General features: G+C 39.2%; 14 protein-coding genes, 2 long non-coding RNA genes and 7 pseudogenes across 19 annotated transcripts; 14 read left to right on the top strand and 9 right to left on the bottom strand.

Moving 5' to 3' along the window:
* Positions 1-16,949: 16,949 nt before the first annotated feature.
* Positions 16,950-22,264, bottom strand: LOC143852594 (pectinesterase-like). The gene is made up of 2 exons (XM_077362047.1): positions 21,093-22,264; positions 16,950-17,758 (listed from the first exon to the last, which is right to left on the bottom strand). The coding sequence occupies exons 1-2, from the start codon at positions 22,057-22,059 to the stop codon at positions 17,064-17,066; spliced, it is 1,662 nt and encodes a 553-aa protein (XP_077218162.1). The 5' UTR covers positions 22,060-22,264; the 3' UTR covers positions 16,950-17,063.
* Positions 22,265-26,324: 4,060 nt separating this feature from the next.
* LOC143852323 (uncharacterized) lies at positions 26,325-26,948 on the top strand. Its single transcript, XM_077361712.1, has one exon. It carries the CDS (start codon positions 26,325-26,327, stop codon positions 26,946-26,948), a length of 624 nt encoding a protein of 207 aa, XP_077217827.1.
* A 3,097-nt stretch (positions 26,949-30,045) lies between these two features.
* Positions 30,046-34,209, top strand: LOC143853134 (uncharacterized). Of its 2 annotated transcripts, none has more exons than XM_077362864.1 (2): positions 30,046-30,299; positions 31,770-34,209. In XM_077362864.1, exon 2 carries the CDS (start codon positions 33,134-33,136, stop codon positions 33,956-33,958), a length of 825 nt encoding a protein of 274 aa, XP_077218979.1. In that variant the 5' UTR covers positions 30,046-30,299; positions 31,770-33,133; the 3' UTR covers positions 33,959-34,209. The 2 variants fall into 2 exon arrangements, with proteins under 2 accessions (XP_077218979.1, XP_077218978.1); XM_077362863.1 differs by having other exon boundaries at positions 30,984-34,209.
* Positions 34,210-36,436: 2,227 nt separating this feature from the next.
* On the top strand, positions 36,437-40,892 carry LOC143852788 (Plant invertase/pectin methylesterase inhibitor superfamily). The gene is made up of 2 exons (XM_077362389.1): positions 36,437-37,458; positions 40,177-40,892. Exons 1-2 carry the CDS (start codon positions 36,519-36,521, stop codon positions 40,845-40,847), a joined length of 1,611 nt encoding a protein of 536 aa, XP_077218504.1. The 5' UTR covers positions 36,437-36,518; the 3' UTR covers positions 40,848-40,892.
* Positions 40,893-45,138: 4,246 nt separating this feature from the next.
* Positions 45,139-47,488, top strand: LOC143852322 (pectinesterase pseudogene; annotated as a pseudogene).
* Positions 47,489-51,458: 3,970 nt separating this feature from the next.
* LOC143852748 (uncharacterized) lies at positions 51,459-56,234 on the top strand. Of its 2 annotated transcripts, none has more exons than XM_077362327.1 (6): positions 51,459-51,755; positions 53,732-53,813; positions 53,913-53,975; positions 55,221-55,265; positions 55,354-55,410; positions 55,785-56,234. In XM_077362327.1, exons 1-6 carry the CDS (start codon positions 51,580-51,582, stop codon positions 55,875-55,877), a joined length of 516 nt encoding a protein of 171 aa, XP_077218442.1. In that variant the 5' UTR covers positions 51,459-51,579; the 3' UTR covers positions 55,878-56,234. The 2 variants fall into 2 exon arrangements, with proteins under 2 accessions (XP_077218442.1, XP_077218443.1); XM_077362328.1 differs by having other exon boundaries at positions 51,461-51,755; positions 53,735-53,813.
* Positions 56,235-71,587: 15,353 nt separating this feature from the next.
* Positions 71,588-73,041, bottom strand: LOC143853062 (GATA transcription factor-like protein). Its single transcript, XM_077362779.1, has 2 exons — positions 72,815-73,041; positions 71,588-72,399 (listed from the first exon to the last, which is right to left on the bottom strand). The coding sequence occupies exons 1-2, from the start codon at positions 72,953-72,955 to the stop codon at positions 71,878-71,880; spliced, it is 663 nt and encodes a 220-aa protein (XP_077218894.1). The 5' UTR covers positions 72,956-73,041; the 3' UTR covers positions 71,588-71,877.
* An 18,172-nt stretch (positions 73,042-91,213) lies between these two features.
* On the bottom strand, positions 91,214-92,074 carry LOC143853200 (uncharacterized). The gene is made up of 2 exons (XM_077362942.1): positions 91,842-92,074; positions 91,214-91,759 (listed from the first exon to the last, which is right to left on the bottom strand). The coding sequence occupies exons 1-2, from the start codon at positions 91,926-91,928 to the stop codon at positions 91,346-91,348; spliced, it is 501 nt and encodes a 166-aa protein (XP_077219057.1). The 5' UTR covers positions 91,929-92,074; the 3' UTR covers positions 91,214-91,345.
* Positions 92,075-106,860: 14,786 nt separating this feature from the next.
* LOC143852762 (RING-H2 finger protein ATL2 pseudogene) lies at positions 106,861-108,148 on the top strand (annotated as a pseudogene).
* A 3,540-nt stretch (positions 108,149-111,688) lies between these two features.
* LOC143853319 (TPRXL) lies at positions 111,689-112,878 on the bottom strand. The gene has a single exon (XM_077363043.1). The coding sequence runs from the start codon at positions 112,790-112,792 to the stop codon at positions 111,902-111,904; it is 891 nt and encodes a 296-aa protein (XP_077219158.1). The 5' UTR covers positions 112,793-112,878; the 3' UTR covers positions 111,689-111,901.
* Positions 112,879-114,895: 2,017 nt separating this feature from the next.
* Positions 114,896-115,438, top strand: LOC143852320 (pectinesterase inhibitor-like). The gene has a single exon (XM_077361710.1). The coding sequence runs from the start codon at positions 114,896-114,898 to the stop codon at positions 115,436-115,438; it is 543 nt and encodes a 180-aa protein (XP_077217825.1).
* A 2,425-nt stretch (positions 115,439-117,863) lies between these two features.
* On the top strand, positions 117,864-118,322 carry LOC143852319 (pectinesterase inhibitor 28-like). The gene has a single exon (XM_077361709.1). It carries the CDS (start codon positions 117,864-117,866, stop codon positions 118,320-118,322), a length of 459 nt encoding a protein of 152 aa, XP_077217824.1.
* An 11,276-nt stretch (positions 118,323-129,598) lies between these two features.
* LOC143852972 (glycine-rich protein) lies at positions 129,599-130,608 on the bottom strand. The gene has a single exon (XM_077362657.1). The coding sequence runs from the start codon at positions 130,348-130,350 to the stop codon at positions 129,799-129,801; it is 552 nt and encodes a 183-aa protein (XP_077218772.1). The 5' UTR covers positions 130,351-130,608; the 3' UTR covers positions 129,599-129,798.
* A 12,324-nt stretch (positions 130,609-142,932) lies between these two features.
* Positions 142,933-147,078, bottom strand: LOC143852318 (putative F-box protein At1g49610). Its single transcript, XM_077361708.1, has 4 exons — positions 146,149-147,078; positions 145,881-146,066; positions 144,854-145,063; positions 142,933-143,028 (listed from the first exon to the last, which is right to left on the bottom strand). The coding sequence occupies exons 1-4, from the start codon at positions 147,076-147,078 to the stop codon at positions 142,933-142,935; spliced, it is 1,422 nt and encodes a 473-aa protein (XP_077217823.1).
* Positions 147,079-148,669: 1,591 nt separating this feature from the next.
* Positions 148,670-166,012, bottom strand: LOC143853418 (uncharacterized). The gene is made up of 3 exons (XR_013237116.1): positions 165,407-166,012; positions 160,574-160,805; positions 148,670-148,874 (listed from the first exon to the last, which is right to left on the bottom strand). It is a non-coding gene; the product is annotated as an uncharacterized LOC143853418 (long non-coding RNA).
* A 14,690-nt stretch (positions 166,013-180,702) lies between these two features.
* LOC143852317 (uncharacterized) lies at positions 180,703-183,242 on the bottom strand. The gene is made up of 2 exons (XM_077361707.1): positions 180,957-183,242; positions 180,703-180,832 (listed from the first exon to the last, which is right to left on the bottom strand). Exons 1-2 carry the CDS (start codon positions 183,240-183,242, stop codon positions 180,824-180,826), a joined length of 2,295 nt encoding a protein of 764 aa, XP_077217822.1. The 3' UTR covers positions 180,703-180,823.
* Positions 183,243-195,173: 11,931 nt separating this feature from the next.
* LOC143853411 (Tetratricopeptide repeat (TPR)-like superfamily protein) lies at positions 195,174-208,132 on the top strand. The gene is made up of 9 exons (XM_077363163.1): positions 195,174-195,335; positions 196,078-196,438; positions 196,524-196,590; positions 196,692-196,731; positions 196,829-196,961; positions 198,610-198,681; positions 204,928-205,008; positions 207,717-207,778; positions 207,935-208,132. The coding sequence occupies exons 2-9, from the start codon at positions 196,151-196,153 to the stop codon at positions 207,999-208,001; spliced, it is 810 nt and encodes a 269-aa protein (XP_077219278.1). The 5' UTR covers positions 195,174-195,335; positions 196,078-196,150; the 3' UTR covers positions 208,002-208,132.
* Positions 208,133-213,072: 4,940 nt separating this feature from the next.
* On the top strand, positions 213,073-214,244 carry LOC143852206 (cytosolic sulfotransferase 15 pseudogene; annotated as a pseudogene).
* A 20,092-nt stretch (positions 214,245-234,336) lies between these two features.
* Positions 234,337-245,659, bottom strand: LOC143852718 (uncharacterized). Its single transcript, XR_013236847.1, has 3 exons — positions 245,161-245,659; positions 244,958-245,057; positions 234,337-234,774 (listed from the first exon to the last, which is right to left on the bottom strand). It is a non-coding gene; the product is annotated as an uncharacterized LOC143852718 (long non-coding RNA).
* Positions 235,170-236,553, top strand: LOC143852717 (cytosolic sulfotransferase 15 pseudogene; annotated as a pseudogene).
* Positions 245,660-249,318: 3,659 nt separating the features above from the next.
* On the top strand, positions 249,319-251,156 carry LOC143853509 (cytosolic sulfotransferase 15 pseudogene; annotated as a pseudogene). The gene is made up of 2 exons (XR_013237152.1): positions 249,319-249,350; positions 249,970-251,156. The product of XR_013237152.1 is annotated as a cytosolic sulfotransferase 15 pseudogene (transcript).
* Positions 251,157-251,184: 28 nt separating this feature from the next.
* LOC143852316 (cytosolic sulfotransferase 15 pseudogene) lies at positions 251,185-251,925 on the top strand (annotated as a pseudogene).
* An 11,136-nt stretch (positions 251,926-263,061) lies between these two features.
* LOC143852993 (cytosolic sulfotransferase 15 pseudogene) lies at positions 263,062-264,534 on the top strand (annotated as a pseudogene).
* Positions 264,535-271,746: the final 7,212 nt, after the last annotated feature.

The raw sequence follows: 271,746 nt of genomic DNA, 5'->3' as shown, positions 1-271,746 counted from the left end.
CAGCCAGCGCCCTGAACTCAAAATCATCACCGGTATCCCCTCGTCAATACATTCATGGAAGAATAGGTTCTTCTACGTCGAGGATAAGGAGGTCAGTGAGCCCTGGCCTGTCCCTCTAGTGTGGGACACTCCGGACACTTCCAAATTAAGTCGAAAGCCGTTCCTCGAGAGTGAGGACAAAGAGACTTTCGCCTTGATGCGGAAGGAGATTGAGCAATCAGGCCTTATCCGCTGTGCAGAGTTCTCAGGAGAGGAGGTGCTAGTTGGACTGGGCGTGAGTGCCGTGACTCCAGAACGTATGTAGCTAGACTTGTCTTTTAAAATATGTTTACTTTTATATGCTTGCTTCTGACTGCTTGCTTGTCTGGCAGAAATGAAGAAACAATCGACTGTCGAGAAGATAAGACAGGGAGCCCAGCCACGGGCACAGGAGGGTGCTGCACAGGCACAACAGGAGCGCCAGAAGAGAAAGGCGACTGTACTGGGGAGTCCGGCCCCGTCACAGGGCACTCCTCCCCCATCCCAGAGGCCCAAGACTATGGTGAAGCTAATAGGCCCCTTTGCTCAGGGCGGTGGCTCTTCTAAGTCCGGTGGTGCTTCTACCGGAACCGGTTCTGGGGCTCGTCCTCCTACTGGGCTTAGTGAGCACGTCTTTCGACCCAATTGGGCCGTTCTGAAGGATGACACTGCCCTAGGCGAGAGCCGAGTGGCAGCAGAGATCATGAGCAAGTGTTTGCTGCGGAAGGACAAGCAACAGATCCTTCACGAGCCGCCAGCTACAGGAGAGAAGGCTGTGCTATCCTCAGCTTACCAGGTAAGGAAGTGGTGATCCGTTTGCTAACTTTCTGCCCATTTCTTCCTTTCACCATACTGATGCCTGTTTCTTTCTTCAGATCTTGCTCTACTATAATGACCTCAAGGAGAAGAGTAAGAAGTTCTCCCAAGCCATTACTGCATCTGAAGAGGTGAACGGAAAGTTGGCCGCTGAGGTGCAGGAGCTTCAAACGAGCATCGGGCGAGTAGAGGAGGAGAAGAGGTTGTTGAAGGAGGATCTGGCCGCAGAGAAGAAGAAACTGGTCAAGGCTGCTGAAGCCATGGAGGCTCAAAGAGGAAGAGCCACTGAGAGGCAGGAGAAGGCAGTGAAGGAGGCCACAGAGGCGAAGGAGGCTGAACTTTTCAGCCTGTCGAGCGAGGCTTATAGTCTTGGATACTACGACTGCCTCCAGGAGCTCCAGGCCTGCAATCCAAACTTATTGATGCAGAACATGACTCTCCCTGCCAGGCCGAAGATTACTGATGAGGAGCCAGATGCTCCTGCTGATGCTCCTGCTGACATCACCTCTCTTCCAGATGCTTAGTATTATTATTATTATTTTTTTGTTTGTTTTGACCTCTTTTTGTAATGGTCCTTGAGACCCTACAGCTCTTACCAGCCTTTTTAAAGTGAATTTTGTAATGGCCCTCGAGGCCCCACATATTCTGATCAATGAAATCACATGTCTGTCTCTGATACTTCTCAACTGAGTGATTTGCTTGACTGTGTCTTTTTAATTTTGATAACCTGGTACTGAGGCTGTTGATAGTCGAATTGTGACGAACTGGTCTTTTAACAAGTACCCAAGTTCAGGAACAACAAGTACCCAAGTTTTGTGAACTGGGTTTCCAGTAAGTACCCAAGTTTTGTGAACTGGGTTTCCAGTGAGTACCCAAGTTTAAGAACTGGGTTTCCAGTGAGTACCCAAGTTTTGTGAACTGGGTTTCCAGTGAGTACCCAAGTTTAAGAACTGGGTTTCCAGTGAGTACCCAAGTTTAAGAACTGGGTTTCCAGTGAGTACCCAAGTTTTGTGAACTGGGTTTCCAGTGAGTACCCAAGTTTAAGAACTGGGTTTCCAGTGAGTACCCAAGTTTAAGAACTGGGTTTCCAGTGAGTACCCAAGTTTTGTGAACTGGGTTTCCAGTGAGTACCCAAGTTTTGTGAACTGGGTTTCCAGTGAGTACCCAAGTTTAAGAACTGGGTTTCCAGTGAGTACCCAAGTTTTGTGAACTGGGTTTCCAGAGAGTAAGAGTGAAACAAAGTCTGCAAAAAAGATTATTTATTTATAACAACAAATTGACAAATTTACAAAGTCACCTTTTTACGCTGTACATTTTGTCTATTGATAATATCTCCTGAGATTTTTGGAGTTCCAGGCGTGAGGTAATAAGTGCTCTTCCATTGTCTCCAGTTTATAGCTTCCTGGCCGGATAACTTCTTTCACTCGATATGGCCCTTCCCAAGTCGGGGAGAGTTTCCCGACTTTCGTCGGTTGGGAGACGGCTGCCTTTCTCAGGACTAAATCTCATGTCCTGAATTCTCTGGGGCGAATCTTGGAGTTGTGATAATTTGATACCCTCTGCTTATAAGCGGCGACCCGGATTCGAGATTCTTCCCGGATTTCTTCTAGTAAGTCGAGATCGGCATGGAGCCCGTCGCCGTTAAGCTGCTCGTTGAAGCTGGTGATTCGGGGAGACGGAGCGCCTATATCGACTGGTATCACAGCCTCAGTACCAAAGGAAAGGTTGAATGGCGATTCACCAGTCGTCGTGCGAGGAGTAGTGCGGTAAGCCCACAGAACGTGGTAGAGCTCATCTGCCCAACGGCCAGCTTTTTCGTCTAGCCTCTTCTTTATCCCCTGAAGCAGGATTCTATTAGTTACTTCCGTTTGCCCATTGGTCTGGGGGTGAGCAACCGAAGTGAATCTCTGTTCAATTTTTAGGTCCGAGCAGAACTTTCGAAAGTTCCGGCAGTCGAACTGTTTGCCATTGTCTGTGATCAAGATACGGGGAATCCCAAATCTACAGACTACTGCCTTCCAGAAGAAGTTCTTCACATTCTGCTCAGTGATCTGGGCTAGAGGTTCTGCCTCCACCCACTTAGTGAAATAGTCGATCGCTACTACCACGAACATGCGCTTTCCAGAGGCCGGTGGGAAAGGGCCTAGGATGTCCATCCCCCATACTGCGAAGGGAAGCGGACTAATAATTGGAGCCATTGCTACGGCAGGCTGGTGGATGGTAGGAGAGAACTTCTGACACTTCTCACACCTTTTAACCAGATCCAGGGCATTCTGCCTGATAGTAGGCCAATACAGTCCTCTGAGCAGCACCTTTATCGCCAGGGCTTTGCCCCCCAGATGTTCTCCGCAAATTCCTTCATGAGTCTCTTGTAGTGCATACGCGGCGTCGCTCGGCCTCAGACACTTCAGATATGGGAGAGTATATGACCTTTTGTATAGATTGTCACCACTGAGGGAGAATCGGGCAGCTCTCTGTATCACCTTACGAGCTTCTTTCTTATCCTCCGGGAGTCTAGCATCGCGCAGATAACCTATGATCTCATCCATCCAGCACGGCTCATCTTCCACCTGCATGACTTCCATGGCTTTACTGTCGATGCTGGACCTCTGTAGAAACTCCATGTGTATGCTTCCGAGAGTGGTATATCCAGAGGCAGCCAGTTTTAACAGCACGTCAGCTTTGGCATTCTCTGTTCTTGGCACTCTGATGACCTCGAAACTTGCAAACCGGCTGGAAAGTTGGCGAACCTTGGTGAGGTACTTAATCATACGCTCGTCTCGGGCTTCGTAGACACCTTGGATCTGGTTTGCTACCAGCTGCGAGTCGCAGTATGCTTTCAATTTTTGGGCGCCGGTCTGAATTGCTAGGCTTATTCCGGCAAGGAGGGCCTCATATTCCGCCTCATTATTTGATGCACGGAACCCGAATCTCATGGCGTAATCCGCAGTGAACTCATCAGGTCCAGTGAGGATGAGGCCAGCTCCACAGCCGTTTTTATTTGAAGATCCGTCGACATATACTTCCCAAGTCGGTGTGCTGGTTATGGAGTCCTGTCCGGCTGAAGGTGGCCTGATTTCTGTCCGAATTTCCTCTGTCATACGCTCTTCAGGGACTACTTTCTCTATAACTGGGAGCTGCAATGCTTCAGGGTCGACGACCTGCTGGGGGATAGTGCACTCTGCTACAAAATCTGCCAGTACTTGGGCCTTGATAGCTGGCCTGGGTGCGTACTGAATATCGAACTCGCTTAGCTCTACAGCCCATTTCACAAGTCGCCCGGAGATATCTGGTCGATGGAGAACTTGTCGAAGTGGCTGATCAGTCAAGACCTTCACAGTGTGAGCTTGGAAGTACGGCCTTAACTTCCTGGCGGCCATTACCAGCGCGTAAGCCAATTTCTCGACCCGCTGGTACCTTGTTTCTGCGTCGTAAAGAACCTTGCTAACATAATAAATAGGTTTTTGCTGGCGGTGCTCTTCACGGACGAGTACAGCTGCCAGAGCCGTGGAGCTGATGGAGAGATACAAAAATAGCTCCTCGCCCGGCTCCGGCTTTGTTAATAATGGCGGAGAGGACAAATATCTTTTCAGCTCTTCGAATGCAACCTGGCATTCTTCCGTCCAGGGCGCGGTCTTGAGTCCCTTGACCGCGCTAAAAAAGGGGAGGCACCTTTCCGCTGATTTGGAGATAAAGCGACCCAACGCCGCTATCATTCCTGTGAGCCGCTGGACTTCCCTGATGGTTTTTGGGGCAGTAAGCTCCATGACGGCTCTGATCTTTTCTGGATTTGCTTCTATTCCTCGCTGGCTCACCATGAATCCTAAGAACTTCCCCGAGCTGACACCAAATGTGCACTTGGTGGGGTTAAGTTTCATGTTGTGCTTCTTCAGGACCTGGAATGTTTCTCTGAGATCAGACGCATGATCCTGCGCACTCCGACTTTTGACCAGCATATCGTCTACATAGACTTCCATGTTACGGCCGATCTGGTTCTGAAAAAGTTTGTTCACAAGCCTTTGGTAAGTGGCTCCGGCATTTTTGAGGCCGAAGGGCATAACTCGGTAGCAGTAAGTCCCTTGATCTGTGACGAAGGAGGTCTTTGGTATATCCGACTCGTACATCCTGATCTGATTATATCCGAAGAAGGCGTCCATGAAGCTCAACAGTTCATGACCCGCTGTGGCGTCAATGAGTTGGTCGATCTTCGGGAGTGGATAGCTATCCTTAGGACAAGCCTTATTCAGATCGGTGAAGTCGACGCAGGTCCTCCATTTCCCATTAGTCTTCTTGACTAGGACTACGTTTGCCAACCAGTCCGGGTATCGAATCTCGCGAATGAAGTCAGCCTTCAGAAGCCTCTCCACTTCTTCTTTTATTGCCTGCCGCCTTTCGAAGGCGAAATGTCGTCTCTTCTGCTTCACCGGTCTGCAGGTTGAATCAACACCGAGCCTGTGTGTGCTGATCTCTGGATCAATGCCGGGCATATCGGCGGGAACCCATGCAAAGACATCTGCATTGTCCTGGAGAAAAGTGATGAGCTGGTGCTGAATGTTGGTGCTGAGGGAGGAACCGATCAGAGCGACTTTCTCACTGTCCTCTGGGCACAGTGGGATGGAGAGGAGGTCTTCAGCAGGTTGAGTCCCTCTGAGCTCGTCCCTTACATCGAGCAGTTCAATTGGCAGTGACTCTACTGTATTTTTGCCTTTAAGTGCCGTTGCGTAGCACTCTCTGGATTGAGGCTGATCTCCTCGAACTTCCCCCACACCATTGGGGGTTATGAACTTCATTTTTTGGTGGTAGGCCGAGGCTACTGCACGGATGAGGTTCTGGCCAGGCCGTCCCAAGATAGCATTATAGACCAAAGTGGCCCTTACTACTAGAAAGTTGACCATGGCGAAAGCTTGACAAGGTGGATCTCCGACAAGAACAGGGAGCTCGATCTGCCCCACCACTTTCACGACCTCTCCGGAGAAGCCAAATAAATCTGAGTTTGCCGGCTTCAGACGGTCGTCGCCTATCATCATTTTCTCAAAGGCGTGGTAGTATAGAATGTCCGCCGAACTCCCATTGTCTACGAGGATTTTCTTCACCTCCCAGTTGGCGACGAGCATGGTTAAAACCAGTGCATCGTTGTGGGGCAGGATAAGATTATCCAGATCTGCATCTGAGAAGGAGATCTCATTCTCCGTTCTCGTCTTTTTGCTGGTTGTGTGCACGGCGTTAACTCGCCGTGCATATGCTTTGCGGGCGGTAGAAGAGGTGCCCCCAGCTGCAGGCCCACCCATAATTGTACCGATGACCCCCCTTGGCTGAGGTTGGGGTGCCTCAGGCTGCGCATTGCCCAGCTGAGGAGTTTTGTCCCGAGCAGGGGGCTGCAGTGATCTTCGAGGGCTGCGGCCCTGGGGGCTCTTTCCTCTGCGCTCTTGGTTGCGGCTGTCAGTTCGGATATACTTTTTCAAATAGCCCCGGCTGATGAGTTGTTCAATTTCCTGCTTGAGTTGCCAACAATCATCTGTGTCGTGGCCGTGGTCCTTGTGGAACCGGCAGTACTTTGAGGGATCTCTCCTGTTTCCCTTGGAGATCATTCTAGCAGGCCACTTCACGAACTCTTCTTCGCTGATCGCCGCCAGTATGTGCTTTCTGGAGGTGTTGAGAGGCGTGAAGTTTTCTTCTCTTCTCTGAGGAGGCGGAGACTTCTCTCTCCTGGGAGGTTTATCCTCCCTGCGCTGCTTAGGGAGATTCTTTTCTTCAGAGGTTATCCTCCGATTTGAATTAAGAGCTGCCAGTGTTTCTTCCACCGTTATGTACTCTTCTGCCCCGGCCATAAGATCCGCTAGTGAGTGCGGATTTTGTCGAGCCACCGATCGACGGAATTCATTAGACCTGGCGCCTGCGAGGAGCGCATTCATTGCTGCTGAGGGATCTAGATTTGGCACTTGAAGTGCCTCCCTGTTGAATCGGCGGACGAACACCTTCAGAGGCTCGTTGTCGTCCTGTCGCAAGGCCATCAGGGAAGCTGTTGTTTTCCTTGGCCTGTGGCTGCTCATGAAGTGGCGGACAAGATCCTCCCCAAAATCATCAAAATTGTTGATGGAGTTTGGTTTGATCCTGGAATACCACTCTCTTGCTGCGCCAGTTAGCGTTGTTGGAAACGCTCTGCAAAGAAAGCCATCGGAAGCTCCGTGCAGGAGCATAATTGTTCTGAACGTCTCCAAGTGGTCCACGGGGTCTGTAGTGCCGTCATACTGAGGGACGGCGGGCATTTTAAACCCTCTGGGTGCTGGGGCACCCAGAACATCATCAGTGAATGGCGTCCTACTTGAGAACGCCCTGGAGACGGGCCGGCTCTGGTCCTTTGCCAGTTCCTCTATACGATGGTCCATCTCCTCCATTCTCTGTAGCAGCGGATCCGTCCTGTGGTCCAAGGACCTGATCCTTTCCACAGACTGGCTCGCCGCGGAGCCGGATTGGCTCTCCCGACTCATACGACGAGGTCGAGGTTTCGCCGGTGGCGCACGATCTTGATGAGCTCGGTGCCTCTGTGCGGAGGGGGACCACGACCTTTCACGGTGATGAGGCTCTGTTTGGGCATGCCTCGTCGTGGGGTGAGGGACTTGTCTGGTGGAATGATGAGTTCGGCCCTCACCATGGTGTGATGACTCTCCCCTGTGGACGTCTGGCCTTCCTTGGACAGATCGCGGAGCCTCTGGGGGAGGTTGAGGGGGCAGTTGAAGTAGTTGCTGGTACTGCCCAACGAGGGCTGTCATCTGCTAAAATAGAGCTTGAACCTGCTCCGGGGTGGGCAAGGAATTCAGATGTTCTGAGCGAGCCTGGCTCTGCTCTGCTGTAGCAGAAGCTGCTACTACTAGTGATGCAATTCGCTCGCTCCGGGTCCTGCGGGGTAGCGCGGTTTGGGTAGTCCGCGCCCGCGCAGTAGGCATCCGCGTACTCTTGCGTCCTGCCATTTTTGTGAGTGGGATGTGTAAAGACAGCTTTTAGTTCTGGGGTCCCACGGATGGCGCCAATCTGTTAGACCTAAAATCGGTAACAGGTACAGCAGTGATGTAAGAGCTGAGCTGGATGACTAGGGGAGCTGAGTCCTGAAGGACCGGAGTGAACGAGGAGTGAGGTGGTCGAGAGAGAGTCCTGCTATGAGGGCTGAGTCCTGCACAAGGCAAGCGAGGTCAGAAGACCAGACCGGGTTTTACTCCGGACAGGCCCTTCGACACTCAAGTCAGTATGAGCAGGAGTGAAGGGGAGATGTCTAAGAGTTTAGGGAGAGAAGGGATTTTCGCATTACCCATTGGTTTGAGCTTTGAATCCCTTTTTATAGGGAAAACCTGGTGAGGTGTCCTGGACAGGTGTCCAGGACAGATGGCGGCCTGTAAGAGGCTGGAGTTCACCTACTCCAGGACAGGTGGCAGGCTGTGAGTGGCTGGAGTTCACCTACTCTGGGACAGGTGGCAGCCTGTGAGTGGCTGGAATTCACCTGCTCTGGGACAGGTGGCAGCCTGTGAGTGGCTGGAATTCACCTGCTCTGGGACAGGTGGCAGCCTGTGAGTGGCTGGAGTTTTTACACCCCATCAGTGTTCAAGAGGGTGAGGCCATACATGTTGAAGAATAGTTGGTAGTCTAGCTTACTCAGATTTACTTGGAAAAGAAAAATATTTCTGATATTTCATGTTTTTTGATATTTTGATTAGATATGAAAAAATACAGACAGACGTTGAGATTTCTTTAGCAAATAGAAAATCAAGAAAATTACTAATTTTCTGAAAATAAGCATAAGGAAATGGATTAAAAATATACCTCCATTGTCGTATTATTTGCCACAATGTTCTATTTCTTTTTGCAGTTTGGTATAGAAAAGGAAAAAATAGAGCAGGTGAACAAAAAAGGTTACAGAGTAGAAATAAAATCACAATGAAATGTTGATCCCTATTCCCTACTAATATGATTTGATTTATCCCATAACCGTTACAATTAAGCTACTAATCCTCAGATCCCACCATTCATCTTTTCATTTGCTGATTGTTATCGAACAATTAAGCTTCGGTTGGAGAGAAGACAAAATAAGATCCTAGAAGAATTGAATCCATGAGTGTGCCTGAAAATTGTAGACCAATGGCACGGAATAAGATCCTATAATTTGTTGGAGAAGACAGGTATAAAAAATCAGTCAGAATTAGAATGAACAGTACACATATTAACATTTTGTATAGGAAAAGAGACAAAAAGACGCATGTAGAAAATGCCCTTTCAAAATCTTTCCATTAATATTTGTCAAAAAAAAAAATCAACAAATAAAAGACACGTATTGAGCTACTTGAAGCTACACACAAAAAGCAGTCATTCACACAAAAGCTTTCAATTAATATTTGTAAAAAAAAAAAGTTTCAATAAATAGAAAAAACCCGGTGTGCTACTTGAAGATACACATAAAAGAAGCCATTCAAAAGGGGAGTCTATATCCATCAAAGTCTTTTATAAAACCCAATAGGAAGCCATAGATATTCGCCTAGCTAAAACAATTCAATGGATTACTGATATGGGGTGAAATTGATCCAGCAGAAGAAGATTATCTTTGAGATATAAAACTCTAATACCCTAAATAACAGTTCATCTAAATTCATTTTTCAACCTTTATTGATCTGCAAACCATAGAAAGCCAAATAGGAAACATAATTTTGATTAAACAAAACAGAGGCCCGAGATTAACACTGTAACGCTAAAAATATATGAAGAAGAATGCCTTCAAGAAAGGAGACATTGGGATTTTTTTTCCCTAATGAAAATAACTAAGAAAATTAGAAGTTCAATGAGGCTTGGGGTACAAAAATTACCTCCTAGAAGTTACAGATCCCTCCTAACGGAGCAGCTATATCTCAGATATTGCAGTTGAATGTCATGGGCGAAATAAGCTTGATATAAATTACCCAGTTGGCATTTTAATTTCAAACTATTCAGATTCTTCTAATGCTCCACATTGCACGGACATGTATGGAATAACCAAAATCCGAATGTGATAGAGAGCTACAACAACGATCAATATGTATGAAAGTAGGGTTGCAACTCGGTTTGATTTTCGGTGTGGGTTGAGGCCTGGGTGTTCTCATTGGCAAAGATACGAAAAATACCATGTCTAATTTCTCAATCAAGTTACACACAGAGAAGATGAAAATGCCACTTTAGGTATCCATGTATTCTTTAGAAAATACAAATACCCAGATAAAAAAAACCCCAAAATTGAAGAAAGAGGAGGAAAAAAAGATCGGAAAATCCTAAAATTGAATAAGAGAAAGGGGAAGAAAGGAGATCAGAAGCACAGTGTGACTCGTTGTTTTTTTTTCCTTAGAGTTGGATTAAACAAAAACACCCTAAACTGTAGCCATTAAAACCCTATTTCTTTCACAGCAGAACCTTAGTCATGTACATAAAACTGTAAAGGGAATCAAAACCGTAAAAATGAAGATAAACGCTAAAGAGAATCAAAACCCTAACCATGGAGAAAGAGATAAAGATAAAAGCCCAAAGAAAATTCGAACACAGAGAGATAAAGATTAAATCCCAAAGAAAATTTGAAACAGGGGAAAAGCCTTTTATGAATCTTTCTTTGAAAGCTAAGAAATGAAAGAGGGGGAAATTTCTAGCTTTGAAAGGTAAGAATAGAAAGAGGGCCAAATTTCTAGCTGGAGCTTCGAAATGTAAGAATAGAAAGAGGGCAAAATTTCTAGCGAGATCCATTGCCGCCGACCTAAACACATGTCCATTGAAGGCAAGAGGGAGACGAAGCAGTTGCCTGGCTTACTAATGAACATAAGAGAAGAGGGGAATAGAAATTTTGAGAGATGAGCAGAGAAGAAATTTCAAAAGAAAGAGGGAGGAGGGATTACGGCCTTTGAAGCGTTTCTCTCCCCCACGTATCTGAAGAGATAAGGCTATTGCCAAAAATATCTCTGATGTATACACAGAAGCTGCGTGTAATCTGAGGGCACATGGGGTATTTAAAACTCAGAAAAGTGTGAATTTGAGGGCATATGAGACATTTACCTGTTTCAGCTGAGGTGTAAATTCCACAGAATTTTCAGGAAAATTAGAAAAGCCTGGGCTTTTCCTCCCAACTTATAGTAGTAGATATATAATATATGAGAGAGAGAGAGAGATGGGGTCAGTTTAAGATATTAGGGGTCGATTTATCACTGCCCTAGAAATTTACCGAAGATTAAGGCCCTTTTCGTTTTGGATTTTAAGAATTGATTTTAAGTCCAAAATCTAAAACGGATAGTGCATAAGTAGCTACTTTTAACAATCTTTTATATAGATGAGATAATAGTGCTGCTCTATATTCATGATGCATCAAGAATAATCCATGATCAGATACACGACAGATCTAATCAAAATCAACACTATAGATCTATTAGTCTAAGGATTTAACCATGTAAATAAACTGGAATACAAAAGAAGAATTAATGACTTTTCTCGATCAACCATAGAAGTGATCAATTAGGCTTTACTGCCTCTTTGGTTTGCCTGATCTTTAGTGGGAGTCAATAACAAACAATAATTGGTTTAACCTATTGGGGGTTGATAAATTCAACCCCTTTCAATCGGTAATCGCCCCCTTTAATAGCACTTTAATGAAAAATGGTAAAATCTCTCTCTCTCTCTCTCTCTCTCTCTCTCTCTCTCTCTCTCTCTCTCACTCACTGTACGGACCACGTCATAGGTTGATCCAAACCGTCCATGTGATGGAACACAACATAAATAGGTTGTGCCCCAAAAATCATTTCCATAGGTTGATCCTAGCCCTCCAATCTATAGAGGTTTCCATAATTCCTCTTAAATCGGACGGTTAAGATCACCCTATAGATTTTTTATTAAAAAACCATAAAGGAGGGGGGTAAGATTGAAATTATGTGGCTTTAATGGGTGCATTTGTTAAAAAGCATAAAGGAGGGGGTAGGATTGAAAATATGTGAGTTGAACGGGTGCATTTGTTAAAAAAAGTCAAAAAAAGTGATGTGTAATTCTCATAGAATTTTCCAAAAATTCAAAAAATTCTCTTCTTTTCTCTTCTCCTATATAGTACTAGTAAAAAACCCGTGCGATGCACGGGCCGACAAAGACTAGTACGGACCACGTGATAGGTTGATCCAAACCGCCCATGTGATGGAACACAACATAAATAGGTTGTGCCCCAAAAATCATTTCCATAGGCCGATCCTAGCCCTCCAATCTATAGATGTTTCCATAATTCCTATTATCTTAAATCGGATGGTCAAGATCACCCTATAGTTTTTTAATAAAAAAACCATAAAGGAGGGGGGTAAGATCGAAATTATACGGCTCTAATGGGTGCCTTTGTTAAAATCATAAAGGAGGGGTAGGATTGAAATTATATGATCTAATGGGTGCCTTTGTTAAAAGCATAAAGGATGGGGGGTAGGATTGCAATTATATGAGTTGAATGGGGGCATTTGTTCAAAAAAGTCAAAAAATATGAGGTGTAATTCTCACGGATTTTTCAAAAAAATCGAAAAAACTCTCTCTTTTCATCCCGGCTTATTATAGTAGATACTAGTAAAAAACCCCGTGCGATGCACGGGCCGACAAAGAACTGTACGGACTACGTCATAGGTTGATCCAAACCGTCCTTGTGATGGAACACAACATAAATAGGTTGTGCCCCAAAAATCATTTCCATAGGCCGATCCTAGCCCTCAAATCTATAGATGTTTCCATAATTCCTCTTAAATCGGATAGTTAAGATCACCCTATGGATTTTTTATTAAAAAACCATAAAGGAGGGGGGTAAGATTGAAATTATATGGCTTTAATGGGTGCCTTTGTTAAAAGCATAAATGAGGGGGTAGGATTGAAAATATGTGAGTTGAATGGGTGCATTTGTTAAAAAAAGTCAAAAAAAAATGATGTGTAATTCTCATAGCATTTTCAAAAAATTCAAAAAATTCTCTTCTTTTCCATCCCGCTTAATATATATATATATATATATATATATATATATATATATATATATATATATAGTAGTTAGATTTGTATAGAAAATCCTACATGTCACTAATTTGTTTCTAATTTGTTTCGTCTTCCAAAATCCTTGGAATTATCGTCATAACTTTCTCATAACCAGAACCCAATAAACGAATGAATTTGTACCCAATAAAGGCATACTTTCCAAACAATCTTCATTGCCAAATTTAGCATTCCATTTGCAGGATTGTTAGGAGCAAAACCTTCTGGAATTTTTTTCACACTACTAAAAACCTTCAATTTGCTTTTTATGATTTATGTTCTTTTTTTTTATTGTTCCATAATCATGTGGGTTTCTTCTCAATGGTGAGGACATCAATGTATTTTTTTCTTCATTCTAAGATGAATTGGATCCAACCGAAGATGAAAAGCATCCCAATCTTCATCCATCTTAATTCAAGTGGCTATGCTCTTTTCTTTTGAGTTTTAGAAGATTTTCTTCCATTTTCCATGTGATTTTTACATCTTAGTTAATGTTTTCTTATGAATTGCAGCCACAACACTATTATTTTAGTTTCTGCCAATTGAATATGGGCAATTCAACTGGGTACATATTTCTGCAAAAAAAAAATTCGGCAGCCCACTTCAAGCTTTTTTTATTAGTGATATTTTTTTCCTTATTTCCTATGGATGAAGAAGTGGCTATCTGTGAGTGGAACTCATCTTCCCCAAATCCCCTTCTCTTTTGCATTTTATGTTCCCTTTCTTTCTTTTTCTCCATTTTATGTTCGAGTGAGATTAAATTGTGTTACGAATCCGAATCGATTCGTAACGTGATTGATCTTCTTAGAGGGAAGATCGGCCTCTTGATCCACTTCGAGGGAAGGATCCGTCCTCCTTTGTGCACAAGACACAATTTCTCAAACTAGTTTTCTTTCTCTTTTTCATTCATGATAACATATGCTTATATAAAGCACTTAATGATAAACATAGAAAGATCTATAAAGATCTTATTATAAGAATAGAAATAGCTAATTAGAGACTATCATAATCTAACCTAACTACTAAATATATCAAGATATGATATTATTCACTAAAATATCCTATTCCACTAAGTGGGACCCATCTAGGTACGTATCAAATTGATGTGAAGATTCACTGTAGGGTTGATTAGTCAACTACATATTTTACACGAGTACAAAAGTTGTCGTAGCAACTCTGCGCAATATTTTTTCCCATTTTTTTTTAACTTCTCAATCTCTGAAGATGTGGAGGAGAATGAAGGGCGACAACAACGGAACCCATAAATGTTTTTGTTTTATTTTTTCAACAAGAAGAAAGATGTGGATGCTTTTCAATGAGTTTCATAAAGAGATTTGCAAGTTTACTCTTATGGATTCTGTTCTCTTAAACAGATTTCCTTTTCCCTTTTTGGAGTAAAAGAATACCATCATGGTTAGTTTAGAGGAAAATATCTTAAATTAAAGTTCCCTACAAGTAAAAATTGAATAAGGTTGGTTCAATTAATCTGTTTTCCTGTGCAAACATTTAGGAAATTTTACAAGCATTTTCCCTTTCCAAACTTTTCAATGAAACTCATGCAATCCAACCAGGCCTAAGAAATCCTTTATGGCATCAAGGGAAAAGGGTACTGCGGTTTTGGTTTTGGCTCCTATATCACAGTATTCCTTTTCTCATTACTTCTTAGAGCATTAGCTTTTGTCAGTTTCTATGTTATATCTGTTATTGTGATGTTCTATTGAATTTTGCAGTATTATTTTTTGTCAGTATTCATGATATATTTGCTACTGTGATATTCTATTGAGTTTTTTGTGGTTATATATGTAACTTTTTTTTTGGTTTTTTCATATACAGTTGTATGGAATCAGGATTGTGGGGATCATTTACAAAAAATGCACAAACTGAAGTTATGTTGGGGTTTTACAGGTGCGTTGTTCCCATTCAATTTCTTTAAATCTATGGTGCATAGGGTCTGCTTGAAATGTGAGATTAAACTTATAGTTTCAATTTATAGAGATGTTTTGGGTCACACAAAAAACCATTACTAATTTAGGCACATTGTAGAAATTCTTTAAGCTAACCATCACTATAATTAAAAAATCAAAAAACAAAAAAACCATCACTATAATAAAAGAATCACTTGGTAGTTTGCAATTACATACAACTTGCACTCTAATTGCAATGTGGAATTCTTTGATTCATTTAATGTTTCTATTTTTAATGTTTCTTTCATTGTTGTCATTTTGTTTTCAAAAGTTTCCTAACATTTTAAGTTGATCTGGTTGTTAGTTAAAAAAAAAAAAAATTTTATGAATTGTACAGTCACATGTACTGATTTGTTTGGATTTATTTGGTATGGTTGTTTTCAGGGATACTACTTCTCAAGCCTTCTTACTGATGTGATTGCATGGTTGGTTTCTTTCTCATTGATTTTGTCAATAGAGTTTCCATTTAGTTTGACTTTCGTTTTATCCCCTAATTTACTGGAAATCACCATGACTGTTTTTACTAGTTCTTTTGATTTATGTACAGCAGTGTTACTGTCATGTGGTATTTTACCCTTTACGTTAGGGGTGGTTATTCGGTTATAACCGAACCGAATTTATTTAAAACCGAACCGAATAGTGGAAGAAAAGGAGGGAAAAAAGCAAAATCTTGGTTTCGATCGGAGGGCTAGATCATCCAATCGAAATGATTTTTTGAGCACAACCTAATTAAGTTGTGATCAATCAAATGGACGGTTTTGATCATCCTACAGAGTGCCCATATAGTACTTTTTTTAAAAAAATAATATTTTTTATCATAATTTCGGTTAACCGAATTTTTTTTTGAAATAACCGAAACCGAAACCGAAACCGAATAACCGAATTTAAAAAAAAAAAAAAACTGAAACCGAACCGAAAAGGAAAAAAACCGAACCGAACCGACCGAACCAATTCCGTTCGGTTCGGTTATTCGGTTTTAACCGAATAATGAACACCCCTACTTTCCGTGCTACGCATGGGTTTGCAACTAGTTATTCCATAAAGGGTGCCCCATTGGTTGTAAATCACCAAAGTGCATTAAATGGGATTAAGAGAAAAAAAAAAGGGGGAAATGATATCAGCACAACATGTTTTAATAATTGCATGGTCCAAGCCGTTCGTTTGATGGCCCCCTATTCCATTATCCAAACCTTTCATGTGATGGGCCCAATTTAAAAAGGAATTTCCCGGAAAATAATCTCCATATGATGATATTAACCATCCGATCTATAGAGGCTGATCAGTGGATTTGGATCATCCTATAGAGATGATTTTATGAACAACGCCTATTTACATTGGGCCCAATAAATGAACAGTTTGGATCTTCTTATCAGGTGGGACCATGTGATTGTTTTAAAAAGTACTCTTTTTATGATGTAAGGTGGGCCCAAGGGGGAGAGAGAGAACTGGTTGGACAATACTGTTGTGAAGCTTACAAGTGGGGTGAATTTATCCTACAAGGGGATGAATTTATCACTGCCCTTTTTTAATTTCATTTTGAGAGCTTTTTGGGAACTGTGATAACTTTTTGACAGCTCTTTAAATGAATAAAGGCAAGATGCTGTTTACATCATTTGTCCAAATAATTGACAGATTTCTTTGGCACTCGTTTGATGGGCCATGGCCTAAAATAGATTGGAAGCTTCAAAAAGAAATCAACAAAATAAAGGGAGATATACACATGTGGTATGAAAGGAATTCTAGACCGAAAGGAGCTCTCGAACATGATGGTGATGTGCAGCTAATGGGACTTTCAGAAAGCCCTTTCACCTCTTTTTTACAAGGGTTCCTTTCAGTTTAGACTTCCTCATAGTATGAAGATGATGATAAATTATTAAATCTAGAAGATGATATTCACTTCACATGCCAGTTTTTTGCTAATTCCTTTCTTTTATTTATTAAAATTACACGAATAATACCCTTCACACTTCGAAGCTCTCCCTCTCTTTTTGACAATCCTGCATTAATATTATAGCTATTTTCTACTTATCTTCGATAATCAAACCTCTCATTGGAAAGAGGGAGGTTGACAACATAAATTTTGTGATCATTGTTTGCCATATTCAGATGAAAACAGAGTACAAAAGGAAAGCTATCCATTATTAAGAACATTAGAATAACATCCATCTCATCTATGAAGGAAACATCCGTTATTTATGAAGATGAGAGACTAAGAAGACTACCATGTCTTTTCTAGGTGAAACCAGAATAAAATGGAATTGTAGTTGATGTTAGCCACTCACTCCCTTGTATGAAGTTTTCCACAGTGAACAGATTTGCCTCTGTAGAGTTAGTGATGGCTTTGTAACCTGGCCAGGTTACCCTAGCACTAGTATTGGCACCGGGCCCCCTGTTCTTGTACTCTCTGTAATAAAGAGTGCTCAGAGCAAAATCACCAGACCATTCTAACCACCCTGCAGGGTCAATCAGATCATCCAAAAAGGACTCCATAAAAATAGTCCTAGAATAATTCTTCCATGGTCGACCAAGGTATGTCTTAAAGGAAGATTTAACTGGGATGAGATCCGATGCAGCTGTCACTTTACAGTTTTGGATTGAAATACCAGTGTTCTCATTTGGGTCTACCCTTCCTTGAGCAGTGAAAATATTTTTCTGGTTGGGATCGGGCTTTCGTGCATATAAATTGCAATTTTGGAATACTACAGCTGCATCTCCGAAGATGAAATCAACAGTTCCATAGATATCACACTCCCTGTAAAACTGTCGAAGAGAATGGACGTATAGAGTATCTTGGTAGCCCACAAAGCTACAACGGTAGAATGCGGAGAAATCGGCACCACATCGTACTGCTACGGCTTGGTGTTTGCTAGGGCCTGCTGAGTTCTCAAAGGTAATATCACGTGCTAGGAATCTGTCGCCCACCACAGCTGAAAGGAAGTGTGAATAAGAGAAATGTTTATTTTCACCTTACAAATTTGAATTCTAATTTTTTCCATCTCATATATTTAGGCCCTGTTCGTTTCAGATTGTGACAACCGAACATGGCCTTAGGAATGTTAAGAGGATTTGAATAGATAAAGCATAACTATAGAACAAATCTATTTAGCTGCCATAATGATATATGGGTTTTATATGCTGTGTGGGCGTGAAGTCTAGAGTTTTTCAGTAAGTATGGTAGGGCTCACTTCACAAGATGACACAAACCAATCATTTGCCAGGCCACATTATCAATAGGCTGTACCATGTAGATCATCTTCGTGATCCTAACCCTCTGGTCCATAAAGGCTTCTATAATGTGCAGTCCCTCTACAGATCGGAGGATTAGGATAATACTACAGTAATGATCTATGAGTTACAGCCTATTTACGTTGTGGTCCAGCAAATGAACGATTTGGATCATCCTATGAAGTGGGCCTCACTTTAATTTTTGTAAAAAAAATTCAACGTTTCACATTTATTGGATTGATTGATCATGTTCATTCCACTAGTGCTTTTAGATTATGTGGCAATGGTCCGTTTCTAAAGACCAATCTTGGGTGATGGACACAACATCCCACCATCCCGACTGCCACGTACATTACCAAAAAACATATGTTCTATGCATCATCCTGTTACCATTCTTCCTACGCCTATCATGCATGGGTCACACATTGATTGTTATGAACTGTCTACTTTGTAGGTAGGGTCTCGATGAACCCATATGGTCCAAAGGACCATCCGAATCCAACCTTAAAGGGACAGGATCTAGACATATGTATTTTAGTAACAATAAGCCATATGTATTTTTTTAATGATTCACGTTTTTAGTATTCTATCATTCATCTCTCTAATCTCTCAACTCACCCTCCTCTCGTCCTTCCATAAACATTGACCCTAAGTCCTAACCCAACTGCACCGCGGGTGCCCTCTTCTAAGAGTTTTAACTGTCCAAAATGTAAGTGGGGGCTACTAGGATACTGGACGGTCTAACATGAACTGTGTTGGGTTCCACACAAAAGCAAAGATCCCATATGGGGTAACTGAAAGGGTATGGATGGACTTATAAGGACATGGGCACCTTCCCCTTAACGGCTAGCTTTTATGGAAGAGTTCAACCCGGGTCCCAACGAAATGACTGAGACACATGAAGTAGGATCTGAAGAACACTCTCAATCCTATTAGACGGATAAGGGATTCGAATGGATCGTGACTAAGATATAAGTAAATCCGATCCGAAGTGGGTCTTTTGACACCCCTATTGGAAGGTTCCACCTTGGATTGACCATAGTCCAAAAAATCAAACATCTTAATTAAGTATTACGTGCCTTTAATTGATTTGAACTATTGTATATTTATCTTTTCTATTTTCTATTGAATAGATTTTGATCGGATATTAAGGATCATCAGATCAAAAAAAAAATGTTGGCAATGAAACATAAAGATGAGATCTACTACAATTAAGAATGGCTTAGATCAATCATTGTCAGTCTCACATGTACAATAAAGACTAACAAGCATGGCATCCAAGGTTTAAAATTTCGGTTTCGGTACTGGTTTTGGACCCCGAAATTAGATCAATCATTGTCGGTCTCACATGTACAATAAAGACTAACAAGCATGGTATCCAAGGTTTAAAATTTCGGTTTCGGTACTGGTTTCGGACCCTGAAATTTCAAAATTTCGGTCAAAATCTAGTACAAAAATCGAAACTAATATTTTATTCAATATTAAATTTTGGTGAAATATTAAATTATTTAAAAAAAAAACAGATTTTTTGGGTCAAATTTCGAGAAAACCGAAATTTCGGCCGAAACAAATGACCGTTTCGGTTTTTGGTGGTTTCGGTGTCGGTGTCGGTGGTTTCGGTTTTTGGTGGTCCCGGTGTCGGTTTAAGTTTCGGTCGAAATTTAAAACCGTGATGATATCTACTATACTTTGATAATGAGACAAACTTTATCTTGTCTTTTCCTTTTTAATTGGCAGGTGAGAGAGCTTTAAGGGAAGTCTGATAGCTGTTGACAGCTGGTCACATAATAAAAGACAAGGTGTCATTACCAAAACATGGTAATGCAAATATCAGTGGCCTATATATGTATAAAATATCGGTAGCAAAACCCCTTTCTTTTGAAAATGCGCATAAAGACAAGGAAGTGAGATCCCGTTTTGCTAGCAGCCCTCTTTCTTGAAAATTCACGGATTCTTAGAGGGAGAATGACTACAAAATGGGTCACTATTTTTCAATACAATGCAATATTTGGGTCCTACAAGGGAGAATATGGGAGCAGATATCATTTCCCCTTTATCAATGAGGGGAGGTTATATATTTGCCCCCTTTTCTTCCTCGGGCCAGCCCCATCTATTGCATTTAATTACTCTTTTAGACTTTTGCACCACAAGGAGGTGGGGCAGTGAAGAAAAAAGGGCAAATATACCATTCCCTAATAAAAGCCAATATTTTTGTCCTACTCGATAGAATAAGGGACATTGTAAAAGACAGAGATGTTGATATTAGAGAACGTGATCATCAATCCACATGGTCTTCGTCCCATCCAAAATTGACAACAAAAATCAATGCTAGATTTTCTTGGTGGAATCCTAACTGAGGTTTGGTCAGGCTTGAAGGAAGGACCTTGAATCGTATGATCAAAGTATTTTCAAGATATTCTATCAGACCAACGGTCTTGTCCCATGCCATCAATTGGGCACAAAAATTGCCTCTTACCATTGGTACTAAAAGTTAGGGGTGTAACTTGGGTTGGGCTCAACCAGATTTTGGCTTGGGTTGGGTTGGGTTGGCATTTTCAACCTTGGCTATCCGACCCAAACCTGACCTCTGTCCTCATTTGTTACCGTGATTTTCTTATGATTATGTTTTTTTCTTGTTTGTTTAAGTTTGGCCCTAGGTGAATCCGAACCCAACCCGACTCAACCTGACCCGATAGGTTAGATAGGTTGGGTTAGGGTTGAGATATTTAGAGGCGGGTTGGGTTAGGATTGACCATCCTCAACCCGAGGCTTGGGTTGGGTTGTGTTAGGGTTGAGGGAATGTTATCTCGAGTTGGGTTGGGGTTGGGCTCAACCCAATCCAACACAACCCGAGTTGCACCCTTACAGTCAAAGTTCACTTTCCCTTATTCATGAGTCACAGTTACCGAGCCCTTTTTAATGACTTCGAATTCTTCAAAACAATGGCATTTTCAGTAACAGTAACCGTTACTTTAATTTAATTTAATAAGAACAAAAAGAACAGAAAAAAAAAACAAAAAAAACAGAGAGACTCACCGACAGTCGCTGATCGGAAAGTTGTCCACCCATCGACCACATTCCGGCTAGCCTTCACCACTGTCTTCCCAATCCCATCCCCAATAAACATTAAGTTGGTCTTCTTCTTATCCACCTCCACATTCTCAAAGTAAGCCCCTTGCTTTATATAAATCACAAACCTTGTATTAGTAACATTAGGTGCTGAAGCCACGGCCTCTGAAATTGTAGTGTAATTCCCACTCCCATCTTTAGCAACAATCAAATTCACCTTAGTATTATTCACACTTGTTTGCAAAAGCCTTCTATCCTTCTTAGAAATCCACAAAGGAAAACCATTCCTTACCTCACCATACTCCGAAAAAACCTCTTTAGAACCTTTTTTCTTCTTGTGTGGAATTTTCTTAAGCATAGCTAAAGAGTTGCTGACCAGTTTGGAAATATGGTGCAATCTACCTTTGATCAAACCCCTCACCTTCCCATTTGTGTTATAGAACCCATCAAGACAAGTGTATTGGTTAGTGAAAGCCGCGCTAAGTAAGGTTTGAAGGTCATGGAAATGCTTAGAGGCTGAGTTCTTTGAGAGGTCAGAAACACAAGTGTGGAGCTCGGATATGGTGGAGTCTAACAGTTCTAGACAGTCATCAAGCGCGAGTTTTTGTAAGGGGTCGAGATTTGGGAGGTGTTTTTTGATGCCTGAACAGTTGGATTTGGAATGAAGGACAGCTAGGACAGTGCTATTGACTGTGGATGAGATAATCTCAGGGATGGATTTTGAGGGGAGGTTGGGGAATGAAGAGAGAGTAGAGATACAAAGGTCTGGGTATAAAGTGCCTTCACATGTAGATTTAGCAACTTGGAGATGTCTTCGAATGTGTAGGGGTTTTGAGGGTTTTGGGTTGTTTTTTGTTGCAAGGAGGAACAGGAGTATGGTGGAGATTAGAATGGCTGAGAATAGGATGTGGGTTCTTCTCTTTGGGTTATACATGGTCTCTAAGAAGTGGGTTTGGGTTCTTTGGAGGTGATTTTATTGCAGAGAAGAGAAGGGGACTAGATTTTATAGTTGGATCTAGTGCATTTGGGATAGGGATTGAGTGATACTGATGAAGCAGAGAGGGGGTGGAAATATGACTTGGTAATTGAGTACAAGTGTTTGGACTTTGGAGTAGTAATTTACTATTTGTTAATGGGAACTGTTAGGAAGAAATGTGCGTATCAGGGAGTTTCTTAACATCGCGCTCCACCACTTGTTCAATCACACTTTAACAGCCCACATGGTCTGGTACCATCCCACGTGGACATCCCATGCTGAAGATTAAGTCCTGTAATAATCAACACTTTTGCTTTTCTTGGGTGGGTCATGATGGATCATAAACGAGGATTTATGGATAGACCGGCAAAATGTGACCCAGACCCGCAGGTCGACCCGGCCCGCCCGTAATTTCCGGGTCCGGGTCAATCATTCGTGACCCGTTTCTAAATGACCCGCAGGTCAACCCGGCCCGTAAAACTGGGCGGGTCAGGGTGGACTTGCTGGTGCCCCTTTTTTGGTAAAAAAGAATCGACTTAGGGTTTCAATTTTTTTAACTAAAATCCACTCGTCTCTCTAACAAAAAAAATATTGGAGCTTAGGGTTTCTCCCTCCGTCCGGCCCTCCGTCGTCTTCTCCAGCGATCCTGCTGGAGATCCGATCTCAGCTCAACCTTTATCCAATCACCATTTTGTTACACAAATCTAATCCCTTTCTAGCGCCACCACCAAATCCTATGATTTCTCTTCTTGGCAAGCAGATCTGAGAGAGGGAGTGAAGAGAGAAACAATTGAGCTTTAGGAAGGTTCCTTCATTCTCAGATCTGAAAATGAGAGAGAGAGGGCTAGAGCAAAGCAAAGAGGGAGCTGAAGCTATTAAAAAATTTATATTGGATCTATAAGATCTGGAGATCTTTAGATCCTAACGAAGAGAAGCAACAATCTTCTCCATTGAATGATTTTATAACAGCACTCTGATTGAAAGCTGGAAACTCCTACGTAAAAGATCTCCAGATCTTATGGATCTAACGTGAAACAACCTGTTGGAAAAAAAAAATCATGGAACTCCGTGAAAATTCATGGAGTTCCGTGAAAGCCCTTGTTCGAAAAAAAAAAATGAAAAGGTGTAATCCACGGGTGACCCGCAGGTTGACCCGGCCCGTGTGGGCCGAGTGCGGGTCCAAGCTTAGTGACCTGTAAAAAATTTTGGGTCATTTTGACCTGGCCCGTTTGACCAGGACCAGTGTGGGCCGGGTCAAACCCGGCCTGCCCTGCCCCGTCCGTTTGCCAAGTCTATTTATGGATCAAGATCGGGCCTACCTCATAAGATCAAGCTGTGCTCCACCATTTCTCGACCGTATTTAGTGGGACTTAAAGGTTCCCACTTGGATCTGCAGATTGTAAATCATATATTCATAGTTGGATACTTGGATTTAGGATCTTTGGCCATAAAAAAAAAAGGGAAGAAAAAAACAAGAAAAATAGAGGGAGACAGCATACCCATAGCCAGGGGCGGAGCCAGAAATTTGCTCTAGAGGGGGTAAAGAAGGATTTTTATACCGTAATCAATAAATGTTGAGATTTCTCAAATCATATCAGATCATGATTAGATCTGATCTTGGTGGATGTTGGTTTAGATTAGGATGTGGTGGATTAGGGAAGTTAGTTTAGATTAGGATGATCTTTTTATCTTTATCTCCCACGTTTATCTTCAAGTGCTTATTTAAGCACTAGTTATCGTTAATTGTAAACATCTGTGATAAGTCAAATCCTAAATTTGATCCTAGCTTTAAAAAAATCCTAAATTTAACATGGTATCAGAGCCAGGTTGATCTGACCACACACTGAGCAAGACGCTTCCGACACCGTTCTCCGGCGGATGGCGGCTGATCTAGCCTTCCGCCCGGCAACCGCTTCTATCTTCTTTTTTTCTCTCTCTCACATCAGCCTCTTTGTTTGACTACTCAACAGACACCTTCAATATTAATCCAACCATTCTCATCAGCCCTTTTCTGCCGTAGCACCTGGCATCCTTTGCTGCGATGAGATCTTTGCTGATGCCCTTACTCCCATTGACGGCTCGAACTCTTTCCATCTCAGCCATGAAAGCAGTGCAAATCATCATCGACCCAAAGCCACCATTCTTTCTCTGTCATTTATCGTTGTTCCCTTACTGATCTCCCTCCGTCATGGTCCTCACTATTGATGGCATCCAAGATTTCTAGCCATTTTTTTCTCTAGTTTTCATTAGCCAACCACAAAACTCTGATTTTTGTGTCATCGCAGCGACACTAACCTATGGCAGATAGTCTCGATCAGGGAATCTACCAACCCTTTCTCTCCTCCTTATGTGAAAGTGCTTAAAACCCCCATTTTTTTATATCTGCACCCTTTTCATACACCGTCCAAAATTTACAATTGATGATTACCGTCGTGATCCTAGCCGCTAGTTGTCGTTCAATTTGTTCTTCTTTCTCTTTGAAATCTTCTTTTTCCAATTTATTTCAGTTGAGGTACCTCTGTTGAGGTACGTGCATGAAATAACTACTCTACTCAATTGAGGTGCTTCAGTCCCTTGAGGTAAATGCCTTGGACCCTTGGAATGCGTGCCTGAGAGAGTTTTCTTGCCCATTGGGCTCATTCTCACCAATTTTGGCATTGGTCCATGGTGACCCATTTCATGTTGGCTCACCCATCAAGGCCTTAAGTTTATCTTCGTTACTCGTCTTGTAAGCGACTTTATTTCGACAACCGGAATCTATGGACATCGGTAGGAAGCATCAGTCATCGTTAATGGACCTTCAACTTCGTGTGCATTACTCTAGAAGATTTGGCAATATTCCCCTTGAGTGTGTTGGGGGTGTTTTTTATTGTAATTGTTTGGGGATTTTTATTGTAATCAATTTGGGAATTTTCATTGTATGCAAACATATATAGATTTTCAATCAATATACTTTTGAGGGGGCATGTTGAGATTTGTCAAATAATATCAGATCATGATTAGATCTGATCTTTGTGGATGTTGGTTTAGATTAGGATGTGGTGGATTAGGGAAGTTAGTTTAGATTAGGATGATCTTTTTATCTGTATCTCCCATGTTTATCTTCAAGTGCTTAGTTAAGCACTAGTTATCGTTAATTGTAAACATCTGAGATTATTATAAAATCAAAAATTCAAATTATTACACAAATTTCAATTCAATTTGCTTTTAATCTTAAAAACTCATTCGCATTTATTAAAAGCTCATGCTGCGAAGAAAACCCATGGGATTTTTACAATCAACCCTGATTTTTTCTTTGTATATGAGCAAGATAGTTATCCAAACTAAACATATATGAACACAAATTTAAAATCTATAATTTTTTAATTTTTTTTTTTGAAATGGTAATTTGCAATTTATAAATGCCAACAATATATCTCTTATATCTTATGTATTTTCAAAAAATTAATGAAAAATTCTCGTTCTACCTTGTTATATCTTATGTATTTATAGAGTTTCATATATCTCTTACAATTAGGATCACTAAATGCCAACCATTCAATGAGTAAATATTGCCTCATGTGCAAGTAGGATAATTTGAAATTAATCTTATCTACCAATGGGATGTTAACGCCCTATTTCTTTTGGATTTGAGAGCCGATTGTCTAAAAATGATAATTGGAGTCAAAACTAAATTAACATAAATTTTGAGTCCAATTATCAGTTTTAGACTCACAACTTTCCACCTCGCTGAAAGTTCTAAACTATATCATAGAAAGATAAATATGAACCTAGAGATTTTATATGGTGAGTGCTGAGATGACCCAAACCTTTGATCTGTAAAGGGTCTGCACATTACATTAACCCCTATAGATTGGAGGGTTAGGATCATCCTATGGAGATGGTCTACATTGTACAACCTATTTATGTTGTGGCCCAACAAATGAACGCTTTAAAATGTCAGCGTGTTGGAACCTTTTCCCTAATGTCAGCGTGTTGGAACCTTTTCCAGCGCTTTCCAGTCAGGCTCTTTTGAAAAACCCAGTGGTCATCCAAAATGAGCGAGAAATTCAAATTCAAGCTAAGAAACCTGCTAACCCAAATCCCCAGCTTTGGAATGCCCTCATTGATAAGCTTCATTATGCTACCCCCATGAAGCTGGATTGTCTGTCTTCTCCAATTTGATCCTCCAAGAAAAAAGTAATAGAATTTGAGGAAAATGATATCTCTTTGGCTGAGAGCAGATGGGTCATTGTCTGGTCGGATTCCTCATTGGGAGAAGACCTTATTTCATGGCTCTGAAAGATCATCTTCTCCGAAAATGGCAGATTAAAGGAGAGTTTAAAATTTCTGCTCTCAATCATGGGTTTTTCTTGTTCAAGTTCAACAATAGTGAGGATTGTTCTAAAATCCTTGAGATGGGAACTCACAGTTTCGGCGGGAGGCCCCAAATCCTCCAGCGTTGGTACCTTGATATGCCCCTTATCAAACCAAATCTGGCTAGCATTCCCGTTTGGGTGAGGCTCCCGGATCTCCACCTTCAATTTTGGACCCAAAGAGGAATCCGTAAAATTGATAGTGGTATTGGGAAACCCCTATACATGGATACTTCTACAGCCGAAGGCTCTCGTCTTCTCTATGCTCGCTTCTGTGTTGAAATAGATGTCGATGCTCTTCCTTTACCAGATTCTATTGACCTCCAGACTCCCTCAGAAACCATTACTCAGCAGATTGAGTATGATCAGCGCCCTTCAGCTTGTTTGTGCTGTAGAGATTTCAGCCTTACAAATGCAAACTGTCCGAAAAGCAACACTCAGCAAACAAAAAAACCAAATCAGGAATGGAAAAAAACCCCATTGAGCCTGTGAAGAATTCTGATGAAAAAGACTTGAATGAAGAGCCAATCTTGGCCCCTTGTCTGGAGATTTTCCTTGTGGGAGAATCTTCTTCATCATTAAAAGGAGCGGTCAAAGCAAAAGGGATTACAGAGAATAGCATTAGACCCACAATAGTTTCAACTTGTTAGAAGAGCATGAAGAAGAAGAGGGCCAACCCAAAACCTTTAACGAATACTCTAGTTTAGACGAAGAGAGTGAAGACGAAGAGTGTGAAGACAACTCTGGATCAGAGGAACCTGAAGAGACTCCCTCACTTCAAACAAGCATAAAAAGCCCTGGAGTCTCTCCAAAAAAGAATGTATCATGGGCGGAAGAACTCAGTGAAGTCCACCTGACTCAAGCCGAACATGAGGACGGTGAAGAGGAGACCCCGGATCTTGGACAATCAAACTGGCAGGAAGTTCCCAGGAGAACCTGGCCAAAGCGCTCCCAAAGAGCCCATCTCACCCCCTCAAAATTAGATGATTATGTAATTCAGAAGTATTGATCATTTTGTTCTCTTAGGCTTAGTGCTTGTCGCTCTTATTTGTGGAGCCTTAGTCCCCCTTCTCGCTTGTTCCGAGTTAGGGTTGGTTTGTGATCTTATTGTTCTATCTTTTTCTTTATCTAATAAATCGGTAGGGGTCCCTGTTAAACCCCAGCTTACCCATAAAAAAATAAAAAATAAAAAATGAACGCTTTAGATCATCCTGTGAAGTAGGCCCACTGTAATTTGTGAAAAATACTAGAGTTTACAAGCACTTACCCTATAAATCTCAGCCACTCTCTCTCATATAAAATATCAGCTTCTCTCTCTCTCTCTCTCTCTCTCTCTCTCTCTCTCTCTCTCTCTCTCTCTCTCTCTCTCTCTCTCTCTCTCTCTCTCTCTCTCTCGGTTAGGTTTCCATCTAACGCAAAACAGTCCCACCAAAAATTGTGGGCTTTCTTAACGAAAAACGCTGCCCGCATGCAACACCAGATAAATTTGGAGAAAATTTGGCACATCCAAAGTCCAAACCAATGAAAACTCGCAAGGCATTATTTGTCAAAAAAAAAAAAAAAAAAAAAAAAAACTACTAATTCTAATACCAAAAAATCGCATAAAACTAACAGTATTAAAAAAAATCCCATTTTTTATGGGGCAATTGCCCCCTGGCTCTGTCCCTACCCATAGCCATTAGGTACGCCATCCTTGATTACCCTTTTCCGATGCCTCTCCTTGTGTTCAATACAAGAAATATAGGTAATATTGGCGACAAACTAAATCCATCGCCATAAAGAAAAAAAATCTGTCACTTTAATTAATTAGCGAAAGAGAGAGAAATTAAAGGGAATAGTCCGGTCATGTGTGGTAGAAAGAGAAAAGGAGGAAGGAAGAAGAAAAGAACAAGAAAAACTTGGGTAAGAAAGAAGCACTCAATTCTTTAATCTACTCGAATAATCATCAAAAGTGATGAAAAAGCTGTAAATTGGCCTATAAATAGGCATTTAAGAATCTATAAAAGACTAAAACTCCCTGAGTAATAATGACTAAAATAATCCTAACAATATTAAATAATCCCCAAAATATCCCTAAGAACAATAAAATAACCATAAAATTGGTAAAAAGATGGAAATAAAACTCTATAAACTAAATAATATGGAAATAATCTCCCAGAAACTAAATAACATGTAAATAAATGCTTAGAAATCCTAATGACAAATATGCCTCTTATTTAGCCCATAATCCGCATCATGCAGATTTATTTTGGTCGCCAATTGTCACTAATTAACAACAGAAATAAACCCTTCCTAATATGTAATGATTAAAAGAAATCATCGTTAAGATCCATTTTATTAAAAATAGATGGAAGGGAAAAGTTGGCCTTTGACAGCCTTCTAGACGTACTAATTAATAAAGCAACTATAGTCGGTTGGTCCTCAAAGAGACCTTTAACATCTCAGACAAGGATAGCCAGTTCTTAATTCTCGGCATTTTACTCTTCACAGTGTGTCAAATGGTTTTGACTCCAATACTCTAATCATATCAAACGATAGTACATAAGTGCATATCTAATTTAGGAAGCCTAACTTGTAACCTAATATATGTTAGACTATATTGCCTAAAAGCAATAAGTTTATTTCAAACTTGATGATATTATTGGGGAAATGATAAATGAGCCCATTTTCATCACTTGGGACACCCAGCAACAGTGTATCAATGACTGCAGAGGGGCTGATGTACTTCATGTCAGAAGGACTCAACGGATTTGATTGCCAGGTACACTGTAGTTGGGTGTCCCATGTGATGAAAATGGGGGCATTTATCATTTCCCTATTATTGATTTCATAAGTATTGACTATTATTGGGTAATTAAAAGGAATGTTGTTTAATTACCGGACATATAACTTCCCTAGGTAATAATGTAAGAATATTAAGCCTTGAGTCTAGGTAGATTCCAATTGAGAACCATTGGTAAAGTGATCCCAAACACTTCTTATACAGAAATAAATTTTGATGCACTTTTGATGGTAGGCTTTTGATGCAGGAGCATCCCCTAGGCATTTGATATCGGCCCACATGGATCCTTTAGACTAGAGTTTCCTTTATTTGGTCCCTTGCTTATATAGTTTTTGGTATTATTAGTTTAGTGGATTTATTTCTTTTAGGGAAATGTTATCAGTAGTAACTGTATTTTGATGAGGGCACTCCTCACTTTATTAAAAGTACGGTATGGCTGACCCCATAGGGTGATCTAAACGGTCCATTAGATGAGCCACACCTAAATAGGTTGTGCCCCAAAATTTATTTTCATAGGTTGATCCTAACCCTTCGATCTATAGACGGTTAGGGTCAACCCTCTAACATTCAGATCGGAGGGTTAGGATCAACGTATGGAAAGGATTTTTGGGGCACAACCTATTTAGGCTGTGGCCCATCTAATGGACGGTTTGGATCATCCTATGGTACGGGCTATACCATACTTTTAATAAAATGAGGAGTGCCATCATCAAAATACAGTAGTGCTGATAACATTTCCCTTCTTTTAATGTCATTTTACAACATTAGGTGTAGTTTAGGGATGCAATGTTGTATTAGGGCTGTGTTATAAAGCCCCTTCCTTACTCTCTCTCTCTCTCTCTCTCTCAATTTAGTTTTTGGATGATTTGAGTTTTAGAGAATTTTCTCTTTTGAGAGAGCTTAGCGCCTATTGTATTTTCATCTTCTTCCTTGAGACAGTGGAGTTCCAAGTTATTGAATGTAGCTTTTCTTCCATTTCCCCCATCTAAACTTGTTGAATGCAAGAATTTCATTTCGCCGACTCCGTGCTTGATTGAACCTCGTGCGTCCCCTCGCTTGTGGTAAGATCCAGCTCCTTATCCCTTAAAAAAAAATCCCAAAGAAAATTGTAGGTTTAATTTCAGTACAATCTACATCAATTTGGTTTCAAAACTAGGTTTGCAGAATTTCTTAATTCTTGCGGATCTTGGAAATAAAATTAAAAGATCATGAAACCTTTGTGCTGTAAATTGTTATTGGGAAGATTTGGATCCGAGAAATTCAGCATCAGATCAAACTGAGAGTCGTTGCTCTCCAGGGATCTAATTGTTTTAAAGCATTGTTGGAGGCTTTTGATAAATTGGTTGTGGATTTCGGTTCCTGAAATGGTCGTGAACCGTTCTGATATTAGCCTCCATCTATGCATGCAAGCTGTTTGAAGAATTAGCTACAAAAGGAATCCTCACTTTAAACCTAGTTTAATTGTCGAGGTTCTTCATTTGGATCTAATGTTCCAGTAAAGAGTTGGGCTTGAAAGGGGTTTTCATGTGAGTGTTCCTAAAGACACCGAGATATCTATGCTCTTTTCATTGGTTGTTTAAGCATGTTGCTGAAAATGGAGGTTCTCATGGTAGCTTGACTCTAATTTTTTCCTGCAACCACAAATTGTTTCATGGAAATGATCCTTCAAAGCTAGTGAATAGTTTCTTTCAAGTTTACTTAATTTGTTCAAGGGTGAAATAAGTGATGAAATTTGCATGTTATAGTTGAAATGCAGCCCAGGTGTTTGTTTTTGGGCTTGAGCAACATAAAGGTTGCCCTGTCCTTTCTAGCTTCAACTTCGAACAACAGCATAGTGAATCTCTCACCAGGCGCTTACTATTATGAGCCTGGGAAGCATATTGTTGGGCAAAGAGTTCCATCAGTGGGTTAGCTCCTGATAAGTCAACCCTGTTGGGGCTCCAGTTTACAGATCTAGTGTCCTAAGAAGAGACAACGGAGCTGCTTCTTTCTGACACCCTTATATTCATTAAGCTTTAAGCTCATCACCTTTAAATAGATCGGTACTACCCACTAACCAGAGCAGCCTCCTAGCTTACCACAATTGAAGTTAGGTTGCCAATTTTCTACCAGGGCTACATTCTTAACTGTGGAGACAAGTTCAGGCACAAGTATTCTAGCTACATACATATGATATTGCTGATTTGTTGACATGTTTCCTCACAGGCTAGATGCCTAGTTTAAGCCATCAAATCAAATCCTGATCATTCAAGAACCATATCTGAATTCTGAGCTCCTGGGATCCAGTTGGCTTTGTGTCACAATACTGCTAATGTGGTTAATTCTATGACGGGAATTCACTTACATTGAAGCCAACCATCTTGAATTCTCCTTTTTGTTGCCTTACAATTTGGAATGCATTAGTTTCCTTGTTTTAGTGAGAAGTGGGTGTAGTTTCAACTATGCATTATTGAACCGTGATATGAGATGCACTAAAGAACTGCATTCAAACCACCATTGGAATCTCATATACTACCTCAAATCTGCTACAGGTTCATCAGTCCTTCAGTGATCATTTTGCCCAGTGACAGACCATTCAATATTGGAACAATTGGTGATAGGCTGTCCTCACAAGTCATTCCCATTCCAACTTCAGAACTTGTACAGCCTGAACTCCCACTTCTAGCTTCCTCAAATTGGGTATCCAGCAAGATTGAAGCATGGCTTTTAGAATTCTCTTTGCAATAGTCTGGGACAGGAACTAGCACATTTGTTTTGAAATTGCCAAAAATTTCCGAGCCAAAAAAATTGTTGAGCTTGAGTTTCTGTTGAGTTCCTCTTGAACTAAACCAAAGTGTCTAGCAGTAAATTTTCCACATTGGGTGCTTTGAGCAGAAATTTCAGTTTGCTTGGCTATTTTTGATGTCATACGTTGTTGATGATTGAAAGTTTTGTATTGGTATTTTGTTCGCTGTTATCTGTTTTCTCTGTGGCATATACAATTCATATCTGTAGTTGGCTGCTATTGTGTGTGATTGATTTGGCATGGATCAGCTGAAGTGTCATCCACTTCTTGATCAATTGTTGGAATATGGGAAGACGCAAGATGCACTACTTGAAGAAATATTAGTAGAAAATGGGATGGGATTGCTTCTCATCACAACCGGCCCCCTCCACCGAAGAAGAAAACTTTTCAAGAAGGGGAGAAGGTTGGAAAGAAAGAGGGAATGCCGAGGTGGACAGTCCCGAGGCATGACTTTCATCCTTCCAGCGACAGGCGACTTGATTCTCATGTTGAAGCTACCATTCCCAAAGTCTATGGGAGCATGCAAGATCAAGAAATATTTGAGTGGGTACCCGTTGTTGATGGGGTATTGAATCCAATCAAGTACCAATGAAAGAGCAAGTTGCCATGGTTGTTTCGAAATTTTAAGACCGGCTTATGGATTGGTGGAGCTCTTTGACATACCGGCGTAGAGAACTTGATGAAGCACCAATCAACTCAGGGGCTTAATTGAAAAGGGAAATTACAAGACATTTCCTATCTTTCGATGACCAAATTCAGTTGAAGCACAGACAAAGGAATGCAAGGGCCACTCTTCCACCATCACAGCCACATAGGGTACATTCTCACCCTCATTCCATTGCTAGTTCCTTCACTACTCGTTTTGATCATGATGACTACAACCAATATCCCAAAAGTACAATGCCTGTGCAAGAAGGTGATGAAATGGATTAGAAATGTGATGAAAGTGAAGAGGAAATCAACCATGATCATCCGTCACTAGTAGAAAGCCAAGAAGAAGCAGAAGAAGACATTATTTTGGAGCCGGATGATGGCATAGAGCTTGATGAGGCTAGTGTCACTACAGATGAGCTAGAAGTAGCTTCTAACCATATTGAAGATGAAGATGAGATGCATGAAACTATTGGGCAGCAAGTACACTTGGAGCTAAGTAATGAAAATGATGTCCAAGTTACTTCTATGCTTTGCATTGATGGTGGACATACCAATCATGATGAGCTTGAAGAAGAGGCCAATGACATCCTAGAGGAAGATATCAGTAGTGAAGAAGTTGATGAATTGGGAACAATTGAAGAATACTTTGAAGATGTGAATGAAGAGTTTGCTAACGATGCTTCTACGGTGGGCGTTCCTTCATTTGATAGCTATGAAGGAGAAGGTGAAGCAAATAAAGAGCTTGAATTGTTTTATATGGTTGATATGACCATTGGTTTAGAGAGTGATTATGAGGCAGATATTGGAGATACTACTGGAGATGAACATGGACCATCATTCTGGGATGAGAATAACAGTGGGGATATCTATGGAAAGAAACCTATGGAACAATATGAGGACATTTTTAGCCATGACAGTGGGGCTTGTATATTTTATTCTGTGGACTTGCAGGTTCTTCTCACAGATGCCAGTACAATTCAGGATGGATTTTATGAGGTGTATCCCATGGCCTTGCACCATAGACCTTTTACCATATTCTCCTTCCACCATGGCATGGGTTTGCAATTGGGATCTTTCATGAATCGCACTATCCATGAAGAGGTTGATCGAAGTCATAGCAAGATGATGATGGGTGTCTACCGAGGGAATAGTAGCAAAAAACAGAACAAGGTTATCTTTGTGTTTGATCCCGATGGAGTCTCATTCCTGTGGTCGATGGGAACCCGAGACGAGTTCTTTCAAGAAGGGGAGTTTGATGCAGAGCATCCCCTAGGCATTTGACATCGGCCCACATGGCTCCTTTAGACTAGAGTTTCCTTTATTTGGCCCCTTGCTTATATAGTTTTTGGTGTTATTATTTTAGTGGATTTATTTCTTTTAATGTCATTTTACAACATTAGGGGCAGTTTAGGGATGCAATGTTGTATTAGGGCTGTGTTATAAAGCCCCTTCTTTAATCTCTCTCAATTTAGTTTTTGGATGATTTGAGTTTTAGAGAATTTTCTTTTTTGAGAGAGCTTGGCTCCTCTTGTCTTTTCATCTTCTTCCTTTAGATAGTGGAGTTACAAGCTATTGAATGTAGGGCTGGCAATTTCACCCGAAAAAGCGGGGATCCGCCCCGCCCCGCCCCGTTTGGGGAGGGGATTCCCCGATTTGAAAGGGGAAGGGGAAGGGGAAGGGGAAGGGGAATATAAAAATTCCCCGGTGCGGGGAGGGGAAGGGGAAGGGGATGGAGTTGTCCCCTCCCCGCCCCGCCCCGCTACGCCCCGCTAATCAATGCCATTTTTTTGTAAATTTTTAAGTGTTTTTTTTAAGGAAAACTACTAGAAACTCTGTGGATCGGCTACAAGATTCCCCCAAACATAAACTTAGCTTGTCTTTTCCTTTTAATTAGCTTCTGAGAGCATTTTGGGAACTAGAATAACCTTTTCACAGATGTTGAAATAATAAAGACAAGCTGAGAGCCTGAGACGCTGAGTGTATGCAATTATCAAAAAATCGTAGTGCCAACAGAATTTTAGGGTTGGATTGCAGGTTTTAATTTTCAACAAGAAAAATTTAGCTACTAGAAATTTGTTTCATGTCAGCACTAGACTAAATTGCAGTTAAAGAAATAAGTCATTTGTTGATTTTGTTCTCTTCTCCATTCTCATTTCTCATGCTCATCTGGGGGCTAACATGCTATACAGAATGAACTAATGAACATTATTTTGCGTGTGTGAGCGCCCACTTATGGACTTTTAAAGTTCATTGTGACTACTGAAATAGTTACTTTTTGCACATTGGCTGCCTGTTAATGAATGTAATCCTGGTGCTCATTTCCTATTTATCATTCCATAATTTATGCAGAAAATTGCTGAAAGATGAGGTCCTGTTGTTATTTATGTTTGTTGTCTCATCCATGCATTTCTGATTTGTCCATCTGTTTGTTGATCACATGAATAGAATCATAGCATTCATCACAATATTGTCTGTAATGGACGTAGAAGAAAGAAGCTCTGTTTGCTGGTTTGGTTGGGTTCCAAAGAGAGGGCGGGGCGGGGCGGGGATTTTGTCCCCGAAGGATGCGGGGAGGGGAAGGGGAAGGGGATTAGATATTCCCCGCGGGGAGGGGAGGGGGATTGCCCACCATCCCCGCAGAGGGGAAGGGGAAGGGGAGGGGGAAAATTCCCCGCAGAGGGGAAGGGGAAGGGGACCCCAACATCCGGCCCCGACCCGCCCCGTTGCCACCCCTAATTGAATGTAGCTTTTCTTCCATTTCCCCCATCTAAACTTGTTGAATGCAAGAACTTCATTTCGCCGACTCCGTGCTTGATTGAACCTCGTGCGTCCCCTCGCTTGTGGTAAGATCCAGCTCCTTATCCCTTAAAAAAATCCCAAAAAAATTGTAGGTTTAATTTCAGTACAATCTAGAAATTACACCTCCGATTGCGCTCTACATCAGCTTTCACATATCGTTTTTGTTGGGAAAGTTGCCATATTTCCCACCCACCGTGGGTTTCTTGGGTGGGAAGGTAAAAGCCAAAAGAAGAAAGCTTGGCTTTTAGGTTTTAGGCAAACCTAAGTATAAAACGAGATTTTTTTCTCTCGTGTGGGTGTGTGAGGCATAGAGAGTGAGAAAAAGAGAGGTGAAAGAAGAGGGTTTTCTTTTTCGGTTTTCTCGGGTATTCTCTTGTGGGTTTTTTTCTCGGATTTCTCTCGGTGTACGGTCTTGGGTTTGAGAAGCAAGGAAAGGGTTGCGGGTTTGTAGGTTTGGGTTAAATCCATTGTAATCCTTGTATAGTGTTTTTCTCATAGTGGAGGACCGTGTTTCTCGCCCGTGGAGTAGGCTTGGCCGAACCACGTAAAATCTTGGTGTTCATCTTGTGGCTTAATTTGTCTATTTTACCTTTTCGTTTAATTTGTGCACGATCGGATTGATTTGTCCGGCGGATTTTCTCAACAGTTTTTATTTTTCCATGCAAAATTTTCATAGAATCACATATAGTTCCCACATTAACCCACTCGATTCTGAGCAATAATATATATATAGCAAGCATGGAATAACCAAACGTGCTCCCTTATGAAAGCATAACTTTCCAGTTTGATGAAGAGCTTGTTTAAAAGCATTTTTTCATCATTTGGGTTTCCTATCAATATGTTTTTTCAAGCAAATGAAGAAAGGTATCTAAATCCCTTTGCTATTATCTTTTCCTCTTTATTAATATAGAGGAGAAGGAATAAAAGGAAGATAAAACCCTACCCTGCAAGACAAACCAATCCCACATTCCTCCCCATGCATAAAACCTCTCTAAAAGGCAATCAACATCATCTCTTCCTTCAACATTAGAATAACCTAGTGATGGCATTTGCTAACACCCTTCTCCTATTCCTCCTCCTTCCTACATTCCAAGCTCTTTCCATTCCTCCTCCTTCCTATGAAGAAATCCCGACTGTAGAATCCATGATGAAACAAGCTTGCTTCAACACCGCAGATTTCAAATCTTGCCTCTCAAATTTCCAATCCGAATGCGAGCGAAAGGGCCACAATAGCATCATTTCCATCCTCAAAGCTGCCGTCCAGGCCACAATCAATGAAGTCCAAAGAGCCATTGAATTGGTTTCACTGGTCACCTCATTGTCTACTAATCCCCGAGAACAAATTGCAATTGAAGACTGCCAAGAACTCCTCGATTTCTCCATGGACGAGCTCGGTTTATCCTTAGCTGAAATGGAAAAAATCCGATCTGGATCAAGAACCATGGAAGGGGAAGGAAATCTGAGAGCATGGTTGAGTGCAGCACTGAGTAATCAAGACACATGCTTAGAAGGATTTGAAGGGACAAACGGTCACGTAAAGAATTACATTCAAGGGAGCTTAGACGAAGTGACACAACTGGTTAGCAATGTGTTAGCCATGTTTAAGAGAATTCATAGCACACCTCTAAGACCACCTAGAAATGGGACTACAAACACAAAGAATTTTGATTTCCCGACATGGGTTTCGGATGAAGAACAAGAACTCGTTCGCGCAACTCCTAATTCGATGCACGTGGATGCTGTAGTGTCGATCGGTGGAAGTGGAAGGTATCGATCAATCATGGATGCCATTAATGGAGCGCCCGATCATGGCTTAAGGAGATATGTTATCTATGTGAAGAAGGGGCTGTACAGGGAGAATGTGGACTTGAAGAAGAAAAAGACTAATATCATGTTAGTAGGGGATGGCATGGGGATCACGGTGGTATCTGGCAGTAGGAATTTCTTGCAAGGTTGGACTACGTTTCGGACCCCTACTTTTGGTGAGTTTCTCCTTGCCTTCTTTTATTTTCAGTTAGTGGTTTTTGCAATATGTCTCTACTTTTCCTTATTTGGAACTGACAATTTAGATTTAAGCACAACCATATATGTTTTAATATTTGAACAAACCCAGCTTGTCTTTTCTTTTTTAATTGGCTCGTGAGAGCTTTTGGGGAAATGCAATAACCTTTTGACAGCTCGTTTAATAAACTATTTTGTGCTGAAATCATTTCCCGTTACAAATAGTCCATTTGAGAGAATTTTTTCAAATCGAGTCCTGCCATCAATTTTTTACCAAATTACTCGTGGTAGATTTTTTTTACTCATAAATGATCAAAATATCCTTACATGTGGGAATTTTTTTTTTTTTTTACCTCAAGTAAAAACCTGATTTAATGTGGGAAATGAGAAAAGTATTTCCTTTTTTGCACTTCCTGTCCTTTGACCGATTGTGGGACCGCCCCATCAAAAAATTGGGTAAAATTTTGAGCCCCACCTAATGCATGGATTTGAGTGGAGACTGTGGAGTCGGTGGGACCTACCGCATGAAAACATGGTGTAAAATGGTGGGACCCACCCTATGCATGGATTTTGGGGGAGATGGTGGGCCCACTCATGGGTGTAAAATGATATAGGCGTGCAACTCAGATCTAGTCGGGTCGGATTGAGTTCAAGTCGGGTTTGGGTTGAGGGTTTGGGCAACCCGCCCCGAGTGAAACCTGACATTTTTTATCATTTTTTTTTTGTAAGCTTAAAAACTCGGTTGGGTCAAGTTGAACTTGGGTCAGGTCAGGGTCGAGATGGAAAAAAGGGTTCCTCAGGTTGCGTCGGGTTGGCCTCAACCCAACCCGAGTTGAACCCCTAAAATGATGGCCCTACAATATGCATGATTTTTGGTAGAGATGGCGGGCCCTCCCATATCAAAACTTGAAGTGTCAAATGAGGGCCCTACCCATACTATGCAAGAAGTGAGATGTAAAGAAAGAGAATGGCTAAGATTTGGAGAGAGATAACCTTAATCTACTAAGTTTCCTAATCTAATCCAACTACTAAATCCAATTAAGATATTCTAACACAAATAGTATGTAGTGTATGATCCTATCTAGTAGGGGTGTAAATGGATATTCGGAAATTTGATTACCGTCCGCATCCGAATCCGTTTCAAGCGGATATTATCCGAATCCGTTTATGAGATATCCTGCTCTTAGCGGATGCGAATTTGGTAAATGGTATATCCGATCCGTTTAGCATCCGAATCCGAGAAGTAAATCATTTTTATTTATTACTAATAATATCATTAATATTTATTTTTAGTAATGACACACTATCTTTTGTTTCTAAAAGAAAAGTGAATTTTCTTTTTAGAAAAAAAAAAAAACAAAAACAAAAAGTATTTTGGGTAGGAAATGAAGTACTCTCTCATTTTAAGAGAATTCTTGGACTTTGACATGGCTTCTTTATGAAGCAACAAATGTGGGTTGTAGGATGAAAGAGATAAATGGATGATGATAATTGAAAGAAGATGGCATAACTTCTAGAGAATTCTAATGTGAAAAGGCCATCTAGGTCATTGATGGTAAATGGATGGCTCAGATCAATTTTTCAACTTAGGGTTATATAAAAATCCAAAATGCAATTAAAAGAGGGGACTTCTAAGGAGGAGGAAGCTGAGACACCTCTTCGGCATTCCTTGGTGCCTCCAACCCCACGAAAATCCACCGCCGCCCCTCTCCACCTTCTCACAGTCATCTTCATCACCGCCAGTCACCTCCATCTCCAACCCAATCTCCATCTCCATCCCCACTTCTCTTCATCTTCCACCATCAGCACTCTCACTTCCCATGTTCAAAATAGGCGAAACCCATTCCATCATATACAAAAAAAAAAAAAAAAAACCCAAAGACCACTACCAACACCATCATCCATCCCCACCGCCTCTCTCTCTCTCTCTGCCTTTTTTTTTAAAGGAAGAAGAGGATCCCAAATATTTTAAGGTTTGAGAGTTAATTTTGTGAAGAGAATGTAGAGGTCTAGTTTTAGGGTTTGGAAAATTCATTCGAGGAGTAAGAATGAGAAAAAAGATAAAGTGCTGCAAGAAAATATTCGAATTTACAGGATAAACGGATACGGATAGTATCCGAATTCGAACAATATTCGGCGGATACGAATTCAGTAATAGATATTAAATATCCGTTGAATCCGAATCCGAATTCGGATAGTGTATATTGTAATCGAATTCGGATATAGTCATATTCGCTCCGAATTCGATCCGTTTACACCCTTACTAACTAGAGCAATAAGTAAATTTTTACATGTGAAATAAAAAGTTAAAAAAATACCCATATAATTCATACTAAACCATGCTATGAAAAACTAATGAGGCAACCTTATAATTTATACTAAACCGTGTTATAAAAGGGAAATGTTATCAGCACAATGATGTTTTGATATTTGCGCCAACTTATCTTGTCATTTAGTATTTAAAGACATGTCAAAAGGTTATTACAGTTCTCATAAAGCTCTCACAAACCACTTAAAAAAGATAAGACAAGCTAGAACACACAAATAACAAAACGTGGTTGTGCTTATATCATTTCCCTATAAAAATTAGTAAACTATAATATGGTCCCCTATAATATTTATATTGAATCATACAAAATTTATGACGTTACACCTTCGGTCTCTTTGCCGAAACATCTGACCATTTCCTTCTTGTGCAGCCGTTTCCGGCATGGGATTCATCGCAAGGGACATAACCTTTCGCAACACTGCAGGACCCCAGAGCCATCAGGCAGTTGCACTCCGAGTCGACTCGGATCGGTCGGCCTTCTTCCGCTGTAGCATTGAAGGCCACCAAGACACATTATATGCTCACTCGCTCCGCCAATTCTACCGCGAGTGCAACATTTACGGAACAATCGATTTCATATTCGGAAATGGCGCTGCCGTCCTCCAAAATTGCAAGATATTCACTAGAAATCCATTGCCCAACCAGAAAACTACCATCACTGCCCAAGGCCGAAAGGATCCGAATCAGAGCACCGGATTCTCTATACAAAATAGCTTCGTTTATGGGTCCCAACCTACTTACCTAGGGAGGCCTTGGAAACAGTTTTCTAGGACAGTTTTCATGCAAACATACCTTAATAACCAAGTTCGGCCCGAGGGGTGGCTTGGATGGGCTGGGAATTTTGCTCTAAACACATTGTATTATGGGGAATACATGAATTATGGACCTGGGTCAGCATTGGGCGGGCGAGTCCGATGGCCCGGTTATCATGTGATTAGGGAACCGTCAGTGGCGAATTTCTTTACAGTCGCACAATTCATTGATGGGAAATCGTGGTTGCCGGCGACTGGAGTGACCTTCGCGGCCGGTTTGACTTCATAAGTTAATTATTTATTGGTGATCTCAAATTGCATCACTTGGATTGAATGTCTTTATGAGTCCATTAATTTTTAATCCCTAAGGCCTTGTTCATTTTAGATTGTTGGAACGGAATGTGGACCCCAAACCTATTCTTGGACTCGAGATTAAGTTCAATAATTTATTGGTGATCTCTAATTGGGTCACTTGGATTGAATGTCTTTATGACTCCATTCATTTTAATCCCTAAGGTGTAGGGGTATAGGAAGGCTAGATTGAAGGCCGCCCTCCAATTTTTGTGCCCTTGCAAAACTTGGATGAAAGGTAGGGGTGCAACTCGGGTTGGGTTGGGTCGGGTTGAGGCCAACCCGACCCGACCCGAGGAACCCATTTTTTCAACCTGAACCAAACTTGACTTGAGTTCGACCCGACCCGAGTTTTTAAGCTTATAAAATAAATTTTTTATAAAAAAATGCCGGGTTTCACTCGGGTCGGTCACCCAAACCCTCAACCCGAACCTGAACTCAACATGGGTTCGGAAAACTCAACCTGAACCCAAACCCTACCCGAACTCAACCCGACTTTTTTTCGGGTTGAACCTAATCCGAGTTGCACCCCTAATGAAAGGGCACCCCACATTTGTAAAAGTCAACGAATGGGGGTGCCCTTTCATCCAATTTTTTGCAAGGGTGCCCCTGATGTTAGCATTCGTCTACTTAGAATTATGCCTAATCTCACTATCTTGTGAGAGTCAAAAATCAAAATTATCATTTTACCAGTGTGTACTAAAATCGGTTAGGCCATGTTCGTTTGAGGTTATGCCCACCGATTGCGAGTCCAAAACCAATTATATATTGGACTCAAAATTAAGGGGCCGTTTGGATACGCAGATTCTATAATCCAGGTTTTAGTTTGAAAACAGTGTAAAAGAGGGTTCATGAGCAAGCTGCAATGCTAACAGTGTTTCTTTGATTTTAAGTAAGAAATCTAGGTTTTAGAAATCTCTCCCCTATCCTGAGATTTCTAGGGATGGTTGCATGCTCTCTTAATTGCTGTCGGAAAGATGGGCGAGAAATCAGAAAATGATGATTGGTTTCATTTTTCTCTTGTCTCCCATCCATGATTTTGAGGAAATCCAAGATTCTAAAATCCACATACCCAAACGGCCCCTAAATATAAATTTGAGACCTATAATTGGTTTTGTGCTCATAATCGGTTGGTATAATCTTAAACGAACAGGGCCTTAGTATCTCTTTTGTAAACATGTACAAATTAAAGCAAATCCAAGGAACTCCACAATTAGATATACGACATTGAGAAGAGAAAGATTTCTGGGTCATAGCCCTTCCATGGGGGTTGCCCTGTGTGTGTCATCGAATAACTGGAGTCCACTCTACGTTTGTCTTTACTCATCCAATATCTTAAAACAGAGATCTTATCCTAATGTTCAGCTTCTAACATTGAGATGTGGTACATAGGAGGAAACTGCCTAGAAGAAGACGTATATGAGTATAGATGTGAGTGGTGGCGGAACTTAGCAACCATGGCCAGCCTGTTTTGGCATACACTGTATTTCAAATGCTTGTATTGAAGATAACTTCATTTAATTTCTTCTTCATTTACAATCCCTAACTTGGTTTGAACTTTGATTTTTGTTGCACCAAGATCTAGCCATATTGACTAGCATGATTTTTTAAACCATTCAATTGTTACGATTATCATTTAAAAATAAAGGGCGGTGATATATTCGTCCCTTTCTTTTACTTGAAGACAACTCGTATTTATGAATACTCTTTTACACCAGGGGGGCGTCCCAATAAAACAAAGGGGCGAATATATCATTTCCCAAAATAAATAATCCACCAAGGCCCTGTTTGGATTGCAAGAATTGGGAAATTTTTTTCATCAGAAGGCCTCCTTAAGTAAAAATTGAGTAGGGCCTGGTTCAACTTATCCTTTTCTGTTTGTAAAGAAACTAAGAAATTTTAGAAAAATATTAGTTTTTCCTTTCGGACCTTTCCAAGCGTTTAAAGAAAATTCCTGCAATCCAACCATGGGCTCAAGTTATTAGTGTGAAGGACCACAAAACTGGACCTCCGATTAATATCACGAAATAAATGTATATGCATCTAACTTCACGTACATTTAAGTAGAACGCGTGATCAAGTATAAATGATTAAATAACACTAACTCTATGAGCTTAACTGCTTAAGCTCTTGGAGTAATTGGTTATTTCAAAGGTATCAGTGTTCGAGGTGCGAGCCTCAAAAGCCAACAACTCCTTGATGTTAAAAATCCACATGCCATGTGTACATCCAACCCAAAAAAGCGGCGTCACAACTGAGAAGTTTTGAGGTTTAAATGATTAAATGACACCAACTCAAACCACTTAAGCTGTTGGAGTAACTAGTTGTTTCACAAAGGCAATGCATTAACGAAAAGTCAATTATAGTTTTTGTGCTGTTTGCGCATGCTTTATTAGAAGGGATTTGCTAGACAATTTCGCTTAAAGCAACCTCTCACTTAATGTCTGGAGTAATTGGGTGTAATGCTTCAAGCAACCTCTTGCTTGACCTAACAGCCATTTCACAGCTCACTTTTGAAGGAGATTCATTAATTAAATGGATTAAAAGGATCTTGCACTTTGTACGATTCAATGCATTAAATATGTGTTTTGCTAGGCAATTTCGCGGAAAGCCATGTCGCGGCTGACTTTTGAACAGCCACACAGGCTCACTTTTTGGCAGATTTTGTTTTATTCATTTAATTCCTGATGTGGATGTTCTCCTTTGCAAACGTCCGCCCTGAAATGGCTTTCCGCAAAATTGGCTAGCAAATCCTTATACTGAAAATAATGGCCATAATACTTTTAGAGGAAATGATATCAGCACCACCATGTTTTAATAATTGCACAAACTCTGCTCGTCTTTTCTTTTCTAATCGGCTTGTGAGAGCTTTTTGGGAACTGTAATAATCTGACAATTCTTTAAATAATTAAAGATAAGTTGGGTTAGTGTACTGATATCATTTCCCTACTTTTTGGAATTATAAATAGGCTACTGATATTCGGGTTACTATGTTTTGAGTTTTGACAATAAGACAAACTCATCTTGTCTTTTATAATTTAACCATCTATTAATGGCTATTACAATTCCCAAAAAGTTCTGCAGCCAATTATAAAAGAAACTACAAAGGGAACTTGTGATTTGTCTTATTATCAAAGCATATATGGAAGTGGAAATGTCAGTAGCCTATATAAATAATGGCTTCCAAAGATGCAATGCTAATTTTAAATTTGCAAATAATGGCTTTCATTTTTTCCACTTTAAGTTTCGACTCTCCTCTCTTTTTGTGTCTCCCCCGTTCAATTTCTCTTAAGTTTTTTCCCTCCCCTAACTGTAAGCCCTAACTGTGTTCAATTAAGTAGAACTTAGGATATTGTTGAACTATAAATGATTAAATAACACCAACTCTAACCCCAAAAGAGAGGGGTCACACTTGAGGGGGGGTGTTGAAGTATAATTAATGATTAAATAACGCCAACTCTAATATCCTACTTACCTCATCTAGCACATAATCCGATGATGAGAACTCAATCTAATCTAACGGTGAGATCTCACATATTCTAGCAGGTATCAGCTCAGACATTTTCACTTCCATAAGCTAAGAATATCTGGATGTTACATTTTCGCCCGAAGTTTCCAGCCATTAGCGATATGTTCCTTTTATTTATTTTTCCATAGCAAGGCTACATTGGTACGAAATATGCTTTACAATAATTGCACACACTTAGAAAGAATAAAAACTTCCTTATGTCAAGCAACTAGCACAATCAAGATCTTCCTTGCGAATCTCGAGACCAGAATTCAACTAGTCGTGTCGAGCAAACATTAATTAGAGAAGGGACTCTCCATTGGGACCTTTTTAATATCAAAAACAAAAGTTCAACTTGGTTTTTAGCTTTGATAGTGGTGCACCGCATTAATTACAGAACAAGGGACTCTCCATTGGGACCTTTTTAATATTAAAAACAAAAGTTCAACTTGGTTTTTAGCTTTGACAGTGGTGCACCGATCACACAACTGTGTTTCCACGTGCTTTGCAAAGTCTTCTATATTAACCTCAATATAGAAGACATAATCAGAGACTCATAGAAAAGACCTTAAATTTTTTAGCATCATATAATCAGAGACTCATAGAAAAGACCTTAAATTTTTTAGCATCATCTAAGGAAGATAAGAGCCATAAGCACCTAATATAAATATACAAGTCCAACCCAAGTTTGTTCTTCAAAACTACTAACTCTTCTAAAACAATGGCTCCCAATGTATGTCTCTCTTTCTACTTCATCCCTTTTCTATTATTTGTCCTTTTCTCCTCTCCATCAATGGCTGACCTTCTCCCATCCACACCCATTGCCCCAGAAACAGCTTGTAACTCAACACCTTACCCTTACTTTTGTAAATCTATGCTCCCTGGTCATGGAAAATCCAATCTCTATGGTTATGGACTTTTTTCCATCAACAAGTCTTTGTTTATGACACGAAAGTTCGCAGCTCTAATCGACCGGTTTCTCACCCAACGATCATTTCTGCCAGAAACTACCATTCGGGCCCTTGAAGATTGTCAACTTCTCTCAGAACTAAACATAGATTTTTTGTTGAGCACTACAGAGAGGCTTAAATCTAACACTAGTCTACTTAACATCCAAGCAGACTATGTGCAGACCTTCCTCAGTGCTGTACTTACCAACCAGGAGACTTGTTTAGATGGCCTTATTTCTTCAGCTACTAGTGTTAAGAACAGTCTCTACACCCCTCTCATCAATGGTACTAGGCTCTATAGCATTTCACTTGCACTTGTTAAACATGCTTGGATTCCAAAGAAGATGAGAAGCCATTGGATTACAGGTAGGAAACTACTCTTCTCAGACATGAAATTTGGCCCAAACGGAGAGTTCCCTTTGCGAATGTCGAAACGTAACCGTGAGATCTTTGAGTCGAAAACCGGACGTAAAATTCTTCAGACGTCATCGGATAGTGTTCTAGTTAGCAACATTACGGTAGTAAGCAAAGATGGAAGTGGGACTTTCACCACCATTAGTGATGCATTGGCTGCTGCTCCAAATAATTCAAATATCAGCAATGGGTATTTTGTAATTTTCATTACAGCAGGGCTATATGAAGAGTATGTTTCCGTGGGTAAGAATAAGATGAACTTGATGATGATTGGAGATGGGATAAACCAGACTGTGATCACTGGAAACCGAAGTGTTGTCGATGGCTGGACTACCTTCAATTCTGCAACCTTTGGTAAGTGACATTTTATCTAATTTTATATCCTTTTGAATACTAAATAATTACATTTTATCTAATTTTGTGGGTTCCCAAGTTGCTTTGGGTTCCTCCTTTTTCTCTTTGGCCTCTCTGTTCTTGTGGTTGTTAGGGATTTTGATGGGTGGTGGTGCCTCTCTTCCTTTCTTCTTTTTGTGGTTGCTTTTTAAGGGTTTACTCCCTTTTGGCCTTCTTTTCTAGGCGTTTAGCCTTCTTCTTTGTAGTTCTGCATTTTCTTTTAGGCTCTGTCTCCGTTTCATTTTGCTGAGAAAAATCCACTCCAACACTTTTGACGTAAAGATGGACGTAAAATTTGTTTTATGTTCATATTTACAGCCTAAAACAAATTTAGGTCCATATTTACATCGAAAGAAACAGAGCCTCAATGCAAAATGGGTGTAAAACAAATTTTACACCCAGTTTTGTTTTTTAAAATGAACGTAAAATATGATTTACGCCAATTTTGAAAAAATGGGCCTAAAATAAAGTTGTTTTACACCCATTCTACATCGAAAGAGAACATAGCCTAATATAAAATTTGGATCTCATTCTTTACTGGGTTAAAAAAATAACATTTTATCCAATTTTCTCTCTTTTTGAGTAATCAAGCTAATTTTGAATAATTACATTGTGCTTGCAGCTGTTGTTGGGCAAGGTTTTGTTGCAGTAAACATAACTTTCCGCAACACCGCCGGAGCAATCAAACAGCAAGCAGTGGCAGTTCGCAATGATGCCGACCTGTCAAGTTTCTACAGTTGTAGCATTGAAGGTTACCAAGACACCTTATATGCTCATTCCCTTAGACAATTCTATACAGAGTGCGACATATACGGAACAGTAGACTTCATATTTGGGAACGCCGCAGTTGTTATTCAAAACTGTAATATCTTCGCCCGGCTACCTATTATTGGCCAATTCAATACGATCACGGCCCAAGGAAGAACAGATCCAAATCAGAATACAGGCACTTCCATTCATAATTGTAGTATTATGGCAGCTCCGGATTTAGCATCAAGTGATAGTTCTACAAAAACATTCTTTGGAAGGCCATGGAAACTGTATTCTAGGACTGTCTATATGCAATCTTTCATAGATAGCTTGATATATCCTACAGGTTGGTCACCATGGTCTGGGAATTTTGCACTGAGTACATTATACTACGGAGAATATAACAATACTGGGCCCGGTGCAGGAACTAGTGGCAGGGTTGACTGGCCTGGTTATCATGTGATGAATGTGTCCGATGCAAATAACTTCACTGTTTCAAATTTCATTTTGGGAGGGAATTGGTTACCTCTAACAGGAGTTCCTTTCATTCCTAACATACTATGAACATGGCCTATCCATTCTTTCTTCCTTGTCTTCTTCTTCTCATCATCTTCCCCTTATTTTTCTTCTTCTTATTATTTTTTGAATTGATGGTTTTGTAATAGTCAAGCCCTGGCAAAGTATTTTTGGGTTTCATCAATCCATTTTAATTTTTATTTATTGAGCAGCACCATTTTTGAGGAATTGGAGATTGAAGGTGTGGCCCATTGGGTAGACAATTTGAAATTTGAATTGCCATCTATTTTATACTGACAATTCTCATTATATTCTAATGAGGACATGCTACATTAAGTAATCCACCGTTTCCATATAATAATGTGTGTGATGTGACTACCTTCAATCAATAACAACAACCAAATCTTCCTATACCGTTTCAGTCCATGACTTCAGAACTTCAAATTACTTGTTTTGTAATCACGTGGAGGGTTTGGCACTCGTTAAGGTGCATTGGGAAAGGAATTTTCCAATCAATTTTCACGTCGTTAGAGAATTTTACAAATGTTTTGAGTCATTTTTATCAAAAACATGTGTAGAATTCCTTTCCCAATGCACCTTAACAAGTGCCGTAAGGGCACTCATTAACAAAACCCTTAATAAATTAGTGAAATTCACCTCCGCAAGGAGAAAAACAAATAGTCATGTTAGTCATCTAGATAACATATTATTATCCTTTTCCTTAACCTCTCATTACTAATAAATATTGAATTTATTAGTTTGTATACTCTACCAGTTGCCCCAAGGCCCAGGTCAACCCAAGTTACCGCGCTTTTGTAAATGGCTTTTGTAAATGGGATAAGAGGAACCACAGCAATGTCTTGAGCAACCTTGCGTTCTTTCTTACGTTTAATGGCTAGCACTAGCAGCTCAGATATTCACCGGAACATTTTTATCTTCTACTCTTGTTCCTAATTTACTAAGCATTAGTTCACATATTCTCATAAACACTTCCATATCTTACCATTTTCAAGGGAAGTGATATATCCGCCCCTTTTGATTACTTGAGACACCTAACATCAGCCCCTCTGCAGTCTTTGTTAGACTCCTGCTTGGTGTCCTAAGTAATCAAAAGGGGCCGATATATCACTTCCCCATTTAATGGTAAGTACATATTTTATTAAATGAGAAAAAGAGGGAAGGCCCTTGATCGAGATGGTCGGGGGTACAAGAAAAAAGAGAAGGCGAAGGCATTTCGCAGACCGGCTGTTGAATGCATGGTTTTAAATTTCGTCAAAAATTTGGTTCCATCCGAAACCGAAATTTGGCCGAAATCAATCTCACCAATCACTAAATTTCGGACCAAAATTTCGAAATTAATTACATATTACTTTTGTTCATTATCAGATTTTGGCCGAAATTTCGGTTTCGGCTAGGGCCGAAACGTATACCGAAACCGAAATTTAAAACCATGGTTGCATGTGAGAGCAGCCACCTTGGATGAATTACATGAATTAGACAAAATCTTTTGAAAAGTTGGCCTATGTAGCCTATGTGGCTGCTCTCGCATGCAACTGCTGGTCCGCGAAATGCCTTCTACGATGGTCCCTAGCAAATCCCTAAAACTAAAGTACAAGCTATCAGGGAAGCAAGAAATCAAATATCTCAAATGCAGCCATCCATGCATTCACACAGTGAGTCTGTCACACTTCACATGCTGAAATTGGAGTTAGAAATCGGCTACTCGCTCCTGAATCCCATCAATCATTTCAGGCAATCTCAAAGGATTGGGGGTGTACCATCCATCTACCTAATTACACTAAGCGAGTCTTCCTCACAATCAACCTTCGTAAGTCACTCCAGATTCTCATAACTTGTAAAATAGCTCTTGGTTGTGCTTCATTGGAATACCTTATCAAATTTGGACCCAAGAAAGCTCACATGGTCGTCCCTAGATCACCCCCAAGAACACCTATCCCCGGCTAACTCTGGGTTCCACAACTTACCATTGAAAATATAATTTAGAAAAATCTAGAAAGTCTTTCCATTTTTATAAGTTGTGCATAGGGAAATATTTTGCATAGGAATTTATTCCATAGAAAGTAATTTTGCATATGTAGTTGCTATGCTTCATAGGTGTTTCATTCTCTTATTTTCTAGGAGTTTTGTTAAAGCTACCATTGTTTTGAATTTTTCCGAATAACTTTTCTGGAATTTGTTTTGTCTTTTGTTGTTAACATCTTTTCTATTTAGGAATTGTTCCTGTCCACTGTTTATTCCATATTATACTATCAGGTAATAAGTTATTTAGAGGAATGATAAAGTGAAGGGCACACTTGTAAGAGCCCAACGGCGAGAGTGGCCCATTAGATCCCCGTTGCTTGAGCAACCTTACCTCATAGAAAATAACCAAATTAAATACCTCAATCTCAAGAAAATCGTCAAAATGCCCTTATGTCATGAAAAATGACCAAAAATAAATATTCTATATTTTTCTCAATCGAACAGTGGATTCTTAAACTGTGTAAGGATATTTTGGCCATTTTCAATCAAGTAGTGATATTTTAGTTATTTTTCATGATTTAAGGGTATTTTGGTCATTTTACTATGAATGTGGATATTTTAGTATTTTATTAAAAATAGGGGTATTTTGATTATTTTCTATGAAATATGGGTGTTTTGGACATTCTCATGACTTATGTTATATTAGATAGAGATATTTTAGTCATTTCATATAAAATATGAATGTTGAAGGATACAAATCACTAGGGTTGCGACTCGTGTAGGATTGGATCGGGTTGAGGCCATCCCTAGCCCAACCCGAGATAGCATTCCCTCAACCCTAACTTGACCCAACCCGAACCTTGGGTTGAGGATGGTCAACCCTAACCCAACCTACCTCTAAATCTCTCAACCCTAACCCAACCCATCTAGCCTGTTTTTTACAAATCAGGTCGTGTTGAGTTCGGATTCTTCTACGGCCAAACTAAAAATTACAAGAAAAAAACAAAATCCTGAAAAAATCACGATAAAATTAGAGGATGGAGGTCGGGTTCCGGTCGGGTTGGGTTACCAATGCCTCAACCCTAACCCAACCCGAGGAAATGGCAAACCAGCCCGACCCAAGTTACACCCCTAAAAATCTCCACAATGGGTTTGTGTTTAATTGAAAGGGGATATTAAAGTCTTCTAATTTGCTTTATTTGCAAAAGGAGTCTTTTAGTTTGACAATTTGCAAATAGAGTCATCTCATTTGAGTGAATTATGCAAATAAGGTCATGCCATGTATTTGTGACCAAAATACCAACGGTGAAAAGGCAAAAATTAACATGTAGAAAGACCAAAATACCTGTTATGCACAATACTAAGTTTTGAATCAAGGGTGTGCAAAAACCTGGAATATCATTTTTATATATACTAGCGATCCTGGCCGCAGTTTTTAAGGGTGTAAAAAACATGGGCCCGTCCCATCAAAACATGAGCTGTAAAGTGGTGGGTCCAACCATATACATGGCTTGGGTGGAGATTGTGGGTTCTACCCAATCTAAACATATGAGTCAAAATATTGGGCCCCACCCAATGAATGGACTTGGAGTTTGATTTCATGGGACCTGCCCTATCAAAACATATTACTAAGCATCATGCGGGTATTTTACATTTTTACAAGGTAACTTTAGCCTTTTCACATAAGAGGACACTTTCGTCTTCTTATGAGTTAAAAAATATATACCATAGGTATTTTGGTTACAAATTGGAGATTTTATATGGTGGCCGACCTTTATATGTAAACTTTGGAGAGAGAAAACCCCATACACCCTTGATTTTTATCCAACAAAAGCCCTTACTTTTTGACTTTTTGTTTTATAAAAATACAAGGGTGCGGAGTTTTTTTTCTCTCTCCGCCCTTGTTTCCACACGGTCGCCACCATGTAATTTCTCCACAAATTGATGACACGACCAAACTACAAGACTCATTTAACAAATAAAGCAAACTAGAAGACTAGTTTTGCAAATACCCCTAATTGAAATCTATTTGTTGGCTTGTTTTTGCACATACATATCATATCACATATAAGGTTTTTTATTCCTTCATTCCTTTTCTTGAACTGAAAAGAAAGAAGAATAGGAAAAAAAGGAGGTGAGTAAGGGTCGAAGCTTCCATGGCCGCCTCGTCATCTTCTTCACCTTCGTCTGGATCATCTTCTTCCTCTACTAGGCGAGATCGTCGCCGTAGCCGGAGAGACAGAGATTCTCTCAAGATCAGAAAGAAGCACAGCTCTCGATCCAAGCGGAGGCGCAGACACAGCTCCTCTTCTTCATCTGAGGATGCTTACAGGCCCGTATATCTAACCCTAATGTCCAATTTTCAATTTAGGTAGAGAAATAGTTGTTATCGTTGATTTCCCTTTTCTTAGGGTTAGGGTTATGGATTCAATTAATCTAACCCTAACATCCCATTTTCAATTTATGTAGATTTTTATACTGTTTCGATGTTATTGTTGATTTCCCTTGTCTTAGGGTTAGGGTTATGGATTCAATTAATCTAACCCTAACATCCCATTTTCAATTTTTGTAGATTTTTATACTGTTTGGATGCTATCGTTGATTTCCCTTGTCTTAGGGTTAGGGTTATGGATTCAATTAATCTAACCCTAACATCCCGTTTTCAATTTATGTAGATTTTTATACTGTTTCGATGTTATTGTTGATTTCCCTTGTCTTAGGGTTAGGGTTATGGATTCAATTAATCTAACCCTAACATCCCATTTTCAATTTTTGTAGATTTATATACTGTTTGGATGTTATCGTTGATTTCCCTTGTCTTAGGGTTAGGGTTGGGGTTAGGGATTCAATTAATCTAACCCTAACGTTCCATTTTCAATTTATGTACATTCTTATATTCTTTCGAAGTTTCGATGTTATCTTTGACTTCCCTTTTCCTAGGGTTAGGGTTATGGAGTCAAATTGTTTAATTTGGTATTTTATTGCATTGATCTTTTTTTCAGCAATATTCTGCCTTATTTGCCCAAATCTGATAATGTGATAATCGGGGTGGGTGTTTTCGCAAAAAGAAGAGCTTTTTAGATCTCATTCTCATTTTTGCCATCAATTTTTCTTTGATTTTGGAATTCTGTGACTTTTATCTGTTACAACTATGGGGTACAGTTTCTCTTGTTATGTATGCGTTTCCTGGTTTTGGTGCTTGAAATAATCAAGTCCTCCCAGATACTGATGTTTCTTGTAGGAATGGCTAAGGCCCTGTTTGTTTATGATTATGACAACCAACCTATTGTGAGTCCTAAACCGATTATTGGACTCAAATTAAGACCTTGTTCGTTTGAGATTGTGCCAACTGATTGAGTGCCCCAAACCTATTATTGGGCTCAAAATTAAACGTTATTTTGAGCCCAATAATAGGTTTGGGGGTTACAATCGGTTGTCACAATCTGAAACAAACAGGGCCTAAGACACTATTTGTTTAAGATTGTAACAACCGATTGCCAGTGCCAAACGAATTGTTGGGCTCAAAATTTTGAGGCCAACAATCGGTTTGGCACTCTTCATTTAAGATTTTGACAACCGATTGTGAGTGCCAAACCGATTTTTGGATTCAAAATTAATTTTGAATCCAAAAATCGGTTTGGCACTCACAATGAGTTGTCATAACCTTAAATGAACAGGGCCCAAGTATCTTGTCGTTTGGAGAATTCTCATTAAAGGGTTTGGAAATTGAAGTCATTGGGTGTTATGTGGGCCAGGCCCAGCTGATCTTGGCCCCTTTGGAGTAATTCTATGAAGTTGTAGTTCTGGCTATCCTTTGTTGCATCGGAGTGGCTTCATTAACCACCCCCGCTGTATTTGGATATCTTTATGAACTGATGGTTCCATCTAGCATTTGCATTCTGTTTATACTGATAAAGTTCTCATTCATGTAAAAATCAGAAATAGAAATGCAAAAGCATTTGTTTATGAACAACCGCCACAAAAAGTAAGCTTTGGAGTACCTAAGTGTTACCTGTCAGATGTTTGAGACCAGTATGTGGGGTCAAGATGGGTTCTTCTTTGACTGCCTTACTTAAGATAACTTTGGTGGCATTGTGTTGTTAATACTGAGTTGGACCAATCTGGCAATCTATATAATCTTGAAACCATGAAAGCCTGCATCAAATCCATGTGTGTGATGCGTCCTGCGATAGCTGGTCTTTGTGTCAAACGGTTTTCTCTCAATGTTTAACATTAGAAGAAACAAAAACATAGGGGTTGGCTGCACTCTTCGATGTTGATGTTTACACCTACTTTTTTTATTTACAGCAGTAATAATAGCTCTTCTGACAGTGAGCATGAGGCACCTACTAATTCAGGGAAGCACAAGCAGAATAGCAGATCAAAGAAGGTGGGAACAAGTATTTGTTTTGGAGCTTTTTTTTTTTTATGATTTTGCGCTTTTGCGTCACGTGTCTCTTTTGGTTTCATTTTATATGTTTATTTATAGACCAAAGAAAAGGATAGAAGCAAGACTCACCGGCATAAATTGCGGAAGCAGAAGCTTAGAGAGGTAGGCCGCTACGCTGTTTGTAGTTTTTTTTTAAAACATGGTTAGACATTCCCTCCAGTGTTTAAAAACACAATACTCGGATGAAAACTTGGTCAAGGTAAACTCGGTGGATGGACACCAGGTAAAGTAAAACCAAGTCGAGTCAGAAGAGTTCTTGGTTGACTTGTTAGCCAAAATCGGTCGGACGAGAGCTTGACCAAGGTAAAACTGAGTCATTTCAAAGAGTTTGTAAACAGTGGCTCCCATGGGTCATAGTTTTTGGTAGCTAACAGAAACATAGATGATTAATAAAAAGGCCTAGTACTGTTAGAAAGTTTGATATGAAAAGGAGAAAAAAAAAGAAACGATTACAAATTACTTCGCTTCATGAAAAGTTATTATAGACTTTCCATTCAAAATGTAAAAGTTATTTATTTTGAAGAAACAATAATAGTTATTATAGACCTAGATGGTTTGCACTCAATGGCTTCATAAAGAAGTGATCTCTGGAAGTCTGAACTTGCCATGTTTCGAGTTGGATAAAATAAATTCTAGTGGATACATAGAGCTTTCCATTCCAAAAAAAATTCTAATGGGTACACGGAGCTTTCACTTAGTATTGTTGTTTCCATGGTTGATCTGTTTTGATGGGGTGGAAGTTTGATCATTGTGCTCAACTTACAACTATTTGATACCAAACTGAAGGGCCAGATTAAACCTTATTGTAGATAGGATTTTCCAATTTTACTTTCATGACTACCTACTTGAAGGGTGTTGTTTCCTTCCTACTGACTTCTCCCTTTTATTCAAAATTATACAAATTTATTTGTTTATGAATGCCATCATAATTACCAACTTAATTAGTTAATTTTGCATCAAATTTACATCTTTTTCTGAATGACTAAAATAAAAGTTTTTTTTTTTTTTTTTGAGAAGATAACAGTAAATTTTATTCATAAACAGCCAGAAAGTAAATTTTAACTTTTATTTTTGTTTTGCAGAAAATAAAAGTTAAAATTTACTTCGTTTATCCTATCTGGATTTACACAGCTAGGAAGTCTATAATCCAAAAACTAGGACATGGTTGCTTTTGTTCGATTAGAAATCTTCATTGTTTTTTAGGTGCTTATGTTACTTGTTTCCTGTTTTTGGATTGGCTCTTTGACATTGGAGCTGGGGTCTGTAACCTTGTAACTGGGCTCTGGATTGGCTGGTTGGTTATTGTTTCTCGCTCGGGCTACTCTTGTCTGTTGGAGCTATATATAGAAGGACCAAATTGAGAGGAGCAGCAGTCCCGTGCAGCTTTCAAAGGTTATTCACTGTGACATAATTTATTAATAGTAGCATTGCCAGCATGCTGTTTTACCACTTACAGCTTCCTTTCGTTCTTTTGATTCAGTTCTTAGGGCGCGAAAAAGAAGATAGTGTCCGTCGCAGTGCAGTATCTGGAAAAAAGGTTAGACCTTTGACTACTTATGTTATTGCAATGGAGTTGCAAAATATAACATGGGCAGATGTTAGTTGTGAAACAACCAGTTATTCCAAAAGCTTAAGCTATTGGAGACTGCGTTATTTAATATTTTATACTTTAACACTTCCCCTCACGTGTGGCCCCTCTTTTTAGGGTTGGCCTACTCGTGGCACATGTGGCCCCCCCTTTTGGGTTGGCCATTGCATGTGGAATTTTAATACCAAGGAGTTTTAAAACCAGGACCTTGCTCTGATACTATGTGAAACAACCAATTACTCCAAAAGCTTAAGCTTTTGGAGATGGCGTTATTTAATCTCTTATACTTTAACATTAGTGATTGGTCTTTTATTCCTTTCTAGATTCTATTGAAGCTTGAGAAATCGAAGGAGGACAAGTTAGCAGAAAATAATCGCAATGAATTGCTGAAGTTTTTGAATGCTAGTTATGATTAAGTTGTATGAATGGTGGCATTTCATCCATGCGGATTTTTGGGTTTGGCATTTGAAGGAAGTGGATAAATGGCCATAAAGTCAAGTTAGCTGTTGCAGATGGCATTTAACGGTTTGGGTTTCTTCCTTGTAAACTGCAGGACTCTTCTTTTTTGGTTTTGATATGTGCTAAATTCTGTCATCTGCTTTGCAGTTTCCTATATATAATATATGATATATCTTTTCTGTGTTTGATTTTCAAGAATGCGTGTAATTTTAATATTATGTATAGCATCTGCAACTTGGTGCAGTATTTCACTTTTGAACACTCCACCTTTATATTTTATTGAGTTACCTGTAGACCAGTATGAGGTTCTTTTCTTTCTCTGTTGTTCTGGCAGGAAAAGTATTCCTTACTTTTAGTTGTAGTAATATGCTTGCTGCAGGTACTGCTTAAACAATCATTTAGAGTTCCATTGAAAGTCTTGTTGAAGTATATCAAAATTTCACTTGGGCTTCCTGGAAATTCTTTTGACGAGGCAAGGAAAATTGTACTTAATAAATTTCTTCACATCGGATTTCCTTAAATTGAAAATTTAGTGTTTAGGAACGTACTAGATTTATGGTCTTACATTGAAGACATATAGCCTTTGATGCATTCTGATAGAAAAGATTTGTTTTTTGTAATCAACTTACCAGTATAAGTAAAAAGAACAAATTGGGTACAAGGTGTGGGAGTGAAAATCATATCCCAGAATGTATGGATACATATGTGGATAAGTCTAGGAAGTATCTGACTTGTTTACATCTACCACAGTTTGTGTTTCTATAACCCCAATTTGTACTAAATAGGTCTGTCTTGTTGCTTCAATTTTTTTCTCAGAAGCAATAAATGAATTAGTTGAGCCTCTCTCTGATCCCTCAAAATTGAAACGATCACATTTTTACCAGCCGAGAATGGAAATCACATTCTTTTTATCCTAGAAACCGTTGGAACTGTCTAATTCAATTGCAGTCTCCCCTTCTGCTTTACAAAAGTTCTGTAGGGGATCTTATCAACCTTAAAGACCAATTTTTTCTTGGATTACATTCTATAAGCCTTGCAATTCTTTTCTATTTCTGGTGTTGAACAGACTAAACTTGATATCTTAGATTGCCAAGATTTAATAAGGAACCAAGGCTTTCTAATTCTCTTTCTTACTGGACTAATGTAATGGAGCTGTAAGTGGCAAAGCCCCACTATTATCAGCTGCTGAGGAGGTTGGTTCCTCTGTTGCCAATTTCTGCCTCATATGATGCGTTCTTTGGTTCTTTCCAATATAGTTGCTATTTTTTTGTTTTTCTGAAATGGTAGAATGATTTCATTAGATAAGGGAGCGGGCCAAGGAGGACCACTCCCGAATGTACAAGAGGTAAAACAACAATAAAAATAGAAGTTACAAAAAACCCTCAAGGAGGGAGAAAGTCAAACCACTCCAATGCCATACGACTAACCCCACTCCTAGTCAAAGAATCCGCCTCCCCATTGGCAGATCTCCGCACATGATTGAAAACAATAGCAGAGCCCGAGATTAGATAATCTATTTCATCAAAGATAAATGACAATCTCCAAGGAGGCAATACCACCCCTTCAACCATCAAATCACATTGAGTGAATCACCCTCCACAATAATGTGATCCATGTTGTCTCTATCAAGTCTTTTAATACCATGATAAAACGCCTTTACCTCGGCCTCCGAGGCATCACATACCCCAAGAGGACTAGAATAAGCCCACACTACTTAGCTACAATTATCTCGACACAAGCCGCCTACCCCGGCCGGGCCCGAGTTCCCACAGCTTGACCCGTCAAAGTTAATTTTGAACATCCCAATAGGAGGAGCCACCCACTGCTGAGCAATCTGAGACCTATCCTCCCTACTAAAGCAAGCTTCTCTCCACCCCTCCCATAAATCAAAGGCCAAAACAAATCGGAATGCCGGAAGACATCTCGCCCACGATATAGAGAGGGCAATAATTTTCATATATAGCCAGTACGGGGATTTAGCAACCCCCCTAAAAAACTCTTGAATTTCTCTCTTTTCAAATCACCCACTATGTTGCAAGCAAACAAATTCTCTACAACAATTTACCTTTCTCTCTCCACGGCACAAACTCCCACTCATGCATCAAATCCAGAATAGATAATAGAAAAACCCAAGATATGCCAAACCTCAGAAATATATAGCTCCATATCTGATGAGAAAAGGAGTAATGCATGAAGAGATGACCCACAGATTCACCATCATCCAAGCATAGGGGGCAATGGTCCACAAGCAACATACCCCGCTTCCGAAGGAAGTTAATCATTTGAATCCAATCGCGACAAACCGCCCATCCGTAGATACAAACTCTAGATGGACAATGAAATTTCCATACCTTGGCTGGACAATAAAGTTGTTATTTTTGAAATTTGATTTCAACCATTTAGCTATGGATTGGTATCTGCTACAAGCAAATCTTCAGAAATTGTCAAAGCTTGATTGAAGATAGCATATTTTTTATTCTCTCGACATTTTTGTTGTGGTCAAGATTTGTGTAGCATAAATATTAAGCCCTTAGTGCTTGAGAGAAAGCAAAAAGGAACCTTGCCACAATCTTGGACCTATAAAGGTTTGTGGAATACAATTAAGATGAAAGTAAAGTGATAGACTTGAAGACGGAGGGGTTTCTTTTTGGGATATTAGGTTTCGGCGGAATTTAAAGGATGAGGAGATCGAATCTTTCACACCTCTCCTCAATCTTTTAACTAACACCTATCTATCCCCTACTTTATCGGACAAGTGGATATGGACACCTGATTCTGAAGGGGGTTTTACTGTAAAAAGTTTTTTCCTGAAATTAACAATGGGAGATGGACGGGACAGCAAATGGAAACGCTTATGGCTACCCTATATACCCCCGAAGATAGCGGCTTTTGCTTGGTTGGTTGCATACAGATGTATTAATACTTGTGAAAGGCTTCAAAGGAGGAGTGTTCGGTTGGCAAGCAGATGTGCTCTATGTTGTAATAGCAATGAATCAATTGACCATCTGTTGTTGTTATGCCCTTACTCCTACGAGGTATGGATGGGGATTCTCAGATTCTTCGGAATGTGTTGGGTACTCCCAAGTCCCAAATAACATTTCAAATTTGCTCATGAACTGGACGGGAGCTTTTCATGGCTGCTTGGGGCAGAAGATGTGGAACGCTATTCCGTTCGCAATAACATGGTTTTTATGGATAGAACGTAATAACAGAATTTTCAATGATCGGAGCAAGGCTCCTAGATTTTTATGCCTCTCTATTATTATCACAATCCTCACATGGGCAAGCAGTAAAGGGGGCGTACCATATTCAATATCACATATATTGCGGAATGGATTCACAATCATCACGGAAAAGCAGGGTGTAAAGGCCATCAAGCCGATTTGGTTACCACCGCCGGAGGGCACTCTTAAACTCAATTTTGATGGATGCTCGATGGGAAATCCAGGAGTTGCGGGGTTTGGGGGAGCAATTCGCGACTTTATTGGAACCACCATTATGACATTTTCTGGACCGGTGGTTTTATGTGATGCGAACGAGGCGGAAGCTAGAGCATTATTATTCGGCCTTCGTTGGTTTAGGAATCATAATTTGGGGCCCTTAATCGTGGAAGGTGATTCAACCAACGTCATTGCATGGGCGAGGAATCAAGGTCCTGGACCTTGGCTGCTTGCAAACGTGATTGATGAGATACGAGATCTCATGGGTACCATACGTCCGTTGATAACGCATCGAAGGCGTACGGCTAACACTCTGGCCGATCGTTTAGCGAAGGAGGGAGTGGGATTATCGATTCCGAATGTTGTATTTAATGCTCCGGGAGCGAATCTCTTGTAATTCACTGTATTACATAGGGACATCTTGTCCGTTCTTCGTGTAATTTCCTTCCAGGAATTAAATAAACTGTTATCTTTAATAAAAAAAATAAAAAAAAGCCCTTCTTCGTGTAATTTCCTTCCAGGAATTAAATAAACTGTTATCTTTTAAAAAAAAGAAAAAAAAAAGTGATAGACTTGAAGTGCGTGAGTGGTGTTTCATACTGCTTGGCATTTGAATCCAGTGTATCGACAACTAAATTGCATGGACTTGGGTATGAGTGGTTGATTCGAGATTCGACTGTTAGGGATCAGATTAAAACTTACTGCAGAAGACAAGTAAGAGCATTAACTGCAGGCCCAAGCCCATGCCTTAAAGTGGCTATGTTATCCCACGGCCCATCTAATGAATAAGTGGCCACCAGTCCATGTGGGTCCCACAGTAGGTGTGGCAATTTTAGTTGATGTTACTTATTTTTTTAGCATTATCTATTTCTTTTATAAGTTATTGGCTTTATTTGTTTGATAAGTTTTAATTTGTTTTATTTTTATTAGGAGTGTCACTAGATAGACTTGAATTCGTTGTAGATAATTAGTGCTCTGAGATCTTCATCTAGGTGTGATGCCTAGAGAATTCACTAGAGTGATTCCAGTGTTTGTTCCTCTATTTATTTACTGTTAAAGGTACTTTTTTTTTATGGGATTTGCTAGCGTCCGTCGCATATCGTTCATCGCAGATGGTCTGTTGCATGTCAGATGAGCCACCTCATGAATGAAGACAAAAGCTGCTGTAAAGTGAGCCTGTGTGGCTGGTCTGACATGCAACAGACCATCCACGATGGACGCTATGTGATGGACGCTAGCAAATCCCTTTTTTTATTATAAAATTTTCATCTATTTCTTGCTATTTTAGGGACTGAACCTGTTAGTTGGTCATAAATCATAATTTCCCTTATTCTCTTCCTCCTATACCATCTCTCCACTTCATTCCACCATCTTTATCCATCGCAAACACTGTTAAACCCCTAACCTTAAGCCTCTCAGCCACTCCCTTGTTTCTTAAACCTTGATTACCTTTTGAATGCTTCAATATGAGACCTACTTAAATCCCAGCCTTGATCTAAAACCAACGATAATAGCATTTGAATAGACATTTGTGACATTTTCCCTTTTGGTTCTTCATCAGCAACATGTGTACTTAGTGTTGAACTCGACGGATCCCAAAATAAGGATTTGTGGATTCAATGATATATTTTAGTCCTTTTTAGAAATTTAATATTTTTATATACAAATATGAGTTATAACAGGTTATATAATGGGGCTTTTTTTTAATGGAAGAAGAGGAGCAGGTTATATAATGGGGGTTTTAATTGTTTATGTAAATTTAGCGTTTATTTTCATTTAAAAAGCATACTATTGCTAGAAATATATACTTAGTTACCCTTTATTAAGGTGGTTTGGTCTTTTGTTACTCTTTGTATATAAGGCATTGAATTCTTTAACAAGGTACACATTCACTTCTTACATCCATCAAAACCCTCGATCCTTCTTCCTCCTCTTCATTCCCAATGATCTCTCTCTCTCTCTCTCTCTCTCTTCTATTTTTCCAACTGCACACAAACCCTAATCTTTGTTTCTATCTCAAAATCTCATGCAAATTGTATTTTATTTTTTTCCTCTCAATAATATTATATATTGGGAACACTATGCAAACCCTAACCATAATCCTAATCCCTAAACCTCACTCCTTGTCTCAATTGTCTCTAATAGCGCCCCTTTCCTCTCTGCTACCATCTTCTTTTGCAACCTCTGCCATCAATCTAATCTCCTTCAGAGAGATCAAATCCTTCTCATTTGAATGTCCTTGGAGCATTTCTCTATCATCTTGAAAGTCTAACCATCCCCTAGATGAATGTGTGTAGAAGGGAGGAGGTGACAACACTCTTAGAGAAGTCGAACGCCCTGCTGGGTGAAGAACTCAAACTATTAAATCTATCACATTTAAGACTAGCTTATCATCACATGGATAAATTCTACTCTCCAAAGGTTCTTTCCTAATTCTTAGACATGACCTTTTCTAGCATTCTGTGGCGAAACAGAACACCAATACATCCCGTCCCTCTAAGCTAAACGGAATGCGGAGTAAAAAACTATTGATAGCTAAACTTATGACCCAAAAGGAGTTCACTATTGCTAGAATTATACAGTTACCCCTCATTAATGTATTCTAGTCTTTTGTTACTCCTAGTATATTTGACACATGATGGGTATGAAAAGATCATTATTCATGCAACTCTGATACTCAGTTCATGCGGGAGTGCCAACAATAGATGATCTCACAAAATATTTACGTTCAGCATACAGGCAGGGATTCTCAAGCTTTAATCTGTAAGTTTGTGTGCTCTTAAAGTCAAATAAAGGACTGTTACAGATGTAAGCAGCCTGTTTCTAGGTCTGGATCAGCTCTAAATAAGTTTTGGGAGAGCATAATGAATATTCAAACTGGTCGGGGTGAAGGAAAAGGAGACTGGTGGGATGGTTTTGAACAAGGAATAGTTCATAGTCGTGGTTTGTTTTTTTTAACACAAAAATTTCAGAATCAACTCCAGGTTGAATAAGTCAGTTCTTATGCGGGTCTGTAAACGAATCAGATAGGTAATAAACCTGTGACGGTAGTATTATCAAGGACATAATTGAATTTTGGGTAATTTAATGCTGGACAGAATTTTAGAAATTTGTTAACAGTTCTGTAATTAAATTGATTTTGTCTGGATCTAAATTTGCAGCAGAAAAATCTGTAACAGATGGAATCTATTTCTATACAGCATGGTTATAAACAGGGTTTAAGGTGGTGGATAAGGACAGTTTGTAAGGCTTTAATGACTGTCATGAGAAGTTAGGGTCAAATGTATGGTCTATATGTGATAAAGGGAGCAAGGATAATATGGTTTGAAGGTTCTGGGGAGATAGGTACATGTATCCAAGCTTGGAAATGCTAAGGGATTGGTTCTGAAACCAATAAGGTTCACGAGCGGCATGCTAGAGTTTCTGCGTGGTCGCAAGGCAGCAGGTTGGTTTCTGGGGAAAGGAAGTCGTGGACATGGTAGGGCATAAAGGGATGAGGCCAAAGATGTGGGTGGTGGGGCAGAGATATAGGGCTTAATGGTGAAAGGCTTGATGCTTAAAGCCAAGGGGAAGGTAAAGATAGGAAAAGAGGTCAGTGGGGAAAGACAAAATCAAATTTAAACAAACAAAATACGACCCAGGATCTCCTAAGCAATGGTATCATACGAAGTTTGGGATTATAAACTTAATTTTTAGTCATCATAACACATCCCCTAAGCAACCTCTTGGAGGATCTAAAACTGTGGTTGCTTTATGAGTTCTTACAAGACTCCAGTCACTATATTGTGTCATCTTTGAAAAACTAATGCTAACGCCACTGATGCGATTTACATGTAAAATTTGCTTAGAAAGGACAAGTAGTATCTTGGTGTAGGTGGCTCCTTGTTGGTGCTGAAGCTTAGATGGCGGGGACACTTATGCTAAAATGTAGATGATAATTAACTGTTTTCTCTCTATTATTTCTATCATAGCTGTATACACGTTTCCTTTACTGCAATTTCATCCCATAGAAACTACAGATTGTATACAATGCAGTCTATAAATCCAAAAAATTGTATACATACTGTTTTATCATCATATTCTGTTCCTACTCGAGAGTGATTATCAATAAATGCAGAAAAAAAAAGAACAGTCCAAAAAATCCCTGATTTGTGTGAAGGACATGTAGGGGTGTAAATGGATATTTGAAAATTCAATTACCGTTCGCATCCGAATCCGTTTCAAGTGAATATTATCCGAATCCGTTTCAAGCGGATATTATCCGAATCCGTTTATGAGATATCCGGCTCTTAGCGGATGCGAATCTGGTAAATGGTTTATCCGATCCGTTTAACATCGGAATCCGAGAAGTAAATCCTTTTTATTTATTATTAATAATATAATTAATATTTATTTTTAGTAATGACACATTATCTTTTGTTTCTATAAGAAAAGTGAATATTCTTTTTAGAAAAATAAAAATAAAAACAAAAATAGCCCAAACCCATTCCATCAAAATAACCCAAACCCATTCCATCGTATACAAAAAAAGAAGAAGGAAAAACCCAAAAACCACTACCAACACTATCATCCATCCATATCGCCTCCTTCTCTCTCTCCGCCTTTGTTTTAAAAGAAAGAAGAGGATCTCATATATTTTAGGGTTTGAGAGTTAATTTTGTAAAGAGAATGTAGAGGTCTAGTTTTAGGATTTGAAAAATTCATTCGAGTAAGTAGGAGAAAAAAGATAAAGTGTTGCAATAAAATGTTCGATATCCGACGGATACGAATTCGGTAATAGATATTAAATATCAGTCGAATCCGAATTCGGATAGTGTATACTGCAATCGAATTCGGATATAGCCATATCCGCTCCGAATTCGATCCGTTTACACCCCTAAGGACATGCTTTAGTTGGTAGACTTATCAAGCCAAGAAAATTCAAATAAAACCCCTCACAAGAAAATTCTTACAAGTAGAGAATATGTAACGGTGAACGAGGCCCGTGGCTGCTCTATTTTTTATTTTGAAATCAGGGTCTTAGAAGTTAGAACTGGGATGCATATTCATCTTCTGAAATCAATCGCGAAAAAGTATAAAACAGAGAAATAAACACACAAAAGGAGGAAAAAAGACGAACTAGAGTTGCAATGTTTCTACATGCTAATTGAGATTTTTTTTTTGATCGGTAATTTGGGGTTAAGCAGACCCCCACAAGCTATATTAAAAAGAAAAAAGAAAATTTACAATCTAGGATAGATCATTCCTGATACATCATCAGAAATAATTTTTGCAAGTTCCTTTGGAACCAATTCAAGAGGAATTGAGTCTCCTTTACAGATACAGTTGGGTTTGGATAAGAAGTCAGCTGCTCTATTGCCTTCACGCCAAATGTGGGTCAGCTTCCAGCTCTCAAAAGAGATGAGCATGGATCTAATTGATTCGAGCGTTGGGATTTTTCGCCATGGGCACGGCCAAAACAGGTTTATGGCCATAACAGCGATGAGCGAATCAGATTCTATCCACAGCCTCTTAACTTGGTGCTTCACGGCTAATTTGATTCCATGATGGATGGCTTCAATTTCTAATTCTTGGATTGGGTGAGGATTGCAGTTAACAGAGAAGAGAGAAAGGATTGTACCCTTGTGGTCTCGGAGAAGGCCTCCAATCGAGGCGGTATCACTAGCCATGGAGGCGTCCGGATTCAACTTGATCTCATAGGCAGCAGGAGGTTCCCAATGACAGAATTTTGGTTCGGTGGCTTTGCTGAACAGGGGAAGATTAAAGGAGTTGGAAATTCTTTGGTTTTCTTCAGAGTCTTCTTCTTCTAGCTTGAGGGCCAAAATACGAGACCCCGTTGCACTGATAATTCTACTTAAAAGGAACCTTTTATGGGTTTTTTTTTTGTTGAAATAGTCTCGAGTTTCTTTCCTGCCAGAGCAAGTAGATTGAAGCAGTGAGAAGAGTTCGAATAAGGGTGTAGGTCTGCCCTTTTTTCTTGAATTTGCTCCTAATCTAGTTTTCCTCATCGGATAGGAATTTTTTTTGCTTTCTTTTATCTGAGATGCGGCGGAGAAACACTCGCCATATCCATGCCGAGTAAGAGCAGTTGAAGAAAATGTGGTTGACACTTTCGGAGGCAGAATTGCAGAGGAGGCAGGAGCGATCATGGTTGGGGCCGAGGAAATGTAGGTTATCTCTGGTACTCATTTTGTCCTGAAGAGCTTGCCAAGCTGTGATACTGAACTTCGGAGTGTGACCGGCGAACCAAACTGATGATACCCAAGGAGGTTTAGGATTAGGAGATCTAACGGCGTTCCAAGCACTACGTAGCCTGAATTTGCCATCAGATTCCAGGGAAGATTCCGGCTTCCCTGGAGAGGAATGACGAAATGTCAGAGGAAAAATTTAGAAAGCTTTTATGTTTGAGAGTTTTTTAGTGTTTTGGTGGAGATGCTTAATGAAAGGTTATCTTTTTAGCAGAAGGCTTATCACATGGCCTATGGCCATTAGCTTCAACCATTTTGGAAATAGTTGATGTTTGTAAGCTCAGACCGTCTTTTCAGCACCGGTTACAAGTGGGCTAACAATGAAGCCGATATGCTGGCTAAAGATGACATTTTCTGATATATTTTCCTATTCGAGCCTTGTTATTAGCAGCGTTTTTTGAAGGCAATTTCGCAGATAGCCATTTCATGGCTGAGTTTTGCACAAGAGAACAGCCACGTAGGCACACTTTTCAGCAGATTTTGTCTTATTTGTTCAATTTATCTGAAGTGGCTGTTCTCTTTTGCAAAACTCAGCCGTACAATGGCTTTCCACGAAAATGCCTAGCAAATCCCATACCTAGTTTCATGTTGATCTGAGGCTAAGGCTAAGGCTAAGGCTCTCTCTCTCTCACTCTCTCCCCCCCTCTCTCTCTCTCTCTCCCTCCCTCCCTCCCTCTCTCTCTCTCTCTCTCTCTCTTGTTGGTAAGGCTATATGTCTCTCCCGTTGGTAAGTCATTCTTGGTCTTGTTGGTAAGGCTATATGTCTCTCCCGTTGGTAAGTCATTCTTGGTTGTCCTAGTCGTTCCGCAATGGTTTCTGAATTGCATAGATAATCACTGAACTCGCCACTTCCTGTTTCTTATGTGCAAAAGGTTTCTTAATTTCCGTCCAATTCTGTTGTTGCGGATGGTGATAATAATTTACTAGAGATATTGGTAGGCAGTATGGAATCATCTTCTTGTAATAGTACTTGTAGTTATATTTGGCACCCTTGATCCCCTAGCTGTGGTGCCATTAGAATTCAGCCTTGAAGAGGCTGCTGGGTTTTTCTATTCCACAATATTCGTGGTGATCTTCCAATGAAAGATAGACAGGATTGGGGCCGACCCCCACTTCTAATGGTTTATGATAAGCGATAGAAGTTGTTCAGTTCCACTTTCTACTAGGAAATTGAAGATGAATCACAGAAGACCGAGGAGTTTGGCTTAGTTTGAGTACAGGGTATTTATGTGATGTGAGATTATATTTCTGACCCATTTTATACAATGAGAAAAGGGTTTCTGCGCTCGAGCGCAGATGGGTTATCTGCGCTCGAGTACAAAAGTCTCTCCTCATTCGCTGTTTATTGTAGGGCCCAGCTTTTACAAACGAGAAATCATATTTTATAAAAGACAATCGAGCCCTCCGCTGCCTTCGTATTAATTGAAAAATGACAGTTGAGTCCCTCCTCAAGGAACAAATATGATTCTCTAAAATCTAGGGTATTTTTGTTCTCTTCTCTGGTTCGAGCTCCCTCTTTGGTTCTCTCTCTCTCTCTCTCTCTCTCTCACACACACACACACACACACAAAATAATTCGAGACCCTAAACAAAAATTTGAAACCCTAAAAGGGCTGCAAATGTGAGAAATCATCTCTCTCTGTGAGAGTGCATGGGTAACATGTAAACAAAACCCTTACTTGAAGGAGAACGAGTGGAGGGAGAGACCGAATCGCGAGGAAGGAGAAGATCTGCAACTTCTAACCCAACTTCTCTCGAAATAATTTTACTCTTTTCGAGCGAGGGATCCTCCTTCAAGCGAAGTTGTAGATTGGCGAGCGGGAGATAGAACTAGAGAAGGAGAACAATCGGAAATTGCGAGGGAGAGACAGAACCGAAGAAGGAGAGCAATAGAACTGTAGCTTTTTTTAACTGCTGTAAAATGGAAGAGATAAAAGGGCTCGTATAACTTGGGACTCGACAGTCATTTCCTATTTAATACAAAAGGATCTGAGGGTTCGACTGTCATTTCCAAATATTGTATTCTCTTTTGTAATACCGAGGGGACTCACATTGTGGACGAATGAAATCTGTTTTCTCGCTCGAGCGTAGATGGAGCAGATAACCCATCTGAGTTCGAGCGCCGAAACCCTTTTCTCTTATACAACTCCCCCTTTTCTTTAAGAGTTTGGAACAATACTCAACAAATTTATTCTACAGTAAAAAACGAAGAAGAAAATATTAGCATTTGTTATATGCAATTTTACAACATAAAACAAAATTTACCTCCATTTTTACGTCGAAAGAAAGGGAGAACTAGAGACATTCTTGAAAAGGATGTCGAAAATTTGGTATGAAATCAAATTTGTGCCATATGGAAAGCTACTTTAGCCATCTTTGCTTTCAAAATTGAATTTATTATAAGATCAACTAATTCTTATTCTTGTAATTTTATCTCGATAATCTTTGTAGGAATCAAATCATTAGCTAATTCGTTAAAACAATACAAAGCACTTCAAGCAATCTCCTTGAGAAGATAAATATGAATCTTCTCTAAACCAAATTAATTACTAGTCAAGTACTTATTTCTCATGATCACAAATTACACTGTTTGCACCAGAACAAACATATTGTGTAAGATACCAATTTTTTACCTTACGGTTAGATATCTCCCTCAAGTACACACTTCTCTTCATCCCTGAATTTATGGGAAAATCGTAGCTTTATTATGGGAAAATTCTTGAAGTAACTCAAAATCCTAAATGCCAATAATGTTATAGGGGAATTATTGGTAATGAGTATGCTTATTGAAAGTCTCTTCAATTTCAAACTGGTTTTTACCTTCTGCTCTTCCCAAGCAATTCTCTCAGATTCTCTACATGAAGAGTTTTCCAAATTCTCTAAACCAAATCTTTCTTTCAAACTAAATTTATTTGATTCAGTTAAAATTATGGAATCATTTGGATTCTAAAATGGAACTTCAATATTTTGCCCCAGATGTTTCCACCCTTTTTTTTCTAGGGAGACATAAAAAAAATGGTGGGATAAATATAAGTTTGATCATGTTTGAATTGCTGAGGAATGATAGATGCAAGGGCGCCCTTGTATAAAGAGACGGAAAAGGGCTCTTGATTCGATCCACGTCACCTTTTCCTTTTCCCTCTCTATCATTCCTCTTGTCAATGCTACATACAAATCTCCATCTAAAGAATGCTCTTCAAACCCAAAGTCTCTCTTTCACATACTTAAACAACAACGCAAGGATTGCTTAGTCATCTTCATTACTATTTGATGAAGAACATAATAGTAATGTTCTTGAGATTCTACTTTTAGAATAATCCAGAACCTTATGTTGGTCACATGAGAATCCAAATGATTCTCATTATCTTCAACAGGATTAGATTCACCTATTTAAATTAATCAAAGATTACTAGAGTTATGTAAAGAAATATTGGAGAATTATTAAGAAATAAATTGATTCGAAAAAGCTCCTCTCCATGGAGTTGTGTCACATGACTCACATTCTATGTTGAAGGCACGTCTGAATTAGAAAGATGTCTTCCTCGTCTTGTTATCAATTACAGACCCTTAAACAAGATTTTGATATGGATTAGATGGTATCATTCTAATTGCTCATAAGTTGGGTTACCTATGTCTGTCGTCCTAATTTTTCCATAATAACAGTCTTCGTGCCCCACAATTTTGCTACACAGAACAAAAAAAGGAACAAAAGCACAATAAGTAGAACAAAATAGTTCTTTGTATATGGTAGGTTCACAAGACTAAATTGTAATAAATCATGCAGACAAAAGTTTGGTGATTGCCAAAGCATTGCTGCATAGCTTGTAGAACTCCGCACTCTTATCAGTTAACATCGATTTATATCCGGGTTGTTCTTTGAAGCCCTCCTCACATGTGTCCGAGTCGGACATGGCCGCAGTCACCCACACATTCACATCATTGTAGCCCTTCGAATCCAAGGCTGCAATCGAGTCCTCGATTTGCTCTATGGCGTCCAAGTAGCTCTCCGAGCAATCGCTGAGGCATTGTTGTATGAAGGAGTCTGTGGTATTGTTAAGCAAAAGGGTGATGTGATTTGATGTCTCCATCGCGCTATCGGCCGCAGCATGTAGTGCAATCGAAGCGAGGCCTTGGAGATCGGCGGTTTGGCTTTCGGACGATGATTGGAGGGACGCAACACATGTGTCATAGTACAATGTGTGTTTGCAAGTGTCATGGATCAAATCTTTTCCGGGTTCGGTAGCTATAATGTTGGGTGGAATGGAGAGGGTGAAAAGAAGTGTGACAAGAAGGAAAGGGTGAAGGATAGCCATGTCTGTGTGAGATTAGTAGAATTTGTACTGTTTTTTCTTTGCTAATTTGTGTTTAGGTATTGTGAGTGTAGAGGTAAATGGAGATGTTATAAAGGAGATTTCGTTTGAGGGTGGTTTTGGGTTTGTCCTACAGGTTGAAAAGTAGGAAAGGTGCCCAAAATGGGAGTGTGAGACCCCAAGTGAAGGCGAGGAATGCGCTAGGCCACTTGATAGAGGGAGAGAGACTTCTTCTTTGTGGTCATTTTTGTGGCTAGAATTCTAAGACTTGCACATCGGATCTCTAGTTGGTTACTGGGAGAAAAATATGGATAGAGATGTGAGACTTCTTCTCAACTCGGAGTACAAGGAAGAACTGATCAAACTAGTGTCATTTTTTTTGCAATTGATTGAGAAAACTAGTACAGGAACAAAAATTTGCCAACAGTTATAGTTACTAACTTACTATCATACATGTGGGGCCAAATCTTTTTCTGCATTTTCCATTCAAATCTCTACACACTAGATTAAGAAAGGAAAAAACCAATAAAATCTGCCAAAACAAAGGAAAGGAAAAACTACACCAGAAACTAGCTAGTTTAAAATGGGTCGGTATTATTATCATAACTAGTGGGACACCCATGCGATGCACGGGGGCAACAGACCAAAATCTTTATAATAATTTTTGAAGATTTCGTATCGTTGAAGAATTTTTCGCAAAAATAATGGGAGAGTTACTATTTTAGTTTTTTCCTAACTTTGTGCCAAAAATATTGGTGATCGGAAGGAAATCTACAATGGGAAAACGGCTTAGCAAAAAATAAGCAAAAAAATAGCTCCTTAGTTACTTTTTCTAATTGTGAATTTGGAGAAAAAAAAAAGTACTTTTCACGGCTTAGCAAAAAATAAGCAAAAAAAAATAGCTACTTTTTCTGATCGTGAATCCGAAAAAGGAGCAAAAAAATAGGTACTTTTTCTAATAGGTAATACCAAACCTTGTATGGAGTGAAATTTTATATAATTAATGTGCGGATAAAAGGTGAATGTTTAGCTTAGAGGGTAAAATGCTTGGAAAATGAACTGATAACAAAATTCTCAAGAGGACGGTGGTTCGAATCATCTGAGATTCTTATACAATCGTTATTCATTTTAAAAATAGAATTTAAAACTTACCAACTATACCGACCTACAAATCCCACTATTATCCGAAACAGTACTTTATTTCAGCCGAAATTTCAGAATTTTGGTCGAAATTTCGTTTTTCCCTGAAATTTCACCCAAAAAACCTGTTTTTCTAAATTATTTTAATATTTTACCGAAATTTCGACCGAAATTTTATATTGAATAAATACTCTTTTCTTTGTTGTACCGGATTTCGACCGAAATTTTTAAATTTCGGTTGAAAATTTGAAATTTCAGGAGTCCGAAACCGGTACCGAGACCAAAATTTTAAACCATAATCTGTACTCTCCTTGACTTGACATGGAACTCCCCGAGTCGACTCCTTTTTACCCTAGCCGCGTTGCACGACATCCTCATTCCACGTTTTGCCCTACAGAGTCAATAAACTCCTTTGACTCTCCCGACTTATCAACTACATTGTTGGCCGCGTTCCGGGTCACATCCGTGTTTAAAAAGAATTTTTCTTCACCGTGTTCTGCATCACATCCGCGTTTTTAAACACTGCTCCTACTATGTAGATCCCATTAAATCTTAAAAACTTTCAAAGACTTCCAACGTTTCACATTTGTTGACGACCCATTTTCAATTCCCATGTGAATCTGATGTTCTTATTGAAATTCACAATAGAGTCCACAAGAGCTTATTGAAATTCACAATAATGTCCACAATAGTTTGGATGTTGAGGTATTAAAAGTCCCAGAGTGTCATGGACCCACACAATTTTAAACTCTTGCGCTACTCAACCCATGTTTAAAGTATAAACAGGATATCTTTTTACATATTTAGATCACCCTTATGTTAATACTCTCTCTCCCTCTGCCTCAGTAGTGCAGCTAAGACCCTTGACTGTGGGGAGTCAGGGTCCCCCTTCTCAGCCGATTCTCTAAAGATAGTCTCTGCCCTCGAAAGAGCTTCATCCACACTATCCAATTGCTCTTCCCTCCACAACACAATCTCATCACCACCAACTTCATCATCAACTGCACCACCATCAGTAGCCCGAGTAATCGGTTTTCTCGTATCCACAAACTCGATCTGCGATAAAGGAGAAGGCCTATGATCCTTGTAATAATCCTCATCTTCTTGTTGCAGTTGCAAATCATCATAGGGAGCTCCATCCCAACCAACACAACTCGCATCTTCAAGTGAACTCCTTTGCCCATTACATTGGCGCTTTTGTAGGAACAAAGGGACTATAGGGGGGCTCACGACGTCCGGGCATTTTATACTGGGAGGAGAAGCATAAGGTGTGGGTGGTGTTGGTATCAGTGTCTTTTTTAGAGTCATGAAAGCCTTTTTTGGTTTGTCTTCATCTTCATCCTGTTGAAATATAAATGATTAATTAACACCGCAGCTTAAGCTTTTGTGGTAATTAGTTGTTTCACATGGTATCAGAGCCAGGTTGAATATGGAAAGAGCTTAACATGGGGCTCTGATATAGTTGGTATCAGAGCTATTGCCTTACAACTGACTTAGTATCAGAGCAGGACATGGGCTCTAAACCCAACAACTGACTCGTTTACTCGTTGATATTAAAAAACCACGGTTAACCCCAAAGAGGGGCAACATATGAAAGGGAGTGTTGAAATATAAATGATTAAATAACACCATCAGCTTAAGCCTTTAGAGTAATTGGTTGTTTCACACATCCTGCAAGAAATCCCAAATCAACAGAAAAATAAAAACAGCATACATATGATCAATTGAGTTTGAGGTAGAAGAGAGAGATGATTACTGAGAGGACTTGGGAGTGGATGGCAGGATCTGCAGTTTTAAATGGAGTACTAGTGGGAAGAGACCTTGACCAGAGTCTCGAGCGTATGAGAGCTATGGAGAGGATCCATGAAGACCCTATTGCTACCACTCGAGATTGCATTTCACTGTCTTTCTAACAAAGCTTTTTCCCTTTGTGCCTTTGATCTGAATCCGGTTGGATAGAAGTGTTAAAACTTAGTCGTTTGGACCTCCCTTTAAAGTAAGAAGTACCCTGTATGCAGGACACATGTCGTAATGCTTGTAGATGGCACTTGTATAAAGTGGCATGCCTCCATGTTCTACGTCTTTCCAGATACTAGTAGAATTGACTTGTTTATAGAGGATTGTCAGTCATGTCTCCATACCCTAGGAATTTCTAGATAGTAGTAGAAAAGTGCTTTTTCAGGGGAACAATATAAGCTCCCCTATTCTTTCTGAACACCACCGTTTTTGTCGTCACCAAAAACAGGGTGATAAAGAATCATTTCTACTAATCTTGAATACATTAAAATTAGGGCAGTGATAAATCGACCCCCGACTCATTCATTAGAATAAATATAGAAATGAACACTCAATTCATTAGAATAAATATAGAAAGAGGTTAGGATAATCATAGAAGGTTATAAGGGTAGAAATTCTAATCAAACTTTAACTATATTATTTAGCTCAGTTGCTTAATCTAACACCATAATGATTCAACGGTTGGATCATACCAGATCTGATATATTCTAACATGCCCCACAAAATATGCGGAATCGCTATCGACATATATATTATAATATGGGATTTGCTAAGGTCCATCGCAAAAGGCTTTTCGTTGCCGGTCTGTCGCACTTTAGACCAGCCACCTCGTGAATGGAGACAACAGCTACCCTAGCAATTCGGACAGTCCCTCCATCCAGCATAGATCCTATGTGGCTACGTGGCACCCTGCCTTGAGAAACGCCCCTCACTCAAAGGCAAAGAAACCCTCCCTCATGCCTCAACTACAATGTGGGCAACTTTCTCCCTATCTTTGGACGCCTCTCTCAACCCCTTAAAATTTTGGAAAATCTGATGAAAGGGATTTGCTAGGGTCCATTGTAAAAGGCACGGCTGGTCTGCTGCATATCAGACCAGCCAACTCGTGAATGTAGACAACAGCTTTTGTCTCCATTTACGAGGTGGCTGGTCTGAAATGCGACAGACCAGCCGCGAAATGCCTTGCGATGGACGCTAGCAATTCCCCTGTTAAAATATGTCCTATTGATTGCATATACATGCACGGATGTGAGTAGGGGTGGACATGGTTCCGGTTCGAACCGAGGAACCGAACCGAACCGGCACATATGGTTCGGTTCGGTTCGGTTCCATATGTATATGGGTCGGTTCCGGTTCCGAAATCCGGGAACCGGTGCAAATTCGGTTCGGTTCTGGGTTTGGGATTCCGGAACCGAGAACCGAACCGAGAACCGAACCTCACCTTACCTTAAGTCCTTAAGCCCTTAAGTTTGATAAAATCACCCACTCCCATTTTAATTCACCCCCTTATTTCTTATAAATTTTAACTTAAAACTAAACAGTTAAAAAGCAAAATATTCACAAAATCAGAAATAAAAGAATCAAAACCCTAGTTTTTTTTCTCCTCTCCGCCGCTCCCTCCTCTCTGTCTCTCGCCGACTCTCTCTGCAAGCCGACTCCTCTCCGCCGACTCTCTCTGCAAACCGACTCTCTGGAAAGTGGAAACCGCAAGCCCGCAAGGTGCAAGGTACGATTCTCCTCTCCATCTTCTTCCTCTCTCTCTCTCTCTCTCTCTCTCTCTCTCTCTCTCTGTATTTTCTTCTTGTTTTCTATCAGATTAATCTCCCTCCCTCCCTCTCTAATCTCTATCTCTCTAATCCTAATCTAAATATTCTTCGCATAATCTATTCTAAACACCTCACATCTCTCATCTAATACTTGGGATCCAACAGCTAGCTAGATCTACTCTAACATAGGAACTTAGGGAATGTTTGGCTTTGCTGAAATTATTTCCTCGAAAAAAAAAATCCATGGAAATTGATTTTTTTGATCGTCTGGTCACTGGTGTCTGCCTCTGGTGATCTATTTTTGGGTAAAAGTCTTTTCATATAAAAATTATCAAAAAAATAAAATAAAAATAAAACGGCAGTGTAGCTCTTTTTTTTGAAAAGGTTTGAAGAAAATATTTTTCAAAAAATAATATTTTTTAAGGAAGAAAAATTCAACGAGCCAAACAGGCAAACATGTATCCGGTTACTTTGATTTTTATAGCATGGGCCTACCCATAGTAGGCTCATTCGATCATCCCATCAGTTACAATTAGCAACGACTTACAGATGTACGGTAGATATCAAGCAAAAAATGATCTGGGGGTGTCACAATGTAATCACAATACTTAAAGTGAGATTTTAAGTATGATAAATTTTTTTTTTTGAGGTTTCTGTTTTGCAGATTGGTTTTTTGGGGGTTTCTGTTTTGCAGATTGGTTTTAGAATTTTTTTGGGGCTTTCTCTACCTGGGTTGGCCTTTGTACATGAAATCATCAATGGGCAGAAGTTCTGGGTCCAGTACATTGAGAATGTTATATGTTATTAGAGAAAACTGAATAAACCCATCTGTATAAGCTTAAATCTCCAACGAAAAAATTGTCTGTTGGGCTTTTCGAAATTTGAGGGTCCTTTGTCCATATTATTCAGCCACTTGAGAGTGTTAGATACTTAGATTAGTATTTTTGACTATGTTTAGTAGTTTTTATTTGTTACAAATTTTGATCCATTTAGCTCTGTTTTTCTTGTTAGATGTCGAGCACGGGAGACACCAACATTCCTAATGATGTACCTGTTGGAGGTTTGAGTCCTATTGAGGAAGGCACGTCTCAAAGTAAAGCAAAGGTATGCCAAACTAAGAAAAGGTCTTTTACATCTGGAGTGTGGGAGCATTTTGCTAGACTTAAAGATCCGGAAGGGGGAAAACTTGAAAAGGCAAAATGCAATTATTGTCAAAATTCTTATACTTATAGCAGTTCTTATGGTACTAGTACGTTATGGAAGCATATTAAAAATTGCACTAAGTATCCCAATTTTCAAAACACGAGGCAAACACTCCTTTCTTCATATCAATCATTGTCACAAGAAGGGGATAGTAGTCTTGTGGCATGGAAATTTGACCAAGAGCTGTGTAGGGAAGCGCTTAATAGGATGATTATCATTGATGAATTGCCTTTCAAATTTGTAGAACGAGAGGGTTTTCGACATTTTTGTAGTGTCATGCAACCTAGATTTAAGTTGATTGGGCGGCGTACAGTGGCTAGGGATTGTTTGGCAATGTATGCAATTGAGAAAAAAAAATTAAAGGATTTGTTGCATAAAACAGACCAAAGAATTTCCCTAACAACAGATGCATGGACATCTTTACAAAACCTTTCTTATATGTGCCTTACAGCTCACTTTATTGATCATGATTGGAAATTACATAAAAGAATAATAAACTTTTGTGTGATTTCTAGTCATAAGGGTGAGGCAATTGGACAAGCTGTCGAGTCATGCATGATTGAATGGGGTATAGAAAAGGTGTGCACAATTACAGTAGATAATGCAAGTTCAAACGATACTGCTGTTGGATACTTGAAGAAAAAAATTTCTAATAGGAACGGTTTCATTTTAGATGGGGAGTTTTTTCATATGAGGTGTTGTGCGCATATATTAAATTTGATTGTCAAAGACGGGATAAGTGAAGTCATCGATTCGATTTCTCGAATTCGTGGGGCTGTGAGGTACATTAGGAGTTCTCCATCAAGAGCACAAAGATTTAAGTTTTGTGTGGAAAAAGAGAGAATTACATGCAAGAGTTTACTTTGCCTAGATGTTCCAACTAGATGGAACTCTACTTATCTTATGTTGGAAATTGCATTGAAATTTCGAAAAGCTTTTGAACGGTTTGGAGAGGAAGATGTACTTTTTATGGCAGAGTTGAAAGATGGGTGCCCTAATGATGATGATTGGGATAATGCTCGAGTATTGACTCAATTTTTGAAATCTTTCTATGAGGCTACTCTACGGTTATCCGGATCTTTATATGTTACCTCTAACTCGTATTTTCATGAAGTTTTCAAGATTGAACGTCTTTTGGATGAGTCGTCAAAAAATGGAGATGCTTATTTGAGCATTATGGCGTTGAAAATGAAGGAAAAATTTGACAAGTATTGGGGGAACATTGATAAAATTAATATGATGTTATTACTTGCCGTGGTGTTGGATCCTCGCTTTAAGTTGAAGTATATTAAATTTTGTTACTCTAAATTCTATGCTTCGGAAAAGGTTAGTGCACTCACTAATAGAGTATATGGAGTATTTCATCATCTTTTTGTGCATTACCAATCTCTTTCCACATCGCCTCCCAATAAAGTTCAAAACTTAGATGAGATGGAGGTTGACAAGCAAAATCTAGACGCTTGTAAGCAAACTATAGATCTTGTTGATTCGGACTTTGTTGCATTTTTAGAAGAAGAGGAGAGCGTTGATACTAAGTCTGAGGTGGATAAGTACTTAGAAGAAGGATGTGAAAAGCAAGACCCAAAATTTGAAATATTGGCTTGGTGGAAAGTGAATAGTTCTAGATACAAAATTCTTTCCAAAATAGCAAGAGATGTTCTAGCTATTCCCGTTTCTACTGTTGCCTCAGAGTCCGCTTTTAGCACCGGGGGTCGTATTCTTGATCAGTTTCGTAGTTCTCTAACCCCTAAATTAGTAGAGTGCTTGATTTGTGGACAAGATTGGTTACGGGCTTCGCCACTCCCTATCGAAGTAGAAGAAAAGCTAGATGAACTTGAAGAATTTGAATCGGGTAACATTTTATTTGTTTTTTTATTGTTGTCTTAATTCTTTTGTTATAATTAATTATTGTAACTTGTATGCCCACATTAATTGTTGTATACTTTTGCAGTTGTTACTTCTCTTGATTGACCTTGAAAGTCCAACTGTCACTTCACTCATGTTGAAGAGGATGATGCAAAGAAACGTGAACTTGGACATTGGAATGGAGGATTTGGATCATTTGATGGCATTCCTTTTTATTTACTTTTCCTTTCTATTTGGACGTTTTATGGGTTGGGATGCTTGGATGTTATGTTATGTTACATCCTTTTGTAACTTTTCCTCTATGAATAGTATAATCTATAGCTTTGTTTGTATGGGTATTTTGTCTAATAGACATTTTTGAAGATACTTTGTTAGCATTTGCTTTTACAATCGAAAGTTTATGTCTGAGAGTTGAGATGGAGAAAAGAAGAGAAGGTGAGTGAATTCATGTTTTGTCTATATGGTTTTTGAAATCTGATTCTTATGTTATTGTTGGGAGTTTTTCTTAACATGAGTCCATCAAATATTGAAAAGGCAACACCACTATTGCTTGGCTGTTTATGACAAGGTGATAAACCCAAGCTACTTGTATGTAAATTGCAGGTGGACAAAGCCCTGATGGAACTTGCAGGACCCAAACTTGTCCCCTCTTTCTGCTTGTTGAATGGCTGCATGATATTGTTTTTCATTTGGTAGTCTGCTACTTTTCTCTGTTGATTTATGATTAGGCTTGGCGCATTAACGGGGCACCTGATTGCCAAATATGTTCTTTCTCTGCCAATAACTTTAGGTATTACTTCTGATACATAAAGCATCAGATACATAAAGGTATTACCCCTTGTTCCTGTTAATTACGATCATCCTCCCATTGATACATAAAGCATCTTTTGGACTGTGTTCCTTAGTTCTTTCGTTGGACTTGCTTATTTCATGTGCCAATACTTGCTTAGTAATCTTCATATGGATTTATCACTTTGTCAAGGAAACCCTTTTGATAATTGGTTTTTTTGGGTGAGCATTATCAAAATAGGCATGAATAATTGAATATCTATTATACGAAGTTGTAAAAAATGACAGGTAGGTACATCTGCTGGTCTCAAACACCAAAGGGGATAGAATCATCACTCGTTATACAACCTATGAAAAACCCACACCATTCCAAATTTTCTTAGCCACCTGACCCAACAGTGATCTCTAGGTATGCAAAATTGGAGGGATTGCAGATTTTTGGGTAAACCCAGAACCGAACCGAACCGAACCGATTATATATGGTTCTGGTTCGGTTCGGTTCCATATATATATGGTTCGGTTCTGGTTCCATTTTCAGGGAACCGAATATATATGGTTCGGTTCTGGGTTTAGCCCAAAACCGAACCGAACCGAACCATGTCCACCCCTAGATGTGAGTAGAAAGGGAAATGATATCCCCCTATTAATGTATAAAATCCCCCCTTTCACGTTTTTCATTAAGTTTTAAAGGCAGAGAAACAAGTTTGAGGGGCGAATTTATCCTCAAGCAATGAACATTCTCACGGAAAGCGTGAAGACGTGGGGAATATCATTTCCCGTAAAAAATTAACAAAAAGAATGCAATAATCAGATTAATTTGACGACCAGTCTTAGTATTGAATTGAAATATATTAATTGGTTGGGTCCCATATGGGACGTCTATAATCAAGATCGTTGATCCCATGGACCATCATATGCTTCACGTCCATAAGATTACGGCCCACAAAAACCAACACTTCAATAGTCTTGGAGTATAGATCAAGGTTATTGAATCATCTGATCAAGGTGGGCCACAGAATTGTGTGGGCCCAAGGTTGTAGCGCTTTCATGCAATCAATGGTCAGCTTCATCCAATCAATGCAAGTTTAAATCTTTGCACTTTAACCTATCCAAGATGGGACATGACGCCTAAATTTCGGGATATGATGATCCAAACCGTCCATTTTATGGGCCACATTGTAAATGGGGTTTTCCCCAAAAATCATTTCCATAAGTTGATCCTAACCCTCCGACCTATAGAGGAACCACTTATTATGGAAACATCTATAGATTGAACAGGCTGGGATCATCCTATGGAGATGAATTTTGGGGCACAACCTATTTACGTTTTGCCCCATCAAACGGATGGTTTGGATCATCCTATGGTGTAAGCAATACAATACTTCTTGAAAAATACTGGCCAATACGTGCTTACACCATATAAAAACTCCCTATCACATTTTGGATAGAAAACTCCTTGCTTGATTCACCCACCGTTAGGGGTGCAACTCAGGTCCGGTTCAACCCCAAAAAGGTCAGGTCGGGTTGGGTGTCTTTCGAGTTGGGTTCAGGTTTGGGTATTCTTAACCCGGGTTGAGTTCGGGTCGGGTTCATGATGATAGCTTGGGCAACCTGACCCAGTGAAACCCGACATTTTTTTATCATTTTTTGTAGGAAATGTTATCAACACAACCATATTTTGATATTTGAACAAACCAAGCTGTCTTTCCTTCTTTAATTGGTTCGTGATCGCTTTTGGGGAAACGTAATAACCTTTTGATGGGCTCTTTAAATACTAAAAGACATGATGGTTTGTGAAAATATCAAAATATGGGTGTGATGATATCATTTCCCTTTTTTAAATTTTTAGTAAGCTTAAAATCTCGGGGTGGAACTCGGGTCGGGTTCAAGTTGGAAAAAATGGTTCCTTAGGTTGGATCAGGTTGAACCTCATCGAGTTGGAAGTCGGCTCGGGTTGGGTTGAGTCAGGTTCAGGTAGAGTAAATGGTTCCTCGGGTTGGGTTCGAGTTGGTCTCAACCCAACCTAATCCAACCCGAGTTGCACCCCTACCCACCGTATTTAACTGAGTTACTATAGAAAAGCTAAAAATGGAAAGACTGAAATGGGACTCGCGACACTTTGTGATAGAAGTTTTTTTCTTCATTTTTGTTGTAGATTGGTTTCTGCTGGGCTGCAAAATAGCTTGGGTTGGGTTCATGTTTCTAGGGTTTCGGGTCGAGCCAGGTTTGAAGGGGCTCGACCCGACCCGACCTGAGTTACTTAAGTTATAGTATGTATTTTTTTTCCTAAAACTTTGTTACTTTAAAAGTGAAAACTTAAAAGTATAACTCATGCACGCACGCAATCATAGGGACTCTTTCCATCTTCTGTTTGTTTCCACCCTATAGCTCTAGGGTTTCAAGTTTCAACTAAATAATTAATGCACTAAATAGTTTGTCATTTATCTCATATGAGTATAATCATTTTCATTTGGTAACGCATCAATTTATTCTCTTTGGACTAGTTATTAGTTAATGCACTAAAGAGTTTGCCATGCTTGAGTTTTTCTACTTCTATCAATTGAGCTGCCTTGCCAAACAAGAGTTTTCCTTAAAAATTTGCATCAACGTAAAAAAACCCGACCCGACCCGACCTGAGATTTATCATGGGTAGGGCCGGGTTTGGGAATCGTGGGTTTTCTGGAAAAAAAACCCGACCCGACCCGAGATATTTCTCGGGTAGGGTTGGGTTCTTCAAAACCCGTCCCACCGGACCCGAGTTGTAGCCCTAGTTTCTGCAATTCAAAGGGATATTAGATTTTTTTTTAAATGAAATATATTTCAACCCGTGCATTTGAACGGGTCATCCCACTAGTGTTTGATTATAATAAAATTCCCCAAAATATAACTACAATCCATCAATTTGATGCACAATTGTTGATTGAAGCAGGATCTGTTCTAATGATGTTGGCTGGTGCATGCCACCGATGATGTTGAATATGATGGCCGATGCCTTTTGTTGAAGAATGTGTTGCTTGAAAGATGAGCTGCAAAATAAACATAAAAACTCAAGGAGAGATTGTTTTAATTAATGAGTTAGATGGGCTTTAAGCTTTGATGAGCAAGTCTTCATGAGTAGATGGTCTCAATGAGCAAGAGTTACTCCTTTTAGACATGCAACTCAGGAGCATCAAGGCATCTCAAATGCAATATCTCAACTGAAATAGATCAGAGGTAAGAAATTAGGAATTGAAAAGAAAAGTGAATATACGAAAAATTAAAGAGGGGAGCGACACTGTTATAATGTGACTTGGGCATTCCTCATTTTAACCTTGCAATATTACATTGCTGCAAACCCTGACTTTCATGAATGTACCGATCATATGGAGCTTGATTGCCACACTTTGTTCGAGAAAAAAAATTTAAGTCAGTCCAACTAACTTATCTCCACACACCATCCCAACTTGCAAATATCTTCACCAACCCTTCGGGAAGATACCAATTCCGTTATCTCATTTGTAAGTTGGGCATGCTTGACATTCACGCACCAACCTAAGGCGGAGCAATAAATTATGACTAACAAATCTCTTCCGGTGGGGGGGGGCTAGGTAAGCTCGGATTGAACCTCCGATCTCTAGGTTGAAGAACCAATTGAGCTAGAGGCTCAATCCCAAATCTTTTTAGGAACTTGATAAGCCAATTGCTATATCCCACGTGTAACCCAATCCCTTCAAAACAAGGACTCGTGATGAATAGGAAAGCAGAGATGAGATTTTGGGCTACTAGACTGTTGTGGGGACCAGCCCAGAAGTGGGTCCCACGCGCCCGACACACATATCCCTATTCTTGCTTAGAATAGGAATTAAAGAAAAGAAGAAAAACCTATTTGAAAAAGGAAACAGGAAAGAGAATAGTGCATGTGTGTAGGGGTGTAAATGGATATTCGGAAATTCGATTACCGTCCGCATCCGAATCCGTTTAAAGCGAATATTATCCGAATCTGTTTCAAGCGGATATTATTCGAATCCGTTTATGAGATATCCGGCTCTTAGCAGATGCGAATCTGGTAAATGGTATATCCGATCCGTTTAACATCCGAATCCGAGAAGTAAATCCTTTTTATTTATTATTAATAATATCATTAATATTTATTTTTAGTAATGACACACTATCTTTTGTTTCTATAAGAAAAGTGAATATTCTTTTTAGAAAAAAATAAAATAAAAAAAATAGCCCAAACCCATTCCATCATATACAAAAAAAAAGGAAAAACCCAAAGACCACTACCAACACTATCATCCATCCCCGTCGCCTCCCACTCTCTCTCTCTCTCTCTGCCTTTGTTTTAAAAAGAAGAAGAGGATCTCATATATTTTAGGGTTTGAGAGTTAATTTTGTGAAGAGAATGTAGAGGTCTAGTTTTAGGGTTTGGAAAATTCATTCGAGTAAGTAGGAGAAAAAAGATAAAGTGCTGCAATAAAATGTTCGAATTTACCGGATAAACGGATACGGATAATATCCGAATTCGAACAATATCCGACGGATACGAATTCGGTAATAGATATTAAATATCCGTCGAATCCGAATCCTAATCCGAATTCGGATAGTGTATACTGTAATCGAATTCGGATATAGCCATATTCGCTCCGGACGTTTACACCCCTACATGTGTGTGATGGTGAAAAAAAGAGAGTAAACCCTTTAAAGGTGAATAGGAGAGAAGAGAGATAAAAATGGAGGAGAGAAGAAGAGAAAAAGAAGAGCAAGAGAAAAGGGTGGGTTTTCTTCTTGTTGTGTGTTTTTGTCACGGCAGGGTTTTGGATTCATTTGGAACGATCGAAGCCGATTTGAAGAATTTTGAAGAGGAAACAGACTAGATTATAGCAAGGCTATTCTCTCAGGGAAAGGTCAGAGTTTTGGCATGGTTTTCATCTTTAACCTCAAGGTTTTTTACCCGGGAAGTAGGTATTGTTGCGGTTAAATACCGGATCATCTCCATTTCGTTGCAAGGCATATTTTGATAAGCCGCTAATAAGGTCAAGGAGTAAGGGAGTAAGGGAGTGAAGGAGTACTCGGAGTACTTGAATCGAATATAACCTTTCTAACCTTTAAAAGCAATATGACCTTTAAGAAAGGCTTCTACTCTACTACCTTATATAGCCCACACGCATGACACAACGGTCGGCAAAGCCTTCCTTTCTGTACTCCGGTCCCGCGCTATCCAAGCTTTTTTGTTTCTTACTCCGCTCCGGTCCTCCCGACCGCAGGGGAAGCAATTTGTCAGATAAGTCTCTCCATGTTTGTGATGCCTCAAGTTTTTGGACAAAGAACTTGAGAAGAAAAACAATGTAATCATTTTTTTTTATTTTAGTAGGTCTGATCTCTTTGATTTGTCCCGTGGTTTTTTCCCTTCCGGAGGGTTTTCCGTGTAAATCTACTAGTGTGGTTTGGCCTATGATTGCATCTTATTATTGTTTTTTCTTTCCGATTTTGCATTGCTTTATTTGTGGCGTGGTTTGTTTTTCCGGCATAACCACAGGCATGTCTGTGGTTAATTTCATTTGATCTTTGATTCACACGTAGATGGGAAGGCCTTGCTTTCCAACATAGAGAGCCAATCTGGCTATCAGAAAAGAATAAAAATATAATAAACAAGCGCGTTGAAGAATGAATTCCCAAGCTTAAACACCACGCTAGTCAACTTTTTCATTGATGGGGTATGAAAAACAACAACTAATTAGCTATCGACACGTGGCCCCAGAAGAGCCCACTACAGATCCAGCATCTGCCTAGGGGCAATCCGGTAATTACCTAAGAGTAGGTGAACCTAAACCCACAAAAGGGTCGACACCTGTCCTGGGGTAGGTAATCCAACTACCCCAGGCCTCCCTCTATAAAAGGCCTCTCAAGGCTCAAAGCAAGCGGTAATAACTTCTAAGCTACCAGTCTTAAAGTTTTGGCTCTACACTTCTGCTCATACTGACTTGAGTGTCGAAGGGCCCGTCCGGAGCAACGACTCCGGGTTGGTCTTCTGACCTTGTGCGCTCTTGTGTAGGACTTAGTTCTTTCACCTCCAGTTCGGTACCTTGGGCCCACCAGATCAGCTCTTTCGTCACTGCCGTATCTGTTACCAATTTTGGGCATAACAGATTGGCACCATCCGTGGGACGCTGAACTAAAAGCTGTTCAAATCCCCTTTATAAAATGGCAGGACGGAGGAGTGTCCGGGTACCAACTGCTCGGACAGCTCGAGCAGAGGCGCCTCGCAAGATTCGAAGTGAACGAATGGCCTCGCAGATAGTGGCTCCTTCAACAATAGCGGAGCAGAGCCCCGCTCATTCGGAACACCTCAACCCTGCTCCCACTCCGGAGCAAGTTCAAGCTATCTTTCAACAAATGACCACATTTGTTGGTCAATACCAGAATCTGATCCAAGCGCCTACCCAGCATCACCCAGAAGCCTCATGCCCTGCGCAGGAAAGGTCGAATGCCCACAAGGGGGCGCTCGCACCGCTCAGTAGAGATCGTACCCACCACTCAACGAGGAGAGTTCATCATTCCAGGACCAGGCATGCCCATATGGAACCTCACTATCACCATAGGTCACGTTCTCGCTTAGTGCAGAGGCACCAAGCTCAGGAGGACCGTGCACCTCGGGAGAGGCCCAGACATCGTCAAAAAGGCTCGGAGAGTCACTCCGGCTGCGCAGCTAGTCCCTCTGTAAAGAGAAACAGATCAGTGGACCAAGCAGACCAGAGGGTTGATCCAATGCTACGGAGGATAGAAGAGATAGACCGTATAGAAGAGCTGGCAAAGGATCAAGGCCGGCCTGCTGCAAAGACGTTCTCAAGCACACCGTCGTTCACCGACAATGTCATAAACGCACCAGCACCCAGAGGGTTCAAAATGCCAACCGTTCCACAATATGAGGGAACCACCGACCCGGTAGACCACCTGGAGACGTTCAAGACTATGATGCTCCTCCACGACGCCTCTGACGGGTTCCTCTACAAAGCGTTCCCGACCACGCTGACCGGTGCAGCCTGGGACTGGTACTCAAGGATCAAGCCGAACTCCATCAACAACTTTGAGGACTTCGGGACGATCTGGTCTGCCATTTCATGAGCAGCCGGAGGCCAAGGAAAACAACATCCCTAATGGCCTTGCGGCAGAAGGATAACGAACCTCTAAAAACATCCGTGAGCCGTTTCAACAGGGAGGTCCTCCAGGTGCCAAACCTGGACCCTTCAGCTGCCGCAAATGCGCTCCTCGCGGGCACCAAATCCAATGACTTCCGGCGAGCAGTTGCCCGCCAAAATCCGCACTCATTGGCGGATCTGATGGCGGGGGCCGAGGAGTACATATCTGTGGAGAAAACGCTCGCTGCCTTAGATTTAAACCGGAGGAGAACCTCTGAAGAAAAGAATCCTACCAAGCATCGTAGGGGCGATAAAGCCCCAAGGAGAGAGAGATACCCCCAGAGGAGGGAAGAAAATTACACCCCCCTCAACACCTCCAGGAGACACATATTGGCCGCAATCAATGGAGAAGAATTCGTGAGATGGCTGACTAGGATGATCTCAAAAGAAAACAAGAGAGACAAGTCGAAGTATTGTCGGTTCCATAGAGACCACGGACACGACACAGATGATTGCTGGTAACTCAAGGAAGAAATCGAGCTGCTGATTAATCGGGGGTACTTGAAAAAATATGTTAAAAATGACGGCCACATGAGAGAGCGCAGGGAGAGAAGCCTTCAGGGCCAAAGCCCTCGACGATCACAGCCGCCTCTGGCGGGGAATCAATCTCCTCCACCATCAAGCCCGCAGCCAAAGGTGCGCCGATCCCAGCCAATGGGGTCATAAACACCATTATGGGAGACCGGCCGGGGGAACATCATCAACTACTCGTAAGCCTTACGCACGCCGAGTCAATGCCGTTCACACATGCAGCAAAAAGATGAAGACAGAGAACGAGATCTCCTTCTCAGACGCGGACCTCGACAACTTGATACTCCCCCATGACGACGCCCTGGTCATAACCATACTCGTTGCGAACTGGGAGTTGAAGAAAATTCTCGTCGAAAATGGGAGTTCGGCCCACATCCTCTACTATCATGCATTCAAACAGATGATGATAGGAGACGATCGCTTGAAGCTGGCGAACTCTGATTTGTTCGGTTTCTCGGGAGAAATTGTTAAAGTGGAAGGACAGATTGAACTCCCAGTACTCGTCGGGGAACACCCTGTCAGGCTTTCACAATGGTCAACTTCCTGGTAGTGAGGGCCACTTCGGTCTATAATGCTATCTTGGGATGACCTGGCCAGAACCTCATCCATGCATTCACCTCAGCGTATCACCAGAAAATGAAGTTTATAACGCCAAACGGCGTGTGAGAAGTCAGAGGAGATCAACCACAGTCCAGGGAGTGCTATGCCATGGCACTCAAAGGCAAAAATGCATCAGAATCGTTGCCGATTGAGCTACTTGATCTAAGAGACAAAGCCCAGGTGACTAAACCCACCGAAGACCTCAGAAAATACTATCAATAGCCTGCCGCCCGACACAAAAGCGGATGCCATTGTAATTACGCTTGAGTGTGGATAATTAAAAAGGCTACTTCTTCTTTGCAAAGTTCCGAGTTCTTTGTCTCAGATCATGTCGCTACTTGGTTCACCCCGGCTTATCTTCACAAAGACCGGAAGCGCACTTCTAGTCAGGAACGGGCCCGGGCAGAAAACCAAACCTGCCCAGAAACCCAGTTAACCAAAACTTGGGTACTCACTGCTTGGTTCACCCCGGCTTGTCTCCACAAAGACCGAAAGCACACTTCTGGTCAGGAACGGGCCCGGGCAGAAAACCAAACCTGCTCAAAAACCCAGTTCACCAAAACTTGGGTACTTGCTGCTTGGTTCACCCCGGCTCGTCTCCACAAAGACCGGAAGCGCACTTCTGGTAAGGAACGGGCCCGAGCAGAAAACCAAACCTGCTCAGAAACCCAGTTCACCAAAAGTTGGGTACTTGCTGCTTGGTTCACCCCGACTCGTCTCCACAAATGACCGGAAGCGCACTTCTGGTCAGGAACAGGCCCGGGCAGAAAACCAAACCTGCTCAGAAACCCAGTTCACCAAAAGTTGGGTACTCGCTGCTTGGTTCACCCCGGCTCGTCTCCACAAAGACCGGAAGCGCACTTCTGTCAAGAATGGGCCGGGCAGAAAACCAAACCTGCTCAGAAACCCAGTTCACCAAAACTTGGGTACTCGCTGCTTGGTTCACCCCGGCTCGTCTCCACAAAGACCGGAAGCGCACTTCTGTCAAGAACGGGCCGGGCAGAAAAGCAAACCTGCTCAGAAACCCAGTTCACCAAAACTTGGGTGCTCGCTGCTTGGTTCACCCTGGCTCGTCTCCACAAAGACCGGAAGCGCACTTCTGATCAGGAACAGACTCGGGCAGAAAACCAAACCCTTGCAAAAACCCAAGTTCAATAAAACTTGGTGATCCGAAGCCGTTCAGAGCGTACATGGGCGGACATGATATTTCACTTCAAAATCCTGGTCGTCCTAAGCCGTTCAGAGCATATACGGCCGAACTGGATATTTCACTTCAAAATCCAGTTTTTCAAGCCGTTCAGAACATCTCCAGCCATACTGGATATAACGCGTGGGTAAAACTTAACCGGAAGAAGGGTAAGTTATAGCTCATTTGTTTTTCGGCCGACCTGAGATGGATGACCTGAAATGGCTGACCTGAATCAGTTTTCAGTTCATCCGTTCCTCAAGCCGACCAGGATATAGCGCGATGCACTACATGATAAAATTCTAGTCATCTCAAGTCGACCGAGATATAGCGCGACGCGCTATATGACAAAATCTGGTCATCTCAAGCCCACCAGTATATAGTGCTATGCGCTACAGGACAAAATTCTGGTCATCTCAAGCCCACTAGGATATAGCGCGATGCGCTACAGGACAAAACTCTGCTCATCTGAAGCCGACCAGGACTTGGCGTGATTCGCTATAGGACAAAATTTAATTTTGTCTTATAGCAGATTGCGCTATATTCTGGTCATCTCAAGCCGACCAGGATATAGCATGATTCACTACAAGACAAAAATCTGGTCATCTCAAGCCGACCAGTATATAGCGTCATCTGCTACAAGACAAAATTATGGTCATCTCCAGCCGACCAGGATATAGCGCGATGCGCTACAGGACAAAATTCTGGTCATCTCAAGCCAACCAAGATATAGCGCAATGCGCTACAGGACAAAACTCTGGTCATCTGAAGCCGACCAAGACTTGGCATGATTCTCTACAAGACAAAAATCTGGTCATCTCAAGCCGACCAGGATATAGCTTGATTCGCTAAAAGACAAAATTCTGGTCTTCTCAAGCCGACCAGGATATAGCGTCATCCGCTCATAGGGCTTGGCCGACCAGAATATTTCACCTCATATTTCTTGTCGTCCCAAGCCGTGCAGAGGAATTCGCTTCTTATTATTGGTCGTCCTAGGCCGTGCAGAGGGACTGGTCGGGCAGAGGAATTCGCTTCTTGTTTCTGGTCGTCCCAGGCCGTGCAGAGGGATTGGCCGGGCAGAGGAATTCGCTTCAACTTCTGGTCGTCCCAGGCCGGACAGATTTTACACTTCAACTACTAGCTACCCCAGGCCGGACAGGCGGTTTGGCAGGACAGATTTTCCACTCCAAAATCTGCCCGTCCCAGGCCGGACAGGCGGTTTGGCCGGACAAATTTGTCACTTCAACTTCTAGCCGTCTCAGGCCGGACAGACGGCTCGGCCGGACAGATTTTACACTTCAACTTCTGGCCGTCTCAGGTCGGACAGGCGGTTTGGCCGGACAGATTTGTCACTTCAACTTCTGGCCGTCCCATGGTGGACAAATTTTCCACTCCAAAATCTGCCCGTCCCAGGCTGGATAGGCGGTTTGGCCGGACAAATTTGTCACTTCAACTTCTGGCCGTCTCAAGCCGGACAGATTTTACACTTCAACTTCTGGCCGTCCCAGGCCGGGTAGGCGGTTTGGCCGGGCATATTTTTCACTCTAACTTCTGACCGTCCCAGGCCGGACAGATTTTCCACTTCAACTTCAGGCCGTCCCATTCCGGACAAACGGATCTCTTCATCTCATCGAGCCATCCCGAACACTGGCTCATTCTACCGCTCAGGAACATAACTCCTCACACTTCCCCAAATCACTACAATGACTTGGAGAACTGGGAAGCAACTGATGGGGTATGAAAAATAACAACTAATTAGCTGTTGACACGTGGCCCCAGAAGGGCCCACCACAAATCCAGCATCTGCCCAGGGGCAATCCGGTAATTACCTAAGAGTAGGTGAACCTAAACCCACAAAAGGGTTGACACCTGTCGTGGGGTAGGTAATCCAACTACCCCAGGCCTCCCTCTATAAAAGGTCTCTCAAGGCTCAAAGCAAGCGGTAATAACTTCTAAGCTACCACTCTTAAAGTTTTGGCTCTGTACTTCTGCTCATACTGACTTGAGTGTCGATGGGACAGTCCGGAGCAACGACTCCGGGTTGGTCTTCTGACCTCGTGTGCTCTTGTGCAGGACTTAGTTCTTTCACCTCCAGTTCGGTACCTTGAGCTCACCAGATCAGCTCTTTCATCACTGCCGTATCTGTTACCAATTTTGGGCATAACATCCATGATTGATCTCAAACAGAGATTCAAATATTCGCCATTAAATTATCAAGAAAATCTCAAAAAATTTCATCTGGGTTCCAATTTATTCAAGGTTTTAGGGGTTTTCAGACTAATGGTCTTGAGATGATTCTATTGTTTTTTAACAACCGACACATTCCGTCTTCTTTGTTACATTCGGTCATTTTTCAATTAAAACCCTTCTTTCTACCGAGGGATGGAAGAATAGTTTCAAAGCCGCCATTAATGGCATGCAGAGCCGCCATTAATGACATGCATATCATTAATGGCTACTCTGAAACTATTCTTTTGAGATGGGAAAACTATTCTTCCACCCTCTTTGTTTTATGTTTTGTTAACTCCGGCACTCGTTAGGGGTTAATGCGCATTGAAAATGTAAATTTACAATAAATTTACATAGGGATTAAGTGTTTTGCGGGGGCCCGGAGCACTCTGGGGCACTCGTTAATAATTACACGGAGATTAACAACTTTGAAGAACACTGACTCAGACCTCCTCTCCACCGGAACACGTCCTATTTGATGGGGACTAACCCTGACATGGTACGAGGCTAACCCTCTTTAGGTCCTAGTATCGACCGGGGACCATTTAGAACCTACCCAAAGGACTCAAAAGTGAGGTCTAAGACTGACCATTTCAGCTCTCAACAGAAACACTTAGCCGGGGCTCTTATATAGACCCTCAAAAAATTAGTCACGACACCCCTATACGTTTGTCCTACATAAGAATAATAAGAAACAAAAAAGTTACGACTTACGAGCAAAGAGACCTATCACGTGGCTCAATGCCTTATAGGGAGGGGTGTATTTATTGAATTCACAAGCTCAATCCCACCCCCGCGTGCAATTCTTTGCCGTTTCTTTTCCAACCGTGGAGATCTCAAGACTCGGTCTTCACTCTACATCATGAAATAGGTGGCCTTTCCGGACTCAGTTCAGAGTTACCAACTAGGGCCGAGTTCAACTGAGTCGACTCGGATAGTTGGGTCTGAAACATTTAGCACTGAGAAAAGAAAAGATACAAGAGAGATAAAAAGATCCAAATACAAACCCATTGCAAAAACCCCACTTTCTATCTATTTCTTTTTTTCGCCTTTTCCATTGTAGAAAGAAAAAGCCAAACAGAAAAGTAAGTGGAGAAGACCAGAAAACAAGGGAAAAAAAAAACAGGACCCAAAAAGCCCATTTAAGTAACCAAATAGATGGGCATAGAAGAACTAGAAATCCTATGATTTTCGAAGTTAAGATCTCTAAGACTGAGATAAGGAATTTCAACATCTCCTTTCCGAGTAGGAGTCAAAGTTCCAGCAAGCGGACCCGAGTTGGACCGGCTAGTCCGAGAAGGGGTGCCTGACCCTGTCTCTAGCCCATAAACAGGTCCGGAAAATGGCCCGTAAGAAGACTCTAGTGGTCTACTCTTTGTGATATTTGATGGGTCTTCGTTCTTTTTCCATTTCCAAAACAGAAGGGCATTTTTCCACCACCTTTTCTTCTTGTTCTTCTTCTTTGAGTCTTCTTTTGAAATGGGCTTTTGTAGCTTGAAATGGAGAGAGTCTATGGATCTTGTTTCTCTCTTGTGTTTTCTTGCTTCTTCTAAGACCTGTAAAAAGGAGGGTAAAAAAAAGAGAGGAAAATAAGGGAGAGAGTTGAAAGAGAGAAGAGGAAGCTTTAAAAATGGGTACCTGAAAATAATCGATTTGGGGGTCGAAACCATAATCGCTGAAATGTTGGGGTTGTGGCATTGGGAAAATTGGGGATTTGGTCGACATTTTTGAGTACTTCGTTCTTACTCTCTCTAGTGTTTGGGCTTTTTTGCGTGGAGAAATAAATAAAGGGGAAGAAAAGGTAAAGGTCACTGACCCTAGAAAATGGGCTCATTTTAGGGACTGAATCAGAAGTCGGAATTCCACCGATACCCCTATTGTAGGATTCAATTTACAAAGATAGCAAGTTGTTTTAATATGAGTTGATGAGATGACCATTGGTCTGACTAAATGATTTTTGTCGGTCACAACTCACAACTCAAGAGTAGGTGGCCATACTGTTGAGAAATTATATAATGAAGGGGATCAATTTGATAAATGGATATGCCAAAAAAGTGGGTAGCATCCCTTGTGGGTGCAACTCGGCTCGTGTTTGTGTGGGTTGAGGCCAACCCTAACCCTAACCCAACCCGAGATAGCATTACCTCAACCCTAACCCAACCCATCTAACTCAAACCGGGTTGGGTTGGTTCGGGTTCACCTTGGACCAAACAGAAAAATACAATAATCCACAGGAAATTAAGATATAATTTGAGGATGGAGGTTGGGATTGGGCTAGGTCGGGTTGCCAAGTACTCAACCCAATCCAACTCAAAATTAAATCAGGTTGGCCTTTCCCAACCCAACCTCAGCAAAAAGCGGGTTGAACCCGTTGGGTTCGGGTTGAGCCCAACCCAAGTTGCAAAGGGTTCCTGTCATTCTCATTCGTTAGGCATCCTAATCCTTTAACGGCACTTTAGTCGCAAGAGATTTGTTGAGAGGAGAGGGCCATTGTAAGGCACTTGAGAAAAAGCACTTCTCTTATTGGCTCATCCTCAAAGTGGTTTGGCACAACATGAGAAAAAACGACTTCTCTTATTGAAAGCACATGAACAAAAGCACTTCTCTTATTGGCTCATCCTCTGAGTGGTTTGGCATGGCCCTTCTTTCTCCATTTTGTGGGAACTGGCTGGCTCCCATCTTAGACTGTGGCGCAGACCATCTCAAGCTCATGTACTTCCTATGTTGGGTCAAGTAACGTTGCGTTCGGCAACCATTCCTCAAATGAGTTTTCTTGATGTTTTGCTTAAGAGATTAATAAATACGAAAGATTGTTGTTGTTGTAGTAATTAATTAAAAACTGTATTTTGTTGATTATTAAGATTTTCCATTTGGCATTTCCCATTCGGTAGAGCTGTTATCCCCATCCCCTCCCCCCGGCCCCTGTGTGGGCCTCTCTACCAGAGACCAAGATCTGCTTTCGCTATCCCGTTTTACGCCCAATAAGGAAGAATAATAGTATGGCTTGATCTCATCTCATATATGAAATTCATGTTAATTTAAGCAAAGAGTGCTTGAAGCATTACACCCTAGGTATTTAGTTTGGAATACCTAGACTGCTGCCTCCAGCCCTTATATATACAGATACACTAGGGTTATTGACTGGTTAATGGACTCTAGCCCATGTAGGCCCACTACACCAGCCCATTATCTTATTAGGCTTATATTAGTACATACATGTGTTATATTATATACCCAACAATTCATACTCATTTTTTTCCGCCCATACAAAGCACTAAGCAAGGGCTTGGAAGGAGAAATTGAATGCATCATTTTGTAAGTGTTCCGGGACTTGCCTGACGCTTGGCTTAAGCTAGCTGTGCGAGAGTTCGAGTTTGGACGTGTAAGTGCAGCTATATCCGAAAGGGTGAGTTGAGGGCTTTGAGATTGCTTACGCGATCAATTGGGCATAAGTCCGCTTAAAGAGCAGGAAATGAAGGAATCCATCGATAGGATATATAGTTTCATACATTCTCAAATTATATTCGTCTCTTTAACACCCCGTGAATTTCAAATGGACGCCCAGATGCAACATATACCCACTTATGTGTGCTCATGGACTTTAGGTGATTGAACTAGGGGTGCAACTCGGGTCGGGTTGGATCGGGTTGAGGAAAACCCTAACCCAACGTGAGATAACATTGCCTCAACCCTAACCCAACCCGAGCCTTGGGTAGGGATGGTCAATCCTAACCCAACCCGCCTCTAAATCACTCAACCCTAACCAAACCCATCTAACCTAAATCGGTCGGGTTGAGTCGGGTTGGGTTCAGGTTCACCTAGGGTACAACAAACAAAAAGAAAATCAAGATGAAATTAGAGGACAGAGGTCGGGTTGCCAAGGCCTCAACCCTAACCCAACTCCAAATTAAATTGGGTTGGCTTTTCCCAAACATGACCCAACCCAACCCGAGAAAATGCCAACCCAACCCGAGCGAAAATCGGGTTGACAGGTTCAGGTTGAGCCTGACCCAAGTTGCAAGCTAGATCAAACTAGCATTCTATTCGCATTCCAAGGGCATTTGTGAATCCAAAATTGTGGACCACACCATAGAAGAAAATGCAATTGCAATTGCAATTGGGAGAGGATAGATACTTGTTGACAGCAAGCAGCATTATAAGTTACTGGGAAAGACATGGATATCACATCACTTATCTAGCTGCATGTTGAGGAAGGAAATGTCATTCCTATGAAGATTTTTGGTATAAGAAGTCTTTGTAGAATAGAAACACATTTAAGTTGACCTTGCTAGCCTGATTGGCAGAATTGTCAAGGAGCTCCATGCAAGTTTAGAAAGGATCCAACCCATAACTTTCTCACAATCAAATTGCTAATTTTGGGTCTAATCAGTTTTGGACTCAAAATCAATTCTCAAAATCTATAGGTCCATTTCACTTTTGCCCTGTTTGTTTTGGATTTGAGAACCGATTGTGAGTCCAAAACTGATTATTAAACTCAAAGTTCTGTTCAGGCCCTGTTTGTTTAGATTGTAACAACTGATTGTGAGCCACAAACCGATTCTTGGAATCAAAATTCCGTTTAATTTTGAGTCCAATAATAGGTCTGGGCCCACAATCGGTTGTGATAATCTAAAATGAACAGGGCCTTAATTTTGAGTCCAACAATCCGTTTTGGACTCAAAATCCAAAACGAACAGGCCGAAACAAAGAAACATGGGCTAACTCTTTGTGGGTCAGGGCCAAAACAAGAAAAAGGGCCTTACTCTTTGAGGGCGACTATCATTCTACTCTTCTTGATGGGATTTATTGTAGGCGGTGGAGTTCCGTTTTGGTCACGGCAGCTCATGTAGTACCATGGCCTTAATTGAAGGTTTGGGCTGCCACACAGAAGCCATGATCAGATTTGTGGAAATTTGAATAGGGAACCAATTTAGCTGGTTAGGTAAACTACTTTATTTTCTCTCATTTTTATGAATAAAAGAGCTAGTCGGAAGAATAGCACGACATATGGGGAAAATAAAAAATAGCCTAAATATAGCCTAATAATTTTTAAAGTATTTATAAAATTCTACTTAAATTTTCAAAATGCCTTGAACCCTCTTAATTTTTTAAAGTAATTGCAGAGGGCTTCCTTAGATAACACTAAAAATTATTCACAAACATATGTAATTGTTAAATCTAAATAATAATTATAATAGCTTTAGAAAAGATATAGTCAGTGGCTTCAAAAGAGACTCAATTCTCATTTGCAAATAAGTGTAAATTAAAAAAAAAAATCTTGTTTCAAAATAAAAACTAATTTCGGTGGCATCAGGCGGAGGCAAAATAGATAAAATAAAGGAGAAAATGAGCCTTAAAGGTTCCTCGTTGCTCAGTAGAGGAGGCAATACAATACTTCGATCACAGTCGAAGGAGATGATATTTACTTCGATCCGGTAGAAGCCTAGTTTCTCAAGGTGAAACTGAAAAATACTCTTCTAATCCTACAAACCCAAAAGTTCTCAAAGAACATAAAAGCCTAAAGGCCAACTTTCATTCAATAATTCAAAGCAATCCGTTGGAATGCTTTGATAACACAAAACTAACTGGAAATTTTATTAACTAATCTCAGCATCCCATCTAAAATAACTTAAATAAAATCTAAAAACGTTGTTAAAATAACCATAAAATAGATATACTTCAATAGATCGACATGTATCATAATCGTAAATCGAACATAACTTCAACATATCATGTTCAAATCAAGTGATCTTGGGCTCGTTAGATAGGTAATAGATAGAAAAACTTTATTAATGATACCAAAAACAATCCAAACGAACGAGATTTGATGCCTAAAAAGTGGGCTACAAATAAGATAATAGAAGTTGAATAATGGAGTTGTTCCACGGTTCTTGTGGTCTTCGTCTTCATTACATCAAACCCTAAAACTACTTAAAATCAACAACCACTATAAATTGTAGTTGAAGGACAAATTAAAGACTTTGGAGCCATTTGGATACATGCATTTTATAAACCAAGAATGTAAAAACATGGATTTTACAAGCTAACACCCGAATTTTATAATCCTAAAGATGTAAAATCAAGGTTTTAGCTTATAAAATCAAGGCTTAGCTTGTAAAATCCAAATTTTTGCAATCCTGGATTATAAAATCCTTGTACCAAATGGTCCCTTTTGAGTGTTTTGAATTTCCAACCTTATTTCTCAAGGATTAAGGTACAGTATATATATATTATACAAAGAGGTAACCCCAATCCTTGTAACATTTTATCAATGGATATCAATATATCCCCGTAGAGAATAAGGATATTAATGTCTAGGGGGCTTTTTTTTTTTTTTTTTATGACATAGGGTATCCCACCCCAATTTTTAGGGCGAGACTTGTCTAGGGGGCTTTGATTGAGCATAAAAGGTCTTTTGGGCATGCCGTGGGAATAAGATACAATAGAAAATGGCCATGGACCCATGGCGTACGTTTTTACAATAATGGCGAGTGTCATGTTCTCGTGGAGCGTCACAAGACTCATAGAGGAATGACTTAATTTCTTTTGTGCTCTCACATGCAATCAAGAACTCCCAACTTCATCACTCGTCCGTGGGATGTCTAATTTTTTCCCATTTCTCGTTGTCTGCTTCCCTAACAATGACAAACGCATTTTTGTAGTAGAGTTGAAGGACATGTGATGAAGTCTTTATCCACCTCCAATACAAAAAAGTAGTCATGATTGTATGTAAGGATTAGTAGTTGGATTAGCAGTTGATAACGATTATGCAACTAATACATTCATAACCCTTAGCTCTAACACCCCTCCAAAGCTGAGCGTGAGAAAGAACCATGGTGAGCAAGTAATGCAACATAGGAAACTTTGGCCATGTTTGTTTTTTATTTTGAGTACAGATCGTTGGTCCAAAACTGATTACTGGACACAATCCAATAATCAGTTTTGGACACAATCGATTCTCCAGATCCTAAACATAAATATATACATCGGCAAGTTGTAGATAGCTTGGAACAGATTTGACTGTGATTAAACTAGCATAACTCTCGTTATCAAATAAAATAATAGTCGATCTCGATGTGTCATAAAATGGATTCACTTCTAGGCTTGATTACTGGACACAAATTTAATTCATCTGAGTTGGCTGCACTCTCATGCAACAGCCGTTCCACAAAATGCCTTTTGCGATTGTCCCTAGGAAATCCCTACAAAGTTACATATTTTTCACAACAATACATTCTATTGGGGCCAACAACTAAGGCATGAGGTAGGGTGATTTCTCAATTCATTTACAGTGCCCAATCTCTTATTACCTCAGCCACCACTTGAGCACCAATCCATGGAAGAGAACAGATAAAATTTTAAACCACTTGATAAGCTTGGGGTCCAAGGCTTGTCAGCCAGGGTTCTCTTTTAGTGGGCAATGGACCTTAAAGATCCAACTAAAGGACTTTTACCCATAGTTTTATGACTCCCCAATATCATCGTGGATTATCCCTAGTTGACTCCCTTTTTCTTTAGCCGTGTTCCAAGCTTTTCCCTACATAGTTAATAAAAACTCATTTAACTCTCCTGAGTAACCAGCTATGTCGACAGAGTACTCAGCCTCGTCGTACCAAGTCGACCATTTTCATTTTGAAACACTACTTTCACTCGTAAGTGGTTAAGATGTCCTAATCAGTGCAACTTTTCCTTTGCAATTGTTATGCGGTGAGGATTAGCTCTTTGGATCACCATCTCAATTGCCACAGCCTTGGCCTATTTGCAATGTTATAATCACCAACTCTGTTTTTTGTTCTGAAATGCACGACAAATTCGTTTATTGTAGAAGTGCATGTGTATTTCGTCTTTTCTTTTGGTAAGTTGTCTTCTTTGAATTAGATTAGATAAGATTCATCCTATGTATTATTTTATTGAAAGATAATGTCGATGCTCCCTGTTTTATCAACGGCGTGGCCTTTTTTAATTTGAATCTCGACATCTTATTTGACTCTTAGCCCTCTGTTTCTCTCAAAAGAGGAAAAATAGGGGCATATTGGTAAGAGCATTCAACCAAAGAAGTAGTAGTAGAAAACCAAAAGTAAATCTATTGCATTAACATCACGAACTTATGTTCGGATTGCCTTTTAAAATTGTATGAAAACCCTTTTCACATGATATATCGATTCTCCTTTATGTGAAGATAAAAGAAACACTGTCATGAATCTGTTTAATTTCTATGCATCTTTGAGATAAAATAAACCCAACCCACCATTAAATCTCTCAACCTTAACTCAGCCCGCATGGGTTAAAGACACGTTCTTGGCAGTTACACATGCATCAGTTTTTACTAGAAATCATAGACTATTCTGCATTTTGCAAAGGAAAAATTGCCAATGGAGGACACTAAAATATGAGAATTGCCAAGGGGGGGAGGGGGGGGGGGGGGGGGGGACACTCTTTTAAAGAATTGTTAGAGAGGGACGAAATGGGGTTATCAAGTCTCTAAAAGGGGGTTATCAACCCTCTAAATGGGGTTCTCAAACTCTCTGAAGGGGGTTATCAACCCTCTTTCACAATTTTCGAAAATTGTGAACCCACCCACGCGCTGCCCCCCCCCCCCCCCCCGGGTTGGCAATTCCAAATATTTTGTGTCCCACATCGGCAATTTAACCTTTTGCAAATACTCTTGGATGGTGTTGTCTCGTATCCGGTAAAGGGTAGCCCATGTATAAGTGACCTTATCTTATATGCAAATTGTTAAATTACGAGAAATGATAACATGAAGGGCGAACTTACTAAGACTAGACATAAGGGCCCCTCATTGGATCCATGTCATCAAAATGCGTTAATTTTTGAGAAATGATTTCTGCGCTCCAATGTTTTGATAAACATGCGCTCCACATGTTCGTCGTGTAGTATTTAAGGGCTTTAAGAGCTTTATGAGAACAGTAAGTTAACGAGTGCCCCAGAGGGAGCATTAAAAGCTCTTTTTTCAGGTATTTTTTCACGCTAGCTGTAAGCTTCCTAGCTGGCATTAACTACTATTAATTAGGGAATTAAATCTTTATCAATCTTTACACCCTTGAAAATAGGCACCCAATTTATTATTACTTTATTGTTTTTGGAAAATTGCATAACTTCAGCCGTTGGAAAATAAAGAGGTTTGGTGGTGCTAGTTTATTGTAAAAGACAAAAATACCCTTTATTTTATTAATAGACAAGAATACCTTATGGTGTAAGATTGTGGGTAAGGGTGTCAATTTTGGCTCGGGCTCTGAAGCTCGCTCGAGCTCGGCTCAAGTCCTTAACGAGCCGAGCCCGAGTTAGGCCAGGCTCGGCTCGTTAAGGCTCGTTAAGAATTTAATATATTTAAATATATATATTATATATTAATATATACATTAAAAGGGTTGTCCATGGAGTGAAAAGGGGGGGCAAAATATGTCACTTCATTTTTGGAACCCCATTTGTTACTAGGACCACCCCCCATAGTGTAAAAAAAGTAGTCAAATTACACTAGTAGGGCTGTCCAGGGAAGATGAGGGGTGTGAACATAATATAACCCGAGCTCAATAAGCTCGCGAGCCTGACCGAGCCGAGCCCGAGCCCGAGCCGAGCCTCACTTGTGAGCTTAACGAGTCGAGCCGAGCCTGGCCAAGCTCGGCTCGGCTCGGCTCGTTTACACCCCTAATTGTGGGCATGTAAAGAGTGTGCCCATAGTAAAATGTTGTGTAATGCTAAACATTATAAAAATGGACAGCACAGATCGTATTGCGATAAGGGTTGAATCCTAAAGATCATCATCGGTCCCATATGGGACATGAGTGTTTAATATGGACGGTTGATCTAGTGGCCCATTACAAGTCGCCTCACATGGTCGTGTTCACATGGCAATTAGACAAAGCATCACAACAATTGAACGGTCTAGATCATCATATGAAGTGGGCCCGAAAGTACTTTTTGAAAAATACTGGATTGGCGGGCCCAAAGAATATAATATCTCCATACTTTTACACCTTGTTTTGATGTGGTGGGCCCACTTTTCTTAATGGCTTCCAAAGAGCTCTTAATGTCCCATATGGAAATAATATTGAATTAATAAAATCTTATTTGCAAATAAGAAATAATTGCGGGGGCATCCAAACACCTGATTTGTGGATTTTCACCAATTGAATGTGGACCTAGTTATAGCCCACTTTTCTTCAAAACTCTTGCTATGGGCCTAATGGGTACCAAAATTAGACCTGACATCCCCACAATATATGCAGTGCCTATCTTGCGATCTGGGCCATCGATCTTCTGATCTACCACCAATCAATAGAATGATATTAGATCCCGCACCAAAAGGAGATCTCTACACTTAATGGAGGCTTGTGAAAAATAAAATATCCGTGAACAGTTTAGAAGCGATCTGGGCCATCGATCTTCTGATCTACCACCAATCAATAGAATGATATTAGATCCCGCACCAAAAGGAGATCTCTACACTTAGTCCCATTAGAAGCGAACAAAGAGTATATAAAAAGAGTAGGATTGTTGCTCATATATGATAATTTTGCATATACAAAATTTCACACGTAATTCATATAAATTATATAAATATTTATACATAATACATGCACCACATTCCACATGCATTTTTTTATACGTAAGCTGGGATTTCACCTTCAACTTCAAGGTTGAAAACCAATGTCTTAACCATTTGAGCTAGAGGTCCAACCCCTTCTGAATCTGAGCAGGATATGCCAAGACTTGTGGTTATAGTTTGGAGTCATAAATTAGAGAGAAGCAAACCCAATAAGTGTCTTTTAGGAAGTAGATTAAAAGAGACTTCCTTTGGTCCAAGTTAGGGAGAATGACTACATGAAAATTTATGCTCCTTAGTAGGGCTGCAACTCGGGTCGGGCGGGTCGGGTTTTGGAGAACCCAACCCTACCCGAGAAATATCTCGGGTCGGGTCGGGTTGGGTTTTTTTTCGGAAAACCCACGATTCCCAAACCCGGCCCTACCCATGATAAATCTCGGGTCGGGTTTTTTCAAGTTGACGCAAATTTTTAAGGAAAATTCTTGTTTGGCAAGGCAACTCAACTCATAGAAGCAGAAATTACACTCACATTACACTTGAATCAAACAATGATGTAATTACACTCACATCACACTTGAATCAAACAATGCTGTAATCAAACAATGTTGTAATTACAATCAAACAATGCTGAATCAAACACTTGAATCAACTCAACTCATAGAAGCAGAAATTACACTCACATACAGTAACAGTGGGTGCGTGGGTTTTCACTTTTAACTTTGGGATAATTACATTTACACCCCCTCTAGTTTCTGACACATCCACTTCCACCCCTATAGTTTAAAACGTGACAAATACACCCCTGTAGTTTCAATTTGTTTAAGGTTTGCCCCCTCAGCTGAAGGTTCGTCCATAGATTGAAGGGTTAGGATGATCCGATGGAGCTGATTTTTTTGGCACACCATATCTATGTCAGGACCCATCAAATGAATGCTTTGGATCATCCAAATAATGTGGGCCCCTACCCGAATCCAAACATTACCAAAAAATCATCCACATAATGTGGGTCCACATTGTTTGGATGATCCAAAGCGTTCATTTGATGGGTCCTGACATAGTTAGGGTGTGCCCAAAAAATCAGCTCCATCGGATCATCCTAACCCTTCAATCTATGGACGAACCTTCAGCTGAGGGGGCCTGCCTTAAACAAATTGAAACTACAAGGGTGTATTTGTCACGTTTTAAACTATGGGGGTGGAAGTGGATGTGTCAGAAACTAGAGGGGGTGTAAATGTAATTATCCCTTTAACTGTTAACTAACAATAGAAAAAAATGTACATACTATAACTTATGTAACTCGGGTCGGGTCAGGTCGGGCCCCTTCAAACCCGGCTCGACCTGAGATTCATGCGGGCTTTTGAATGCTGAACCCGGCTCGACCCGAAACCCATGAAACCTGAACCCGACCCAGGCTATTTTCGGGTCGGGTCGATGCGGGTCGGGTTTTACCCGGCTCGAGTTGCAGCCCTACTCCTTAGAAGACACATATTGGAGGACTCCTTTTCGGCTCCGTTTATGTGATCAGATACATTGATCTAAACAACAATAATAGGATCGACTAAATTTCGTTGAGAATAGGGCGCATGATCAGATGATCCTAGGCTCTCAATCCATATGGCCTTGGTCAAGTATAGATTAAGGTTCCAAGACAAATAAATCCTTTGATTTTGTGGAGTCCTTTTGTCTTTTATTTATTAAAGAAAATGACGAAAAGCCAACCGAGGAGGTTGAGAACACAAGGAGAACACAGAGAATAATATAGTAAAGAAAAGATAAGAATCATAGTGAAGGCGGCAAGTAGTCAAAGATCTCCAGTGGCGATCTAGTCTGGCTCAAGCAAGCTTGTCCGCCTCCCCATCTGTCTACCTCTAGGTACGTATGTTGAAACCGAACAGGATGGCTCTCCACAACATCCAATCTTTTGTCCGACTTCTCTAAGAACCTCCAAGGGGGGTGTGCCTCACTGCCTCCCATCTAGCCATCTGATTATTAATGAGATCTCTCTCCACAGTCAATAGTATTATCCTGGTTTCCTCTAGCCAACAGTCTAATGCCTTGAAGAGCAGCCCAATTTTGTGTAGTCCTTTGTCTAACGCAATGAATTATTTCTTCCGGATTGGACCAAGATTATGTGGAGCGCCTCATGATGTTCTACTAGATTATTAGACTTGATCTCACTTACATGGTCCCATGAGTCCACTTTTAACACCAAAAAAATTGCATTTTATCATTAATATTAAAAGTGACTTTCTACTAGGTGTTCTCAAAGTTTAAAGAGTGTGTGGCCGTTGATCTAGGCCTTCATCTAGGCCTAGATGACAGATTTTGGGTCCCACGAGAGGCATAGGGTAGTGTTTATTACCGTTGATCTTGTAGAACATCATGAGGTGACTCACATTGTCGTTCTCCATCCTCTAAAAGAGGCTTGAAGGATTAAGGGCCTAGGATCATCAGATCAGATCAGATCACGCTCACGTAAAGGAGGCAGAAGTGGGGCCTATAGGGATAATTTGAAAATGAACGTAATAGTGAATTGTATATGTTGTGTGCCCGTGAACTCTTTAAAGGTATTGTCGGACCCACTTCATACGATGATCCTAACTGTTCATTTGTTGCGCCACAATGAAAATTCGCCCTACCCTGAATATCATTTTCATTGGATGATCTCAACCCTCAGATCTATAGAGGGATCGAAGGGTTAGGATCATTCTATGGAGATAATTTTGGGGCTACAGCCTATTGATGTTGTGACTCAACAAATAAACAGTTTGGATCACCCTATAAATTGGGCCCCACTGTAAATTTTGGATAATACTGGACTTCACACACAAAGCACATTAAAATCTCTTCTTCTATAAGATGTGTGGCCGTATATACCTGTACTTTTCAAAAAGTAAGGTACGGCCCACACCAGATGACAATCCAAACCGTCCATTTGGATCGAAACAATGTAAATAGGGGGTGCTAGAAAATCATTTCCATAGGATGGTCCTAAGACATTATGGAAACTTCTATAGACCGGAGGGTTAGGATTATCCTATGGAAATTATTTTTGAGGCAGCCCCTATTTACATTCCAAATGGACGGTTTGGATTTTCCTATGGTGTGGGCCGTCCCATACTCGAAAAATATGGGTGTATACGGTCACACATCATAAAATCTCAGTATTTTGAAATCCGTTTTGTAAAAAAAAAAAAAAAAAAAAAAAGAGAGAGAGAGAATGGTTGTGACACAGGTGCAAGAAGACAAGGATGGGTATGAGCTCGAATTCCACTATAGTCTATCAAGTTCGCTTTCGTCTTTATTTTCCAAACGGATTACCGTTTTGGAAGTCGTTTTCCTAATGTGAAACGAGGCTAGAAAAGACAAGGGTAAAAGAGAATGGGAAAAGACAAGGGTAAAGAGAGTGGGAAGGTTCTTGTAAGTTGCGTCTCTTGTCTGGGTAGACCAAGGAACCTTCCCCGAACTATACTCAGTCAAGAGGTCAATTTAATAGCTTTGAAAATTTGATTGGGGATTGCCAAACACGGGGGCCTATAAACAAGGGGAAACATTTCTAAGCGCGTGGTTGTTTGCAGTTCAAGGAAAATCCCCTGGAAACATATTTTTAAGTCTACATGGAAATTTCCAAAAACGTACACGGCAAGTATTTCCCGAAGACAAACGAATGTTTCCCTTCTTTCATCTATCTAAGAAAAGGAAAAGATAAGCTAACGAGATATTTCAACTTCTAATAATTCTCATCTCTTTTTCTAAAACGTTTTCATTAATTAAGGAATGCTACACTGATTAAAATCCTATCCTTGATGATCTGAACCATGGTTTTAAATTTCGACCGGAATTCGAAATTTCGGATGGGACCGAAACCGGAATTTCCCGAAATTTGATATTTCGTGAAATACCAAATTTCTGCCGAAATTTCGAGAAAATGGCATTTAAAAAAAATATGTTACAAAATTTCGGAATTTCGGAAAATTTCAATCCCAAATTTTGAAGCTTAATACCAAATTTAGGACCGAAATGTCCGAAATAGGTACCGAAACCGAAATTTGAAACCTTGATATGAACCTTTGGTCTTGTGGGTCTCTACATAAATACAAAATGTAGATAGGGAAGTGATACATTCAACCCTTTTTTCACTTAGGACAGCCACCTCTAGTGTATTTAGGACTACTTTTCTACACTAGAAGCGGCTGTCACAAGTAAAAAAAAAGGGCGGGGGGGGGGGGCCTAATGTTAACCGTTAGGATATGTCACTTTCCCACCATTTGACCGGTCGGTCGGTCGGTCGGTCTCTCTCTCTCTCTCTCTCTCTCTCTCTCTCTCTCTCTCTCCACACACACAATAGGAACAGTTGGTGGGCCCAACAGAAACCATTGGTGGAATGGTGGGCCTCCAAAACAATTTCGAAACTCCAAGCTACTCATGCCAAGCTATTCTCTCTACTAGTAGGATTACCGGAGGTATAGCTTCACTACCGAAGGTATGGCTCTACTACCGGATACCGGAAGATTGGCTTCTACTCCTTAGGCATCTTTAAACAACGTAGGCCCCGCCCATACCACCGTAGGATAATCCAAACCGTCCATTTGATGGGCCATAAACGTAAATAGGTTGCGTCCCAAAATATCCTAGCCCTCCGATCTAAATAGAAACTACATCTTATGCAACCTCTATAGATTGTAGGGTTGTGATCATCCTATGGAAATGATTTTTGGGGCACAACCTATTTACATTGTGGCCCATCAAATGAATGGTTTGGATCTGGAGTTGGTCGTAAAGTAACATTAAGGCCCGTCCACAACATAGGACGGTCCAAGCCGTCCATGGTTTGGATAATCCTATGGAGTTGGTCGTACAGTAACATTAAGGCCCAATCGTAGGCCCCACCGGTTTTTTTCAAATTGAAGCATACCGTCCACAACATAGGATGATCCAAGCCGTCCATGGTTTGGATCCTCCTATGGTGTGGTTCGTACAGTAACATTAAGGCCCAATTTAGGCCCCACCCATATTTTTGAAAATGAAGTGTACCGTCCAGACCATAGGATGATCCGAGCCGTCCATTTGATGGGCCATAACGTAAATGGGTTGTGCCCCCAAAAGGGTTGGCCCATCAAATGAATGGTTTGGATCATCCTGTGGTCGTACAGTAACATTAAGGCCCGTCCACAACATAGGATGATCCAAGCCGTCTATGGTTTGGATAATCCTATGGAGTTGGTCGTACACTAACATTAAGGCCCAATCGTAGGCCCCACCGATATTTTTCAAATTGAAGCATACCGTCCACAACATAGGATGATCCAAGCCGCCATGGTTTTGGATCATCCTATGGTGTGGTTCGCACCAATTAAGGCCCCACCCATATTTTTGAAAATGAAGTGTACCGTCCAGACCATAGGATGATCCGAGCCGTCCATTTGATGGGCCACAATGTAAATAGGTTGTGCCCCAAAAATCATTTCCGTAGGATGATCACAACCCTACAATCTATAGAGGTTGCATAAGATGTAGTTTCTATTTAGATCGGAGGGCTAGGATCCGCCTATGGGAAAATATTTTGGGACGCAACCTATTTACGTTTATGGCCCATCAAATGGACGGTTTGGATTATCCTATGGTGTGAGATGGGCGGGGCCTACATTGTTCAAAGATGGGCCCACCATTCCACCAATGGTTTCTGTTAGCCAGCCGTCAGGGGTGGGGGGGGGGGGGTGGGGGGGGGGAGCGGGGGAATATCAGCGCCCAAAAACAAATAGGGTGAACTCGGTTTGCCCAAGGCCCTATCATATAAGAAACACAGTACAAAATTCAAACGAAGTGGACTAACATTCGTCGTACAAAACTCTAATATTAAAATCAACCACACTAAGTATGTGAATGGGTTGATACTAACAACAAAACACAAGTCAAACTAATTAAACAATCCTAATTGCTATCCAACAAATTTCCCATCACATTACTAGTTTCCTTTCAACATTAGACAAAAGAGGAGCTGTTGAAGGGTAGATATTTCCTCAATCTACAACTCATGCAGCACTCCCCACGCCTACGGCAAAAACACAACGGCTTTATTTACGGAAAACACAGATTGATAATTCCACCCATTTCCATAGTCCAAATGAAGTTAGTAGGAAAGAACTCCTCACCATCCAAGAACCTTCTCCCCTCATTCCTTCCTAACATACCACAATATAAAGTGTTACAGATCCCCTCCTCACCATTCCAATCTGTCCCAACCAAATCAAACCCAAGAAAGAAAGAAAGAAAAAAAACCCAGAAACCCCCACCAAAATTCAAAACCCAATCCCAAAAAATGGGAATGCATGATCAACAAGATCAAAACGGAGGCCACAGGGAGTCCATCCTTCCCCCAAAAGAATACGGTCGTGCCCAAAAAGAATATGTTCTTAGTGGCAAAATCATGCTAAGTGCCATTATCATACTCTTCACAATCATTGCCCTCATCCTTTGTCTCCATATCTATGCACGTTGCTTTCTCCTCCGGCGACAGAACCGGCGCCGACGCCGGAGAGCTTCCAATCTTGTTTTCTCCGGCGAACAACATGAAAACCCTATTCTTTTCCGTGGCCTTGAATTATCAGTTCTTAGATCCCTCCCTGTATTTGTTTTCTCTACAAAGACCCATCAAGATCCTATTGAGTGTGCAGTGTGTTTATCTGAGTTTGAAGAGAATGAGAATGGTCGAACACTTCCTAAATGTAAACATAGTTTTCATGTAGACTGTATAGACATGTGGTTTCATTCCCACTCTACTTGTCCTCTCTGTAGGACTCCCGTATCGGCCGAAACTTTAATTTCGGTCGAAGGTGGTGGGGCCCATCATGAAACCCCATTGGCTGTTGAGCTTTGTAATTCGTGCCAAACTGGGTCCTCTTCTTCTTCTTCAGCTTCTTCTTCTTCTTCTTTTTGGAAGAAGGATTTAGGGTTTGTTGGGGTGAGGATTGAGGTGCCACCGAGGAGTGATGAGAGCATTAAGGTTTTGGAAGAGGAATTAGGGTTTGGGTCACCGGGGAAATCTCCGGGGAGTCGGATTCTGTCTTTGAAGAGGATTTTGAGTAGGGATAGAAAGGTGTCTTCTTGTGAATTTGCTACAGAAACTGATATTGAGTGTGGTGAAGAACAAGGAGCTCAAGCTCAGAGGTGAAGAGGGTGGGACCCACTTTTGGGTGGCCGGGTGCTTTTTTATAGTCAAGGATGGAGTTCAGCTGCCTTAGATGACTGGGAATTATAGTGTGAAAATTTAGCACAGAAAATGTATAGATTCAATGTATTGGTTATTTATTTAGAAAGAATTCAGATAATTGTATTTCTGAAAATAAGCAAGTGAAAGAAAATGGTTTGATCTTCTGGTTTTTGTATTTGTGTCATTTTAAGGTTTTTGAGGAAGCTCATTCTTGCAACCCCTTGTTTTGATAGGTAAACTTGTCTCTTTGATAGGATGTGAAGTGGCTGAAAACTAAGGAAAAGAAAAAATGTGGCTGAAAATTAGGGAAAAGAGATGAATGATTTTTGGGAGACAACATATTTAGGCTGTGACCCATCTAACGGACGGTTTGGATCATCCTATGATGCAGGCCAAACCGTACATTTTAATAAAGTGAGAAGTGCATTCATCAAAATACATAGGAGAAATTATATGATGCCCGACTGTCAAAATAAAGGGTGGAGAGGGACAACCCCGCCCCGGCCCTTGATTTGCGATCCAGCAAAATGTCAAAAAAGGCGGCTTTTGCTGGATTGCAAATCAATGGTGGCGGGGTTCTCTCTCCGCCCTTGTTGTTTTGTGGTCAGGCACCATATAAGTTCTCTCATATTATAGAACTTTTGAATATATCCATAGAAGGGTAACTTAGTATGTCTAGTTCCGATGCTTGGAACATAAGATTCGACTCCAAATTAACATGGCCAAAAGGGTACGAACATGGCCTAAGAGGTTAAAAAATTAATGGCTTATTAGCATTTTAAAGGATGTCTTTTTAATCATGATTATCAAAGCACTAGAATTATTGACGGAGTGTGGGATTAAAAGATTTTTCCCCTTTTGTATTATAGAATAGAAAATCCAAGGTGCAGTTCACGTTCGGCTCACCTACTTGCCGGCTTCTAGGAATTTGGTCCACCAACTATATATGTACTCGTACAGACAAGCAAGGTGGATAGTACTTGGAGTAGGTGGGTGACTAGTGCACCAAAACATACCCAAAACCCACTTTGCATCTAAGCTGGGGTTAGTCATGCTTGAGTTTGGTGAACTCCATCCAGACTTCATCCTGATTCTTGGGGAAAGGCCCATTTACACTGGGGCCCAACAAATGAACGTTTTGGATTTTCGAACATTATGGGCCACAACAAATTTGTTGGGCCTATTTACATTGGGCCCCGAAAGGGTTTGGCAACATAGTTTATGAATTGTAGGGACAAAGTGGGACCTCCCTTTGGGACTGCGACCATCATCCTAAGGCTGTCGATAAAACAAATCCAAGTTTAGGGCTCTCTATGGGGAATTTGATACTCTTTTGGCTTGATTTGATTGATCTCTGTTGGATCTCACGTAGTTGAAGTTTATGCGGCCCTCTGATCATCCACTTTTTTCTTGGTTGCTGCAAGTTGTTTATCTTGTATAGTGATCTAACTCCTCAACCGTTGATGTATTGTGGATCTTCATATCATTCGATTATGTAATTTAAGCTGGATTGGCTCTCACTGTGGTGGGGCACACATTACCGAACTACACCATTCCCTAATTAAGCTTTGATTCCCTAATTAACCTTTGAAGCGAGAAAACTACCAACATCACATAGACAATAGTGTTTGGCCCTACTTTACTAGTGTAAGTAGGGGTGTAAATGGATATTCGAAAATTCGATTACCGTCCGCATCCGAATCCATTTCAAGCGAATATTATCCGAATCCGTTTCAAGCGGATATTATCCAAATCCGTTTATGAGATATCCGGCTCTTAGCGGATGCGAATCTGGTAAATGGTATATCCGATCCGTTTAACATCCGAATCCGAGAAGTAAATCTTTTTTAATTATTATTAATAATATCATTAATATTTATTTTTAATAATGACAGACTATCTTTTGTTTCTAAAAGAAAAGTGAATTTTCTTCTTAGAAAAAAACAACAATAAAAAGTATTTTGGGTAGGAAATGAAGTAATCTCTCATTTTAAGGGCATTCTTGGAGTTTGACATTGCTTCTGTATGAAGCAACAAATGTGGGCTGTAGGATGAAAGAGACAAACGGATGATGGTGATTGAAAGAAGATGTCATAGTTTCTAGAGAATTCTTGAGCAAAAAGGCCATATTCATTGATGGTAAATGGACGGCTCATATCAATTTTTCAACTTAGGGTTATATAAAAACCCAAAATGCAATTAAAAGAGGTAACTTCTAAGGTTTGCAAGGAGGAGCAAGAGAGAGGAGAAAGGAGGAGGCTGAGACACCATCTTCGGCATTCCTTAGTGCCTCCAACCCCACCAAAATCCACCGCCGCCCCTTTCAACCTTCTCACAGCCACCTCCATCTCTAACCCAATCGCCATCTCCATCCCCATTTCTCTTCATCTTCTACAATCAGCACTCATACTTCCCCTGTTCAAAATAGCCCAAACCCATTCCATCATGTACATAAAAAGAAAAAGAAAAAATCCAAAGACCACTACCAACACCATCATCCATCCCACCGCCTCTCTCTCTCTCTCTCTCTCTCTCTCTCTCTCTCTCTCTGCCTTTGTTTTAAAAGGAAGAAGAGGATCTCATATATTTTATGGTTTGAGAGTTAATTTTGTGAACAAAAGGTAGAGGTTTGGATTTAGGTTTTGGAAAATTTATTTAAGGAGTAAGACGGAGAAGAAAGATAAATTGCTGCAATAAAATGTTACAATTTACCGGATAAACGGATACGGATAATATCCGAATTCGAAAAATATCCGACGGATACGAATTCGGTAATAGATATTAAATATCCTTCAAATTCGAATCCGAATCCGAATTCGGATAGTGTATACTGTAATCGAATTCGGATATAGCCATATCCGATTCGAATTCGATCCGTTTACACCCCTAAGTGTAAGCTTATGTTGCTAAGCTAACCGCTCTGGCTCATCAACTGTCACCAAATCTCACTGGCCCTACATTGAATAGACAACCTTAACCTAAAACAATATAAGATGCTTGGAGGATGCAGAACAAGTAAATGATCAAGATATATCAGCACAACTGTGATCTATGGCTCTCACTGACACAAATGATCCTAAAATCAACTCTACCTTTTCATCTCAATCACACATCATATAAATGTTAATCACGGCCCTAAGTAAGAGCCAATGAAAATTATCCTAATGAATTTGAGAGTCTTAGAACAGTATAAGAAACTTCTAGACTGACGACTTAGTAATTTACACAAGAATAATGATGTGGTAACCGAGCTGGGGACCGAGAGTGGAACCGAACAAATAGTCTTTTAACACATTAGCCATCTTTCCCTTTATTTATGGCTGTTTTCTCCATGAAAATGGCAAAACTACCCGTCCCATGCCATCTGGAATTTGGGGATTTGTTAGGTTACACTTCCGGTTGCACTCTCGGTCTCCATAGCAGCACTCTTTATACAATTCGCAATTTTCTAAGAATTTCTCAAAACAAATTTTATTTAGATCACAATGTGTTAAAAAATCAAGCAAAAATTACTAAAATTTCTTAAATTTTCACAAGTCCTAGAAGCTAAATAATTTTTTGGCCCAAAAATTTAGCTACCCTTCTAAAAATTTTGAAGCAGCTTGGCTCAACCTAGATTTTGCATTGCACATTACTCAGAAATAGCACCATTATAGCTGAAAAGTGTCTTCCCCCAATAATAGACGCAGTGATAATTACAACCAGAATATCTGCTTGTGAAACAAAACTTGTTCAAAATTAACAAATTATGTCATGGTAAGCATGACATGTTAAGGACATGAAAGATACCAGTTCTTTTACTTTGTTCAGTAAATAAGCAAACACCTATCTATCTCTCTGTTTTTTCTTCTATTAGGCAATCAAACAATCACAAACACTCTATAATGCACAAATAATACATAAATCCCTATGAACACACCAATTTCAAAGAAAGATAAAACAATCCAAGGAGATAAGAGGGTTAACAATGTCTTCCATGGGAATTGAGTTGGAGTCATGCAGAGAAAGAGCTTCCACCACTTCATTTTGATCAACTTGGCCATGGATTTTGTGCACACAAGTTTCTCTCTTCTGCAAACGAGAACCATGTCTACTGAAATTGGAAGGACTCATCAAATTTGAAGGACTCATCGGCCGAAGATTCTCCTTCCTCGCAGGTACCGGAAGAGGCTTACTGCCTGTGAACCCTAACCCATGTTTGCAACTCTCCTTTGGCGGAATATTGCTCGAAATTCCTCGGCAACCATCGCCGTTGAATCTTCGACTAGGAGATGGAGAACCCAAATTTTGCTGAGAATAAGAGATGGGTGAGTGTTTCTCAAGCTCCTTTTTCGAAGAGCACTTTTGTCGCGCTTGAATGGGCGAACTAGATCGAGCTTTCTTCGGTGGTTGGCATCCATTACGCCTAGGAATTGATTGCTTTGGCGGCGCTGTTATAACTTTTGATGTTTGTTGTTGGGAAGATTGGATGGGAAACTTGGCTAGCGCCGGATTTATGGGGCTTAACTTACTTGGATCAACTTGAATTATGTGTGGATTATCCCTAATACAAGCCCACAAGAAATCATTGGAGAATGTCCCATCTTTTGAGATTGATGATGAAGATGATGATGATGATGAAGAAGAAGAAGAAGTACTAGTAAATGAAGAACTACTAGTACTAGTAGGTGTATAGGGGGGAGGAGGAGATAGAGGTCGTTTTTTTGGGACAATTTTGTGAGGGGGAAAAGATGGAGCTTGGGAAACTACTTGCTTGTCTTGGATGGGATCACACTCTCTTGGGAAGGACTTGGATTTACTAATGCAGGAGCCCATGGATGTTCAAATGAAAGGGACACACCAAGACACGATAAGGAGAGGACTAAGCAAGGCTTTTATTCAATTGTAAAATCAAAAAGTATTAGTGGGGTGACTTTTTACTTTTTCTCATCTATTTTGAATTACATAGGCGGGTTTGCAACCGTTGCCCAACGGATATATATAGACATATAACACTTTTTAGCCGGTCCTACCAGGATTGATGAACTTAGACTCATAATTAGCAATGGTGTTAAAGGTGTTCTTTCAGAGTTTGGCATAGCCATTGATTCTTTGTGTGCCTTGATCGTGTGGATGAGATTGTGACATGGTAATGGTTTAGAAGATTATTCCTTTTTGTAGTAGATAAGCCTTCACCTCCCCCAACTCAAGGATGAATAACAAAGCCTTGGTCTCGATCACGAAAGTGTTGCACGCATGGTGTCTCATGCCCGTCCAAAGTAATGTGGAAATGTAGGAAGTCCGGTGGGGAAATAAATAAATAAATGTTAACACACTCTGCATGGGCTTGGCTGGAGATGGTGAGACCCAAACCATCAAAACATAAGGTCGAGAATGGTGGGCCCCACCCTATCCAGAATTAACCATAATTTTGATGAGAAATCAAACTAGTATTTTCTGAATTAACCATAATTTTGATGAATAATCCATCAACTTCTCACTAACTATGGGAAATGATATCAACTCTCAAACGATTTTATAACAGGCGCTCAACTCTCTTATCGTCTAGTATTTTAAGGGCTGTCAGAAGGATATTACACTTTTCAAAAAGCTCTTTCAAGCCCTTGAAATACTAAACAACAAGAGAATTGAGCGCCTCTTATTATAACATGTGAGTGTTGATATCATTTCCCCTAACTATTTGTAAACCAGACAAGAAATCAAAAATTATTGAAATGGTTATTAATTGTAAAAACTAAGGGCATGTTTGGCTACCCAGATTTTTTTTTTTCCAGGGAATATTAGCTTACCCAAAGGTGAGGGAAGGTGGCAGAGGGATAGATATGAGAGTGACTGAGTGAAGAGAGGGTAAGAAAAAGCTTGAAAAACCAAGAAACAAAATACCCCACTCAAAATATGATCGACTTTTTCCTGATTTTTAGCCACTTCTCATGCTCTACTCAATCCCAGGCTCTCAAATATCTCCTCCCACCTGCCCAATGTGAAACAAAAACTCCAAAAGCATTAGCAATTGGAGATTGCATTATTTAATCTTTTATACTTTAACACTCTCCCTCACGTGTGACCCCTATTTTTAAGGTTAGTCTACACATGGCAAATGTGGCTTCTTTTTTGAGATGGCCATTACATGTGGATTTTTAATATCAAAGAGTTTTGAACCAGAACTTGTGGCTCTAATGCCATGTGAAACAACCAATTACTCTACAAGCTTAAGCCGTTGGATTGCATTATTTAATCTTTTATACGTACGTTAACACCCTACCCTCTCTCACCACTAGCAGAAACTAATTTATTATGAAAAAAAATTCCAGGTTATCAGACATGGCATAATCATATATCCTGTGCTGAACAGAAGACTTACAATGTGTTTCGATCTAGGGAAAAGAAAATTATGGAAAATAAAACTTGTAATAAAAAATAAATATTCCATAGAAAATAAAATTCCAGGGTCTAGTATATTTACAATTTTCCTTCAAAACGAGAAAAAAAATTCCATTTCTATGAAAAAAATCAATGCAAATGATTTAATTAAATGCTGGAAGCTTCGTTTAAATGGAAATAAATTTCCAATAAAATATTTCCCTCTATCAAAACTGCCGTTAAATGTCTTTTAAAACGGTAGGATCATAATAACAAAACATGTGACTGAAAAGGCAATGAAACGATTCAGCTATTAGGCAATGCAAACTGAATATGCATTTAAAGAAAGTTTCAAAAGAAGAAAACAATCAAAGAGGATTCGCATACAAGCCTTCAAGATACCATTTTAAACATACCCTTATGTGAGAAGATCTCAATTTAAAGAGAAGTCTACCTAAATTAGCCCAACAATCCTTCATCCATTGATCCACTGATACAAAACAAGAACCTTCTTCTACAACCCAACTCTTGTTCCATTAAACCCACTACACAGAAAACATGGCAAAAATGGTTCCTTTCTTTTTAATCATTCTCTTTCTTTTTGCTCTCTCCTTCTCTCAATCCTCAGCTAATGTGACCCAAATGGGCACTGATTTGATCCACCAGACCTGCAACAAAACCGATTACTACGACCTCTGCGTCTCGTCTCTTGAATCCGATCCTCGAAGCACTAGTGGAGATCTTCCCATATTTGCTACAATTTTTCTCGAGCTAGCCACATCTACCGCTAATGACACCGTCACGCAAATTTCTACGCTGGTTAATGGAACCAACGACGAACAACTGAAGGGGCGTTTATTATCCGCTTGTGACCCTATGTATGTTATAATCATGGAAAATATGAAAGAGGCTCTCTTATATATGGAATCCAAACAATATATCGAGGTCCGTGATTCGTTATGGGCTTCTTCAAATCAAGTCGTAAACTGCGAACGTTCATTTACAAGACCGCCGCCTCTTGAATCACCAATAAAGGTTCGGAGTGGGGTTTTTGAAAATCTATGTAGCATTGCTCATGTGATTCTCTATCAACTTACTTGATTGTAATATCTATTTTCCTAGTTCCATCAATCAGAGAAAGTAGTATTTGGAGTATTTTCTTTTGCTAGTTGATCACAGTAGCATCTTTATTTTAATAATAATGTTGTTTTTTAAACACTTCAATGCTTTTGTTTATTCTTTCCTTGGAGTGGGAGAGTTATGTTATGCTTGCTTGGGTGCATGGAAGTGCATCTACCTATTTCCCATTTCTGAAAAAGTTTCCATGGAAAGAAAACTAATGACAAAAGAAAGAAAGCTGGATTGGTCCTAGACTGAAAATCTCACAATCAAACAAGGGATTTTGCAGAAGGGCTATTGCATGAGAGAGCAGCCACATATGCTCAGATTTTGTCTGATACCATTTAATTCATCTGAAGCGGGTGCTCTCTTGTGCAACCGCTGCTCCATGAAATGTCTAATGGTCCCTAGCAAATCCCATCAAACAATATCAACTGCGTGACTAGTGCATTTTTTACCCAATCTCAATTGGGGACTCTTTGGACACATCTAAAAACAATCTTAAATAGAATGAGTAATGCTAGGGAAACCGTGGACCTAAAACAGTATACCGAACAATTGATTCTTTACACAACATGCCAAGTGAGATGAGCAACCTCTTAGATTTAGGAAAATCAACAAAAGTAATTTTTTGTGTAGGCATGGCATATTCTCATTGCAGGTCCCATGCTCTCCATTTCCTAAATAGAAATGGTTTAGACCCTAAATACGTTAATTTGCAGGTAATGGATGTAATAGCTTTACAAATGACATAGATAATGTTTTCAAAAGAGACATTAATGTCTCATTTGCATATAGAGGCCAATCAGTGAAATCAGGGAAAGATCAAAAACTTGTGAAGACAAGTCTAGAAGAGCAAATCAAGAGGGAGAGTAGAATGGAGCCTTTTGTGTGTGCCAAGAGAAAAATTTCTACCCTATACAAATTTTTCTTCTCAGCCCCAAACGTCTTTCTCCCATCAAACCATAAAACCTTTTCTAAAGTAAAGAGCAAAAACTCATTAAAACATTCAAAACTTAGGTAAAACACTCTTAAAACATTAGTAAAAGTAAGAGTAAAAGGTATAAAACAGTAACGGATTTGCTAGGGTCCATCACAAAAGACATTTTGTAGCTGGTCTGTCGCATGTCAGACCAGCCACCTCGTGAATAAAGACAACAGCTTTTGGCTCCATTCACGAGGTGGGTGGTCTGACATGTGACAGACCAGCCGTGAAATGGCTTTTTGCAATGGACGCTAGCAATTCCCAGCCAAACAGTAAACATGTTACGAAAGGAATATAAAGCTAGCAATTCCCAGCCAAACAGTAAACATGTTACGAAAGGAATATAAAGAGACAAAGGTTATATTGCAACCTGATGAGGTTCGAATTTTCATTCACATATAGACAAAATCTTTAATACATTAAGGGTCTGTTTGGATACCTCATGTATTTGTATTTTGATTTGGATTTGAGTTTTGGATACACAACACATCAATCATCTTTATGATCATGTTTTAAGAGAGAGAGAGAGAGAGAAAGAGAGAGAGAGAGAGAGAGAGAGAGAGAGAGAGAGAGAGGGAGAGAGAGAGAGAGGGAGGGAGGGAGGGATGCCTCGCTGCTTCCGGAGCAACGTCGAGGAGCAGCGATGGTGACGGAAGTTGCCACAAACGTTGATTTCCAAATAATGTCTCGCATAAAATATTTGAAAATTAGAATTTTTTGCACTGTTGTAACTCATTTGGAAATTCTATGGATCTGATCTAGTTCAAAATATCAATTAAATCCAAATTTAAATCTTGCTGGAATCCAAACGTGGCCTAAATGATTTAAAATTCCGACAGGTAATACATATAATCATATATCCTGTGAAGAAGACCTTCAAATGTGTTTCGACTTTCGATCTAGGGAAAAGAAAATTATGGAAAATAAAACTTGCCATGAAAATAAATATTCCATAGAAAATAAAATCCCACCTTCAAAATGAGAAAAAAAATTGATTTTTTATGAAAAAATTCAATGCAGAATGATCTAACTAAAATAAATTTCCCTTTATCAAAACAGCCGTTAAATGACTTTCTAAAACGGTAAGATCATAATTACACAACACGTGGCTGAAAAGGCAATGAAACAATTCAGCTATTAAGCAATACAAACTGAATCTGCATTTAAAGAAAAGTTTCAAACTGAATCTGCATTTTTAAAGAGAAATCTACCTAAATTACCCCAACAACCCTTCATCCATTGATCCCCTGGTACAAAATAAGAAGCCCATTATTTTATTAATAGTCCTTCCTCTACAAGACAACTCTTGTTCCATTCACCCCACAGAAAAAAAAAAACATGGCAAAAATAGTTCCTTTCTTTCTACTCTCTCTCTTTCTTTTTGCTCTCTCCTTCTCTCAGTCCTCAGCTAATGTGACCCAAATGGGCACTGATTTGATCCAACAGACCTGCAACAAAACTGATTACTACGACCTCTGTGTCTCGTCTCTTGAATCTGATCCTCGAAGCTCTAATGGAGATCTTGCCGTCTTTGCTACCATTTTTCTCAAGCTAGCCACATCTAACGCCAAAGGTACCATCACGCAAATCTCTACACTGGTTAATGGAACCAACGACGAACAACTGAAGGGGCGTTTATTATCCGCTTGTGGCCCTATGTATGGTATAGTCAAGGAATATCTGAAAGGGGCTGTCTTAAGTATGGAATCCAAGCAATATATCGACGTCAATGGTTGGTTATACAGTGCTGAAAATCAAATTCAAAACTGCGAACGGTCATTTACAAGACCACCCCCTCTTGAATCACCAATAAAGGGTCGGAGTGAGGTTTTTGAAAATCTGTGTAGCATTGCTCATGTGATTCTCCATCTCCTTCCTTGATTGTAATAGCTATTTTCCTAGTTCAGTATTTCTTTTGCTTGTTGATCAATTAGTTATCTTCTTTTTTTTTTAATAATAATGTTTTTTAACTGTTCAATGCTTTTTTGTTTATTCTTTTCTTGTGAGTGTGGGAGTTATGCTTGCTTGGATGCATGAAAATGCATCTATCTATTTCCCATTTCGGAAAAATCTTCCATGGCAAGAAAACTAATGACAAAGGAAAGAGACACCTTATATTATAGATAGATGGATTGATCCTAGACTGAAAACTAGGGGTGCAACTCAGGTCGGGCGGGCCGAGTGTTCCAAAACCCTACCCTACCCGAGAATTATCTCGGGCCGGGACGGGTTATCATTTTTTTAGCGTGGGATAGTGACTAATTTTAAAGATTGTAGGGAAAAAAAACAAATATTCATACCAAAAATCTCTAAATTTATATCCTCAAGTGTATAAATATAAGATGGACACTATATTTTCACAAAACAGACATGATCATCTCAATGAAAACAATTGTCTCAATATATTGGGAAATAATCTTCCATGTTATCCAAGAGATATTTAAGAAAGTCACAGTACACCCATATGAGTCGGATTGGGTTTCGGGTTTTTTTTTCCTTAAACCCAGCCCGACCTTGAGTCGGGTTTTCCAATTTAGAATCCGATCCTACCCAAGACCCATGATTTCTAAACCCGACCCATGTTATTTTTGGGTCGGGTCGATGCGGGTCGGGTAAAACCCGACCCAAGTTGCAACCCTACTGAAAACCTCACAATCAAACAATATCAACTACGTGAGTAGCGTATTCTTACCCAATGTCAATTGGGGCTGCGAATAGTGGTTTTAATAGCTTTAGAAATGATAGAGCTAATGCTCTGTTGTATGCTTTATTTCAAGCATGGACAATGATTTGTTGCTTTATGAGACATTCATTGAACTGTAAAACATAAATGTGGGCAAATACATATGAATTTTCCAACTTAGTCAAATAGAATAAATTCGTATTTGGCAGGTGCTTGCTAGAATTTTCCCAAAACTTAGTCAAATAGAATAAATTCGTGTTTGGCAGGTGCTTGCTAGAAATGAGCTGTCTCTTCTCTGGCTTAGACAGATATATACCTACTTAGGAATATTTAATGCACTGGTAGGAGTCTGCCTAACCCCATCTTACCCATAAAAACAAAGTGTACTTATGTTGCTCAAATAGGTTTCAACTATCACCGTGTTCAGTTAGTTAATTGCTTAATCTGCAATGAAGAAAAAGCAGCTTTTACTTCCAAAACAAATTGAATTAGCATCAATCTGCAGTTTTTAGAATTCAAAGCTTGGCCGGATTCCTGCCACAGAAAATGAAGAAAACCGTGATGTTTTAAACCTGTTTCCGCAGGTTTTAAAAATTCAGTTTTCTAGGTAAAACCATGCTCCTTAAAAGCTATATTTCTATTGAAAATATGCTGAGCTCCAATTCCAAGGCGAATTCCCATTAAAAACTATATTTCTTAAAAGGGTTTAATCCTTTACCTCTCAATGCCAAGTTTGAGGATGAATATACATTTGTGATTGTATTAAAAGGTAAATTAGAATTTGAATTACCAAATTGGATTAGGGAATCACGCAATAGGGATTTTTGATGATTAGTCCTTAGATGGCAAAATAATTGCTTATTAGTCCCTAAGAAAAGCATATTATTTGAACAGTCCTACTTTTAGAAAATATTTGCTAAAAGGCCCCTAAAACTAGGGGTGTGCACTATTCGGTTTTAACCGAACGAACCTACCGAACCGAATTATATTTCGGTTTCGGTTATTTTTATTTCGGTTTCAGTTAATAAATCTTGTTTTTTCGGTTTTCGGTTTCGGTTTCAGTTTAAACAACAAATTATTCTAGACCGAAGAACCGAATTGTATGGCATAAAATAATGCTCTTACATGTTACACCTAACACCCCATTTTTTAATCTTGCATATTATTTTATATATATTTTTTCTATCTTCTTTGTCTGCTAAAGAACTGATGAGAGTACACCATTTGTATATTATAAGTTATAACACCCCATTTTTTAATCTTGCATATTATTTTATATATATTCTTTGTCTTCTTTGTCAACCAAGGGTGTGTTTGGCGGTTTGCCAAACGGCATTTTCATGTTTGGTTGGCCAAATCAAAACGGCGTTTTAAACGGCAAACGGAGGTATTGTGTGTTTGGTTGCAAATGCCCTAAAACGGAGTTTTAGTGGTAAAATGACCAAAAAGGGCATTGTTTGGTTGGCCTCAATGTAACTCAACTACTCTCTCATTAGGCCCAATATTAAAAGGTCATTAGGATCTTATTCAAACACTATTAAAATTAAACATCATTGCCAAAACAAAACAAAAATGGCTTTACCTTTGGGGTTCTTCTCCTTCTTCTTCTTAACGTCCGGATTTGCTAGATTTGACGGACGAGTGGAGGCGCTGAGGCAGTGAGGAGTGAGAGGGTTTGTAACTTTGCAAAGTAGATGAAGAAAGTAAGAAACTAGGGTTTCTTTTAATTCTTTTGTCTTTAAAAAATCAAAATTAAGAGATCATATAATAATATCAGCAGCCCCTTGTTTTGAATTAAATATTAACAATTTAACAAAGTTGTGTCCTCAAGAATGATATTAACACCTCCACTTTTTTGGTATTTGACGCATAAAATCGCACTCATATACGTAAAAATGGGTTTTGGTGAGGGCAAACACGTAAAAACCCACAGCCCAAAAACTCCGTTCAAAACGGCGTTTTGCAAACGGACCTTCCCCCCTCCGTTTGCAAAACACCGTTTTGAGGGTTCAAAACGGTGTTTCAAACGGCATTTCAAACGGTGGCTGAGGACCCAAACACTACCAAACGGCCGTTTGGCCCCAAAACGGTGTTTCAAACGCCAAACACGCACTAAGACCTGACATCTGACATAGAGAGGATAGAGACAAGAGAATTTGAAATTCAATTTATCTACTATAATGGTATAATAAGCGGGAAGGATTTTTTTTAGTGGTGACAGCTACTGCGACGTGGCACTCCTCCCTCCACACACGCAAGTATTACCAAATCCCTATTCCTACACAACTCTTCATGTATATTACGAAAGCCTTTATTCCCTTTCTATCTACACGACTCTTCATCCCCAAAAATCAACCATTCTAGGTACTTTTATCGTCATTTTTTCCTTTATTCCTACAAAACTCTTCATATGTATTACCAACCCTAAAAGTCAGCCACAATCCCTTTAGATATTTTTTCTTCCAATTCCAGGCGTCACTTTTCCTATTTTCTTTTCATCCTTTAAATCAACAACGATCGATTTTTCTTCTCTTCCAACCAAGAATCATCATCTCCGGCAAGGCTTGCCGGAATCCGGCTGGTCTTGTAATAAATACTTCAACTTGTTTTCTCATTCTCAACAATCTACAGAAACAAATTCGGTTTTAACTGAACTAACCGATTAACCGAATTACAAATTCGGTTTCGGTTAGGTTCAGTTAAATATAATTTCGGTTTCGGTTAACGATTTAAGCTAACCGAATTTATTTCGGTTATTAATTTTGGGGTTATTCGGTTCGGTTAAAACCGAATAAACACCCCTACCTAAAACACATGAACTTCAATTTTCTCCGTTAAAAATTTTAAAATGGCAAATTTACCCCAACCAATTTAATCCTTTTTAGCGTTTTTGGATTTTCCTTCCAATATTTTTGGGAAAAAACTAAGAAATAAGCAAAAATATTATCTCTTCCAATATTCTCGTCAAAAAACCTTCAACAAAAAAATTATTTTAGGAATTAAATAAATTGAAAATCCCTCTAAAATAAATTAAATAGGGTCGGTTTGAGTTATCTTTTCTTCATGGATAAATAAACTAAGAAATTTTGGGAATATTTTTCGTTTCTAACTTTTCCAAGAAATTCCTGTCTTGGTTGGATTGCAAGAAAATATCTTGATGGAAAATTATTTCTATGAAATTTTTTTTCATTGGGGAATTATGTCTAATTAATTTAGAGGGATAACATTATAAACCGAAGGTTCCTAACTGAAAAATTGCATAGGGTTGGTTTACCTCATCTCTTTTTCATTTGTAAGAAATAAGAAATTTTAGTTTTTTTTTCCTTTCCGAACTTTTCAAATAAAATTCCTACAATCGAAAATATTGGAAGGGAAATAAAAAAAACGCTAAAATGGATTAAATGGGTTGGGGGGTAAAATTGCCATTTTAAAATTTTCAACGGAGATAATTGAAGTTCGTGTGTTTTAGGGATGTTTTAGCAAATATTTTCTAAAAGTATGACTGTTCAGCTAATATGCTTTTCTTAAGGACTAATAAGCAATTATTTTGCCATGTAGAGACTAATCAACAAAAATCCCAATTTTTTTATTTGTTTGAGTTGGATCAACCGTTCCTTTTGAATGAGTTTTCTCGGTAAAACTTAAGGTGGTAAGCAGGCTGTGCCGTGCCGGCACGGCACTAAATTTTACTGCCCACATGGCCCGCGGGCCAGGCACGGCCCGCGGCCCGTGTCGTGCCAGCCACTAGAAAACAACCACATAAAGCCCTTTTTACACTATTTTTTGTTGTGCCGAGCGTGCCGTGCCGCTTTTCGTGCCGTGCCGTTTCGTGCCGCATGCCTAAACCCTCAGCCTGGCATGGTCCACGTCTTCGTGCCGTGTGGCACGGCCCACTTCACTGTAGCAAGCGTGTCATGCCGGCACGGCCCATGGCATGCTATGCTGGGTGTGCCGCGGGCCGGCACGGCCCAGTTGCCACCTTGAGGTAAAACCATGCTCCCTAAAAGCTATATTTCAACTGAAAATATGCCTAGTTCCAAGACCAATCTACGTTGAATAAAACTTTTACCTCTGCACGTAACTGATGGATCTTAAAACTGAGATTTAGATTGTAGATTAGATGGCACTTTTTCATGGCCGAATTCAATTCAAGGGTTGAAAACATCACAGATAGTATGATGTTTTGTGTCAGAATTTGAGGCATGAAAACCTCTATATTCTGCTACAAATATAGATAAACTGCCCTGAAATCCCTCCATAAAACATACCCGCCTTCAGAATTTTTTCAGAAAACACAGAAATATTAAGTTTCGGTTGTATTATCTTATCGATAAATTGAGTTAAAAACTCCCTTAACCTAACCAGTTGGACTTGTTGCTCCAGATTGTGAACCTGGTGAGCTCATGTATTTGCCATATTTGCACTTGTATTTATTATTTACTATGGCTTACTTATACATAGAATCTAAACCAGATTCTAATAATTCTTTATGCTTGGCAACATATAGAAGCATGTAGTAACTGTATTTTTTTCCAGATTACAGACACATTATGAGCTCAATTATAACAGTGGTGACCACTGTCTTCTGAGAAAATTATATCATTGTTGGCATTGTCATTGGTTTTCCGTTGAATGATTTTCAAAGACAATATAACAGATTATGCAGAAAATCCGAAGTCACTGTGACTAATGCAAAAAACAATTGTGTAAATTTTGTTCAATGAATTCCAAGCTGATTATAATAAACATATTTAAAATTCAATCTTTGTCCATCACATGCAAGTCATTGGTTCATGGAATCTTTGAATTCAAAAGACAGAAATAATAAGAAATAAAATTACAAGTGTTCAAATGTCAACACAAGTTGCTTCTTTATATAAGTTAGGGTGATTGTTTTTTCCCAAACTATTTATATGGTAGATCCACCATTACAATTCTTCGTTCATATGATCATGTGAATGTGATGAAGGAGTTCCTGTGGTTTAAAGACATAGCTATGCTTAGTGGCCGTCCTTCTATCAGATTTTTGTTTGCAATACATAAATAAGCTTCAAGTGATAAATTTTAGCAGGCGCAATCATTGTCCAATGCACCAATCTTCACCCTTTATTTGGGAGATATCAGATTTTGGATGTTGGTTAAATCTTGTTCGAATGGTGTTTCTTTGCAATCAATGTGCTAATTTGTTTGGAGTTTTTTGTAGTTGTTTTTTGGGTTAATAATCCACAACCTTTACTACCGCATCTCCTCCATCTTCCACCTCTTCCTCATTTACTTTTTCTACGTTTTCTTTGTTCCCTGTGCGTAGCACGAGGGTTTTAGTGGGATATCCAACAATCACAGGTAAATGACGGTTCAGATCTCAGCTAACCATATGTAGTGCCCTGTCATTTCCTTGGAAATACACATAGTATAGGTGCATAAAATACAGAACTACACAGTTCTCAGCACTAGGTCTGGGTGTATCTCCCTTGTAATTTGCTCTTCCCTCTAATGTATTGTCAAAAAAAGGTAAGATGAGCATGCGCACAAAGTACAGTTCATCGTGTGAGGAAGGAATAGAAAAGTTTCAATGGCCAGATAAAAGGTTAGAATAGCTTAGGAGCTAAAAATAACGAACCTAATGATTGCCTTCTGTAGTGCACTTCTTCTTTTATAACAGATCTAGTAGACTTATATCTCACTGTTTTAATTAATAACTACATGTAGGTAATTTTTTACTATCTTATAAATCTAAGCACTGGCTCATTTCTGCAAATCAGACACTTCCAAAGCCACATCTATAATCAGTAATTGAGATCTTATAATATATGGTTGTATATGATGAACCCCAATGAAGTTGAGTAGATGAAATTGACCTAATTAATAGAATTATGAAAAAATAAAATTAGATTGTTCAAATTATTTCTTTTTTATAATAGCAAAAAAGAAACTTACACAGATCAAACAGCAGCTCTTTCACAAAAGTGCTCATCAGAACAATTTTGGTATTCTAAACATGCCACCTGCACATTGATGTGTGACATCTCCAATGCACACAATAGTTGAAGCCCACTTCCCGAGGTTTAACTCTTCATGAAATCTACCTAAGGGTCTTAAGCTGTCTTAAAGATCACTCCTACAGACAGGAAGGGCTATCTTTTCTTTCTTTCTTTTTTTTTGAATGGCATTGGAAGAGCTATCCTAATAAATAAATAAACAAAATAAGTCAACAAGTTAAAAAGGGTGTACTTAAAGAAAATTTTCAAAACCCCCCACGTCATCATCAACTCACCCGAGTTGACTCCCTTTTACCTTGACTGCGTTCTTGCCCAAGTCCGTATTTTGCTTTACAAAGTCGATCAAAACTCCTTTGACTCCCCAGACTGCGTCAACTGAGTACTCATTGATCAAAACTCCTTATAAAGCACTGGTTTCACGGAAACAGCCTCTCTGCAAAGCAGGGGTAAGGCTGCGTACATCTAGCCCTCCCCAGACCCCGCAATGGCGGAAGCCTCGTGCACTGGGCCGCCCTTTTTTTATTACATGATGGGACAAGGCGTCCCACTGGTGTAATAGCAACTACATCATCATTGAATACATAATCTTCCCAACCCAAGAGTCGCATAAAGCACTGGTTTCTTTTGCCACCATCTGACATTTTCGTAGCTAACTAACAATATTTCCTCTCTCGACACATTGGGTAGTAATTGTTACCTTTATCCTCAAATAGCAGACGCAAAATTGACTATGGAATATGGATAAAGATTGTAGCTTTCGTCTAGCCATTGATGTTAAGCCCTTTACAGTCAATCAACCCATGCAAACCTGGTTGAATAATAGCAACTGAAGAAAGTAAAGTTTTGAAAGTTTTCTTTGCAAAATACATTCGTAAATTATTCTGTATCTTTAGGTAGACGGTATCTCTTTGCACGTCGTCATAAATCCCATAGTATACCCCTCCACGTTGACCACCAAAGATGCAGGGGTTTCCATATCTTGATTTCTGTTACATTCAAGGGATTCAATATAATATGCTTATACCAAAAGAAGTAAATGTTTGCTCGACCATTATGGAACACTTCCCTATCATACATCCAGAGCTACCAAGTAGTATATTTTCAACATAGAGATGAATAACAGCACACCATACTAAATCAGGGTATGCCCTGGCCAGTTTATTTGATACTATGTAATGCCAGTTGGGACTCCTAGTCCCCAATGTATTCTTCATAGTATCAATGAAAATTTGTCATTTAAAAAAAAAAAAAAAAACAGAACACCATACTAAATCATGACAAACGCCAAATTTAAAAGAAATCGGACATCTTTGAGTTACCAGGAGAGTGTTCTTGTCAGCCCATGCAGCTTTATGCGGACTTCGATGTTGTTCTGGAGTCAGCTTCTAGCACCCATTGATGCTCTGCAATAGAACATTCATGTCGCTTTCGTCATTTATAATCAGACGGCATAATTTTTCCCCATAGCTAACACCAGTGTAGCAGATAGTGCTAAAAAGTCAATCTTCAGCCTCCTCTAGTTTTGGAGTGGCCAAAATATGTCTCACTACGTTTATCTGTGGGATGTCATCCTCCTCATCAAGGTCTTTATCAACAGTCAATCTTCCCTTATTAATCCCACTAATTCGAATAGCTATGTGATTTTTTAACCTAGAATCTATTAAAATTCCCCATAGGTACCACTATTTCAAGCAGCCATTTGAACCTCAATCTGATACCAAACTGATGTGGGATTGATGGGAAAGAAAACTAATTCTTGTAGCTCTGATACTAAAGTGATGCACAACCAATAGGGAAGGAGACGATTTCCTTGATTAAACTAGTATCTAATACTAGTCCTTGCAACTGTGATACCAAAATTGATGGGGAACTAGGAAGAGGGACGTTCTGCAAAACTCTCACAAATCTAGCCTATCTATGGCAAAACTCACCCAAATATAATTGATCAAGGGTTTTAGACTTTTAGTAAACTTTCTGAATATAAAATCACATCTAACCATTAATTTGCTCTTAAATCTCGGATCTAGGGTATTCTTACCAATCTACAGTGAAATCAACAAAATATAACTGTTAGATCCTGAGAACAAATCGATCTATAAATCTGATGGTTGAGATTAACTCAATCCGACATGGGATCCAAATAAGATTTGATCACTTACTTCCTTATCAAATTTTGAGTCAAAGAAAATATCCCACGGGTACTTTTGAATTTTAAAAACATAGTTTCAAATGAGATTTCAAGTTCTCGACGAGAAAGACGTAGATACTATGCCATTCAAAACAAGATGTAGATATTAACTCCAAATAGAAGAAAAGAAAGATGCATGTTCCAAGGCATCACACCTTAGGTTGACTTAGAGCATCACACCCAAAACCCATCGAAGAGAAATCCTCCACGATGTTTCAAAGCAAAGCTACTTTTCATTCATAATAACATAAACTCTTTACCCCTAAGGCTTTACATCATCATGTATATGGATTCAAAAGTAACTCTAGTGGCTCAAGAGAATCCTTTATACAAAAGCATAAACTTCCCAAGGGTCCCCCCACAAAAACCTACGAAATAGCGAAAAAAACTATCACCCTGCGACTTAAAGTTATTTCCCCCTTTTTTAATGGTAAACATTGATGGGCCCAATTCACTTGAAATTGACTTAAAGTAAAAATAGAAGAAAAGACTTAAATACCGCCCCTTCCTATGACTTAACTCTCGTCCCACTTAAACATTATGTGGGAAATAGATGGCCCTCTCTTTTGTTAAAACATCACTTAAGTGACTTAAGTGAATTAAACAAAAGACACTTCAAAGGCCTTGTGGAAGCGAGCTTTTGTGGAAGAAGATATGGGACGCCGCATCAAAGGTCTCCTCAAATGCACTACCTCAAAGTTATAAGCAAATTGTTTTAATTTTCGAATGGTGAAGATTTATTAATAGTATAAGGACAAAAAAACTCTATCGAGCTGTTCAAGGGCTATACCAAACAAAAGCATGAGCTACAAAAGACTTCTCAAGGCGTAAGGTGATCGATGACCTCACAAACCCCTCTATCCACACTCCAAATCGAGCCAATTGATCTGCCTTGGTGTTTGCTGAGTAGAAAATAGTTGAAACAACGTTGTGTTTCCTTCACTTTATCTAAGATCTCCTCCAAGGCATCAATGTTGTGTTCCATCTTTCACTGATCGGATGATGTTGAGAGAGTCCCCTTCCACCATAAAAGAACAGAGGGAGTTCCCCGGACGAATCTCTCTCAAAAGAGTGGGAACTTCTACTTTATCGAAATAAATATTGCTAATTGGGCCAGTATAAGCCCAAGTAATGAAAATTGCAAAGCTACAAAGTAAGCTGCCAATATCGAGAGGTCCCACGTAACCAAAGCTAAAGCATTAAAGTTCGTAGCTTGATGAACTCAAGTCTAGGGGACCCACGATCAACATGGACCACGCTTAAGCTGATCACATCAAACAAAAAGCAGATGGAGGACCCGTAGAAACCTTTTGCAATCTAAAAAAATGGATGCCAACGAACCATATAGGAATGAACCTGTCGTTGGATATTATGAACTCCTCTACTGGGCCCCTTGAAAATATCCTTTTTGTTCATCTCCTCCAAGATCAACCACATAATCACCAAGAGAGATAAGACTCTAAAACTTAGATTCTACAACAATTTGCCCATAATGGGCCAAGGCGCAAAAGCCCAATCCTCGACAAGATCTATTATATAATTTGGAAAGGCCCAAATGACAACAAATATACCAGGAATGAAGCCCCAAAATCGCCCTGGGAAAACTGCAGTGGATGAAGAGATGGTCCACTGTCTCCTCCGCCACGCCACACAACACATACAACATGTACTGATAATAATCCTCTGAAAGCAAGAAAGTATAAGTTGTAGCTGAGATGAGACACTATACGGTTCCTAAATACAAAAGGGTGACTGGAAATTGGAATCCAATGGGTCAATCTTCTACTCATGCTAGAAGGTAACAGAAATGTGTATTAATGTGAAAATAGTCATGTTCCCAATTACATACAGGTAGCAATGAAAACCTCCTCAAAAAGAACCAGTATGGTATGATGGATACAACACCAACAATGTGGAAGACTGCAAAGCTGTATAAAAGTGTCTGATAATGTAGACAAAGGAAAAGAATAAGCACACATACAGAAAATACAACTGCAACGAAAGACTATGTGCATAGCTTCGAATCAATTGGCATGACATTTTGAAGGGTGATGGCAATGGCCCCCACTTGTAACAATTGGATGAGATAAAATCTGCATGAAGATATAGTAGATGCTAGAAAATTGCAAGGTGAATTCTTCTTATTTACATTTCTTTAAGCCCAGGATCAAAAGTTTCTCGCAAAGTAGAGTGTTTTCTTGCAGTGTCAAATAAAAAAACAAAACAGATTAACAACATTCTTATCGAGTAGGCATTCATTCGCCCGTATTCATTTCAATTTCTTAAATGCAAAAGTGCAATCTGTACATAGATAAATCATTGAAGAAAATATCACAATGAAGACGATTACAAGACAATGTCGATTTATATACAAATACATACACAGACAGCCCAAATTGGAGAAATAACTAATCCCCACCACCCAAATCAGATCCATTAAAACCAGGCCACAAAATCCAATAGAGAAATGGCAGAATAAATAGCAGATCAGCAAATTGTAGCCTTATCTCTAGATGAATCTCCCATGATCCTAACAACCTTCTTAAAAGCAAAATGCACACAATTAGACAGAGCGATCCATCCAAGTACCTCATAGACAAAATCCGAAGCAAGATCCGAATAAAAAGATTCGGATTCTCCTTCCCAATCTTCCGATCCTCCTTCATATCTCCCAAAATTCCATCCTCTTCCACCACCACCACCGCCACCGCCAAACGGACCATCATCGCCTCCGGAAAATCCATCCTCTTCACCATCTGATTCTCCCGTTAAAGATCTCCTCCTCGTACGTTTAATTCTACGAGAGAGAGTTCGAGGGGCGGATTTGTAAGAATTGGGTCTGATTGGTGGGGCAGAGATGGAATCTACGGCGGAGATTGCGAGGGTTGCGAAAGCAGGAGAGGAAGAAGAAGAAGAAGAAGATTCTGAGGAAATCGCGTTTTCGTAAACGATTGAGAGGTTTTGAGAAGCGATTTTGGCGAACACCAGTCCCCGTGTTGTAGCGATTGTTAGGGCATCGGTGATTAATGAGAGCTCCATTGATGTAGATTAAAAACCCTAGATTTCTTCTCGAAGAAATGATCGGAAATAAAGCCGGATGACCGGAATAGAGGAAATTGGAATATAAGGAGGTCCGCACGAAAATCGTTGGAACACGGAACCGCTTATTTGCAAATAATAGGGGGGATTGGACTTGTTATGGATTTATGAAGTATGAATCGAAGTCTTCTTGGATTTTGGACTAACATTATAATTTGTGATCCAATTTTGAATTTAAAATTGAAACTCAATTGCTTTTTTGTTTTCTTGTTCTTTTGAAAAGGATATCTTTAATTTAGGGAAATGATATCGCCACTACCGTATTTTTATGATCCCACTCCTCACTTTATTAAAAAGTATGTTATGGCCCACACCATAGGATGATCCAAACCGTCCATTAGATGAGCCACAACCTAAATAGTTTTTGCCCCCAAAAATCATTTCTATAGGTTGATCCTAACCCTCCGATCTATAGAAGGTTAGGTTCACCTCGGGCCGCCGATAAGGAGTCCTCTGGCTACTGATTATTATTATACACGCTTTAGGACCTAGGAGTCCTGCGAACGAGTGTTCGCCTTTGCGTACGCTACCTACCAATGGGGTTGGAAATTAGCCACAAAAAAGACTGTTATGTACTATTTATCATTATTTTTCAAGTGGAAGATGGCAAAACCAAGTGGTTGGAAATGTTTTTGTGCAGAAGCAATAATTTTTCACATGTACTCTATGTTTAGACAATTTTCCACACTTCTACAAATTGCTGCATAGATTGGACCTCATGGAATGGTATTTCTTACTCTTTATTATTAGGGAAAATTACATTTACACCCCCTCTAGTTTCGGACACATCCACTTCTACCCCTATAGTTTAAAACGTGACAACTACACCCCCCATAGTTTCAATTTGTATAAGGTAGGCCCCCTCAGTTGACGGTTCATCCACGGATTGAAGGGTTAGGATGATCCGATGGAGCTGATATTTTGGACACACCCTATCTATGTCAGGGCCCATCAAATGAACGCTTTGGATCATCCAAATAATGTGGCCCCATACCCGAATCCAAACACTACCAAAAACACAGTAGGCCCACATTGTTTGGATGATCCAAAGCGTTCATTTGATGGGCCCTGACATAGATAGGGTGTACCCTAAAAATCAGCTCCATCGGATCATCCTAACCCTTCAATCTGTGGACGGACCTTCAACTGAGGGGGCCTACCATATACAAATTGAAACTACGTGGTGTAGTTGTCACGTTTTAAACTATAGGGGTAGAAGTGGATGTGTCAGAAACTAGAGGGGGTGTAAATGTAATTTTCCCTTATTATTATTTTGTGTGTGTGCGCTTCTATCAGCTGATATGGATTTGGGAAAACCGTCATTATGTGGTTAACCATTTCATGTATTGAGGAGCAGCAGGTCTATCCCTGTGGGATCCCTGAGAGAGAAGATCGTTAGAGTAGCTTCAGTTTCAGTGTAGCTACGTTATTCACTTTTTTCTTTTTTTTTACTTTGTACCTGAGGTATTGTAATGAACAATTAGCTGTGGTGTAAGAAGTGATTAGGAACTCCTTATGTTATGTATTTGGTCTTAATAAATAATTTTCCCACAATTAATTTAGCAGCTCTGTATGTTATGAATGGTTGAATGAGAATGACTTACAGAATGACTTACATAAATCGTACTATGTGGTGTCACTGCAGATTTCTCGGATTAATCCCTCGCCTTTCTCGGGCTGTCCATGCTTTTGGTTGCTGAAGAAGAAGAGAAAGAAAGTGAGATAAAGCAGCAGAAAGGAATGAACAAGGGAAGCCATTAACTAACTTGGATGACACTTTAAGATGTGACATGAGAGGTAAATAAATAGTAGCGTTTGAGATTTTTTTACCTACTTCTAATAGCTTTACCAAATAAACGTGTGGCCTAATTTTGCTACATTTGGGGAACTTGCCTTCAATGGAAAAATGATCTTTTTGCCTAAATTGATACTCGGTTTTATTACAAGGAGGTTGGATCACACCAAGGTTGTGCCCTAGTGAGAGCCATTTTTAAAATAATCATGATGACTAAGCCTATCATGAATGGACCTCTAACACAACAATCACACGGATTGAAAACTCCTAACCAGTAGGCTTATTGTTAACCATACAACCGGTCACTAGCCCACATTCAACAAACAAAATTCAATCATTTAGAGGGCCCACGATAGCACGATCTTTCATAACAAAACTAATAGAACTAGGGTGCGATCATATCAACACAAATGCACTGGAATCCTTTAGAACTCTTAAGTTTGCGTGCTTGGACGAGAGTAGTAGTAAGGTTGCAACTTTGGTCGGTTTTTACCCGAGTCGCATTGACACGACCGAAAAATAACATGGGTTGGGTTTAGAAATCATGGGTTTTGGGTAGGGTCAAATTTTAGATTGAAAAGCCCAACTCAATCTTGGGTACAGTTGGGTTTAAAGACAAAAACCGGAAGCTCGAAACTAGGGGTTGCAACGGTTCAGTTTCGGTTCGGTTTGACCCCCAAACCGAACCAAACCGAAACCAAACTGAAATTTGAATTTTCGGTTCGGTTTCAATTTGGTTCGGCCAATTTTCGCCACTCCTTACTCATAATCATTGAAAATCGGGGGCAACGGTTCGGTTCGGTTCTACCAAACCAAAATTTGAATCGGTTTGGTTTTACCAAACCGAAACCGAATTTTCGGTTCGGTTTCGGTTGGATTGCCACCCCTACTCGAAGCCCGACCCGACTCATATAAGTGTCTTATGACTTTCTTAAATATCTATCGAATATCATAGCAAATTATTTTCCAATATTTTGATATAGTCGTTTTCATTGAGGTGATCATGTTTGTGACGTGAAAATAAGTTATACACGTGATAACATAAATTTAGAGATATTTGGTGTGAAGATTTTTTTTTTTTTTTTTTGCTTTCAATCTTTAAAATTAGTCACTATAATACGCTAAAAAATAGAAACCCAACCTGGCCCGACCCGAGATAATTTCTTGGAAGTCCTCGTGTGTCACCCATGTCTCTTATTCGGAGTTGAGCCTCTAGCTCAATTGGTTAAGGCTTTGTTCTTCAACCTTGAGGTCAGCTGTTCAACCCCCAGTTTACTCAACTCAACTAAGCCTTTGTCCCAAACTAGTTGGGGTCGGCGTTCAACCCCAGCTTACCTACCAAAATAATATACTAATAGAAGTATTGAAATTTTGAAATGCTCGAAACAACCCTCTGGGTTTTCTCTGTTAGGTTACACCGAAAATTGGTAAAATTAAAATAAAGTAAAACATTTTCCTTTTCATAGCATTGTATGGTTGCCATTTATTATTCACATGAGAGTCCTCGTCGGTTCTAAAATTTTCAAATGCAAGCCTTTTTCACGTTGACTTTCCTCACAAATGAGGAGTAAAAGGAAAGTAAAGATGAGAATATGTGTTCGGTGTTCCTTCATTTTACTTACATATCAATAAGTACATTCAAACGGTCCCCCCAAGGACCAAACCCAATCTACTTTATAATGGAAAATGATCTCCAAGTGGTTTGGTTTGGAAAGAAACTGCGTACCGTTTCTTTTTTGCCCAAGGTAAATTTACTAAATCACCAAACTCTAAGCGGTTTCCATGTAATGTGGAAATAGGGGTGTAAACGAGCCGAGCCAAGCCGGCCCGTTAAGCTCAAGAGCTCGACTCAGGCTCGAACCAGGCTCGAGCTCGGCTCGGCTGGGCTCGGGAGCCATACCTAACTTGGGTTATATTGAGGGCAATGATATATTTACACCTCTCATCTTCCCTGGACAGCCCTATCTAGTGTAATTTGACTACTCTTTTTACACCACAAGGGGGTGATCCAAGTAACAAATGGAGTTCCAAAAAAGAAGTGACATATTTTGTCTCCCCCTTTCATTCCCTGGACAACCCTTTTAGTATATATATAATCCTTACCGAGCCTTAACAAGCCGAGCCGAGCCGACCCTAACTCAGGCTCGGCTAGTTAAGCTTAACGAGCCTGGCCAGCCGGCTAGCCCAAAATTTCCATGGAGCCCACCATTTTACACCTCATGTTTTAATGGGGTGGGACCCACCATCTTGACCCAACTTCTGCATAGGATGGGGCCAAACATTTTACAGATCATGTGTTGATGGGGTGGGGCTACCATTTTACACTGTGGGACGGGCGTACCATCTCCCCCAAACCCATGATTAGGGTGCCTCTCACCATTTTACACATTTTGATTACGGTGGGTCCCACCATCTCCATCCAAACCCATGCATTGGGTTAGACCTGGCAAAAAGTGACCCGGACCTGCTGGTCCACCCGTCATTTACGGGTCCTTAGTGACCCGTTGAAATTTGACCCGGCATGTACGGGTCTCGTCAAAACTGAGCCTGGCAGGGTGGACCTGTAGGTGCCCGTAAAAATCCAAATGATCTAGATTTTGCATGCTGTAAGCCCTTATAGTCACATATTTTTTAGAAAGTATTGTACAGACCACATCATAGGATGATCCAAAATTGTGCCCAAAAAATCATTTCCATAGGATGATCCTAGCCCTCTAATCTATGGAGGAATTGCATATTATTGTTTATGGAAACCTCTATAGATCGGAGGGCTAGGATCCTCCTATGAAAATGATTTTTGGGGCACAACCTATTTACGCTGTGTTCCATCACTTGGATGGTTTGGATACGGGTGGGGTCAATGTTCACCAAATTGGGACCCATAAAATTCCGGGCCATTTATGACCCTGCCCATTCCACCCATATCCGTATGGGTTGGGTCCGGCCCACCCATTTGCCAGGTCTACATAGGGTAGCTCGGTAGCTCGCACTATTTTACACCTCATCTTTTGATGGGATGGGACCCACATCTTATACATGCATAGAATGGGCTATGAATGCAACTATAAAATATAGCCCATTAGCCATCGCTTAGATACAAACGCCCTTCAACATGATTGGGTTTGGACTTGCCAAGTCCATTGGGCTAGAACATTCTTATCTGAAATGAAAATTTGAAACTTATCCCAAGTTCTCACGTAAGTGGGAGAAGATCCATCAATATCATCCTTTGACACGCAGGTCATTTTATCCCCAATCCAGTAACTCCAAACCCTGAAATTGGGGCAACAACTTTCCACAAAGTCCTATCAGTTTCAACAATCCACCCCCCAAATCTCTCACCCAACTCATCACATTTCTTTTCATTCATTCAAATTCCTTGACCCCCTCTCGTTTTCCCACCTTATTCACCTCACTCTTCCTTGCTCCAATCTCTCAATCAATTTCCAGAAACCCCATTTCTTTGATGGAAACTTTCTCCAATAATTCCAACCATCTTAAGTTCTCACCCGGAAAGAAGTTATGGAAATTCCTCAAGATCACCCCCAAGGACCCTGACACTCCAAAGATTACCACAGTCCTGTCTTCTTGTGCAATCCCCAACCCAAAAATCAACATACCCAAAATACCCATCAACTGGTTGAAGAGGAGAAGCCAAGGTAGCCAGAGCAATGTCGTGGAAAACAGCGCAAAATCGGGTAACTTTAGAAACTTTCTGAGTAAATTGCATTCGCCTTTCTCCATAGTCTCCAGTTATAACAAACCAAAGACTATACCAGTTTCTAAGGGAAATGGCGATTTCACTAGTATCAGTAATACTAGTATTAGTATGGAAGAATTCCGCGAAGAATTCAACAGAATATTAGTCGAAGAAAAGTTCGAGATCTTCAATAGAGTTGGATGGGATGAATTGGGCTCTTTAAGGAGTACGAATCTCAGCAGAAACAACAGCTCGAATGGCTGCGATCAGCCTATCGTACCTGAAACATTGTTACCAACATCTTTGCTCTTCAATAAGAATATCAATATAGATGACACACAGAAGGAAGACACCTATGATAGTATTGGTAGCAATTTAAGAAACACGAAAAGGGAACAACCCAATTGCATGAATTTCAAGCTACCCTCCAAAGTGCCATTGTCTCCAATTAAACTCTTCAGTAAGGACATCCTTAAGAATTTCACTCAAAAAGAGTTTAGTACTAATGGCTACATTTGTACTTATAGAAGTAGCACCAGTAGAAGGGTTGAGGAGATTGAATTAGCGCATCTCAGAGGATTTCAGATGCCAAAGATGTTGCAAGTGAATTCGAAAGCAAGAAGAAAGATGACTTTTTCGGTGAAGAAGACGATAGAGGTAATGGGTGCAAAGGGAACTCAGAAAGAGTTGTGCAAGAAAAAGATTATGATGGGAAAGCGATGTCGGCCTCTAGATTTTTCAGGCCTCATTCAATATGATGAGAGAGGGAATCAAATAATAACGTTACCTACTAAGATTGCTCCTGAAGTACCTAGGCCTTCCAATACTCAGAAGGAAAGGTAGAAATTGAGGGTGTTGCTGTTTTCTTTTCTGTTCTTTTTTCTCTTTTATTCCAGGTGATCTGCTTGGGGAGTATGGTAGTAAGACCGAAACTGAAAGGATTTGGGCCTGCATTAGTATTGCATTTCGGACTGTTGATTTTGTCAAATTTATTGTTTCTATGTGTGAGCAGTTCAAATAACGAATTGAGGGCTCTTTTGTTTCTTGTTTTGCTTGAAGATCTTATAAAATTTATTATTATGATACCCCACCGCAAGATTCTATTCTTACATCAAACACACATTTAGTTTTTTTGTGTTTAACATACCTCTACTTTTGTTATTGTCATCAAAGAATTTCTCACAGTATCTTTTGATTGCTACGAGAGTTAGTTGGTTCTTATTTCAGATGATCAGAATAAAAAAAAACTAGTAAACCGTATCTTTGGCTAAGTATGAGTGGATTCATCTTTTCCAAATCGAAAAGTTTCATCAGATCAAATTCTTAATTTTTTTCTAAGTTTTTTTGTGCTTATTGCCCTATCAGTCATAATATTCAATTGAGAAATTAAATAGAGAGGGTTAGATCTCACTAGTCAAGTTACCGATTAAAACGCTCCAACGGTGTCGTAATTTTTTATTTTTTATTTTTTAAGATAACAAAGTCCTTTATTAATAGCCGAAGATCATACAATTGAATCAGGGACAAGATGTCGCAAAAAACAACAGTAAACGATCAGTACAGTAACCCCCGCATCCACTCACAGAGATGCCCCACAAAAACCAAAGCTATTAAGCCCTTCATGTGGTATCTTTTGTCTGCACCCTTGTGGATTCCATCATACCCCTCTCTCTTGCTAAACCATACGCCATATGGCTGGCCAATCTTCTGCGGTGGGAGATCTCCAATGGTGTCATAATGCCTTTCATTGGTGCATTTCTGAAATTTTTGGATCCACGTGCAATGATCTCCCAAAAACGCACCATCAGATGTGTTGCTGATGTGGAAAAGAAGTCGATGGATATGACTGGCTATTTGGATTTGTCCTTCAAGATATTTTCAACAACTCTTCTGTTGAAGATGGTAATTTCATTCCCAAAAGCTCATTGTTGGATGCTGGAAAATAGAAACTAGCTGAATGTGATCTTCAGGGCATTTTCAACAGATTAGACAAACTTATGGACACCGTTTGCATCATATGGTTCCGATCACATACATGAGGCACAACCACAACCCAGTACGTGTCTTTTAGGACGGAGCCTAACAGTCCTTATACAAATATATATTTTTTAAAGAGCTATTTGAATTGCTAGGAAAAGAAGCATGTACAAAAAGAATGGAATGAGGTGCCACTTATGGTACCAATAAGCTCAAACAAAAATAGAAACAATATAAAGATAATATAGAGTTGATTCATATTAGAAGGTCTGCTAACGAGAAGGCGGAAGGTTTGGCTAGAAGAGGGGTGGTATGCATCTCGATGAATTGGTCTGATCAATTTTCTATTTGATGGCCTAGTCATTTTGTAATTAGTTTTTATTTTTTATTTTTTGTTCTGTATCTTTGGGTATTCCCTTTCGGGTGTCCCTTCTGTTTCTTTTATAAAATATGCCATTTCAAAAAATATATAAAGATAATATAACGCTATGCTAGTGGGTTTTTTTTTTTTTGAAAAAGATACCATTAATTAAATAAGAAGAGATTACAAGTGCAACTTAAAGGGAAGAGACTGCCCCATATACAAACTCTAGAAGCACCATATTTGGGAAGACAATCAGCCAAATCATTAGCACTTCTGGAAATGAGCTAAAAAGAACAAGCTCCATGCATACAAAGATCTTTTATCTCATCGAATAGATTGGCACTAGCCAGCGTTATTCTCTTTTACCCACTAAACAATATTCCCCCCCATAAAGATAGTCAATCCCAGATGGAGAGTACGGACATCCACTACTGTCGAATCAGCGTTTCCGATAGGTCCAACAAAGGAGTAAATGATCTCACCCAAATAATTCCTAGAAACACCTCCAATACCTGCCATACCTGGGTTGCCATGGGAGAAAATGTGACAAATAGTTTAATGACGTTTCTAGGAGAGAACAATAGTCGACATCAGGTATATGTCGGTAATGAATAATTCATTTCTGTTCACACCTTGTTTTGCCAAAGAATCCGTCTCTGAGTTTGTGGATCTCCCATCTATGCAGGAATTGCACCTTGACAAGTCTAAATTCTATATGCTAACATACAATAAAAAAAACCCAACTCTAAATGCTAAAAACAATAAGTTTAAAACTTCGTAACATCTTCCCTGTTAACTCTAGAGAAGCAAGTAATTCCTTAAACCCATTTGATCATAGGGGAAGCTATTGGGAGCGGAAGCAATTCCTTATTCACTTCTAATAACACCTTCCATGTTACCTTGCTTGAAATCACTTTCACGTCTGTCCTGATTACCATCTCCTTTAGGGCTGCTCCATACTTCAGCAGAAATTTCACCAGCATCATCTCAGTTTCCCCATTTTAGATTCTCCACTTTCTTATTTGTGGCTGTGCATGCCCAAAAGCTCGCTCGCCCCATGAAGCCGAATATCTTAACAATTTTTAGGCTAGCCAAACAAAAGTCCCATGGTTCCAAGTTAAGTCCTTCTTCATCTTTTGCAAGCTGTAATTTGTAGAAAGAAAATCAAACTATTGTTTGAGAACTAGGGTAATAATATCATGAGACACAGTTATCTAAGAGTTCCCAAGAAATGCAATGATCTAGCCCCTTCATATAATTTTTGAATTATCTTGATTGTTCATCAGGTGCACTGTAAAATAGAGATGTTTTGACCAAAAAATCAGACAAACCCAACATTCAATTAATGGTTTGGTAATGAAAATATATAAAGTAGAAGCCAATAATGACGCATGACTCACTAGATTTGATGGTTAAGATAGTCTTATAAAAAATATTTTGGGGGTATGGCACCGCCCTACTACAACAAAAAGGTTTTTATCCTAGACCGGTAGTGAAAGTGCCTAAAACCGCGGGTGTGATTTCTACTAGCGGTCATGGGAGAGAAAAGAAGGAAATGCACGATTGGCCTGGATTGCTTTGATGATCCAAAGCATTCATTTGATGGGCCCTGACATAGATAGGATGTGCCTAAAAAATCATCTCCACAGATCATCCTAACCCTTTGATTAATGGAGGTTAAAATGGATGCGTATAAAGTCCACAAATCTTTCTATTTTTAACCTCCACAAATCAAAGGGTTAGGATGATCCTATGGAGCTGATTTTTGGGCACACCTTATCTATGCCAGGGCCCATCAAATGAATGCTTTAGATCATGCAAACAACATGGGCCCACTGTGTTTTTGGTCGGCGGACTAGAGAAGGTTCTCTAGCCCGAACGACTATAAACACTTTCCTTATATATAGGGCAATGATAAATCGACCATAAATCGACTCCCCATGTGTCTATCTCTCTCCTCTTTCTCTCTCTAACCCAGAGGAGAGAGAAAGACACATGGGGAGTCGATTTATCATATTTGGGAGTCGATTTATCACTCCCCTATATATATATATATATATATATATATATATATATATATATATATATATATATATATATATATTAAAGAATCAATATACAATCTCTCAACGATTACATTTTGGGGAGTTTTCCATTCGAAGAAAATTTTCAGTTTTGCTACGATTCTTACTAGATCAAAGAGAACTTTGAAGTAGAAAGAAATTGAATAGTTTCTTCCAATTTTCTTTGCCCATATTAATTTACCTAATTACCTAAGGCTATGTTTGGATGCTAAAGCAATCTTTAGGGAAGTAAAGTCGACGCAATAAAAACACTGGTAAAGCCATTTGATTTATTCTATTTGGATGCAAGTTAAACAGGAAGGAGAGAGAGAGAGAGAGAGAGAGAGAGATTACTTAGAAATCTCATCTTTTGGGGATATTTCATATGTAAATCCAAGTGATGCCACGTCACTAAACATGCAATTATTATACATGTTTCTTGTCTAGCAGTCTCCATGGATTTAGATGTTACATTGGCAAACAAACACCATAAAGTTCAAGAAAAGTGCATTTTTTGCTTAGGGATTGCTTGAGGATCCCTTGCATGTGGCAACCAAATAGAGGCTAGGAAATTTTTGTTGAAAAGTTAAAGAAAAGTGCATTTTTTTGCTTAGGGATTGCTTGAGGATCCCTTGCATGTGGCATCCAAACAGAGGCTAAGGAATTTTTTATTGAAAATCTTTTTCATTGGAAATTTTTATTAGAAATTTTTCCATGGAGCCCACCTTTTTATCCCTCATGTTTTGATAGGTGGTGCCAATCATTTCACATTTGATGGGGTGGGGCCCACGTCTTTGCATCTAATGTTTTGATGTGCGTGGGGCCTCTACCCAACTCATCCTTAGGGTGGGGCCCACCACTTACTCGCCATGTGTTGAAGGGGTGGGTCCACCATTTTATACCCATGGGTGGGGCACACCATCTCCACCAAAACCCATGCTTAGGTGGAGCCCACCATTTTACATGATTTGACTAGGGTTAATCCCACCATCTCCATTCAAACCCATACACAAGGTAGGGCCCACTATTTTACAACCTACCTCAGTTTTTATGGGATGGGCTTGGGCAAGAAATGCTAGTATAGATAAAACCTCATTGCCCATCACTTATATAAAAACGCCCTTCAACATGCTTTGGGTTTGGGCTTGCCAAGTCCATTGGGCTACCAAGCCCATCACTAGCCAAAAGTAAAATATTCTGTGAAATGAACGTTAGAATCTATCCCAACTTGGCAAGTTTGCGGGAGAAATCTATCCATATCATCCTTTGACTCTCAGGTCATTTTCTCTCCAATCCAGTAACTCCAGACGCTGAAATTGGGGCAACAACTTTTAACAAAGTCCAATCAGTTTCAACAACACCACCACCCACCAACTCAAAAGCCCCCAAATCTCTCACCCAACTCACCACCATTTCCTTTCATTCTTTGAAATTCCTTGACCCCCTCTCTCTCACACCTTATTCACCTCACTCTTCATTACTCCAATCTCTCAATTGAATTCCACAAACCCCATTTCTCTCATGGAAACTCTCTCCAATAATCTTCAAGTGAATAATTCCAACCATCTTAGATTCTCACCCAGAAAGAAGCTATGGCAATTCCTCAAGATCACCCCCAAGGACCCTGATACTCCAAAGATTACCAGAGTTTTGTCTTCTCGTGCAATCCCCAGGCCAAAAATCAGCATACACAAAATACCCATCAAATGGTTGAAGAGAAGAAGCCAAGTTATCAAGAGCAATGTTGTAGAAAACATCGCAAAATCAGCTAACTGGAGAAGCTTTCTGAGAAGATTACATTCGCATTTCTCAGTAGTGTCCAGATATAACAAAGCAAAGACTATATCAGTTTCTAATGAAAATGGCGATTTCACGAGAATCAGTAATACTAGTACTAGTTTCAGTAATACTAGTAGGAATACAGAAGAATTCCGCAGAATATTAGTCGAAGAAAAGATGGAGATCATCAATAGAGTCGGGAGGGATGAATTGGGCTCTTTTGGGAGTACGAATCTCACCAGAAACAACAGTTCAAATGGCTGCGATCCGCCTATCATACCTGAAACACTGTTACCAACATCTTTGCACTTCAGTAAGAACATCAATATTGATGGCACAAAGAAGGCAGATACCGATGATAGTATTGGTATCAATTTAAGAAACACAAAAACGGAACAACCCACTTGCATGGATTTCAAGATACCTTCCAAAGTGCCGTTGTCTCCAATTAAACTCTTCAGTAAGGACACTATTAAGGATCTCACTGAGAAAAAGTCTAGTACTAATGGCTACATTTGTACTATTAGTAGCACTAGTAGAAGGGATGGAGAGAATGAAGTAGCGCATTTAAGAGGATTTCAGATTCCAAAGATGTTGCAAGTGAATTCTACAGCAAGAAGAAAGATAAATTTTCAGGTGAAAAAGGCGATAGAGGAAATGGGTGCAAAGGGAGATCAGAAAGAGTTGTGCAAGAAGACGATTATGATGGGAAAGCGATGTCAGCCGCTAGATTTTTCAGGCACTATTCAATATGATGAGAGAGGGAATCAATTAGTAAGGTTACCTACCAAGATTGCTGCTCAAGTACCTAGGCCTTCCAGTGCACAGAAGGAAAGATAGAAATTTAAGGTGGTATTGTGTAACGAGCCAGGTAGATCCAAGGGCTACAAGAAGAGTCAGCAACAGAAAGAGAGAAGTGCCAGCAAGGCTGAAGGATTAACTGCAAGAATGAATTGTAACAGAGTTAGTTAGGAAGTTAAGTAGTTAGAAGCAGATAGAGTATTACAGGAACTATAAATAGGAAAGAAAAAAAAAACAGAGTATGAAAAAAAGTTGGGTAGAATTTTTCTTTTATTGTAATTGGAGGTACTGGTGCCTCGAAGCCAGCAATCTTTCATTTTCTTTCTGCAATTAAAGATTCATCTTCTTCTTTTTCTTCTTCATCTTCTTTATTCCTTTAGTTAAATTCGGCAATTACGTCTAAGCTCCTAACATGTTGTTTTCTTTTCTGTTCTTTTTTCTCTCTTATTCCAGGTGATCTGCTTGGGAAGTACGGTTGTAAGAACGAAACTCAAAGGATTTGGGGTTGCATTAGAACCGAATTTCATATGGTTGATTTTGTCAAATTTATTGTTTCTACGTGTGAGCAGTTTAAATAAGGAATTGGGGGCTGTTTTGTTTCTTGTTTTGCTTCTGAAGATCTTATCAAATTGCGTCTATTGGACATCAGCGTTAGACTTTTTAATCAGAAGTTGAATTTATTATTATGATACATCACCGCAAGATTCTATTTTTACATCGAACACACACTTAGCTGTTTTGTGTTAAACGTAAGTGATCAATAGGTAATCTGACCTCAATCAGTGATGGAGATCGATCTAATCACTTGGATATGACTGGCTATTTGGATTTGACCCTCAATATATTTTCAACAACTCCTTTGTTAAAGATGGGAGCCAATTCTGACTAGAAACGCTCAATGATCGACAGATGAGATCGATAAAAATTCTATCCAAAAGCTCACTGCTGGATGTTGGAAATTATCTGAATGTGATCTTCAAGGAATTTTCAACAATTTGGACAACCTTATGTTCACCATTTGTATCAATTGGATCCAATCACATACATGAGACACACCCAGAACCCAGGTTTAGGAAAGAGACTAACAGCCCTTATCCATTTATCATTTTTCTGAAAGAGGTAATAGCATTCCAAGGAATAGAAGCATGTACAAAAAGAATGGAATCAGCTGCCACAAATGGGATCAATAAGCTCAAAGAAAAATAGAAACAATATAAAGATAATGTAACGCTATGCTATCGGGTATTTTTTTCCTGAAAAAGTTACCATTAATTAAATAAGGAAAGATTCCAGGTCCAACTTAAAGGGAAGAGACTGCCCCATATACAAACTCTAGAAGCGCCATATTTGGCAAGACGATCAGCCAAATCATGTTCTTCACTTTGACCCATGGCACAGTATTCCCTCCATTTGGTTCACAAAGATAGACAATCCCTGGTGGAGAGCACCGGCCTCCACTTCTGTCGAATCAGCATTTCCGATTGGTCCAGCAAAGGAATAATGATCTCACCCAAAATATTCCTAAAAACCCCGCCAAAACCTGCCATGCCTAGGTTTCCATGGGAGCAAATACCGACACTGAGTTTAATGACCTTTCTAGGAGGGAGCAACAGTCAACATCAGGTATATGTCGCTAATGAATAATTCACTTCTGGCCACACCTTTTTACCAACGAATCCGCCTCCGAGTTTGTGGATCTCCATCTATGCAGGAATTGAACCGTGACAAGTCTAAATTCTAAATGCTAAAATACAATAAAAAAACCCAACTATAAATGCTAAAACATAATAAGTTCAGAAGTTAATAACATCTTTCCTGTTTTCTCTGGAGAGGCAAGCAAATCCTTAAACCCAACATTTGAGCATAGGGGAAGCTCTTGGAGAGGCAAGCAACTCCTTATTCACTTCTAATAGCAATTTCTTTGTAATCTCTCTTGGAATCCCTTTCACGTCCGTCCTGATTACCATCTCCTTTAGGCTTGCTGCATACTTCAAAAGAAATTTCACCAGTTTCATCTCACTTTGCCCGTTTAGATTCTCCACTCTCTTATTTGTAGCTATGCATGCCCAAAAGCTCGCTCGCCCCATGAAGCCGAATATCTTAACAATTTTAAGGCTGGCGAAACAATAGTCCCATGGTTCCAGGTTTAGTCTTTCTTCATTTTCTTTTGCAACCTGAAATTTGTAGAAAGAAAATCAAACTAGTGTTAGAGAAGTAGCGTAAGAATTTTATGAGACAGTTATCTAAGAGTTCCCTAGAAACGCAATGATCTAGCTCCTTCATATAATTTCTGCATTATCTTGATTGTTCATCATGTGCACTGTGAAATAGAGATGTTTTGACCAAAAATTTAGAAAACCCGCCATTCAATTATGGTTTGGTAATGAAAATACTAAAAGTAGAAGCCAATAATGACACAAAACTCACTAGATTTCATTGTTAAGATTTTCTAATAAAAAATATTTTGGGAGTATGGCATCTCCATAACAAGCACCAGTCACTACAACAAAAAGGGTTTATAGGGGAGGAGGTCTAGACCGCTGGTAAAAGTGCCAAAAACCGTCAGTGTGATTTTTACTAGCGGTAACGGGAGAGAAAATATGGAAAATGTGATTGGGGGCGAAGGTGAATTTTTGGTCATTTAGGGGGTTTCTTTAGGGGCGGTCATAAAAGAGATTTATGGGCATGTGCATTATTCAGCCGAATCTAGGGTTTTAGACGAAATAAACCACGTATAACGGCAGTCATAATACAATTTTAAGGGCGTTTAAAACCGCCGTTGATTCCTCCCACACTATAGCATGACCGCCCATAAAGACTCACATTCAGTGGCGGTTTATAAGACCGCCACTAAATGACCGTTGGTAATTGTGGACTTTCTTGTAGTGAGTAGATGAATATTTATATAATTATGTCACTTTGTCTCAAGGGAACTCTTATAAAAATGCATATTTCACATAATTTAGATGCATAAGATATAGGGCTACATACATCTTGGGGGTGCATGGATATTTTCTCGAAATCTCTCTGAATAATAAGTGTTTCTAGATTAGGACAGCTCTTCAGGAAACATATTATTCCCCTGAGCTCTAGCTTGTCTAAAGAAATTTCTAGTTTCAAGCACTTGATGTTAACGAATGAAGAAGCCATGAAATATTCCTCAGCTTCAGATAAAACCTTTGAAAAGCCAAAAAGAGACAATGGTTAGCAATCCTCTATACTAGCTATAAAATCATAAGTTAAAATGGAGAAATCATACCTTCATACATTCTCTTCCAAGAGTAATAGTCTTGGCATGTCGAATAGCATGGAAAATATCATATAGAACTCTTCTATTGCTTGTCTCCCAACAAAAGAAATAATTTAGACGAAGCATAAACATTCCATCAAAATCTACCCTTGCATGTACCAGCGATGACAAATTCCTCAGAATATATCCATCTTTGGGTAAACTTCCAATGAGTTCCAAAGATGTGAGATTTGGAGCAAGAATTTCTAGTATAGTAGTGCCGTTATAACAACAAGAGACAATCCTCAAGCTCTTAAGTTTTGGATTTGAAGTAGAAATATCAAGACAAGTTATGCCATTGCAGTCACTTAGTTCCAAATTTTCAAGAAGAGGGCATTTGGAAATGAGATCTTTGATCTCATTCAAAGGAGGGGACTGTCCGTTGGTCTGGCTTGGTATAATCACTTTGGTAAGAGAAAGGGTTTTAAGCAATCTTAAATTGATAGTACTAGGTGGGTAAGCATAGCAATAACTCAGCTTCAATACCTCTAGAGATTCAATATTAAACATGCATTGAGGTAACTGATAAAAGCCATTTGGTGAGAAACCCAAGTTGAGCTCCTTAATTCTCTTAGAAATTGCATACTCAATCCATGAATTAACCCTGAGAGGAGGTGGTGCTGAGCATGTAAGCAATATTTGGAATTTATCTATCTTTGTACCTTTGTGTAGCTCTAGTACTCGTTCGACAAAATTATAGAAACGAGCATACTTTCGACGAGTTTGGATTCCGAATTCTATATTATTACTGTATTGCCATAAGTTTCTCCATTGAGATGATTGAAAGCTCATCTTCATTGCATCTTTCACCTTCAAGCAGGACAAAATGTGAAGAAGAAGGCCTTCTGGTAATCGGTTGAACGGATCAATCTTTTCTTCTTTGGAACGAAGTTTCTCCATTTTGGCTTTGTGGGTTTTCGACGATGATCCTTCCATTGTTTTTCTGCTATTTCTATCACAAAATCACGAGGAATAAAGCTAAGAGATTTTTTTTGGATGGTTGGATTTTGTAACAGTGCATGTGGTGGCAAACGAGGAAGAGAGAGCAGTCCTGTTCTAGTAAATGCATTCTTTGGGGTCCTGTCATTTTGGGCAATATAGGGTGGTTATTATCTGGCGCTTTTAATGAGATATCTTCACAATATTACGAGCATCAAATTCTGAGCCAAAAATAGAATTTCTTTAAAAGCTTAGTAGAGGGATGAATAGGTATGAGTGAGCTGTTATATTAGATAAGCACGTCCATTTCCTTCGCAGACAAGTAGGGCCCATCCAAAACCATCCCTCTACTTAGTTATAGTTTAAAAAGGTGACAAAATACCAAGTGGAGAAGAAAACTAGCTTAAGCCCAAACAAAATAAGTAAATAAAAAAGACCATCTAATTTTTATAATTAGGGTGTGTTTGGTAAGGCTTTTGATTCTCTCCCAAAAAGGCCGGGCGGAAATGGATTAATGAGTCTTCGTAGCGACTCCGAGCCCCTCCGAAGAATCCATATTTTTGTCACGAATAAAAAGGCAAAAAGAGGGTAAATTAACGTTTAGCGGTCGGGGTTGCCAACTTGAGATTTTTTCCTTTTCCCATTCTCTGACATCTAAAAAAGCCGATGAATCCCTTTTAATAAGAGTTGCAGAACACGTTCATTGATGTTGTTAGGGGTAATATCCGTACATCCAATAAGCACCCAACACGTGGCACCTAGCCAGCCATGAGGCCGAACTTTCCACCTACAATGATAGGTCGAGGAACTCATTTCGCCCATTCTCCATGTATAGCAACCTTGAGCAAAGAGGAGAGTGCCCTAGGGGAAAGAACGAAGCTAGAACAGCAATTTTCCTAAAAGTTCAATGGTTTGAAATAAGAAACCGAGCCCAATGAAGGAACTTGAAGGTCTCCTAGATAAGCATGGAATCGGAATCCTTAGAGAAGTCGACCAATAAGGAAGGACTCAAAAGAAAGGCAAGAATTCTAAATTGCCCAAGACTCCGACTCTATAAAAGGACCCCCACGCTCAAAGGTATGTATCTAACATACCGTTACTCTACTCCATTGTTGTTTGGATTTCCTACTTGTTGCCGATTTCTTACTTGAGCCCCAGGGGTCTCCTCAGAGTCCAAACTCTGGCACCCCTAACGTGTGTTCTTTGAGCGCATGACTTGCATGGATCAAGGTTAAATTCAAGCTAATCCGACCGGACCGGATTTTGGCACCAATAGATGCTATAGCTACGAAAAAATCTATGGATTTATTAAGAGAAGAACTAGGTAGAGACTAAAGTGGGCATCAATGGTACCAACTGAACAAACACCCCATACATAATATAAAGAACTACAAAAATCAACGGCTTAGCTTTTGAGCCATGATGGATCAAGGATTTACGATCATCTTGTCGAGTTGTTCGTTATTGAGAACAAAAATATATTGTTAGACATTTTTTTGCTTGTATCCTTGTTATACTAGTAAAAGTACACGTGTGTTGCACGTGACTGGGTATTTTACTACATAAAACTGCAAATACATGTTGAGATAGATACATTCATAAGATGTTGTTGCAACTACCCAAAAACAAAATCTCCACATTTGGCCTAGAAAAAGTTGTCCAAATGCAATACAATCTTGTCCTCAATTCCAATTACAAGGTTTACTTCCGTTTCCTTCCATTCATAAAGTAAACTTCATGGATCACTTAGCTCAGAACTACAAGGGGGATAGAAATGATCAGTATATGACTAAAACGTTGGAGAAATATAGGATTCAATAACTGGTGACTCTCACGGACATCCATATCGTTACACAGAACCAGGGCATTCCTAGCTTCTAGCATGTTTGCAGAGCATAGGGCATGGGATAGCGCTTGTCATCTCCAGATAGTTGCTTGTATTTATAAATGACAGGACCAATTACAAGAATATAGCTTATAAGACACATTATCAATATTTTCCATGAACTCAAATTTAGCAAATATATAGTTTTTTCCTACACTAAGAACCATTTGCAATGGCCAATTTCCTTACCCATTTCACATAATCTTCAAACATGATTACCTAAATTCTTGATTCACTCAAAAGTTACCTACACAAATAAAAGAAGCAAATCTATTTGGAGCAAGTTGAACAATGGCAAAAAATGATGCAAAACTCACTATACCCAATCAACATACCCAAAATACCCATCAACTGGTTAAAGAGAGGCAAGTCATTTTGAGGATTTAATTTATTTTCTTATCTCTTGTTTTATGTGAATGTGAAGTTCATCATATGCTTGGATTGTATGCATACTAATCTCTTTAGAACTTTCTTGATTAATTCACCCTTCTTGAACTTTATATCTTGCAAGTACCCAATTTAACATCAACAAGTGATTTTGAGATTTGTTGAAGGAGAAAGATATGAGAGAAAATGAGAATGAGTTAGGGTCTTTCCCCTTCACTCAAGTATTTATATTAAAGTTAGAAAAAGAGAAAAGACTACTATGCCCTTATGGCATTACATACACACACATATGAATATCCAACACTCCCCTCAAGCTGGAATGTATATTTTACACATTCCTAGCTTGTTACAAATATCAATGAACTTAGCTTTGCTCAATAGTTTGGTGAAGGTGTCAGCTAGTTGTTCGGTAGATCGATGTAGTGCGCAACATGCCCTGCTGAATCCTGTGTCTAATGAAGTGGCATTCCACCTCGATGTGTTTGGTACGTTCATGAAACATTGGATTGTTCGCAATATAGATAGTGGCTTTGTTGTCACAATACAATTCGGCATGAGAAGATGAGGGGAACCCAATCTCAGAGAGAAGTGAGCACAACCAGATTAGATCACTACATGTGTGGGACATAGCCCTATATTATGCTTCAACACTTGACTTAGACACGACATTTTGTTTCTTGCTATGCCAAGACACAAGGTTTCCCCCAACAAATGTGCAATATCCTTTAGTAGATTGTCTGTCAGCTGAAAAGCCAGCCCAATCAGCATCACAAAAGGCCTCTAACTTCATATGACTATGTTTCTTGAAAAGTAGCCCTTTTCCTAGAGCACTTTTCAAGTAGCGAAGGATATGCACCACAGTCGCCTGTGAAAAGTACGAGGGTCACTAATGAATTGGCTGACTACTCCCACAGCATAAGAAATATCAGGACGAGTGACAGTGAGGTATATGAGCTTTCCAACAAGTCTCCTATATCGTCCAGGGTCCTCTAATAAGTCCCCCTCTTCTGGGAGAAGTTTTGTATTTGGTTCCATTGGAGTATTGGCAGGTTTGATCCCCAAGGATCTAAGGCTCATCCAGAAGGTCCAACACATACTTTTGCTGATATAAAGAAATATGGGAAAATTATTAAAAAAAATGTGAACATTTGCTGAAATTATGAATCAAGGGCAAAGTTCTCAAAATCATGAGAAAGGGGTGTCAGGTATGGTCAGAGGTGTTTTAGGACAAGAATACCCTTCTCTTTCTTTTCCCTCTACCTTTGAGGAACTGATACCAATGCACTTCACCAACCCTTTTCACCCTTTTATCTTCTTCTTCCCCAAGCCATTGCCATTACCCTTCTCTATCTTTTCCATCCACCTTTTATCTTCTTCTTCCCCAAGCCAATCCTTTCCATACGGTAAAACCCCACTGCCATTGCTATTGCCATTGCCATTGCCATTGCCATTAGAAAAAAAATCCATTAGTTCTCTTTATTTTGCTTTGGCTAATAAACTTATGCTTAGGTTTTACATGTTCTTTGCATGTTTTCTGTTTACAGTTATATGGTTTATTGTCATCCTCTTTACAGTGCTCTCTTTCTTTGCATACATGTTTGGTTTGACCTCTCTCTCTCTCTAGAGGAAAACCCGAATGTAACTCCTATCTATACAAACAGAACCACTAATTAAAAGGGCTCAAAACTGATTTTTAAACCTCAGAACCACTATTTATACCACGGCACCATTGCTTATATTTCGAAACCAATCAATAGTGGTTCCTAGAGTATACATAGTTGTTCTGAGGGTGTAAATACACTCATGACCCTATCTAATGAATAAGAGTCACTATTTAAACACTCAGAACATCTATTTATACAGTTGGAACCATTATTTAGACCTCTGAACCACTAAATTATGGTTCCAAGAGTGTAAATAGTGGTTCATACATTCTAATAATATTTCAATGGCCCTAAACGTTATAAAAAATCAGATGCACTATTTAAACACTCAGAACATCCATGTATACACTTGGAACCTTTATTTAGACCTCGGAACCATAATTTAGTGGTTCCGATAGATTAAATAGTGGTTCATACATTCTAATAGTATTTCATTGTTTATAAAAGTGATCATGAGTGTATCAATAGTGGTTTAAACACTCATAATCACAATTTAAACACTTGGAACCACTATTTATATGTCGGACCACTAAATAGTGGTTACGATCAATTCAGGGATCCCATATAGGACATGTACTTGTGATTGTGACAGTTGATCTTTTAGGAAATGATGAGACGAACAATACGGTCTTAGTCCATTATCAAATAAACACCCCATGCATATGATAGAGGAATACAAAAATCAATGATTTAGCTTTTGAGCCTTGACGGATCAAGGGTTTAGGATCATCCTATCAAGGTGTTCTCAATAGCATTTGGTCTCCGGTCAGACCAACGGATCTATGACATAAAAGTGGCACAGGCAACCCCAAGGGTCTTCGTTGGGAACTAGTATAACGGCCACTGTCTACTTAGCATTTTATATTTATCCTAATTTTCAAGAATTATTGAGAAGAAAAATATATTGTTAGACAATTGCTTGCTTGTATCCTTGTTATACTGTCTAAATTTGAAAGTGTGTCATTGTGAGCAGAAGCTTCATGTTTTAACTAGGAAATATTTGGTATGTTCTGACACATTAATTTTAATTATTTACATCTTATTAAGCAATAATTTGAGAAGAAAATGATACTTCTTATTTTGATAATCACACACTGTGACACCCCCATTTTGTTTTATCTTAACCGACGATAGTTAGTTGAGGCAACTCCAATGATGAGCATCGTGGTACTTTTCATGGGCAAACCGATGCAGCCGCATCTTTTGGCAACTTACCAAGGGTTTTTGTTTCCTAATAGTTATCATGTCTTTAGGAACAAATAAATTTTGAGATTCTAGAAGTACGGAAGAAAAAGATCGAAGAACCAAAAATCAAATACAATTTCAACACCTTTGTGTAACTGTACTACCCGTTCTACAAAATCATAAAAACGAACATAGTTTCGACGGGTTTGGATTCCGAGTTCGATATTATTACTGTCTTGCCATAAGTTTCTCCATTGAGATGATTGAAAGCTCATCTTTATTGCATCTTTCACCTTCAAGTAGGAGAAAATGTGAAGAAGAAGGTCGTCTGGTAATAGGTTGAACTGATCGATCTTTTCTTCTTTGGAACGACATTTCTTCATTTTGGCTTGTATCTAGAGCCAAAGAAATGAATGCCGAATCTACTGGAACTCTTTCAAGAGGGGATTTTTTGGCATTAGAGATCGTAGAAAATGAGTGTTGAGAAAGCCCAAATTGTAATTTCTTTGTACATAGGGGGTGTTTGTAATTTTAGGAAAAAGACGAAAGAACTAATAATAAAATGTGGTTATCGGAAATTGACTTTCCAATTACAAGATTTAGAGCAACATCGTTACCTTGATTTGCAGAGAGAAAGAGAGTGAGAGGCGCATTGGACAAGCGAGTGGGTTTCGTTTGGCTGGAGTTTGAGTCCAGTTTTAATGGTTGGAGAAGGGAAAAGCGATTACACGTGGGTTTATTTTATGAGGTGGAGTTTTTAGACTTACCAGAAAGCCCCAAGATTTATAATACCCAACCCCATTCGGTGATCACTTCTTTGGCTCTAGATAAAATCCAAAATGAAGAAACTTCTTTCCAAAAAAAAAAGATTGATCAGTTCAACCGATTACCAGAAGGCCTTCTTCTTTACATTTTGCCCTACTTGAAGGTGAAAGATGCAATGAAGATGCGCTTTCAATCATCTCAATGGAGAAACTTATGGCAATACAGTAATAATATTGAACTCGGACTCCAAACCCGTCGAAACTATGTTCGTTTTTATGATTCTATAGAACGAGTACTAGAGCTACACAAAGGTACAAAGATAGATAAATTCCAAACATTGGTTACATCCTTACCACCACCTCCTGTCAGGGTTAATTCATGGATTGAGTATGCAATTTCTAAGAGAGTTAAAGAGCTCAACTTGGGTTTCGCACCAAATGAATTTTATCAATTACCTCAATGCATTTTTAATATTGAATCTCTAGAGGTATTGAAGCTGAGTTATTGTTTTTTTTTTTTTTCGAAATGGCAATAATAATATATAGCAAATTTAGGAGGCCGAGATGGACCACCCATATCTACAATAGGAAGCAAGAAAGACACAGGAACGAAGAAAAAACAAAATACAGAGAAAACCCTTATCAGGGAGGAAGGTGGTCGAACCACAGAATAGAACCACCGGAGACACCACGCTTAGCTAGCGCATCCGCTTTTTCATTTGCTGATCTTCTAACATGTTGAAAGCCGATAGCGGACCCCGCAGTTAAGTCCTCAATCTCATCAAAAATGGAAAGAAATCTCCACGGAGGAGCCACCTCACCTTTCAGCCAACGAATCACATTTAGCGAATCACCCTCAACAATGGTCTGATCCATCAACCTTCTATCAATATTCAAAATGCCACAATGTGCCGCCCTTACTTCCGCATCTGAGGAATCAGACACACCAATAGAGCCGTAGTATGCCCACATAACATCCCCCTTATCATTGTGACAAACCCCTCCCACTCCTGCCGGACCCGGATTGCCGGAACTTGCACCATCGAAATTAACCTTATACATGTTTTGAGCAGGGGGCTTCCACCTATGCAAAATAAGATCTCTGCGCTCAACACTAAAGCACACCTCCCGCCAACCTTCCCAAAGATCAAAAGCCGATACAAACCGAAAGGATGGGAGGCATCTCACCCAAGATATAACCAAGGTGATGATCTTCAAGTAAATCCAATGAGGATTCATGGCTTTCCCCTCAAAGACTCTAGAGTTCCTCTCCTTCCATATAGACCACCACGTAGCAAGTAAACAAAAATTCCACAAGGTTTTTCCTTTTTCCTTCCAAGGAACCCCTCCCCATTGGTGCAATAGCGACGGAATAGATTTTGGAAAAACCCAACAAATCCCAAATCGCATGAAGATGAAATGCCATATGAGCCTAGTGAACGAACAATGCATAAACAAGTGATCCACAGATTCCCCATCATGCAGACATAGTGGGCAATGATCAATAAGCCACATACCACGGTTTCTCAGAAAATTGATAGTTTGTATTCTATCACGACAAACCGCCCAACCAAAGATACAAACTCTAGGTGGGCAATGAAATTTCTATACCTTTGCCGAACATGAAGGGTTAGAAATGGGCATAATACTTTTATAGAAAGATTTAACTGAGAAAGTCCCAGAAGGTTCCTCAATCCAAAGCCTTTTATCCTCCCCATTCCTTTTAATGTAACAACCCGCAAGAAGGGCCCGCAGGCTAGAGACCAATTCCACCTCCCACTCAAAAAATGATCTTCTAAACCCAGGGTTCCACACAAGAACACCCTCATTCCACTCAAAGCAATCGCTAACAAAGGCCTCCCTATTTGAAGCCATATTGAATAATCTCGGAAATCGACACTTAAAGGACACATCCCCACACCACACATCCTGCCAGAAAGATATTCTATCACCCCTATACACTCTAAATCTAACCTTTAACTTGAAAAGAGAAGAGATTTTTAGAATGTCTACTGAGTTATTGTTATGCTTACCCACCTAGTACTATCAATTTAAGCTTGCTTAAAACCCTTTCTCTAACCAAAGTGATTATACCAAGCCAGACCAAGATACAGTTCCATCGTTTGAATGAGATCAAAGATCTCATTTCCAAATGCCCTCTAATTGAAAATTTGGAAGTAAGTGACTGCAATGGCATAACTTGTCTTGATTTTTCTGCTTCAAATCCAAGACTTAAGAGCTTGAGGATTGTCTCTTGTTGTTATTATAACGGCACTACCAGACTAGAAATTCATGCTCCAAATCTCACATCTTTGGAACTCCTTGGAGTATTACCCAAATATGGGTATTTTCTGAGGAATTTGTCGTCGCTGGTTCATGTAAGGGTAGATTTTGATGGAATGTTTACGATGCTTCGTCTAAATTATTCCTTTTCTTGGAAGACAAACAATTGAAGAGTTCTATATGATATTTTCCAAGATATTCAACATACCAAGGCGATTACACTTGAATGAGAATGTATCAAGGTATGATATCTTCATTGTAGCATATGACTGTGTATAGCTAGAATAGAGGATTGTTAACCATTGTCTGTTTCTGGCTTTTTAAAGGTTTTATCTGAAACTGAGGAATATTTCATGGCTTCTTCATTCGTTAACATCAATTGCTTGAAACTAGAAATTGCTTTGGACAAGCTAGAGCTCAAGGGGATAATATGTTTTTAGAAGAGTTGTCCTAATCAGGAAACACTTATTATTCAGAGATTTTGAGAATGCAACCCCAAGATGTATGTAGCCCTATATCATATGCATCTAAATTATGCAAAATATGCATTTTTATAAGAGTTCCCTTGAGACAAAGTGACATAATTATATAAAAATTCATCTACTCACTACGAGAAAGTCCACAATTTCCAACGGTCACTTAGTGGCGGTCTTATAAACCACCACTGAATGTGGGGTCATTACGGGTGTGGGAGGAATCAGTGGTGGTTTTAAACGCCCCAAAAATTGCATTATGACCGCCTTTATACATTGTTTAGTTTGTCTAAAACCCTAGATTCGGCTGAATAATACACAAGCGGTTATGATAGCCTTTAAATCTCTTTTATGACCGACCCTAAAGAAACCCTCTAAATGACCAAAAAAAAACCCTCGCCCGCAATCACATTTTTCCTTCTTTTTTCTCCTGTGACCACTAGTAAAAATCACACCAGCGGTTTTTGGCACTTTCATCAACAGTCTAGACCACCTCCCCTAAAAATCTTTTTTGTTGTAGTGACCGGTGCTTGTTATGGAGATGCCATAGCCCCAAAATATTTTTTATCAGAAGATCTTAACCATCAAATATAGTGAGTTTTTTGTCATTATTGGTTCCTACATTTTATATTTTTATTACCATTGCATAAATTGAATGCTGTGGTTTTCTGAATTTTTCGTCAAAACATCTCTATTTCATAGTGCACCTGATGAACAATCAAGATAATGTAGAAATTATATGAAAGAGCTAGATCATTATGTTTCTCAGGAACTCTTACATAATAGTGTCTCATAATATTTTTACCATTCTTCTCAACACTAATTTGATTTTCTTTCTACAAATTTCAGGTTGCAAAAGATGCTGAAGAAATAGTGAAATTGGAACCATGGGACTATTGTTTGGTTAGCCTAAAAATTGTTAAGATATTTGGTTTCATGGGGCGAGCGAGCTTTTGGGCAAGCAAAGCCACAAATAAGAGAGTGGAGAATCTAAATGGGGAATGTGAGACGAAGTGGTGAAATTTCTGCTGAAGTATGCAGCAACCCTAAAGGAGATGGTAACCAGTACGAACGTAAAACGGATTTCAAGAAAAGTTACAAAGAAATTGTTACTAGAAGTGAATAAGGAATTGCTTGCCTCTCCAAGAGCTTGCCCTATGCTCAAATGTTGGGTTTAAGGATTTGCTTGCCTCTCGAGATATAACAATAAAGATATTATTAAGTTCTGAACTTATTGTGTTTTAGCATTTATAGTTGGGTTTTTATTGTATTTTAGCATTTAGAATTTAGACTTGTCATGGTGCAATTCCTACATAGATGGAGATCCACAAACTCAGAGGTGGATTCTTTGGTAAAAGAAGGTGTGGACAGAAGTGAATTATTCATTAGCGACATATACCCGTTGTCGCATGTTGCTACGTCCTAGAAAGGTCATTAAACTCATTGTCGGTATTGCTCCCTTGGAAACCTAGGCATGGCAAGCATTGGCAGTGAAGAACATTGGCTGGTGCAGATAGTTGATCTATTCGATGAGATAAAAGATCTGTGTACTCATGGAGCTTGTTCTTTTCTGTTCATTTCCAGAAGTGCTAATGATTTGGCTGATCGTCTTGCCAAATATGGTGCTTATAGAGTTTGTATATGGGGCAGTCTCTTCCTTTAAATTGAACTTGGAATATTTCCTTATTTAATTAATGGTATCTTTTTCAGAAAAAAATACCCGATAGCATAGCATTATATTATCTTTATATTGTGACTCAGGCGGGAGCCAACGAGGGATGGCCAAGATCAAAATGATCTCAACCAAGAAAGGGATAGTTCCGGGAATCCTCAATCGGAGGCAACGGATGCCACTTAACGTTGCTAATCGCGGAAGTCACTCGACGGGACCAAGCCACAAGCTTGATTCGTAGGAGGAATCACTCTACTCCAAAGCGAGGAAACTTGCATAGAATATTTTTACAGCAAAGTTTCATCTCCTTCTATTCTCATTCATATTTATAGAGATTACATGAAAACACTTGTACTTCAAGACTCAATAAAGACTAGACACATTTCCTAGACACTCACAACTTACTAGCTAGATTGTATTAACTACTAGACACATTTCCAAGACACAACTTACAAGATAGTCAAAGCATACTTTCAAGGTAATTAAACAAACACAACTTACTAAGAAACTATTAAACATCAAAGACTAAATATAATAGACTCAAAGACCAAGTGATAAATGTGTTGCATGCGATTTAATTATGCTCCTGCATCATTCTCCTTTGCTTGACTTCAAACTCAGCATACTTGGTGATTTATGTCCGCATCATACTCCCCTTGTTAAAAAAAACTCGTCCTCGAGTTTTGAAGTGCCGAAGAATGTTTATCACCTGAAACTCTCGAGGATCAAATCCTACTGCATAAACCCAAAGACGAAAATATGCCCTGTCTTGAACTTGAACATGTTTGAAGTCATTAATATAAACGGTAGGCTTCAACACAGAATCTAATAAAAATGGATCAATATATATTGATGGAGAAATTGACCCAAACTTTCTCCATTTATCCATCTCTTCAATCTCTATGCTGTCAAATCTAATTTCTTTGAGTTCTTCGTTCAATATTTCGTAGGGCACCTCAATCATTTCTTTAAATGAATCATTGATCATTTTGACACCATCAAAAGTCAAAGACTCACTATTGGAACTTTTAGGAAAGATTAGATATCCATCTTCTAAATATTCATCATAGATTGATGGTGATTCCCAATTGATGATTTCTTGCCCTAAGTAATAATAAAATGATTTCAAGTCCGAGTTTACCTCCTAATTTCAGCATTTGGAAACTTTCCTTTGAAGTAATTGAAGATACTCCGTAGCTATCGCGAATCCATGTAAACTTTGCTACCAAATTTCTTCAATCAAGGAAAGAATTAAGGAAATTCGGAATTTGCAGTCCCCTCCGACAGCCTTTATTAAAATGCTAATATCTCCCTGTAGAAAACTCCGTTTTATGATCCGTTTATTTTACTGGAAAGTAGACTCGACGATCTTTCCGTTGGTATATGGCTTGCTCAAATCGGACACCGATAAACCCTTCAAAACCAGCACGAAATAGACCCCAACTTTCTGGACCGCAAAAATTCTAGATTGTTAACAAAGTGTGCCACAGGTTCTTGTAGCTCTGATACCACTTTGACGCAGGCCAGAGCCCACGAGGGATGACCAAGATCAAAGTGATCTCAACCAAGAAAGGGATAGTTCCAGGAATCCTCAATCAGAGGCAATGGACGTCACTCAATGTTGCTAATCGCAGAAGTCACTTGACGCGACTAAGCCATAAGCTTGATTCGTAGGAGGAATCACTCTACTCCGAAGCAAGGAAACTTGCATAGAATATTTTTACAGCAATCAAAAGTCTCGTCTCCTTCTATTCTCATTCATATTTATAGAGATTACATGAAATCACTTGTACTCCAAGACTCAATAATGACTAGACACATTTCCTGGACACACAACTTACTAGCTAGATTGTATTAACTACTAGACACATTTCCAAGACACAACTTACAAGATAGTCAAAGCATACTTTCAAGGTAATTAAACAAACACATCTTACTAAGAAACTATTAAATATCAAAGACTAAATATTATAGACTCAAAGACCAAGTGATAAATGTGTTGCATGCTATTTAATTATGCTCATGCATCATTCTCCTTTGCTTGACTTCAAACTCAGCATACTTGGTGATTTCCGTCCGCATCATATTGTTTCTATTTTTGTTTGAGCTTATTGATCCCATTTGTGGCACCTCATTCAATTCTTTTTGTACATTCTTCTATGCAATTACCTCTTTCAAAAAAATGTTAGATGGATTTAGAAATGCACCAATCAATTATATTTATGACACCTTTTGAGTGTTTTAATCAGTAACTCGACTATTGATTTTCTGGTAAATGATCTAACCCTCTGTTATTTAATTTCTAGATTGAATTTCTGCTATTTCTATCACAAAATCCCAAGGAATAAAGATAAGAGATTTTTTTGGATAGTTGGATTTTGTAACAGTGCATGTGGTGCCAAACAAGGAAGAGAGAGCTGTCTTGTTATAGTAAATGCAAACAAAATAAGTAAATAAATACTAGCTTAAGTCCAAACAAATTAAGTAAATAAAAATACCATTTAAATTTTCTAAAATCCTAGTTGGCAACCAAGAGGGGGGTGAATTGGTTGTCTAATAGAAATTTTACCTTTTAAACACTTTTTCTCTTAAATACTAGTTTCAATTTAAATCAATGTATATTGTTTAACACCAATAACCTTTCAACACTTCATTGTATATTAATTAATATCAATAAGCATCCAACACTAGTTTTATGTTTGTTTACTTAATCAATGTAATTTTATTACACAAATAAGCACTAGTTAATTTATCAACGAAATCCAAGAGATATCTCAAGCACAAATCAAAGGTATTCACATTAATCAAGCAAGAGATAATCCCAATATAAATAAAACACAAGTAGAAGAGAGAAGGGATAGAAAGATATGTACCTGAAAACTATAAAGTTTAATTTATTATTGAAGGTTCAAAGTTTAATATTTTTTTTATTTAGTGTTAATAACAGGAGGTGAGCTTAAAATTCGAATTTAATTGAAGAGAAGATTTTGAGGCTTGAATTGGGGTCTAATGATTCAAGTTGAGATTAGATTAATCCTATTTTAGATGTTGAGGTACTAAGCAAGGTTTAGTGTTTAGATTGAGTGGTTTGTGGATAGGGCTTGAATTATATTGTGAACAATTTCCAAGGTCAAGTCACTAACCTGTTGTGGCGAGTTTTGCCTCAACTGTAAAAGACGAGGGTTGAGTTATCTAGCGAGCTTTGGGGCTAAAATGCAGCTGCAGCGGAGACTTGCGGACTTCCTCAATTAACTAATGTGAATGTTTGTTCTTCTAGACGCAAGCCGTAGTTAACTTCGGAAATTTAATGCCCTTGTTATGGTGAACTTGGCCAATCGTCAGTTGGTAAAGCTGATAGAATGTTTTCTTTGTCCCCTGACAGGTTTCACAACATATCAATGAAAGCAAATATTGAAGGCTATAATATAGGGTCAGATTTAGAAATTAAACAAGCCAAGTTCTACCTTGTAACAATCTAAAGCCTGTAATCTTGGGTCCAAATGAACAATAAAATCAATGAGTAGATTGATGAGAGTCTAGCTGTGATAATAAACTGGTTTGATGTAAATCATAAGCACATCGTCAACATGACATGTAATAATGGTGTAACAGTAGACAATCTGAATCTGTATGGCAAACTAAAATTCAAACTTAAGGCCAGTATAGACTAAGGGTTGCATTCAATGTGAATGATCACTTTAGTGAGCAATGGCAATGCCAATGCAACAGTCTAAGAACTGATAATAATGTGAATATAAAGTCTCTTTGCAATTAAGTGAGAACAAATATAAAACAGCGTATCATATGGATCTTATGCACAAACAGTTGTGGGACCCGACCTCGAGACGGGCGGCGGGATGAGACCCCGCGGCCTCTCGACCTTCACATGAGTTGGAGAGCTCCACTGTGGCTCTCTAAAATAGTGCCCTCAAAGCATGAGTCTATGACGTGTGATACCACTTGATTTGGATTAGGAACTCGAAACCATGTCGTACCTAAATATAACGTCCCCACGCAGATCCAAGGATCCTATGGGAAACTCAAAATAATAGAGTTGCAATCCATGATTTAGGCCTGGAACCCATAATGATCTCTGGGTAATGGATAACCAGAAAAGGATGGGTCCGTGCCTGGTTACTAGTGGGGAAGGTGTTAGGCACTCCACTCGCCCGAGAAAACTTGGTCTCTTATGCCATTTTTATTATTTCTGAAGAATTTTGGGTGAAAATGTGTAATGGGAACCTACATCCTTGAGAAGAACGGCCTATCTAAAACATGCATAGCCTGGGGATGAGCAATCACATCCACAAAAGAAAGGGACAAACACCCATGGCCTTATAAGGAGGGTTGATATATGTATCACCTAACATGGGAATGAACACTAAAGTTCGTCGTCTCCCCCTCTCAATATATATATACAGGCAATATACATACATAATATGAATCAAATAAATTCTCACATCACTCGTGGGGAGGGGGAGAAGACTAATACCAATCCAATATCAGATGACCCTGATACTAGTCTCCACTAATCCTAACTCATCGCATTTAGGAAAGCCGTAAACAATCACATGCATGCTACAGCTAAACAGATAAGCATGTAAGAACAATATATCATGAGATAATGATAAAGAATAATTAGCAAGTAATCAGGAAATAAAATAAGCAGATAATGCGACAGCTAAGCAAGTGAATAAGCATATAAAGCATGTGATTAAAGCAAGAAGACATAGATAATGTTACAGCTAAGCATGTGAATAAACATGAAAGACAGATAATACTATAGCCATGCATATGATCAAGGTAATAAAACAAATCACACTACTGCTAAGCATATGATCAAATGACAAGCAATGCTATCACTAAGCATGTGATCAAAGCAATAAAGATAATCAATACTACTGCTAATATATAATTAGGGCAAGTCTATGCTATACATGTCATCACACAAACCAATCAAAGAATCGATAAAAAGGGTTTGCGAAAGAAAAGGGGCTTATAGGCTCGAGAGGGCAATTGTCCTTACCTACAGCATCTGTCCAATGAAATCAACTCTCCAAAGAGTGTTGACTTCAGAGTGCTGTTGACAACAACCTTTTCTTCCTTATTATTGGTTGAAAACTGTTTATTCCTTAGGTTTTCGAAAACCGTCTTATTAGCTTTAAAAACAAGCTCAGAATGGTTTGATTGAAAGATTTGAAAGATTTTTGTTGAAAAGGTTTGACTGGACTTGGGGAGACCCAAGCTGCCTACGTACTTTGTGGAAAGGGATCAAGCCAACATAGTTCAGAAATAACCTTTCCAAAATACATTTTTAGTGTCTTTTTGGTTTTTTGTGTCTTTTAAATTTTTTGATGTTTTTACATTTTTAAAGTGTTTTCACCCTTTCAGTTAAAGGGAGCCTATAAGACCACACTCCGTAATTCATAACCTGGTGGAGTGTCAACACTAAGGACAGAATCCCTATAGCCTAAGGGAAATTCCTAAACAAGTGAACTAGAGTCCACTATGAATGAAATGATCCTAAAGAGGTATAAGAATCTAACAAGACTGAGCTAGTCTTTTAAAGAAAGGGGAGTATCTAATCTAAAGGTTTGACTCCTATGCTATAGACTGACTCCTAGGCCAAAGGACAGACTCCTAGTCTAATAACCCTAAGGAGGAGTTGCTAATAAAACTAAAGCAAGTCTCCTATAAGAAGAGGAGACAAATAGTGCTAATGAGACTAGGTAAATTCCCTTAGACACAGAGATGGGATCCAAGTAACCTTATCATTTCCCCTGCAGTGATAAATAGGGATAAGTATACAGAAAGACTAAGTTAGTCTTTACTTAGTAGAGCTGTTCAACTTATAAGACAGGGATAGTCTACTAGGAGTGACTTGCTAATGAGACGTAGATAGTCTCCTAAAGGGGTGGGCTCCATGTGTCCATATCATCGCCCTGCTATGATAGAGGATCTAATAAATAATTTTTAAGAGACTAAGTCAGTCTCACTTCTGAAGGAAAAAAAGAAAGTGATGACAATGAAACTAAGCAAGTCTTAAAAAGAAAAGGAAAAGGAGAAGATACAGACCTAAAATGATCATGAGAGGGTTGTTTTAATAGAAGATAAACATGCATACCAAATAGAAGATGTCATAAATCACAAGGAGCAATGTTTTAATAAAGGCCTTGACTGATTAAGCACAATTATGTTGATATCAACTCTCACAGGAATACTAGAGAATAGGACTCGTTTAAGAACCAACAAAAGGAATTGTTTGAGTAATATAAAAAAATCAATGGCATGAGATGCAAGGCGAATTGACAAGAATATGATATATCAAGCAAAACCAAGTAAGAAAGAATTTATGAATAAGTACAATATACCCTTTAATTCATGTTTCTTTTTTTATTAACTGATATTATTAAATGGTCTCTTTAATGACTTTGCATCAACCAAGAATAATAAAATGCATAACCTGTAAAATCAAAAAGGACATCCCTAAGGTGAGGAAGTTATGGCCTAAAAGGGATTCTAAGAGGTGAGATAAAAGTGAGAGAGAGTCAGGAGATAGAATTATTGGGTAGCTCGGCTGATTTTAGGAGGCCTAGAAATAGAAAGCATTAGAGGATAAGGAATGTATAGTAATAATGAAGTGATATCATTCAATGACCCTAAACCATTTAATCCCAAGATTTTTTATTTAGGAATCATAAAAGCACATGAAAGAAAGATATACTGGCAACAAACATGAACTCCTCATTGTAACAATTATAGTTAAAGTCACATTGTGATTAGGCTAAAATCCGAATAAGTAACTTGACATACATGATAGTAACAATTTCTCTCTTTGATTCATACATATGCCTAAGATACCATGATTTTGACAGCTTTTCACAACTAATGATCCCATGTATATATCAAATATCCCCCATTAAAATACCAATAGTGCAGACATATATAAAATAAAAAATCCACACTTTATATTCAGGGATCTAATCCACAACAAACAAAAGAACCATGGGGAGGTGATATTATTGATTACTGCTTTCTAACACTTGTACTATCTCAAGCTATCATTCGATATTCGATGAACAATAAATGGAATATCTAAAGAAAGGAAAACATTAACTACAATGGTATATGTAACTAACACATGATCCTGGTGATATAATTCCCCCTAAAGTCTTAAAGCACATATTTTTACACATGATGAAAACATGGATCTGTAAAATAGAGTTATGGATATCAAGAAATATCTTCCTCTGTTAAATCATTATAAATCAGTTGCACTATCCTAATCTACTTTCATAAAGAATTACTCTTTCATATTTATCATCCTATTAGAAATTACTAAAGTCTTTTGCAGCCATAGAACACCCATGTATAATCCAAAACCTATATTAGCAGTGAGATCTACTACTACATCATTATTTAAGAATCAACATCATTTTAGCCAATTACCTCAAACAAATGCTTCCAACCATGTATCAAGTGTCACTCTCAATTCAGAGTAAAGTTTACTAGGAAATTACTAAGAATTAAGACACAGATCAAGATCCAAATGCTTTACTTATCATTCAAAAGAGAATCACTAAAGAAATCACTAGAAATTAATGCATCATTGACAATCTAAACATTTCATTCCTCAAGAAAATAACTAAAACCAAAGCTTGCTTTCAAAACTAAACCTTTCTATGATCATCGTCATGTTCCAAAGAAAATAAACACTTCAATTTATAAATTATTTACAAAATGATGAAATGATATCTTTGACCTCATTTTTTTTTTTAAATCTATGAAATCTGAACGAAATCCATAAAATTCCTCCTCAGCTTATACAATATAAAAAATCGAAATGAAGAAAATTCATAGAAATCTTTTTGATCGATCTATTAGAGAACATCTCAAGCAAGAAACAATTATTCATTTACACTGGACATTTTAATCACATTCAAAAACATATAAAAAATATAAATGAAGCTAATTACCTGAATTTTTGCCAAGCTGAGGAATGAAGCTAGTACATCTGATCCAGATAACCTTATCTTACTTGAGATTGATAAAAAACTACCAGATCTCAGCCAAACATGGTGAGATTTATACTAGCAGAGACCGGATCCAAAATAACGACCAAAATGATCAAATCTAAAGGGTTAGGAATAGTAAAGATCTCGGATCTATGACTTTGTACTTTGGATCTAAAATTCTGGCCAGAGAGATAGGCTAAATCTTGAAATAGGTGAGATTAATGATAGATCAGAGAGTTTTGAAAAAAATAACTGATCTATGATTTTAGGGGGAAGGTATATGATAGATCTAAGGTAAAAATGAATTGATTTGCTAGGAACAATTAGATCTATTGACAGAAACGATCAAAGCTAAGGTTAGGGTTAAAGAGATTATCGAAATCTCTGGTTTGAGCTCAACAAAGAGGCGAAAAAGAGTATCTAATCAAAACAGCAGTATGAAAACATGACCAAAATACTAACCGATGGCGAGAAATATGGTCAGAGCTCCGGCCACTTTGCTGGGAAGAAGAAATCTTCTCTCTCCCTCTCTCCTCTCTCTTACTCTATCTTTCTCTCTCTAAAAGACCTAAAATGAGAAGAAAGAATGAGAAAAATAAGCCTTCATGTCTTACTTATAGACATTTCCAACAATTCTCTCCCCCCCACCCCCCCCCCCCCCCCCCCCAAAAAAAAAGTTACCTTAGACAGCCCATTTTAAAATTGTTGATTTGTTAATTGGTTGAGTAGGGGTGGTCTTAGGTAAAAGAATAGAGGGATAAAAGAAACAATGAATTTATTTCTTATTTTAGCTAATGAACATCCCCTGTTTGGATAATTCACTGTCCTTCTGGTTTGAGTGTAAAATTGACTAATCCACTTCCCTTTTGGCACCACTATTCTAACTATGCTCGTCTTATTAGGTAATTTTAGTCCGATTTCAATAAAATTTTGCAGGGACCTTATTTGGATCCTATTTAGATCCTAACCTACCCTAAATTTTGGGACACTAATTCACTTATTTGAAGGATTTTTATTCAAACATGAGGGTTTAGGGTTCAGTCAAAATGGGGTGTCTACAACAGTGTATCTTATGGACCTGTGCAACCTAGAATAAATTTGAGACAAGACTATAATAAGATGTACGTATATACAGACAAGGCGATCCCAAAGGCGTACTGTAAAACGGATGTTTCACCACTAGAAATGCAGAGGAGTACAATGATCTTGTGTGACAAGGCTTCGTAAAGAGATACAGAAAAGAGAGAGTAATAACTGTTGATAAAAATGGTGTCAAATAAATAAGAATTACTTGTACGTTAATGTGAAGATCAAAGCTAATGTGAAGATCAAACTAATAATAAAAAATAGAAATAAGAAAGGTTTAGTTCTTCCCTGTCTAGGAGATGGCGGTCGAACTATGCACGAGCGTCCGGGCGGAGGCGGAGAAGAAGAGATTGAAGTGAAGATTCGTGTGGGGATGTTTGAAAGCCGTTAAGACAGCGCAATGCTGCTGCCCCGGTGTAAATGATGAAGTAAAAATGAGAGAAAAGGTGTACAATAGAAAATGCAGAAAGAGAGTAAAAAATGTAGAAAGCTTGAAGAAGAAGATGAAAGTGTTTGAGAGCTGGAGAGCTTTATGTGAGGCTTTTGCCTTGTGTTTTTCGCCGTTTAGAGCATTTTAGGGAGGCATATTTGTAGCTGAAAGAGGGGAAAAGATGCTATTTTGGGGATTCAATTACGGTTATTTCCGAAATCTAATTTGATTGGATTTTGGGAGCAAAAAATGGTATAAAGCAAGGTAATGTTTTGATTTTTAATTGGGATTGAAGATATGGGCTTTTTAGTTAAGAAAAATGGTGGGATTTTTTTATTTTCAAAACGGATTTTGTGTAAAAAGGGAAAAGCTTTGCAAAAACTTGTATGATTTCGAGGATTTGGGGTCGCTTAAATGATTTTGGGTGTGATTTGGGATTCAATGAGATTTGGGAAGATCTTGGGATCTGATTTGGAAAAAAACGGCAAGAGATGATGAAAATCTTGTTTATTTAGGTCAATGGCATGAAATGGTAACTTCGAGTGGCTTTTTGGTCTTTTGAATACTTAAAATGAGAGGGGTATGGGGTTGTATATAATGTCAAAGTCAAGGGTATTTTGATGGCTTTAGGAGAGAAGTGATTTTGCAAAAAATCACGTGCTTACAGTACCAAGAGAGAGAAGAAGCTTTGGCACAAGGATTTTGAAGTGGTTCGGTCTTCAACCCCCAAGACTTATTCCACTCTTCTCAAGTTTTGCTCCTTGAGGAATCCACTAATTCAATCCATCACAACGGCCAAATCTTGGCCAATTACAATCCGAGCTTCACCACTCCAAGGGACTTAAATACGGCGCCCTTTCACTCTTTTACAATGGCGAAGAAGAAGAAAAAGTACAAACGCTTTGCCTCTTGTTAGGCTAGATGGCACAATAAAGAGTAATGAAGAACTCTCACAAATGATTATAAGATGAAGCCTAAACCAAATCTCTCAAGGTATTCTCCAAATCAAGGCACAAAGAGTTTGGGTGAGATTTGAATGCCAAAATTATGTTCTCAAGTGTAAAACATGGCTTAGGGAAGATATTTGGTCATTAAGAGTTGAGTTAAAACTATATCAAGCTTATATATAGCCAAGAACTAAAACTAGCCGTTATTGGGTCCCAAACGGCTAGTACGGAGGCTACATGCGGAGTTCCGCAGTAGCTGTTGGACCTTTTTATTTTCATCCAGAAGACTCCATGGAACTCCATAAGATCCCACGGAGTTCCGTGCACGGATCTCTGTGGAGTACCTCGGAATTTCACGCAAGAAAAGCTGTTTTTTGTAGTAATCTTCTGAAAATCATCTCTCTCATTTATTGTCGGATTTCGACGTTCTTATACTTGATTTAAATGGAAACGATGAGATATTTATGTTAAAAATATTTTATGATAGGATTTATGTACTGGATCCATTTTTCAAGTGCTAATTTCATTTCTTTCCATTTTAAGACTTAACTTAGCACTTGGGCTTTGGGGCGACTTAGTTTTGCGTTACTTCTGAAAATATTTTAGGATATTTTTTAGTGTGCCTTGATCAAGAATAAATCCGAGAGAGAGGAATACATTCCACCATTTTGTTCACCCTTTTGAATGTCTTTTTACTTAGCCTTCATTTGATCTTCATTTGAGTGCAAGGCTTGCTTGTAGGATCTTCAACTCAAGCTTCTTGCTTTGACATCTTCCAAGTATGATGCCTCCAATATGTTCAAAGCTCGTTTGACCTTTGTGTATATTGAGCCTCAAGCTTTAGCCTTCAATGATGTTCAATTTGCTTGGGATGCTTGAATTTGAGCTCCACCTTGATTGTACCTTCAAGGCATGCTAATCTGAATTTGTTCCAGCTCCTTTGATAGTTGAATGGTTCATCCTCAAGCTTTGGTCATATATTGTGATGTGCTAGGATGGATTGACATGTGAAAACTTGTCTATAGCACAACACTCCAAAACAACCATTAGTCCATAAAAGCTAATCAATTTGGGTTTGTTATCATCAAAATAACAAGGTGATTAGTTGAACACATGGGAACCCTTGGACTAACATTTTCTAATTAGGTTGTGTTTGGTAAGGCTTTTCATTCTTTCTCAAAAAGCCGGGTGGAAACGGATTAATGAGAATTTCGGAAACGGATCCATATTTTTTCGCTAGAAAATAACAAAAAGAGGGAAATTAACGTTTAGAAGTCGAGTTGCCAAACAGGATTCTTGAGAATTTCCCCTTTTCCCATTCTCCGGCATCTGGAAAGGCGATGATTCAATTTTAATTAGAGCTGCAGAACACTTTCTTAGATGTTGGTAGGGGCAAAATCCATCGATTCAATAATCGCCTAGCATGTGGCACCTGGCCAGCCTTGACACTGAACTTGCATCTACAGTGCAAGGACAAGGAAGTCATTTTGTCCATTCTTCAGGTATAGGAACTTCGAACAAAATGGAAAGTGCGCTAGGGGAAAGACCGAACCTAGCACGACACCTTTCGTAAAAATTCGAAGGTTTGAAATAAGAAAACGAGCCCCAGGAGGGAACTTGAAAGTATCCCATATAAGCATGGAATCTGAATCCTTCGGTAAGTCAACCAATAAGGAAACACTCCAAGAAAGACAAGTATTTTAAACTGCTTAGGACTCCGATTCTATAAAAAGACCCCAAGCTCAAAGGTATGTATCTCACATGTCACATCTAAGATCATTGGCATACCGTTACTCTGCTTCACTGTAGTTTTGATTAAACAGTTTTGGAGATTTTATTAATCTTAGTTGATTACAACTAATATCAGTCACTGCTTAAATAGACTCCTTACAAGATAAGCATGGAGAGATAGGGAAGAGATCATGAAAGGATAATCATAATCTCTCTATCTAAACTAACTACTTTCTCAACCAAATCTAAAACCCAAGACTAGACGATCAGATCCACCAGATCTGATATACTCGAACATGCCCCCTCAAATGTACGTGGATTGAAAAATCAACATATGTTTGTGTGGACCCCGATCCGGGACGGGCGTGGAGGACGGGCCCCCGCGCGAGTCTCTCTAGATCGTCCACGTGAAGGAGAGCCCCACCAAGGAACTCTCGAAAGAGTGCCCCTCACAGCATGAGCGGCGATGTAAAGTGAGATACCTCTCGATTCGGGGACTAGCCCAGATTCGAGGCGTATCTTAAACAAAGAAGAGTCGCCATCCAAGGAAGTGGGCCCTGGATCCCATGCTGTGCTCTGTTGCAACGGATAACCAGAGATATAAAATAGGGTTCGTGCCTGATGACGAATGGGGAAGGGATTAGGCGCCCCCAATTCGCCCAAGTGCTAGCACCTGGTCTCTTATGCCATTTATTATTAATTTTGAAGAGTTTTGGGGCGAAAATCATGCGAAATGAGAACGAATATCTCCGAGATAACGTCTAGCTAATCATGCATGTCTCGGAGATGAATAAGAAGCACACACAAAAGAAATGAAAGATATGTCGCCTAAGAATAGCTAGGTTATGAGTGCCATGCCTAATTGGTGTCTAAGTTCTGGTGGACAAGCACATGCATGCTACAGCTAAAGGTATAGGATCTGTACATAAAAATAAGAAAACACAGCAAAACACACAACACAACACGACTCGACACATGACCCGACACGACAAACCCTAGACTTTAATGCAATACTTGACTCGGACCAGGATGGCCATCCATCCTAGCTGCACTACGTATCCCGGCCTCGGGAAGAATCAGAGCCAACGTAGTTCGGTGCCCTATTCTAAACTACGATGCCTAAAACTCTAGGACCGCTATCCTAGACTCGATCCACTAGACTCGACTGATGTTTAAAGCTTTTTGTGCGATTGCTTAAATTCAAGTGGATTGTAATTTTTAGGACTCTATATGCCCTAACTAATGCAAGTTGATTAGCCTTAAGCTAATGCAGGTGGGCCCTACATCCTATGTGTATCTAGGCTGTGCAACATAAAGAAAACCATGGGCTGACTATATGCTTCCTAGTCTAGCCATCGGTTCGACTAAGTGTCTGACCGATCGACTCGAGGCCTCCTAACTCTAGGGACACTCACACGACAGGACACACCACATCAATACAAATCAAGACCGACTCCTAACTCTAAAACACCCTAAATATCTAGGACAGACTCCTAACTCTAGGGGAAGATCTTTTTGAAAAGGTTTTGAAGTTTTTTTTTGTATTTTTTTGAGGTTTTGAAGTTATGAAAAATGGTGAAAGTTGTGAGAAATATTTACAAAAATGGTGTCTAAAAATGGTGAAAGGGTGTAAAAATGGTGACTGAACTCAGGGTGCCAGCAGCACGCCTGAGCTGCCTACGTACCCCTCAGCTAGGGATCAAGCCATCCGTAGTTCGGACCAGAATTCCTAACTACTCTGCACATGACTCAAGATTTTTTTTTGAAATTTTGATTTTTAAAATGTTTTTGGATTTTGAATTGTTTTTGAAATGTTTTTGAATTTTCAAGTGTTTTTTGGAATGTTTTTGTTGTTTTCAAGTATTTTTGAAATGTTTTTATTGTTTTTTGACACCAGAGAATAAAATCCTATCATCATACGGGTAGGGAGACTTCTGGAATCCCGCAAAGGTTGGATAGCATCCTATGCTTTGCGGGGGAACGAACAGGAAAATAACTCGGCAAGGGTTGGACAGCATCCTATACCTTGCAGGAGCGGGTAAAGATCACGACTTGATGAGAGGATGGACAGAATCCTAACCCCTATGATAATAGGAAAAACTCCTGGACTGACTGAAGGACTAACTCCTGTGCTGAAGACTGTTATAATTACTATTTATAATTACTATACAAGATTACTATTCAAAAATACTATTCATAATTACTATTTATAGGTACTATTCAAAACTACTATTCATAATTACTATTCAAAACTACTATTCATAATTACTATTTATAAGTACTATTCAAAACTACTATTCATAGTAGGACTCGTTGATGTGGGACCCGCTGTTGTGGGACCCGCTGCGGGACCCGCTGTTGTGGGACCCGTTGATGTGGGACCCGCTGGGACCCGCTGATGTGGGACCCGCTGATGTGGGACCCGCTGATGTGGGACCCACTGCTGTGGGACCCACTGTTGTGGGACCCGTTGTGGGACCCGCTGTTGTGGGACCCGCTGTGACCCGCTGGGACCCGCTGTGGGACCTACTGATGTGGGACCCGCGGATGTGGGACCCGCTGTGGGACCTACTGCTGTGGGACCTACTGATGTGGGACCCGCTGTGGGACCCGCGGATGTGGGACCCCCTGTGGGACCCGCTTGTGGGACCCGCTGTGGGACCCGCGGATGTGGGACCCGCAGATGTGGGACCCTCTGTGGGACCCGCTGTGGGACCTACCGCTGTGGGACCCGCTGTGGGACCCGCGGATGTGGGACCCGCAGATGTGGGACCCTCTGTGGGACCCGCTTTGGGACCCGCTGTGGGACCCGCTGTGGGACCCGTGTGTGTAGTGCAAAGAATGAATAATTAAAAAATAATAAAAAATAAAATAAAATAAAATAAAAAAAAAAAAAAATATATATAAAAAAAAAAAAAAAAAAAAAAAAAAAAAAAAAAAAATGAACTTACGCCACAAGAGATCCAGGAAGGTGTTGACAGAGTCGTGCTTGTGTGGGGCCCGCTGATGTGGGACCCGCTGATGTGGGACCCGCTGGAGGTGGGGCCCGCTGGAGGTGGGGTGGAGGAGATGTGGATGCCGGTGGAGCTCCGGTGGTTGGTTGGGAGGATGTCGGAGAAGGTGGCCGGAATCCGGTTGGGTTGCCGGAGGAGAAGAGGTGGTGGTCTGTGGTGGATGGAGGGTCGGATGATGGTGGTGGTGATCGGTGGATGGCCGGTCGGAAATGGGTTTGGCCTCGCCGGATTCCGGCTGGGTTGCCGGAGGAGAAGACTCTCTCTCTCTCTCTCTCTCTCTACAGATCTCTCCTCTCTCTCTCTCTCTCTCTCTCTCTCTCTCCCCTCTGCAGATCTCTCTCTCCTCTTTCTCTTTTTTCCTCTGGTTTTTCCTTTCTTTTCTTCCTCTCGTTTTTCTTTTTTCTGTGTTGTTTTTTTTTTTCTCTTCCCCCCTCTGGTTTCTCCTCGCGAGAGAGAAGAAAACCATCATGAGTCATCATGAGGGGGAGAGAAAGTGAGAGTGGTTGTCCCCCTCATGTCCCCCATTTTCTTAATTTTTTTTTTTTTTTTTTTAAAAAAAATAAAATAAAAAATCATTACATGCATAGGATACCAAAAGAAAACAAAAAACATAATCATTGCTTACAAATTTTAAAAATCAAAAGAAAATGATGATGTCCCCTTTCTTCTTTCTTTGAATATAATCGGATCCCACATCAACGGGTCCCACACAAACGGGTCCCACACCAGCGGGCCCCACACAAGCGGGCCCCACACAAGCGGGTCCCACACAAGTGAGCCCCACACAAGCGGGTCCCACATTATATATATATATATATATATATTTTTTTTATTTTATAAAAACAGGGTGGTGATATTGACACTACCAATATTGATGGGCGCACTATTGGCGGAAAAATTGATGGACGCACCATCCAATCGTGTCTTATTCGAAATCTGCTCTGCACCGTTCCAGGATAATTCACCCCCCTTTTCTGGTTTACACTACGGTCCTTTCTCTGCTCGTTCGCTAGGCAAATGTACTCGGATTTTGACGAAATTTTGCGGGGACCTAGCTGGGACCCAAAGCTAGCCTAGGGTTAAGTTTGGGACCCTAGATCATTGATCTGATGGGGTTTTGCACAAAATGGGAAGGGTTTAGGGCACGGTCAAAATGGGGTGTCTACAGATGCCCCTCTTTGGCAGAGCGCGCTTGTCGCGCGAATGTCAAAGCTGAACAGACAACACATTTTGACTGGCCCAAGATTTCGAACAGAAGGGATGCAAAAGGGTGGCGAGATGGATCGACGAGACACATTCTCATCGAGAAGGAATGATAAGATGAATTGACGAGACAGAATCTCGAAAAGAAAACTGAGATGGACTCTCAAGTGGTAATGAGACAGACTCTCACACAATGCAGAATGGAATGATTAGACAGCATCTATTTAAGCCATTCAGGGATTTGGAGATTGTAAAGCGGAATGATTAGACAATATCATGATCAAACCTAAATTTGGATCTGGGACAAGCGAAATGATTAGACAGCATCTTGATCATTCCTGAATTGGGATCTGAGAAGACAGCATCTTAACAGATGAACACAGCGGAATGATTAGACAGCATCATGATCAAACCTGGATTGAGATTTTGAGAAGACAGCATCTTGACAGACGAACGTTGCGGAATGATTAGACAGTTATCATGATCAAACCTGAATTGGGATCTGAGAAGACAGCATCTTGACAGATGAACGAAGCGGAATGATTAGACAGTTATCATGATCAAACCTAAATTGGGATCTGGGAAGAGAGCATCTTGACAGATCAACACGGCAGAATGATTAGACAGTTATCATGATCAAACCTAAATTGGGATCTGGGAAGACAGCATCTTGACAGATCAACATGGCGGAATGATTAGACAGTTATCATGATCAAACCTAAATTGGGATCTGGGAAGACAGCATCTTGACAGATCAACATGGCGGAATGATTAGACAGTTATCATGATCAAACCTAAATTGGGATCTGGGAAGATAGCATCTTGACAGATCAACATCACACAATGCAGAATGGAATGATTAGACAGCATCTATTTAAGCCATTCAGGGATTTGGAGATTGTAAAGCGGAATGATTAGACAATATCATGATCAAACCTAAATTTGGATCTGGGACAAGCGAAATGATTAGACAGCATCTTGATCATTCCTGAATTGGGATCTGAGAAGACAGCATCTTAACAGATGAACACAGCGGAATGATTAGACAGCATCATGATCAAACCTGGATTGAGATTTTGAGAAGACAGCATCTTGACAGACGAACGTTGCGGAATGATTAGACAGTTATCATGATCAAACCTGAATTGGGATCTGAGAAGACAGCATCTTGACAGATGAACGAAGCGGAATGATTAGACAGTTATCATGATCAAACCTAAATTGGGATCTGGGAAGAGAGCATCTTGACAGATCAACACGGCAGAATGATTAGACAGTTATCATGATCAAACCTAAATTGGGATCTGGGAAGACAGCATCTTGACAGATCAACATGGCGGAATGATTAGACAGTTATCATGATCAAACCTAAATTGGGATCTGGGAAGACAGCATCTTGACAGATCAACATGGCGGAATGATTAGACAGTTATCATGATCAAACCTAAATTGGGATCTGGGAAGATAGCATCTTGACAGATCAACATGGCGGAATGATTAGACAGTTATCATGATCAAACCTAAATTGGGATCTGAGAAGACAGCATCTTGACAGATCGTAAAAAACGGAATGATTAGACAGCATCATGATCAAACCTAAATTGAAAATTTGATTTGAAAAATGCGTTCAAGTTTTCTCGAATCCTGATTCGTTAAAACTGATATCTCAAACATCAATGCATGCTAGGTATCTTTTATGGTCTGACTTTCGTCAGGACATAAAAGATGCCCCTAGTAAAATTTCGCTTCCAGTTCAGGAGTCTTAACACAACTCAAACAGATCCAAGCTTTCTTTTATGAAACTTGGGTTACAAAGATTTTGAAGGTACAAGAGACCGACTCTTGCCGAAAGGTCTACCACTTTTATGCCAATTGCAAGGGCTCCGGGCCTCAAAGGCTTTCAAAATGCACAAGAGACTGGTTCTGCCTGAAATACTGTCAATTTTCTGCCAGCTATCAGAACTTCAGGTTGCAATGACTTTCAACTTCCAAGCAGACTGATTCCGCTTGACACATCTTCAACCTCCCGTCTGCTGCAGGAATTTCAAATGGGCCTGAGAGCTTGCCGCGCTTCTAGACCATGTATAGGTCATTTCGCCTTTTGGAGATGCGACTTCAGTTTCTGGTACCTGCTACCTCAGCTTTTCGAAAGGATACTGGACCAAACAGGTCATTTTGGGACACACCTGACTCGACTGAGTACATGACTTTGACTTGACAAAGAATGACCTTGACGACTGCTTGACAAAGGACTTTTGGTGATTACACGACCGAGTTACAAGACTGACTTTGAAGAAAGACTGAATCTGCTTCTCAATTTGATAATTGTTTTAAGATGGTACAGTTTACCACTCTTGGAACTCTTTGAATACCGTGTTTTAAGGTGATTTCGCCTCTTTCTGGTATTTAGTCATGGTTATTATACCTTTTGGATTGCTCGGTTTTAACCCCTAGCTTAGAGGAATATCAAAGGAAGCCTTGCCGGCACTTTTCAGACCTTGAAGTGATGCCGATACAGGTATGACGTCTTGCTAGCTTCTGAAATTTAGTCCTTCGCGAGAAGTCACTGCCATGACCAGACTGCCTTTTGGGTTTTCAATCTGGCGGACCGCTTGCCTTAATTTTTGCCTGGACTGCCTGCCCTTGCAGGTTTTCCATCCAGCAGGCTCTGCACCCTGATTTTTGCCTAAGCCGCCCTTTCGGGTTTTCAACTTAGCGGGCGAATGACCCTAACTTTTGCCTAGACCGCCCTTTCGGGTTTTCAGTCTAGCGGGTCTAAGACTTCATTATTCTTTTCTTTTCTTTTTCTGTTTTGCCACAAACCTTTGCCTTATCACACCAGGAGGACTTCTAGGTGGGTTAGGGTTTGAAAGAATTGGATTAGGATGTTTGCATTGACTGGACCGAATCTGGACCCTTCCAGATAGCCTACGTACCTCCAAAGAGTGAGGATCAGGTCCGCGTAGTTCGCCCCTTGGGGACTTCGGGTAGAGATTGCTTTGATTTAAGTCTCTTTCTTTTCTTTTCTTTTTTCGAAAGCTTTGAAAGATTTGACCGAACCCGAGTTTGTCAGGTTGCCTACGTACCCTGTGGAAAGGGATCAGGTCATGGCGTAGTTCAGGCTTTGCATCTTTTATGACGCAAGTCATAAAAGATGCCCCTGGTTTGAGTGTGACAAAGAAATTTTGATTATTGGCTCAAAGGGTTTGCAAACGGTCTTTGACTTTCCCTTCTTCTTTTTTTTGAATGGGATTTTTGGCTTTGAAGCTCAGATCGACCAAGGACGGCCTCCCGGTGTCTCAAGCATAATACTTTTTAAGTTGATCAAGGTTTGTGGGTTCTGTTAGTTTTTCACCATTTTGATCAAGGAGTCTGACGGCTTTTCCAGGCAGGACTTCATCGACAATATAAGGACCTGACCAGTTTGGCCTGAACTTTCCTCGGGGATCATGGACCGGTGCCCTGTAGGACTTCAAAACGAGGTCACCCTTCTGGAGATCTCTGATCTTCACCTTCTTGTTAAAGGCTTTCTCAATTCGACGCTGATATCCCTGGACGTGATACAGGGCTCTGAGCCTCTTCTCATCAATCATCTGCAACTCCTGATACCGGGCCTTTGCCCACTCTGATTCTGGCAAATCAGCTTCCATCATTACCCTTAACGAAGGAATTCTCAGCTCAACTGGTAGGACCGCTTCCATCCCATACACTAATGAATATGGCGTAGCTCCCGTAGAGGCCCTGATCGACGTTCTATAAGCCCACAAAGCATATGGTAACTTATTTGACCAGTCCTTATACGTCTCTGTCATCTTGCTGATGATGGCTTTGATGTTCTTGTTTGCGGCTTCGACGGCTCCATTTGTCTGAGGCCTGTATGGTGAGGACTTGTGATGCTTGATCTTGAACTCCTCACAGAGGTGTACCACTTCTTTCTTGAAGTGCGATCCATTGTCTGAGATCAGCTCATGCGGTACCCCATATCTGCAGATGATGTTTGTTCGAATGAATTTGGCAACTGAGGCTGAAGTCAGCGATGCGAAGGATGCGGCTTCGATCCACTTAGTGAAGTAATCGATGGCTACCAGGATGTACTCATGCCCACTTGAAGATTTTGGAAACACCTTTCCAATAATATCGATTCCCCAGACTGAAAACGGCCACGGCGAAGTCAGAGAATGTAACTCAGAAGGCGGCACATGAATGAGATTCGCATAAACCTGACATTTATGACACTTTTTCACAAAAGCAAAGCAGTCAGCTTCCATGGTTGGCCAGTAGTACCCAAGTCTCAGGATCTTTCTCGACAGCATCTTCCCGTTCATGTGAGGCCCACAGACTCCTTCATGCGTCTGCTCTATGAGATTAGCTGCTCGATCTTCATCTACACAAAGAAGTTGGATTCCATCAAACGACCTCCTGAAGAGCTCATTGCCACAGATAATGAAGTTAGCCGCCAACTTCTGGAGAGATCTCCGCTCTTTTCCTGACGCTTCAGGGGGGTGCCCTTGGCCTAAAATGAGATTCTTTATATCAATGTACCAGGGCTTTCCATCTGGACATCGGGCTGCTATCTCTATAGCGTTCACATGCGCTGGAGCCCATTGTAACCGCACTGCTAGAGGCTGAACTTCCATTGATGCAGAGATATCTAACATTGAGGCTAGCGTAGCCAAAGCGTCCGCGAAATGATTTCTTGTCCTCGACAGATGAGTGAATGTAACATTCTTGAACCTCCTGACCAGGGAATCCAGGTGCGTGTGATACGGGATCAATCTATCCTCCTTTGTTTTCCATTGACCATTGATCTGACAAATGATCAAGATCGAGTCCCCAAAAACATCTATCCCTTGAATATGCAGAGCCAAGGCTGCTTCGAGACCAGCAATGCAAGCCTCATACTCGGCCTCATTGTTGGTACACTTGAACTGCAATTTGATGGACACAGGGATGTACTCTTTCTTCGGAGATATCAACACTGCTCCAACTCCTTGACCTCGATTGTTCACAGCACCATCAAAATACATCAACCATTTGGTGCTTTGGACCTCCTCTTCTACAGCCATGATCTCTTCATCAGGAAAATCTGCCGTTAGAACGGCATTCTCATCTATAGGCGCATCAGCCAACTGCTCAGCTATCACACGCCCTTTAACTGATTTCTGGGTCACATAGGCAATATCGAATTCAGACAATAGCAGCAACCATCTGGATGTTCGCCCGGTGAGAGCGGGCTTCTCGAACAAGTATTTCAACGGATCCATCCGTGAGAGTAAGAGAACCTTGTTCGATAACAGGTAATGCCTAAGCCTCTGAGTTGCCCAAACCAGTGCCAGACAAGTCTTTTCCAAGATAGAATATTTGATTTCATACTCCAGCATTTTCTTGCTGATGTAGTAGATAGGCTTTTCTTTCTTCGACTCAAGGTCTTGCTGGGCTAACATGCAACCCATAGCTGTGTCAGTGACAGACAGGTACAGCAACAGTGGCTGGTCCGGGATAACTGGTGACAGGATAGGAGGCAAAGTTAGACACTGCTTGACTTTCTCAAATGCTTCCTGACACTCATCATTCCACTTCTTCGGAGAATTTTTCTTCAGCAGCTTGAAGATGGGTTCACACGTCATTGTCAACTGATTTATGAACCTTCTGAGGTACTGAACCTTTCCCAGGAAACCCCGGATCTGCCTCTCGGTCCTCGGCGGCTCCATCTCTTGGATTGCTTTGATCTTTTGAGGATCTACCTCGATCCCTCTTTCGCTGACCATGAATCCCAACAACTTCCCTGAAGTGACCCCGAATACACACTTGCTCGGGTTCAAGCGAAGCTTGTACTTCCGGATCCTTTCAAAAAACTTCCCCAGGACTGTGGCGTGCTCTGGTCGAGTCTTGGATTTAACAATCATGTCATCGACATAAACCTCGACCTCTTTGTGAATCATGTCATGCAATAAGGTGGTAGCCGCCCTCTGATAGGTTGCCCCTGCATTCTTCAACCCAAACGGCATTACTTTGTAGCAATATGTTCCCCATGGAGTGGTGAACGCAGTTTTTATCATGTCCTCAGGGGCCATCTTGATCTGATTATATCCGGAAAACCCATCCATAAAGGATAACAAAGCGTGACCAGCTGTATTATCCACCAGGCGATCGATGCTCGGCAAAGGAAAGTCATCCTTGGGACTCGCCTTGTTTAAATCTCTGAAATCCACGCACATTCTGACTTTTCCGTCCTTCTTGGGCACCGGTACTATGTTAGCCAGCCATTCCGGATATTCAACCACTTGAATGAAGCCCGCATCTAACAGCTTCTTGACTTCATCATGGACTTTCAATTCCCATTCTGGTTTTAATTTTCGAAGTTTTTGCTTTTTCGGCTTGGCGCCTGGGATTAAGGGAAGACGATGCTGGACTATGTCTTCGCTTAATCCTGGCATGTCATCATAGGACCAAGCAAAAACTTCTTCGTATTCTTTAAGCAAAGTGATTAATTCTTCGCGCTCCTCCGGGGATAACGTTTTTCCAATCCGTATTTCCCGAATTAAGGTTTCATCACCTATGTTGACGATTTCAATTTCTTCTTCAAGTGGTTTAGCCCGACGCTGCTCCTCCTGAGTAATCATGTGTTTGATCTCAGGGGGAGTTTCGTCGACATCCTCGTAAGAGGGGGAGTCTTGATCATTGTTATTAGTTTTATCAATTTGAGAAGCAGAAACAGAGACAGGAAGATACTGAAACGAGTCCTTTATTTCATTCATAGAATCAAAGTTTACATCATTGATCAACTGGCCCACAGCAGGCTTTACAGTATGCTCAAAAGGAAAGTTTGCATCGTCAACTGAAATGCTGACACTTGACTCAACTGGACCATGTATGGACTTTGTAGTATATTCCATAACAGACTCATCTTCATAGACAACATCTATACCGGAGGACTCGCCACCCACACCAGGAATGTCTAAGCTTTCTAAGGTACCTGCATCCAAAGAATTGTTAGAAATAGCAGACTTTATATTTGACTCGGAAACAGACACATACTCAGAAACTTGAGACTCTTTTAGAGGAACATGACCACACTGAAGAACTAATTGAGGAATGACCTGAGAAGTCCAGTTATCAAGGGGTACCTCAGCTGGGGTAATTCGGCCCTTCGGATTCAGGAAGCGTGCATCTTTTCCGATCATAGCAATGACCGGTGCCTCAACCTCGAAGAGGGAGTCCAGAAGCTGCGACTCTAAGTTCTTAGCCCAATCAGATTCCTGCTTTTCGACGGCTACAATCTGTCCATGGAAGTATTCATCTGGCAATTCATCAGTGGAGAAGATTTCAAAACCTGGTAACTCTTTTCCAGACTCATCAAACCACGGCTCGGGAAAACCATAGAACGGGCGATCGGCTCCTTCTTTCCTGTACTTACCATTCATCAACAGACTGAACGGCCCCATAGGCAGCTCTAGGCCCCGACGACGCAGCTCTGCCCACTTCAGCATGTACTGCTTTCTCTCCTTGATCTCTTTCTGGGTGGGTTCATATCCTAACCCGAACAAATTGTTTGCAACCTTCAGCTCCGGCCACTCAGTTAAACCTTGCAGGCTTCTCCCCAGACCAGTTCCAGGAATATACCCATACTTGCGCATTATTCGGGCTACCTGCGCATTTGTACTGGACATAAACAAAATTTCCTCCTTCATGGCTTCTTCCATAGTAATGGTTGAAACTTCAAGTGAAAATCCAGTCAGACTGACATCTATGGTGCTTGAACCGATCTGCTCTTGGGAAATCTGCCCAACCTCTGGTTCTGGATCCCCTCTAACAGTGATAATTCTGTTATTCTTGATGAACTTGAGCTTCTGATGGACAGTGGAAGGAACTACTCCGACTTTGTGAAGCCAAGGTCGGCCGAGAAGGAGAAAGAAAGAGGTCTTGATATCTAGAACTTGGAATTCTACGTCAAACACTTCACCTCCGATCTCAATTTCGGTGACCAAGGTGCCGATGACGTCTCTCCTAGTCCCATCATAAGCTAGTATCCCCTGCTCCGACGGAATATAGTCATTCGGCCCAAACCCCAAGGCAGTAGCGGTGCTCAAAGGACACACATTCAGAGCTGACCCGTTGTCGACCAAAACCTCTGGCACTTTCTTCTTATTGCACACGACGGTAATTCTGAGAGATTTTGTGTGATTCTTACCCTCCGGGGTCAAATCTTCATCCGAGAAGGACACGGTCATAGCTGATCTGGCCATAGATACGAGCCCAACCAGCTCATCAGGGGTTATATTCACAGACACCTGCGCTGTATTCAATTCACGAAGTATAACCTGCCGATGCTTAGGTGATGACATCAACAGACCCCAGATAGAAATATTAGCTTGGGTCTTTCTAAGCTGCTTCAACAGAATGTCCTCATCTTCCTCAGGACTCAACCTCTGATTCTGATTCTCAACAGCTCTGGCAATCTCAGCGGGATTCTCTGCTCTCAACTCAGGAGGCTTAAAGAAACGTCCACCGCGGGTAACATGGCGAACCTCATCACACTGATCGTTCAACAGCAGCAAGTCCTCATCTTCAAGCTTAAGGACATATGGGACTTCGCTTTTCTCCTCCTCCCCCTCGAATCTGAGGACATAAGGACATCCAGAGGATTCCCCAACTTCGTGCACAGAGGATAAGACATAAGGCTCTTCGCGCTTTAATTCTTCATCATCGGATTCCCATCTCAAGATATATGGCTCATCAGAGATGACTGCGCATATACGAGAATGGTCCAGGACAACCTCTTCAGTAAGAATGGCATAGACATTTGGAGGAGGCATAGTATGCGTCGGCAATGGATTCCTGGTGACATTGGGAAGAGCTTCCACCACAATTTCTTTTGCCTCGATCTTATCCTGGATCCTATGCCTTAGTGCCAAACATCTGTCAGTCAAATGCCCAACACTCTGGTGATATTCGCAGTACTGATCTTTTCTCCAGTATTTCGGGAGAGGATTGGGAACTTCCCGGGGTTCTAGTAGAGTGATCTTCTTGTCTCTCAACAGCTTTTTGAGAGCTACAGACAGGGAATAAGGTAAAGGAGTGAACTGTCTGGGCTCATTTCTTTCCGGACGAACTCCTCCGGGACCTTCTCTCCTAACTGGACGAGCAGTATTCACGTTGTTAACTTCCTTCGGAGGCGCCATAGGCCTTTTTCCCTCTCTGACATCTGAAGTGGAGGCCCTAGTTCTCAGGCCGCCCTTAGCCAATATGTCTTCGATCCTAGTCCCGGTCTTAATCAGGTGATCGAAGTCATTGAAGTACTGGATTGACATATGGGGAAAGTAAAAAGGGGAAAGGTTCTTGACGGCAATCTTGATAAGATCGTCATCCGGTAACTTGTGGGTCATTTGTGCTGCCTTTCTCCTCCATCGCCGAATGAAGGAAGTAAAGGTCTCATTGGGTCCCTGCTTCAGCGATTTCAGGTCCCTTTTTGTCACATCAATCCCCTCTTCCATGGAGAATTGCTGGACGAATTTGTTGGCTACACCTTCAAGGGTCCTGCTTTCTTCTGGTTTCAGATGCAAAAACCACTTCTTCGCTGTCCCAGTCAAAGTTCTAGGGAACACTAAAGCAATCTGTTCTGGGGATAAACCGTGTTGCTGCAACAAAGGAATGACTGACTTGAGATGGCTACGAGGGCACCCCATTCCGTCGTATTTGTCAAAGTCTGGCATTTTGAACTTGGGCGGAAGTACGACCCCTGGAGCTATCATGAACTCAGACATATCCAAATTTTTGGGACCTTGGCACTTCATGGTTTCCATATCCCGAGTCAGCTTCTCAATTTGGTCAGCCAATTCCTGTGCTTTATCAGGATTTCCCAGGTTAGGAAGACAGTTCTCTGCTGCGTACTGGCCCTCATCAAAGTCTTCGATTTCAGGCAATACAGCTGGCCTGGGAGAAACAAGAGGAACAGAAGGTATAACTGAAGGCTGCTGATTGGCCGGGTCTTTAGAGGTAGAAAGACGATCATTTTTCAGGAGGGCTATATCATCCTTCATGGCACTCAGCTGAAGAAGAATAGCCTTCATCATCTCATTCGTATCTGGATTGTTGTTTCCGGTACCTTCCATTGATTCAGATGCAAGTGAAATGGGTGAAAGAATTTCTGGACAACCAAGGAGAAGCGGCGCAGGAGAAGTAAAGGATTCTGGGGAAAAAGAAAGTCTATTCAGCCTGGAATCTGAAGACGGACGGGACCAGGCCGGTTTTGAATTGACTTTCTTGGGAGCAATGATGTTCCGCTAAGACTCCTGAGTGGAAGTTAATAAGTTAGATTGCACATTTGACAATTGAGATGGAACACTTCACACAAATTCCAGACAAGAGAAATTGAAAAGAACACATTTTCATTAATCACAAATCCGACTGTAGTTACGATTCACAAATCCGACTGTAGTTACGATTGATAAACAAGTAGATGAACCAAATGAGCATAATGAAACTTGAAATTAAAATGACAATTGCATGAAAATGGTCTTCAATGTTCCATGATCCGAGCTCTCTTTCCCGCAGGCTTTTCTGGTAACTCCTTCCGATGAACTTTAGATGATAGAGCAAGTCTCTTAGTGGTAACCTTGTTTCCCCAAGCAGCTATTATAGACTTTATGAGACCGGGAGTAAGCTTTTCGCAAGGAGGAGGGGTTACAAATCCGGGAGGACATGGATTTCCCGTGATCTGGTGAAGCAGACGAGTGGGCGCATAAAAGGTTGACTTTTCCAAACCCATAAGATACACAAATGGGTGTGGGTAGGTGCTAGTGATAACATGTAAGCATGAATGACTCACCCAGTGAAATTGATCCTTCTCCACGTGTTGCAACCAATTACGCCACTCATCAATGGATTGAGGTTTATTGGCCATTGGTTGCCACGAAAGATGATCCTTGAGGGTGTACTGAAGGGAACTCTGTGGCCGAAGGATGGTGAGTTTTTCACAGAGCCATAAATAAAGTAACTTGACGCACCCATGGAAATTATCTTTCACCTCTTGCCTAGCAATAAGATCCAGCCCAGAGAAGGTTTCTGCTAGCATGAGGGGGACAGGATTCCTTCCTTCATGAATTTGATCGACTACACTCAATAAGGTCACAGGGGCAATACTGGAGTCTTCACGGACAACGTGACGTGCAAGGACACCAAAGATTAAGGCACTGCGTCGACAATTTTGGAAACGGGAATCGATAGGGTCAACGTTTTTAGAAAAACGCTCAATGAGGTCATCGAATTGCACGTACGTGTCTTTGAAATAGGGCATAGCATCAACAGTTTGGTTCTCGAAAAGCTTACAGAAAATGGAACGAGGAGACGCTATACTCGAAGGTTGGATCCAGAGTCCCTCGGGTGGGAGTTCTAACAGGGCGCACCAATCCTCGAATATAGGACAGATTTCAAAGGGACCAAATTGAAAAACATGAAGAATAGGATCCCAGAGTCTTGCAGCTGCTTGAAGAAATTGCCAATTCACACCGGATGCGCTCAAATTATTAAACGTGCTGATGAACCTGTCGGCCGTACTCCACTGTGCACGCTCGCGCGGGAGAGCTCGAATTGACTCACTTATCCAAACCCTCATCACTTTGTTCGACATGATTTAACCTAATCACAGATAGGATAAGATCAGAAGAGAGGGAAGATAACCCTGAATAACGAAATAATAGGGATAATTTTGACCGATCATATGGGAAGGATACAACTGGTGACAATGATTTTGTTCATCAATAATCATAGACTTTCGAATAGATCAGAAAGGTAGACCACGGCCACAAAATGACAGAAGTAGGTCATAGACTGGATCTCAAATCTGATGATGGACATTGACAACTGTATGATCAAGAGGATCGATAATGATAGATCATGGTCATAGAGACAGCGGACAAGCCATCAACCATATCTAAGACAGAGCATGCAAGTAGCGAAAATCTAACCCAATGAGTAATATCCACACACAACACGGATCTATGACACATGAATAGACCATGGCAATGAGAGTGACGAGTATAGACCACTAACCAGGTGACTCTGAAAGAATGTACATATGATTGATTGAACCAGGAATCCCTCACTGGAAAAGAGGGTTCTGATCTAACCAATCGACAAAACGGGACATACCAAAGAGATTTGTACAATCTGAAGACAAAACGACAGATATAGTCTCAACAAAGGTAAAAGAAATACTATCGACTGCATCGAAGGAGTGCAATAGGATGGATCAGACCTGGAACACCTATTGTAAAAAGGTGGCCTGATCTGAACGACCGACTCGACACATAGGGTATGCACAAGAAGATGGCTAAACTGTACATCGACTCAGCGAATAATACATGTACAAAGGAACAAGACCACCGTACACTCAGGAGACAAAACATAGACCATGATCAGGACAAAGACCAGGGAAAATGATTAACCATTTTGAAGACTGAGGAATGAAACTATGTAGCTGATAGTTAGACCAGAAAATTCTATTGATAGACAGACCCTGGTCTAACAGGTTAGCACAAAGACCGATCAGGAAAATAAGGAATCAAGGACTGGACCATGACCATGAAAGGCGGTGAACAAAACCGTCGGCCAGACCCAAACTGAAAGAAGGAATAGACTTTACCTGATGTAATGGATCAGAACAACTCAAACACATGAACCCAACACACCGGGGTGACCGTATGATAAGAGATCACAGGGTAAATCACGATCTAGCTGACAACCGAGCAAGAGTAAGGGTCATCGATCAGGTCTGAAGGAATGCACGACTGCGACAGATACAGAAACCTAATCTAGGAGACATGTCCTAATCTGAGAATAAATATAACACATACACGTACATATATACATACATATCCTAACCAGGGGCACCAGCCCTAACCTGATCTAGCGGAGCCCAGATAATCTTGACTCAAAAGTGCTTGTGAGTGTACTAGAAAACGCGCGGGTAACCACGGTGTGACTTACCCTTCTACACTACATGGGTAGGCTGACTTCTATCCTAGGCTCACATATGCTGGTCGCACATGTTCGTCCTATATGAGTACATATATATAGTGTCCTAGCAAGGGTTCCCTAATTTTGGTTCTAAAGGGAGAAACTAATATATATACATAATATAATGAAATAAAAGTAGGGCCCGGGCATTTCTGCAGGGTACTATGCTTATGACCATACCCTTGATGTATAACGCCAGCACACCCAGCATTATACAAAGTATGTTCATTGCTCATCGGCTGCTGTAGAACACCAGCACACCCAGTGTCTACGGCTGCAGCTCCGGCGCATAGCTCGGAAATAGATACAACGGTTCCCATCTGGTACGCGTCATATCTATTCCCTGAGGCCAATAATGAAAATGATGAAAGAAATAAAGAATATGACAATGTATGATGTGCGATGTGTGAATCCCTTGTTTTATTTACGCGCCTACTTGGTGCCCCTGGATTTCTAACGATAAAGTTCCCATTTAACTTGGTTTTGACCCAAATTTCTTCAAAATTAATAAAAATGGCATTTTTACAGAGTTAGGCAATGTTCCAAGAATTCCCCAGCAGAGTCGCCAGCCTGTGGACCCCGATCCGGGACGGGCGTGGAGGACGGGCCCCCGCGCGAGTCTCTCTAGATCGTCCACGTGAAGGAGAGCCCCACCAAGGAACTCTCGAAAGAGTGCCCCTCACAGCATGAGCGGCGATGTAAAGTGAGATACCTCTCGATTCGGGGACTAGCCCAGATTCGAGGCGTATCTTAAACAAAGAAGAGTCGCCATCCAAGGAAGTGGGCCCTGGATCCCATGCTGTGCTCTGTTGCAACGGATAACCAGAGATATAAAATAGGGTTCGTGCCTGATGACGAATGGGGAAGGGATTAGGCGCCCCCAATTCGCCCAAGTGCTAGCACCTGGTCTCTTATGCCATTTATTATTAATTTTGAAGAGTTTTGGGGCGAAAATCATGCGAAATGAGAACGAATATCTCCGAGATAACGTCTAGCTAATCATGCATGTCTCGGAGATGAATAAGAAGCACACACAAAAGAAATGAAAGATATGTCGCCTAAGAATAGCTAGGTTATGAGTGCCATGCCTAATTGGTGTCTAAGTTCTGGTGGACAAGCACATGCATGCTACAGCTAAAGGTATAGGATCTGTACATAAAAATAAGAAAACACAGCAAAACACACAACACAACACGACTCGACACATGACCCGACACGACAAACCCTAGACTTTAATGCAATACTTGACTCGGACCAGGATGGCCATCCATCCTAGCTGCACTACGTATCCCGGCCTCGGGAAGAATCAGAGCCAACGTAGTTCGGTGCCCTATTCTAAACTACGATGCCTAAAACTCTAGGACCGCTATCCTAGACTCGATCCACTAGACTCGACTGATGTTTAAAGCTTTTTGTGCGATTGCTTAAATTCAAGTGGATTGTAATTTTTAGGACTCTATATGCCCTAACTAATGCAAGTTGATTAGCCTTAAGCTAATGCAGGTGGGCCCTACATCCTATGTGTATCTAGGCTGTGCAACATAAAGAAAACCATGGGCTGACTATATGCTTCCTAGTCTAGCCATCGGTTCGACTAAGTGTCTGACCGATCGACTCGAGGCCTCCTAACTCTAGGGACACTCACACGACAGGACACACCACATCAATACAAATCAAGACCGACTCCTAACTCTAAAACACCCTAAATATCTAGGACAGACTCCTAACTCTAGGGGAAGATCTTTTTGAAAAGGTTTTGAAGTTTTTTTTTGTATTTTTTTGAGGTTTTGAAGTTATGAAAAATGGTGAAAGTTGTGAGAAATATTTACAAAAATGGTGTCTAAAAATGGTGAAAGGGTGTAAAAATGGTGACTGAACTCAGGGTGCCAGCAGCACGCCTGAGCTGCCTACGTACCCCTCAGCTAGGGATCAAGCCATCCGTAGTTCGGACCAGAATTCCTAACTACTCTGCACATGACTCAAGATTTTTTTTTGAAATTTTGATTTTTAAAATGTTTTTGGATTTTGAATTGTTTTTGAAATGTTTTTGAATTTTCAAGTGTTTTTTGGAATGTTTTTGTTGTTTTCAAGTATTTTTGAAATGTTTTTATTGTTTTTTGACACCAGAGAATAAAATCCTATCATCATACGGGTAGGGAGACTTCTGGAATCCCGCAAAGGTTGGATAGCATCCTATGCTTTGCGGGGGAACGAACAGGAAAATAACTCGGCAAGGGTTGGACAGCATCCTATACCTTGCAGGAGCGGGTAAAGATCACGACTTGATGAGAGGATGGACAGAATCCTAACCCCTATGATAATAGGAAAAACTCCTGGACTGACTGAAGGACTAACTCCTGTGCTGAAGACTGTTATAATTACTATTTATAATTACTATACAAGATTACTATTCAAAAATACTATTCATAATTACTATTTATAGGTACTATTCAAAACTACTATTCATAATTACTATTCAAAACTACTATTCATAATTACTATTTATAAGTACTATTCAAAACTACTATTCATAGTAGGACTCGTTGATGTGGGACCCGCTGTTGTGGGACCCGCTGCGGGACCCGCTGTTGTGGGACCCGTTGATGTGGGACCCGCTGGGACCCGCTGATGTGGGACCCGCTGATGTGGGACCCGCTGATGTGGGACCCACTGCTGTGGGACCCACTGTTGTGGGACCCGTTGTGGGACCCGCTGTGACCCGCTGGGACCCGCTGGGACCCGCTGTGGGACCTACTGATGTGGGACCCGCGGATGTGGGACCCGCTGTGGGACCTACTGCTGTGGGACCTACTGATGTGGGACCCGCTGTGGGACCCGCGGATGTGGGACCCCCTGTGGGACCCGCTTGTGGGACCCGCTGTGGGACCCGCGGATGTGGGACCCGCAGATGTGGGACCCTCTGTGGGACCCGCTGTGGGACCTACCGCTGTGGGACCCGCTGTGGGACCCGCGGATGTGGGACCCGCAGATGTGGGACCCTCTGTGGGACCCGCTTTGGGACCCGCTGTGGGACCCGCTGTGGGACCCGTGTGTGTAGTGCAAAGAATGAATAATTAAAAAATAATAAAAAATAAAATAAAATAAAATAAAAAAAAAAAAAAAAAAATAAAAAAAAAAAAAAAAAAAAAAAAAAAAAAATGAACTTACGCCACAAGAGATCCAGGAAGGTGTTGACAGAGTCGTGCTTGTGTGGGGCCCGCTGATGTGGGACCCGCTGATGTGGGACCCGCTGGAGGTGGGGCCCGCTGGAGGTGGGGTGGAGGAGATGTGGATGCCGGTGGAGCTCCGGTGGTTGGTTGGGAGGATGTCGGAGAAGGTGGCCGGAATCCGGTTGGGTTGCCGGAGGAGAAGAGGTGGTGGTCTGTGGTGGATGGAGGGTCGGATGATGGTGGTGGTGATCGGTGGATGGCCGGTCGGAAATGGGTTTGGCCTCGCCGGATTCCGGCTGGGTTGCCGGAGGAGAAGACTCTCTCTCTCTCTCTCTCTCTCTACAGATCTCTCCTCTCTCTCTCTCTCTCTCTCTCTCTCTCTCCCCTCTGCAGATCTCTCTCTCCTCTTTCTCTTTTTTCCTCTGGTTTTTCCTTTCTTTTCTTCCTCTCGTTTTTCTTTTTTCTGTGTTGTTTTTTTTTTTCTCTTCCCCCCTCTGGTTTCTCCTCGCGAGAGAGAAGAAAACCATCATGAGTCATCATGAGGGGGAGAGAAAGTGAGAGTGGTTGTCCCCCTCATGTCCCCCATTTTCTTAATTTTTTTTTTTTTTTTTTAAAAAAAATAAAATAAAAAATCATTACATGCATAGGATACCAAAAGAAAACAAAAAACATAATCATTGCTTACAAATTTTAAAAATCAAAAGAAAATGATGATGTCCCCTTTCTTCTTTCTTTGAATATAATCGGATCCCACATCAACGGGTCCCACACAAACGGGTCCCACACCAGCGGGCCCCACACAAGCGGGCCCCACACAAGCGGGTCCCACACAAGTGAGCCCCACACAAGCGGGTCCCACATTATATATATATATATATATATTTTTTTTTTATTTTATAAAAACAGGGTGGTGATATTGACACTACCAATATTGATGGGCGCACTATTGGCGGAAAAATTGATGGACGCACCATCCAATCGTGTCTTATTCGAAATCTGCTCTGCACCGTTCCAGGATAATTCACCCCCCTTTTCTGGTTTACACTACGGTCCTTTCTCTGCTCGTTCGCTAGGCAAATGTACTCGGATTTTGACGAAATTTTGCGGGGACCTAGCTGGGACCCAAAGCTAGCCTAGGGTTAAGTTTGGGACCCTAGATCATTGATCTGATGGGGTTTTGCACAAAATGGGAAGGGTTTAGGGCACGGTCAAAATGGGGTGTCTACAGATTGATATTACAATAAAATTCCCCAATAAGAAATGTAAAATTCAACAATTTTGATGCACGGTGCTGAATATTGATGAACTGACTACCTAAGATGTCGCCTCATAGATGTTGTCAATGCTGCTGAAACGATGATTTCTATCTGTTGTTGGATGAATGATGCTGCTTGTCGGAGATGCTGTTTCTTGGAAGATGAGCCTTGATAGGATTCATGAGACTCTAGCCTCTACGAGCAAGTTTTCTTGGACTGATTTTAGATATCTATCTTCATTGATTGATCAGTTTTAGATACTGATCTTTAAGGAAATGTGTCGCAATGGACCAAGCCACAATGGGCAACTCATCATGGTCGGTTTTAGTTACCGATTCTCATGGAATGAGACATCATGGGTCAGCTTTTGATTCCAATCCTCATAGAATTTGAAACTGCTCTCTCAAGCACGCACCTCACGGAGGAACCTCAACTCAAACAGGCGAAAGAAAGAAATATAATGCTTGTAATATGTGATGAAAATTTAGAAAGAAAGGGAAGAAATAACAGGAAAGCAACAATGAGCGGCTTATGATGATAGTAGCCCTGGTTAAAGTTGGCAACTCTAGGCACATAGATGATAGTACGAAGAAAATGGGTGTGCATATATCAAATTTGGGGGTATTTGCTCCATAAAATGGTGTGAAAGGATGTGATTAGGAATTTAGGATTGGATAGTTTGGTATAGATGAGGAGGAATCTTTGAATCAAACAAAACGGAAAGGAATTTAACTAAAAACTATAATGGGTGTTGTTATTAATATAAGGGGTATGATATTTTGTTTAAGATAAATGAAAGGGACTGGGTGAATGACCTTAAGGATATCTCTACCTCCCTTTCTTTTGGCTTTGTTTGCCATCCATTTCAAATAGCACATCATACTTTATCAAACAACACTTCATGCTTTTGGGTATGGAGTACGATGCACAACAGGCTTCTTTTCAACTTTATACATCGACCACCATGCTCAAGCAAATGAATCTTGATGTTGCCGAGTATCCAGTACAGTGCGCTTGTCTTTTGGTCTGTTAGCCGATGAAAATGGGTTGATTTCGTAGGCCAATGCCACGGATGGGTGTTTGAAACATTAGAGGAGAGGGGAGTAACTGCTTTGACGGCGGCAGTAATTTGAAGCGGGCGAGGCAAAGATCGATACGAGCAATGATGTGGTCACTGTTTGAGTGGTCGGTTTGAATGCGGGTGCAGCGATGGTTGCGGAAATAATGTGAAGCTGGGTAGAGAGTTTCCTTCCATGATTCATAGACAGTGTAACACAGAGAGATGAAGAACATGAAGATAAAAACCCAGACAAGGAAATTATGTATTTTCTTTCTGTACGTCAAAGGCAGGTTGGATCGGTAGGCTTTGATACCATAAAGAGTTTTGGAGATTTTATTAATCTCAGTTGATTACAATTAATCACAATGAGTACTTAAATAGACTCCTTAAAGATAAACATGGAGAGATAGGGATGAGATCATGAAAGGATAATCCCAATCTCTCTATCTAAATTAACTACTTACTCAACCAAATCTATCACCCAATATCAAATGATCAAATCCACTAGATCTGATATACTCTAACATGGATTTCCTGCGTGTTACCAATTTCTAACTTGAGCATTAGAGGGTCTTCCTGGAGTCCAAACTCTGGGACCTCTAACGTGTGTTCTTTGAACGCAGGACGTGCACAGATCAAGGTTAAACCCAAGCTCATCCAACCAGAGTGGATTTTGGCACCAACAGATGTTATTGGTATAACAAAATCTATGGATTTATCCAGAGAACAACTAGGTGGAGATTAACGTGAGGATGAATGGTCCCTACAGAATGAACACCCCATGCATAAGATAAAGAACTATAAAAATCAATTGTTTAGCATTTGAGCCTTGATGGATCAAGAATTTACTATCGTTCTATCGAACTTTTCTCAACGGCCTTAATTGCCCAGAATTGTGATCGCCGGTTAGACCAACGGCTCTGATGACATAAAAATGGCACATGCAAGCCGCTAAGAGTCTTTCTTAGGAACGAGTATAGCAGTCACTGTCTTCCTTGCATTTTCCATTTATCCGATTTTTCAAGAATTATTGAGAACAAAAATATATTGTTAGATAATTACTTGCTTGTATCCTTGTTATGTTTTCTAAATTTGAAGATGAGAGTGTGCCAATGTGAGCAGAAGCTTCATGTTTCTTCTAGGTAATATTTGGTCTGTTTTGACACATTAATTGTAATATTTTTTACATCTAATTAAGCAATAATATGTGCATGCTTAGTTTGATAATTACATTTTCTTGACATCCCATTTTCTTTTATCTTAACCGACTACAGTTAGTTGAGGCGACTCCAATGATAAGCATCGTGATACTTTTCATGGGCAAATCGACGTAGTCGCCTTTTTTTATGATCAAGGGGTATTGTTTGCTAATAGTTATAATTATCTTAATCTTTAGCAACAAATTAATTTTGAGATTCTAGTGGAGCGGAAGAAAAAGATCTCAAAACCATAAACAAAGTACAATTTTAACACCTTTGATTTATGATTTTTGGAAAAAAAAACCTCAACACAAAGAAAAGAAATAACTAAACTATTCTAATGTAACTTGAATAAAAACTAAAAATATGACTAAAATAACCCTAAAGTAGAAATCTCATAATAGACATGTATCATGTCTGTAACTTTCTCAAATGATGTCCATATCACGTGATCTTGGGCTCATTAGATATATAATCGAAAAAAAATTATAATATACCAAAAAAATTCAAACGAATAAAATTTGATGTCCAAAAATATGCTTCAATTAAGATGATTAGAATGTTGGCCCCAATTTGATGGATCAATAAGTGGTGTTGTGATCAAAAGAGAAAGATAAGGGAGCTTGGGAGATACACTGCCAAAGAGCCCGTGTAGAGCTCCACCAAAAACACAAATGTAACACCAAAATATAAAGAGAACTTCTATATATAAAAAACAACTTATTAGAAATCTCTACAGTTGTTCTCCCTTAAACCTTTATGCTTGAAGATTTCTTCTAACCTTATACCCTTGAAGCTCTTTAAGCTTAAAATTTCTACATACTGGTAGAATAGCAAATGCATTAAACACATAGTTGTAGTTCCCATGAGTCCTCTAGGTATCATAGCAATAACATAAGAACTCACCATTTGACTCTTTGATAATCTGCCTAGACATTAAGAACTCTAGAAAACACTACTCTTACATTTTCCACTCTGACTTTTGAAAGTCACCAACTACACCCCCTGAGGTTTCAATCTGTATGAGGTAAACCCCCTCAGTTGACGGTTTGTCCACAGATCAAAGGGTTAGGATGATGCTATTGAGTTGATTTTTTAAGCACACCCTATCTATGTTAAGGCCCATCAAATGAACACTTTGGATCATCTAAACAATGTCAACCCACTTTGTTTTTGGTAGCATTTGGATACAGGTATGGGGTTTGGAGGAGGTATGGGGTCTTCATTAGCATTGATAGTGTTTCAAAAGAGGGGGTCTACCTTATGCAAATTGAAGCCTCAGGGGTGTAGTTGGTGACTTTTAAAAGTCACGGTTAGAGTTGAAAATGTCATAAAGTTGAGGGGGTGTAACTGTATTTTTCCCTAAATCCCAAATGGGGATCTGCTAGCGTCCATTGCAGAAGGCATTTTGCGGCGCGTCTGTTGCATGAGAGTGAGCCACCTCATATGAATACATGAATAAGACAAAATTTGAGCCTATGTGGCTACTCTCATGCAACAAACACTCCGCAAAATGCCTTCTGCGATGGACGCTATCAAATCCCAAATGATATTCATAGTTTAAAAACTTGCTGACCCATCCACATCTCAGTTTCTTCAATCTTCTTAGAAAACCCTCATATCCTGAGAAACTATCTCAAATAGAGTTGGGTATTATAAATCCACGTGTACATCGCTTTTCCCTCCTCCAACCATTAAGACTGGACTCAAACTCCAGCCCACCGAAACCCTCTCTCTCTCTCTCTCTCTCTCTCTCTCTCTCTCTCTGCAAATCAAGGTAACGATGTTGCTCTAAATCTTGTAAATGGAAATTCAATTTCCGAAAACCACATTTTATTATCAGTTCTTTTCTTTATTTCTGAAAATTCCAAAACCCCCCTTATGTACAGAGAAATTGCAATTTGGGTTTTCTCTTAAATTATAATTTTACTATGGGAGGATTTACTATTCTTTTTGACAATTTAAGCCCTTGTTTTGGTACCTTCCACCCCCTTTTTTTGGTTAGAGGTTTTCAGTTGGCTTATACAAGTCATTGGAATTTGTAACAACCATGAACAGATTCTAAGTGAGTGACGGAAGGTGACCAAACAGAGTTGTGTGGGTAGGGGCTGAAAATATCAGATCCCCTTTATTTATCTAATTATCCCTAATGCATTCTATTATAATAATATAATGTACAACACCTCTATTGCTAATAGATTTGGATTGACCATAGCCCAAAATCTGCTCTGAATAGACAATCATAACCATCTGATTAAGTGCTTGCAAATAGATGGTGAAGTAAAAATATTGGTGATTATCCACATTCAATGGCCAAAGTACATTGAGCAGATTACTAGGATTGCATAATCATTGTAATTGTCAATGCCAATCCAAGGTAGAGCCCACCATGTAGATGGTTCAGATCGATCAAAGATGACCCCACCTATCAAATACAAGCATGTTGCATTGAATCATTCGACGTCAAGCACTGTATAAATTTGTCTTTCATTAGAATCAGTCTTTTTCTTGCAATGCAGAAAGATGCCTAATTGAATTCGTTCAATGAAAAAGTGAAGAAGGTTTTCTTTTGAATCTGTTTCTACAATTTTGATGGCTTCAAAATTGAATTTACATTCAAGCATTCCCATGTCTTCAAGCTCTTCCTACACTTCATCCATTGCCACTTATACATTTCCCTTGGGAGTCAAAGCCCATGATGGATTACCTTTGTTTGGTACTACTTCACTGAGGCTACAATGCCGGCCAGCTCTAGCACAAGCATGGTCACGGCGATTGTTCCTACCGTCAGTGTCGGGCATTTGGGATGCATTGACAGGTGGGAACTCTGCCCGCGAAGCTGTAATTACCGTCACACGAGGAATGCAACTTTTCAGACAGGTATATAATGTTCCTTTCTACTCCGTGTCGGTTTTTTTACCCAAATGACCTCTTAGCCATTACCATACTTCTGTTTGTTTCTAAGGGTAATGTTCATGGGTCATTGGTGGAGTTTGATAAAGCAATGGAGTTGGATCCTCGCCAGAAGTCATGTACATTGCTAGCTTACATTATTTTGCATTTGCGGTATTACATATTTTTTCCCAAATTCTTATATGACTATCAATTCCCATTCTGCAATTACCGTGATCAGATCTTTGGCAAAGGGGGCTATCATTGTATTACCTGAATAGGTAGTTATGTTGCTGATATTGGTTTATTCATGTTGCACATTTATTTGCAATATTAGGAGAATGAAATGTGTAAAGACATTCTAGTTGTCTTTTGTAGGTTTGAAGAAGGGGCAGAGCAATTTAGACTAGATGTTGCAGCGAATCCAAATGACACGGAGGAGTCAATATGGTCTTTTCTCTGTGAAGCTCAGTTGTATGGGGTGGACGAAGCAAGGAAACGCTTCCTGGAGGCAAGTCATTTTGAGGATTTTATTTTCTTTTATATTGTTTTATGTGAATGTGAAGTTCATCATTTGCTTGGATTGTACGCATACTAATCTCTTTAGAACTTTCTTGATTAATTTTACCCTTCTTTAACTTTATACCTTGAAAGTGCCCAATTTAACATCAAGAAGTTGAGTTTGAGATTCTTGTAGTTGTTAGTGGAAAATATGCTTTGTCATGGAAACAAGATTAAATGCTATTTGACTTTAGTTTGCATAACGTTTACTATTTCAAGATATGCACTGGTATATCTAGTTTCTGTCACGATTCTGTAAATGATTTGAACATATCTTCATGAAGCAAATTTGCTTTCCGTATCTATTTTTAATTTTCTATTTTGCTATACAATGTTTGGCACTTTAAACAAACTGATTACGTTGCTATATCTGATGCTGCTTCTATAATCGTTTCAACTAGTAATTTGTTGTTGTAGCAAGAGTTTTTTTTCCCTCTTTTGAAAAGTTGCAAATCAAATTTCAGTTAATCACATTTTCATTGGATTCTTAACTTGGTTGAGTATCTGATCAAGCCTTTTCAATTTTTTGCTCTTAGCAATCTATAAACATTAAAATAAATAGAGTAAGCAAACTAGTATAACACCTATAAACTTTCACAGCTTTACGATTCATATTGAATAACTAGTTAATTGGTTAAAACCTTAAAACCATCAGTCACATTCGCAAGATTCACAATTTGCACTTCACAAGTAACAGGTGAAAGCTTTCACTTCACTTTGAAGTTCAAAGTTCAAACCATAGAGGAAACAAAAATTGTAACAATGCTTTCTATTTCCCATTCCCAATACAAAAACAAACCACGAAGCAATTACAGGCAAAGAGCATCTCTTGCTTCTCGCTTCTTTCTGTTCTTTAAAATCTAGCATAATCCTACTTTCCTATAATAAAACATTGGGTGGGTAAAAATTTTTAAAATTAATTTATATTTTCTTCTTTTTATTTTCTTTAATCATTCAAACATTATTGATAGCTTTTTTCCATGATTTTCCTTTTTAAAGTGATAACCAGCTATGTTGGAAGAAGAAGAAAATTACATTAATGGCCTAGATGGTCATGATAAAAAATAAATAGAAATGATTTTCCTTTTTTCTTCCCAAGAGAAACTAATAGTTTTGGAAATATACTGAGAAATTGGTTGTTTCTTTTTTGTTGAAGAATTCCATTGCTTTTCTTGACCATATTGACATAATTTGTTCTTTTTATTCTTCTTTATTTAGATCTATAAGAATATTGATGCTTTCATCATAATCAATATGCAAACTTTCTTCTTTACTTTCCATAATTCAAGATTGTATTATTCTTCATGATTTATCCTGATTATTTTATACTTTTACTTGTAGACTGGAACATCTCCGAGAACTTCATGATTTCCTTAATAGGAAAAGATTTTTTTTAATCTTTGACAATTTGAAATTTCTCCCAAGAAAAATGGGCTCTTGGGATAAAAATAGAAATGACTGAGATTTTGGTAATTTTGAAATTTAAGCAAAAATACTTAGAAGTATTATATAAATGAGAAGACATGCAGATTCTTTTGAAGGCAAGTTTATCCTAAGAAGTTCAATATTGTTTTCCTTATTAATTACAAATTATGCAGGTTGGTCGAGACCCACGACCTGTCATGCGGGAAGCCTATAATATGTTCAAAGATGGTGGGAACCCTGACAAGGTGTGGATAGATGCTCTTACTGTATATTTTTATGTCTGAGCTACATAGAACTTTCCAAGTCAATATCATCATGTTACACTTCTTCATTTCTTTCTTGTTACTTCTGCAGTTCATTTATCCATGTATCTTTTTTAAATTGTATGATTGAACTGCATTTCTCTACGAGTGTGCATATCTTTAATGTATTGCCACTGATAAACTTAAGAGGTCTCCATCTAATAGGGTATAAATCTGAAAAATGGTGACATGTCACTCAAAATGTTATGCTGGGCAAGGGCCTCCTACAACAGAATACATTGGCATGCTTTAAAGGATTATGGTAGTCAAATTTCATGAGTCATGAGCCTACATGTGGATAATTTTATGAATGAAGCTACAATTAGATTTGGAGCTCATGTAGTTGGTGCTCTTCTATGAGTTTTGAGGAGGGCCCTGTTCGTTTGAAATTGTGGCAACCGATTGACATCCCCCAATCCAATTATTGGACCCAAAATTAATGTGTAATTTTGGGTCCAATAATCGGATTGGGGATGGCAATCGGTTGTCATAATCCCAAATGAACAGGACATAAGATGGTGAGTTGATGATGACAACATTTTGATTTTCGAATTTGCTATTATAAACACATAATTATAATTTATAAGCTGTCAGATACCATGACTTTTTAGTGAAAACTTATATGACTAATTGCTACATCACCATTTTGATTGTAGAATTCAATGCAAAATAATTTTATGTATGCAACATGCAATGTCATGCTTCCAAGTTAAAACCACATTTGTTTAGCAAACTTTCGGTGGATATAGCTACTAGATGAGTTTGATTTGAGGACAATAGAAGTTTGGCCGACACTTTGAATTTATTGCCGACACACTTGTCGTGTTGTGTCCGACATGACAGCCATGTCCACACGTGTCAACACTCCTTTAGACAATTTTAAGTGTACTGCTAGAAGTGACAATAACTTTATATGTATGTATGTGTTTGAGTGTGACTCTATTTTTAGATTTTTAGGGGTTTCCATGTTAGATACCTCATATCCTTTCTCTTTGGTTGTTCTTCCTATTTATAGAAGAGTTTTAGTGTACTTTGGAAACAACCACCACTTCCCTTGTTTTTTGTTTTGTGTCCTCATTATCCTCCTTCGGAAGTTACATAACTCTACTCTTTGGTGTGAGGATAAGGCTGACTAACCCACCCTTCTTTCTCACTTGATTTACTTTCTCTAATTTGGTCGTGAGTTTCCCATCTCTTTCTTATCACCTTCTTTTTTACCAAAGGTGTTTACTTTATCTTCTTTTTTTACTACTTTGAATTTAAGAAGCCTTTCTCTAGTTTGCTTGTGGGTTTCGATCTATATTTATTTATTTATTTTTAAAGTTAACAGCTCTATTAAAAGCATGGTTTTAAATTTCGACCAAAATCCGAAATTTCGGATTTCGGTGGGGACCGAAACCGAAATTTGATATTTAGCAAAATACCAAATTTCGGAATTTCAGTAATTTCAGTCTGAAATTTCAAGAAAATGGCATTTTCTTACAAAATTTCATTCGAAATTTCAGTCCCAAATTCCGAAGCTTAATACCAAATTTCCGACCGAAATTTCGGATTTCTGTGGGGTCTAAAATAGGTACCGAAACCGAAATTTAAACCTTGATTAAAAGTGGCCCAAATTACATTCAAAATGGGGACAAAATGCCCCCTACAATACGGAAGACCCCTACATCTGCCATGTGAGACACTCTCCAAAAACAGAGTCCACCTTAAAAATCCTACATAAGTCCAACTCTCTCCAACTCTGAACAATCTACTGTTAGCTCCACTTTTACCGAGCGATGACATCAATTGCAACAAACCGTTAGCTCCCAACTTAATGTAGTTCCGCAGTCTGCTGGCCAAATAGCTAGATCTTCCCTTCCCACACCGTCTTTGGCCAGTTTATCGGCCTTTTCGTTAGCAAATATGTGCATGTGCTGGAGATATTGATGACACTAGGTCCTTGATTTCTGAGATGATGTCCGCAAGCACCCATGGTCCAATCGCTTTCTTGCTGGGCCATGATGTGACATTCATTGAGTCCCCTTTACCAATCAGTTGGACCATCCCATGAGTTGCATACCACCTCAGCCCCCATAGCAATGCTCATGTTTCCGCTTTTTTGGTGTCACAACTTCCTACCGGTCCTGAGAAAGAAAGAAGACAACGCCGATTCGAATCCCGAAAGAGTCCACCAATACCTCCAAGGCCCAGGTTCCCTTCTGAACTTAACGTCAAAATTTAGTTTAATCCACCTGCTTGGGGGATGTTTATTTTTTTATTTTTTTTGGTTGGTGGGTGGGGGGGGGGGGGGGGGGGGGAGGATCTGAGGAAGTATGCAACTCATCGATCACTATCGTTTTTTACCAAAGGATTTTACTTATCTTTTTTACCACCTCCTTTAATTCAGGAAGACACATGTGAGTTTTATTAGATTTATTTATTAATTTTTTGTGGAATTTATTTCTTTATTTTTACGAGGCTTTTTTTATTAATTTTTGTGCAATTCATTTCTTTATTTTTTACACATGTATTTATACCCTTAAAGAGGTGGACAACCATATTAAAGTAAGCTTACGATTGTTGTTAACTTTGATTAAGATTCTTTATGATAAATTTGTTTTAAACTTTTCCCATTTAAGGTCTTTTGGCCTCAAATGAACTCTTGTTATTCTTAGGAACATTGCTTTTCTTAAACCCGGGCGGGCCTCCTTAGGTTTTCATAAATCTCTTAGTTCATGAAGATTTATTCGAAATCATTTTGGAAGTTGAATCCCCTGTATTGACAAGGCAATTTGAGTCTACAAAGACTTCTTAAACTTCGGATTTTATCTTCATTTCCTTTTGGTAAACTTTAGTTCAACAGGCCCCAGTACAGCAAGTAGATACATTTTTTTATATTTTGGGTTGCTCTAATATAGACATTAGATCTCTTTAAGGTTAATCTAAGGGCTGAAATTTATCTTATACTAATGGTTAGGATTAACAACTGTTTTAAGGTGCTTTTGGCCTATATATATATATATATATATATATGAGAAAAGTGTAGCTAACTTAGCTACACCAACGGCTTAAAATACAGTGGGCCCCACATTGTTTGGGTGATGCAAACCATTCATTTGATGGGCCCTCACATAGATAGGGTGTGCCCAAAAAATCAGCTCCATAGGATCATCCCAACCCTACGATTTGTGGAGGCAAAATTGGACGTGTAAAAACCTTCACAAATCTATCAATTTTTGCCTTCACAGTTTGAAGGGTTGGGATGATCCTATGGAGCTGATTTTTTGGGCACACCCTATCAATGTGAGGGCCTATCAAATGAATGGTTTGGATCACCCAAATAATGTGGGCCCACTGTATTTTAAGCCGTCAGTGTAGCTAAGTTAGCTACACGTACGTGTAGCTTCACTTAACTCTCTCTCTCTCTCTCTCTCTCTCTCTCTCTATATATATATATATATATATATGAGAAAACGGTTCCTACACATGTGTAGATAAGTTATCTACACACTAGCTTAAAATACAGTGGGGGCCACATTATTTGGGTGATCCAAACCATTCATTTTTAAGGCCCTCACATAGATAGGGTGTCCATTAAAAATCAGATCCATAGGATCATCCTAACCATTCGAACTGTGGAGGCAAAAAATGGACTAATTTGTGAAGGTTTAAAGACATCCATTTTACCTCCACAAATCGTAGGGTTGGGATGATCCTATGGATCTGATTTTTTGTAGACACCCTATCTATGTGAGGGCCTTTAAAATGGATGGCTTGGATCACCCAAACAATGTGGGCCCATATATATATATATATATATATATATATATATATATATATGAGAATAGAGTTCCTAAGGTGTCACCTCATATAGCTTATATGAGGTGGCGCTTAAAAACATAAGGGGCCCACTTTGTTTGGATGATCCAAAGCATTCATTTGATAGGCCCTCACATAGATAGGGTGTGCCTAAAAAATTAACTTCATAGGATCATCCTAACCCTTCCATTTGTGGAGGTTGAAATGGATGGGTATAAACCTCCATAAATATGCCCATTTTTAACCTCCATAAATGGAAGGGTTAGGATGATCCTATGGACCTGATTTTTTGTAGGCACCATATCCATCTAAGGGCCTTTCAAATGAGTGGTTTGGATCACCCCAAAAATGTGGGCCCCATATGTTTTGTGAGCGCCACCTCATATAAGCTATATGAGGTGACACCTTAGGAACTCTATTCTCTATATATATATATATATATATATATATATATATATATGAGGAAAAGGATTGTGCGCTCGAGCGCACCCAGCTTACGGTGCGCTCGAGTGTCCAATCACATGTGGGCCCACTTTGTTAGGATGATCCAAATCATTCATTTGAAAGGCCCTTACATAGATGGGATGTGTACAAAATATCAGCTCCATGGGATCATCCTAACCCACCCATTTGTGGAGGTCAAAATGGACAGACACTGTTTGTCCACAAATCTGCCCATTTTTGCCCTCCACTTTTGTAGAGGTTAGGATGATTCAATGGAGCTGATTTTTGGTACACGGCCTTGCAAATGAATGGTTTGTTTGAATCACCACAAAAAATGTGGGACCCATGTGATTTGGGCACTCGAGCGCACAATCCTTTTCCTCTCTCTCTCTCTCTCTCTCTCTCTCTATATATATATATATATATATATATATATATATAAGCGTTTCTAAGCTCGAGATCAGATAAGCTTATCTGACGAGCTCAAAAACTCATGTGGGTCCACATTTTTGGGGTGATCCAAAGCATTCGTTTGAAAGGCCCTTACATGGATAGGGTGCCTACAAAAAATCAGGTCCATAGGATCATCCTAACCCTTCCAAAAGTGGAGGGACAAAATGGGCAGTTCTGTGGAGAAACGGTATCTGTCCATTTTTCCCTCCACTTTTGGAAGGGTTAGGATGATCCTCTGGACCTGATTTTTTGTAGGCACCCTATCCATGTAAGGGCCTTTCAAATGAATGCTTTGGATCACCCCAAAAATGTGGGCCCGCATGATTTTTTGACGCTTGAGCTCAGATAGCTTATCTGAGCTCGAGCTCAGAAACATAATCTAAGGGCTGAAATTTATCCTATACTAATGGTTATGATTAACAAGCTTTTTAAGGTGCTTTGGCCAAAATATAAAACACACACGCGCGCGCATGTGTGAATTTTTAGGTGGTCAATGAGTAGTTAAGAAAATTTTCTTCTAGGTTTTGGGTTTGACCTTTTATTGATCATGTTTTGATCAAATCTGTTCTCGTATTATCTCGCTCTGGCGTTGTTGTTTAAGATCTATTGGATTCTCTGTAAGATTGATCCATTAGCTAGTAAGTTTTCTATTTTTTATGTGATCTGGTAGTTTACATGTATCAGGCTGTCAGAGAGACTTCTAAGATAACCTGGAGATATTCTCTCTCATTAAATCTTTAAGGTTGTTCTATGTATTCTCTCAGAAGATGTCACATGATACCTGTTTTTCAGGTAAAGACTCAGGGTTTGTTGGGATCTAGCTTTACAACTATAGGGTCTACCAGGTCTATGAAGCTTCTGCTTAGTGCAACAAACCTATAAAAATGACCATGAAAGTTTAGATGAGCATGAAACTTCTACAGTGCATTATTTATATGGTTTCCAAAGATTGCTATTGCTGGACCAGTCCCTTTCCATTATTTGCAAAAGAAGATTGTTATACTTTGGGTAGGGTAAGGTTTTAGTTCATTGTTGTTCTTCTATGTATGATATTTTCTCAAGGGAAGTGATATATTCGCCCCCTTTTCCTTACTTGGGAGTCAGCCCCCTCTAGAGTATTTATGACTATTTTACACTAGAGGGGGTTGTCCCAAGTAAAAAGAAAAATGGAAATTTGCCTTTCTTAATTCAAAACATTAAACATTGTAGGACATCGATGAATAAGTGTGTCTGATTTTCAGATTGCTAGCAGGATTTCATTTTAGCTATCCAATTGATTAATGTCCTGGAGACTTATGTACTGTTGTAAAAATCCATCAGAACTGCTTGGATTGTATTTTGGCTATCTTGTTGTCAAATATTGAGGACAACTTCTATTAGCACTTAATTGATATCATTAGCATGAATTATAAAATCTGTAATCTTGGTTGCCGAAGTTGCATTTGTTATCAGGGATTCATCTAACCAAAACCTCTTGTTGGTTTTCTACAGCTTGTTTCAACATTTCTGCATGGTCAGGAGAGTGAATATTTCTACGCTTCTTTATATGCTGGGCTTTATCATGAATCTCAGGTTGGTTATTGACCTTTTTTCTTTTTGAGTGACAAAGGTGGGTTCTATTTATTTTATTTTCCTTTTTTCGAATGAGACTAAGGTTGGTTCTATTTGGCCAACATCATGTTTTTTTTTCTGAATGGTTATTTGGCCAACATCGTTAAATGCATGTTTAATTTATGGAGTCTATAGCATCTCAAAGAAATAACTACTTGTTGTGGTTTTTTCACTATTTGTTTATGTGGACCTATTAGTGAAGGGTTAAGTGTTCATTTATATTTATGTCAATCATATAAATATTTCAAAGCATAGAACATATCAGAGTGCTTATCTGATATGGTATCAGAGTTGAAGATAAAAAAGATCTAATTCAATAACTTTGTAAGAAGGAATTACAAGTGCTTTTCCAAAGTTAAAGTTCATACAACACCTTTCATGCTAGAGAAAAGGAACCAAACGTCATCGTGCGGAAATCCAAACTATCTTGGATGGTCATATCCTTCATTCACTTTCAAGTTCAACTTTAACCTTTATTTCATCATTCGTTTATTATTTTTATCCATTCTCTGTTTTTGATCTGCAAATATTTATGTCTATTAGATAAATGATTATGCGGTATAGAAATGTAAAGCAGTCCATTGGATTCATCTTATAATCTAGGGTAAAAAGTTACATGAAATGTTTTTTATGAAATATTTTTACGAGCTACCGGATGAAGATACTGTCGGTTGTTGGTGAAGTCGAAAATTGGGGGATATGTAAACTCTCTTTGTAGGTTCTGTAGGCTTTTTGGGCATAAGAACCTGTTCTATGCCGTTCATATGCCGTAATCAGGGGGGACTCCTGGTCCCCCCTGCTTTCTTTTAACGACTTTAGTGTATAAATATATTGTCACTTTTCAAAAGAAAATCTTGTAATCTAAAATATATGGATACTTATATCTGCAATTTTAATTTGTGTTTATTACATTGGATGAGTAGTGTCGCTTTTAGAAATTTTAATAGTTTCTGAAGTGAACCTCATGCATGAATTGGTCCCTCCTATATCAGCTTTCTTGTATGTCTTGCCCTCTTGTGTGTCAATATCCATGGACGGCCAAGGTGTCTTTTTGGTTTTGATGTTAGCTTCCCCTGCAGGTTCTTTGAGTTCTTGGATAGCACCTTACCTTTTTCTTTATCACAATCCTAGTCACATGATTTGACAACATTAATTGAAATCATAACCTACCTACAGGAAAGGAGTTAAATGAATTATGCAATTTAATCGATGGTGTGAATATAGTAGTCTGTAATTTATTGCGTTTATATTTTCCTTCCCTCTTTCACCATTAATTTGTCCATTCTCTATACTGCCACACAATGGCAATCTTCTAATTGTATATACCTCAGAGAATTGTATTAGCTAAGAAGCTTTGGGGGTAGGCGTTGATAGTCTTCTTAGACACCTCTTATGAGAGCTTGAACCTCTTGTTCGTTTGACTTGTTTCCCAAGGATGCCTTTTCAATGGCTCAATATCAGATTTACTTGGTATCTGTGCAATGTTAGAAAGAGCTTGTGTTTTGATAGACAACCCTGTGCCCTTATAAGAAACAGAGTTCTATTCTCTATGTTGGCGTCTTATCCGGCCAACGTCAAAATGTTCATGAAAGATATTCTGATCTCAGATATTGATTTTCTGTAATATTTGGAGTTTGGACTTGAACCCCCTTCCCCTTGCCATTTTTTTGTGTTCTATTTATCCATGGTGCCCTGTTTTAGAAACTGAAATTGTTACTTTTGGTGTGTGATGTCTTGCAATAGTGAAATTTCATTCTTTTCTACTAATTTCTACATTATTTGGAGAGAGATCTGAACCCTTTTACGGCTCATTCAACATTCAACAATGGATCTTGAAAAAGGAGATACCTTGATTCTGAAATGATGAGAAGAAATACGACACTTGGAAATACCATTTTCAGTTATTCCTTTAGGAAAAAGGCCTCTGGCAATGTATTTGTAGGACAAAGGAACAACTTGAAATTACTGCTATCAAGGAGTATCAGACTTGGGAGATAAACAATGCCAAAATTGTTTCTTGGATCCTGAGTTTTGCGGATATTTTGCTAGGGATACCTACATTGGCCTTCAATAATGCACAGGAGATGAGGGATTATCTGGAAAAGGTGTATCAGCAATCAGACTTGTCTCTGTGAACTTCAAATAGAGTCTGGTATCTTTACATATGACGGGGAGAAAAATAGTGAGGTGTATTATGCCGGGTTTATGATCCAATGCTCACAATATGAGTTGGGGGAGTATAACTAAAGCCTACTGCATAAAAACTGTGAAGAGAATTACCAAGCAAAAGATGTTACAGTATCTATGAAAATGCAACCAGATTATGAAATTGTGAGGGAAAATGCTCTTAATTGTTGAATTTTATCTAGTATGGATTCGGTATTTGGAGAACTTCTCGGGGAGGAGACCTGAATACACACTCAAGCTATTATTGGAGGTAAAAGTGAAATTGGATCAGCCTTCTTAGTTCAGTGAGGGAAAGGGAAAGATTGGCCAAAGGATTGCGTGATAATTATCTTTGGATCATGGAATCTTGAATTTATTAGCAAGTGATAGCATTACCATTGTACACGCAGTTTCTAGTTCTTATAGATTGACTAAAGTTCAAAAAAGGTGATTATGAGTTTGGGTATGTGTATTGCTACTTTAACAACTTTATTTTCATGCAGAATGACCCAAATGCTGCCAAATTTCATGTACTTGCTGCATCTCAATCTCTATACGGACTAAAGTCAGTAAATCTTATTCTCTCTCTTCTCTAATGACATAAATTGGTCCAATTGTAACTGATTATTGTCTTTCTCTATTCACAGAGGTCAATCAAATCTTTGAATCTGGTAGTTTAGTTCTACAATATTATTGATTAAGCTACCATTCTGTATTGCAGGTCTGATGACTATATGGTTTCCCTTGCAAAGGTTCATTGTCTTTGTCGAAATTGGAATCCAAATTAACCATTCAGTGCAGGTAGAAATGACTGAATGCAATTGCTATCAATTGCCTGCAAACCTAGCTTAGTTATTGTTCAAGAGCAAGCTTCCAAAGCCTTTTGAAGAAAGTTAATGTATTGTAAAGTTGTTTATTAGTGCAAATCCTTGAAAATTCAAAAAAGTATTCTGAAAACAATAGGCGTGCAACTTGGGTCGGGTTGAGGGCAACCCTAACCCAACCCGAGATAGCATTCCCTCAACCCTAACCCGACCCAACCCCAGCCTCGGGTTGAGGATGGTCAACCCTAACCCAACCCGCCTCCAAATCGGGTCGGGTTGGGTTCGCATTGGGATCGGGTTCATCTAGGGCCAAACAGAAAAATACAAGAAAGAAAAACATAATCCTGAGAAAGTAATGATAAAATTAGAGGACGGAGGTCGGGTTTGGGTCGGGTCGGGTTGCGAAGTCCTCAACTCTAACCCAACCCAAATTTAAATTGGGTTGGCTTTTCCCAACCCAACCCGAGCCAAAATTGGGTTGAACCCCTCAGGTTTGGGTTGAGCCCGACCCAAGTTGCACCCCTAGAAAACATCCACAAAAGATCTAGAGTTAAAAAAAAATTGGGAAATATGAGAGTATTTTTTTAAAGTTCGGGTTGGGATCGGGTTCATCTAGGGCCAAACAGAAAAATACAAGAAAGATAAAGTAATGATAAAATTAGAGGACGAGGTCGGGTTTGAGTCGGGTCAGGTTGCGAAGTCCTCAACCCTAACCCAACCCAAATTTAAATCGGGTTGGCTTTTCCCAACCCAACCCGAGAAAATGCCAACCCAGCCCAAGCCAAAATCGGGTTGAACCTGTCGGGTTCGGGTTGAGCCCGACCCAAGTTGCACCCCTAGAAAACATCCACAAAAGATCTAGAGTTAAAATTTTTTTGGGAAATATGAGGATTTTTTTAAAAGGATATAAAGGTAATTTCTTGTTTTCTCAACGGTTTCTTTTTATAATTTTTTAGAAAATTAAATTACAGTTTTCCAAAACTATTTTTTGTGTTTTTGGCATTTTCTCAAGAGGCCTAAGTACAAATTTTTTTTTTTTTTGGTATTCCATGTGATTTGTTGCAACAATTTAAACACTTACCCGAAAAGCAAGAATAATTTGTAAATTTTTTAAAATTTTGAGTACCTTTTATAAATTTTATAAAAAAATATTTGGAAAAAACTTTCCAGATACTTTGCAAATCCGGAATACTATTTTGCAAATTATTTAGGTTTTTAGTTACTTTTGTCATTGACGAGGGTTTGTAATGTTCGGTTCTTTAGGTCAATGATCAGCCCAACAGAGGGTCATTATCAGAAATCCGAAAAATCCAAAGTAAAGAAAATATTTTGAGGTTGGCAAAGTTCTTGGGGTGTCCTTTCTCTTTGGAGGAAGAAAGAGAATGGGTAGTGGTGGGAATATTGAAGCTATGTAGTTTTAAGAAATTGAGCGATCTAGAAGTGAACAAGACAGGGGAAACGATTATGAACATTGAGAATAATATCTTCTTTAGAATAGGGGAGGTGGGTGATTGGGCCAACCGTCTCACACTTTCAATGATAGAGCGTTTAGATCATGTCACGGACCAGAAGTTGCACTCACCTTCCGATTTCATTTCTTTTGGTTTTCCCTAGTGTTTTCTTTCCTTTTCCCATTTTCCACTCACTGACTGGGTTTCCTACTGGGTTTCCTACTTGGGCGTTGACGTTGATGTTGCTGAATTTAAAATTTGGTTGTCATTACATATGATCTTGGCCACCGACTTGTTGCCAACAACAAATATTTTCAAAGACTGACCCTAGATGGGGATATTATCAGTTAAAATTTTAAAAGTGAACGTGTTTCTAAACCAACCTTTCGAGCAAGATCTGAGCCTTGCAACTTCTTGGTAATGCCGTTTGGGTTATCTATTTCACCTGTAATATCAATGGATTTGATGAATCGAATCTTTACGCCTTTCTCGGACAAGTTCGTTACTGTGTTCATAGATGACATCTAGACTTATTCCCTTGGCCATGATGAACATGTGTATCATCTAAGGATAGTGTTGCAAATCTTAATCGAGAACGAGCTCTATATCAAATTCTATTAATTTGAATTCTGGCTAAAGAAAGTGTCAGCCTAAGATCATATAATTTCCAAGAATGTGTATTTTTCGACCCTTCAAAGGTTGTGGTAGTTTTAAGTTGGAAAAGTCGTAGCAATGTGATAGAGATCCAGAGCTTGTTGGGTCATGCAAGATGCCAAAAAATGTGTAGGAGGGTTCTCTTGTATTGCTACGCCATTGACCCGAGTGTATTAAGAAAATGCAAAGTTTGAATGGATTGGAGAATGCGAAAAGAGTTTTGGGGAACTAAAGAATCAATTAACCTCTGCCCCAGTTTCGACCAGTGTGAGGGCCCGTTTGGATGCCGAGAAGAGATTAAAGTGTCTCTTCTCTCAGAGTGATCTAAACATGCGACAAAATAGATGGATGGATTTTTAGAATGATTACAACTATATGATTCTATATTATCCAAGTAAGGCTAACGTAGCGTTGAGTAGAAACTCTTCAGAACTGTTAGCTCAATAATGGTGAAAGAATGACAACTTTTGAATCAAATAAAGGATCGTGGGTCTGAGATTCAAATAAGAGACTCAGGAGCTTCTGTTGCTAATCAGATTGTACCACCAATCCTTATTGAGAAAATTAAAGAAGCTCAGCATAATAACTCTTAATTGTAGACACTCCCAAGAAAGTAAAGAAGGAATTGAAACCAGAGTTTGAAATGAGAGAGGATGGCATATTAAAACTCCAAGGACGATTGTGTATTCTGCATATTTTAGAAGATATGCTGAGAGCGTGCGCAGTTGACATGAGAGGTGTTTGGGATCATCATTTGCCTTTGGTCGAATTTGCTTACAATAACAACTATCGGACTATTATTCAGATGGCCCCATTCTAAGCTCTCTATGGGAGAAGTGGTATACATGCTCGCGTTATCGATGTCCCTAGCCGCTGTCCATAACGCGTTCCATGTTGCCAAAATATGTACAAGACCAGGGTCTTGTGATTGAGTTGGCACCCTTGCAATTATGAGAAGACTTGACTTATGATGCATTCTCAGTGCACATAGAGATAGAAAGGACCGAGTGATGAGACGCCGCACAATCCCGAAGGTTAAGGTTCAATGAAGGAATCATTCGATCACAGCGAGAAGTCACATAGGAACTGAGAAAGAAGTATCCACACTCTTCGATAACCTATGTATTTGAGTTTTGTGTTAAATTTTGGAGACAAAATTTATTTTAAGGGGGGAGGATGAAATTTATTTTTTGGGCAAGGCCCTACAAATGAACGGTTCGGATCTTTGAACAGAGGGGGCTCAAATGATTTTTTTTTCTTGAAACATACATTATATTATGCCCATGAACAGGCGTATGTATTAAATATAATAGAGGTGGTGGTCCAAGGAAGAATTGGGTCGAATATATCACTTACCCGAGAATTTATATGATGAATGGCCGTATAAACATATACCAATCATCGCATAAAAAAAACATGTACCCATCATCCCATCCTTGGTATTTGATCTGACAGCAGCTAACTTTTTCAGTAGCTGCTGTTGGATCAAATATCAAAATTTTGACGTACCACCTTTACGTGTTTATAAGGCCTTTTATCGTATAATTTCTCCACTTTTAACCCTAAATACTTCAGTTGCTGGCCTGACTAGAGTTCATGTTAAAAGAGTGCGGAGTGTGTGTGCATTAAGAGAGAGAGAGAGTTGTGGGTAAATTTGTCATTTTCAAAATTTTAAGGGAAGAAAGCAACCGCAGTTTGTTTTTGGGATGTTACAAAAGAGAACTTATATGGTGCCCGACCGGTCAAAACATAAAGGGCGGAGAGAGAATCCATCCACCCTGGATTTCCGATCCAGCAAAAGCTGCCTTTTTTGACATTTTGCTCTATCGGAAATCAAGGGCGGGGGGTTTACCTCTCTCCGCCCTTTATGTTTCACGGTCGGGCATCATATAATTTCTCGTTACAAAAAATGCAGGGACTCTGGCAAATATGAAAGCCTTAAGACGGTTTAGCAATAAACCACTAATTTATAAAATTGTATAAGGATAGCCCACTCCTAATTCATTATTTTTGTTGGCTTTGGAAGACTAAAAAATAAAATTACATGATCTTATTTAGGAAAATGAAATCATCTTGTGAAAGTATTTAAATGCCAAAAGTCATTTATTCGGCATGGGGTAACATGCCACCCTTCTCAGTCGACTGAATATAGTTGTCCCCATATCTTATTCTATGAAATAATTTAATTATCCCCATATATAAGGTAATCTATTTATGAAATAATTCATTCTTTAAATTATTATTTTAATTTATTTGTTCGCATAATTTCCCTTATTTTGATTAATAATTTAATTTTTAAAAATTCAGCGCACTGCCCAAATTATGAAACAATTGCCTCCTCAATCCTTGAAATCATAGTTAAAACCTAAATTAATTAATTTCAGCTTCAAAAGTCAATGAAACAATTACCTCCTCCATCCTTGAAATCATAGTTGAAACCATAGTTAGCAAAACTTTGTTTTAAACAGCGTTTTCTTTTTTTTTTTTGAAAAAAAAACACATTTTATTGTTGTGCCGTTTAAAACTCCATTTAAAATTTTAAAACGAATAAAACTCCGTTTTTTTATGCAAATGTTTTAAACACGTTTAAAAGTTTTAAACATGTTTTTTGGCCAACTTTCCAATTTTACCCCCATATTTTGTAAATGGCAAAAATTCTAAACTCATTTTCTTGTGTTTCTGTTTTTTTTTCTAACTCCATTTTTTTTTTTTTTTGAACTAATGCCATGTTAAACTCGAATTTTTGCCGTCCCGTTTTATTGCCGAATCAAATTTTGCTAACTATGGTTGAAACCTAAATTAATTTTCAGCTTCATAGGTCAACCATGTCATGTGCCCTTGTCCTCCAAACCTAAATTAATTAATTTCACTTTGAAGTGGAGTACATATGTGTGTAGAGAAGATCTTGAGCTTCTAGTGAGAACATTATTGATAACCTGAGATCTGAAGAGTAGTCCTATCTTCTCCATGGAAGCAGCCTCTTTTTCCTCCGAGGACTCTCATTTCTATGAAGAAGATGAAGGAATAAGCAAAGAAGTCAAGGAAGTAATCTCCTTCTTCCCAAAAATCAAAGGGTGGTACCAACATTACTACTACCAATACAAAGGCTTCTGGTATAATCCAATGATTTTACAAGCAACAATGGCATTCAATCAACACTTTCGAGCTCGTGACAGTGACATACTTGTGATCACTCCACCAAGATCTGGCACAGTTTGGTTGAAGGCACTCATTTTCGCTACTGTAAACCGGACTCGTTACTCTTTCACTCACCATCCCTTGCTCAATACCAACCCCCATGACCTCGTCCCTTTCTTGGAGAATCACCTCTATTTAGACAATAAGGTTCCTGATCTTACCAACATTCCCTCCCCAAGACTCTTCTCATCTCACATCCCTTACATGTCTCTACCAGAATCGGTGATTGAATCGAATTCTAGGATTGTTTATTTGTGTAGGAATCCTAGAGATACCTTTGTTTCCTTGTGGCATTTCGTGAACAAGATAAGAACGAAAGGTCAAGCACCACCTATTCCTCTGCTTGATGCTTTTGAGCAGTTTTGCAACGGAGTCTCGCCATTTGGTCCCTTTTGGGATCATGTATTGGGGTGCTGGAAGGAGAGCTTGAAAAGGCCTGAAAAGATCTTGTTCTTAAAGTACGAGGAAATTAAACAAGACCCCACATTTTATTTGAAGAGGTTGGCCAAGTTCTTGGGGTGTCCTTTCTCTTTGGAGGAAGAAAGAGAAGGGGTGGTGGAGGAAATTTCCAAGCTATGTAGTTTTAAGAATTTGAGTGATCTGGAAGTGAACAAGACAGGAAAATCATTAAAGTTTGCTGAGAATAATGTGCACTTTAGGAGAGGGGTGGTGGGTGATTGGGCCATGCATCTCACACCTTCAATGATAGAGCGTTTAGATTATATCACGGACCAGAAGTTGCATGGTTCTGGACTTTCCTTCCGAGTACTCGAGAATTGAAGCTACCGTGCAGCATTTAGGATGCTCAGCTTCGATTAGTTTTCCCTTATGTTTTCTTTCCTTTTCTGATCATTTTCCGCTCTTACTTGGGCCCTGTTCGTTTCAGATTATGACAACCGATTGCCAGTCCTAAACCTATTATTGTACTCAAATTTAAATGTAATTTTGAGGCCAATAATAGGTTTGGGGCTCACAATCGGTTGTCATAATCTGAAACGAACAGGGCCTTACTAGGTTCGTACTTGGGCGTTGATGTTGTTCTATCTTGTTTTTGTTTGTTTCGCAATAAATCTCGTTTTTGTTTTGTTTGTTTTTCTGCAATAAATCTTGCATGTAGAATTTGGTTGTCATTACATTATTTTTTGTCTATTGATTTTGATTTACCTATAATGCTTATATTTATTTCATTTCAGTATCATATTTTTATCCTGATTTCATGTTTCTCTGAATAAAGTTAACTCCATATTTATAGGAGAAAGGATGGAAATTGTATTGAATTCTACACTCCACACAACATCCACAGTTTATGTGAGGACAATCTCATTCATTTGGAAGATTTTAATTAGTTTTTATACCGACTACAGAGGACCGGAGAAACAATAAAAATCTTAAATTTAAGTGTTGGACACCTTAGGCTCTGTTTGGTTGCACAAAAGCCCAGCTTTCGTAGGGGTTTCAATTGGATTTTGAGTGCCACATCATCAAGAACCTCTGCTTGGCTGCCATTAGACAAATGAAATACATGGAGACTACCTGGGATGTCTACTTGTTGTCTAGTCTCTGTCTGGCAATAAAGTGTCATCCTTGGTTCCTCCCAACAAAATCCAAGCAAAGAACCACAAAAAAGAGGTGAGCCCAAGGCTTGTCACCTCCTTGTTGACTACTTACACCACTACTTTACTAGGTAAATGCCTGGGATCCCACTTGGTACATGTCTCATGCCAAACATATATCCCATCAGAAAGGCCTAGACATCCTAACAATCAATGGATTGAGGAAAGGAAAAAATCGTGATAGGGAATATTGTATTAGAAAAACATGAGTAGGCTAATCACATATTTATCTCAGTGTCTTTGGCTTACATAATAATTACATCAAAATCAATAAATTACAGCCTCATTCTTAAGTTAAAACTATATAGAATATCCGCATATGGCTTTCGTGGCAACAATCGACCCAATGGAAGGTTGATGTTACAGAATTTTAGATAAAAAAAATTACAACCTCATTCTTAAGTTAAAACTATATAATTAAAGAGAGCAAATTCCTGATTCATTATCCTTTTTGGCTTCAAAAGGAGCAAAAATAAAATTATATGATTTTATTTAGGAAAATGAAGTCATCTGGTGATCATATTTAAATGCCAAAAGTCATTTAGTCCACATAGGACATGTCACCCTTGTTAATTCAATATGGTAGTCCCCATAACTTCTCCTATGAAATAATTTATCCCCATAAGGTATTCTATGAATTAATTTATTCTTTATATATTTTTATTTTAATTTATCTGTTTGCATAATTATATTGATTTTTTATTATTATTTTTAAATTTGGTTCTCTGCCCACAACTACTGGTTTGTCTCTTCCAATGTCATAATATAAAAGTTGCCTCCTTCATACGTCAATCCTTGAAGTCTTTCTTCTTCTTTTTTTGGAATGATTCAGCTTCCTTGAAATCTTAATCTTAGTTGCATCACCCTTACATAGAAAAAAGACTAAATTAATTAGTTTCAGCTTCAAAAGTCAACCATTTCATGGGACCTTCTCTAAAGTCTAAACTGAAAATGGTGATACATTAAGAAGTGGAGTACAAGTGTGTAGAGAAGATCTTCAGCTTTTATTGAGAACATGATTGATGTCCTGAGATCTGAACAGTTCTAACTTCACGATGGAAGCATCCACTTTTTCCTCCAACGACTCTCATCTCTATGAAGAAGATGAAGGAATGAGGAAAGAATTCAAGGAACTAATCTCCTCTTTCCCAAAAACAAAAGGATGGTACGAATTTTACGACTACCAGTGTCAAGGCTTCTGGTATACTCCAATCTTATTACAAGCAGCAATGGCTTCTAATGAACACTTTCGAGCCAGTGAAAGTTATATAATTGTGATCACGACACCAAAATTATGCACTGTTTGGTTGAAGGCCCTCACTTTCGTTACTCTCACTCAGCATCCTTTGCTCAACACCAACTCCCATGACCTCGTCCCTTTCTTCGAAAATCAGCTCTATGCGATAACAAGGTTCCTGATCTAACCAACATTCCGTCCCCAAGACTCTTCACCACTCACAGACCTTACACGTCTCTACCAGAATCGGTCACTGAATCTAATTCTCGGATTGTTTATTTATGTAGGAATCCTACAGGTACCTTTGTTTCCTTATGGCATGATTGTTATAATAAATTAACCGCAAAGTGCACGGATCACGTGTAAATAAGGGTCGAACTCAGGGAAGAGATAGATTAAAGCTTAAACTCTTTTCTAAGGCAAAGTGCACAACTATTCAAGAGATCTTTATTAATTATCTAATCTAACTAAAAATTTCAGATTTAATTACTTACAAAATTCAACCACTTCACTTAATTGGAAAACCAAAAACTAAAACCGAAATTTAACACCACTTTGAATTAGAAAATCCGATTGTAATTAAACTACACTAGATTGATTTGAAAATTCGATTGATTTCTTAACTAAAACAAATACAATTCAATTGTAAAAGATTACTTAGGATTAGAATCCACCATGGATTTAGATTAAATTAATGATTAAAACAACTTTTGCATTGAATTGTATATTTAATAAATCTGGTCAATGAAAGATAAGATCAAAGGATGTCATTTCCCATGAGTAATTTATCAAAGACACACTCCAATTTTAAAGATTATATAAGCATCTATAAAGGTTCAGCAACAATTACTCATACAAAAGGATAAATTCCAATGGCATGAATGATTGGGATGTCACAAATATAACCCCTATATATTGTTTTATTTTTCACACAATTGATTTTAATTATTAATCTTTCTCCTTCCCATGGCTTCATCTAAATCCTAAGTAATTAGGATTTAGCTACTCATGAAAAATTTGAAAGAAACAAAAACAAAGAAATTTAAATGCCATCTAAGAACTTGAGAAGGGAAAGAAATAAAAGTAACTTCTTCTTTAATTGAAATTGTAACAAGAATACATTGAATTGGAATTGAAATTGTAAAATAAAGAACAAAGTAAGAAAAACTTAGTCTCCTCCTCTTTCAATGGCCGAATCCTCCCCCTTCCTTGCCTTGATGGTTGGATTGGATGGTGGACGGTTTGGGTAGAGAGAGATAAAAGAGTGAGAGTTTAAAGAGTTTAAAGAGTGGTAGCCTAAGAGAGTCCCCTCTGGCTGACCACCCCTATCCCATATATAATATTTATTTGAATCTGAGAGAGGAAAGATATCTTCCACAAAGGAAAATTGCCCAATCCTTCCCCTTCCTTTCTTATTTCTCGTCCAACACTTCCCTTTATTTTCTCTTCCTTCCTTCTTCTCTTTGGCTAAGATTGGAATAAGTGAGGTGGCATTGCAAAAGAAAGAAACAAGGTAAATAAGGAAAGCCAAAAACATCCAACTAGGGAAGTATCCAAAAAAAAAAACGCCTAACATCAAAAGGGGAAAGGGGTGAATTATCAAAAGGGAGAGGCGCCCAACACGGAGGTGAATTAGCCAAAAGAAACTTCGGCCAATAAGGGGTGGCATTATCAATTTCGGCCCACCAACAAGAAAGCATATTGAATTCGGCCAATCTAGTATTGCACAAAGTAGGTTCGGTCACTAGGTTGCATCTTGGACGGACCATCCGCGAAATACCTTCTACGATGGACGCTACCAAATCCCTTTTGATTTAGATATAATGGTTAAATTTATTTCATTTTGTTGGCCCCAATTGGAGGGTTCAACTATGTAGTGTTGTGATCATAAGCACGAGGTAAGGGAGATTGGGAGATACACGGCTAGAGTGGATTCTCGAAGACACCCTCGAATCCAGAGAGATCGTCCTCATGGATGTGAGTTTCGAGTAGTATAATCTTTTGTGCCAAATCTTCTACTTGTCGTCAAAGTTGATCGTTCTCCAAAGCTAAATCAGGCTAAGAGTCTGGAGGGGTAACCAGGGACGGAGCCAAGGGGGGTCCGGGGGGCAATTGCCCCCTCTGAAATTCTGATTGTTTTCGTATGTATAGAGGTTTAAGCGTTGTTTTAGTAAAGTTGCCCACTTGCCCCCCTTCGTACCCGCCCAAAATGAAAATCTGGATTTTTTCCCTATATTACAGGGTTTACACTTTTCACAACCCTTCTCTTTCTAAAGTAATGCCCACGCTCTCTAATTAATGGCCCCCCTCTCGTTTCAACACCCCATGAGAGGGGTAGTTTTGCCATATCAAGGGGTAAAAATCCAAGAATCAAGGAAGCAGATTGCCATATATCCTGCGGATACGCTATTTGTTTGGTTTCACTCTCTGTTCCCTAGTCGGTTACGATATCATTATTGGAATTTCACCTTATATATGAGATTATATATGGTGTAAGCAGGTGTTTGAAAAATAGTACCATAAAGGGGGGGGGGGGGGGGGGCACGTGATGATCCAAACCATTGAATTGATTAAGGCAATCACACCTTACCCACAAGATTTTATATGGTGTAATCCTCTATTTGTAAATTTGTAATGTTCGGGATTGTCCATTTAATGGGCCACAACGTAAATAGGTTGTGCCCAAAAAATAGACGTTTGGATCATCCTATGGTGTGGCACTTATGTTGTAGCCCAAAAAATGAATGGTTTGGATCATCCTGTGAAGTTGACCCCACAGTATTTTCTAAAAAATACTCAAACTTTACCCACGCACTATATAAATAGGGATTTGCTAAGCTCCATCTCAAAAGGCTTTCCGCGGCGGGTCTGTTGCACGTCAGACCAGCCACCTCGCAAATGGAGACAAAAGTTGTTCTATTTATTAACGAGGTGGCTACTTGATGTGCGACGAACCAGCTGTGAAAACCCTTTTGCGATGGACGCTAGCAATTCCCATATAGAAAATATCAGAAATTATTGGGATTTCCAATGCAGAAAGTGATTTTTGTGTGCGCGCGCGTGCATGTGTGTGTGTGTGTGGAGGGAGGGAGGGAGGGAGGGGGGAGCATGCTATAACGACTATTCTCTCCCCCCCAGAGCAAATTCCTAGCTCCGTCCCTGGGGGTAACGATCTCCTCAACTTGTCATGTACATCATGGCAACAACATCCTTAGCTCTGAAACTAATCGACGTAGGGACGATCAAACGGCACACCAGGAGACCTTGCAAAGATCTGCTAAAACACTCGTGGGGCTTGAAACTATGGGCCCCCGGTCTGCGGCGGTCCCTGTGCCCTGCGTCCCTGCTCTGTCATTTCAATCTAGGTGTGGTCCTCCTTCTTTGGGCTTTTGCAACTCACGTGGGGTGTCGCTATCTTGCTTTTCTTTTCCTTTCATTTCATTTTCTTACACCACGTTTGGAGGTGTAGACACCCCATTTTTCCCCACTTTAATCAACAAAGAAGTTAGTGTGTCGTTGTCGGGTTCTAGTGTTTTCTAGTGTTTTCCATTCCTGTGTCCGTCTCTCATGCTTTCTTGATCTTTTCAATCATTTCCGCCAGGTTCGCATTTTTCCGCTAAGTATTGAGATGGGTTATTCAGAAGAATCCGAGCAAGGGAGAGTTTGGACCTGTCAGTGGGCCCGCATTGAGCATTTGTTTAAATTTGGATCAATCAAGGGGCCCGCATATTGTTTCAATGAAAATAAATGATAAACCTTCTTCGATCTAAGGCTTATAGATGACCATCAAGTTGAGCAGTTCAGATCAAACTAAGGAAATGATTTGTGGGCCCCACCCATTTGTATTGCAGCCCACTAAGTGGGCGGATTGGATCACTCAATGGAAATGATTTTGGCGACCCATTCTCGTTGCGGCCCATCAATTGAATAGCTAGGATCATCTTATAGAAGAGGTTAAGGTGCGGTCAATCAATTCATCGCAGCTCCATATTTGAGCAGTTAAGATTGTCGGGTGGCCCCATTAAATGGACAGTTTAGATCATGATAGTGGAAACGCACAGTGAAGAAAGATTCTTTATTTATTAAAAAAAAAAAAAAAGGGCGTGCTTCTCGCGTGGGAAGTATTCCCAAGCAATGGTCAAAGAAGGAAGAGGGGAGTTGAAATGGGAATGATATTTAAGATTAAAAAAAAAAAGAGTTGAAATGGGAATGATATTTAAGATTAAAAAAAGAAGAAAAGAGTTGAAATGGAGGAATATTGGCATTAAAAAAAACAAAAAAAAGAACTGCGGTGGAGGAATATCGGCATTCTCACGTAAGTTCGGCAATTTTCTATAGTGGAGGTGGCCCACAAAAGGAAGAAAAATTCAACATTGGCATTCTCACGTAAGATCGGCAATTTTTTTATAGTGGAGGTGGCCCACAAAAGGAAGAAAAATTCTTGATAATTGGCGGGGAATACGGAGATCTGATATTAAAAAAAAAAAAAAAGAATAAAGAAAGGAGGATCGGCTCTATAAAAAGGGGACTCTCTGATCCTTGAGGGGGACAGACCTCTACCCGGAGCATTCTCTCACGCTCAGGTCTTCCTCGGTGCTCTCTCTGCTTTCCCCATCTCTCACTCTATTACCCACGCCCCATCCCAAACAGCAGCGACCTCTCATTTTTATTTTTATTTTTTTACGTTCCTCCCTACCCTTTGTTCCTCACATTCGGCCTCTCTCTCTCTCTCTCTCTCTCTCTCTCTAGCTCTCTACTTCTCTGTATCTCTCTGTCACTCCCACGACCTCTCTGTTTCTTTCACCTTCCCACACTCTCTACATATCTCCCTCTCCATCCCTCTCATCTCTCTCGCGCTCATCTCCCTCCCTCCATACATCCGACCGCAGCCATCTCATCGTTCCTCGACCATCTTATACCATCTCCCTATCTCTCATACTCTCCCTCCATCCAGCAGAGAAGAAAAAGAATAAAAGAAAAAAAAAAAAAAAAAAAAAAGAAGAAGAAGAGGAGAGCATAAGCGGATCACACATAGGCGATATTTTCAGAATTGTTCTGCTCTCGGATTCGGCGGGGAGTTCCACCATAGGAGAGCTCGAGCTCCACTTTCCTGACATTCTCCGATCAACCCTGCTTCACCCAGAGGCCCTATCTCCCCATTTCGTTGTCCGCCATCTGTTCTTCGCCCAGGTATCTCAAATATCCCATCCATTTATTTATTTTTATGTTTATTTATTTATTTATTTTTATCTTTTTGTCGTTGGTGTTCGAAGTTGATTATTAAATTGTCGAGAATAGTAACAGCTGTTTGAATAGTAATAGGATGAAATTTTTATTTTCGTACATAGTAAAGGTTGCGTGAACAGTACTAGGATGATTAATATTATTAAATTATTATTTTCGTCGATTAATATTATTAAATTATTATTTTTGTCGGTGATTAATATTATTAAATTATTGTTTTTTGACCGCGATGATTTATATTATTTAAGTATTATTTTCGTCGGTGGAATATTTAATTATTATTTCGTTTCCAATTATTGACGGTTCCCGCTGCGTTGGGTCCCGCTGATGTGGGACCCGCTTGTGTGGATCCCGCTGATGTGGATCCCGCTGATGTGGGACCCGCTGGTGTGGGGCCCGCTGATGTATGAATAGTACTTAGCGGGTCCTACTGTGAATAGTAGTTTTGAATAGTAATTATAAATAGAAATCTTGCATAGTGACTATTGACATAGTGGTTATTGGTAACTTTTAATATATGTATTCTACCCATTTTCTATATATATATTTTTACCGGTTATTATAGTTTGTTTGTTTTGGTGAACTGTAATTGAATCCTAACAATGCCATTCTAGGCCGAAATTGGCGAACCCTAGAACCGTTGGTATTCCTTAAATGTCCAGAAACTGAAAATCCTCAAAATCTGAAATTTGTTAACTCCCAGAACTGAAATCAATTCATCTTGAGTCTTCCGGAACCATTGGATTATGGTTTCCAATCTAAGAACCATTAGAGCCCAATTTAGGAACGCTGGTGTCGTGCCGTGTCCTAGGTTTTAGGGAGTCCTAGAGTTAGGAGTCCAGCCTCATCACGGACGCTTGCTATGAATAGCAACCGTGCCATAGGTCTAGTTACACTAGTCACCCAATCTTTCCTTAAGACAAGCCTAGTAAACTAGGATGTAGGCAAACCTGCATTAGTCTAAGGAACAATTTGCATTTAGATAAGAATCATATAGCATCTTAGATGAAATCCTAAGATAATAAAATCCTCAACTTGAATTAAATAACTACTTTTAAAACTGTTGAAACAGTCAAATCCGTCTAAGTCGGTGTCCTAGTTGAGTTAGGCATAAGTAGCTTAGCTTAGGTGCACCGAACTACGTCGACTCTGATCCCAGTGAGGCTTGGGTACGTAGGCAGCTTGGATGTCTGATGGCATACCACCCGCGAGTCGGCACCACAACAAATTGTGGTGTTTTGTATATTAATTTTCTTGTAAATGCTTAATCAAATCACTTAGGTTTTTTCATGAAATTAGAATTTTAGGAGAACTTTCACCTAGATTGAATCCAGACAAATTAAGAAATCAAGATACACATTTAGGATTCACATTAAAATTAGATCATAGGATGCATGTCACTTAGTTCGCACAATAACATAGAGTTGAATGAGCCATTTAAAATAAATTTAAAAGAGTTAGCTTTTAGAATCGAAGACCGATTATCGGGCAAGAATGGTGCATGTGGTGGATAACTCCCCATACCTTCCATTCTCGTAACCAGGTAGCGAGTCTAGATTTCTGGTTAATTATGGGTCCTAGATCCCACATCTAGGTGGCGACTCTGTCAATCTCTTTCGTGTGGAATTCGGATTGCCTTAGTGATCCCAAGTTCACAGGAAAGACGAATTCAAATCAACAAATAAAATGCACACGCCAATCGCGTGGGAACGAGAGACCAAGAGAGAGCGCGCGGCGGCTCGCGCGCCACGTCCCTCTCGCGGGATCATGTCCCACAGGAGGCTCTGCTGGTCATTATCTATTTTTGTAAAGGGCTGATGGCCCATTAACTTCTCTATGGGTCCTCGCCGACTTGGACCCTTTTATGGAGACCGACAAAGGCCTCAATGTGGTTTCCACATGGAATCGAGCGAACCGGATTCCTTATGAAAATTGGGTAGAGTCACCACCTAAAATTGGGCCTAGGACCCATAATAACTCTATATAGTCACCATCCTAGTTTCCAGATATTGGGTTCGCATTGGGTTCACATTCCGGTGTGGACCCCGATCCGAGAGAGGCGAGGGGACGAGCCCCATACTGCTGAGTCTTAGGATCATCCACGTGAATGGAGAGCTCTACCAAGGAACTCTCGAAAGAAGTGCCTCTCACAGCATGAGTGGCGATATAAGGTGAGATACCTCTCAATTCGGGGACTAGCCCAGATTCGAGGCGTACCTTAAACAAAGAAGAGTCGCCATCCAAGGAAGTGGGCCAAGGATCCCATACTATGCTCTGTTGCAACAGATAACCAGAGATTATAAAAGAAAGGTTCGTGCCTGGTTACGAATTTGGAAGGTCCGAAGAGCACCTCGTCCGCTCAAGTGCAAGCACCTGGTCTCTTATGCCATTTATTTAATGATTTTGAAGAGTTTTGGGCAAAAGTCATATGAAATGGGAATCAATATCTCCGAGAAGACGTCTATCTAATCATGCATGTCTCGGAGATGAATAATGACCACGCATAAAAGAAATGAAATAAGTGTCATCTAGGAATAGCTAGATTCTGAGTGACAAGCCTAAAGAGCTAAGTTATGAGTGTCATACATAATTGGTATCTGAGTTCCAATGTGCAAACACATGCATGCTACCGCTAAAGGTATATGATCTGTACATGAAAGTAAGAAAATACAGCAAAACACACAACACAAATCAACTCTATAGATGACTGAACAAGATGAATCCTAAAACTCTAATGCAGGACTTGACTCGGACCAAGATGGTCGTCCATCCCAGCTGCTCTACATATCCCTGCCTCGGGAAGAATCAGAGTCAACGTAGTTCGATGACCTATTCTAACTACGATGCCTAACCGTCTAGAACCGCTATCCTAGACTGGATCCACTAAACTCGATTGATTTTTTAAAGTTTTTTATACGATTGCTTAAATTCAAGTGAATTGTAATTTTTAGGACTCTCTATATGCCCTAACTAATGCAAGTTGGTTAGCCTTAAGCTAATGCAGGTGGACCCTACATCATATGTGTATCTAGGCTGTGCAACCTAATGAAAACCATGGGCTGACTATATGCTTCATAGTCTAGCCATCGGTTCGACTAAATGTCTAACCGATCGACTCGAGGCCTCCTAACTCTAGGGACACTCACATGACAGGACACACCATATCAATACAAATCAGGACAGTCTCCTAACTCTAAACACCCCAAACAGCTAGGACAGACTCCTAACTCTAGGGGAAGATCTTTTTGAAAAGATTTTGAAGAAGCATTGTATTTTTGGAGGGTTTGAAATGTTTATTTTTAAAGGTTTGGCTGGACCTGTGATGTGGATCCCAAGCTGCACTACGTACCCAGTGGAAAGGGATCAAGCCAACGTAGTTCGGAATAGATTCTCCTAACTACTCTGAATGACTCAAGATTTTTGAGATTTTTAGTTTTTAGATGTTTTTTTGAATTTTTAAGTGTTTTTTGACACAAGAGGACAGCATCCTATCATCATAAGGGTAGGACAGACTCTTGAAAATCCCGCAAAGGTTGGACAGCATCCTATGCTTTGCGGGGGGAAAGAACAGAATCACAGCTCTGCAAAGGTTGGAGAGCATCCTATACCTTGCAAGGAACTGGATAAAATCATATGACTTGATAAGAGGTTGGACGGAAATCTAACCCCTATAATGATAGGACTAACTTCTGAAAGAATGACTCTCTGACTAAGGATAGACTCTTACGCTAAAAGACTGGTTTTGAAACTAGTAACTCTGAGAGGGAGGTGTTAATGAGACAAGACATGTCTCTTAGAAAAAAAATGAGACAAAGAAGGGTGTTAGTGAGGCTGGGCAAGTCTCCTAGAAGAGAGAACACTATGACCAAAGAGATAAAGCTTGTCTCCAAAAAGGTTATGACTTTCTGCTGAGACATAGCTTGTCTCCCTAAAAGGGTGATAGCCACTCAAATAAATGAGACACGGCCTGTCTCCTAAGAAGGCTCTAGATAGCTCCTTCATTGCCCTTGCAATGAATGGGGACCTGAGATTTAAGGAATGCACATCTAAAAAGACTAGGCAACTCTTTTTAAAACAAAAGAGAGGAGTGCTACTTAGACTGAGCAAGTCCCCTAATGATGGGCTTGGGTTAACGCCTTCATCGCCCTCTAATATTCATGGCTCTTGTCTAAAAGACTGAGTTAGTCTTATAACAGAAGAGGGGAACACTATATAGACTATGCAAGTCCCCTAAGGATATATCTGCTGTCTATAAACAAGACCGTAAGAGAGATATGATACCTCCATGATAAGACTGCATAATTATCAAAACACGACCAAAGTAAAATAATTTCCTATCGAAAATAATGACAATCTAAAATTGTATCTATTGAAATATGACCAAATTAATATCATTCTTTGATCAAATAAAATAAGCAATAAACCTTCTTCTGTTCAAGTAAATCACTATTTTAAACTTATACAAAGCTAAACAAGAAAAATTATTTATATCTAGACTATGAAAGTCAACTGTTCTATTTGGCATTCTGTGCTTGAATATTTAATAACCTGTGCAAACCATTCTTTTATAAAGCAAGATTCTATAATCCCAATAACTAAGTTTTCTGAACTTTACACTTCCATTACATTGGTTATACGATGAGGTAAAGACAATTTAATAAATGATCAAACTTAATGAAATGATTTTTAGCTCAAACAATTTTCCAATCCAACGAATGTATGAAGCATCTTAGCAATGATATACTCGAATATATACTGTTAATTCAAAGTTCTGTTGTGTCACTCCCAAATAGTTAAACAACCATACGTATATTTCTAAACATATGGAGCACTATCAGTTTATCAATTATCCAAATTTAGTTTATCCAGCTACAATAATCCAAGAGTAATAATTCATCGGAAAAAAACATGTAATTGCATATCTTGACTGGATGAGAAATTACACAAACAATTTTTAATATGCAAATTTAAGCTCAAGAACAGTCATAACACATATATTTTCAATGATAAGGATCAGTTTTATCATCTGAATAAGATCAAATAAGTATAACTTGTACGGCCGATAATAGTATAGCTGTAGGAACTGATACATAAATTCATATGTCAATTAGTGTGTGAACTACTGTGTAAACTGATGCATAAATTGATGCATTAACTGGTGTGTGAATTGGTGTGTACACTAATGAATAAACTGGTATGTAAACTTATACTATCGATAGAACATTCTCATGATGTATTAATCTTTGGTCATCTGAACTTATACTATGGACAAGACAGTTGTCAAAGCCAACAAGATATGTTAAAATGAAATTTAAACCCTTCTTCAATTCAGTGATAGCATTAGCACATGTATTCTACTTCAACCCTAAAATCACATTCATCTAAATTGACTAGATTACAAAGATCTCTATGTATAAAAAGAAAAACTGAAACTAAAACCAAATAGAATGCCCAGACCTTGTCAAGATATCCAGAATGAAGATCTGAAAAACTAGCATTAGCATAAGACATAGACATACAAACTTAAGACATCCTTATGATTTTTTATTAACATATACTGGATCAAGAATCAAGACACAACCAACACAAGGCCAAATTACAGTTATAAGTCAAAGATACTTACTGCTATGCTTATAAATTGTAAAATTTTTGCAGGATAGCCAATAATGGGCAGCAAGCAATGGACAACAGTTATATGCTTATGAACCGAACCAAATTACAGTTACTGGGCATATAACTTACAGGGCAGCAACCATGAGCAGTAGTAATAATAGATAGCAAATAATGTACAGCTGAATGGAAGGTTCCACTTCCAACCAAATTTTTAGAATTCCCTCCAACACAGTAAGTCCCAGAGTAATCCAGCTTAGCAGGTCACGAACTACCTTCCTTGTGAATAAGCTATAAGGATCGACTCTAATGTTAACTGACAGATATGCGAGCTTCTTTTCCTTTCTTCTCTTATAAAAAAAAAATATTTTTAACCAAAGATTTTTGTTGCCATACCCAAATCAGCTAAAATGAATATGTTGGACTAAACTGCGGGCTGAATTAATGTAAAACATGAACCGAATTGATGCAAAACAAGGGCTGTTTTGTGCCAAAACAGGTTTTAAACTATGCTAAAACAGGAGCTGCTTTTGTGCTAAAACCGGGGCTGAATTGTCAAAGGCATGGGGCTGTTATCATCAAAGGATGTGAGGGCTGCAAATATTATACAAGGTATATGGGGGATGATTTTGTAACAGACAAAAATAAAATAACATAAGCTGGACCGCAAATAAATGAATTGGTTTACACATAACATTACTGAAATTTGCGCAGCCTTTAGCACTACATGTGAAATAGAAGACTGACTTTGTGCCTTGTCTAAAAAAAAATAAAATTAAGAGAAGCAATGACCTCTTCACCCGTTAATACAAACAATTAATGGAGCACTAAACTCTACATTTATTGACGCAAGCAACTAAGAGATAGACTGAATTAAATACTTGTAAGCCAAAATTTCATTGGAAACCAACAGATACTTCTTCCAATACAAGACAAATGCCTTCAAACATTAAAGTCAAAATTTGCAAATGGTCTAAACCAAGGGATTTCGTACTGAACTGTTAACGGGATATGAATGTCAAACAGAAATAATGCCTTAATTGCTGCTATCATATCAAAAATGAAGTGCCATATTCTAGTGTCAGAAACACATTCAAGTATTTAATTAGAAAGGCATTCATGGATTACAAGGTAAAGTAACTGGAACCAACAAGTCATCTTAATCGTAACACATTTAAGCGCATACCAAGTCAAAATCCAAAGGAAACCTACTATTCTAATACTGTTCAGAGATCCAAACCATTCCAACTGGAATATTCTAATAAAAAAAAACATATTAGATAATTGAGACTTAAGAACACATTAAAATTTTCTAATATAAAAATAATACAGATCAACCATAAAAATAAATAAATCAGTTTATAGAAATAAAACATATCTTATGGCTAGGTTACAGGTTCTGCCTTCTGAAATATTGATGAATGGAACTTTGTGTAACACGTAGTGTTAAATGTGAAGATGAAAACTTATTTTAGATAATTTGTAGTGTTATAAATAAAGTGAAGAACCAACTTTGGGCAACTTGAATTAATGAAAGCTACAGGGGAGGTAGAAGAAGGTGATGATGGAGGTGGAATTTAGAAATGGAAATGGAAATAAGATTTTGGGTGAAACTGATGGTCTATATGGCTGAGATTATTCAGAAGAAGATGGCTGATACAATGGTCTATATAATAGAAGAAGATGAAGAGGGATTTCAATGTGGTTGCCAAGACAAAACTATAAGGGCTGCCATTATAAAAAAAAAAAAAAGAATGTGAAGGGCTTTCAAAATCAAGAATACAAGGGCTGCTCTAGTCAAAGTGAAAAGGGGGCTTGTGTTCATGTAAACATTTTATTGCCAGACCACTTACACATAAAGCACATGATTTTGAGCCATTATAAATGCCACCAGCCTAATAATAATAAGAAAGCCTGTTGACATCAAATGAGATAAATGTTTCTAAGGAATAATAAATAATAATAAAAATTACTTTGTATTGATATATGTTTCCCAACTAAATTGAGTTATATTAATTTCCTTACCGAACAAAGGTCTTCTCTTGTTCCTTTTCCTTTTTTAGTATTGACACAAAACCATGAATTTAGGTAAAACTAGACTAGAAAGCATATATATATATATATATATATATATATATATATATATATATATATATATATAAAATGTAACATAATTTACATTCTACCAGTATGTCACATGAACTCTAAGAAAAATTAATAAATTGCAATTAATTCTCAGAATATAACTTAAATTGAAAACCTAAAAATAAAATTAATAAAAAAAATGAGATGAAATCAAGATCACAAACACCAGAGATAACAAGTCCTACTAATTACACTATTCATCTAAGCACTTCAACAAAATTGAGCTCAATTTAAAGCAAAATAACAATCACAAAACATCTAATCTCTATTATATACCAGATAAATAAATAAAATTCTTAAGGTTAAGGAGAAAACTTACCTGAAGTATCGTATGAAATGGAATCCGAGTCAATTCGATGAGAGTCTTATTTTTGATGAATCTTCTTTCCTGATCAGAATCAACTTCTGATTCTCCCAGGTCAAAACAATAATCTCAGATCACCTTCTGATGAAATTCCTTACCAAAGAACTCTTGGATCTAAGGTGTTATAGCAAGGATCGAGAATTCTAAGCTCAGATCTGATTTTTTCTTTTACTTTTATACAGATCTAAGGTTTCAACTCAGTTAACACGTTAGTTTCAGGGTTTTAAAGGATAGATCTACGATTTTCCCCAAACAGAAACTCGAATTTAGCGCTTGAGCAAAGAACTAGGGTTTCTAGGAAATGAAGAAATGAAATTAGAAAAACAAAGATTAACAGAGAAATAAAATGGAAACACTGGCTGGAGTATCGCCGGAGGTCAATCAGAGCTTGCGATCATAGCTTGTTCTTGCCGGAGGAGGTGAACGGAAGAGGTAAGAAAGGGGTTTTGGATATGAAAAATTGCAGATCTGAAGGTTTCACAGCTTGGCCAGATCTCGAGCTCACTGGAGAAGAATAATTGGCTAATCGGAGCTTTGCCGGAGACAGATGATCGGAACAAGCTCTCTCTCTCTTTCTGGAAAATGAGATCTCTCTCTCTGTAGCTGGAAAACGATTCACTGGAAGCCGGCCGGAGTATTGCCGGATCCTAGCCGAATTTAACGAGAGAGATGATCGGAAAATGGAGAATTTCGATCGGAAAATCTCTCTCTTTTCTCAGATCTGCTTTCTCTCTTTTCTCTCCTTTTCTCTCTCTAAAAGGAAAACGAGAACTTTTTTTTTTTTTTTAAATGAGATTAAGTCGGCATTTATAGAAAATTTTGGTGATGATATTAGCACTACCATTTTTTATAAGCTCGCGGTTGCGGGAACTTCTGATGATCGTGAGGAGAAATCTTGTCTTATTCAATCCATGCTCTGCACCATCCAGGATAAATCACCCCCCCCTTCTGCGGTTTACGCTATGGTCTTCTCGAGGTTCGTTCGCTAGGCAAACACACTCCGATTTTGACGAAATTTTATAGGGACCTAGCTGGGACCCTAACCTACCTTGGGACGAAATTTGGGATCCTATAGCATTGGTTTGATAGGGTTTTGCTCAAACACGGGAGGTTCAGGGTACGGTCAAAATGGGGTGTCTACATCCGGTTACACGATTGGGATTACTTGTAAGCCGAAACAGGAAACCTCTCTGTTATTCTTTGCTTTTTCTTTGTGCGTGTGTACGTGTTGGGGGGGGGGGGGGGGGGGGGACGAGGGGGAGAGGGTAGAGGAGCATACTTGGGTAGAGTCACCACTCTATACTGGCACCATCTTTTTTTCATTCAATAATTTAAGAAGGAAATTATATGACTGATTAATTTCGAGGGAAATTATATTTTTTGGACTCATGCAAGGTAATGAGCCCTAGTGGTGCAACTTGGGTCGGATCGAGTAGGATTCAACTTACAAATAATTTAAAGTTGTATGAGGTGTATTTATCAAAAATTGGGGCCAGGTGTATTAGGTGTATAGTTTGTTAAATTTAAGGGGGGGTGTATTTATCATAATGGGTTAAAGACGCTAATGTTGAAGGTTCTTTTATCAGTCGTAGAACACATCTTTAGTTTTTTTTGGGTAAAAACGGGCAACTTGTTACGAACCTAAATTGGTTCGTAACAGATTTGATCTTCTCAGAGGGAAGATCAGCCTCTTGACCCACTTCGAGGGAAGGGTCATTCCTCCTTTTGTGAAAACACAAATTCTAGGATAAATTCTGCGTGCATATTTTATTATGAACCACTTTAAATACAAGAAAAGAGCCACAAAACAGACACAGTTCACATCCCTATAAAATCTCAACTATCTCTTATCACTAGATCGACTCCTAGACTTTTCCTAGACTAAGCTACCAATACCAAATAAACATAAAGACTCCAAACACTCCTAAAACTAAGCCATGTCACTATGCATATATGCACGTATCACAAATGATGAGACTTTTATTTGAGTGATATCCTTTGGATGTTTATCTTGGTGAAAATGCGGATCACATCCTAATAATCAATACAATTTTTGCCAATTTTCTTATTTTTTCCCGAAAATATTGGAAGGGAAATAGAAAATGGGCAAAAGTGGAGGTTGGGGGTAAATTTGCCTTTTTAAATTTTATTAACGGAGTATATTGGCGTAGGTTAGTTTTAGGGGCTTTTAGCAATTCTTTTGCAAAAGTAGGACTGTTAAGATAATATGCTTTTCTTAGGGATTTTTATGCTATTATTTTGCCAAGTAGGGACTAATCAGCAAAAATCCCTTAAATAGAAATAATTAATGGCCGACTGAATGTGAAGAGGGGGTCATGGGATTTGGGCCACTGATGGGCTCAAGTCCCAAGGCCCTATGCCCCACTCTATTGGTGGGCCAAGGCTCTTGGATCCTAATTATATTCTAATTAGTTCCTCTTTTTTTTTTTGAATGAATGCAAAATGGTTGATGGGCTAAGGCTCTTCTAATTAGTTTGTAATTTTAACTAATTAACTAATAAGAGCTAAGTGGAAGGATTACCCCTATAGTGTGGTTGATGCAGCCATTTGGGTGCGACGGCATCCTCTCCAGGTGGTTCGAGCTTCCCAACAGTCTAACACCTTGATCAGTGCGAGTCTAGGCCTCCCAATGTGGACCCACCAAGGAAGATCGGCAAAAATAATTCCTAGATCTCAAACTTGATGGGGTCACAAAGAGTGTGCCAGGAAAAGCTCTTCTCGATCAGGTGGGGCCCCTATGGGAAGCCTAGCTCCTCTATTGGGATTTTCACTTGTGGGACCTCTCTATGAGGGCTCTTCCTGTTGGGGTACTCCCTAAATTCTTCTTAAGTGTCTTCCATTTTCAGGAGGATTGAACATGTAGGCCGATGCGGACAAGACAGTCAATCACATTGAGTTGTAGATTGACATAGTTAACCTTCAGTGCACTTATAATGTAAAGTCAGAGTTGAAGCTGAGCGTTCACCTTACTCTTGGTCGAACGATGTCCAGTCCATGTATGTGGTTGCTTGTATTGCCTTCAAGAGACCGGGAGTGAGCATGCAGAAGCTCCGGTGAATTTTTTGGAAGAAAGTGTTTTGATCATAAAAATAGGTATGATTGCTCCATCGACAAGGACCTCAAAACTTTAGTTTTGGAGCTATGCGTAGGCCTGAAATTTGTTTCCATTCCAGGAGCGTATATGAAGTTTAATCCTTCCAAAAATAGTATTTTAATCATCGGATTCGCGGTTGCAGGCTCTCATCAGCTAAGCAAAGCAAAATAAAATGCCTACAGAAACGCCTTTACCACGATTTAGGAGAGAATCTCCTATGCAAAATATGAACAACATTCAACTACACATGTTAATGGAGTCAAGAAATAAGAAACGTAAAAAAATGCACCAGACTCCTAATGAAGAGGAAACTTGGTATTACTACTATCGTGTAATTGTTGGCTAATTACTGAATTAAAAAATCCATATACTTAAAGGGTGTGTTTGAATTGCCGGAATCTAGAATCAGTACCGGTATCCGATTTCAATGCTACTTACTGAATTAAAAAAATCATATACTTAAAGGGTGCGTTTGGATTGCCGGGATCAGGAATCGGTACCAGTATTAAATTTCAATTTAGGTGATTCCAACATTTGGTTTCGTTTACAAAATGGAATGGGAAATGATAATTCCGATTGGTTAAAAAACAAGGGAATATTTGGCACTTTTTGTTTCCCGCCCAAGAGGGTGGTATTTAGATTCCTGGAATGGAGATGAAAAAACAACGTTGAATCTCCTCCCAACGGCACTTGACCAATTCCATGTGAAAATGACTAAAATGCCCCCATACAATAAAAAATATCTAAATATGCCAATTAGGTTAAAATGACCAGAATACCACTCCGTCATGAAATATGCCCGAAATACCCATATATCGAGTGAAAATGACCAAAATACCTCTAAGTCGTGGAAAATTACTAAAATACACTTAAGACATAAAAATGGTCAAAATACTCTCATAGAGGGTAAAATGACTAGAATAGCCCCGTGTCATGGAAAATAATTGAAATGCCTCTGTATCGAGTAAAAGTGACCAAAATACCACATAGTAATAAATAAAATTGCTCCATGTTATAAAAATGATCAAAATACCCCATATCGTATAAAAATGACCCGAAAACCCCTGGGTCATGAAAAATGACCAAGATACCCCTACTAGTGGAAAATGACTAAAATACCCCGACATAAAAATGATCCAGATACCATGCATTAGGTAAATATGATCAGAATAACCTTGAGTCATGGAAACTGACAAAAATACTCTTGAGTCATGGAAAATGACTAAAATACCCCTATGACATAAATATGATCAAGCTACCACCTATCGGGTAAAAATGACAAGAATACCATGGGTCGTGGAAAATGACTAAAATAACACTATGATATAAAATAATCAAAATACCTCATATCAGGTAAAAATGACCAACATACCACTAGTCATGAAAAATAACTAAAATACTCCCCATGACATAAAAATGATCAAAATACCACATATCGGGTAAAAATGACCAGACTGCCATTGTTATGGAAAATAACTTAAATACTCCTATATTAGGTTAAAATTAGAAAAATACCTTTGAGTCGTGAAAAAATGACTAAAATACCCTCATGTTATGAAATGATCAATATACACCATATCAGGTAAAAATCACCATAATACCATTAAGTCATGAAAAATTACCAAAATACCCCTAATTATGAAAAATGACGAAAATACCCCAATGACATAAAAAATGATCAAAATATTTATTAAAAATTTGATTCGATTCCGATGTTGGAGTGAACGGTACCAAACGCTAGAATCAGAATCATGATTGATTCGCAGTGCTTACACAAACACTAGAATTGGAATCATTATTCCGTTTACAAGGGGGAATTGGAATTTGAATGGAATGTGAATCCGATACTCATTCACAATTCCCGCAATCCAAACCAACCCAAAGTATAATAAATTAACTACAATAACCTACGTGCTAATATGATAAGAAAGAAATGCCGAAATAAGACTTCTTAATAATAAGGGTTAACTCGGCATAAAGTCACGGGTTTGCTCCCTGTTAATGAGTGTTCGAATCCCGCCCCCGACTTACCTGATACACGTGGTGAGTGGGTCCTTGCGTGCATTCGTAGGGACTAGTCGTACTTCCGAAGGGGGTGGGGACATCCTACGTCATCAAAAAAAAAACTTGTCAGCGCTTCACCTGAAAAAGGCACTAGACTCCTATTGAAGAGGCAACCTGACGTTACTACTACCGTGTGGTTGTTGACTACAAATTGATTTAGAAAATTCACCTACCTATTGTATAAAAAAAATTAACTGCAAGTTCCTACGTGCTAATATAATAAGAATGAAATTCCTAAATAAAGGACTTCCAAGTAATTAATAAGAGGTAACTTGTGAAACCACTTAGTACGAGGTAACTTGTTAAAGCACTCGTGATTCCTAACTTCTTAATATTAATAAGCCAATGTAAGCAATCAAGACTTCAAGCGAATGCCATGCACAAATTATGTCATCAAGAATGCATCTGGCGTGCCCGTTTGGGCGATCCATCAATGTGTACTCTAAGCTTGTGTGTGCTGATATCCTGATATCTTAAGAGCATCAAAGATGTATATATGTTTAAGTGGAACTTATAGATGTATCAAAGATGTTCATATCCTGAGATCTTAAGAGCCCTATCTTCGCCATCCATGGCGGCATCCCCATTTTTCTCCGAGGACTTTCATCTCCATGAAGAAAATGAAGGAATAAGCAAAGAATTCAAGGAACTAATCTCCGCCTTCCAAAAAACGAAAGCGTGGTACCAATTTTTCTACCATTACCAAGGCTTCTGGTATCCTCCAGGGTACTTACAAGCAACAATTGCTTGCAATAAACACTTTGGAGCTCGTGACAGCGACATACTTGTGATCTCCACACCAAAATCTGGATCCGTTTGGTTAAAGGCCCTCACTTTCGCTATTGTGAACCGGACTCGTTACTCTCTCACTCACCACCCTTTGCTCAACACCAACCCCCATGAACTCGTCCCTTTCTTGGAGATTCAGGTCTATGCAAATGACAAGGTTCCTGATCTAACAAACATTCCCTCCCCAAGGCTCTTCGCAACTCACATCCCTTGCATGTCCCTACCAGAATCAGTCATTAAATCAAATTGTCGGATTGTTTATTTGTGTAGGAATCCAGGAGATACCTTTGTTTCCTTGTGGCATTTCATGAACAGGTTGAGAGCCGAGAAGTTTCAACAACCACCTCTTTCTCTACTGGAGGCCTTTGAGATGTTTTGCAATGGAGTCTCACCTTTTGGTCCCTTTTGGGATCATGTATTGGGGTATTGGAAGGAGAGCTTGGCAAGGCCTGAAAGGATCTTGTTCTTAAAGTACGAGGAAATCAAACAAGAACCCATGTTTTGTTTGAAGAGGTTGGCCAAGTTCTTGGGCTGTCCCTTCTCTTTGGAGGAAGAAAGAGAAGGGGTGGTAGAGGAAATATTGAAGCTATGCAGTTTTAAGAAATTGAGCGATCTAGAAGTTAACAAGACAGGGAAAACCATTATAAACATTGACAATAATATGTTCTTTAGGAGAGGGGAAGTGGGTGATTGGGCCAATAATCTCACACTTTCAATGATAGAACGTTTAAATCATGTCACGGACCAGAAGTTGCACGGTTCTGGTCTAACTTTCCAAGTATCACTCGAGAATTGAACCTACCATGCAGCTTTTACAGTTTCTTTTGGTTTTCCCTTGTGTTTTCATCCTTCTTCCATTTCCCACTCTTACTTAGCATGTCCCAGTTTGTTTTGCAATAAATGTCCCTGAATGTAGAATTAATTACACTACAAGGATTGAAAAGATGAAGGGTGCCCTTACAAAAAGCCATCTGCATGTACAAGGGCGCCCCCATTGGTCAAATTCCACAAAGTGCATTTATAGTTCCTTTATCTTTACTTTTGTACTAGTTAGAGACCCGTGTGATGCACGGGGCAAGGAAGAAAAGTGATTGAAAATGCATTGAACCCTTCTTCTTTTTTTTAAAGAAGAAATACGAAACTTTAATTTAGTGCAACCTAAGAGAAAATGATAGATTCTAAAGAGAAATGGATCCTAATGGAAGAAAATAATCATTAAGGGTTGTGTTTAAGATACATTTAAGAAATTACACTATGTTTGATTTAAAATAGTAGTAAGCTGTGTATATTTATGCAGAAATTAAAATATATAGTACAAAAGATTTACTGTCCATAGGTATTTACTTTATATTAGTTTTTTTTTTAGATATATACATTATTTTAAATTAAAATTTATAATAAAAAAACTAAAATGAATTAAATATTATAATAAATATAAATTTTATTATAATATAAACTCTTATAAATTTTATAATAAGAGTTGTCGGGAGTTGAATGCGATGAATAGGTTTGGAAGTAATTTAGATCTAAAAACATTGATCATAAAATAATGCTCTATAAGAGGAAAAGAATTTAACCAAAAACTAAATGATAAAAATACAAAGGAAAATAATTAGGACAAAACATTAAAAGAATTAGGTCCTTCAATCAAAAGATTTATTCTAACTGTAATCTATTTAAATAGTTAAATAGATTTAACTATTTTATAGTTAAATCTGATGGTTCTATATGATGACCTTGGCTAAATCTTTTCACTCTATAGATTTGTAACTCATAACAAAACAGGGATTCAAAAAATTAACAATTCCCATATGCGGTAGTTCCATCACAAGAGATATGCATTCTGCACAGATGAGTAATGAAATAATAAACACAACAACACAATTCATTTCCAATACCTTGAGATGAAAAAATTCCATTAACTGATGTCAGCCTTTCATGCAGATACATACAGAAAGAATGTTAAAAAAAAGTGACCTTATCCGTTGAATACCCTAAAAACTACCCCCCTACATCAGCGCAGGAGTCTGCCAAAGCAAATAAAATAAAATAAAATAAAATGGTCCCAATCCCTGATGATATGTCTCAGAATTTCTCCATTACTACCTGCTCTAGATACCTAGAAATAGTTGATGTTTTCTTTCAGTAGAAACCTTGAAAACTAAAACTGTAGCCCAGAAACTCTGAAACATGAAGGGAAAAAGAAGAATGGGGATAGAGAGAATCAGTGTAGGATCCGACAATACCCATTGTTGTGCGCAAGTCCTTGAAGAGAGGGAGAAGTTTCTTCCCTAGATCTGCAAAATCTCTGATGGGGGAGAGTTGGAATGCTTTTCTCTATGAAGATCAAGGGGAAATTACAGGTTAGATGCTACTGTAAAATGCGTAAGAAGGAAACCATAAAAAGAGAAGATGAGACGATAGAAAAGGAGAACGGGATATTGGGGAGAGAGACCATACCATGCCATGGTCTTCTTTTCTTGGGGAGAGAGTTTGGGTGAGATAAGAAGAATATCTCTTGGAAAGATACGAACAGATCTGATCTTTCAGAAAGAAATTGGAAGAGACCTAGATTTACGTTTTCCAATTTGGAAAGGATAGAAATAGGGCGGCTGATTTTAAGGGATATAGGGCAGTTGGAATAGGAAGGGTTGTGAGATTAAGGTGTGTTGAATTAGGAAGGAATGGAACGTTTGGTAGGTCGCTCTGATAATAGATGCGAATTGAACGGTTTCTAATAAGAAAGGGTTGCGAGTTAAGATGCATAATTACTAATCCTTTATGGGGGTACTTAATAGTGCAGGATTTAAGCCGTTTCCATATAATATTGAGAATTCAGAATTTTTAAAATTGCGGGATAGAGGAGGGGCTGCCATGTGGCACCGCCACAGCATAGAGGATTTATTTATGAAGTTTTATATCGTAATTTATGGCGAAAAATAGTAATTACCGTTATGTGTAGAAAACGTTTTAGAAATCGGAATGCTAATTCGGTATTTAATTTTGGGAAGCTATGGGTGTGACACGTGGCACAACCTCAGCTTCCCACATTCAGCTTTACTAACATAGATAGATAGATTTGGGTGAGATAAGAAGAATATCTCTTGGAAAGATACGAACAAATCTTTCGAAAAGAAATTGGAAGAGACCTAGATTTACATTTTCCAATTTGGAAAGGATAGAAATAGGGCGGCTGATTTTAAGGGATATAGGGCCGTTGGAATAGGAAGGGTTGTGAGGTTAAGGTGTGTTGAATTAGGAAGGAATTGAACGTTTGGTAGGTCACTCTGATAATAAATGCGAATTGAACAGTTTCCTATAAGAAAGGGTTGCGAGATTAAGATGCGTAATTACTAATCCTTTATGGGGTACTTAATAGTGCAGGATTTAAGCCGTTACAGTATAATATTGACAATTCTGAAGGAAACAATGAAGGAAACATTAAAAACAAAACAACGTCCAATAAATGAAACGTATGAATCGACATTATGATATTCAATTTCATCCTCTCCATAAGGGTATCCCAATTTCATCATATCCAAAAAGTGTATCGCCCATTTATCTATTATCCAAAGAACACATTATAAAAATGATGATAAATATACAATATAATTATTGATGCGTATATAAATCTGTTTAAAATTTTGTAGGCAAGCCAAAAATCAATTTAAAAAAAAATTGGAAGAAAAGACAAAATTATCAAAAAATAAGAAAAGTAATTAAGTAAACAATTACAGAACAATAACAGAAATTAGGTAAATTGTTTTAAACATTATAGTTCTTTAAAGCAAAGCAAAGAAGTTATCGTTCTCTGTATTAGAATGTCCAATGGGATATTTTATATGGGTTAAAATCACAGCAATAGTTATTTATGACACAAAACTACACTGTATATAAAATTGTTAAAAAAATTAGAATGCCCAATGGGAATTGATACATTTACCCTTTTTTTTTGGGCTTCCGACAGCCCCTTTCCGGGGTATTTATGACTACTCTTTTACGATAGAGGGACTGTGCCAAGTTTTTTTTTTTAAAAAGGTGTAAATATCATTTCCTTAGAATGTTATGTCCACTATCAGTGTGTGTCTACAACTTATTCAGCCAAATTAGTCCTATTTTTGCCACCAATCTAAACTTATAAATAAATGAATCTGTAATCAAATCTAGAACGATCGAATAAATGTCATTTCTCGGATTCCACCTCAGATTCGAGCTTTCCTTGCTCTTTCCGTATCCAGTCAACAGAACGACCATTAAAGCTATTTTCGTGGAAAAAGGGCCCATTTTCTGTTTCTTTTCCAAATCCATAGCGCAACTTAACGTTTTCCGTTAGTTTCAAAGGTAAAAGAAAACCGTATGTGAATTTATCCTCGAAAAACGTTAGAGGGGCCGCGGGGATTTTATCCATTTAGGGGGGGAATATCATTGCCCAAAATTGGCATCTATTATTTTCTCTCTTCTTACATCATCGTGGTATATAAATGTGTAACAGAAGATGTTCATATCCTGAGATCTGAATAGTCCTATCATCACCATGGAAGCATCCTCTTTTTCCTCGAGGACTTTCATCTCCATGAAGAAGATGAAGGAACAAGCAAAGAATTCAAGGCACTAATCTCCTCCTTCCCAAAAACTAAAGCGTGGTACCAATTTTACTACTACCAATACCAAGGCTTCTGGTATCCTCCAAGGCATTTACAAGCAGCAATGGCTTGCAATAAACACTTCTTCGTTACTCAAGAAGATCGATGGGTTTGTTCACTGCAAATACCAAATTAATAATGGAAAAAGACATTGCCACCATGGAAGAGAATACTAAACAGTTTCTTTTGAAGGAAAATGAAAACTAGCAAAAGCTTTCTCCTAATTGATTTCCCCATATTTTTTTTCTTTTCAAATGAATTGATTTCCCCATATTTATAACCAAACCCTAAAAAAACTAACCTATGGCAAGTTGATACTAACTCTATCAAATCAAACAACATACACTTCAATTCTAATAATTTAAGGCATTGCCTCTGTGTCTCACTGACCCCTTTTGTCATCGTGCCCTTGCTAACTTCAACTATCCTCTGGTTTCCCTCCTTGAGGTGTACCTCTATCAACTGTATCGGTGCCTCCACTCCCATGGCCCTCACAGTTGAAGTAACTCTTTATCTGCCACATGGCGTTCCTGGATATATCATCTAATGCCCAATAACTCCTAGGTTGTAATTGGGTGAAAGCACCCATACCCTGAGTCTTCTGTCATGGTTGTTGAGTGTTGAGGCATTTGCCATGGTGCAACACTCTATTGAGTAGTAATTTCTTCCTGTTGAGGTAGAATCTTGGCTGGGATTCTGTCTAGAACTAGTTGAAATGGTGGTGTGTAATAAGGATCCATCGAAAGTGCCTTGGCCATAGTCTTTTCCAACTCTGGTGGATCAAAAGTAAGGTCAAAGCTCCTATGAAGCTTTTAGCGAACATGTGTTCACCTTTGGTACAACTAACTATACCTAAGTAAGGTGGGCTGTTTACCTTACGCAAGTCCTACTGATGCAAAGGTTTGCTCCACCTGGTTACTAATTGGTTTTCGAATGCTTTGGAAAGTAGGACTTGCATACTTTAGTCTTGGAATTGATGAGTTTACCTTCGTAAAAACCATATATGAATGGATTCAAATTCAGTAAATGTATATATATATATATATATATATCCATTTTGACCTCCACAAATGGATGGGTTAGGATGATCCTATGGAACTGATTTTTGGTACACACCCGATCTATGTAAGAGCCTTTCAAATGAATGCTTTGGATCATCCTAACAAAGTAGACCCCAATGTGATTGGGCGCTTAAGCTCACCATAAGTTTGGTGAGCTTAAGCTCACCAACACTTTCCTCTCTCTCTCTCTCTCTCTCTCTCTCTCTCTCTCTCTCTCTCTCTCTCTATATATATATATATATATATATATATATATATATATATATATATATATATAGGAGAAGAGAAAAGAAGAGAAATTTTTGAAGTTTTGGAAAATTCTATGAGAATTACACATCACTTTTTTTGACTTTTTTTAACAAATGCACCAATTCAACTCACATATTTTCAATCATACCCCCTCCTTTACGCTTTTTAACAAATGCACCCATTAAAGCCACACAATTTCAATCTTACCCCCGTCCTTTATGGTTTATTAATAAAAAATCTACAGGATCACCCGTCCGATTTAAGAAGAATTATGGAAACCTCTATAGATTAGATGGCTAGGATCAGCCTATGGAAAAGATTTTTGGGGCACAACCTATTTATGTTGTGTTCCATCACATGGACGGTTTGGATCAACCTATGATGTGGTCCATACAGTTCTTTGTCGGCCCGTGCATCTTTTTTTACTAGTATATATATAACCCGTGCGATGCACGGGCCGACAAAGAACTGTACGGACCACATCATAGGTTGATACAAACCGTCCATGTGATGGAACACAACATCAATAGGTTGTGCCCGTAAAATAATTTCCATAAGCTAATCCTAGCCCTCCAATCTATAGAGGTTTCCATAATCTGTTGTTCGTCTGAAGGTGCCCGGAATTTGTAAATATTTTTACAGGTGTGCTAATTCGTAATATCCTCAAAAAATTAAGAAGGAAAAGTGGTTTTTTCGTAACTGTCATATTTTGATACCTCTTCTTTGTAGTTTTTTCCGTAATTGTCATATCTAGGTACCCGTTGTCCATAATTTCCCTCCCAAACTTTACTACGTAATGATTATTATTGCTAGCTTGTTTCTTTACGTATTATTGCTAGCAACATTTCAAGAAATAGTATTTCCGTGCAGTTTTTCATCACATCTAATCAGACAAATACATACAATTGCAATGGATGGGCGAGACATAGCGTTAGGCGAAGGTGGCTAGCGAACATTCATACCTTTTTTACCCTCACATAGATAATATGTACAGATATGTGGGGAGGGCAAAAAAGGGTAAAAAGCATCCACATTGACGTGTTAATGAACAAAATTCTCTCCTTTTCTCTTCTGCTAAATATATATATATATATATATATATATATATATATATATATATATATATATATTGGCAGTGATGCTGGAATTGATCAATGGTTGCCATTTTTTAGTTGCTGTTGTTACAACTTTGGTATATTTTTTTTTAAATGTCAGAATCCATCGGCCTAACCCCAGCTTTCCAATCAAAAACAAAAAAAAATTGGACATTTGGTCAAAAGGTACCACAAAATATCTGAAATAGTGAGATAGACCCCTTCAATTTCAAACTTGTGAAAGGGTACCATTTTGCTTTTTCTGACAAGAATTTTTACCGAAATACCCTTCACCCTCAAAATATACACGTTAAGCCATAAAAACAGGGAGAAAAAAGTGTTGCTTTCTTTTTCACACCTGGAAAATGGGGTGACCAAGAGATGAAATGGGGGTATCACACCTGGAAAATTTTGGGTTGATGTCTGTTGGGCCTGGGTTACCAGCACAAGGAAAATGGGGGTACCACATATGAAAATGGGGTGACCAAAAGATGAAATGAGGGTATCACACCTGGAAAATTTTGGGTTGGTGTCTGTTAGGCCTGTAAGGGGTTACCAGCACAAGAAAAATGGAGGTACCACATATGAAAATGGGGTGACCAATAGATGAAATGGGGGTATCACACCTGGAAAATTTTGGGAAAATTTTGAGCTTTTATATCATTTCATGGCTACAGTTTAAAGATAATTGGTAGGAAAAACTCCATTGGGCATGTTGATATTTTGATTGCAGGTAGATGAAATTCCATAAATGTTTGAAATTTGAGTGCATTGACTCCGAATTTATTTTATGCTTGTGAATCTGTGATCATGACTGTTTCATCCATTCCAACAGTTTCTGTATTCATCTTCTGTCATTAATGGAAGTGTAGACTTAATGTCATCCTCCAGGTCCCAAAATCACAAAAAATTGGTTCAACATTATGTTGATGTTATTGACATTACAACTTTGGGTTTATACTCTTTTCTTGCTATAGGTTTATATTCTTTTCCATCTTTTTTTGTTTAGATGCTGAAGTTTTTGTGGTGGTTCTTTTCAGCAAAAATTAGCATATAATTTCAGCAAAAATTAGCAGTTGTAACTATTGTTGAAGATCCAAGAGTTAATTATGTTGGTTCCAAACAGGGGCAGGGCCAGGAATTTGCACAAGGAGGGCATACAATGTTGTTATAATAATAAATCAGAACTAAGAACACCCCCCACGCGCGCGTACACTCACGAGATATCATTTCCATTGGATGATCTGATCCCTCCAATCTATAGAAGAACTGTATATTATGGAAACCTATATAGATTGGAGGGATGGGATCATTCTATGGAAGTGATTTTTGGGGCACAACCGATTTACATTGTCGCCCATCAAATGGACGGCTTTGATTATCTGTGGTCTAGGCCATGCATTCCTTTTGGCAAAATATTGAACTGTAGGGACTTGTACAATGTAAAATCTCAATGGATCCAATGGTTAGGAAAAAAGAATATTTATTTGTTTTAACTCTTCAGTTGCAAGCAATTGATCCAATGGTTAGGACTGCTCATAAAGATTTCTGGGCCATTGCAATCCATAATGAGGGTAGAGAAACAAATCTCGGAAGTCAAATACATGAAAAACAAAATTCATTTGGAAAAGGATTTTAGATTGGATGTCAGAAAGTGAAATCCAAGAGTATGAAAACAACAATAAGATCTTCATGTACCTTTAGGCCATGTTTGGATACCTCATTTGGATTTGGATTTGAGTTTTGGATACAAAATACGAAAATTTTCCAGGTGTGATACCCCCATTTCATCTCTTGGTCACCCCATTTTCATATGTGGTATCCTCATTTTCCTTGTGCTGGTAACCGCTTCCAGGCCCAATAGACATCAACCCAAAATTTTCCAGGTGTGATACCCCCATTTCATCTCTTGGTCACCCCATTTTCCAGGTGTGAAAAATAAAACAACACTTTTTTCTCCCTGTTTTAATGGCTTAACATGTATATTTTGAGGATGAAGGGTATTTCGGTAAAAAACCTTGTCAGGAAAAGCAAAATGGTACCCTGTCCCTAGGGGTGTAAACGGATCGAATTCGAATCGGATAGTGCTATATTCGAATTCGAATTCGTTTAAAATTGTCAATATCCGTATCCGTATCCGAATTCGACGGATAATTAAAATTTGTTACCGAATTCGCATCCGACGGATATTATTCGAATTTGGATATTATCTGTATCCATTTATCCGGATTCAAATCTGAATTCGAATTCATAAACGGATATCTGAATTCGAGTTCAGTATCCGAATCCATATCCGAATCCGAATAAATCATATCCAAATCATATCCGAATATCCGAATAAACCCCAAAGTGATACCCCAAAAATCAAAATTTTGATCGTTGGTCATACCTTTCCTATCCACAAATCCATCTATAACAATAAGAGAATCCAAATGAAGAGATCTGCCACGCACACCAAATACCATGTAGGAGGAAAAACAGAAATTCCTCTACACAAAAAAACATAAGGAATATTAGAAGGAACACAAGAAAACAAAGAAACATCAAAAGAAATGGCAAAAAAGGAAGAAAAAAGGGAAAATAAAGCCATACCTGTAAAAACCCTCTTTGTTTGCAAGCTTACAGCTAGGGTTCTCCCCACAAGCCATACCTAAAGCCTGTCCATCGTATCTGTCTTTTTGCCGGCCCTTGGTGTTCAGAACTCGAAGAAGAAGATGGAGGAGGTTCACATGAGTTTTTTTGTCTTGATCTGGATCATCTGATATACTAATATACCCTAACCCATTTCTCTCGTTGATCTGGATCATCTGATAACTCAAAGCCCATTTCCCTCGTTGAAAGTAACGAGGAAAAAGGAAATGGATATATCCGGCCTCCTCCTTTACTTGGGACAGCCCTTATAGTGTAAAATAGTAGTCATAAATACACTAAAGAGGGCTGTCCGAGTAAAAACTGGGGTGTCCCTAATAAAACAAAGGCGCAAAATCGGCAAATACATCACCCAAAACTAATACATTATTTAATTATTTTTTGGGCAGTGTAATGCTCAGTGAAGCGTCTATTCCAGCCTTACTTTTGCTTCTATCTTATCTCTACTTGAGTACTTTCCCATGTTTGAATTTTTTTATTTACAGCTGTTCACAAATGAATCAGCTTCAACATAAAATATTAAAATGTACCTTGTTTTTGCTGCTGCTGCTGCTTGTACAATATGAAGACAAGGATATAAGTATATAACTCTTATACAACCACTCTCTTTTGGTTATTTCAAAAGGGCTATTATGGTTGTTCAACACAAACTTGCTTTGTTTTATATACTCAACTGGCTGTTGAGATCTACCTGAAAATTATAATAGCTTTTGACAGCTAGTTAGACTCATCTTCACACGGCTAGATGATCTAAACCATTCATTTCTTCGGCCCTACTTAAATGGTTTGGATTTTTTTTATCTTTTTTCATTTACTATTTTAATAAAAAATAACGACTTGGCCGCGTCAAGTCGTCAACCACATTTTTGGCCACGTCAACCGCGTCCACGCCGAGTCGACAAGGATTTTCTTTGGCTGCGTTTCGTGTCTAATCCGCATTTTTAAACACTGGGTCCCACCAATGAATGCTAGGTGAAAAATGATGGGCCTCACCTTATTACTACATTTGTTGTATAATGATGGGCCCACTAATGGTAGGTGAAAAAGACCATACCTCGAAAATCATTTCCATAAGATGATCTTAACCGTATGATATGTAGGGGTGCAACTCGGGTCAGGCTGGGTCCAACCCTAACCCAACCCGAGATTGCATTCTCTCAACCCTAACCCAACTCGAGCCTCGGGCCAAGGATGGTCAACCCCAGGGGAGGAGCTGAGGATGTAAACATAACTACATAGTCTACATTGTGGTACACTGTTACTGTTACATGTATTAGTGTATTATGTATACAAAAATATTTCCATTGGATGATCCTAGCACTCTGATCTATAGGATCATGAGATCATCCTATGGAAATGATTTTTGGGGAACAACCTATTTACGTTGTGTCCCATCACACGGACGGTTTGGATCATCCTATGTTGTGGTCCGTACAATACTTATAGAAAAATATGGGACTATAAAGGCTTACACCATATAACACTAGCCGGAGAAACACGATCTTCCACTATTTTATGGGACTATAATGGCTCACTCTATTATGGAAACCTCCATAGATCGAAGGGCTAGCATCATCCTATGGAAGAAGTTTTGGGGGAACAACCTATTTATGTTGTGTTCCATCACATGTAAGGTTTGGATCATCCTATGATGTCAGTACAATACTTTTTGAAAAATATGGGCTTAGTGGCTTACACCATATAAAATCTCATTTTATATTTTCTTTATACACTTTTCCACAAAGTTACAAGTCTACAACAATCCAAACAGGGCCAAGCTAGTTAACTTTAGATAGAAATTAATTAAATAATTAGCCCTCCAAGTAGGGGTGGTTATTCGGTTATAACCGAACCGAAATAACCGAAATTTGATAACCGAAATAATTTCGGTTATCAAATTTCGGTAACCGAAACTGAACCGAAAATTTTCAAAACCGAACCGAAACCGAACCGATTAAAAATTCGGTTATAACCGAATAAACCGAATAACCAAATAGTGGGAAAAAAGCAAAATCTTAGTTTCGATCGGAGAGCTAGGATCATCCAATCGAAATGATTTTTGGAGCACAACCTAAATACCTAATTAAGTTGTGATCAATCAAATGGACAGTTTTGATCATCCTTTGGACTGCCCATATCACACTTTTTTTGTAAAAAATAATGATTTTTATCATTATTTCGGTTATTTCGGTTAACCGAATTTTTTTTTGAGATAACGGAAACCGAACCGAAACGGAAAAAAACCGAACCGAACCGACCGAACCATATTCATTTAATTTCCCTCTAGAATGTGAACACCCCTACCTCCAAGGCTCCAAACAAGTAACCATATTCATTTAATTTCCCTCTAGAATGTGAAGAGAAAATAATTTTCACGAAAATTGTTTCTATTGTAGTTATTTTGGATTTATTTCTAGGAAAATTATTTTCACGGATTCGGATACGGATTCGGATACACGGATACGGATTCGGATATACGGATACGGATATTCAGGATATTCGGATATGGATCCGGATTCGGATATTCGGATACGGATTCGGATATTCGGATCCAGATCCGGATATTCGGGATAAACAGATGTACTTCTCGGATTCGGATGTTAAACGGATCGGATGTACCATTTACCAGATTCGTATCCGCTAAGAGCCGGATATCTCATAAACGGATTCGGATAATATCCGCTTCAAACGGATTCGGATAATATTCGCTTTAAACGGATTCGGTTGTGGACGGTAATCGGATTTTCGAATGTCCATTTACAGGCCTACCTGTCCCTTTCACAAGTTTGAAATTGAAGGGGTCCATCTCACTATTTCATATATTTTGTGGTACCTTTTGACCAAAGGTCCAAAAAAATAGAGTAGGTATCATTTTGGGATTTCCAAAGCCATTAATTATCAAATGCATTGATCCTGTGGGAGGGATCTCCCATGGGACATGGACTGTCCGGGTCACATGGTACGGCCCATCAAATCAACAGTCCTAATCACCAAACTCGTGTCATATATGCTGTTCATGTATTATTGTGAGTCAGGGCAACAGGCCCTTGCTATTGGTTGGTAATGGCACTCCTCTATTTTATACATGGGATTCCTACACGAGCTCTTTAAAACGTTGCAAAGAATGAGGGACGAGAAACCTTCCCTAACAAAAATGCATTCACTGGATTGCATTCTTTTGCTTTATATTGGACTTGTTACTGCAACTATATTATCTCTCTGCTCTTCCGTTACTTTTCCTACTTATGTTCACTCATGGAAAATTATAAAAGATATGCCCTTCTGCATCAAATTGCATTATGAGAACTCCGAATATTTTGGGTCAATATTTAGTTTGAAGTGCCTATGAACAACGATCCCAGCCACAGCATGAAAATATGTCATATAGAAATTCACAAAAGTAAAGTCTGAATATGAAATTCACTAATTAGAATTGGAGATGAATTCCTTTATTTCCATCATATTTTGTTCACTGGAGTTTACTCCTCATCTCAAATAATTGGAATGATTGATTGTCATCTCATAAAATTTTCTTCTTCTTTTTTTAATTTATTATGTAGCTAAATCATGAATGTTGAATTTGCTGCTCTATTCACATGTTTTGTGAATTTTCAAGTGTTCTTCCCTCCTAATTCTTTTAACGAATGAAATCCCACTTTTTAATTATTATTTTTAATTGATCATTTTATGACTTTATTTTTTTCGCTCCCGTGCATCGCACGGGTTGTCCCTTTAGTGATTATATATTTTCATTTCCAACGCACCTCAACAAGGGAGCTCGTTAGCAACCGAACCGAACCGGAAAAAATAGTATATGCATGCGATTATGCGTGATTTAAAATCCGTCAAAAACCAAAAAAGTGGGAGTGTTAATATCATTCTTGAAGACACAAATTTGTTAAATTGTTAATATTTAATTCAAAACAAGGGGCAGCTGATATCATTATATGATCTCTTAATTTAGATTTTTTAAAGACAAAAGAATTAAAGAAAGGAAAGAACTAAGAAACCCTAGTTTCTTACTTTCTTCATTTACTTTGTAAAGTTGCAATCCCTCTCACGCCTCACTGCTTCAGCGCCTCACTCGTCCATCAGATCGGCAAATCCGGCTGTCAACACGAAGAAGCCCAAAGGTACAGCCTTTTTTTTCACTTGGGACGTATCCCTGATTCCCTTCAACCTTGCTACTGTCCGTCTTCTTCCATAAGACAGCCATTTTGTTTTACTTGATATTCACACCCACACTTAGTTCCCTTCAAACTTGCTACTGTTTGTCTTCTTTCCTTAAACCTTGCTATTTAATGTTAACTCAATTTTTTTTAAACCAAATGGTTAATTCCAACAGGTAGGTGTCAATATCAGTAGCCTTTAATAGGATTAAGTGTTAGTGTGACTCTATTTCAGATTCACTTGGTTTAAAAACCCACTCATTTTTTTAACTGTTGCAAACCTAGAACCGAACCGAACCGAACCGAACCGATTAAATTCGGTTCTGGTTCAGTTCGGTTCCAGGACCAATCGGTTCAGCTCTGGTTCCAGCAGTTGGGAACCGACATTAGGTGGCTCGGTTATGGTTTTACCATGTTCAGCCCTCCCCACTGTTGGATAAAATCCCCCCTTAACGTTTTCGTTAGTTTCAAAGGTATATAAATGGGGGATTTTATTCATTTAGGGGGGGAATATCCCTGCCCAAAATTGGCATCTATTATTTTCTCTCTTCTTACATCATCGTGGTATATAAATGTGTAACAGAAGATGTTCATATCCTGAGATCTGAATAGTCCTATCATCACCATGGAAGCATCCTCTTTTTCCTCCGAGGACTTTCATCTCCATGAAGAAGACGAAGGAATAAGCAAAGAATTCAAGGAACTAATCTCCTCCTTCCCAAAAACTAAAGGGTGGTACCAATTTTACTACTACCAATACCAAGGCTTCTGGTATCCTCCAAGGCATTTACAAGCAGCAATGGCTTGCAATAAACACTTAGAAGCTCATAACAGCGATGTATTTGTGATCTCCACACCGAAATCTGGCACAGTTTGGTTGAAGGCCCTCACTTTTGCTATTGTGAACCGGACTCGTTACTCTCTCACTCACCACCCTTTGCTCAACACCAACCCCCATGACCTCGTCCCTTTCTTGGAGATTCAGGTCTATGCAGATGACAAGGTTCCTGATCTAACAAACATTCCCTCCCCAGGGCTCTTCGCAACTCACTTACCTCACTCCTCTCTACCAAAATCGGTCATTGAATCGAATTCTCGGATTGTTTATTTGTTTAGGAATCCTAGAGATACCTTTGTTTCCTTGTGGCATTTCATAAACAGGTTGAGAGCCGAGATGTTTCAACAACCACCTCTTTCTCTATTGGAGGCCTTTGAGATGTTTTGCAATGGAGTCTCATCGTTTGTTCCCTTTTGGGATCATGTATTGGGGTACTGGAAGGAGAGCTTGGCAAGGCCTGAAAGGATCTTGTTCTTAAAGTACGAGGAAATCAAACAAGAACCCATGTTTTATTTGAAGAGGTTGGCCAAGTTCTTGGGGTGTCCTTTCACTTTGGAGGAAGAAAGAGAAGGGGTGGTAGAGGAAATATTGAAGCTATGCAGTTTTAAGAAATTGAGCGATCTAGAAGTTCACAAGACAGGGAAAGCCTTTATAAACGTTGAGAATAATTTGTTCTTTAGGAGGGGGGGAAGTGGGTGATTGGGCCAATAATCTCACACTTTCAATGATAGAACGTTTAAATCATGTCACAGACCAGAAGTTGCACGGTTCTGGTCTCACTTTCCAAGTATCACTCGAGAATTGAACCTACCATGCAGTATTTAGGTTGTACAATTTCTTTTGGTTTTCCCTTGTGTTTTCATCCTTCTTCCATTTCCCACTTTTACTTACCATGTCCCAGTTTGTTTTGCAATAAATGTCCCTGAATGTAGAATTAATTACACTATGAGGATTGATAAAATGAAGGGTGCGCTTAACAAAAGCCATATACAAGGGCGCCCCATTGGTTAAATTCCACAAAGAGCATTTATTGTTCCTTTATCTTTAGGGGAAAATTTTCCATGTGACGTCGGAAAAATAGGGAAATGTCCGATTGAAGTCACTCAATTTCAACATGTCCATTTGGTGTCAACGCCCATTTCCCGCCTGAAAAATGGACAAAAATGCCCCTTTGTTTATTTGTGTTGGAATCCAAGAGATACCTTTGTTTCCTTGTGGCATTTCATGAACAGGTTGAGAGCCGAGGTGTTTCAACAACCTCCTCTTCCTCTACTGGAGGCCTTTGAGATGTTTTGCAATGGAGTCTCATGGTCCCTTTTGGGATCATGTATTGGGGTACTGGAAGGAGAGCGCCTGAGAGGATATTGTTCTTAAAGTACAAGGAAATCAAACAAGACCCTGTATTTTATTTGAAGAGGTTGGCCAAGTTTTTGGGGTGTCCTTTCCCTTTGGAGGAAGAAAGAGATTGGGGTGGTGGAGGAAATATCAAAGCTATGCAGTTTTAAGAATTTGAGCAATCTAGAAGTTAACAAGATAGGAAAAACGTTTAAGAATGTTGAGAATGATATGGTCTTTAGGAGAGGGGAGGTGGGTGATTGGGCCAATCATCTCACACCTTCAATGATGCAGCATTTAGATAATGTCACAGAACAGAAGGTGGACGGTTCTGGTCTCACCTTCCGAGTATCATCTGAGAATTGAGCCTACCAGAATTTAGGACGTTCAATTTCTTTTGATTTTCCCTGGTGGTTTCTTTTCTTTTCTAATTTTCCACTCTTACTCAGTTCCTACTTGGATGTTGATGAGGCTGTATCTTGTTCTGTTTGTTTGTTTGTTTTGTAATAAATCTCGCTGAATGTAGAATTGAGTTTTCATTTCATTATATCTTGTCCACTGATTATGATTTAATTATAATGCTCTATTTTAAGAGTTTTTATAAGGTGGCTGACCGTGAAAATCACAAGGTTAGGCTGTTAAATTCCTGCCCCTTGATTTTTCATGTAAGTGGGAAGTCAAAAAAGGTGGTCCGACCAGGATGAAAAGTCAAGGGGCAGGGTTTTGACACCCTCCGTTGTGATTTTCACAGTCAGCCACCATATAAATTCTCCTATTTTAAATAGTGTTGGGCACTTCTAACATAGTGATCTCCTAGCTGAGGCGGCCACTTTATCTTGGGAGTTAATGCCTTTGAAGCAGGTGGTTGGTCCTGCCTCTTATCTAATGCTAGGTGAGGGTACTTATGTTTCCTATAATGTAGATGGTTGGTTCTGCAACAAAAAATTTTATACACGTCTGAGCATTGACCCACACCCAAAACTTATATACACGTCTGAGCATTGACTCACACCATATCAATACAAATCAGGACAGTCTCCTAACTCTAAACACCCCAAACAGCTAGGACAGACTCCTAACTTTAGGGGAAGATCTTTTTGAAAAGATTTTGAAGAAGCTTTGTATTTTTGGAGGGTTTGAAATGTTTATTTTTAAAGGTTTGGCTGGACCTGGGATGTGGATCCCAAGCTGCACTACGTACCCAGTGGAAAGGGATCAAGCCAACGTAGTTCGGAATAGATTCTCCTAACTACTCTGAATGACTCAAGATTTTTGAGATTTTTAGTTTTTAGATGTTTTTTTGAATTTTTAATTGTTTTTTGACACAAGAGGACAGCATCCTATCATCATAAGGGTAGGACAGACTCTTGAAAATCCCGCAAAGGTTGGACAGCATCCTATGCTTTGCGGGGGAAAAGAACAGAATCACAGCTCTGCAAAGGTTGGAGAGCATCCTATACCTTGCAAGGAACTGGATAAAATCATATGACTTGATAAGAGGTTGGACGGAAATCTAACCCCTATAATGATAGGACTAACTTCTGAAAGAATGACTCTCTGACTAAGGATAGACTCTTACGCTAAAAGACTGGTTTTGAAACTAGTAACTCTGAGAGGGAGGTGTTAATGAGACAAGACATGTCTCTTAGAAAAAAATGAGACAAGACATGTCTCTTAGAAAAAAAATGAGACAAAGAAGGGTGTTAGTGAGGCTGGGCAAGTCTTCTAGAAGAGAGAACACTATGACCAAAGAGATAAAGCTTGTCTCCAAAAGGTTATGACTTTCTGCTGAGACATAGCTTGTCTCCCTAAAAGGGTGATAGCCACTCAAATAAATGAGACACGGCCTGTCTCCTAAGAAGGCTCTAGATAGCTCCTTCATTGCCCTTGCAATGAATGGGGACCTGAGATTTAAGGAATGCACATCTAAAAAGACTAGGCAAGTCTTTTTAAAACAAAAGAGAGGAGTGCTACTTAGACTGAGCAAGTCCCCTAATGATGGGCTTGGGTTAACGCCTTCATCGCCCTTCATCGCCCTCTAATATTCATGGCTCTTGTCTAAAAGACTGAGTTAGTCTTATAACAGAAGAGGGGAACACTATATAGACTATGCAAGTCCCCTAAGGATATATCTGCTGTCTATAAACAAGACCGTAAGAGAGATATGATACCTCCATGATAAGACTGCATAATTATCAAAACACGACCAAAGTAAAATAATTTCCTATCGAAAATAATGACAATCTAAAATTGTATCTATTGAAATATGACCAAATTAATATCATTCTTTGATCAAATAAAATAAGCAATAAAACTTCTTCTGTTCAAGTAAATCACTATTTTAAACATATACAAAGCTAAACAAGAAAAATTATTTATATCTAGACTATGAAAGTCAACTGTTCTATTTGGCATTCTGTGCTTGAATATTTAATAACCTGTGCAAACCATTCTTTTATAAAGCAAGATTCTATAATCCCAATAACTAAGTTTTCTGAACTTTACACTTCCATTACATTGGTTATACGATGAGGTAAAGACAATTTAATAAATGATCAAACTTAATGAAATGATTTTTAGCTCAAACAATTTTCCAATCCAACGAATGTATGAAGCATCTTAGCAATGATATACTCGAATATATACTGTTAATTCAAAGTTCTGTTGTGTCACTCCCAAATAGTTAAACAACCATACGTATATTTCTAAACATATGGAGCACTATCAGTTTATCAATTATCCAAATTTAGTTTATCCAGCTACAATAATCCAAGAGTAATAATTCATCGGAAAAAAACATGTAATTGCATATCTTGACTGGATGAGAAATTACACAAACAATTTTTAATATGCAAATTTAAGCTCAAGAACAGTCATAACACATATATTTTCAATGATAAGGATCAGTTTTATCATCTGAATAAGATCAAATAAGTATAACTTGTACGGCCGATAATAGTATAGCTGTAGGAACTGATACATAAATTCATATGTGAATTAGTGTGTGAACTACTGTGTAAACTGATGCATAAATTGATGCATTAACTGGTGTGTGAATTGGTGTGTACACTAATGAATAAACTGGTATGTAAACTTATACTATCGATAGAACATTCTCATGATGTATTAATCTTTGGGCATCTGAACTTATACTATGGACAAGACAGTTGTCAAAGCCAACAAGATATGTTAAAATGAAATTTAAACCCTTCTTCAATTCAGTGATAGCATTAGCACATGTATTCTACTTCAACCCTAAAATCACATTCATCTAAATTGACTAGATTACAAAGATCTCTATGTATAAAAAGAAAAACTGAAACTAAAACCAAATAGAATGCCCAGACCTTGTCAAGATATCCAGAATGAAGATCTGAAAAACTAGCTTTAGCATAAGACATAGACATACAAACTTAAGACATCCTTATGATTTTTTATTAACATATACTGGATCAAGAATCAAGACACAACCAACACAAGGCCAAATTACAGTTATAAGTCAAAGATACTTACTGCTATGCTTATAAATTGTAAAATTTTTGCAGGATAGCCAATAATGGGCAGCAAGCAATGGACAACAGTTATATGCTTATGAACCGAACCAAATTACAGTTACTGGGCATATAACTTACAGGGCAGCAACCATGAGCAGTAGTAATAATAGATAGCAAATAATGTACAGCTGAATGGAAGGTTCCACTTCCAACCAAATTTTTAGAATTCCCTCCAACACAGTAAGTCCCAGAGTAATCCAGCTTAGCAGGTCACGAACTACCTTCCTTGTGAATAAGCTATAAGGATCGACTCTAATGTTAACTGACAGATATGCGAGCTTCTTTTCCTTTCTTCTCTTATAAAAAAAATATTTTTAACCAAAGATTTTTGTTGCCATACCCAAATCAGCTAAAATGAATATGTTGGACTAAACTGCGGGCTGAATTAATGTAAAACATGAACCGAATTGATGCAAAACAAGGGCTGTTTTGTGCCAAAAAAGGTTTTAAACTATGCTAAAACAGGAGCTGTTTTTGTGCTAAAACCGGGGCTGAATTGTCAAAGGCATGGGGCTGTTATCATCAAAGGATGTGAGGGCTGCAAATATTATACAAGGTATATGGGGGATGATTTTGTAACAGACAAAAATAAAATAACATAAGCTGGACCGCAAATAAATGAATTGGTTTACACATAACATTACTGAAATTTGCGCAGCCTTTAGCACTACATGTGAAATAGAAGACTGACTTTGTGCCTTGTCTAAAAAAAAAAATAAATTAAGAGAAGCAATGACCTATACACCCGTTAATACAAACAATTAATGGAGCACTAAACTCTACATTTATTGACGCAAGCAACTAAGAGATAGACTGAATTAAATACTTGTAAGCCAAAATTTCATTGGAAACCAACGGATACTTCTTCCAATACAAGACAAATGCCTTCAAACATTAAAGTCAAAATTTGCAAATGGTCTAAACCAAGGGATTTCGTACTGAACTGTTAACGGGATATGAATGTCAAACAGAAATAATGCCTTAATTGCTGCTATCATATCAAAAATGAAGTGCCATATTCTAGTGTCAGAAACACATTCAAGTATTTAATTAGAAAGGCATTCATGGATTACAAGGTAAAGTAACTGGAACCAACAAGTCATCTTAATCGTAACACATTTAAGCACATACCAAGTCAAAATCCAAAGGAAACCTACTATTCTAATACTGTTCAGAGATCCAAACCATTCCAACTGGAATATTCTAATAAAAAAAACACATTAGAATAATTGAGACTTAAGAACACATTAAAATTTTCTAATATAAAAATAATACAGATCAACCATAAAAAAAAATCAGTTTATAGAAATAAAACATATCTTATGGCTAGGTTAGAGGTTCTGCCTTCTGAAATATTGATGAATGGAACTTTGTGTAACACGTAGTGTTAAATGTGATGATGAAAACTGATTTTAGATAATTTGTAGTGTTATAAATAAAGTGAAGAACCAACTTTGGGCAACTTGAATTAATGAAAGCTACAGGGGAGGTAGAAGAAGGTGATGATGGAGGTGGAATTTAGAAATGGAAATGGAAATAAGATTTTGGGTGAAAATGATGGTCTATATGGCTGAGATTATTCAGAAGAAGATGGCTGATACAATGGTCTATATAATAGAAGAAGATGAAGAGGGATTTCAATGTGGTTGCCAAGACAAAACTATAAGGGCTGCCATTATTAAAAAAAAAATGAATGTGAAGGGCTTTCAAAATCAAGAATACAAGGGCTGCTCTAGTCAAAGTGAAAAAGGGGCTTGTGTTCATGTAAACATTTTATTGCCAGACCACTTACACATAAAGCACATGATTTTGAGCCATTATAAATACCACCAGCCTAATAATAATAAGAAAGCCTGTTGACATCAAATCAGATAAATGTTTCTAAGGAATAATAAATAATAATAAAAATTACTTTGTATTGATATATGTTTCCCAACTAAATTGAGTTATATTAATTTCCTTACCGAACAAAGGTCTTCTCTTGTTCCTTTTCCTTTTTTAGTATTGACACAAAACCATGAATTTAGGTAAAACTAGACTAGAAAGCATATATATATATATATATATATATATATATAAAATGTAACATAATTTACATTCTACCAGTATGTCACATGAACTCTAAGAAAAATTAATAAATTGCAATTAATTCTCAGAATATAACTTAAATTGAAAACCCAAAAAAAAAATTAATAAAAAAAATGAGATGAAATCAAGATCACAAACACCAGAGATAACAATTCCTACTAATTACACTATTCATCTAAGCACTTCAACAAAATTGAGCTCAATTTAAAGCAAAATAACAATCACAAAACATCTAATCTCTATTATATACCAGATAAATAAATAAAATTCTTAAGGTTAAGGAGAAAACTTACCTGAAGTATCGTATGAAATGGAATCCGAGTCAATTCGATGAGAGTCTTATTTTTGATGAATCTTCTTTCCTGATCAGAATCAACTTCTGATTCTCCCAGGTCAAAACAATAATCGCAGATCACCTTCTGCTGAAATTCCTTGCCAAAGAACTCTTGGATCTAAGGTGTTATAGCAAGGATCGAGAATTCTAAGCTCAGATCTGATTTTTTCTTTTACTTTTATACAGATCTAAGGTTTCAACTCAGTTAACAAGTTAGTTTCAGGGTTTTAAAGGATAGATCTACGATTTTCCCCAAACAGAAACTCGAATTTAGCGCTTGAGCAAAGAACTAGGGTTTCTAGGAAATGAAGAAATGAAATTAGAAAAACAAAGATTAACAGAGAAATAAAAGGGAAACACTGGCTGGAGTATCGCCGGAGGTCAATCAGAGCTTGCAATCATAGCTTGTTCTTGCCGGAGGAGGTGAACGGAAGAGGTAAGAAAGGGGTTTTGGATATGAAAAATTGCAGATCTGAAGGTTTCACAGCTTGGCCAGATCTCGAGCTCACTGGAGAAGAATAATTGGCTGATCGGAGCTTTGCCGGAGACAGATGATCGGAACAAGCTCTCTCTCTCTTTCTGGAAAATGAGATCTCTCTCTGTAGCTGGAAAATGATTCACTGGAAGCCGGCCGGAGTATTGCCGGATCCTAGCCGAATTTAACAAGAGAGATGATCGGAAAATGGAGAATTTCGATCGGAAAATCTCTCTCTTTTCTCAGATCTGCTTTCTCTCTTTTCTCTCCCTTTCTCTCTCTAAAAGGAAAACGAGAATTTTTTTTTTCTAAATGAGATTAAGTCGGCATTTATAGAAAATTTTGGTGATGATATTAGCACTACCACTTTTTATAAGCTCACGGTTGCGCGAACTTCTGATGATCGTGCAGAGAAATCTTGTCTTATTCAATCCATGCTCTGCACCATCCAGGATAAATCACCCCCCCTTCTGCGGTTTACGCTATGGTCTTCTCGAGGTTCGTTCGCTAGGCAAACACACTCCGATTTTGACGAAATTTTATAGGGACCTAGCTGGGACCCTAACCTACCTTGGGGCGAAATTTGGGATCCTATAGCATTGGTTTGATAGGGTTTTGCTCAAACACGAGAGGTTCAGGGTACGGTCAAAATGGGGTGTCTACATCCGGTTACACGATTGGGATTACTTGTAAGCCGAAACAGGAAACCTCTCTGTTATTCTTTGCTTTTTCTTTGTGCGTGTGTATGTGTGTGTGTGTGTGTGGGGGGGGGGGGGGACGAGGGGGAGAGGGTACAGGAGCATACTTGGGTAGAGTTACCACTCTATATTGGCACCATCTTTTTTTCATTCAATAATTTAAGAAGGAAATTATATGACTGATTAATTTCGAGGGAAATTATATTTTTTGGACTCATGCAAGGTAATGAGCCCTAGTGGTGCAACTTGGGTCGGATCGAGTAGGATTCAACTTACAAATAATTTAAAGTTGTATGAGGTGTATTTATCAAAAATTGGGGCCTGGTGTATTAGGTGTATAGTTTGTTAAATTTAAGGGGGGGTGTATTTATCATAATGGGTTAAAGTCGCTAATGTTGAAGGTTCTTTTATCAGTCGTAGAACACATGTTTAGTTTTTTTTGGGTAAAAACGGGCAACTTGTTACGAACCTAAATTGGTTCGTAACAGATTTGATCTTCTCAGAGGGAAGATCAGCCTCTTGACCCACTTCGAGGGAAGGGTCATTCCTCCTTTTGTGAAAACACAAATTCTAGGATAAATTATGCGTGCATATTTTATTATGAACCACTTTAAATACAAGAAAAGAGCCACAAAACAGCCACAATTCACATCCCTATAAAATCTCAACTATCTCTTATCACTAGATCGACTCCTACTCTTTTCCTAGACTAAGCTACCAATACCAAATAAACATAAAGACTCCAAACACTCCTAAAACTAAGCCATGTCACTATGCATATATGCACGTATCACAAATGATCAGACTTTTATTTGAGTGATATCCTTTGGATGTTTATCTTGGTGAAAATGGGGATCACGTCCTAATAATCAATACAATTTTTGCCAATTTTCTTATTTTTTCCCGAAAATATTGGAAGGGAAATAGAAAATGGGCAAAAGTGGAGGTGGGGGTAAATTTGCCTTTTTAAATTTTATTAACGGAGTAGATTAACGTAGGTTAATTTTACGGGCTTTTAGCAATTCTTTTGCAAAAGTAGGACTGTTAAGATAATATGCTTTTCTTAGGGATTTTTATGCTATTATTTTGTCAAGTAGGGACTAATCAGCAAAAATCCCTTAAATAGAAATAATTAATGGCTGACTGAATGTGAAGAGGGGGTCATGGGATTTGGGCCACTGACGGGCCCAAGTCCCAAGGCCCTATGCCCCACTCTATTGGTGGGCCAAGGCTCTTGGATCCTAATTATATTCTAATTAGTTCCTCTTTTTTTTTGAATGAATGCAAAATGGTTGATGGGCTAAGGCTCTTCTAATTAGTTTGTAATTTTAACTAATTAACTAATAAGAGCTAAGTGGAAGGATTACCCCTATAGTGTGGTTGATGCAGCCATTTGGGTGCGACGGCATCCTCTCCAGGTGGTTCGAGCTTCCCAACAGTCTAACACCTTGATCAGTGCGAGTCTAGGCCTCCCAATGTGGACCCACCAAGGAAGATCGGCAAAAATAATTCCTAGATCTCAAACTTGATGGGGTCACAAAGAGTGTGCCAGGAAAAGCTCTTCTCGATCAGGTGGGGCCCCTATGGGAAGCCTAGCTCCTCTATTGGGATTTTCACTTGTGGGACCTCTCTATGAGGGCTCTTCCTGTTGGGGTACTCCCTAAATTCTTCTTAAGTGTCTTCCATTTTCAGGAGGATTGAACACGTAGGCCGATGCGGACAAGACAGTCAATCACATTGAGTTGTAGATTGACATAGTTAACCTTCAGTGCACTTATAATATAAAGTCAGAGTTGAAGCTGAGCGTTCACCTTACTCTTGGTCGAACGATGTCCAGTCCATGTATGTGGTTGCTTGTATTGCCTTCAAGAGACCGGGAGTGAGCATGCAGAAGCTCCGGTGAATTTTTTGGAAGAAAGTGTTTTGATCATAAAAATAGGTATGATTGCTCCATCGACAAAGACCTCAAAACTTTAGTTTTGGAGCTATGCGTAGGCCTGAAATTTGTTTCCATTCCAGGAGTGTATATGAAGTTTAATGCTTCCAAAAATAGTGTTTTAATCATCGGATTCGCGGTTGCAGTCTCTCATCAGCTAAGCAAAGCAAAATAAAATGCCTACAGAAACGCCTTTACCACGATTTAGGAGAGAATCTCCTACGCAAAATATGAACAACATTCAACTACACATGTTAATGGAGTCAAGAAATAAGAAACGTAAAAAAAATGCACCAGACTCCTAATGAAGAGGAAACTTGCTATTACTACTATCGTGTAATTGTTGGCTAATTACTGAATTAAAAAATCCATATACTTAAAGGGTGTGTTTGAATTGCCGGAATCTAGAATCAGTACCGGTATCCGGTTTCAATGCTACTTACTGAATTAAAAAAAATCATATACTTAAAGGGTGCGTTTGGATTGCCGGGATCAGGAATCGGTACCAGTATTAAATTTCAATTTAGGTGATTCCAGCATTTGGTTTCGTTTACAAAATGGAATGGGAAATGATAATTCCGATTGGTTAAAAAACAAGGGAATATTTGGCACTTTTTGTTTCCCGCCCAAGAGGGTGGTATTTAGATTCCTGGAATGGAGATGAAAAAACAACGTTGAATTTCCTCCCAACGGCACTTGACCAATTCCATGTGAAAATGACTAAAATGCCCCCATACAATAAAAAATATCTAAATATGCCAATTAGGTTAAAATGACCAGAATACCACTCCGTCATGAAATATGCCCGAAATACCCATATATCGAGTGAAAATGACCAAAATACCTCTAAGTCGTGGAAAATTACTAAAATACACTTAAGACATAAAAATGGTCAAAATACTCTCATAGAGGGTAAAATGACTAGAGTAGCCCCGTGTCATGGAAAATAATTGAAATGCCTCTGTATCGAGTAAAAGTGACCAAAATACCACATAGTAATAAATAAAATTGCTCCATGTTATAAAATTGATCAAAATACCCCATATCGTATAAAAATGACCCGAAGACTCCTGGGTCATGAAAAATGACCAAGATACCCCTACTAGTGGAAAATGACTAAAATACCCCGACATAAAAATGATCCAGATACCATGCATTAGGTAAATATGATCAGAATAACCTTGAGTCATGGAAACTGACAAAAATACTCTTGAGTCATGGAAAATGACTAAAATACCCCTATGACATAAATATGATCAAACTACCACCTATCGGGTAAAAATGACAAGAATACCATGGGTCGTGGAAAATGACTAAAATAACACTATGATATAAAATAATCAAAATACCTCATATCAGGTAAAAATGACCAACATACCACTAGTCATGAAAAATAACTAAAATACTCCCCATGACATAAAAATGATCAAAATACCACATATCGAGTAAAAACGACCAGACTGCCATTGTTATGGAAAATAACTTAAATACTCCTATATTAGGTTAAAATTAGAAAAATACCTTTGAGTCGTGAAAAAATGACTAAAATACCCTCATGTTATGAAATGATCAATATACACCATATCAGGTAAAAATCACCATAATACCATTAAGTCATGAAAAATTACCAAAATACCCCTAATTATGAAAAATGACTAAAATACTCCAATGACATAAAAAATTATCAAAATATTTATTAAAAATTTGATTCGATTCCGATGTTGGAGTGAATGGTACCAAACGCTAGAATCAGAATCATGATTGATTCGCAGTACTTACACAAACACTAGAATTGGAATCATTATTCCGTTTACAAGGGGGGATTGGAATTTGATTGGAATGTGAATCCGATACTCATTCACAATTCCCGCAATCCAAACCAACCCAAAGTATAATAAATTAACTACAATAACCTACGTGCTAATATGATAAGAAAGAAATGCCGAAATAAGACTTCTTAATAATAAGGGTTAACTCGGCATAAAGTCACGGGTTTGCTCCCTGTTGATGAGTGTTCGAATCCCGCCCCCGACTTACCTGATACACGTGGTGAGTGGGTCCTTGCGTGCATTCGTAGGGACTAGTCGTACTTCCGAAGGGGGTGGGGACATCCTACGTCATCAAAAAAAAAACTTGTCAGCGCTTCACCTGAAAAAGGCACTAGACTCCTATTGAAGAGGAAACCTGACGTTACTACTACCGTGTGGTTGTTGACTACAAATTGATTTAGAAAATTCACCTACCTATTGTATAAAAAAATTAACTGCAAGTTCCTACGTGCTAATATAATAAGAATGAAATTCCTAAATAAAGGACTTCCAAATAATTAATAAGAGGTAACTTGTGAAACCACTTAGTATGAGGTAACTTGTTAAAGCACTCGTGATTCCTAACTTCTTAATATTAATAAGCCAATGTAAGCAATCAAGACTTCAAGTGAATGCCATGCACAAATTATATCATCAAGAATGCATCTGGCGTGCCCGTTTGGGCGATCCATCAATGTGTACTCTACGCTTGTGTGTGCTGATATCCTGATATCTTAAGAGCATCAAAGATGTATATATGTTTAAGTGGAACTTATAGATGTATCAAAGATGTTCATATCCTGAGATCTTAAGAGCCCTATCTTCGCCATCCATGGCGGCATCCCCATTTTTCTCCGAGGACTTTCATCTCCATGAAGAAGATGAAGGAATAAGCAAAGAATTCAAGGAACTAATCTCCGCCTTCCAAAAAACGAAAGCGTGGTACCAATTTTTCTACCATTACCAAGGCTTCTGGTATCCTCCAGGGTACTTACAAGCAACAATTGCTTGCAATAAACACTTTGGAGCTCGTGACAGCGACATACTTGTGATCTCCACACCAAAATCTGGATCTGTTTGGTTAAAGGCCCTCACTTTCGCTATTGTGAACCGGACTCGTTACTCTCTCACTCACCACCCTTTGCTCAACACCAACCCCCATGAACTCGTCCCTTTCTTGGAGATTCAGGTCTATGCAGATGACAAGGTTCCTGATCTAACAAACATTCCCTCCCCAAGGCTCTTCGCAACTCACATCCCTTACATGTCCCTACCAGAATCGGTCATTAAATCAAATTGTCGGATTGTTTATTTGTGTAGGAATCCAGGAGATACCTTTGTTTCCTTGTGGCATTTCATGAACAGGTTGAGAGCCGAGAAGTTTCAACAACCACCTCTTTCTCTACTGGAGGCCTTTGAGATGTTTTACAATGGAGTCTCACCTTTTGGTCCCTTTTGGGATCATGTATTGGGGTATTGGAAGGAGAGCTTGGCAAGGCCTGAAAGGATCTTGTTCTTAAAGTACGAGGAAATCAAACAAGAACCCATTTTTTGTTTGAAGAGGTTGGCCAAGTTCTTGGGCTGTCCCTTCTCTTTGGAGGAAGAAAGAGAAGGGGTGGTAGAGGAAATATTGAAGCTATGCAGTTTTAAGAAATTGAGCGATCTAGAAGTTAACAAGACAGGGAAAACCATTATAAACATTGACAATAATATGTTCTTTAGGAGAGGGGAAGTGGGTGATTGGGCCAATAATCTCACACTTTCAATGATAGAACGTTTAAATCATGTCACGGACCAGAAGTTGCACGGTTCTGGTCTAACTTTCCAAGTATCACTCGAGAATTGAACCTACCATGCAGCTTTTACAGTTTCTTTTGGTTTTCCCTTGTGTTTTCATCCTTCTTCCATTTCCCACTCTTACTTAGCATGTCCCAGTTTGTTTTGCAATAAATGTCCCTGAATGTAGAATTAATTACACTACAAGGATTGAAAAGATGAAGGGTGCCCTTACAAAAAGCCATCTGCATGTACAAGGGCGCCCCCATTGGTCAAATTCCACAAAGTGCATTTATAGTTCCTTTATCTTTACTTTTGTACTAGTTAGAGACCCGTGTGATGCACGGGGCAAGGAAGAAAAGTGATTAAAAAATGCATTGAACCCTTCTTCTTTTTTTTAAAGAAGAAATACGAAACTTTAATTTAGTGCAACCTAAGAGAAAATGATAGATTCTAAAGAGAAATGGATCCTAATGGAAGAAAATAATCATTAAGGGTTGTGTTTAAGATACATTTAAGAAATTACACTATGTTTGATTTAAAATAGTAGTAACTTGTTATACAGAAATATTTATGCAGAAACTAAAATATATAGTACAAAAGATTTACTGTCCATAGGTATTCACTTTATATTAGTTTTTTTTTAGATATATACATTAGTTTAAATTAAAATTTATAATAAAAAAACTAAAATGAATTAAATATTATAATAAATATAAATTTTATTATAATATAAACTCTTATAAATTTTATAATAAGAGTTGTCGGGAGTTGAATGCGATGAATAGGTTTGGAAGTAATTTAGATCTAAAAACATTGATCAGAAAATAATGCTCTATAAGAGGAAAAGAATTTAACCAAAAACTAAATGATAAAAATACAAAGGAAAATAATTAGGACAAAACATTAAAAGAATTAGGTCCTTCAATCAAAAGATTTATTCTAACTGTAATCTATTTAAATAGTTAAATAGATTTAACTGTAATCTATTTAAATAGTTAAATAGATTTAACTATTTTATAGTTAAATTGGATGGTTCTATATGATGACCTTGGTTAAATCTTTTCACTCTATAGATTTGTAACTCATAACAAAACAGGGATTCAAAAAATTAACAATTCCCATATGCTGTAGTTCCATCACAAGAGATATGCATTCTGCACAGATGAGTAATGAAATAATAAACACAACAACAGAATTCATTTCCTATACCTTGAGATGAAAAAATTCCATTAACTGATGTCAGCCTTTCATGCAGATACATACAGAAAGAATGTTAAAAAAAAGTGACCTTATCCGTTGAATGCCCTAAAAACTACCCCCTACATCAGCAGGAGTCTGCCAAAGCAAATAAAATAAAATAAAATAAAATGGTCCCAATCCCTGATGATATGTCTAAGAATTTCTCCATTACTACCTGCTCTAGATACCTAGAAATAGTTGATGTTTTCTTTCAGTAGAAACCTTGAAAACTAAAACTGTAGCCCAGAAACTCTGAAACATGAAGGGAAAAAGAAGATGGGGATAGAGAGAATTAGTGCAGGATCCGACAATACCCATTGTTGTGCGCAAGTCCTTGAAGAGAGGGAGAAGTTTCTTCCCTAGATCTGCAAAATCTCTGATGGGGGAGAGTTGGAATGCTTTTCTCTATGAAGATCAAGGGGAAATTACAGGTTAGATGCTACTGTAAAATGCGTAAGAAGGAAACCATAAAAAGAGAAGATGAGACGATAGAAAAGGAGAACGGGATATTGGGGAGAGAGACCATACCATGCCATGGTCTTCTTTTCTTGGGGAGAGAGTTTGGGTGAGATAAGACGAATATCTCTTGGAAAGATACGAACAGATCTTTCGGAAAGAAATTGGAAGAGACCTAGATTTACGTTTTCCAATTTGGAAAGAATAGAAATAGGGCGGCTGATTTTAAGGGATATAGGGCAGTTGGAATAGGAAGGGTTGTGAGATTAAGGTGTGTTGAATTAGGAAGGAATGGAACGTTTGGTAGGTCGCTCTGATAATAGATGCGAATTGAACGGTTTCTAATAAGAAAGGGTTGCGAGTTAAGATGCATAATTACTAATCCTTTATGGGGGTACTTAATAGTGCAGGATTTAAGCCGTTTCAGTATAATATTGAGAATTCAGAATTTTTAAAATTGCGGGATAGAGGAGGGGCTGCCACGTGGCACCACCACAGCATAGAGGATTTATTTATGAAGTTTTATATTGTAATTTATGGAGAAAAATAGTAATTACCGTTATGTGTAGAAAACGTTTTAGAAATCGGAATGCTAATTCGGTATTTAATTTTGGGAAGCTATGGGTGTGACACGTGGCACAACCTCAGCTTCCCACATTCAGCTTTACTAATATAGATAGATAGATTTGGGTGAGATAAGAAGAATATCTCTTGGAAAGATACGAACAAATCTTTCGAAAAGAAATTGGAAGAGACCTAGATTTACATTTTCCAATTTGGAAAGGATAGAAATAGGGCGGCTGATTTTAAGGGATATAGGGCCGTTGGAATAGGAAGGGTTGTGAGGTTAAGGTGTGTTGAATTAGGAAGGAATTGAACGTTTGGTAGGTCACTCTGATAATAAATGCGAATTGAACAGTTTCCTATAAGAAAGGGTTGCGAGATTAAGATGCGTAATTACTAATCCTTTATGGGGTACTTAATAGTGCAGGATTTAAGCCGTTACAGTATAATATTGACAATTCTGAAGGAAACAATGAAGGAAACATTAAAAACAAAACAACGTCCAATAAATGAAACGTATGAATCGACATTATGATATTCAATTTCATCCTCTCCATAAGGGTATCCCAATTTCATCATATCCAAAAAGTGTATCGCCCATTTATCTATTATCCAAAGAACACATTATAAAAATGATGATAAATATACAATATAATTATTGATGCGTATATAAATCTGTTTAAAATTTTGTAGGCAAGCCAAAAATCAATTTAAAAAAAAATTGGAAGAAAAGACAGAATTATCAAAAAATAAGAAAAGTAATTAAGTAAACAATTACAGAACAATAACAGAAATTAGGTAAATTGTTTTAAACATTATAGTTCTTTAAAGCAAAGCAAAGAAGCAATCGTTCTCTGTATTAGAATGTCCAATGGGATATTTTATATGGGTTAAAATCACAGCAATAGTTACTTATGACACAAAACTACACTGTATATAAAATTGTTAAAAAAATTAGAATGCCCAATGGGAATTGATACATTTACCCTTTTTTTTTGGGCTTCCGACAGCCCCTTTCCGGGGTATTTATGACTACTCTTTTACGATAGAGGGACTGTGCCAAGTTTTTTTTTTTAAAAAGGTGTAAATATCATTTCCTTAGAATGTTATGTCCACTATCAGTGTGTGTCTACAACTTATTCAGCCAAATTAGTCCTATTTTTGCCACCAATCTAAACTTATAAATAAATGAATCTGTAATCAAATCTAGAACGATCGAATAAATGTCATTTCTCGGATTCCACCTCAGATTCGAGCTTTCCTTGCTCTTTCCGTATCCAGTCAACAGAACGACCATTAAAGCTATTTTCGTGGAAAAAGGGCCCATTTTCTGTTTCTTTTCCAAATCCATAGCGCAACTTAACGTTTTCCGTTAGTTTCAAAGGTAAAAGAAAACCGTATGTGAATTTATCCTCGAAAAACGTTAGAGGGGCGGCGGGGATTTTATCCATTTAGGGGGGGAATATCACTGCCCAAAATTGGCATCTATTATTTTCTCTCTTCTTACATCATCGTGGTATATAAATGTGTAACAGAAGATGTTCATATCCTGAGATCTGAATAGTCCTATCATCACCATGGAAGCATCCTCTTTTTCCTCGAGGACTTTCATCTCCATGAAGAAGATGAAGGAACAGGCAAAGAATTCAAGGCACTAATCTCCTCCTTCCCAAAAACTAAAGCGTGGTACCAATTTTACTACTACCAATACCAAGGCTTCTGGTATCCTCCAAGGCATTTACAAGCAGCAATGGCTTGCAATAAACACTTCTTCGTTACTCAAGAAGATCGATGGGTTTGTTCACTGCAAATACCAAATTAATAATGGAAAAAGACATTGCCACCATGGAAGAGAATACTAAACAGTTTCTTTTGAAGGAAAATGAAAACTAGCAAAAGTTTTCTCCTAATTGATTTCCCCATATTTTTTTTCTTTTCAAATGAATTGATTTCCCCATATTTATAACCAAACCCTAAAAAAACTAACCTATGGCAAGTTGATACTAACTCTATCAAATCAAACAACATACACTTCAATTCTAGTAATTTAAGGCATTGCCTCTGTGTCTCACTGACCCCTTTTGTCATCGTGCCCTTGCTAACTTCAACTATCCTCTGGTTTCCCTCCTTGTGGTGTACCTCTATCAACTGTATCCGTGCCTCCACTCCCATGGCCCTCACAGTTGAAGTAACTCTTTATCTGCCACATGGCGTTCCTGAATATATCATCTAATGCCCAATAACTCCTAGGTTGTAATTGGGTGAAAGCACCCATACCCTGAGTCTTCTGTCATGGTTGTTGAGTGTTGAGGCATTTGCCATGGTGCAACACTCTATTGAGTAGTAATTTCTTCCTGTTGAGGTAGAATCTTGGCTGGGATTCTGTCTAGAACTAGTTGAAATGGTGGTGTTTAATAAGGATCCATCGAAAGTGCCTTGGCCATAGTCTTTTACAACTCTGGTGGATCAAAAGTAAGGTCAAAGCTCCTATGAAGCTTTTAGCGAACATGTGTTCACCTTTGGTACAACTAACTATACCTAAGTAAGGTGGGCTGTTTACCTTACGCAAGTCCTACTGATGCAAAGGTTTGCTCCACCTGGTTACTAATTGGTTTTCGAATGCTTTGGAAAGTAGGACTTGCATACTTTAGTCTTGGAATTGATGAGTTTACCTTCGTAAAAATCATATATGAATGGATTCAAATTCAGGAAATGTATATATATCAAACGTATGGTGAGCTAGCTTGCCCAATCACATGGGTCCCACATTTTGGGGAGTGATCCAAACCATTCATTTGCAAGGCCTTATCATAGATAGGGGGTGTACCAAAAATCAGCTCCATAGGATCATCCTAACCCCTCCATTTGTGGAGGACAAAAATGGGGCAGATTTGTGTCTGTCCATTTTTGTCCTCCACAAATGGAGGGGTTAGGATGATCCTATGGAGCTGATTTTTGGTACACCCCCCATCTATGTAAGAGACTTTCAAATGAATGCTTTGGATCATCCTAACAAAGTGGGCCCCCATGTGATTGGGCAAGCTAGCTCACCATAAGTTTGGTGAGCTTAACAGTTTCCTATATATATATATATATATATATATATATATATATATATATATATATATATATCCATTTTGACCTCCACAAATGGATGGGTTAGGATGATCCTATGGAGCTGATTTTTGGTACACACCTGATCTATGTAAGGGCGTTTCAAATGAATGCTTTGGATCATCCTAACAAAGTAGGCCCCAATGTGATTGGGCGCTTAAGCTCACCAACACTTTCCTCTCTCTCTCTCTCTCTCTCTCTCTCTATATATATATATATATATATATATATCTACTATAATAAGCCGGGATGAAAAGAGAGAGTTTTTTCGATTTTTTTGAAAAATCCATGAGAATTACACCTCACATTTCTTGACTTTTTTGAACAAATGCCCCCATTCAACTCATATAATTGCAATCCTACCCCCTTCCTTTATGCTTTTAACAAAGGCACCCATTAGATCATATAATTTCAATCCTACCCCTCCTTTATGCTTTTAACAAAGGCACCCATTAGAGCCGTATAATTTCGATCTTACCCCCCCTCCTTTATGATTTTTTAATTAAAAAACTATAGGGTGATCTTGACCATCCGATTTAAGATAAGAGGAATGATGGAAACATCTATAGATTGGAGGGCTAGGATCGGCCTATGGAAATGATTTTTGGGGCACAACCTATTTATGTTGTGTTCCATCACATGGACGGTTTGGATCAACCTATCACGTGGTCCGTACCGTTCTTTGTCGGCTGGACGGTTTGGATCAACCTATCACGTGGTCCGTACCGTTCTTTGTCGACTGGACGGTTTGGATCAACCTATCACGTGGTCCGTACCGTTCTTTGTCGGCCCGTGCATCGCACGGGTTTTTTACTAGTATATATATATATATAGGAGAAGAGAAAAGAAGAGAATTTTTTGAAGTTTTGGAAAATTCCATGAGAATTACACATCACTTTTTTTGACTTTTTTTAACAAATGCACCAATTCAACTCACATATTTTCAATCATACCCCCTCCTTTACGCTTTTTAACAAATGCACCCATTAAAGCCACATAATTTCAATCTTACCCCCCTCCTTTATGGTTTTTTAATAAAAATCTACAGGGTGATCTTAACCGTCCGATTTAAGAAGAATTATGGAAACCTCTATAGATTAGATGGCTAGGATCAGCCTATGGAAAAGATTTTTGGGGCACAACCTATTTATGTTGTGTTCCATCACATGGACGGTTTGGATCAACCTATGATGTGGTCCATACAGTTCTTTGTCGGCCCGTGCATCTTTTTTTACTAGTATATATATATATATATATATATATATAACCCGTGCGATGCACGGGCCGACAAAGAACTGTACGGACCACATCATAGGTTGATCCAAACCGTCCATGTGATGGAACACAACATCAATAGGTTGTGCCCGTAAAATCATTTCCATAGGCTAATCCTAGCCCTCCAATCTATAGAGGTTTCCATAATCTGTTGTTCGTCTGAAGGTGCCCGGAATTTGTAAATATTTTTACAGGTGTGCTAATTCGTAATATCCTCAAAAAATTAAGAAGGAAAAGTAGTTTTTTCGTAACTGTCATATTTTGATACCTCTTCTTTGTAGTTTTTTCCATAATTGTCATATCTAGGTACCCGTTGTCCATAATTTCCCTCCCAAACTTTACTACGTAATGATTATTATTGCTAGCTTGTTTCTTTACGTATTATTGCTAGCAACATTTCAAGAAATAGTATTTCCGTGCAGTTTTTCATCACATCTAATAAGACAAATACATACAATTGCAATGGATGGGCGAGACATAGCGTTAGGCGAAGGTGGCTAGCGAACATTCATACCTTTTTTACCCTCACATAGATAATATGTACAGATATGTGGGGAGGGCAAAAAAGGGTAAAAAGCATCCACATTGACGTGTTAATGAACAAAATTCTCTCCTTTTCTCTTCTGCTAAATATATATATATATATATATATATATATATATATATATATATATATATATTGGCGGTGATGCTGGAATTGATCAATGGTTGCCATTTTTTAGTTGCTGTTGTTACAACTTTGGTATATATTTTTTTAAATGTCAGAATCCATCGGCCTAACCCCAGCTTTCCAATCAAAAACAAAAAAAATGGACATTTGGTCAAAAGGTACCACAAAATATCTGAAATAGTGAGATAGACCCCTTC

Source organism: Tasmannia lanceolata, unplaced genomic scaffold (genome assembly GCF_043159265.1).
Source record: "Tasmannia lanceolata isolate RefF3 unplaced genomic scaffold, GAP_Taslan_0.1 ptg000019l, whole genome shotgun sequence".
Taxonomy (NCBI): Eukaryota; Viridiplantae; Streptophyta; class Magnoliopsida; order Canellales; family Winteraceae; genus Tasmannia; species Tasmannia lanceolata.
This window is presented reverse-complemented; position numbering and strand designations above follow the sequence as displayed.

Coding starts and splice junctions, on each gene's coding strand:
- LOC143852594 (XM_077362047.1), bottom strand. CDS start 22,059: ATGTATAACCCAAAGAGAAGAACCCACATCCTATTCTCAGCCATTCTA. Junction 17,759..21,092: donor TTTCCGATCAGCGACTGTCG/GTGAGTCTCTCT, acceptor ACTTCCTTTCAG/CTGTGGTGGGCGACAGATTC.
- LOC143852323 (XM_077361712.1), top strand. CDS start 26,325: ATGGGTCATTGTCTGGTCGGATTCCTCATTGGGAGAAGACCTTATTTC.
- LOC143853134 (XM_077362864.1), top strand. CDS start 33,134: ATGCATGAAACTATTGGGCAGCAAGTACACTTGGAGCTAAGTAATGAA.
- LOC143852788 (XM_077362389.1), top strand. CDS start 36,519: ATGGCATTTGCTAACACCCTTCTCCTATTCCTCCTCCTTCCTACATTC. Junction 37,459..40,176: donor GTTTCGGACCCCTACTTTTG/GTGAGTTTCTCC, acceptor CTTCTTGTGCAG/CCGTTTCCGGCATGGGATTC.
- LOC143852748 (XM_077362327.1), top strand. CDS start 51,580: ATGGCCGCCTCGTCATCTTCTTCACCTTCGTCTGGATCATCTTCTTCC. Junction 53,814..53,912: donor AGAATAGCAGATCAAAGAAG/GTGGGAACAAGT, acceptor GTTTATTTATAG/ACCAAAGAAAAGGATAGAAG. Junction 55,266..55,353: donor GTCCCGTGCAGCTTTCAAAG/GTTATTCACTGT, acceptor CTTTTGATTCAG/TTCTTAGGGCGCGAAAAAGA.
- LOC143853062 (XM_077362779.1), bottom strand. CDS start 72,955: ATGCAATCTCGAGTGGTAGCAATAGGGTCTTCATGGATCCTCTCCATA. Junction 72,400..72,814: donor TCCACTCCCAAGTCCTCTCA/GTAATCATCTCT, acceptor ATATTTCAACAG/GATGAAGATGAAGACAAACC.
- LOC143853200 (XM_077362942.1), bottom strand. CDS start 91,928: ATGTCGACCAAATCCCCAATTTTCCCAATGCCACAACCCCAACATTTC. Junction 91,760..91,841: donor CCCAAATCGATTATTTTCAG/GTACCCATTTTT, acceptor TCCTTTTTACAG/GTCTTAGAAGAAGCAAGAAA.
- LOC143853319 (XM_077363043.1), bottom strand. CDS start 112,792: ATGGGCTCCTGCATTAGTAAATCCAAGTCCTTCCCAAGAGAGTGTGAT.
- LOC143852320 (XM_077361710.1), top strand. CDS start 114,896: ATGGCAAAAATGGTTCCTTTCTTTTTAATCATTCTCTTTCTTTTTGCT.
- LOC143852319 (XM_077361709.1), top strand. CDS start 117,864: ATGGGCACTGATTTGATCCAACAGACCTGCAACAAAACTGATTACTAC.
- LOC143852972 (XM_077362657.1), bottom strand. CDS start 130,350: ATGGAGCTCTCATTAATCACCGATGCCCTAACAATCGCTACAACACGG.
- LOC143852318 (XM_077361708.1), bottom strand. CDS start 147,078: ATGGAGAAACTTCGTTCCAAAGAAGAAAAGATTGATCCGTTCAACCGA. Junction 145,064..145,880: donor TATCCATGCACCCCCAAGAT/GTATGTAGCCCT, acceptor TACAAATTTCAG/GTTGCAAAAGAAAATGAAGA. Junction 143,029..144,853: donor CAGCAAGCCTAAAGGAGATG/GTAATCAGGACG, acceptor TCATTCTTGCAG/TTAATCCTTCAGCCTTGCTG.
- LOC143852317 (XM_077361707.1), bottom strand. CDS start 183,242: ATGACCCACAAGTTACCGGATGACGATCTTATCAAGATTGCCGTCAAG.
- LOC143853411 (XM_077363163.1), top strand. CDS start 196,151: ATGGCTTCAAAATTGAATTTACATTCAAGCATTCCCATGTCTTCAAGC. Junction 196,732..196,828: donor TCATTGTATTACCTGAATAG/GTAGTTATGTTG, acceptor TGTCTTTTGTAG/GTTTGAAGAAGGGGCAGAGC. Junction 196,962..198,609: donor CAAGGAAACGCTTCCTGGAG/GCAAGTCATTTT, acceptor CAAATTATGCAG/GTTGGTCGAGACCCACGACC.